The sequence below is a fragment of the Thamnophis sirtalis genome, unplaced genomic scaffold, assembly GCF_051295495.1.
Source record: "Thamnophis sirtalis isolate CommonGarterSnake01/CBP01778 unplaced genomic scaffold, rThaSir2_p1.2 scaffold_14, whole genome shotgun sequence".
NCBI lineage: Eukaryota > Metazoa > Chordata > Lepidosauria > Squamata > Natricidae > Thamnophis > Thamnophis sirtalis.
The window spans coordinates 24135849-24367563 of NW_028261394.1; the positions used below are offsets into that span (position 1 = coordinate 24135849).

At 47.6% G+C, this 231715-nt stretch overlaps 13 protein-coding genes across 15 annotated transcripts; 6 read left to right on the forward strand and 7 right to left on the reverse strand.

Moving 5' to 3' along the window:
• Nucleotides 1-3055: 3055 nt before the first annotated feature.
• On the forward strand, nucleotides 3056-12068 carry MATCAP1 (microtubule associated tyrosine carboxypeptidase 1). The gene is made up of 7 exons (XM_087728538.1): nucleotides 3056-3229; nucleotides 4636-5254; nucleotides 6465-6608; nucleotides 7945-8077; nucleotides 9435-9740; nucleotides 10325-10422; nucleotides 11270-12068. The coding sequence occupies exons 2-7, from the start codon at nucleotides 4694-4696 to the stop codon at nucleotides 11432-11434; spliced, it is 1407 nt and encodes a 468-aa protein (XP_087584664.1). The 5' UTR covers nucleotides 3056-3229; nucleotides 4636-4693; the 3' UTR covers nucleotides 11435-12068.
• A 1741-nt stretch (nucleotides 12069-13809) lies between these two features.
• Nucleotides 13810-20726, reverse strand: CIAO2B (cytosolic iron-sulfur assembly component 2B). The gene is made up of 5 exons (XM_087728543.1): nucleotides 20494-20726; nucleotides 20342-20419; nucleotides 20138-20263; nucleotides 16291-16336; nucleotides 13810-15779 (listed from the first exon to the last, which is right to left on the reverse strand). Exons 1-5 carry the CDS (start codon nucleotides 20647-20649, stop codon nucleotides 15682-15684), a joined length of 504 nt encoding a protein of 167 aa, XP_087584669.1. The 5' UTR covers nucleotides 20650-20726; the 3' UTR covers nucleotides 13810-15681.
• A 3227-nt stretch (nucleotides 20727-23953) lies between these two features.
• On the forward strand, nucleotides 23954-57501 carry LOC106538661 (fatty acyl-CoA hydrolase precursor, medium chain). The gene is made up of 13 exons (XM_014053228.2): nucleotides 23954-24090; nucleotides 28116-28320; nucleotides 31749-31878; nucleotides 33576-33709; nucleotides 35337-35490; nucleotides 37579-37683; nucleotides 38255-38362; nucleotides 41787-41927; nucleotides 44656-44745; nucleotides 53716-53863; nucleotides 56322-56468; nucleotides 57061-57133; nucleotides 57234-57501. Exons 1-13 carry the CDS (start codon nucleotides 24027-24029, stop codon nucleotides 57418-57420), a joined length of 1686 nt encoding a protein of 561 aa, XP_013908703.2. The 5' UTR covers nucleotides 23954-24026; the 3' UTR covers nucleotides 57421-57501.
• A 760-nt stretch (nucleotides 57502-58261) lies between these two features.
• SLC38A7 (solute carrier family 38 member 7) lies at nucleotides 58262-67348 on the reverse strand. 2 transcript variants are annotated; one of them, XM_014053229.2, is made up of 11 exons: nucleotides 67174-67348; nucleotides 66386-66732; nucleotides 65534-65732; nucleotides 65057-65201; nucleotides 62683-62781; nucleotides 62196-62253; nucleotides 59865-59979; nucleotides 59607-59754; nucleotides 59332-59531; nucleotides 58768-58822; nucleotides 58262-58677 (listed from the first exon to the last, which is right to left on the reverse strand). In XM_014053229.2, exons 2-11 carry the CDS (start codon nucleotides 66623-66625, stop codon nucleotides 58575-58577), a joined length of 1362 nt encoding a protein of 453 aa, XP_013908704.2. In that variant the 5' UTR covers nucleotides 66626-66732; nucleotides 67174-67348; the 3' UTR covers nucleotides 58262-58574. The 2 variants fall into 2 exon arrangements, with proteins under 2 accessions (XP_013908704.2, XP_087584666.1); XM_087728540.1 differs by lacking the exon at nucleotides 67174-67348 and having other exon boundaries at nucleotides 66460-66727.
• A 568-nt stretch (nucleotides 67349-67916) lies between these two features.
• On the reverse strand, nucleotides 67917-77932 carry GOT2 (glutamic-oxaloacetic transaminase 2). Its single transcript, XM_014053231.2, has 10 exons — nucleotides 77778-77932; nucleotides 77024-77180; nucleotides 75916-76044; nucleotides 74843-74902; nucleotides 74585-74746; nucleotides 74179-74283; nucleotides 72198-72348; nucleotides 71248-71413; nucleotides 70808-70958; nucleotides 67917-69396 (listed from the first exon to the last, which is right to left on the reverse strand). The coding sequence occupies exons 1-10, from the start codon at nucleotides 77846-77848 to the stop codon at nucleotides 69274-69276; spliced, it is 1275 nt and encodes a 424-aa protein (XP_013908706.2). The 5' UTR covers nucleotides 77849-77932; the 3' UTR covers nucleotides 67917-69273.
• Nucleotides 77933-81196: 3264 nt separating this feature from the next.
• GPATCH4 (G-patch domain containing 4) lies at nucleotides 81197-85981 on the reverse strand. Its single transcript, XM_087728678.1, has 8 exons — nucleotides 85928-85981; nucleotides 84852-85034; nucleotides 83704-83777; nucleotides 83148-83240; nucleotides 82381-82485; nucleotides 82195-82289; nucleotides 82034-82084; nucleotides 81197-81661 (listed from the first exon to the last, which is right to left on the reverse strand). Exons 2-8 carry the CDS (start codon nucleotides 84964-84966, stop codon nucleotides 81397-81399), a joined length of 798 nt encoding a protein of 265 aa, XP_087584804.1. The 5' UTR covers nucleotides 84967-85034; nucleotides 85928-85981; the 3' UTR covers nucleotides 81197-81396.
• Nucleotides 85982-101504: 15523 nt separating this feature from the next.
• Nucleotides 101505-126114, forward strand: LOC106547493 (fatty acyl-CoA hydrolase precursor, medium chain). The gene is made up of 14 exons (XM_014064698.2): nucleotides 101505-101757; nucleotides 103007-103211; nucleotides 108842-108986; nucleotides 109220-109353; nucleotides 112102-112255; nucleotides 113346-113450; nucleotides 113954-114058; nucleotides 114593-114628; nucleotides 120334-120474; nucleotides 120581-120661; nucleotides 121018-121165; nucleotides 123240-123371; nucleotides 124031-124103; nucleotides 124367-126114. Exons 1-14 carry the CDS (start codon nucleotides 101694-101696, stop codon nucleotides 124539-124541), a joined length of 1698 nt encoding a protein of 565 aa, XP_013920173.2. The 5' UTR covers nucleotides 101505-101693; the 3' UTR covers nucleotides 124542-126114.
• Nucleotides 126115-126429: 315 nt separating this feature from the next.
• PRSS54 (serine protease 54) lies at nucleotides 126430-134409 on the forward strand. Its single transcript, XM_087729236.1, has 6 exons — nucleotides 126430-127951; nucleotides 128490-128553; nucleotides 130177-130351; nucleotides 132427-132674; nucleotides 132797-132912; nucleotides 133680-134409. Exons 1-6 carry the CDS (start codon nucleotides 127871-127873, stop codon nucleotides 134169-134171), a joined length of 1176 nt encoding a protein of 391 aa, XP_087585362.1. The 5' UTR covers nucleotides 126430-127870; the 3' UTR covers nucleotides 134172-134409.
• CFAP263 (cilia and flagella associated protein 263) lies at nucleotides 134189-156293 on the reverse strand. The gene is made up of 10 exons (XM_087729264.1): nucleotides 155891-156293; nucleotides 149555-149678; nucleotides 146353-146514; nucleotides 145492-145647; nucleotides 143512-143592; nucleotides 141157-141312; nucleotides 140709-140816; nucleotides 139444-139599; nucleotides 136947-137048; nucleotides 134189-134254 (listed from the first exon to the last, which is right to left on the reverse strand). The coding sequence occupies exons 1-10, from the start codon at nucleotides 156160-156162 to the stop codon at nucleotides 134189-134191; spliced, it is 1383 nt and encodes a 460-aa protein (XP_087585390.1). The 5' UTR covers nucleotides 156163-156293.
• Nucleotides 156294-156503: 210 nt separating this feature from the next.
• CSNK2A2 (casein kinase 2 alpha 2) lies at nucleotides 156504-182031 on the forward strand. Its single transcript, XM_014054759.2, has 11 exons — nucleotides 156504-156893; nucleotides 158420-158531; nucleotides 168687-168788; nucleotides 169315-169365; nucleotides 170491-170550; nucleotides 172894-172977; nucleotides 175823-175933; nucleotides 177002-177103; nucleotides 178111-178211; nucleotides 179293-179441; nucleotides 180727-182031. Exons 1-11 carry the CDS (start codon nucleotides 156790-156792, stop codon nucleotides 180801-180803), a joined length of 1053 nt encoding a protein of 350 aa, XP_013910234.1. The 5' UTR covers nucleotides 156504-156789; the 3' UTR covers nucleotides 180804-182031.
• A 4712-nt stretch (nucleotides 182032-186743) lies between these two features.
• On the forward strand, nucleotides 186744-189686 carry CFAP20 (cilia and flagella associated protein 20). Its single transcript, XM_014064700.2, has 6 exons — nucleotides 186744-186926; nucleotides 187120-187199; nucleotides 187383-187494; nucleotides 187667-187855; nucleotides 188497-188607; nucleotides 189276-189686. The coding sequence occupies exons 1-6, from the start codon at nucleotides 186843-186845 to the stop codon at nucleotides 189279-189281; spliced, it is 582 nt and encodes a 193-aa protein (XP_013920175.1). The 5' UTR covers nucleotides 186744-186842; the 3' UTR covers nucleotides 189282-189686.
• Nucleotides 189687-206559: 16873 nt separating this feature from the next.
• Nucleotides 206560-220179, reverse strand: MMP15 (matrix metallopeptidase 15). Its single transcript, XM_014064697.2, has 10 exons — nucleotides 219992-220179; nucleotides 219723-219871; nucleotides 217040-217162; nucleotides 215749-216056; nucleotides 215097-215258; nucleotides 213612-213796; nucleotides 212355-212493; nucleotides 209599-209749; nucleotides 209409-209524; nucleotides 206560-208648 (listed from the first exon to the last, which is right to left on the reverse strand). The coding sequence occupies exons 1-10, from the start codon at nucleotides 220091-220093 to the stop codon at nucleotides 208182-208184; spliced, it is 1902 nt and encodes a 633-aa protein (XP_013920172.2). The 5' UTR covers nucleotides 220094-220179; the 3' UTR covers nucleotides 206560-208181.
• Nucleotides 220180-221072: 893 nt separating this feature from the next.
• Nucleotides 221073-229156, reverse strand: USB1 (U6 snRNA biogenesis phosphodiesterase 1). 2 transcript variants are annotated; one of them, XM_014064696.2, is made up of 7 exons: nucleotides 228984-229154; nucleotides 227839-227999; nucleotides 226064-226247; nucleotides 224565-224618; nucleotides 223576-223681; nucleotides 223139-223222; nucleotides 221073-222345 (listed from the first exon to the last, which is right to left on the reverse strand). In XM_014064696.2, exons 1-7 carry the CDS (start codon nucleotides 229127-229129, stop codon nucleotides 222241-222243), a joined length of 840 nt encoding a protein of 279 aa, XP_013920171.2. In that variant the 5' UTR covers nucleotides 229130-229154; the 3' UTR covers nucleotides 221073-222240. The 2 variants fall into 2 exon arrangements, with proteins under 2 accessions (XP_013920171.2, XP_087584679.1); XM_087728553.1 differs by lacking the exon at nucleotides 223139-223222 and having other exon boundaries at nucleotides 228984-229156.
• Nucleotides 229157-231715: the final 2559 nt, after the last annotated feature.

Genomic DNA, 231715 nt, shown 5'->3' on the forward strand with positions numbered 1-231715 from the left:
CACATCTCTCGGAAGCTGTCTCTGTTTTGCTGTCCACGAATTATGGCGGTAAATTTTTTGGATCTGCCAATCAAAGTTGAGTCCCGGACCTCCCACCACACGACTGAAGGCCTCAAAAAAGGTCTGCTTCAAATTCTCCTGTTCATTTTCACGCAATCCCCTAACTCTTATTGCAAACGCAGGGGAATCATTATGTGCTGGAGGAAGTTTCTAGTTGCTGATCTGACCACTTTACTGCGCATGCGGAAGAAGGGAGTTTCCCGCCAAGGCCAACTGTCCGGCATTCCATCCTGATGACACTTTTTGAAGTTATCTCCCACCTGACAGTTGGGTGCATTATAATTGGACTATGTACAGGGGTGCCAAGGGGAGGGGATTGAATTGTACTTGATATTGTCCGCTTTCGCGCCTAATTAACCAGACTCAGCTTTGCTTTGCAACTGTTCATTTATAATTAGTAAAAGTACACTTGATTTCAGTCCAAATGGAGTCCAGTGGTTTCTTTCCTGATTATTAAATGAAGTCAATGCTGACACACCTCCAGTTCCAACCATGAAGCGAGTGGAGGGTTAAGTGTAGCTAAAGTCAACCATTCTGCCCAGACCTGGTCAACTGTGGGTGATGAGCTCAGGGGAGACAAACACCCATTCACATACCCCAAGCCAGTGGTGAAATTCAATTTTTTTTTACTACTGGTTCTGTGGACGTGGCTTGGTGGGCGTGGCAGGGGAAGGATACTGCAAAATCCCCATTCCCTCCCCACTCTGGGGCCAGTCAGAGGTGGCATTTGCTGGTTCTCCGAACTACTCAACATTTCCGCTACCGGTTCTCCAGAACCTGCTGAATTTCACCCTTGCCCCAAGCACACACTACAAGTTGGGGGAAAAAAAGATTGCCTTACCTTGTCTTTAGCCCTCCAGAGCAGAAAGAGACAGAAGAAAGACATACAGTGTAAGCCCACTACTCCAAGTCACCTTTTAAAACCTGATGAAAAATTGAGAATTGAGAAACCCCAGAGGACGCTTGGTGCGTTCTCCTCCCTAAAGGCAGAGGAATACCGAATAAGGCAGATATTTATACATTTCTTTGCTTTCACTTAGTTAGGAAGCTGACACACAACAGATAAGGTATAGAGCAGGGGTGTCAAACTGAAGGCCCGGATTTGGCCCGCAGGGTGCTTAGACCTGGCCCACAGGGCCTCCCTGGAAACAGAGAAGGATTAGCCCACAGTGCCTCTTCCAGCAAAAATGGAGCTTGGGAGGGCTATGTGCGCCCCTCCCAAGCTCCACTTCCACTGGCAGAAAGTTGCAGGAGGCAATTGCAGCCGAAATGGAGCTTGGGAGCCTGTTTTCGCTGGCAAAGTGCTCGGGCTACCGCAGATGCCCCTAACATGAATGACGACGATCTGGCCACGCTCACCCTGGCACACACCCCCCTGCCCCTACCCAGGTCAAACACAGTCTTGATGCGGCCCTCAATGAAATAGAATTTGACGCCCCTGATATATATATAAATTATAAAAATACTCAAGCACACCTCCTGTGGTTTTGGTCACATGCCTAACCCACAGGTTAGTGGTTTCCTTTGGAACTTTCTATAACCTCGAAGGTCTCCAGAGGCCTGAACTTTAATTTTGCCATCTCAACGTATGTTTCCTTTTGCCAATCATCAAATCCCTGATCAACGGAATGGTAATCATTCTTTTGTACAGAAGCAAGGAACTGCATATGAATATGCTAGCTGGATACCCGGGCTTTGTGACGAAATTATGTGATTGGGCAATGCTGGAGAAATCTGGTTCACTCTGGTCCAATCTGTTGGTTCAGTGGTGGTTGGTGATTGAAACTGAATCAATATCGCTTCCACTGCCTTGACTCCGGAAGCACTTCCATAGGTGGAAGGCATAGACATTTTGGTGAAGTACTGACATTTAGTACTGTAAGGAGCCCCAGACCACTCCTTCACTCAGTGGTGGAATGTCTGCCATTTTGAACTGAGGTAATGGAATTGGCAGTTGGAACAGAGTTCTTTTCAGGTGGGGAGGGGGAATAGAATGTCTAACTCCTTAGCATCAGAGCGTGTTAATATAAGGCAACTGGCAGTTGGATCAGAGTTCTTTTCAGGTGGGGAGGGGGATAGAACTCCTTAGCATCAGAGCATGTTAATTACTGTATAAGAAATACTAATGATCTGATCTGGTCATTATATATATATATATATCTTGTATTAGTAAATCGTTTAAGCTTTATATGTACCTGATTTAGATCACAATGCGCTGAGTGTGTCTTGCTTAGACAAAAGAATATTGAAGTAATTTTTGCAAAGGTATATGCAAAGTCAATACAGGATAGGGTATAGGCTCACTGAAACTAAACAATGCATGCTTTGAAAAACAAGGAAACTGCAAGTAGTGCGCAAACAATCTTTTCCAATGAAACAAAGCATAATGCACGTACACATTGATTACAGCCGGGTCCTGCCAGCTTTCAAGTATTGGAGAAAATGCCTGACCTGCCTTGAAGGTAAAAGATTTTGGATCGCGCTATTTGCAAAGAGACAAACTCCAAAGTATAACCTGCCACCAAAGAAACTTAAGAGGAAATCGGACGAGGTTTTTCAGTTGGTGTTTCCATTTTCGGGGGGGGGGAGAGCTGCTGTCCACGGGCCCTACACGGGACTGGGGTGGGGCAACGGGACGGCTCATACACGGGGAGGCCCGCGGGCCGTTTTCCAGACGGAGGGCCCGCCGTTACCATCGCCGGCGTCCTCGAGCGCCAGCAGCCAGAGGCCATTCGCGGGGCCGGAGACAGGACAGCGCAGCTCAGGCCGGGATGCGACCACGGCCACCACTTCGGAGGGGGAAACCGCACGGCGGCGGCTCTCCTTCCCGCGCTCCCTCCAGGGGGAACCGAGCGAGCGCCTCCCGCCCGTCAGTCCCGATCGCCGGCCCGCCCGCAGCGTCGCCCCCCGAAGTTTGGCCCAGCCGGCTGCCCCCCCCCCCCCCGTGCGGACTCCGTGCCGGGGCTGCGGGGGCGGCGAGGCGCGGCGACTGAGCATGCTCCGGGGGCGGGGGAGGCGGCGCGAGGGCGGCCGGCCCGGCGCTGGCCAAGCGGGCGAGACCCTCTGCGGCGCGAGGCGTGGCCGGCAGGAGCCCCCGCGGAGACCGCAGCCCTCTCCTCTCCGCGCCCGGGCTGCCCGCGGGGAGTGAAGCGAGGCGGCGGCGGGGCAGGTGGGTGAGGCTGGAGCTCAGCCCGTCGCCTGTGCTGGGCGGCGCCGCTTCCAGCCGGACCCGGGACGGGCGCAGAGCAGCGAGCGGAGCGCTTTCGGGCGGGGGGGGCTGCCTTGGGAAGCCCAGGCCTTGGCGCTCCGTGCCGGCGAGACCCTGCAGCTGCCCCCTTGGAGCCCGAGGGCGAGGCGGGCGGCGGCTTCCGCCCCCGGGGACCGGCTGCCGAAGCTGCTGCGCGGAGGTCCAAGTGCTCGGCCTCCGCCCTGCGGGCTTCGGCGAAAGGCTGGCTGGAAAGGAGGCCGGCGGGAGCGCTCTGCTCCCTCCGCAGCGGCCGAGGCACGTGGCTGGGAGGGGCCTGGTTGGGGCGGCGAGGTGCTGGGGGGACGCAGACCCTCTTTGGGCCTTGGGCGGGAGCTCCTCTCGCCTTCCCCAGAGACACCCGGGATGGGCAGTCCCGGAAGGAGAGGAGGGCCGGGAAAGGGTTTGGGACCAGGGGGTTCGGTTCAGAGACCCCCCTAAGACGGTGGTTCCGCTCCTGGCTTGAGGGGAGAAGCCTCCGGGGATGTCACGGCATGACGCCTTTTCCTCTAGCGGGGCACTCGGCAGCGAAGAGGTGAAACCGAGCCTTTAGTGGCAGAAAAGGGTTTGGCAGCCCATTTTTCATCCAGAATGGCTGGATCTGGCTGGAGTCCAGAGTGTGGGAACCTTCAATACTCCCCCCTTGGCCTCCCTTAAGGCCACTCTCCCCTGCTCCTTTCCTGGATCAAACCTGGGCTGCCTTCTGCTGGTGAGGACTCTCCCTGTATGTACCATCTTAAGGATGTATCACACCCACCTATTCATAATGGCACTAACTGGTTTTGGTGGTAGCACTGCAAGGTGCTCAAAATCTCCGGAAATGGAGAAGCATATAAATTGCAGTTGAGCCCTGTGCACATTCCGGCTGGGAGGGCTGGGATGGAGGATTTCAGACTGGCACAAGGGGAACCCTTCCAGCAGCTCCTCTTTTTCACTGGGCGCCCCAGTCTTCAGGACGGGAGAAGCTGCAGCCTGGCACTGGGCCTTCCCTGACTCACAGGCCGGCAGGGGCTTTTCTGCAGCACATCTCTTCTGCAAGCACTGAGGTGAGGTTGGGGCCGTGGACTGGGGAGCAGATTGCCATCTCCCATCTTCCTCAGAGGCCTCCAGAAACCCTCCCTTCCTGGGGAACCAACCCAGGAACCAGTCTAGTGATGACGCCTCCCCTCGGGCACAGACATTTTGGACCAGTCTCAGCCTGGCCTACCTCTCAGGAGTGTTGTTGAGAAAATGGGAGGAAGCCTCTAATGCAGCTGGAGTTCCTGGTGAGGTGTGAATGTAGCCACTAAATTCAGCCCATCTGAAGATGGTCCTTTTCCCTCTGTTTGCAGCACTCTCCCAATCCCAGGCTTGCCTTCATGAGGCCTCCGGCGGCTACACAATCGCAAGATGGTGCTTGACTCTCCGGCCTATCACCCGCCATTGCATCCGGGGGTTTTCCAGGCGGACCCACAACCCGGGAGAGGGGGGAAGAAGAAAGAGAGCCCTCCATGTGTCAGGGGGCACCCGGGCCCCTTCCTGTCCTCTCCTCCGCCTCCGGAGCCGGATTCTTCGGGGCCTGGAAAGAGGACCAAGCAGCCGAAACTCCTCCGGGGCTTGGGAGGCCCCCCTGCCCTGCGTCCCTGCCTCGCCTTGCAGGGCCCTTGCAGCTGGATGCACCGGAGCGAGAGCAGCTGCCTGGTGAACCAGAAGAACTGGGTGGGGAGCCGGATCCGAAGCGCCTCATCCCTCCCTCACCTTCCCAGGGCCAGAGCCGAGGAGGGGGCATGCCGGGCCAGGAAGAGGAGCCCCTGTTTACTGGTGGCCCTACGGCCAGCCAACCTGGAGGCAGAGCGAGAGCGATTCTTCCGGTCTTCGTTTTCCTATAACCCTCAGTTTGAATACGGGGAGTCCGTCCCTGAAGCCGTGCTGGAAAAATACCGAGAGGCCTCTGGGCAGTTCCTGGTGCAGGTAGCCTTCCCTCTGGCCAGCTCCTCGTGCGGCTCTTGCCCGAAGGGAGCCCATCAAAGAGAAGCTGCCTTGGCTGGATGAGGACCATTGGAGGGGGCCAAAGGGTCCATCCGCCTGCAGGCAGCAGGATTCCCTGCCCCATCCCTGCTGAGAGGATGCCCGGGGAAGAGCCTGCCTTAGCATTTGCACCTTCCCACATGTCCTTCCCAAAGCCTTGGAAGGGGGCCCAGGATCAGTGCCCCAGGAGAAGCAGTGCCAGTCCCCTGGCCAGGCCCCATAAAACTTCCCCCCAGTTGCTGCTGGGAGCAACTGCGCCTGCATGCCTGGTCAGAAAGAAGGACCTGCCAGGGAAGGAGAGCGGTGGGGGGAGGAGCGCAGGGTCTGCTCATCGCTGGACTTTGTTTTGCAGCTCATGCCAAGATGTTGAGCTGATTTCCCAAATTCTCAGACTTTCTGTTCTGGCACCAGGCCGTCTGTTGCCCTCCTACTTGAAAAATCTTTAAGGCAAAGGCTTGATTGTTTGATCCCATTCTTTTCCAGGTCTTGGCATGATGCACAGAGCAGCACAGCTGGTTATTTTACACAAGCATCTTGGTAGTGGCAGCCCTCCCCAAACTGAATCCTTAATTCACAATCATTTACACATTGCACTATTAGCCCCAGGATATCTCCCAATTACCCCCAGCTTAGGAACACTGAGTAAACCGGTTTCCTCCCTTACTAAAGAGGAATTTTAAAAATGGCAGGTTAAAAGAATAGGATAAATGGAAGGATCCTGGGCCACCAGACCAGCATTTCTGTACCATCAAATTTGCCACTGTAGTAAGGCTGAGCAACTGCAACCCGAATTGCTTCCAAGGAGTTTCTGGTATGGGGCCTGGTGTGGCCGGTATTTGCCCATTTGATTTTAAGATATGATACTAGAAATCCTAGGCGGCCTCTGGAACCTGGGGAGGGCGAAAAAAGCACGGCCAAACCAGGGAGGAGTCATGCACATAGCATTATGGCGCTCCCATGCATGACCACCCCCCTGTGCTCCCCCCACTTTTTCCACGCAATCCAAAAAAAGTTAGCCATCACTGGTCTAGTGAGCTTTCTGAATCCAGTCTTCGTATCAGCTCCCTGCATGTTCAGTGCAACCTTCATTGGTCCCACCCAGACCAGAGCACAGCCTAGAGCTTGTGATATCCACTTCATCTATCTGTTGCAGGCTACTGGAATAATCAATGCTGTCCTTCAAAAATATGGGACTTATGAGAGCTTTGAGGCCTCCAATGGTGGAAAGCTACTTACCAAATGCCAAATCTGGTCCATCACCAGGAAGTATATGCAGAAGGAAGGCTGCTCTGGAGAGGTGAGTTCTAGGGTTCTGCTCCAAAGGGAACCATCTTTCCCCCGCCCTCTCCCCACAAAAAAAGTTTTTCCCCCATAACCACTCTTCCATCATTAATCTTACCGTGTGTCATCTGGGTGCAGTCTTTGTTACATCATTTTAAATTATTTTTATCTTATCTTTACATTTACATTTCAATTGCCTTTTAATTCAACTCCTCCCCTGTGTTCTTTTCCAAATTATTCAATTTTCTGTTTCCTTTTGTTTAGATTCTTTTTCTATCCAGTGATAAAAATATCTCCATATCTTATAATACTCTGATTCTTCCTTCTCTTTAATTGCCAATGTTAATCTGTTCATTTCTGCACCATCTAATATTTTTCTAATTACCTGAGGGAATTTTTTCCATTTTCCAATTTTGTGCAAATACAATTCTAGCTGCAGTTATTACATGAATAACTAAATATACATTTTCTTCACTATATTTCTCTGGTAAAATTCCCAACAAAAGCAGTTCCGGATTTAAATCAATATGCTGCTGTATCATCCTTTCCAACCACATACGAATTTTGCCCAATATTTTTTTGTCTCTGCACATGTTCACCACATATGATAATAGTATCCCGGTGTATGGTGACACTTCCAACACTTGGTTGATTTGTCTTTAAACATTTTTGCCAATCTTTCTGGTGACATATGCCGAGGTGGCGCCGTGGTTAAATGCAGCACTGCAGGCCACTTCAGCTGACTGTTATCTGCAGTTCAGTGGTTCAAATCTCACCGGCTCAAGGTTGACTCAGCCTTCCATCCTTCCGAGGTGGGTAAAATGAGGACCCGGATTGTTGTTGGGGGCAATATGCTGACTCTGTAAACCGCTTAGAGAGGGCTGAAAGCCCTATGAAGCGGTATATAAGTCTAACTGCTATTGCTATTGCTATTGCTATCTATAAAACATTTTATACAAATTTTTATATGCTGTTGCCATTGTTAATTTATAATTCCTTTCCCATAATTGCTGCCACTTCTCAAGTTCTTTTGTATATCCAAAAATATTTGCCCATGCTATCATTGTTTCTTTTAGTAGTAGTAGTAGTAGTAGTAGCAGTAGTAGTAGTAGTACTACTACTACTTCCAACTTAACACGAAGTAAATAAGTATATATATTTTTTAATCATTTGCTCTTCTGTTCCTGTATTTCATCCAATTCTGTCAATTCCAAATAAAAAACATAAAGCTTTGCATTTTTTTCATTTCACGATTGCATTTGCAACTTTGTGTACCAAACCATATCCATCCCGAAGGGAACCCTCCTGAGATACCTTGTCTCCATTGTCTTCCTTCTGTTTCTTTTCTCCAGGTGGTGGTTCAGCTCACAGAAGACCTCCTTTCCCAGGCAGTCATGATGGTGGAAAACAGCCGCCCAACTTTAGCCATCAACCTCTCTGGAGCGCGTCAGAACTGGCTGGAGGGCATGCTGCGCCATGAGATAGGTCAGCCCTGAAAGATCTCTCCCTCTTTGACAGCTGCCTTCAAAGTGAGCTTAGATCATTTGGAAATTCATAAAACATGTTGGCCTTAGTGAGATGAGAAGAGACCTAGAGGTTTTCTTCTTTTCCTGAATTGGTTGGAGCTTCAGATTTAAAGAAACTCCAAAGAAAGCAAAACCACAACTTGAGGTTTGATCCAACTAGGAACTGGTTTATCCACTATAAAATACTCCAAGTGCGGTTTATATTTTATAGGGAGTTTTTGGCAATACAGTGATAGTCCTCAACTTATGTCCACCTGCCCTGTGAGGACCAGTGCACAGCTGACTTTGGCCATCATTTTTGGCCATTTTTCGCCTCCTGGAGGCTTCCCTTAACAGACTTCCGGTTTGCGCGTTGGGCCATTCTTCACCCCCTGGAGGGCAAAAAACAGTCCTACGGGCAACCCAGAAGTCCATTCCCAAACTTCTAGTTTGCATGTTGGGCTGTTTTTCGCCCTCTGGAGACTTCAGGGAAGCCTCCGGAGGGCTTCTTGGGGGTGATGTGTTTTCACCCTCTCCAGGCTCCTAGAAAGCCTTGAGCCTGGGGAGGGTGAATAACGGATCCATCATGCACCAAAAGCGGGGGGAGGGTGGGGGTCGTAGAGGCATGCGTGAGGGGGTGTCAGATGCATAGAATTATGGGTGTGGGTATACCTGGGCACAGCCCCCCTGTGTTCCCCCTGCTTTTGGCATGCGATGGCAAAAAGGTTAGCAGTCACTGAGCTACAGAGTTGATAAACATTGAAAAAAATGCTAGGGTTTGCATATAACAGCATTTTGCCCTCAAAATCAGTTAAGCAAATTCCCTTCATCTCATGAATTTGTCCTTATTTGGCCTGTCATCAGATTGGCCATGGCAAGTTCCCAAATTGCTTTTTAATTATTGATAAAAGAATTCCAACCTAGCAGCCCAAAAGCATGTAAAAATGCAAGTAGAAAAATAGGAACCACCTTTGGTGGGAAGGTATCAGCATTTCATGCACCCTTGGTGTTTAGTCATGCCGGCCACATGACCATGGAGAGGTCTTCAGACAGCACTGGCTCTTCGGCTTTGAAACGGAGATGATCACTGCCCCCTAGAGTTGGGAACAACTAACACAAATGTGCATGGGGAACCTTTAGCTTTACCTATGTTGGCTATTGATTTGATTCTGGGTGCAATTCAAGATGCTGGTTATTACCTTCAAGGCCCCACACGGCTTGTGGTCAGGTTATTTGAAGGAGCGCCCCTCCCCAGCCTAACAAAATGAAGGGATGTTCAATAGAAGCAAAGCCAGTTTTCAAAACGAGATTATAGTGAGATGCATCCTCTTTCCTAGGCACCCACTACATCCGTGGAGTCAACAATGCCTCCCAGCCCTGGCATAGCTCAGAAGGCCGCAAGCGATACAGCCTGAAGCCTGCCAACCCTACAGAGGAAGGGCTGGCCAGCCTGCACAGCGTCCTCTTCCGCAAGCAGCCTTTTCTCTGGAGGGCCGCCCTCCTCTATTACACCGTCTGCCAGGCTGGGCACATGTCCTTCTGCGAACTCTTCTGGGACTTGGGGCGCTACGTGCAGGATGCCGGAGTGCGTTGGGAGTACTGCGTGCGAGCCAAGCGAGGCCAGGCCAACACCTCATTGCCAGGTAGGGGGGTGCAATACGGCCACCCTTTAATCTTTCTGGGCCTCCTGACCGCCAAGGGCAGCTGACCTACCCTGTGCCTTCTCTTCTACCTTTCTAACCACTTGGTCCCTGGAAGAGAATGCAGGGAAGCGCCTGCCTGCCTGCCTGCCCTCCATTCAGGGGGGAAAGGCCTGTGTGACCGTCACCATCCCAATTTCTGATCCTCCTTGCCACAGTCCCTGGAGCCCCTGGGCTTTTAAAGTATTTGTCCCTGTGGAGGCTTTTTAGAAACCTAATTGGCATGTAGGGGGCTTGGGGGGTTTCAGCAGCAGCCCACCCCTCAAGGCCAACTTTCTCCTCCCCTCCCAAGTTTTCAAAAGCCTGGAGGCAGAAAGAAGCGGCCTGTCAGAGAGCAAGCAGATGTCTTCCCTCCCAACCTCCTTCCGAGTCCAAAAGGATTCCTCCGTGATTTTTCCCAGAGGCCGCAGGCACAGGATCCCTTGGCGGGATGTCTGTGGTGCCAAGCAAGGTGGCCGGGGGCTCTGAACTAAAAGCAGGGGGTTGGGTCACACACACAGGATTGGCTGGTTCTCCTTGGTTTGCAGGCTGCTTCAGCAAAGACCAGGTGTACCTGGAAGGAATCCTCCAGATCCTTCGGCATCGACGAACAATTGATTTCCGGTTGCTGGCTGCACTAGGGAAGGTAGGTGGAGGCCACTTGCTTTCCTGGGAGACAGACGGGGGGCCAGGCAGAAGGGCCGGCCAGGGGAAGTCTTGGATCTCCCATTTCCCAATTGCTGAGACCTTTGCTTTTGAGAGGAAAGGGGCCACTTTCCCCCTCAAAACTACATTGCCTAGTGCAAGCTTGGACTTAAGTGATGTTCGCATCAATTGAGGAACGATTAACATTCTGTGAGAAATATTTCTCTAACAGACCCAGCGACTGTTTTCATCACTCATTCATCATTCACACCTTGGACAACAGTATTTGCAGGGGACCCTACTATAGAGCCGAGGTGGCTCAGTGGTTAGAGTGCAGTACTGCAGCTGACTGTTAGCTGCAGTTCAGCGGTTCAAATCTCACCGGCTCACCAGCTCCTTCCGAGTTGGGTAAAATGAGGACCCAGACTGTGGGGGCAATATGCTGACTCTGTGAACTGCTTAGAGAGGGCTGAAAGCCCTATGAAGTTTAACTGCTATTGCTATTGCTATTAACAAACTGCTCAGAAAGTCCCCCTAACTTTAGCAGCTGTATGGATCACACGGGTTACCAGGTTTGAAGCCAAAGTCAGTGCGAATGGAAGGCATCGTACCTACGTTTATAGGCGTAGGCACTTTCCTCCAGCGAAAGGCTTTGTTTGGGAGAGTCCCATGGCTGGGTTGGGCAACGACCAGTGTGTGGCTCTGCTCTTTCCACCAGTGCCTGGCCCTGCTCTTTCCACTGGCGAGGTAGCCAGGTACAGAATGCAGGCTATTGTGATTGTTGGTCTTGTATCCCAGAGAGATCTCAATCAAGTCAATGAGCTAACATGCAACTGTCCTCTGTTCAGGTCTCTTATGAAGATGTGGACCACCTGAAGAAATATGGGGTGTTGGGGAAGGCGCGAATCCCCCACTTCATGCAGGACCTTGAACGGTATATGCAGCAGCTCAACCACATAGTTGCCACCAATTGTCTCAGTGATGAGGAGCTGGAACTGCTGATGCCAGAGTGAACTTGCTATCTGCCCCTCTGCCACCTCTGCACTTCTGCTGGACAGGCTGTGCTCTAACGAAGATGCCTGAAGTCCCAAAGGAGAATTTTGTTGGACTTCGGCCTGCTGAAAACAAACCAATGGCTATTGGTGTTCTATTTATTCTATTTATTGGGGGTGTGTGGTATGACTGTGAAGTGAAGCAATCGGAGCAAGGCCAGATCTTTTGAGGGTCCTAGGAGAGAATCCAGCTACCTCTCCTGGACGTTTACTCTTGGCCAGAAATGCTCTTAAGCAGATTGACAAAGATCAAGGTCTGGATTATGCCTTTCTTCTGTGGACGGGTTAGTCTAGATGGTTTGGAACCTGCTAAAATATCCTTAGGCAATATTTCCGGGGTTCTCCAATTGAGCCAACTGAGAATGATCTCCAGATGGCCAGAAAAGTTTTTTAAATATGCTGCTTAAGGGCAGGTGCAGAGGTTCTTCAGCATGACTTTGGTATTCCTTGCTCTCTAATACTGTTTGAAATTATATCTGTAACTGAGTGAACTTTCAATCTGGTCTGGTTGTGCTTGACAAAGGCCATAGGTGGCTAAAGGGAGCTTGGAAAGATGCTGGTTCAATTCTCAGTAAATCACAGCAGATTCCAAGAATTTCAGACTCCAAATGTTTTTTACAAGGGCAACAAAAGGCCTTCCTCCCTCACCCGTTCACCTCCACACTTGTACCTTAATCTTCAGCACACCTGTCCTGTTGCCACCCAATACCATCTGTTTGCCCTCAGTGGGCTGTGGGTTCTAGAAAATGCACAGAAGAACAGGCAGAACTGAAGTCTGCCCAGGGCTGGTTTCCAGCCAGGTTCTTAGGCCAAAAGCTTTGGTGCCTGGACTCTTATCGCAAAAACTATCTTGCCTTCCAAACGACAACTAACCAACTCTCCCTGGCCTTTATCCCAAATGCAAAACATGAATAGTTTCCCTTATTCTTCTGCTAGTTTCAGCTAAATCTTTAAGGAAAAGCCAAACATATTTGGGTCTAAGAATAGAGGAGGAGATTGGGCTACAGATTCAAATGGTAAGCCATTTGGCAAGTGGTCACTCATGGTGGGGAGACGGGTTATCTTAAGGCAAACTCTTGGCTTTAACAGGGGAACAGTTCTGAGGCTCTCTGGTACAGAAAAGGGTTTTGATGCCCGAGTCTGTCCTGCTGGGCTTAGTAGCTGTTGAGGATGGAGAAAATGGCCTGCTCTTCCCAAGCAGCCTTCAATAGCCTGATGACCCTATGCCCAGCAAGGACTATAATGGGGCAGCTGGGACTAATCAGGCCTGTTCTGGAGTGTAATACAGTCTCTCCATCCTCAGGTCAAAGGGCTTTTTGCCGTTTCAAACTTTGCTTATTTGTGGACCTTTGACCCTCTTCCTCAGCCTTTTCAGTTTGATACCCCATGGATGAGTTGGGATTAAAATGGCAAACTCCCAGGTAACGCAACTTGCTGAATGAACTAGTGTTTGCAAACCTTTTTGGCACCGAGTGTTGAAATGGGAGTGTGTACGGAGTGTGTGTGTGTGTGTGTAGTGGGGGAGCACCAGAAACAGGAAGAGCAGCTCCACGGCATGCACTCATGGGAGCACCGGAAACCAGAACACAACTTCCCCAGCACGCATGCGCACAGCGGGAAGCTGAGCTTCTGGTTTCCAGCATATGCATGCATGCTGGGGAATTGGTGTTCTGGCTTCTGGCATGCATGCGCACACAAAGGCCAGCTGGCCGGTGTGCATCAGAAACCAGAAGGTCACCTTTCTGGCACGTGTATGTGTGCCAGGGAGCTACTGTTCCTGGCACTCCCACGTGCACAAAGACCAGCTGGCCAGCACACCAGAACCCGGAAGAGCCACTGGCGACGGCTGGCATGCCCAGATTGATGGCTCTGTGTGCTATAGGTTTACCCTCACAGAACTAGAGTGATAAGACTTTGTTCAGATGAAGGACTAGACTTGGCCTTTGATGTCCTGGGGTCACATCAAATGTAAATAAAAACAATCAGAGTGGACCCCCCCCAAAAAAATCATCTGTTTTAAATTTAATTGAAACTAAACCAATTGAATATAATTATCTGATGCATATAATTTTCCCCTTTTGTCATATTAACGATTCGATTTGACAGCAGCTTCTGGAAAGACTTTTGAAGGCATCCACTTCCATGACTTTGTTGCATTTTGTTTATTCCATCTGAAGAGGCTGAATTGGCCAGGGAGCTGAAAGGATTTGCAACCATAAGTCAATATAAAACTTCTTTGGCCGGCAATGGCCAACAGAACCAACGGCAGCATCATTAACCAATGTTAACACCATCAACTATCATAAAAGAATCTAATTGCAATATTGACACAGCAATTATCCAAAGAAAGTTTATTGGCAGATGTGTTCTATTTTCAAACACAGGAAATGAAGGACTTGCATCCATGTATTAAATGATATTTATCTGAACCCTTTTTAAAAGGGTTTATTAGTTTCTGAACGCTTCCTTGCTGATAGCTTATGCTGCTGAAATGTACAGAATACAGGAGACCCTGGAGCATATCAGACCAATGGCTGTCCAATTGCCTTAAAAACTTCCAGGGATGGAGCATCCCCAACTTCTGGAGGGTAGCCATTCACTGGTTAATTGTTCTCACTCTTTTCCAACAACTCAGGAGAAGACTCTACACATGGACATCACCAGTTGGTCAACACAAAAATCAGATTGACTATGTGCTCTGCAGCCATGATAAGGTGAGTCAGTTAGTTTCGAAAGATGTTCTTTCCAGTTATTGTGAGGTCTGTCAAAAGCCCTTCAGGTAGGTGTTGTAGACCATGAACTAAGCATTGAAAGTTCTCACATCAATACCACCTCTTAAGCCAGCTGTTTACTTCAAAAGTTCTGTCTTTCCTCACTGGGTGCTTACGTTTCATTGGGAGCACAGAAGAAAACACCACCATTGTCCCCATCTCTCTGGCTTTCATGCCTAGGTGCTCCTAGTCTCTTGGTCGTTTCCACATGAAAGAGAGAAGGATAATAATCTGTGGACTTATTTTAGTAAGCCTCTCAGTCGCATCATGGATCTGGATGACAGTGAACTTCCCTAGTTAGATTTATTGGTCTGGTTCAGTTTCTTTGAGCACCAAGTCTCGTATCAATAATGCGTGCCTTATTTTTTTCTTTTTTCTATAATTGGTACACTCAATGATGAGTTTGTTCACTTTCTTCCAAAGGGAGGTAATGATGTTTCACTCCAGCAGGCCTAGACTACACTGGAATTTTTTTTGGGGGTGGTGGTGGTGGTTCCCCTTCTATTGGTGGCAAGTTTGTCATCTGTTTATCTCTAAAGGTTCATTTTCTGTGTTGTCAGTTGTTCCTTACTATGTTAAGTTTGGTTGCAAGCTTCTTCCCTTGAGTTTCTCATTTTGTTGTTTGAATCTCAAAGTAGCTATACATGTCTCTAGGCCTTTTGCTTTTTTCTCTAGATCTTTAATTGTTTCAGGTTTTTCAGTTAGTTTACATTTTGTAGAGATATAATTTGTGTTCTCTATAGAGGTGTGTGTGTGTGTCTGTCTGTCTGTATATATATGTGTGTGTGTGTGTGTATGTATGTATATATATATATATGAATGACACATTTTACAAATATGTAGCTGGCCTCTGGGCATGCGCTGTTTGCCTTTAGTCCATTAGCCTCACACTTTTCTAGGGTGCCCCACCCTCTTATGTTGGTGCTCTGGAACAGAATCAGATGAAGGGCCGAGTTGTTCCAGACCCAGGAAGAATGAGTGGGAAGTGGAGAAAGGAGAGGGATGCTGCAAAGAGCAACAGGAAGCCATGGGAAGCAAGGAAGCAGGGGAGATGGCGAAAAGAGCTCTCAGCTTTCAGGGAAACAGGATAGTAATAGGTGGAACCTTGTTAAAGGGAGATCCAACCTAGCAGAAATTTATTGGCAGTGAGAACAATTAATGGAATTGCCTTCCTGGGTTGTGGGGGCTCCATCACTGGAGGTTTTCAAAAATAGACCCATTTGACTAGGAAGGTGTAAGGCTTCTGTTAATTATTACAAGCACATTCCTCTATTCAAATGGAATATTTCAGAACCACGTTTATCCCCAACCCAATTTAAATGGCCTTTTTGCTAAGGAACTACATTTTTTTACTCCAACAGAGGACAAAAGACCTTTTTTTCACCAAGAAGCCAGCCTCCACCAGACCTTGAAGATGTTCTCAGAGACACACAGACACTAAGATCGTCCCGACAAGCACTGGTTTACCACCTGGAGCAAGTGCATGTTCTCTAAGGCAGCTGCGACTCTCTCTTTGTCAGCAAGTTGCTTGTTTACTGTGGAAAAGCAGTCCAGATATAATTTTAGTTAGATTTGTTGTCTAGCTAAGAGACAACCAGCAAAGAAGCAGTTTATGAACTCCCATTTCCTCCCCAAACCAACAAAATGATGTTTACCAACTTATGTTTAACATATGAACAGTACAAATGTGGGGATTTTGCCTCAGAGAACTCAAATATATGACACTTATTTTTGCAACAACAAAAAAAAGATACAATATGAAGGTAGAACATAAATTAAAACAGATGCATATTAAAGCATTTAAGATAACTAAATGGGCATTAAAGAACCAATAACCCGAAACATCTCTTGGAAAGGAATCTGTCCTGTTAGCAGAGGGTGACAAGAGAGTGTGTGTGTGGGAAGAAAAGGGCACTTTTTTAAAGGGGCAGTAAAAGCATCTGAATCCTCTCTGAAGCACCTTTTTTGCTTTGCATCTGAGTAGCTGAACATTCTCAACACAACCTTCTCAAAATGTGTGCTGAACATGAAACATAAAAACATTACCTGCATGCTCAGAAGCATGGGTCCCAGGTGTTATGTGGACATCCACCTGAAAAGGAGACAGCAGTTCAAGTTACCCAGACCACTGATGGTACCTAGCTTGGGTCCTGAAACGTCTGAAAGAAAACAACCAAGCCCAGAGAGCGCCAAAAAACCCCTCGCTGAGTTTGCATAGCCCCCTGAAAGGGATGCAACAACCCTTTCATTGCAATAACTCCCCTTTTTTTAATTTTCAGAAAAAAACAACCCTGATTTTTCAGGTCACATACTACCCAGGGCTCAACTTCATTCAGTTCCCCTTGGATGGGGGGCAGAGTCAAGGGCATAGGGAGGAGGGGAAAAGCATGGCCGCAAAGAACCTATTTCTCCAGGAGACCTGATGGGTCTTTATGGGAAAAACGAGAAATTTTCCCTCAGCACACAAGATGCCAATTAAAGTTGACTTTTTGAACAGAAAGCAAAAGAGAATAAGTTGGCCAAATTGGAAGACAGATATTGCAAACCTAAATGTGATCAAGTTAGAATATATATATTTTAATTATTGGAACAACGATTATTTTTCTTCCCCTCTCAAATCTGTCTGCTGCTCTTGTCTTTTAGTTTGTAAGCATGCATTTAGCATGTTTATTTCTCAGTCCATTCTGGGAACACCTTCTTTTTGCCAAATAACAAGATCAGTGTCAATAGAAACCAAGAACTGCTCTCAGGCTGTCTGGATGCCGCCACCTGAACAACGCTGCATGTAACGTTAGGGAAGATGCTTGGACCCCCAAGGATCCAAGAAGCCCAACAGCCACCCTGAGAAAAGGGCAAATCATAGCTATGGAAGATTCCCAGCTGAAATGAACTGAAGGGCTGTGGAAACCAACGGTGACATCATAGGAGGGCTATTGTCTTGCAGGTGCCCTTAAATGGCACATGACAATGTGGTTACCAAGCCTATTCAAAGCCATCAATAACCTTCCCTTTCTCATGATCCACTGCAAGACAAATTATATAGCCAGAAGGGATCTTAAAAGAATCTACTAAGATTACAAGGGGCTGAGAAGGAATTTGTTCATTAATTGTTCCAGTTGAGGTTTTGGTGCAAGGAAGCAGGATCCTGGAACTTAACAAATGGATACAAAAATGGTGTGATTGAAAAAGGGCTGGATTCTACACAATGTCCATACTCTCATGGTGAAAAACTTCAGGGATAAAATGGGACATATCTTTAAAAAACTGGAAAGGAAGGTTTGGGTTGTATCTTGGAAGGAAGGCCTTAAATGAGAAAAAAGGGGGAAAGGGCAAAACTGAGAGTGGCCACCAAAGAAAGAAAGTATGCTCTACCACCCCACCCCCCCAAAAAGAAGAAGAAATGGAAGCCAGGGAACAGAGAAGCCTAGAGATGGTGTCACTGCAATGCGCTCTACATGGGGCAGCCTTTGAAGAGTATTCGGAGACTTCAACTCGTCCAGAATGCAGCCGCGCGAGCGATTGTGGGTGCACCTCGGTACACCCACGTTACACCTATCCTCCGCAAGCTGCACTGGCTACCGATCAGTCTCTGGATACGCTTCAAAGTGCTAGTCGTAACTTATAAAGCCCTTCATGGTATTGGACCTGGGTACTTGAGAGACCGCCTGCTGCCAATTACCTCCCAAAGACCCGTTAGATCACACAGGGTCGGCCTCCTCCGGGTTCCATTCACCAGCCAATGCCACCTGGCTACTACCCGGGGGAGGGCCTTCTCTGTAGCAGCTCTGGCCCTTTGGAATGAACTCTCCGCGGAGATTCGGACCCTCGCCTCTCTCCAGGCCTTCCGGAAAGCTGTCAAAACCTGGCTGTGCCGGCAGGCCTGGGGTTGATGAGTTCCCCTCCCCTCTCGACTTGTATGGCTGTATGATTCTTGTGTATTTTAATTACGTGTATTGTGTTTTATGTCCCCTTTCCCCCTTTTGAGTTGTTCGCCGCCCTGAGTCCTTCCCGGAAAAGGGCGGCATACAAATAAACTAAACCTGAAACCTAAACCTGAAACTTAAAATCTTGGTTATTCCAATAAAATGAATATGGAAAATAAGAAGGGAGAGTTAAGGATCCCAATCCACGAAGATGACCAAGATGTGATGGGTATCACTGAAATGGTGGGAAGGCACTTTGCAATGGAAGTCAGGGTTCATTCAAAAGGAAAGAAAGGTGGGACAGTGTTGGAAATGTGGGTAGTGTGCCCCTCCTTGCTTTTCTTGATCTTCAGAAGCTTTCAATAGCATTAGCTTTGGTATCCTTCTGGACCAGTTCCAAGAGTTAGGAGTACTCGCTTGAGCTGGTTCTCTTCCTCTCTCCTGGACTGGTTCCAGTTGGTGTTGATAGGAGGGGAAAGGTTCTGCTCTCAGCCTCTGCTCTGCAAGGACCCAGTCCTTTTCTCCCCTCTTGATTAACAGCCCCATAAAGCTGCTGCGTGGGTGTCCAATGGCATGGAGTAAGTTATCATCACTAGGCTGATGATATACAGTTAAGTGATGCTTGGAGGTTCTGTCTCAATGCCTGGAGGCTGTCAGGGTTTGGATGGGGAATGACAGGCTCAGCTCAGCTCAGCTCAGCTCAGCCCAAGAGAGGCTGAGTGTTGGGCTCCCTGGTTCTTGGTACTTTCCATCTCTTGTTCCAGATGGAGTTGCACTACTCCAAATGGGATCTGGGCACAATCTGGAGGTCCTTCTGGTCAAAGAACAAGTGGCAGCAGCTGTGGCCTTTCCACAACTGTGTGTTGTGTGCCAATTCTGTTCATTCCTCGACCTGCTCATGTTTTAGTCACTCTACAATGGGGCTACCTCTGAAAAGGATGTGAGAGCTTCAGTTGAAGTGCAGTTCAACATTGGGTGCAGTTATGTGCACTTCACAATCTATACCTCTGCTCCACAAGGTGCACTGGTAGCCAATTTGCATCCAGGTTCAATTTGCCCACCCTTTGGAACATCATTCCCCTGGGGATTAGAATCGGTCCGAATCTGCTGGTCTTTGAAAAGATCTTGAAAACATGGTTTTGCCAATTGGTATGGCAGCCGGGAAATGTGGCAAAGTTGGCACATAAATTGTACTAATTACTGACAAGTGTGATTGCCTCACTTATGAATGTTGATTTTAATGATTTTTAAAGATATGCTATATGTATTTTTCTTTTTTAATGGTTGTGGTTTTTATTATTTGTAAGCCACCTCCAGGCATGTGTGTTCACACACACACACACACAACTGTATAAATAAGATGACCAGTTTTTCAATGGCGTATGTAACAGTAATAATGGAGGATTGTAACCACCTTGATGACTGTATAAAATCTAATCTGCTAACAGAACTTCAAAAAAAAAATCCTTTTTTGCTGCAACTTCAATGTGGCACATATCCTCACCCCAAGGGAAAAAATGATGGCAGAAGCGAAGGTGACTTGCACCTTAGAAACTTTCTGACTTATATACACCACCCATTGGCAGAATAGGCTACTACATGGTGTTTTCTTCTTTTGCTGGATGATCATGGGTCACCTGAAGATCCTGCACTGAGCATGAGCTTTCAGATCCCTTCAAGCCCCTTAGTCTATCAATAAAAAGAGCAACACGGAGAGACCCATGGCGGGTGCAAAAGAAAAAAGGCACCTGATTTCCTGCTCTTAAGTTTAAACTCTTTAAGTCTAAACCGTTGCTTTAGAGTTCCACACCAAACACCAGGTAGGGAAATTTTGGCTATCAGCAAGCAGCTGCCTCTCCAGGGGAGTACCGCCAGAGATTCCCAGGAGGAAGCGCCTCTGGGTTGGGAGCAGAGCCCCCAATTCCCCCCGGCTGGGGCTCCTCTGTCCCCTCCCCCTCCCCGCCGCTCACCTTGAACCTCTCCGGGAGGGACCGGATCAGCTTCACTTTGATGGAGAGGCCGATGAGGGTCGCCATGCTGCAGTGCGGGATCGTGGGTGTGAACTCCACCGACACGGCGCTTTCGGGGTCGCTCACCTGCGAGGGGACACAAGGGGGCTCAGAGGCGGCGCCGGGCGGGGAGCCACGGGCCCCTCACGCGCTCGGCCTCCGTACCTGCACGCGGAGCTGCTCCACCACGTTCAGCTCCTCCAGGGTCAGCGGGTGCTCGGGGTCGTGGATGCCGCGGATGAGATGTGCTCCGTCAAGGAAGGCTGGCTGCGCCAGGGACCCCCCCTCCCTTCCCCCCCGGGCCTCCGCCAAAGGATATCGAATATCTCGCGGTCGTCGATGGCGTCGGGCAGCCCCTCATCCTGCTCGCGCGCTGTGGTGGGCCGCTCGCTCTGGCGCCGGTAAACCAGGGGGTTGGCGTTCTCCAAACCGGCGCCGCCGCCGCCGCCGCCGCCGCCGAGCGGCCTCCCCATGAAGACTGGAGGCCGGGAGCCGACAATGAAAAGCTCGGCTGCGGTGCCGCCTATTTCCGGCGAGATGGTGCTATGCACCGCTTCCGGGTGAGACCAGAACACGTAAGCGCCGGCTCATCCTCCGGCGCCTGCGCAGTAGTTCTCCCGTGGGCCATCGGGCGCCCGTCGCGAAGTGAAGGACTGATGAAGGAACGGAAGCAGAAAACTCCGCTCGGAGCTCCGTTCGCTTCGCTGGGCCGGGGGGAAACGGCCCCCCCGTGGTTAGGTTCCAGGATGCTTCCCAGTGAAGCTCCCCGTAGGATACCCTTTTAACCCCACGGTCCTTGCGGCGCCCCCACTGCGGCTCGCGCTGGTGAAAGGCTTTCCCTGCGTCCACATTTAATGGTTTTATTTCCCCTAGTCGGCACCGCTGAGGCTTCAATTTTTTTTTACTATCGGTTTGTGGCGTGGCCTATTTTGTGGAAGTGGCTTGGTCATGTGACCGGGTGGGCGTGGCCAACTTGTAAAATGTGGTGAAACTCACTTAACAACACTCTTGCTTAGCAACCGAAATTTTGGGCTCAAATATAGTCACTTTGTCTGTCTTTCTCTCTTCTTTCTCTTTCTATCTTTGTCTCACTCCCCCCCCCCTCTCACACACACACACACTCTGGTCTGGACACAGACGGAGCCCTTCGTGGGGAGTTATTCTGCATGGATGCGCAGAATCCCAGAGACCGGGAGGGGCACGGAGAGCAAGTGGTGACCAATTCGGGGGCCTGGCCAGGCTGCCATTACTAGTTCGGAAAGGTATGCCAGATTTTTAATACCTATTTGGCCGAACCGGACCGAACCAATAGGAACCCAGCTCTGGTCTGAGGGTCTTTCTGGAGAGATTCTGCCCCATCCGGAGGAAGCAGCTGCTCTCTTGGCTGCAGAGCAACGGGTCTGGCGGGACACCTTTACACTGAGGCTTCGTTCCTCTTTTCCCAGGTTAAAAACAACAATCAACAAGAGCCTGGGTTTTTCTCCTTCCTGGTGGCAGACATGCTCAATACTCTAGCCTGCCCTTCCCCCATCAGCCCCATGAGGCAGTTGGAGCCGAGCACATCGGGCTTTCAAAGGAGCTGGAGGCCATGCCTTCTAAAGCCAGCTGGCAGGGGGGGGGGGCTCAGAGTGGCCCCTTTCTCAGCCTTCCAACTCTGTTAATCTATATCTGTATCAGTCCAACGCCCCCTAAACAAGCAAAGAATCCCTCCGCTCTCAACCCAAAGCACCCACTATGTAGGGCGGCGTCCCATTCTCTCCTACAAGGCACTATAAGTCAACATTCTCGCAGTTTGGGCACTCTGTACAGTTGTTCCTAAGGCTGCCCGTTCGGAACGGAACTCGGAAGCCCACCTGGGACCTGTGGAATCTACTGGCTGAGCTTGGGAGCCGCAGCCCCAGGGGCTCCACAGGGACCATTTGGGTCTTGACTTCCCACATCCTCCCCAGCTCTTCCAGTTTCTCATCCTGCTTCTTCTTGATGTTGGCACCGCCATGACTGCTGCTGTCTTCTGGTCCTTCTCTGCTACCACAATGTCAGGTTGACTGGTCGGTAGTTGCTCACTTGTCTAATAGTCCCACAGGTCCTTATCCCTCTTTGTTTTCCACAACCTTAAATGGGACCTTCCATTTAAACCCGGAAGAGTGTAGCCTGAATTCTGTGCAGATGTTTCTGTACACAAGGCCAGTTACCTGGTTGTGCCTTTCAGCATCTGTCTGCTGTTCTTTCCTGCATTGTACACCCTGCCGCTATGTCCTGGGCTGTTTCTGAGGCCTCTCAGCACAGTCTGTCCTTGGGCCCTGTCAAGTCCTGTGGAGGACTTCTGCTACTCTAGATCTGGTGCTTAATACCTATGCGACATCAGGCTTATGTTTTATGCTTCAGAATCCTATGTACTGTGCACAGTATAGTCCCCTTGAAACATTTTCTTCAACTGACCACTTTAATGTTGAAGGAAAGTTAACCCTGGGGTATCTTGTTCAGCCTTTCTGGATGAGAGAGTTCCCGAAGCTTCCCATCTAGAATAACCACCAGTTGTGATTTGTCTACAAAGGTACTATCTCTCAGTAAACATTTTAGGGAGAATATAACATTAAATAACCAGTACAACAACCAACCTTAGAATTGACATTCAGGATATCAAAGTGGTGGATAGTTTCTGCCTTTGAGGATCAATCATCAAAAACAATAAAGAAATAACCAAGAAATAACCAACAAACTACAATAGCAAAAGGCAGATGAGCTATGAAGGAATAGATATTAGATGGCATGATGTATCTATTCTACAGGTACAAACATAAGAATAGGGCAAGCTGTGGTATTCCCAGTGATACTTTATGAAAGTTGGACTTTGAAGAAGCAGGATAGGAAGAGTATTGACGCTTTTAATGTTGGAGGAAATTCCTGAGAATGCCCTGGATCGCCAAAACAACAACTGATGGATCGTAGAACAAATCATTTTGGAGGCACAATGTTGACCCTGTTTTCTATCCTTCTGTCCGAAAGTGTTACAAACAAAGAGCTTCGGGGTGTGTGTGTCACCTTGGGTCAGGGACTGGAGCCCAATGATGCACCATTTCCCGAGGTTCCGAAGCCACCGCCACTCACCAAAACCCTTGGCCGGGTCAGGGAATGTATCATTCCCTCGCTATGGCCTTACCACCGCCTGCTCTTTGCCACTTCGCTCACCTACTTTTGCACCTGGGGGCGGGGGGGACGGACACGACAAGGCTTGACTGTCTTTCGTGCCAAGAAGCCTCCAGTGGTTGTTTTCAGCTGACTTCTGAGCAATTCCGCTACGACACCATCCCTCCATCTGTTGCCGTTCTCCTGACCCGTTGCAGTCGCGAGTGAGTGGCACTGGCAGGCAAAATATTTTCCCTCCAGAACGGTGGACCTTGGTGAAGCCTATGACTTCAGTCTAAGTATCTAACAAGTAGTGCCTCCTTTATGACACATTTGAACAGCTGGGCTTTCTAAAGTTTAATGGGCACTAAGAAGGAGCCGTGACTGTCAGCCATGTATTATATGTGTCAAATGGGTGGCATTCTGGAGTTCACGTAGCAAATTTGAAATTATTAGTTCAGACAGGTGTATCAGTGCTTGTGGCTTCAATATCTTCAGATTATGTCAGCATCAATCCAGTTGGATAAAAAATGAGATTTTGAACTCTTGCTTAACTTTGCAGAACTGGACACCTTTGATCTGATTTTTTCATGCTGGGAAAGTGGGCCTCAGGGTTTTTTTCTTTTTAAACACACCCTTCATTTAGCCTGCACTCCCTTTGCTGGCACTTTCTCCAGAGACCTTTGTGCTTTTGGAAGAGAGAAGTGAGTGGATTTCAGCGGAGATGAAGTGGTGGCTGTTTGGGATCGTGATTGAAAGCTTGTTGGTTGCTGGAATAACAACTGAGGGTAAATGAAGCTTTTTTTTTGCTGATTAGGAATAAATTTAGAAAAGTCCCTTTCAGGGAATGTAAAGGAGCGTAAGGTATTTGGTCTCATGACTTTACTCTTTTGAAACTTCTGTCAAGACCTATCTAACTATTACGGGAATTTGTTGCTTTCCTGATCGCAGCTTTGCACTAAAAGGAGTCCTCTGTTTCCAGCTTTCATTTTAAGACATGCCTTCTCTACATAATGCAGCATTTGCTTCCTATACAGCTTGAGTCCATCTTGTGAATTTATGCACGTTTGCTAATAATAACCAAACTCATTGAATAAATGTTAAAACAAGATTGAACTTTTTCCATTAGTAGATATTTATTCTTGTTTTGAATGATGAAGTGTATGAAATTTGCTTATAAAGCCAATGTATAATTTGTCCAACTCTTACCAAAGTATTTTGGTATATTATATTGCAAGTGTAGAATTGTATTTCCAGGTGCAACTAAGACAGGGAAAGCCTGTAAGTCACTCTTTGTTGTTACTATTTCTTGGGAGAAGGGGGACATCCTTTCTGAACATAGAACCTTTCTGAAGGTTCTGTTTATCCCTTGTTATTACAATTAATAATCTTTCCTTCTATGAATTTAAGTTAATTCTCTCTTTTTTTAAAAGTTCAGAAACATTACCTTACAGGTAGACAATATTTCTGAGAAAAGTGGAAAAGTGTATATTGGTGGAAAGGGCAAGGGCACATTACTTATTTACAGGGAGCTGGATTTATCTGGCTGAACAAAAAGTGGGTGTTGGTAACAGATTTCTTCACAACCAAATCCTGTCACAATTTATATTTCGTGCTTCCTTTCATAAGGAACTTTTGATATGCTGACGGCAATATCACCCTCCCTTGATCTTTGAAACATTTACATCAGCAATGGAGGCACCATTGGTCCTGCCTCCCAAATGGTCAGAGAGGGACCAGCATCTCTGGAGGAGGGGTTGGGAGCATCATCATCTTGCTGACCCAGGACTCACTCCGACTCGTTAAAGATGAGGGGACCTTTTCCTTAATAAAGACTGGTTCTGCTAATTCTGAAGGACAACCTCCCTTCCCCATGGATACTCACAGTAAACCAGAGATTGCAGGGCTCTGGCCTCGCCATAGCCTGGCTTCTGGTTTTGACCAGACACAAACAGAGAGTCCTTTGGAATTTGAATGATCTGGAACATCAAGTTGAAGTTACTACCTGCTAACAGCAGAACTCTGATAATGAAAAGTGCTTGGCAATCTGGATAATCCAAGCTGTGTGCATGGATTACCTATATCCAGGTTGACAAAGGATTTATTTTCAGCCAGGCACGATGAACTCCCAACAATGGAATTACAGGACAGAGTCCCCCAAACCCCAGAGTACCTCCTGCAATTCTAGGGAAATAGAGGTGTCTGTTGTGTAGATCGTTTCATTGCAGTGTTTGCAATAAGAGACCCGAGCAGAGATTACAGCTTCTGCTGCAACTTCTTTCCTAGAAAAATACGCTCATCTTTTCAGAAAATCTTGTTCAGCTTCTGGAGGGGCTAACGGAAGCATCATTTCAGCTGAGAGGACTACAGCTGTGTGTGCCTGAAGGAATGAAGTACAGTTTGAGTTTGATACACAGGTCCCAAAATGGGCCCTTATATACCTAGAATGATTCACCCTTCTTTCTATGCACCAGGAGAATGAAAAAAAAAACTTTCCCTTCCGAAAATGTCTGGTAATCATCACATGCGAACCAGGAATCTAGTTTCTTAAACAAACCACAGTATGATGTAGTATTTGATAGAGATTTGCTTGGTAGCAGGCTGGAGGATTTAACTATAATGTTCAGGATATATATTTTATCTTTTACTATTACAGTATATATAAATGTGCCTGTGGAATGGGAAATCAATCAGAATAGAGCTGGAAGGGACCTTGGAGGTCTTCTAGACCATCCCCCTGCTCAAGCAGGAGAACATATACCATTTCAGATGACTGACTGTCCAGCCGCTTCTTAAAAACCTCCAGTGATGGAGCGCCCACAATTTCTGGAGTCAAGCTGTTCCCCTGGTTAATTGTTGCCACTGTTAGGAAGTTTCTTCTTAATTCCAGGTTGCTTCTCTCCTTGATTAGTTCCCATCTATTGTTTCTTTGCACTTTGGTTACTTTGGAAAATAAGTTGACCTTCTCCTCTTTGTGGTAACCTCACAAATCCTGGAAGACTCTGCTATCAGGTCACCCCAGCCCTTCTTTTCTCTAAACTAGCCAAACCCAAATCCTGCAACTGTTCTTCATACGTTTTGGTCTCCAGGCCCTTAATTGTCTTAGTTGCTCTTCTTTGCACTTTTTCCAAAGTCTCAACATCTTTTTGTAATGTGACCAAAACTGGATGCAGGATTCCAGGTGTGGCCTTACTAAGGATTCCTGAAGCAGTACTAATATTTCACGTGGTTTTAATTCTATGCCTTTGTTTATACAACCAAGGATTGTATTAGCTTTTTGGCTGCTGGCTCCTATTTAAGTGACCATCCCCTGGGACACCCTCTCATGGTTACTATTTTTGAGCTAGATTTTGCCTAATTTGTACTTGTACTTTTGACTTTTCCTGCCTTGGTTGTAACACCTTGACTTTCTCCACATTACATTTCGTGTTGTTGGATGGGGCTCATTGTTCAAGTCTGTCAGGATCTTTTTGGATCCTAGCTTGTCTTCCGGGGTGTTGACTATTCCTGCCAGCTTAGTGTCCTCTGCAAATTTGATGAGTTCCCCTTCTATTCCTTCGTCTGAGTCATTTATGAAGATATTGAAGAGTTTCAAAAAAGAGTATTAAAAATAACAAAAGGAAATCTAGAGAACTGTGACAACTGCTTAGATGTCACTTTGAGAAGGACAAAGGCTGTCAAATGGCTGCTTACATCCACCCTGCCCCAGATTACCTTGGGCCAAGATACAGGGGAGTGATCTGGCAGATTCCTGCCCCACTCATCCTTGTGAGTGTCTGGGTGCACCTGCCTGGGCATTATGTATATGATACAAGATGGTGTGACAAGTGACTTTGGATCTGATTCAAGTTAAAAGTTCTCCCCCCTCAAAGGAAATAAATAAAATGACACCCTATTACCCTTGTTTGAAGGGATGTAGCCATAGAGCAGTGTTTCTCAACCTTGGCAACTTGAAGATGTCTGGACTTCAACTCCCAGAATTCCCCAGCCAGCGAATGCTGGCTGGGGAATTCTGGGAGTTGAAGTCCGGACATCTTCAAGTTGCCAAGGTTGAGAAACACTGCCATAGAGCCACAAAGCCACAGAGGATGGTCAGTGGGAGCTTTGAAGTTGATTGCAGACACATTTGCCATTTCAAGATGTCATTGATGAATGTCTGGCAGAACAGATGATCAAACCGTTGCTTGAGCCTCTTTAACAGAATAACAGAGTTGGAAGGGACCTTGGAGGTATTCTAGTCCAACCCCCTGCTCAAGCAGGAAGCCCTGTACCAATTTAGACAAATGGTTGTCCAAGCTCTTCCTGAAGACCTCCCAACTTCTGAAGGCAAGTTGTTCTACTGATTAATTGTTCTCACTGTCAGGAAATTTCTCCTTAGTTCTAGGTTGGTTCTTTCTTCCCTTGACTAGTTTCCACCCGTTGCTTCTTGCCCTGTCTTCAGGTGTTTTGGAGATTTAGCCATGGAGATGTCACACGTTTGAAAACTAAGAAACCCCAGCAGCAAAAAGCTGTCCTAGAGGAAGTGCCTGTCCCCGTCTGCCTTGCCAACTTGCATCTCCACTTCATCTCCCAGCCTATCCCCACACGAAGGGCAGCCCCTGGCCACCAGCAGTTCTCCGATCTGGAGGAAGAGAAGGCTAGAGGTAGAAGCCCTCGTTGCAATAGCCGTAGTCAAAGGATGCTAAGAGAGGAAGTTGCTCTGGCTCTTGCAGCTCAGCTTATTGCTGAGCAAATTAGAACACAGGAGGAACTAGGAAGGTCATCCATGGGTGTCTGCTGCTTGTTGTCCTTATATCTAGGCTTGAATTTTTAGGTGAAAGACAGGAGCACCTGGAAGTGATTACCAAATATGGGCATCTGAGAGGCAAACTGACCGACGTGGACGGCATGGATGAGCCTGTGAAGAGCTTTCTTGGGGTCCCATTTGCCAAACCCCCAACTGGATCCCTGAGATTTTCCCCACCACAACCACCTGATCCCTGGAGCCACATGAGAGATGCCACCTCCCACCCACCAATGTAAGGTCTTCCTTCAATGCTCGAATGGTGAAATTAATCAGAGTTGCTTTACTTCAGATATATTACACTGCATTTCATATTTTGACACAAATGTGTTAAACTAATGTAAGTTATTAGGACTGTGTTGAGCCCAGTGGGCATATCGGGTATATGATGTACACCATGGTGGCAATCTATGATGGAAATGTTCCTGGATCAGCTACGTTTCTCTCAGTTTTAAGCAGTGATTCTTAATCTTTTCAACAATAGAATACATTCAGTTATTTACAATGAGACATTGAAAAGCTACAACCTCCATGACACTTCATCATTCACTCATAGTTTACTCTTATTCTTTGTTCATGTTTTCCCCTTATGTTTAATTAAAAACAAGGGGGAAACATGTAATTCAATTTCTCCTCCAAGGATGCAGAGAGGATGCCTCTGAAGGATGAAGTCCATCCCTGTATTTCTCCTTCAACTTCCCCAGACTCCAAGGTAGGCTTTCCCCAAGCTGAGAAAGGGGATACGTCTGGAGCATTTGGAGCTGAAAGAATGGAAAAACAGAACATGCATATTTCAAAAAATATATGTTTATAAGAATGTTTCAATTGAATAACAGAACAGCAAAATAACAGAGTTGGAAGGGATCTTGGAAATCTTCTAGTCCAACCCCTGCACAAGCAGGAGACTCTATACTATCTTGGACAAATGGCTGTCTGGTCTCTTCTTTAAAAGCTCCAGTGATGGCGCACCCACAACTTTTGGAGGGAAGTTTTTTCCACTGGTTAATTGTTCTCACTGTCAGGAGATTTCTCCTTAGTTCTAGCTGGTTCTCTCCTTGATTAGTTTCCATCCATTGCTTCTTATCTTGCCTTCTGATGCTTTGAAAAACAGGTTGATTTCCTCCCCCCCCTCTTTGTGGCAGCCCCTAAAATATTGGAAAACTGCTATCATGTCACCCCTAATCCTTATAGCCAATTCTTGCAAACATTCTTTGTATGTTTTAACTTCCGCTCCACTAATCATTTTTGCTGCTCTTCCCTGCACTTTTTCCAGAGTCTCAACTTCTTTTTTATAATACATCAGTTTTGGTCACCACAATATAAAACTCTTGAGTGCAATAAAGCATAAGGTAAGCTGAGATTTTCCCCAGCCACCTTGCTTACAAATAATCATTGGCTGCATAAAGCTTTCAAAAAGAAGAGGCTGGAGGAAGCTTTGTGTACTGATTCCTCCTCATTGGCATGTTCAAATGCGACCCACCAACTTCGATCCAGTAAAACTGCATCAAATTGTACCTCATCAAACTGCTGCTCTGGGTAGAAAATGCGACTTCATCCCTGAGACAAGGAAGGTGGGCAGTCTGAGATGGACATCATGAGACCACCGGAGAAGAAAGCTGGGCCTGGCTGGATGTCTTTGGTGAAAAGTCTGAAGAGAAAGCAATCATATGCAAGGCCTGGCCTTTCACTCACAGCAGCAGCAGCAAAAGACAAGTTGCTGTGCAGGTGGGAAAAGAGGGTGGGACACCCCTCTTTTGACACATCAAAGTTCATCTCTCCCTGACAAGGTTTAAGGAAATTGCAGGGTGTGTGTGTGTGTGTGTGTGTAAAAAGAAAGCATAGTGAATTGTGAATGGAAAAACGGCTGTTGTGACAACTTGTCAAGAGAAGTGTGCAGTAGCTGCTCCAGTTCTGCTGGTTCCCAAGGAAGCCAGCCAAGCCTCCCAAAGGGCTCAGGCCCTTGATGTCTTAGGAGCTACCGGAGGTTCACACTGACATACCAGCCAGGCAGGCAGTGGCCTCGGCTCTTTTGGGCGTGAGGGCATTCCTCTGCATCTCGAAAAAGGGCTGGGTGGGCCTGGAAGGGTCTTAAAAGAAAAAAAAAAGAAGCCTTGGTGGGATGGAAAGAATGGCAGAGCTATGAAGTTGAGTGATTGCCTGGCTGGGGTGGGGGCTGCCATCCAGAACCAGCTTTTCCAGTTCAGTCGCTGGGAGAAGCACCAGAGCCTCAGTGAGTGGCCCACCTGCCTCTTTTTTTTAATTGAAAATTTTGAAAAAAAAACTTTTACAAATGTTTACTTCCCTCCACCTCCCCTTCCCACCCAACCCCCCCAACCTTCCCCCCCAAAAAAACTTCCCAGAATCAATACAGGGTATAAATCTTTAACAAAAATATTCTAAAATAAACTTTAAAAAAAAGTTAATATCCTCTTTCAATTGAGCTTTAACTCCTCATTGCTAGGCTAGCTCTAAACAGATTATGTCATTCCTTGTTTCTTCAGTCATAAGCTATCTGGAATTTCTTAGCCTCATATTTATTTTAAGTATAGTCAATCCATCTTCTGCACTCCAATTTATATCTCTCATTGGAATGGTCCTTGAGATATGCTGATATTTTAGCCATCTCTGCTAAGTTTGTTACTTTTAATATTCATTCTTGAATAGTAGGCAAGTCTTCCTTCTTCCAGTATTGCGCCACCAGCAGTCTTGCTGCGGTTATTAAATGCAAAGTCAGGTTAGTCTCTATAACTGTACAATCAGTAATTATACCTAACAAAAATAACTGAGCGGTAAACTTTATCCTTTTTTAAAGAACATTTTGCATAATCCACCATATTTTTATCCAAAATGCTTTAACCTTTTTACAAGTCCACCATATATGATAGTATGTAGCATCAGCACAATCACATCTCCAGCATTTAGGTTGTAAATTCGGATACATAGAGGCCAGTTTTTTAGGATCTAAATGCCATCTATAAAACATCTTATAAAAGTTTTCTCTCAAATTTTGGGCTTGTGTAACTTTTACATTTCTTACCCAGATCTTTTCCCATGTATCCAACATTATTGGTTCTTCAAAATTTTGTGCCCACTTTATCATACAGTATTTAACTAATTCTGTTTCCGAATCCATTTCTATTAATGCATTATATAGTCTCTTTATATGCATTGGACTTTGATCTCTAATTTGTTTTAGTAAATTATCCTCGTCTTACAGATGTCTTAGGAGGTACCGGAGGTTCACACTGACATACCAGCTAGGCAGGCAGTGGCCTCGGCTCTTTTGGGCGTGAGGGCATTCCTCTGCATCTCGAAAAAGGGCTGGGTGGGCCTGGAAGGGTCTCAAAAAAAAAAAAAAGAAGAAGAAGCCTTGGTGGGATGGAAAGAATGGCAGAGCTATGAAGTTGCCTGGCTGGGGTGGGGGCTGCCATCCAGAACCAGCTTTTCCAGTTCAGTCGCTGGGAAAAGCACCAGAGCCTCAGTGAGTGGCCCACCTGCCTCTTGACTACAGAGTGGCTCAGTGTCTGCCCCCGCTCAGAAGTGCTGCGGGGTGGGGGCGTGGGGGGGAGCATGGCAATTGCCTGCCAGAGTCCCTTTCTCCAGGTTAACCCTTGAGATCCCAAAGTGCTCCTGATGCACATTTCTGTATTGTTTATGCTCAAGGTGCCTGCAAGACCTGGGATGGGTAGATGTTTTAAAGGAGATCGTGAATATCACACTGCCCAACCTGATGGTGTCTGAAGATTGCCTCTACCTGAATATTTTCACCCCAGACATGGAGGCTAAATTGCCTGTAGGTAAAATGATACCATTCACTTTCCTTTCTCTCTCTTTCTCTTAGCTTTTCTTGCATGCCACACATTCCTTGATTCAATCGGTCACCGGAATCAGAGGTTTTGTCTTCTGAGCTTTCAGGCTCATGCTGGAGCCCACCTTCAGGGAATTTTTTAAAAAAAATATTCATTTTGTAAAGCATGTGTAAGATAACAGCTATAAGTATAATAAACATGATTATGAATACAGGGAATGGATACAAATAAGTGGGGGCAGTAGGACAGGGACAGTAGGCGCGCTAGTGCACTTATGCACGGTGAGGTCAACAGTAGACAGTCTAAGGTTAAAGTTATGGAGGTTTGGGGGTGAAGCCACAGAGTCAGGTGGAGCATTCCAGGCATTGACCACTCTGTTGCTGAAGTCGTATATTCTGCAATTGAGCTTGGAGCGGTTTCTCTTCAGTTGGTTGCAGTTGAAGCTGAAGTAGTCATTGACAGGTGGGATATTGTAGCAGATAGTTTTTTGTACTATGCTCAAGTCAGACCGAAGGCGGGGTAGTTCTAAGTTGTGTAAGCCCAAAATTTAAATCCTGGAAAATTCAAGCCCAAAAGTTCATCCAAGTCTGCTGAGGCACCTTCAAAAATGTCCCAGTCTGTGTAGTTGAGGCAAGCCTGTAGCTTTAATTTGCCTCTTTTGTCCAAGATTTCACTCTTTCAGCTATTGGCTTTGTGATTTTAAGCCTTTGCTTGTAAACAGGTACGAGGCGAATCCTACAGGGGTCAGAGTGGCCCATAGCTGCTCTTGTTAGGGAGCGACAGGCATCGTGTTGAGCAGCAGTGTCTAAAGCATTTGTGCCTCTGGTGAGGCAGCTGACATGCCGAGTGCACCTTGGCAGCTCCTGGCTTAGGTGAGCACTGCTGAAACCACCTAATACAGTGATAGGGAGCCTGGCGATCTCTGCAATGCCTTCTTTATACCAGCTTGTATGTAGATCCCAGCCAGGATGAACGAAGAAAACTCTTGTGGGGCATAATACAGTATGCACTTAATGAATATTGTTTCCAAGTCCACACCACAAATTTCTTTAGTGTAGTGAGGTTTTTATGCCATTGGTTGTTAATAAAAAAGCAGATACCTCCTCCTTTTTTTTCTGGAAGTTTCTGCAATGTTATCTGCTCTTTGAATCTGAAATCCTGCGATTCGCAAGCAACTGTCGTTAACTGAATCGTTCAGTCATATTTAAGTGGAGCAGAGGGATGCTGAGTTGGAAAAGTCTGGGTTGTTCCTATTTAAAAGGAGCAGTATGAAGAATAAAGGTGGGGGGGGAATCTGATTTGTTAACCATTTTTCCACAATTCTCCCTTTTGTATTATATACATGTGCAAGATTTGTCAGAGTAGAACCCCTATTTTCCATGTTTTCAAAACATAATTCTTTTCCTATTTCTTAGGGAAGGGAGGGAAAGAGAAGAGAAGAGGAGGGGAAGGGAGGTTTCTCCCTATTTGGTTCTGCTGGCCAGGCAAACCAAGGAGGGATTGATCAGAGGTCTTAGAGTTCACAGGCCCTGTCGGGCTCCCTTCCAACTACCTTATTCCGCTATCCCCATTAAACATAAATTTCTAGTTAAGTAATCAACCCAATAATCAATTGAATATTGGCACAGAGGTGAAACAATTAAGTTTTCAACGATGGTCAATTTTCTGATCTATTTTCTAGGTGATGGTTTGGCTTCCTGGAGGTGGCCTAGTCAATGGCGGGGCTTCATTCTATGACGGATCAGCCTTGTCCGCTTATGGAAATGTGGTGGTAGTGGCAGTTCAGTACCGGCTGGGGATTCTTGGATTCCTCAGGTAAAATAAGTTGTAAGACCTAAGAAAACATCCCAAACTGCATCCCGTCAGCCCATTTCCTGTACTGGGGCACAGGCGGCTTAGCTGACTTTTATAGTTTGCAAATGCTTGCAGACTAAAGCTCAGTAAATCATAAAGAAATTCTAAAGCAGTTATCTATTCTACCATTAATCTATGTATAATAAAGGCAGCTTTCAGAAAACGACCCATGATTGGCACCTGGGAACTTACTTGAAAACTGCTGAGAGGAAAGGGGTGATTTAGAGCTTGGAAAACAGCTTTGTGGAACTTAGAATGTTTGCATACCCCATTTACCTGTTTTATTTTGATGCATTTTTCGTATCATTGTGGATTTACTATATGAAATGATATGTACTGCATGAATGATTTGGTGACCTCTCTCTAATATTTTAGTCATTCTTATTTAAGTAATCCTGATCACAATTTGAAGAAAGAGAGCTTAAATCTATGTAAATAAAAGAAAACCATGAAAATTGAAAAAAAACAAACACCAGTTTGCATAGGTGATCATTGTGAACAGAAAAGAATGAGGAGAAAAGAGAAAATCTAACAATCAGGAATCCATTTTCAGAAGGGAAATTAGTATGATAGAATGAGGACTAAATTTTGGAACAGGCTGTTACCAAGAAAAGGGGAAGACAGCTTTTTTCTGAAGGCATTCACTATATTTCTGTAGAAAAGGTTGCTCAACATCCAGAATTTCTGGTAGCGTCTTTCTCAATTAGCATATTTTATTGAAAAGCCTGAGCTTTTTTACTGCTCATGATATTTCATACCTTTTAATGAAATAAGTTAAAAAAGGTGGTCGTCAGGGCTACCTCTACCCAGTTCCTAGGAAAGAAAAACCCTTGGCTCTACAGATGGAGAAAAGATACTTTTACTAGCAAAGAAGTGAATGCAGCTAAGTCAGGTAAGATCTGAAGCAAAAATGTGCAAAGCATCAACAAAACACACACACACACACACACACACACACACACACACACAGCCAGGCAACCAGAGTTCAGTCATTGACCAGAAGATATTTTGGAAAGTCTCTGATTCGGCTGCATTGTTGCTTCCTTCTGTATGCCGAAGCTAGAAGAATTGGCCTTGAAGATGATAAGCAAAGTCCAGGCTGGCAGTTGCAAAGCTTTACAAAAAATTTCTACTGAGTCCTCCTGTACACTTTCCCTCCAAGCGCTCATGGCTCTCTCCCCCCACCCCCATTTTTATGACAGCTGCTGCAAGCTGACAAGCAAGCATAGATGCATGCTGACATTGCTTCTCTAGACCATTCATCCAAAATAATAATAATAATAATAACAACAACAACAGCAGCAGCAGCAGCAGCAGCAGCAGCACTAACAAAATACTACGATCTGAAAATTGAAGTTGAGCGATTGTGGAGGAAGAAACAAATGGTTGTGTATCAACCTTGGAACAACACCCCTTAAAGGGCTGCCTGGATACATGGAAATTCTGAACTTCTCAGACCTGAATATCCCGACTTTGCAAAAAACCGCCTTATTCCATCTGTTCCTCAATATTATAACTGGTTGAGAAATGCCCAGAACAAAAGAGCATCCTTTTCTTGACTGGCTACTCTGAGCTGTTCTTCTTTCAGCACTGGCTCCCAAGAAGCCTCTGGAAACTGGGGGCTCCTGGACCAAGTAGCAGCTCTCCAATGGGTTCAGGAAAACATCGAGGCTTTTGGAGGAGACCCCTCCTGTGTGACCATCTTTGGGGAGTCTGCCGGAGGATTCAGCGTGGGGGCTCAGGTGGGTATGTGGTGTCACAAGCAGCTGAAAGACCTTTGACAGAGTACATCCCATTTAATCCCTTGTTTTGGGCCATAGACATTCAGAGTTAGTTTGAAAGCTTTTTGCAACTTAGGGGGAGGGCATTACAGATCCAGTAAGAGATTACCTTCCAGGTATCCTTATTTCCTCAGAAGCTTCTGTTTAATTTCCTTGTGTCCTTCACTGCTTGATCTCTACTTCTCCAGCTTCCTTTGCTCCTGGCTTTACAGTTTTTTGTATCTCTTGGGTAAGATCTGCCTCTGATGCTTTCTATTCAGATCAATAATCTGTACAGATACAAATTATTATTATTAATAATCAGATTAATAATATATACAGCTACAAATTAGATGAAATTTGGCTCACTAGCAGTAACTGTGAGAGGGAGCTTGGAATCCTAGTGGACAATCACTTAAATATGAGGCAACAGTGAGAGGCAGTAACCAAAAAAGCCAATGCAATCCTAGGTTGCATTAACAGAGGGATAGAATCGAGTTCACATGAAATATTGGTACCATTTAACAAAGCCTTAGTAAGACCACTCTTGCAATACTGCATCCAGTTTTGGTCACCATATTATAAATAAGATGTTGAGACTCTGGAGAAAGTGCAGAAAAGAGCCATAAAGATCATTAGGGGGCTGGGGGTTAAAACAGATGAAGAACAGTTGCAGGAATTGGGCATGGCTAGTCTCGTGAAAAGGAGGACCAGGACGACAGGCTATCATTCTTCAAAAATTTGAGAGGCTGCCACAAAGACCAGGGAGTCAACCTGTTCTCCAAAGCAGTACAAGAAGTAACGGGTGGAAGATCATTAAAGAAAGATCCCACCTGGAACTCAGAAGAAATTTTCTGCCAGTGGGGATAATTAACCAGTGGAAGAACTTGCCTTCAGGCGTTGTGTTTGCTCCATCACTGGAGGATTTGAAGAAGAGACTGGACAGCCATTTGTCCAGAATGGTGCATGGTATCCTGTTTATGCAGGGGGTTGGACTAGAAGATCTCTGAAGGTCTTTCCAAGTCTATTACTCTGTTCTATTAAGTTGATTTTAAGATTTCCCCAATTTTACTTCTGTATGCCTCCACCCTATGAGATGAATTCTAGTACACGAATGAATGAACACCAATAAGTCCTTGTGCCCAGGATAGCCTCATAACTAGCTGGGTTTGCACAAGATAAGTGACTTGAGTGGGAAACTAGCCTGACTCCTGCAGGACGCAGAACTTCATGTTCTGGCTAAACCACAAGAACCCTAAGCAGGGTTAAAACTAAACAAACGTAGGTTGTTGAGGACGCAGCTGCTTCTTCGTTGATTAAGCCCATTGTGCAAATAAGAACCATCAGAGAAAACTCTGGCTGCAAAACTCTGGGGAGAGACTGGAGGGTAGAAGGTTTCTGATCAGCTGGCAGCAACCCAGACACTGAATTGGTGGTCTTGGCAAACTCTAAAGACAGCCGCTTTTTCAAATTCTGAAAATTGAAGCAGATATTGAAATGTTCTTGAATGACAAGACTCTTGTGGTGTGAGCCAAGGTGGCGCAGTGGTTAAATGCAGCACTGCAGGCTACTTCAGCTGACTGCAGTTCAGCAGTTCGGATGTTCAAACCCCGCTAGGCTCAGGGTTGACTCAGCCTTCCATCCTTCCGAGGTGGGTAAAATGAGGACCCGGATTGTTTTTGGGGGCGATATGCTGACTCTGTAAACCGCTTAGAGAGGGCTGAAAGCCCTATGACGCAGTATATAAGTCTAACTATTGCTATTGCTATTGCGTCGTTTTATTTAAGCAACTCTGCTGTTTAAACCAACTCTGGCCAAAGCTCAGGATTAAAGTTTAGGAGAATTTCTCTACCTCCTTTAACTGGCTGGATAATAACAGAGCATTTTTAAAAAGCATACCACCTCACAGACTTCCATGCCCAATTCCATTAGCATCACAGCTCCAGAGATGATCTGCATTTTTAATGTTCCCCAAATTCCTTGTTCAAAAGAAGTCTGATATATTATTATTAAGACCCTTTCAAAAGGTGATGGAATATTATGTCCTTTTCTGCCTATCTGTGCGGGTAGATTTTATCCCCCTTGTCCAAGGGTTTGTTTCACAGAGCGATCTCTGAGAGTGGAACGGTCCAGCTCCCCGGCTTCTTCACCCAGCATCCAGAAATCCTTGCTCAGGTAAGTAACCATTGTCTGAGAAATGCATGCTGATACCCCAATATTCACCTGGCTTATTTTTTAATGTAAATAAAAGTGAGCCACAAAACTGTTAAAACTGGGAAAGAGATAACAGATCAGGCATATGTGAAATAGCCATCAAAATGCTTTGGGGGTCAAAGAGTACATTGGTCCAGAAGCGGTAGGGAAGGACAAATCCTGACCACACCCGCAGAGCCTGTGCCTATAAATGTCCTGCATTTTGATTGCTGCCCAGCTGCCAGGCGCTGAGGGGGGCTCAGCATCGCCCCACACCCCTAGAAGCAGAGAGACACACCCTGATCACATGAGACCCAGCAGTGATTATAGGCACCTGGGAGGGGTGAACAGTCCCTTCCCCAGGTATGCCCTCCTTGTATACAGTCAATGAGGTCAGGTCCTGCTTTTGTAGGAATTCCAAGCTACTGGATGTGGAAGTTCAGAAAAGGCAAAATCGGGATCAAATTCTGCAAGCAGGGACACAGCCTTGTATCCCCCTTTGATAAATGTCAATTGTACCTCATTTAAATTGCATATTTTTTCCACCTTGAAGAAAGTGGCATCTGCTGCCGACTGTGAGACTACCAGTCCTGCCATGCTGCTCTGCTTACGGAACAAGACTGAAGAAGAACTAAATTCACTGATTTCCAGGTTGCCTCCGGTAAGAAATGGAAGGTTTACAATTGTGAATTCTCCATTCTACTGACAGGATGTTCCCCCACTAAAAGTCAGAATCTAACAAATGGAGAGCAGCTGTCAAGATCATTGAGTGCAAATGTAAGACCTGCCTCAGCTGTCTTCTCAGGAAGGCATGACTCTTGAAAGAAATGGGATTTCAAAAGGAACTTTTATTGAGAGAAGGGATTGCAGAGAAGTCAGGTGGAGTCTGAAGATTCCCACACAAAGGATGGGATGTTGCAACGGTGTTATGAGAACTCCAAGGTGGGATGGTGATAACAGGTCATCTTAGGGATGCTGCAGCCTTGAGTAACAGGCTTGAACCAGCTGGGAGGGAATGCATCCCCTTCCTAATTCCCATATTGTTACAGCAAAAGCCAGTGCTTTTAAGTTAAAACTTTAGATTAATTTTAATTATCCATTGGTTTCTTTTTCAATATCACCATTCAAAAGCATCAATACTTTTTCTATCTGGCTTCTTCAGAGTCCAACTTTCACTCCCATAGAGTCATAAGGAATTCCTTTGCCTTCACATAACTGGTCTTTGTAGATAAAGATTCATCCTGACATCCTAATATCTTTTCCAAAGCATTCATTGCTATCCTACCAAGTGCTAGTCTGCTCTATGAAATAAGTCAGATGGTTTTGCTGGAGATATGTGGGAACCAAGGCCACGGTGACAAGGAACAAAACATGTTGAGTCCAAAACACCCAGATGAGATTTACAAGTGGCTCAGGCAGACATCTCCCTAATTCACTAACCTCTAGTTGAAGGGGAGAACTACAACACGACGAGACCTGCAAGATTCTGTTATTGCAGCCAATCTCAGTAAAAGTAGTTTTAGCCTTCCTGCAACTAATTGGTGTATCTTTTTAACTGCTTTTTCCTTTACTATTGATGGTTGATTCTAAAGGGGAAAAAATCCACAATGTCTTCATATTGTCAGTTCTAAATGTCATATCTACCTCAACCTGGTCTCCTAGGAAAGAAAGACTCTTGACTCCATCTGTGTAAAAGATATACTTTTATTAAAAGCCAACTGGTTACAGTACAGCAATGCCAGAACTAAAGGTTTGCACAAGAAAGTTCCCTAATTAACTTTCCCTTTTCCATGCCTCCCCCTGTTTTCTTCCTATTGTCCAGTTACATTTGAAGGAATTGTTTTGGTAACAATTCCTGCATTTGTGAGCTAGATAAATGAGCTATTCCATTCCATTTTGAGTCCCAAAGGTTCTTTTGCAAGGGGGCAACTGGACTTTCTTATTTTTTTTCTTTTGAAGATGTTTCACTTCTCATCTAAGAAGGTTCTTCAGCTCTGACTAGATGGTAGGAAATAGAAGGATTTATCCATTCCTACTCCCATTCCCAATGCATTTCCAGAGGTAAAAATTGCAGACTACAGAAACCATTTGCACCACTCAAGTAACCCTCAGGACACAGATCAACCTCCAAGTGCTTCAAGGACCCTCTCAAAGGATGCAAATGGCAAACTGCCTGCAAGGAGTATCAATCCTTCCATTCCCCACCATCCTGTCAGAGCTGAAGAAGCTTCTGGGATGAGACGTGAAACATCTTCAAAAGAAAAAATGAGAAAGTCCAGTTCCCTCTTGAAAAATAAAAGCCCCTTTGGGACAACCCTGAGCTGGATGGCTAAGAATCTCTACAGAGCCCCCCATGCTGAGGCCTCTGGCCTTGGAACGGTGAACCAATGTCTCTACAATGAGTAGCTTCTGTTTCCTTCTCCTGCAGCTCCCCCCTCCCCCCCCATAGTCTGTGGCAGGCTGGCCTCCAGCAAAGGGAGCTGAAAGGCAGGCTGGCACTTCTGACACTAAGGTTGGATGCTGAGTTTGTTCTGCGTTTAATGTTTAATCCTAGTTCCATTTTTCCCCCTGTGCTCTCTGACCTTTAATCCCAAGGGTTAGGGCCCTCTGCATGTTTGGCTGTAGGGAGATTGTTATCAGCTCTGTGCAGGTTACTGAACTTTCTTCCTCCAATTATAAGAACCAGGCACATCTTCTTCCAAACCACTTTCTCTTCATATATAATCAGCAGGTAAATGAGGCTGCAGTCACAGACCTTTGCCAACAATTGTCAAAGTCTTTAGGATTTGCTCTTCCCAGGCATCAGATGTCTAGGAATCCCTGGGGTTTCTTTTTCCCTCTTTGAAAATGCAGATATTTGTGCCATTTTGGTCCCTTGACATCTTCCTCTCCCCCACCCCTTGATTTTCTGGGATTTCTCCAAGATTCTGTCGGGTCATCAGATCTGATGATCAACTGCCAAGTCAGGTGACTCAAATTCAACCAAAAGAGCTCTTCCTGACTCTGTTTCTAGCAATCATAAATTTTCATCCTGCCCTTCACAGTTTTCTGGTGGAATAGATTGTTTTACTGTATCTTGGAGAAAACTGAATGAGAATAGAAGATAAATTGCATTCTCTTTTCTTCTTCACTCAAATTAATGGGGTAAAAACATTAAAACCTTTTTCTTAACCTTCTTTGCAAGCAGCTCATTCTGAAAGCTTTCTTGACCTCAGCCATAAAGTCCTACAATGCCTGTATGTGCGTTTCCTCGCCTCTTTTTTCTATCTCATATACAGGTTCTTTTTGTGGTTTCTCACCTTCACTGTGCTTCTTAGGAAACCATCCAGGTTTCTACCCCCCTCCTTCACTTTCTTCTTCATTGAAACCCTGATTACAGGGTTGTGGGGTGAGGGGAGAGCAGGGGAGGGGTTGGTATCATCTGTTTTCTCTTTATCATTTGCTCCAGGTTCTTCCGGGTGTCAGTGTGAGATGGGCTAGCCTGCAGCATTCAGAGCCTACTGATCGGTCTATAATAAACATTTACTGAACTTTTATGCTGCCCAGGTCTTAAGGATCCTGGTGGCTCATCGCCATCAAAGACCTTAAATGAAATCAAGACAAATCAAGATAAAAGATTTGAAGGATAATGAAATGAGGGTCTCCCTCTCCCTTGCTGGAGAGCTGAAGAAAAAAGCACCTTTTCTTTTAAGATGAGTTTTGGGTCCTAGAGGATCAGCTTGTCTGCCACCACCACCCGATCCCATCCCCCCAGTCTGTAATGAGGCCGCGCAACAATCAGATATAATCAAGGATAAAATCCTGATCCCTTGAGAGCAGGAGAGATGCACAGCTCACAGGCAACATAATACCTGGGATGGGTCTTTGGGCTCAGATCACAGCTCCAGCTTTTGGCCAGATGGTTTTAACCTCTATAGAGGCAGGCAGGCACACAGACATTCATTGATTGGTTGATTTTCATATTTTTTAACCGCCCATCTCCCTCAGAGATTGCAGAAGTTTAAATTTTCTTAATTTTTGTTGAGCATCAAAGTGAACATTTCTGTACCTTTCCAGTTTTGCATTATTGTAACTTTTCCCCCCAGGAACTTCACCTTATCCCTGCAGTCGTTGATGGAGAATTCATTCTAAAAGCACCAGAGGAATTATTGGCCTCCAAGGAGCTTCACGCAGTCCCATATTTAATTGGGGTGAATAATAATGAATACGGATGGTTCCTCTATGGAGTAAGTGATTTGTGATTCACAAAATAGTCTACTCCCTGATAAGTAACTCTAAGAGAGATCAGTTTGGGCATATTTTGAAAATAGCCTAGCATTGTCCTTCCTACTTTCGGCACTTACAGTTCTTCTTAAATGAGTCTTGGATTGAGCAGGAGAAAGTGTAAATGTGTGTGTGTGTCTGTGTGTGTGTGTGTGTTGCAACTTGCATTTTGTGAGTTTGGCTGAGATGTTCCTCTCTTCTGGGCTGCTGGCCAACTCTTTCCAATGCACTGTGGGAAAATTAAGTCACAAATGGGTTTTGTTGTAGTGATGAAATTTCCATTTAACTCAGAAAAGATAGCCATGACTACTCCTGTAGGCTACTGATATCTGCAGCACATTTAATAAGCATTCATGTATTAGGTTTATAATGCCACTCAATTCCACACCTGTCTCAGAGCAGCATATAGATTAAAAACAAATACCTAGAAATAAGCCAAAAAAGCAAATGCTTGCGTATAATTGGGAAATTCTTTATTAGATGCTTTAATCCTAATATTACCAATGCAATAATTGCAAAGCCTGGGGTGCCTATTTTCCCAGAGTACTTGCAGATGCTGTTCAAAAATTCTTTGTTCTGGCCTCCCTTGACAAGATCAGGAAAAGGTTTTAATGCTAACTACTAATATTCAAACATATTTCAGTTTTAACTCTAATGAAGCAGACCAGACTCACTAGGAAGGTGCTCGAATGGCTGGAGGAGCTTCACAGACTTTTAATGACGCAAGCATAAAATTATAGAAGGGGTAGGTACTGAAGGTTTAATAGCTGGCAACTGATGAAAGGTTGTAACGTGTAAATTGTGAGCTGATGCAATGAGGATTATTCAGCACTATAGGTATATCCAATTTAAGACACTGGTGGGGTCCACACAAGTCTGCTACCGTTATAGATGTTATAGTTATAGGTGGCCACTAGGGAATGTCTCTCTCTCTCTCATCATGTATCTCATTTCTGTCCTTGTGTCCATAGTGGTGTATATATGTATGTATGAACCACTACTCATTGTCTAAAGCAGGGGTGGCCAAACCTTTTGCAAGGAGGGCCAGATTCGGTGAGGTGAAAATGTGTGGGACCATTCAGCCTGACAGTCTTTGAAAGGATTTCCACTTGTCCTTGCAGTGGTGGCCCTCACTGTCCATTTTCCTTTTTTTAGTTACAGTTGCCATTTTAGAAATGGACACATGAGCCTTGCGTCACAAGAGTCACACAACCAGAGTGCTGACTCAGGTCTACTACCATTTTCTGGTGAAATGGAACCTCCAGCCTTGAAGGTGGTGCTCAGCCAGCTGTGGATTGGCCATAGGGGACAGCTGCAGGAACTGCTGGGTGGTGAAGGAAAAAGCGCCAGCTGGTGGGGATGAGTGATAGGCTGAGCCGGTGGGGAGAAGAGGCTGCGGGCCACTCAACATTTGAGAATGGGCTGCAATTGGCCCCTGGGCCGGATTTTGGACATGCCTGGTCTAAAGGCTCTGTGTGGTGTGTGCTCTGTTTTGCTCCTGGGTTTATCTCATAATAATAGTCGCACTGCCAAAACTCTTAACCCCAAGTGTGAGAATGGTATGTCAGATAGGGGAATTGAAACCAATGCTATAAATGTTGGTGCCCAGGAAAAAAAGTCATGAAAGGAAGTAATAAGCGCTGAAAAATACTGAAAAATAACATGATGCTGGTGTAGCTGAATATAATTTATTTCTGGAGCAGCTGCCCAGTTTGTATAAGAATTGGGCAGATGCTGTTATTCCTTTATGGAAAGGGAAAGATGCTGACACTGGCTGCTAAGCCTCGTAGAAAGAGTTTGGCCAGTGGTCCAAGAGGGGTCAGTGAGGAACATCCAGAAAGGTGAGGGCAGCTCTTGTACATCCCACAAAGGGTGTCCAGACCAGAGGTTGACTCATCGATTGATTCGGATTCAACAAACATGACATGATAGAAGTAGAGGCCAAATGAAAAAGAGTCTTGGGTGTCAGGTTCCAAAACCAAGATAGACCCACTGCGATTCTTCTAAGCTGTTTCCTTTATTCTTCCTCAGCCATAGACGGAAATCTTGCCAAACTAAAGCAGACGATTTACACTATTATATTCTGGGGACCCCCAAGCAGGAGCCATCGTCCCCCTCTTTCTTGCGCACAGACTACAAATGCCTTGTCTCTTGCTCTGCGCAATGTGCACAACCTATCACCACACACCTTGCCTAAAAAGGAAAGCAAAAGGAAGCCAAACAGTGAACATCGTGGGGAGAGGAGGGCAGGGCATGCACAGTACATCCTGAATTGGTTTAGAAGCCAGCAGAGTTGGGGCAGACTGAATGTGGGGTAGGGGGTGGCAGCAGTGCTTAATGGAGGGCCCGCAAAGCCCGCATTCTGTTGGCTGCCATGGGGCAGGCAGAGGGGAGGGCAGCCTTAGAGGGCAAAGCACTCACTGTTGAGTGAATGCAGTACACTTTCCTAATGTCATGCCGAGAGTCTTTATTAGCTTCTTATACTTAAAAAAACATTCCTTTTTGGAGATTCATCCTCAAGCTTGTTTATAAACTCTTTTTATATGAATGGTTTTAAGTGCTTATTGCACTGTGACAAAATATGTTTGAATTCATTAATGGCTACTTACAGTTTTGCCAGTAGCTCACTTTTATAATTTGTGCCTCCTTAGGTTCAGTTGAGATTCTGACATGTCTTTTTTTGGATTTCAGTCTTCATTGGTACAAAATTCTTCATACATCAGAGAAGGCATGGATCGGGAAAGGATTGCAGCCGCCTTGCAGCGAATGGCCTCCATCTGGGTAATACCAGACAAGCCTCTTTCTATCTCTCTCATCAAGTTCACTTTGTGTGGAATGTTAGTTGATGGGTTGCAAATGGCTTGATTAGGAAGCTGGACCTGCTGGCCCTCCAGCCGGCCCTTCTCCAGGGCAGGGCGATGGGAAGCTTTTTAGCCATTGCTGACAGGTTTAGCCTGGTCACCATTCTTCTGCTTTCCTGTGGTTAGTTTTATTATTTATTGCCGTATTTTTCAGACTATAAGACGCACCGGTGTATAAGACGCACCGGTGTATAAGACGCACCAAGATTTTGAAGAGGTAAGTAAAAAAAAAAGTTTTTGCCTTCCCCCACCCCCCAGAAGTACTCTGCAGGCTTCAGCAGGGCAGGGGGAAGGAAAAAACACCCCCGTTTTTCATTGAAATGGGGGAATTTTCCCCTTCTCCCAGCCCTGCTGAAGCCTGCAGAGTGCTTCTGGGGGGTGGGGAAAGGCAAAAACAACCTTGTTTTTGTGAAAAACTGCCCATTTATTGCCCATTTTTCACAAAAATGGAATGCGGGGGGGGGGCGTCAGGCCAAAAATGGCTGTATTCAGTGTATAAGATGCATCAACACTTCCATGCTCTTTTGGGGGGAAAGGTGCATCTTATACTCTGAAAAATATGGTACTTCTTTTGAAGCTGTGTTAAACAGAATGGCTTGGCAAGCTGGGATGCCATGAAAGTCTAATTAATTAAAATCCATTCTGAGTGAGGTGATTTGATTTATTATTGATTTATTTATTACATTTATATGCCGCCCTTTTCCCCGAAGGGGACTCAGGGCGGCTCACAATTCAATCAGGGAAGGGGGTACAGACAGAGGGATAAAAAAGACAAGACATAACAATACAAAATTTAAAAACACACAACAACCATACCATTCGAGAAGGGGGGCAAAAACTCTTTAGCCCCAGGCCTGTCAGAACAGCCAGGTTTTAAGGGCTTTGCGGAAGGCCTGGAGGGTGGTGAGGGTTCGAATCTCCACGGGGAGCTCGTTCCAGAGGGTCGGAGCAGCCACAGAGAAGGGTCTCCTCCGGGTAGTCGCCAGTCAGCATTGGCTGGCGGATGGAATTCGGAGGAGGCCTAATCTGTGGGATCTGATCGGTCTATTGGAGGTAATTGGCAGCAGGCGGTCTCTCAAGTACCCAGGTCCAATACCATGAAGGGCTTTATAAGTGACGACTAGCACCTTGAAGCATATCCGAAGGCCAATAGGCAGCCAGTGCAGCTCGCGGAGGATAGGTGTTACGTGGGTGAACCGAGGTGCACCCACAATCGCTCGCGCGGCTGCATTCTGGACAAGCTGAAGTCTCCGAATGCTCTTCAAGGGCTGCCCCATGTAGAGCACGTTGCAGTAGTCCAGTCTAGAGGTCACAAGGGCACGAGTGACTGTTGTGAGGGCCTCCCGGTTCAGGTAGGGACGCAACTGGTGCACCAGGCGGACCTGGGCAAATGCCCCAGGTGGATTTCGTGGGAGGAAGATGAAGGACTCTTCTGAAGGATGTAAAGGGGGGACTGCAGACCAGCTGTGTGTTTCAACTATGATGCCTATTTTATATATTTTTCTTGTTAATTAGTTGATGTTTTTGAATATTTTTATTCTAATTAGTGTACTTAAAGTCTGATTATCAATAACGACAAAATATTGTAGTTGCTTTGTACTTCAGCCTCTTAGCAGCAATTTTTAAAAATAGGTTTTTAAAACCACTGCCATCAGGACTTGCTCCCCAAATGGCCTTGATGGAAATGAGGGCTCCTGATGATCCCCCCTCCCCAGAAGGAAATCCAAGGAGAAAATGGCTGGACAACCTTTGGACAGCAGCGAATCTGTCTTTGGGATTCTTGCCCAGAGCAGAGGTGGGATTCACTAGCCCACCTCCAGCAGCCCAGGGTGACTGAATGATGGGTGTTTTATACTGCCGAATAATATTACGGAGCTGTTAGCACATTTTAAATTAGAAGCAGGCTACAATGTATTAAAATAATTGGGTCTAAACAGGCAGACAATTGGGAGAATGGCACTGCCTGCCCACAAGAAGCTACAAAAGTTCACAGAAACTTCAGCAATTTCCCTGTGTCCTTTCTGTGGACACCTGGAACTTTGTCCCTGTTTTTACTCACCTATATCCAATAATGGTAAATAGCCAATCAGACCCACCCTAGGCTGCATTCAGCACAATTCACTGCCTCTGGAGGGGGGCACAATATTTTCAGGAATTTTACCTTTATCTTCATTCAGCCAGGCTTCCGCACTGGAAACCAACCTTCATACATTTTCTCATCCATACGTACATTTCTGCAGAAGGTGGCTAACCACATTGTATAGCACCAATGAACTTTCCATTCCTTTTAATTGGAGCTTACAAAATGTTTAGCTTCTAAGAATAAAAATAAGAAATCAAAATGAAATGAAGCTGTGATATTGCCACATGGCCACAAAGGCGGTGACTAATTTCTAAGCTAAGTGGGAAATCTTGTGATGGCAAAAAGCTTCTGAGCCACCCCACCATTTGACAGCCGTGTGGGACAGCAGCCACCGTGACGTGGTTTGATTTCCGCTTTCCTCCTTAACTACCTGTGGAAGCTCCTGCCTGGTGACCATGGGACCAAGGGATCCTCCAGTGGTGGGAGAACTGGGTTTTACATCATTGTGACTTTGAACAGTTGCTAAACAAGGCAGTCAGTCAGCAAGGACTATACGTATATATGAATTATCATAAAGTTTTCAGTAATGGGCAATAAATGTCAAAGAAAATGGTTTAAATTATGATAAAGGTTTGTAAACAAAGGAAACAACAGAACAGAATAACAGAGTCGGAAGGGACCTTGGAGGTCTTCTAGTCCAACTCCCTGCTCAAGTAGGACACCCAAGACCCTAAATGGTGAACCTATGGCACGCGTGCCACAAGTGGCACGCAGAGCCATTTGTCAGGGCACGCAAGGTGCTGCCCTGTCAGCTGGCCAGCGCGCATATGCACGCTTGCCAGCTGAGTTCACCTTTTTTTTAAGCCATTTTTTGCCCTCCCCAGGCTCCAGAGGCTTTATAGGAGCCTAGGGAGGGCGAAAAGAGCCTCCCCCCCACTCCCGGAGGCCCTCCGGAGGCTTCATGAGCTTCCCTGAAACCTCTGGAGTGCAAAAAAACGGCCCTAAGGGCAAACCAAAAGTTCGGGAACGGACTTCCGGTTTGCTCGGAGGGTTGTTTTGAGCGCTCCGAAGTCTTCAGGTGAAAAATGTATGCAAAAAAAAGGGGGGAGCGCCTGTAGTATGCACATACGCACTGGGGGGTGTCACACGTTGCATTATGGGTGCAGCACGGCTGCACATGACCCCCCCTGCACTCCCCCCACTTATGGCACGCGAGCCAAAAAAGGTTTGCCATTGCTGCCCTAGACCATTCTGTACAAATGGCTGCACAGTTGTAGAGCACCCACAACTTCCAGAGCCAAGCTGATTGTGGATTGCTCACACTGTCATGAAATTTCTCCTTAGTTCTAGGTTGCTTCACTCTTTGGTTAGTTTCCATCTTTTGCTACTTGTCCTGCCTTCAGAGGCTTTGGAGAATAGGTTGGAATTGGAATTGGAATTGGAATTGATTTTATTTGTAGGCCGCCCTTTTCCCTGAGGGGACTCAGGGCGGCTCACAGAAACCAGGGAGAGGGGAATACAATACAATACAGTACTAAGACGACAACACATAATAAAATAATACGCAACATGCATACAACATTCGGGCGGGGTAATGGTCCTTATCCCCAGGCCTGACGGGCGAGCCAGTTCTTCAAGGCTGTGCGGAAGGCCTGGACGGTGGTGAGGGTACGGATCTCTACGGGGAGTTCGTTCCAAAGGGTCGGGGCCGCTACTGAGAAGGCCCTCCTCCTTGTGGTTGCCAGCCGACATTGGCTGGCCGATGGGATGCGGAGGAGGCCCAACCTATGAGATCTTATAGGCCGTAGGGAGGTAATTGGCAGAAGGCGGTCTCTCAAGTATCCAGATCCACTGCCATGTAGGGCTTTATGGGTGGTCAATAGCACCTTGAAGCGCATCCGGAGATCGACAGGTAGCCAGCGCAGCTCGCGGAGGATAGGTGTAATGCGGGTGAATCGGGGTGCACCCGCGATCACTCGCGCGGCTGCGTTCTGTACTAGCTGAAGTCGCCGGATGTTCCTCAAGGGCAGCCCCATGTAGAGCACATTGCAGTATTCCAGCCTAGAGATCACGAGGGCCCGAGTGACTGTTGTGAGAGCCTCCCGGTTCAGGTAGGGTCGCAACTGGCGCACCAGGCGTACCTGGGCGAATGCCCCCCTGGTCACAGCTGCTATATGATGGTCGAATGACAGCTGTGGATCCAGGAGGACTCCCAAGTTGCGAACCCTCTCTGAGGGGTGTAGAATTTGACCCCCCAGCCTGAGTGTTGGATTAATGGCCGAATTTTTGGGAGGAAAACACAACAGCCACTCGGTCTTTTCTGGGTTGAGCACAAGCTTGTTAATCCTCATCCAGTCCATGACGGCTTCGAGTCCCCGGTCCATTACGTCAACCGCTTCATTGATTTGGCACGGGGCGGACAGATACAATTGAGTATCGTCCGCATATTGATGGTATCTAATCCCGTGCCTACGGATGATCTCTCCCAGCGGTTTCATGTAAATGTTAAATAGTAGGGGGGATAAGACCGAACCCTGCGGCACCCCATATTTTAGGGGCCTTGGGGACGATCTCTGCCCTCCTACTAACACCGACTGCGACCTGTCCGAGAGGTAGGAGGAGAACCACCGTAACACGGTGCCTCCCACTCCCACCTCCCGCAGTCTTCGCAGAAGGATACCATGGTCGATGGTATCGAAAGCCGCTGAGAGGTCAAGGAGGACCAGGATGGAGGGATGTCCTTCATCTCTGGCTCTCCAGAGATCATCCATCAATGCGACCAAGGCGGTTTCAGTGCTGTAACCGGGTCTGAAGCCTGACTGGAAGGGGTCTAGATAGTCTGCTTCCTCCAAGGACCGTTGGAGCTGGAAGGCCACCACCTTCTCAACAACCTTCCCCAGAAAGGGGAGGTTGGAGACCGGGCGGTAGTTATTAAGGACAGCTGGATCAAGGGATGACTTCTTCAGGAGGGGTCTCACCACCGCCGCCTTCAGTGCGGCGGGGAAGTTCCCCTCCCGAAGGGAGGCGGTTACTACCGCCTGGATCCAGCCTCGTGTCACCTCACTGCAGTTAGAAACCAGCCATGAGGGACACGGATCCAAAGCACAGGTGGAGGAACTCACAGCTCTCATGGCCTTGTCCACATCCCCGGGGGTAACCTCCTGAAACTCAACCCAGAGCTGTTGAACTTGGTCCCTCTGAGTCTCGGCTGGAACTGCAGGTGTGGAGTCCAAGTCCGTCCGAAACCGAGCAATTTTGTCCGCTAAGAATTGGGCATATTCTTCAGCTCTGCCCTGCAAGGGTTCCCCCGCCTCCCTTTTGTTCAACAGGGAGCGGGTTATCCTAAACAGGGCGGCTGGACGGGACTCAGCGGACGCAACCAGGGAGGCTATATGTGATCTTTTAGCTGCCCTAAGTGCCCTAGTATATTCCCTGGTGCAGGTGGTTACCATTGCTCGGTTCGATGCGGACTTATCGGACCTCCAACGGTGCTCTAGGCATCTCCTCCGGCGCTTCATCTCCCGGAGCTCCTCGGTGAACCAAGGTGGTCTCCGGGATCCGCTGCCTCGGAGGGGCCGCAGTGGCGCAATCCGGTCGAGGGCCTCTGACGCTGCCGAGTGCCACGCAGCAGCCAGAGTCTCTACCGGACTGTGGGTGAGAGTATCAGGAATAACCCCAAGCTCTGTCTGGAACCTTACTGGCTCCATAAGACGCCTGGGGCGGAACCACCTGGTCGGTTCCTCCTCCCTACAGTGGGGGTTTGGCCTCCGGAAGTCGAGCCTCAGTAGGCAATGGTCTGACCACGACAGGGGTACGATGTCACTCCCCCTCAGACCAAGATCACACATCCACTGCTCCGAGAGAAATACAAGGTCAAGCATGTGTCCCGCCGAATGGGTTGGGCCTCGAATTACTTGAGTCAAGCCCATGGCTGTCATGGAAGCCATGAACTCCTGCGCCCCATCAGAGTTTTCACCGAGCGTCGGCAGATTAAAGTCCCCCAGGACCATCAGCCTAGGGAACTCAACTGCCAGCTCGGCTACTGACTCGAGGAGCGAGGGGAGGGCTGCTGCAACGCTGTTGGGAGGCAGGTACGTTAGCAGCAAACCCACTTGACCCTTGAGGTCCAACTTTAACAGCAAAGACTCACACCCGACAATCTCCGGAGCAGGGACCCTACGAGGAACTAACGACTCCCGGATAACAGCGGCCACACCCCCACCCCTTCCCTGGGCTCTCGGCTGATGCAGCACCTGAAATCCTTCTGGGCACAGTTCTACAAGGGGGACTCCTCCCTCTGGGCCCAGCCAGGTCTCAGTAATACATGCCAGGTCTGCCCTCTCGTCTAAAATTAAGTCCCGGACGAGAGGTGCTTTATGTACAACAGACCTGGCATTTAGCGACAACAGCCTGAGACCAGGGTCCTGATTACTTACACCATCTGGTCTTGGAGTGGGACTCCTAGGGCCGGAAGGAGGGATCTCTGTGATGTAGCGAACCCTCCTTCCCCGGTAATGGCCTGCCCTAGAGTCCCCGCCGTATCTGCCCCTCCCTGTCACGACCGCAATACCCCGACCCTCTCCCGTGTCTTTAGCCCCCTCAGCCACCCCCGTAGCCCCCGCAACTCCCGGCAGGTCCTCCGAATCAAGCACACTCATTTATACACTCAAGCAGTCCCCACGTGATAATTAAAACACATAAAATACAAGAGTCATAGGGTAATAAAAAGTGGGATCATCCAATTCACACATTCAATCCCATGCACTCAGCATACCATTTAAAAGTTTGCGCAGCGTCCGTAGATCTTATAAAAGAGTATATATAGAAGGGGGAGTGACCCCCCCCCCCTCTTCTTTGTGGCAGCTCCTCAAATATTGGAAGACTGCCATCCTGTTGCTCCTGGTCCTCCTCTTCACTAGACATATCCACTTCCTGCAACCGTTCTTCATGTGCTTTAGCCTCCAACCCCCTAATTGTTGCTCTTCACTGCACAGTATTCTTTCCGACATAGTTAAATATATTTGACTTAAAATTCTCTCCCAGCCTTCTACTTGTTAGCTGAGAGCTGAAGGATAGTTTTTATTGCTGCTGCAATACTTTCTGCAACAGAACCTAGGCCCATAATCTTACATACCAGGATTTTTTAATTATTTTTAATTACACAATTTTCTTTGTTATTTATAAAGTTTCCATATCCACAATGGCAGTGTACTGACTGGTTATAATCTATTTTAAATACAAATAATAACTCTTATACATAAAGTAGCTATCACTATTATTCTCAAAATCTATTCATCATATTCTTCACATATGCTCATTAAACATTTTCCATTGTTTAATTAAATGCTCTATTCAGTTTTATCTATAATTAGTTAATAATATCAAGCATTATAAACATTGTATAACCATCACTTTTGTAATTATCATCCAAGTCTATTCATCATCATGTTTACTTATTGAATATTCATTATTTAATTGCAGATTTACTTCATTTTATATCCTCCTTTATTCTGAATTTCTAACTTCTGCTTCTATTTTCTAACCATTGATAAAATAATTCAAAAGCTAAAAAATATTCTGTTTCCTCCTTATCCTTAATTTTCAATGTTAATCTATTCATTTCAGCACATTCTAGTATTTTCTTTATTACATTTTCATCTATAAGTATATTTTCATTTTTCCAGTTTTGTGCTTATACAATTCTCGCTGCTGTTACCACATGTAAAATTATATATATATATATATATATATATATATATATATATATATATATATATATATATATATATATATATATATATATATATATATATATATATATATATATATAATTATAATTATAATTATAATTATATTTCTCTGGTAGGATACCCAACAAGAACATCTCTGGTTTTAGTTCTATTTGTTGTTTTATCATTTCTTCTAGCCACATTTTTATTTTTAACCAATATTTTTTTTGCCATAGGACAAGTCCACCCCATTTGATAGTAAGAACCCGGTATTTGTTTGCATTTCCAGCATGTGGGAGATATATTTTGGGACATCTTTGCCATTCTTGCTGGTGGCATATCTCACCCATAAAACATTTTGTAGATATTTTCTTTGTAGGCTATTGACACCATCAATTTATAGTTTCTCTCCCAGAGTTTTTGCCATTTATCTAATTCTATAGTGTATCCAAAAAATTTGGACCATACTATCATAGTTTCTTTTACTTGTTCTTCCTTTTTAAAATTCAATAGGTAGCTATGCATTTTTTATTAGTTTATCATTTGTCCCTAAAAATATATATCATCTAATTCTGAAGGTTCTTTGTAAAATCCATACATTTCTGCCTCTTTCTTGTATCTTGATTGTATTTGCATAAGTGACCACCAGGACAAATCAAGTCCTTGATTTTTCAGTTCTTGTTTTGATTTCAATTCCCCTTGTTCATTTAGGATATCTTTATATGTTGTAATTTGGATGTATTAGTGCTTCCATCTTGGATAGCCAGACCGGTATTTTTATGTAATGTTTCTCTTTGATTCTTTCCCATACTACAAGCAGAGCATTTCTAATATAATGTCTTTGAAAATATTTGTGTATTTTATTTTTCCCATACTACATAAATGAAGACATACTTTCACTAACCCTCTCCTATTGATTATGTTAGGGTGGCCGGGTTCACATAGGATGAAAGAGGGTCAAACAAACTACATTGGCATGATTAATGAGATTTGTCAGTGAAAGTTCATTCGTGTTAATGAAGTGCCAAAAAGCAAAACAATGCTCAGTGTCTCAACATATGTATTTATTTCTTGGTAGAATTACCCTCCTGAGATTATGCAGATGATACTGGATAAGTATTTGGAAGCCACTGAAGACCCTGTAGAGTTACGCAGTCGGTTTCAAAAAATTATGGAAGATGCCATCTTTGTCATACCTTCTCTTCAAGCAGCAAGATACCACAGAGGCGAGTTCATGTACAAAGCCATAGGTTTCCCCTAGAATAGAAATAGAGCAAAGGTGAATTTAATGTCAAGAAAGGGTTTGTATGAAGCCCCATTGGGCCCAATACTATATTTTTTGACCCAATATTGGAAAACCAAGCAAAGGTCAGTTCTTGGTCTGCTGGTTATAAAATCAACCTCTTCATCTGTGAAGATATTTTGGTCTCCAGTCAGCCCCAAAGTGCTCAGGTATAATTTGCTGATTACATTCAACAAACTAATGGAATAATAGTTTCCCAAGTCTTTTTTATAATTAGGCATAATAATTGACAAAGCCTAGCTTGTTGGAATTACCAGAGGAATCAGCTATGGTCACAGCGAGGGCTGCAAGAATTGGTGTCCACCAAACAAGATATTTTGGAAGGGTGGAGACCTCTCTGGCTGTTTTAGGCTTTTAGCTGTACCAATTAGGTCCCTCCCCCCCCCCCCCCGGGATGGTAACTGGTAACCAGGAGACTCAAGTCAGAATTTCTATCTGCTTTTTCTGGCAAAAATAACTTAAAAATACAATTCCCAACTAACTTGAAGTTTACAAAAAATAGATTGTTGTCATTTTAGTGATTTTAGCCATTTTATAAGAAGCATTCTGCCATTTCAGCCAAAACCAGTCAAACCAGAGATTAGACGCCATTTGGACCATGACCCTCTTCAGGTGTCAACTTTTGGTAGTGCCTTATTTCCCCCCAAATAAGGCCAAGCCTGATTTTTGGGGAGAGCCTAAATATATGCCCTCCCCCCAAAATAAGCCCTAGTGAAGGGGTGAGCGTGGCCAGCACAGGAGGCAGCTCTTCCTTTCCCCAGTCAGCTAATGGCAGCTGGGCCCCTTAATTGCAACTCGCAAATCAGCTGAGCTGATCGGGAGCTGCCTCTCGTTCTATCTCTCCCCAGCATTCTTGGCACAAGCCCATCTCCCATCCATCCATCCATCCCCCTCGCCTGCAAACTCCCGCCCCGCTCGCAAGAGAGCAGCCATCTGGCACTTTTTGCTACGTGGTGCCCACCCAGCAGACACCCCCCCTTCCAGCTGGGCAGAACACCACTCACCGAGGGGTATCCCTGGGCAGCCTTCACACTCACAGCCGGGAGTCTGGCAGAGAGAAGCTGCCTCTGTGTGCCGCCATCAAGCTCCGCTCCTCCCACGGGAGGTGGGGGTGGAACACGAGTGGCCTGAAGGTACCAAGCTGTGCAAGCGCCTGTCTCCCTCTGCGCTTGCACACCTCCCAGGCCTTACCACATTGATGTGGGCAAAGCCCGTGAGCACCAGGTCCTTGAGGAGCTTGTAGCCGATGCATACATGGCCTGGGCCAGCTCCCCTGCAGAGCCAGGGCCGCTGCCATCCCAGCAGTAAGGATGGCTTCCTCTGCGGCTTCCAAACAGAGTGGAGAACAGGCCAGTTGGGCAGCCACCTGCTGCCGAGTCTTCTTGGAGCCGGGGCAGAGAGGTGGCGAGGGAGCTGCAGCTCCGCATGGAGTTGGAACCATAGATTGGGAAGCACATTCCCAGAGTGGCTACTGCCAGAACACTCTCTGCCCTGGCTCCCAGAAGACTCAGCAGCAGGCAGCTCAGGGGTGCACCTTGTCCGTGTGTCCGGCTCTTTGGGAGCCTGCTTGCAAGAGAGCAGCAGCCCGACTGGCCTCTTCTCCGCTTCCAGTGGCTTCCAGCTGGGATTTGGAAGCCACAGAGGAAGCCATCCTCAGTGTTGGAGGGGGGAGGGGAGGCCCTGACCCTGCAGGGGGAGCTGGCCCAGGCTGTGGCTTCTGCATGGGTGCCAGTTTCTAGATACAGCTCGATCAGTTAGTGGCATTCTGCCTGGCTGGAGGGTAGTGGTTGTCCGCTGGGTGGGCACCACATGGCAAGAGGTGCCGGGCAGCTGCTCTCTTGCAAGCAGGCTCCCAAAGAGCCGGGCACAGGGACAAGGTGCACCCCTGAGCAAACTGGCAGTAGTCTCTGCCAGAACCCACCCCTGCTTGTCTCCCACTGAACACATGTCCCACGATTCCTGATCTACACGGCCATAATGTGTCAGAGTATAAATGTTCATAGACTGGAATAGACATGGCAACAGGTCAGCCAATGGGGATGTTTGGAAACTGAAGCATAGTAATTTTTTATATGCGGCCATAAGAGAGAGCTTGGATTCTGGGCATCGCTTAGCTGTATATAAAAGTTGGTTTGGCCTCTGTAACTTTGCAGCTTTTGTACAATATATGCCCTCTGTATCTCTCCACTCTGTAACGACTTGCTTCTATGAATATTGCTTCTGTGTTCTTGATTTTGTATGTTGAATTCTGCTGCATGGTATTGTATATAAAGAAATGTCTTATGTAATTGAATCCTGCAGAAGATCATTTACTTGTGTGCTGGTCAGATGTGTTGCAAAAACACTGACATGATGCTTTCTGTTTCTCCTATGTTTGGTAGATTCTGCTGCTCCGGTCTACTTTTATGAGTTCCAGCATCGTCCCACAGCATTCAAAGATACAAAGCCAGATTTTGTAAAGGCAGACCATGGCGACGAACTCGGCTTTGTATTTGGAGGGCCATTCTTGAGAAGCAAGTCATTCACAGGTAGTAAGCCTAAAACGACTGAATGGAAAACTTACCCAGAAATCCTGTCCAGACCAGGAAATCTACTAGGGGTTTGCAGATCAGCTTTAGTTTGATTCTATTCAGATCAGTGATTCAGTTTAACTGCAGCTTGTTAATAAGCCATTTAACCCCAGATGTTTGTTGATGGCATGCTTAAAAAAGCACTAGGAGAACCCTGTGTTGATTTTGCAAAATTCTGTCTTAACTGTTCAAGTGGCTCAAATTATCTTCAATTATCAATTATCTTCAGTCACAAACTGAGGACATATTGGTGGACCCTGCACGGCAAGGCCGTCAGCCCCCCAAATAATATCCCATCGGATGATCAGGCCAAGTGCCACACCCCATCCTGCCGAGCAGTTCCTAACGCAGGTGGCTTCTCAGTGTCCCCAGAATCTGACATCTAAAATCTCAGGTTCACTTTCTGGGAAATCAGCTTAGCTGTCATTGCAGAGAGATGGGAATTTCTAGTAAACTTTCTCCATGAATAGGTGGAAATCCTTTTAAACCCTTTAAATTCTAATTAGATTATGAATGGGTGTAAGTATTTTCTCTTGTGTGCTCTACATAGGTGAAGCTACGGAGGATGAGAAACAGCTTAGCAGAACAATCATGAAATACTGGAGCAACTTTGCCCGTAACGGGTGAGAGTTTGGCAATTTTGAAGCACTGAATTTGGATGGTTGTGTTATGTGGTGGGAGTATGCTAAAGGCAAACTGAATTCTTGGCTCTGCTATTTCCAGGGATCCTAATGGCGAAGGCCTGGTGGAATGGCCGTCTTATGGTCTGCAGGAAGAATATCTCGAACTAAACTTGGAACAAAGGAAATCGGAGAAACTGAGAAACAGCTATGTGGACTTTTGGTTAAAGGCCCTCCCTGAAAAACTGAAAACAATAATGGAAGAAGAGAAAACACACCCAGAGCTGTAAAATGCTGCATTTTTATGTCTCTTATCTCTTGCAGCAAGACTGGATAGTAAAATCTATTAAACAAACCTTGTTCAGACAGTCCATATGAGTGTAATTTGTAATAATTTGATACATTTCTTAAGTAATATTTGAGGCTAATGGCATTCAGTTGCTGAGGAATATTAATAAACTCACTAAACCACCGTTGTGTGTGCGAGTAAAGAGGGCAGCTGGATTTGGGAGAGGCCCCTGGTTTCCACTCCCCATAAAGGTACACCAGGCCCACTCAAGCTGCAAAACCCGAGAAATGTAATTTGGGCAAAGCCCCGGGGTGCCGACAGGCAGGCCAGAAAAGGGGGTTCAATAAACTTTTGGCCGGATTGCACCAGCCACAATAGCGCAAATTCCCTTTCTCTCCTGCCAGAACAAACTATTTCCCACGAAGAGCCAGACCTGCGGGATCCATCACCAACTGAGCAACTGGGTTTGGCTCCTTCTTGGAGGCTTCAGCTGCAGAAGCAAATGGGGAGAGCAGAGAACCCCTCCCCTCCCCCACAAGCCACACCCATTTTGCCCAAAGCACCAATGTTCTTGATTGAAACGGGGGTGGGGTGGGGGGGATGGGAGGTTATGAATGAATGAATCCAAATAAATTCCAAATCTCTGGAGGGAAAAAGTATGCATTTCTAGTCAAGGTTTTCTTCCTCTCACCCCCTCCCTTTGTTTTGCAAGATTCAATTTCAGGTACAAAAAGCAAAAGCAGCGTCACTTGAGGGAACTTTCCCCCCACTAAAATTGCTCGGTGCTTTTCACATGTTGACTTGCAAACACCCCTTCCTTCCCATATTTGATGTCACAAAAATTACAATCAAATACATTCACTTTATTCCATCCTTGGTCCACACAGAGAAATTGAGCTCCTTGGCTAAATGGAGAGACGTCCTCCTCAGCGGCTGAAGTCCATGGGAACTCTGGGTTTTTTTTTGGGGGGGGGGCAACAGGTGAAAGCCAACAGCCCTCCTCCCAAAAGCCACCGGAAGCCAGAGAGCTGACCAGGAAAACAAGAGGAGGGTCGTGTTTTGTCAACGCTGAGGCATCCCCCAAACTGGGGCTCCAGTTGGGCTACTTGGAGGTCCACATGGGACTGCCTAGATCCAGAGAAGTAGGCAGGTGGATCACTTCCTGAGATCCATGGAGATGGCATTGGCCGTCGTCTGTCCAAAGATGAAAGCGCCAAGGACAACCATGAACATCCCATAGCCGACCACCATCCACCAGCTGAGGGAGGAGACAAAAACACAGTTCAGGCCAGCGAGGAGGAGAAGAGCAGGGAGGGGGTGGTGGGTCAAGGCCAAGCGCCTCTCTTACCTCACTCCTCCAGCTCCCTGAACCTCGGAAAGCTTGGTGTGGATGAGGCAGAGGCCTGGCAAGGGAAAAACAGACCAGCAGAATTTGGCAGCCTATCAACAGCCTCACAGAAGCCCCCGAGATCGAGTCCCCTCCGTCCCCACGAGAACGAGTTGAGAGGAAGCACTTTTCCCTTTGGGCTCCATGGGGGAGTCTCTAAGCCAGGCAGGCATCCCCTCCCTCCAAGGGTCAGCCCTGGGCAGGACGCAGCCCTCAGGGAGCCAGACGGGGATTCCCATCCTCTCCCTGGAGAGGCAGAAAACACCCTGCCCGTCCTTTGCCAGGCTCTCCCTCCCCTCTCTGGCCTCGTCTCCTGCCCCAGGCAGAAGCTGAGGTGGCTCTTCAGGGGCGGCCGTGGCTGCCTTCCTTGCCAATCCTGTCCCCAAAGCCGGAGCTGAGTTGAACTGGCTGCGGCCTGGACCAGCAGCCCATCCAAGCCCCGAAAGGGAGAAGACGGCCACCCCGCAGCCAAGAACCCCAAGAGGAGCCGCCTTCCTCCCGCCAGCCAGAAAACCTTTTCCTTACCTGGGAAGACAAAGATGAAGCAGGCGGCCAGCCCCCCGATGACCGAGATGACTCTGCCGATGTCCGGAATGAACAAGGCCAGCAGGAGGGTGAGGAGGAACCAGCAGAAGGTCTGCAAGAGGCGTCGGCGTCTCTCCCGAGTCACGTCTTCCTCCATGCTTTCCCCTTTGTAGCGCAACCAGAGACCTTCCAGGACGGCTCTAGGAGGGAGACCTCGGGAGGGTCAGCAGGAGCCCCTCCCCACATTCCCCCCGCCGGCCGGCCAGCCTGCTCACCTGCCGCAGAAGTGTAAGATGGGGTAGGAGGTCAGGACAGAGAGGATGATGAAGGCCCGGGCGAAGGCCACTGGGATGTCGTCTGAGGGGTAGGAGAGCAGCACATCCTGCTGCACATTCTCACCGAAGGTCAGGAAGCCACAGACGCCTAGTAGAGGCAGAGGGAGGCTGTGGCCACACCAGGCCCGGCTTCTGCCAGGGGTGAAGCAGAAGCAACTGGGCAGAGCGAGCAGCTGGGTTTGAGGATCCGCTCCCTACCTGTGCCCATGTAGACAAAGAGGGCGATGACCATGGCTGCTGTCACGACGACTCCCCAGGACCTTACCTGCGGGCACTTCATGCTGTTGAAGATGGGCACGCTGCTGACGTGGCACTGCAAAGGGGAGAGAGACGCTCGGTGTGTGTGGATGGGTGTGTGTGTGTGTGCAGCAAAGCTGCTTTGGGGCAAGAGGGGCCAGGCCGCCATTCCCAAGAGAAGGCGGCAGTCTGCTACCCCAGGTCCCCACATCCTTCGTCCACTCAGGCAGGCATATGGTCACCATAGACGGACATCCATTTCAGGAGTCCTGCTTTGGAAACATCTAAACTCCCAACGAGGAATCCAAGATTCCCGGGACAACATCCTCCTTAAGCAAATGATGGGGAGTTACTGCCTGCATTTCATTCCAGTAGCTGAGAATAATTTTAACTGCCACCACTTTTTTGAACTCAGCCTGGCAGAGATTCCTTGCCATTGAATCTCCTTAAAACCTCCACATTTCATCGCCGCCTTTTCCACAGTGGCTGGAGAACTTTCTCAGGGGGAAACTCAATGCTGGGGCTTGGGCTCTCCTTCCTCCCCTTCTGCCAAGTGAAGCCTTAGAGGCCCAAAGCTCCTCCCTGACTTTTAGCCAAGCTCAGGCTTGCGGGGCATAACCTGCCCCCCTCTTGAGCTCCACAGGGGAACGCAGGCACCGAGGCCAGAGGGGGCTTCTCAAGGGAGGCTCTGCTGCTCCCTGACATGGGCTGGGCTGAGGGGCAGGCGCATCTAGAGGAGTGCCAGGATCAAGTCTGACATGTCAGAGGCTTGCCCCCCAGCTGCAGAACTGGAGTCTGGATCACGGCATTCCTGCCCACTTGGTATGTGCTGTCTCTGGGTGCATCTTTGCCAAGATCCTAATATGGAGCAGGTCCTTTCCCTCCCCTGCCAGGTGAAGAAGCAACCTGGAAGAAGGAATCTGAAGGTGGGGACGACCCTTGAGGCCTCCCCTTCAAGTGCTGGATCCCTCCTGAGTTGCCACCCAGGCAGAAACCTCCCCCAGCACCATTTGACTTGCTGCACAATGCCCAGCAAGGCGGCAATCATCTGAATTGCTCCGAGGCTGGCACAGCTCATTTGCCCGCATGCTGTCTATGTCTATGACCATCCGACCCACCTGGCTTCCTTTGCAGGGCACTGGACACTGTAAGGAGAGGTACCTGGACTGTCTCTCCAAGACAACTGTACAATGAGAGAGAGTTCTTTGAGATGTAAGCCAATCAGCGGTCCTGGGGAGGGGAGAGGCTTGTGGGGGGGGGGACATAAACACCCCCCATCAAAAGTGCATCCTCTCATCGCTCAGGATGGGCAGACTGTGCTGGGTGTAGCCAGGAGTTTGAGAAGCGGCCATTGGATGGAGCACGTGGCCACTTACAAGCGCTTTTTTTCAGGAGAGAAGCTATTCTCTGCCACACGTGGGCTTTTCCCCCAGGCTGCCACTCCGGATCCTCCCTTCCTTCCCAGAGGAAACTCATGTAAGGGCAGGTCACCCTGAATCCCCTCAGGCTCTCCAACTGCCCTTTCGTTTCAGACACAACCACATCGGTTCTCATCAGCCAGCTTCCCTGAATCACTGCTCAGGAAGTGGTCAGCTCACGTGGTCAGCCCACAACCCAAGAAGCCATAAAACACCCTTCACTGGCAGAAGTCTCTCCCTAAGAATGGCGATTCCCTCCTTGGCGTTTCCTGTCCGTGCTCAACTAGGAACTTTTTCTGGCACAAAATGGCCCTTTGACTCCTCCCGTCACTCACTTCTGGCCCTTTGGAAAACCACTGATCCAAAAACCTTCGAAAGTGGTGGCGTAGCTATAAAAAGCACTCGTTCAACTCTTATACCCAGCGTGTCACACCACTAGTTTGCGGTCTTAGGAAAGAAGAAAATCCAGTCAAATTTGGAGGACGACTGAAAAGTCGCTCCCGGATCCCATTTCAGACAGCCTCTGCTGGATACACAGGAAAGATGCAGAGGAGCTAAAAGATGCCTCAAGGCCCTGAGCAGAAGACACCCCTTCCCCCACAACAAGAAGGGAGGGATTCCTCCAAACCACCAGCAAGAGCTGGGGGGGGGGGGGCTGAAAGGGCCCCATAGCATCTAGAGCAGGGGTGTCCAAACTTGGGAACTTTAAGACTTGTGGACGTCAACTCCCAGAATTCCCCAGCCAGTCTTAAAGTTCCCAAGTTTGGATACCCCTGCTCTAGAGCTTTCAAGGACGGAAAATGTCCAACTGCTCCCTTAGCAAAGCCTCTCTTGGCAAATCACAGGGCAGAGAGCAGAGCTGCACGAACATTACCTGGAAACCGAAGCATATGGTGGGCATGGCGTTGAAGACAGACACCCAGGAAGAAGGGCTGCGGGGAAGAAGAGGAGTTACATTAGCTACGGCTGGATCATTCCTCCCCCCACAAGCGCCTCATCAGAATGGCGTGCAGAAGACGTCCCAGCCAAGCCCCCCCAGCCCCAACTGCGGTTCTCCTCTGCTCCTACAGGGATGAAACAACGCTGGGCCACAGGAGACCCCCTTTCCAGGTGGCTGCTCCCCTCCCCTGGCAGAATAGCAGCTGCAGCTCGAGGAAGAGGTGAGCCAGTTACTGCTGCTAACCGAGCGGGGGAGGGGGTTACCTGGCCAACCCCAACGATGCACAATAATTGACACTGTCATGTAAAAGACGGCCAGATGTGCAGTACAGAAAATGGGGGAGTGGGGAGGTCAGGCCTTTATTTTCTATGCCAGTCCGTAGCAGTCTCTGCCTCTCTGGGCACAGCCAGCGTTCACGTACCTAGTTGTGATTGCCTCTGGGGAGATCCCTTGATCAGGCCAAAAATACTTTACAATGACGACAATTGTGACGTACCAGGTCCCGATCACACTCAGGCAGCTGAAAGAGAGCAAAATGTAGGGATGTGGTGATCAACAAGAAACATTTCATATATACTTTATTTCAATAGCAACATTTTCAAAAATGTATATTACAAACAGAAACAGGAGGTCCTACTGATTGAAAGAAAGCTTGGGATGGGGATCTTGGTAATCCCACGCAGGAGATCAATTGGTAAAGGTTATGAAAATTGGGTTGATTGACTTCAACTTCAATGCAAGAAATTTATACATCATTGGCACCCAATTCCTGCTAGATTGGCATAAATCGAAAATGAAACGCACAGGTACAGTATAGGTGGTACCTTGCTCAAGAGTAGTAACTGTGAAAGGGATCTTGGAGTCCTAGTGGACAACCATTTAAATAGGAGCCAGCAGTGTGCAGCAACTGCCAAAAAGGCCAACACAGTTCTAGGCTGCATAAACAGAGGAACAGAATCAAGATCACGTGAAGTGTTAATATCACTTTATAATGCCTTGGTAAGGCCACACTTGGAATACTGCATTCAGTTTTGGTCGCCACGATGTAAAAAAGATGTGGAGACTCTGGAAAGAGTGCAGAGAAGAGCAACAAAGAGGATTAGGGGACTGGAGACTAAAACATATGAGGAATGGTTGCAGGAACTGGGTATGTCTAGTTTAAGAGAAAGAAGGACTAGGGGAGACAGGATAGCAGTGTTCTAATATCTCAGGGGTTGCCACAAAGAAAAGGGAGTCAAACTATTCTCCAAAGCACCTGAGGGTAGAACAAGAAGCAATGGGTGGAAACTAATCAAGGAGAGAAGCAACTTAGAACTGAGGAGAAATTTCCTGACAGTTAGAGCAATTGATCAGTGGAACAGCTTGTCTCCAGAAGTTGTGAATGCCCCAACACTGGAAGTCTTTAAGAAGATGTTGGTTAGCCATCTGTCTGAAACGGTATAGGGTTTCCTGCCTAGGCAGGGGGTTGGACTAGAATACCTCCAAGGTCCCTTCCAACTCTGCTATTGTATTATTGTATTAAATATATCAAAATTATTCTTTCAAATGTTCAAGAGGTGGTCAAAGCAAAAGGGTTAGTCTTTCATTTACGATAAAATTATACCCTTTGGGTGTGAAATCTTTGGGGAGATAAGTGCTACTAGTAATCCAAGAATTACATCCTCCCCAGAGCCAGCCCTACGGAATGCATTTATAGGACTAAACTCTATGCTTAAAAATAAAGAGAGCATTCTTTATTCATCAGCCACAATAATTGCCCAACATTGGAAAACTCAAGCTAACATAACAGAGTTGTGAATTAACTAGGTGTCTTAAAGTGCTACGTTACAAAATAAATCCACAAAGTTAAAATTAATGAGACATCAGAGACAGGAATCACGTTTATCAAATTTGGACAGATGTTAGTTTTATTGTACTCTGCTATACTTTAGACAGATGACAAATGCTTATGACAGGGCCTGTGTAGGCTCCTTGCAGTCGGCATCTCTTGTATCTCCTATTTTTTTTCTTTTTTCTTTCTTTTTTTATGTGCCTTGGATTTATGTTAATACGCTTACCTGATATTGTTTATTAACATATATGTTTAAAAATAATACTGCTTCTTTATGCAACTGCTCTCATCTTTAAGATTATTTACTTATTTTTATCCCACCTTTATTACTTTTACAATTAACTCAAGGCGATGGGACACATCCAACACATCTTCCTCCTCCTCTTTGTCCAACAACCCCAACGACGACTCCTGTGAGGTGGGTTGGACTAAGAGAAAAACCAGCTAGTTTTCATGACTAAGGTGGGACTAGAACCCAGAGTCTCCCCCTTTCTAGCCCAGTGCCTTAACCACTAGACCAAACAATCAAGTTAAACATGATTTTAATAGAGCATAGGGAAGGGTGCTCTAAAAACCCAGTTGGTGAAAGGGATGGCGAAGAGCAGCTGCCGGCCTGGAGAAGAACAACCCTGTGGAAAGCATTAAGGGTGAAAACATAGGATTTTCCCTCCTGGGATCCAGACTTTTGCTGCTGTGAAAGTTAAGGGTTAAAATTGGTCTTTGTCTTATAGAACAGAACTGAAAGCAAGTTTGTGGCTGGGGGTGGAGAGAAAGGGGTGAAGACAGGCAACCACCTCGCCAAAGACCAGCACCTAAGTGGCAGCAGCAGCTGGAAAACCAGAGTTCTTGGACCTGACACAGCTACGAACGGGCAGGAAAAAAAGCCCCCCGAGTCAACACCTGTGGGGGTTGGCCCCTTTGGGGGAGATGGACACCAGCGGCAGCCCCCCCCACCAAAAGGTACCTGGCGTATTTCTGGAAGCCAATTTCTTTGGGGATGGACAGGGGGAGGATGAAGAGAATGGCCGTCAGGCTGATTGTGAATTTGCGATCCGTGAACCAGCAGCTCCTCCCTTCTCTGGCGCAGCTCTTTATCAGCACTGGAATTACTTCCGGAAACACAGAAAGAGACAATTGGCATCCAAGGGCCCAATCCACCGAATTAGCAGGATGAGTGCTGAGAAAAGGGCTTGTGCCAACACCAGGGGACTACAGGATGGCAATGCTCCCTCAGAGAAAACCGCGGACAAATTCTAGATGTGGAAGACGAGAGTGCTGGGCAGGAAGTCACCGGCCTTAGAGGGGAGGGTGAAAAATGGGGGTCGGCTGTTTGGTTACGTCTGGAGTTCAAAGTGGGCTGCCCAAAACAAAGACGTCGCCGAAGACGAGACCTGGGAGAAGTCTGGGGAAAGCAGCCCAGGGCATCCACTGCCAGACTCACTCTTGTCCTGCTGATCCCCGATGATAATGAGGAAGGCAATGCAGGTGCCAAAGGTGTAGACCACGATGGCCACCTCACACAGCACGCCCAGGACTCGGCCACAGACAGCCCACACCACTTCCTGGTAGGTGCGTTCGTTACTGGCCTGGGAGCAGTAGGCCAGGATGACCAGTCCTCCAATAATGAAAAGCAGCAGCCCCTGCAAAGGAGGCAAGGAAGGGCAGCGTTAGGTGGGAGGGAGGGGCACCAGGTAGAACAGCCCATGCAACACACACACACACACACACACAGTGGTGCAGCAGTCCTGCAAGCTACTTCTTGCTGACTGCTGACAATTTGAATCTCTGCAGGCTCAAGGCTGACTCAGCCTTCCATCCTTCCGGAGGTGGGTAAAATGAGGACCCAGCTTGTTGGGGAAATATGCTGACTCTGTAAACCTCTTAGAGAGGCTGGAAAGCGCCATATAACTCTTAAGTGTTATTGCTATTGCAGCAAAGCAGGGTGGGGGGTATAGGCAACCCACACCCCACAGGACAAGCTCTCTGGCCTGTAAGTGGGGGCTGCCTGTAGGCTCTCCGGCCAGGCCCTTTGGGACCCCAAAGAGCATTCATGGAGGGAGTCAGCACTTGCCCTCTGGTGCTTGTGCCTGGCTAACAGAACCACCCTTCTCCTCCTCCTCAGGAACACTCAGGCTGGCAATAAGCCCTGGCCAGCAAAGGAAGGCAGCAGGAGGCCCTGGGCCAGCTCCCTTCCGCAAGGACAAGTCTATTTGAGGGGCACCCGTTGGCCCCAAGGCCCAGCCCAGCCCGTGACCCATGCCCTGGCCCAGCAGCACCAAGAAGGGCCCTTCACCATCTGCATGGCGATTCCAGCTGCCACTCCACCGGCCATCTGGAAGGCCGCTGGGAAGTTGAGCAGGCCCGCACCCAGCGCGGCGTTGACGACAATGAAGACGGCGCCCAGCATGGAGGTGGTGGCAGGCCGGCGCTCCTCCACACTGGGGCTCTGCAGCAGTCTGGCCCGCTCGCCCGCGTCGGCGCTCCACTCCCAGTCGCCATAGTCCCTGTTGATGCCCACGTGGCTCTGAGTCATCTTCTCCTGGAAGCCAGCTTATCCCGGGAGCCAAGCCACACATCCCTTGGAACCAGAGGGTGGGTGGGTGGGTGGGGGGTCCTTGCAGGGCAACAGCAGCAGAACCTCTAGGAAGAAAAGCCAGGGACATCAGTCCCCCCTCCCAGCTTCTTAGACCCCCCCCCAGACTTTCCTCCCCAAAACTGCCCCCCAAATAAGCTCTTGCGTGTGAAGAGCCGGCAGGGGAGCCTGCAAAGAGCTCCAGGGGGTCCTTCAGGGGGGCGGCACGGAGCCCACCGCCCTGGATGCCCTTCGCGGGCGCTGCAGGCCCAGCCAAGCCCCCTCCTCGCCAGGCCACACAGCCGCCCCCAGGCCTGAGCCGGCATCGCCCGGAAGGCTCCTGCCCTGCGCGGAGGCCGGGAAGAGGCCCCTCTCGGGACAGGCCCGCACCGGGCGGCTCGGCAAGGGCCTGGCGGGCTCTCTCCGGCAAGGTAGCCAGGCAGATCGCGGGGCCGCCTCACACGGCCCGACTCCCCTCGCCCAGCCGCCCAACGCGCCCCGAGCCTCACCGCGCCGCTCGGGGCAGGGAGGAGACGGACACCCGCCGGTCCCCAGGCCAGATCCGGGGCGGGAATCCGGCACGAGACCCCCGGGCGACGCGGCCGGACCTCCCAGATCGGGGCGAAGTCCGGGAGCGGCCAAGCGCCTCCCCGCCCAAGCACGCGCGCCCCGCCCGGTGCTCTCCCGGCCGCGACCCTCGTCTGCCCGCCGGGAAAAGGAAGCCGCTCCCTCCCTCTTTTGCCGCCCCGCCCGCCCCCTTGAGGTGGCCTGGATGATTTCCTGGACACTTTCCTGCCCTTCAGCCCGGCTGCGATGAAGCCCCGCTTGGGAAGGAGAGCCCGCGGCCTGCTCCAGCCCCCCCCCCCCCCCGAGATCGTTATGGTCCCGCACGTTGCGCAACGCCGGGAATTTGGGGGGATTTATTAAAGCAGGAAGCGCCGAGACTCCATGGGGGCTTCAGAGCAAGGGGCACCCAAAGGCCACCGGTCGGGCCCCCTTTAAAGCAGCCCAGGCACAGGGCTCTTAAGGAGGTGTCTGGCCAGGCTGCTCTCTGCAGGGCAGGGGCGATTCAGCCGAAAGAAGCCCCAAGGGAGCTCCGGGGCCTCCCTGGTGGAGCCAAGGCCCAGCTGAGCCCGGCATCTTCTCTCCTGGTGTCCAAGATGGATGCCACTTCCCAACAAGTCCCCCCCCCCACCGTGCAGGGCCCCAGGCCAGCGACCAGGGGGGCCCTAAAGACTCCCAGACCAAGGTGTGATGTACAGCAGCTTTATTAAAGGGGGGGGGGGAGGAGAGGAAGGCAGAGACTGGCGGCTTCACAGAGGGCCAGCTGAAGCCCAGCAGCTGCACAAGAGGCAGGTTGTCCACAAGCTCTCAGGATGGGGATGCTGGGATTTCTCAGCAGCCACAGCACCTGTGTCTCTTTCAGCGGCTTTGCTCTTCCACTGATCGGTTCCCGAAGAGGCGTCACAGGATGCATGAACCCTGGGAGGCATTTAATGGCTGCAGCTGTGCAGGTTTCCCAGAATGCTTCTACCCACTTGGGGTTCTGAAGGGACAGACGGCGCAGCTGGGGAGACCGAGCACCCTGGCATCAACCTGGCACAGGACAGGTGCGCAACTAGTAAAGCTCGTTGGTTGACAACTGATGGCAGCTTTCTCCTGCCCTCTGCTTTCAAATGGGGGAGGGGGGAGCATTCAGATGTTCTTAAGACTTCCATGAGAAGATTCAGGGCTCCATCATACCAGTGTTCACAACACAAAAGAGGGGCTGCAGTGCCAGGATTGCAGGGGGGGGTCAGTTTTGCAACTTCTGTCCTACTTAATGCATGCGATGTTCCATTTCTGTGGATGTTCTGCCACACACCTTTGAGCAACTATCTCTACCAGAACTGAAGCAGCACTAAAAAAAAATTTGAATAAGAGAAAGTATTTTCTTGGTGAGCTGAGCAGCTGAGAAAAATCAACACTGGCAAGTTGTGTTTTTAAAGAGCCACAACATATGCCAATGTTGCCAAGCTTTACCCCAGGAGGAAAGCTTTCCACACAAGCATCCCATCCTGGACATGGGACACACGAGGGTTTCTCAAAAACCTCAAAGGAAAGGAAAGGCATTCAGAATTATACCTGTCAGTGAATCATTTAAAAAACTGTGCTAACTTGCTTTCTTTTGGGAAATGAAAAAAAAAGGCTTATATTCCTGTCATAGGAACAAATTAGAACTTTTTCTAGCAATAAAAAAGCCACTTTCCCTTCAGAGCTTGCTTTGAATCCCTGGGCACAGAGTTTGGGAGAAGAACGTCCACTCCAAGCAGGCAGACTGAACAGGGCACACTTGAAAATTAGGCTGGCTATTTATGGGAGCTGTAGTCCTGGGGAAGGCTACCCCCGCAAAGAGGCAGAGTTTCTTAGCCCAGCTCAGGATGCCGGAGTGTTTGCACACACGACCGGAAGTCACCTCAAGCGATGAAAGGGGGGGGGGGCAACGAACACAGCCAAGTGACAGATGATGAAAAGGGAGGGAAATGCTTGTGCTATGCGCTGCTGCTCCTCCTACTCTCTCCCTTCCCCGCCTAGCCAGAGTACGAAGCCATCCGGACAATCCTCCCTGTTCACTTGGACACCTGGTGGATGGCGTGAGCCAGGTAAGCCACATTGCCGGAGGTGAGGCCTGCAACGGAGATGCGGCCATCCTTGGTCATGTAGACGGAGAATTCTTTGGTTAACCGTTCCACCTGGAAAACAAAAGGCTCAATTCAGGAGTCTGCCTGACTGGCCAAGTATCGGAGACCCCCTGAACTGCTTCCTTCTTTGCTGCAGCAAAGGTAGCACCAACATGAGAGGGCAAAATCCCTGCTATCCTGCGGGTTTCTGGGCATCACCAGTTACATTCACTTTTTTAATTTTTCACTAATTTATATGCTACACTGTAGGAGAGAAGTTATTTCAATACAACACTATATATGGTAAGACACCCCTAAAACCCCTCAGGGTGTGTGTTTTGTTAAGATACAGCCTGTTGTGCCTTAAAATGAATTATACTGTATTGCCGTAAAATGGCTTCTACTGTACAGCGCAGTAGAGCTGCCATGGTAACAGCTTCACAATACTCCACCAGGGGGTTCCCTCTGGTAAGAGGGAAAATCCAACATTAGAAATTATGTTTGGTCCGGACATTTCCCCCCCTATAAATTAACACCCGGACAACGTCAAGTTATCAGCTAGTAGAAACTAAAAGCCCAGGTGATTTCCAATGATCAAAACTGAGGGCACTTCAGCAAGTTCAAGAAGCACAGCAAGAACATGACCCTCTGTCCTCTGGAACCTCTCCGGGCAGCAACCAGACACAAAGTTCTCAGTGATTTTACTGCCCTCCCCCCAACTGACAGGACTGAACCTGGCTCAGAAGCTGATGGGCAACCTGCAGAGTTGTTTCAACACAAACAGGGGTGTCATTATCTTGCAGGCTTGAACTACATACGCACACACAAAAATCCCTCAGCCTGTACCTTAATAGACTTGATTGAGTCTTGAAAACCAGAGAGGATAGTATACCTTTTCGTTTCATGTTTTAAAAGAAAATAATAGAGCAGTAGAGAGCCAGTTTGCTATAGTGTTCAAGGTACTGACCCAAAAATCTGGAGGCTGTGAATTCTAGTCCCACCTTAGCTATGAAAGCCGGCTGGGTGATGTTGGGCCTATCACCAGGAGACGGTGAGTTTTAGTCCAGCCTTAGAGGAATGGAAGTTTACTGACTTTGGGTTAGTCACTCTTTCTCAGCCCAACCCACCTCAAAGGGCTGTTGTGAAGAAAATAGGGTGTGTTGGAAATGTTTGCTACTTTGAATTATACATATGTGAAAGTAATAAAGGCAAGATATGAATGAATGAGAGAAAGAGAAAATGGAAGAAAGAAAGAAAGAAAGAAAGAAAGAATTGGGCAGACTCTTAATTTACAAACCAAAGGTCCCCATTGTAGCCCCTTCATCAAAGTATCTGAGGCTCAGTAGAGATGAAAATAAGGGTCCTCCTTAAGGCAGGGGAGGCAAGCTTCTCGGAAGCCCCCCAGGGTCTGGCTGCTAAATAAAGGGGGCAAGAGGTCAACAGAGCCCAACTAGGGTGGAGGCAGGGCCAGCCCCCTTCTTACCTGTTCCGGCTTGAGGCCTGTGAAGCAGAACATGCCGATCTGATCAGTGATGTGCTGCCAGTTATGAGAAGAGCCTTCCTTCTTCAGATTGGCCACCAGTTGGGTGCGCATGCCGATAATGCGGTCGGCCATTCCTTTCACCTCCGCCAGCCTGCCCAGAGAAGTCAGAAAGGGTGGTCAGCAGCAGGGAGAGCGGGTCCACCCCCACCCCGTCCTGCTCTCCATGACCCCCATCTCAGAGCCCAGAGAGAGAAGCAAGCCAACTTGGAAAGAGGCTCTTCCCACCTCCAAAGGCCGCTTTGAAGGGGAAGCATTTCTGTGAAGGACAGAATACTTGGCCCTTCATGCCAGGCTCTGCCCCGAGGCCCCCCTGCCCAAAGGCCTCCGGCTGCAAAGCACAGAAGAGAATCTGGCTCTGCCTGGCCTCTCGGGACCCTCACCATTCCTTCCGCAGATCAGGGCTGTTTAGGATCATGGAAGCTATCCGAGCCCCATTGATGGGGGGGTTGGAATACATGGGGCGGATCAGGATCTTGAGCTGGGACTCCACTCTCTTGGCTTCCTCGGAGTCCTTGCAAATGACCGTGAAGGCGCCCACACGCTCCCCTGGAGGCAGAAGCCAAGTTAATTGTGGACCCCTCCTCCCTATTCCAGCAACACCACCCAGCCCCCCCCCCCTTGTCCCCTGGCCCCGTTGACAGGACAAATCTCTGGCATAGTCCTCTCCTGAAGACGTCCCGTCATCCTCGGATTCCTTCCTTCAAGATGGAGGGTCCACCCCTTGCAAGGAGGAGACAGGGGGACAGGGCAGCTGGGAGGGCTCCGGTTGAAGGTCTGGGCTCACAGGCACACCTCCCCTGCATGACTGGCCCAGAGGAGGCTCCGGCACTGCAGCCAAGGCAGAAGCAGGCCCTGCCAGGTAGAAGTCTTGGCCATCTTTTCCCACAGCCCCAAGGGAGAGGAGGGAACTTTGTTTAGCTCCATCCTCCATTTTGGGTGGGGGCAGCTGTAGAAACCCAGCCAGTTTGGTTAGTGTTGGAAGGATTGATTATGTGCTCCTGGGAACAGACCCAATTTAGCAGGTGGAGGAGACCCCAATGGAGGCTCCTGACTGGCTGCATGGGTTCTGCTGTACCCCAAATTGGGCCACAGATGGCACGAACCGCCCAGCCCCTGCACCCTCTGGGCAGCAAGCAGGCTCTCGCTAGCCATGGTTTCTGGGAGCAACCCAAGAGAACCCCCCTTCCCCCACAGGTGTTCTAAAGTCATGGCACCCCATTTCTCCTGGGGGCACCCCAGAAACTCCCCTTTCGAGCCTTTCCTTGCGCTCTGAAAGAGGAAGTGCTGAGGGGTCCGTAGGGGGGGGAGTGGTGGAAGAGAGAAGGCTTACCGTAGAGACCCATGTTCTTGGCGTAGGACTGGGAGAGTACAATGTTAATGCCTTGCTCAATGAAGTGACGGACAGCCCATGAGTCTCGGTTTATGTCCCCGCTGGCAAACCCCTGATAGGCCATGTCAAAGAAGGTGAAGAGGTTCCTTTTCTGGAAAAGAGTTTTCAAGGGTGGCCACTGAAGCAGAACATTCGGCTGCTGGCTCTCTCCTTGTACAAGGGGGCAGCTCAACAAGACCCCTGAGGTTTTCATGCAACACCCCCCCCCAAAACAAAACAAACCCATACCCCAAAGGCCTGAAATGTGTAACACACAAGCATCTCATGCATGCAATTCAACACTGAAAAACCCCAAAATGCATGGAAGGCAGAAGAACAGAAGGAAACACAAGATGTTTCCTTCCTTCCAGGGCAAGATGTTCTTGAAAGCGGAGGCTAACCTGCAGTCCACCCCACCTTCCCCGCAGCACATGGGCAGCCCCCCCCCCCCCCCCCCCGCGGCCCATCTCTTGCCGACTCCTTCTGGAGAAGGGAGTCCCTACGGCTGCCACTGGCACAGCAGCCACTGTTGGACACAGCTTCCAGCCATGGCTTCTGCAAGAAGTGGAGCCCAACCCCAAAAGGCAAGAGCTCTGCCTCTCCCAGGCTTACTCTGAAGCGTCTTTCTTCCCATTCATTCCTTCTAGCTGCAAGCTGGGCAACCTCCACAGCAACCCGGACCAGAGTAGAGATACAGGCATTATTAACTTAGTGATGGTATCTCCCAGGAGAGGCTAAACAGTGAAGGGAGAGGACTGAGACTTGCCATTCCCACACCAGAGCCCCAGGTGCTTGGCTTCCCCAAACAACGGCCTGGAACTAGGCAGGAACAGAACTACTCCATCTCCAGCTTTCCAGGACACCAAAGCCTTCACCATTCTCAACCACTGCTGAGAAGTCCCAACAAGACCAAGAAGCCTGGTCTGAATCCTGATCGAAGGAGATCCAGGCAATCTGCATCCTCCTCTGCGGCGGATTCCCTATCGTTTTTCAGTAATTTCCCTCCAAACACGGACGTTGGAGACTACCCAGAAACTGAGCCACACACCCCATATAAGCCCAAACACGGGTAAGTATTTGGACTCCACCACCTTCATATTTGGGTCTCTGCATTACTACTCTAGGTGCCTCTTTACTCCCACCATTTCTATAGCTCCGCTGAAAATCAGGATTGGTCAGGATGAGTGACTAAAGGGAGGCCTTGCCTCCAGTCTCACCCGGGTCCTTTCCCTAGGTCCCCCTGGCCTGGCTCAGCTATTCAGCAATGCAACCAACCAGTCGGGAGTTCTCCAATCAGAGGTCCTTGAAAAGTGTTCTGAAAGCACCGTATATTGAACAAAACGGCTTGTTTTCTCCCAACAGCTTTCCCTCCACCGCCAGAGGCCAAAGATGTGGCCACAAGAAGGTCAATGTCAAGTCCCACGTGGTCCAGGATGCTCCCATCCCACAGGCTTTCCAACTACCACCACCCTTCCCCACCCACCCAGTCCCCTCTTCCCTCCTTCAGCCACTCAAAGTCTTCAGCTTCCCTGCCTCTTCCTGAAGGGGGAAAGAATTATGTTTCATAGTTAGCTCTAATAATTCAAAAAAAGGCAAATGCCTGCAGTTGCCTGGATAAGATGCCTCCCCAAAAGCAATTTGTTAGCTGCAAATCTTGACTTCAAGTCAAAGCACTCTTCCACTTGTAAAATAAAATATTAAGAACAATATGAAAAATAGATATAAATGTAAAAGAAAAGCCAATTTTAGGTACAAAAAGAAATTTAAATTATAAAGTAAAAATCAAGACGCCAGTCAATGAAAGTGGCCAAATCCCAACGTAATTAAAATCAAACAAAACACCCATTTCCCCTGCACCCTACACGGCCCAAAGGATGCCCCAGGAGCACAGCCAAAGCCCGCAAGGGCTGAAGGAAGACCCCTGCCTGGGCCCGGCACTCACTTTTACTGCTGCCGCCAGCTCCTTCCATTGCTCTGGACGAGGGTCTACTCCAGTGGGATTGTGAGCGCAGGCATGGAATAGAATAATGCTCTTTTCTGGAATTTTCTTTAAAAAAGAAAAGAAGATGCGGGGATAAGGCATGGATCACGATCCCTTTAAATAAGAAGTGTTAAGAGTCATTTCCCCCATCACAAAACATGGTAACTCCTCTTCTCATTGTTGCAGTTTCATGCATCAGATACGAGTCCCTGCCTACAGAATGAGCCTCCCACACATCATCTTGGCTTTTGGAAAGTGGCTACAGGACTTCAGCTACCATCAGCCTTGCCTCTCACTGGAGCTTTCTGGGCTATGTTTTCCACACATGTGATCCTCCCACCGTATCTACCCATAGGTGTAAACTTACAGAAATGTCCTCCAACGCTCCGGTGAAGTCAAAGCCGCACGTCTTGGGGTCATAATATCGATAGCTTTGTAGCTGCATTCCAGCATCTCTGAAAATGGGTGTGTGATTCCCCCAGGAAGGCTTGGGGAGGAACACATCACGGCTGGAGCTGAAGAATCGTTGCTAAACAGGAAGAAAGAGGAGGCAGCTGAGTTGGAGCTTGTAGATGGCTCAAGGAGACCTATTCTCTACATTTAAAGATTTTAAATGAGCACTCACCAAGAAGTTGCCTCCAACCCTTAAAGACCCAGTTCCAGAAATTGTCTGCACAGTAACATACTGAAAGGATGCAGAGAAGGCACATGAGAAATCCAGATACCAACAAAGAAAAAGAGATTGTTGTAGCTCAGCAAACATTGAGCCTGTTCTCTAATTTTGCAGCCAAAAACCTTAAAGTAGCAGGAAATGGGAGCCCAAAATCCACCTTCCCCCAGATCTAAGTTACAAATTTGGAGAAGGGAAGTCCCAGAAAAATCCACAGGGCCACAAGTTGTTTACCTCTGCTGCGAAGGTGACATGCTCAACCAACTGAAAAGAACTACTGCAATTCTCAATTGTTTTTGCGATATTACAGAGCATCAATAGAGCTTGAGGGGAGTGATGCTACTCACAATGAAGTTTGAGGCCAGATAGCCCCTTGCATGGGGTGATTTAATTTGTGCAATGGGTGGGATTGCAAGGTTCCAGTGGGGAATGTGAAAACTGAAACCACTCGAGATACAAGCAGCTCCAAAGGGTTGGTTCCCAGATGCAGCTAACCTAAGGATGACATTGTTTCTACTTCCTGCACATTATGTGATTAAATTAACTTTGGGATAGCCACAATATATCTTCTTCTGGACTCAGGCACTGTGAGTATGTTTTGAGGAGAGATCAAGAGATCACACTGAACTGTAGGATTGATTCATGGTAGCACATCCAAGCCAAAGATAAGGAAAAGGTGGAGTTTCAGAATTTTCAGACAAAACTGCATTTACGTGTCCCACATATTACCTTTTCCAACAAATGGAATGAAAGGAGATGGTTCACCTGTCGAAACGCTGCCTCTCTGGGGTCCAGAAACTCCAAGTGTTTTCAAAATTAAGATGCATTGTCACCGGTGAGCTATACAGTTGCTTTCACCTTTTCCCAACAGAGCAATTGGGGTAAATGATTTCAAAGGCTCAGCTAAGGCCGCTACAGAAGTCAACTCTTCATCCACAACTGATCCAAATCTTGCGCAGCAAAGACACCTTCTGATATAGGAACCTCTGTCTGAATGCACTTAATATATATGTCATTTGGCTTCTTACCCGGCCACTTTGTATAACCTCATTTGTTTCTCCCAAAGCCAGTTCAGCTGATGCCTTGTTGAAGTCTGCTAGCCCAGATATGGGCAAATATTCCTTGTCCATCTTCTTAGCAGCTATCTGGGCTTCTGCCTAGATCATAAAGACATTCAATTTACTTAACAATTTCTCCCGCCTGTAAATTGGAAATATTCACCCAATACTGTTCCTAGATTACTATTCTAAATAAAGTAGGGTTTCAACAGGGAGGAGAAGGGAGTTTGTAGGATTATGAATACGGTATAAAGAAAGAATTAGTCAAATAGTTGAGCGCTTGAGCAGTAATCACTTTTCTACCTGAAGTGCATTTTGCTACACCCATTACTCATTCCCTTGGCTAGGCCAGCCTTCAAGTGGCCAATTTTACCTATGGTTACTTTTCTGAAATTTTCAGTGCAAAAAATGCAAACCCCTAAATTCAGATTGCCCTTCCCCCTTCTTACATCTGCAAATTTGTTCTCTGAACTGTCTTTGTTAATCTTGTCAGTCTTTCCTAAGAAACATTCCAGAAAAGTTAAACTATCACTTATTTAATGCCAAGCCTGCACCTCATTCATAGTTGATTCACTTATTTAAATTTTCATTTTGACTACTGCAACATATAAACACACAACCCTAGGTGCTGCTTTAATAATTTCTGAATAGGCAGATTGTCCATTTAATCAAGCCATTTCTTTGGTCCCATTCAGACTTCTGGTAGCTGTTAAGTGAGAGAGCTGATGCTGCTAAAAGACGGCTACTTGACCCTGGTCAAGCTGTAGCAAGCCACTCCCAGTCTCTGGATTGGATTCCATCAGTAAACTCTATAACCCTCACCCATCATGCACACCTTCAGCCATTTGATAGCCCAAGAGAAGGAAGGAAGGAAGGAAGGAAGGAAGGGGGAGTTAAGTTCCAGCTGCTCCCAAATCCTGAAACTTCCCTCCGAGCCCCATCAATGCTGATGGCCGGTCCATTACCCACACGCTGGGAAACGGCCAGAGACCGTTCAAGTGCAGGCCGGACTCCAACCGCCCCATTCGACGTCTGTCCTGACCCCGGGGGTGGGGGAAGCCGAGAGGAAGCAGCTTACTTTGCGGACGCAGTTCAAGACATAGGGCTTCCCGTTGTCATCCCGATAAGCCCCGACTCCCAGGTTCATCTTCTTGGCGCTGCCGTCCCTCTTGAAGGCCTCCGTCACCCCCAGAATAGGGTCGGGGGGGCCCATCTCCACGTGAGCCCACCAGGAGCTGAAGCGTCCAGGAAGAGGAGATCAGCCCGGCGGCATTTCCTCCGAGGGCCGCCGCAGGAGGGAAGCCCAAGTTCTCGCCCACCACCAGCAGCTACAGCCCTCGGGACCCCCCACCGCACCCGCAGGCCGACGCCCCTCCAGGCTCGCGCGGGGTAAAGAGCCGCCCGCAGGTTGCAGGGAGAGGTCCGCCGCCTTCCCCCAGTGCCGCCCCCCCTCCCGAAGAGCAGGGAGTCTCGGGCGCCGGGGAGGCCTCCGGAAGCGCCGCTTAAGGCGGGAACCGCCAGCCACCGGGCGGGTGCCCAGACCGCTTCTCGCCGCCATGGGGCGCCTCAGAAGCGGGGCGAGGCTGGGACAGGTGCCGCGAGAGACCCCGCCCGCTCGACCCCCGCCCGCGCGTCTCCGCTCCAAGGACACCGAGGTCGCCAATCGGAGACCTCGCAAGCGCTCCCGCCCCCCGAGCCGCCCAATCACGGCCGCCCTCCTCGCCGCGATCCCGCCACGGGGTCCGCCGAAGGACAAAAAGGGGTCGCCGTCTTCGTCCCTCCGCGGCCGGCCTGGTCTTCTCGGCCGCGTTCCCACATGCCGGCGCCGTTACCTGGCTCGGACCGCGAGGGCGGCCACGCGAGGAGGCAGGAGCGAGCGGCCACCGGAGCACAGGAGCGCCATGGCAGCAGAGCGGGCGAAGGGATCCGGCGAACCTGCTGCTTCCCGGAGTCGGAAGGGGCGGGGCTTGATCTCATCGGGCGGAAGTCTCGCATCACCGGGTCCTTTCAAGGCGCGTCTCGACGCCCCGCGCATACGCCGTTCGTTGTGCCGTCGTCGTGCTTTGCTGATGCCGGCAGATTTTTTCTCTCCGCGGGGATTCTGAGGCCGCCTGAGGGCCAAAGCAGGGAAGCTTCTCCGGAGGGCCTGCAGTCGGCCACCCCCGGCGGAGTACATACTGTCGATCTGTATTCCCTGAAGCTTCTTGAGAAAAGAACGTGGTTGAGAATCCTGGACCTTTTCCAGATGAAACCCAAACTAGATCGCCTGCTTTGTTGATAAGCTGGAGTGGCACCACGAAAGGATCCTCTTCCTGATCCGGCTGTCTTGGATAGCTTGGATCACGGTGTCCTTCTGGACCTTCCGTGAAGCTTGGGATTGGGGAGCAATGCACCTGGGGCCGAACCGGCGATCCCAGTGGCTGAGGGGAGAGGTGGGCTCCTCGGGCTCTTGGGTGTGGGGTGCCACCAGGCTTGACATCTACCATTCATCAATCCTTTGAGAGCAAGGGATGCATCTCCACTTTGGGGGAATTTCTGGATGGGTATCTGAAAGCTGTTAGGAGCTGGGTGGGGAAAATAGACCCGAGATTGAATCTCAGCAACACTGCAGAGCTGTGTATCTGGAAGTCTGTTGATTCAATCACAATCTTAGCTTTGGTCCTAGACAGAGCCGAGGTGGCCCAATGGTTAAATGCAGGCTACTTCAGCTGACTGCAGTTCGGCTGTTCAAATCTCACCGGCTCAGGGTTGACTCAGCCTTCCATCCTTCCAAGGTGGGTAAAATGAGGACCCGGATTGTTGTTGGGGGCAATATGCTGACTCAGTAAACCGCTTAGAGAGGGCTGAAAGCCGTATGAAGCGGTATATAAGTCTAACTGCTATTGCTATGATGATGCCAAGAAATGGCTTCTCCCAAGGACTTCATGTAAACAGGAGAGAATTAGGGTAGAATTACATGATTTCTAGAATCAAAATGCAGTTCTCTGTTTGAAGTAACCTGCATCACAACAAGGTCTCCAGAAGGTCTCTTCACTTTAGTTTTAGTAATTTCCAGAAAGCCAAAACTTTGGGGTAGCCTCAGTTCAAGTGGAGCTATTCCAAAATACACAGAAAAAAACCCATTTATTGGTCTCTATTGAACTTACCTCATGGAAAGGGATGGCATGTTGGCAGTTTCTCCGACACCAATGAGTTGGATCAATGAATTCTGCTTGGAGATGGTGATCCTGAACATCCCTAGTCCCTAGGTGAAGTTTGTGAACTGAGAAAAGGGCCACCTGAGGATGTGAATCCTGAGTATGCAGGCCCTGCACTTAACAGCCCTCTGGCTCTTCTTTCAAGTCAACCCTTGTTTATTTCTCAAAAAAAATCAAGCTTTGACAATGTTGATAGTAAGACAAATAGAAATAAAAATAAATTATGCAAAAAAAAATTGGAAATTCCATTCTCCATTATCCTGTCAGAGCTGAAGAAGCTTGTTGGATGATGAGTGAAACGTCTTCGAAGAAAAAACAAGAAAGTCCAGTTGCCTCCTGAAAAAGCATCTTTGGGACAAACATGACCTAGATGACTGAGAATATCTAGACTTAGAAAAAAGGGTAAATTTATAACTGCTCTAGAGAGAATATCTGGATCTTTGTTTTAAAAAATCTTTTAATAAAATTACGCGCGCACACACACACACCCAGATGTTTTGGAGTTAGACTTCAGAATGGCTGGGAGGGAGACGGGAAGCATTATTGCTATTTTGAATACCTCTCAGCTTCTTAGCAGCCCTGCTGGAGCACCACTGAAGAAAATCCTTGATAAGGAAACAGTTTAGCCACAAAAGAACCAGGTAAATAAACGCAGTCTCCTTGGTGGCTACCAGATCAAGTCTGTCCAGTTGCTTGGGCAATGGATGCTGGCAACCACATCCTGCACATCCTGTTTTTTTTATGGGGACAGATGTGTCCCTTTCCAAACTGAACTCTGAGCTGCAGCCCCTCACCCTTTTCCTAACAATGGCTGCAAAAATGGAAATTGGGCTGATGCTGGAGACAAGGTTGGCTGTGGGCCAGCTTCCTATTTATTTGTGGTTAGGGTACCTTCTGGAGGCCAAATGGTGCAAGGACTTTGCCTCTGGGCTGTGGGTCTTGCTCTAAGGACCCACCAACCCCAGAGTGTCCCATGAGACCCGGCTTCCCTGACAACCAGCAAAGGCAGCACTTGGCATTGTGAAGATCTGCCAGACCTAGTCAAATCCGAGAAGCCTCAGCAGCACAAAGTAGAACAGCTGGCTCAGGCCCAGCCCCAAAAAGATTCCGGGAAGCCCAGCAAATGAAGTCCAGGTTGGCTACTTCTGTCCATGAGGTGTGTTTGTGTTGATGCAATGCCTGCCCACTTGCAATGTCTTCTCAAAAACACACAGCAGAATAGTCCCCAGGGCAGCCAGAAAGGCCTTAATCATCCTGTCCTCTGTAGGGCTGGGAGCCAACAATTATCCCCCACAAATGGCCACTGCAGGCTAAGCCATCTGAAGTGAGGGGGAAAGGAAGTTCCGGGTTATTGGCAAATGCCAGGTGAGGATGGTAAGTTGAGCATCAAGAGCCAAATCTGCCAGAGACCCAGACTGAAAAATGCACATGGAGCAGAACAAAACTAAATGAGATCTAAGCTCACTTCATGAACAAATGTAGGACAATTAGCAGGGGGGAGGGGAGACCCCTCTGAGTGGGAGGAATAGGGGCACCTTGCAGAAACACCTTTTGAGAGAAGCCTGGGGGGGGGGGGAGGGTGTCAGTCCTGCTGCTGCTGCTGGCGATGCACAAGCAGTTCCAGCCGTAAGAAGCCACCTAGATCCCACTTTTGTGTGCAACTGTTGGGGCTCTGTTGAGTGTTACTGCCAGTTTAAATGAGTCCTCTCCCCATCCCCTCAAGCAGTTGTGTGTGTGTGTGCGTGATAACTTGCCCCTACCTGATGGAATATCCCCCTCTCCACACTGAGACACCCCCACCTGGCCTTTTGAAAATGGTTCTGCCATTTCACTTGGGGGTGGCCAGCGCTTATGCATAAAACTTTACTGTCAAATTTTAACTACCCTTGCCTCCATTTAAATGTTTTATATTGTTTTTCAAAACCTGATACTTCAATCAATCTTTGAGGGAACAAGAGATGCTGTCAGAGAGAAAAAACCCACCCCACAATATGAACATGAAATCGGTAGGCAAAGGAGTCCTGATTTCCAAGCCCTCAAGGGAAGTTCAGCAATTCTGTGTAGATGTCTTATTTATTTATGAAAAATATATACTTATCTGTACACTTTTCAACCTCAAGCACTCCTTAGTGGAGGAGATCAGCCAGTCCTTTGCTGGACAAGACAAGGATCGAAAAAATGAGTGAGGCTCATGCAGGGCTGAAGCCCCCAGCCGTTCTGCTCCTCTGGCTGCCACGTTCAGCCTGCCACCTCCTTAGTGCTCATTCTGCTCCTTGCCATTCACCTTCTTCTTCTTCTTCTTGGCCTTGGCGCAGCTTCCACCAGCTGGCTCTTCTCTGTAGCAGCCCCTTTTGCTTCTTTTATATTTCTTGGCTTGCGGTGGGTGCTGGGGGTCAGGGCAGCCACTGGGGGTCGTCCCTGGCCCAGCCTTCTGCTGGGCAGAGCTAGCCAAGAAAGCCTTTTCCTGCTCTTCCAGCCGGGCGAGCTTTGCCCTCATAGTGATGCCGTGCCGAGCTCCCCTGGAAGAAGCAGCAAAAGGGAGATGTGGGGCCACTCAAGCTGCCAGAGTGCGGAGCCCCCCTTGGTGTTTGCGGGGTTGGGAGGCAGGAGCTGGCAGCCCTGCCTGGCAACACAGGAGGGGCCAGAATTAAGGAAGACGTATCTCCACCGAAGAGCCACAGGGGCAGAGGGACTGAGCTGCCCTCCCTCACCCCTTTTGTGAGGGAACTTAAATGGAGGACCAGAAATAGCCAGGCCAACATGAGAGCCAAGCCCAATAGGCAAAGCCTGCCCCCAAACCCTTTGTCACTAGGACAGAGCCTGCTCCATCTGTTCAGAGGGTCTGCCTTTGCCTCTAGGTCCCATCCACCCTTCCCCCCCTTGCTCCTCACTTGTGGACTGTTCTTCCCCCACAGGCCTGGAACAGCTCCTGGTCAGTCAGCCTGCAAAGGAAAGAAAGAGGGGGTGGGTGGGACCGACCTGGTTAGCATCTGCATGGCTGGGGTGGAGTGGGACAAGAGCCAGGTTTCTCCAGGCCCCTCCTCAGCCTCACCTCCTTGCCGTGGAGAGGTCCAGTTTCTCCTCCTCCTGGTCTGTGGAGGTCAAGGGGTTTGTGGGCTCCTCTGTGCCAGATATCAGGGTGGCTGCCTGCAAGGAGGGAAAATCCGGGGAGTCTCTGGCCCTCGTCCCAGGAAGGCTCTGAGCCAAGGATCTCCCATTGCTCCCTCCAGCCCGTTACCTTCACAAAGCGGCCGTAGAGCATGTCCCCCTCCTGGGCTCGGCATGGCTTTGTCCTTGGGACTGGCCCCTCCCGCTCAGAGAGCTTTCTCACCTGGACCCCATCCTGGGGGAGGAATGAAGGTTGAGACGTGGGGCTAAGCCCAAACAAGCCCTCCAGGACCCGTCGCTTGTGAAAAGGACTGGAGGCTATTTACCTGCAAAGATGAGACTGCTGGAAACCCCCAAGGACTTTTCTACCCCCCTTGACTTGCTGCACAGAAAACAAACTGCACACACAGGTCAACAAACGAGAGAGCTGTGTTCAATTGCTGTGTGTTATGTTCTACACAATAAATCCATTTCTACTCAACTATCAGCTTGTAGTCCACACATTGATTTGTCTGTGTGCTGAAGCATCCGACTCCATGTTACCCTTACTGAGCTTTCCCTGGGCCCCGAGGGGGTCACACATCGGTGGAAGTGACTAACAGGGCAATCCCCGTCCCATCCCTTTGCTCTCTCTGTTCGGTTTTATTATAGTTGTTAGTTTAATTTTTAGCATTGTGCTGTCTTAATCTTTTAACTATTTTTACTTGTTTCATAAGTAAAAATGAAAGCAGCCCAGAGTCACCTTGTAGGGGAGATGGGCAGCAAAGAAAACAGGAATAGATAAATTCATAAACCTTCTTGACGCAGGGTTGCTCCATGGCTTAAGATCTACAGCTTCAGTGGCAAACTGCCAAACCAAAGCTATCCCTATGTCAAGCCCAGCCCGTGGCCCCTTACCTGTTCAGAGTCTACTGTAATGTTGGCAGCAGACGAGTTGAAGAGATGGTCCCACCAGTGATAGGTGAACTCCTCAGCTGAGTCGTGCCCCACCTGGGTCAGGAGGAAGCAGGGTCACAGATCTGGCCTACAAGCTTGAAATGCTCCCAGGTCATTAAGGACCATGCTTGGAAGGAACCTTAAAACAAGAAAGTTACTGTCTACCACCCACCAGATTCTCTGGTAAGCCTCCAGTTTGTCCCCACCCATCTAACCAGGAATTCCATGCTAAGCATAGATAATTCTTTGCAGACTTTATGTAAAATCTGGACTATGGTGCGGTAAGTGCAGAAGCATTTTACAACTCAAGAATATGAAACTGGTGATCCTCAAGGCCGGACTGTACTTATTTGGGTAATCCTGGCAGGCAAGAACGTGCTTAGGAACTGTCAAAGCGAGCCCCGAGTACTACCACAGGACCAAAGGTCGGCTTTGCTCAGAAGAGGCAAAGGCGGTTTCGCTGCCTCTCTAGGCAGATATCCCCCCTCCTCCCACTCAAAGTCTCACCCTTCCTTACCCCAGCTGTGTTGCATTTTATTTTGACCTTTAATGCTTCAGCGATCCCATTTTCTTTTTTCCCAAGTCCTTTACCTAAAAGAAAAGAAAAGAAAAATTCTTCCTCCTTTTCATTAAGAAACACATTGAAGTGAACCTAAGGAGAAACCGGCAGCTCTTCCTTCAAGGAACCAACTTGAAGTATGATTTCTGAGCTAGACTTACAACTGACGGTGGTCCTTGACTTTCAACCATAATATAGAGGAGCATTTCCATTGCTATGTGAGGGGAGTTATGCCTTATTCTATGATATTTTTTTCCTGCAGTTATAAAGTGGATTATAGGTTGCTAAGTGAAACCAGCTTCCCCACTGACTTTGCTGTTGGAAGCTGGCTGGGAAGGTCACAAATGGCGATCCCTTCATAAATACACAGCAGTTGCCAAGTGCCTGAATTCTGATCAAATGACCCCTGTGGTGGTAGGAAGTGTGAGGACCAAAGCCAATTTTTCAGCACCAATGTAACTTTGAAGGGTCGTTAAATGGTCATAAATCAAGGTCTACCAATATCATGTCATCCAAACCACACTTAGGAGGCTTGTTATTCAGAACTGTCAAATACTTTACTTCAATCAGTCAAGATACGTCTTCATAAATCCACTTTAATAATGCCTGTGTTGTTTTAAGGACTTCCAGTCCAGTCTCTTGATTATTTGCATCAGAATTATCCTAGCTAGGATGATTAATGTCAGGCAGATTGGATAATGGGAAGAGTTAACCCTTTGATCCAAAAAGGAGTGTTTGTTTGAACCATTATTTAATGAATGAAAATCCAGAAATTTGCACCTAATATGCCACAACAGACAGCGTTCTTGGCACTTTCCTGCTTCCAATTCAGCAAGATTTGCAGGAGTAAATTATATGGAAAGCAGTATTTCAGAAAATCATTTAATTTATCCTTGAATCCTTATTTATTTAACTATCACATTTGTATCAGTCTTTTCCTTATTATATGGCAAATCTGGCCCAGAATTTCTATTCAGCACCAAGTGACCCATTTGTTGCCCAGAGTTGCTTTTGGTGAGATGGGCAGCTTTGATTAATAAACAAAACAAAGTTTCTGCTCTACTTAAGTGTGGATAAGCAAACTTAAAACAGGTGAAGCCCTGCACCTTTTTTCCATCCATGCTTCTTCAACTGCTCCTTTGCAAATTCCAGCCCTTTGCTTGTGGTCGGTACTGTCATCTTCTTCTTTTTCTTCTTCTCCTCTTTCAGAAAATCACCCATGATTGAGCTGGATGAAAATCCCTAGTTCTAAAGCCGATCAGTCCTTATTCTGCCTCCATGACCACCAGCTGATCGAAAGAGAAACACATCCAGTGAGGGAGAGGCACTCAGTTTAGAGTTGCAATATGTAGCCACGTATGATGGGATCTTAAAACAAAACGCCTAAACAACAGTCTTTATTTCAAGAATGTAACAGCAACACCAGGAATCCGGCTTTGATTTAAGTCAATGTGCACAATTATAAAATACAGCATACATGTTTGGGGATTGTTATGTGTGTTGGGCCTGGTCTCTGGGTGATCTGTGAATTTCGTTGTATGTGTATACTGCGTATGTAAATACAATGACAATAAAGTAAAGTAAGTAAAGTAAATATGTTTCTCTCATGTAGAAGCCAGAGGCTGATGGTTCCTGGTTTAAAGAAAAGTTGCCCTGGGCAAATCTTGGAGGAAAATAGCTGCGTTTTCCCTATTGCTCAATTGCCCAGCAGAGCAAACGGCAAGAATGAGCCCGCAGTCGCCCGTTTCAGATACAAACTCTCCCGCCTTTGCTTTTTCTCCTGAACTTCCGGCAGCCGGGAAACTTATTAGAAGACTCCGATTTTCCTCTCCCGGTTTCCAGCCCAACTGCTGCACTGAACCAGGCCCCGCTCCGCCCAGGAGGCTCCTTCCCTACTCCGAAGGCCTCCTTTTCATTGACTTCCCCCGGGATTGAGGCCAGAGAGTCCAATCCGGGCAACCACCGGGGGGGGGGTTGTTGGAGCGTATCTGCCGTTCAGGCGGCGTCGGCCTCCGTTCCTGCCCGGAACACAGGCGCGCCTTCTGCCGTGGATGCCAGACAACCATCCTTCCCAGCCAGCAAGCGGCCTCTGGCGGCGGATGGGAACTGGAGTCTCGTCCGGCCCTGCCCACCGCTTGCCCCAGCCCGGCCCGGGAGCCCAAAGGCGGCTCTCGCCGCTTACCCCGCTCGTCCGACCGACCGCGTGGTATCTCTCTCTCTCTCTCCCCCCCCCACCGCTGGGCCCGAGGCTTCCGGGAAGGGCGGGCTGGGGCTTGCGGGGTCGTCCTCTGATTGGAATGGCATAGGAATGCTGCCGGAAGCGAGTCTTCGGATTGGCTGGAAGGACTAGTAGGTGCGATAGGCCTGAAAGAAATCTTCTCATTGGACAGAGACATTGCCCAATCCCCGGATTCTTCAGCACGCCCGAAATAAGGCCGCCCGTTGGATTCACGTAAAAGGAAATAAGGCTTCGGATTGGCTGGTGGGAATCGGGGGCGCCTGATGTTCCGAACAGCGCCCCTGCAGGTGTGGAGGGTCTTTGCGCAAAGAGGCAGCGGGGGAAGCGAAGCCGCGGGCGGCCCCTAAAGGCCGGCTGGGTTAGAGCCGCCTCGGTTACTGGGGGGGCTTCGCTGGAAGAAGCCTCCGAGCCTTCCCGGCCTGACGCGCCGACTCCTTCCCCACCGATTGGGAACAACTCCGCTCGGTCTTCAGAAACAGCGCCCTCCCCACTCGCCTCTGCCTCGTTGTCCCAAAGGGGCCTTTCCCCCTCAAGAGGCGCCTGGACTTCCCGCTTTTTCTCTGAAGACGTTTCGCTTCTCACTCAAGGAGCTTCTTCCGCTTCTCGCCAAAAGGTCTTCAAAGAAAAAGCGGAAAGTCCAGGCGCCTCTTGAGGGGAAAAAGCCCCTTTGGGTAAGGTGACCAGATTTTCAGATTGGTAAAGAGGGACACCATTGACGGGGCGGGGGCGGGGGGGGGGCTTGATTAAAAATTTTATATTTTGTCAAACATGATCCCAGGACACTGAAACCATCATAAATACAAATCTGTTGCCAAACATCAAAATTTTTGATCACGTGACCATGAGGATGCTGCAACGGTTGCTAAGTGTGAAAATGGTCATCAGACACTTTTTTCAATGCCATTGTAACTTTGGTCGCTAAATGAACTGTTTGAGGCTTGCATTATAATGCCTTATGCCAGCTTACATTTTCAAGAGAGAAAAGCTAAACTCCTTGTTAGAATTGAAATAGAAATGAATAGAGTAGAGTAAAATAGAATAGAATAGTTTATTAGCCAAGTCTGATTGGACACACAAGGAATTTGTCTTTGGTGAATATGCTCTCAGTGTACATAAAGAAAAATAAAATAGTAAGATAGTGTGATCCTTGCTGCACCAAGCCTTCACTAATCCTCTCACTTTCATCAAAAACAGTAAAAATCAATCATGCTTTTTTATTTTAGAATTAGAAAGTTAGAATTAGAAAGTTTATTTATATGCTGCCCTTTTCCCTGGGGGGACTCAGGGCGGCTCACAATCCAAGGAAGGGGGGAAAAACAGACTTTTACATATAAGACAATACATGATTAAAACACAACATTCATACCATTCGGGCGGGTTACAATCTTTAGCCCCAGGCCTGACGAGATAGCCAGATTCTAAGGGCTGTGCGAAAGGTCTGGAGGGTGGTGAGGGTACGAATCTCCACGGGGAGATCGTTCCATTGGGTCGGAGCTACCACCGAGAAGGCTCTCCTCCGCGTGGTTGCCAGTCGGCACTGGCCAGCGGATGGAACTCGGAGGAGGCCTAATTGATGAGATCTAATAGGTCGTGTGGAGGTGATCGGCAGTAGGCGATCTCTCAAGTACCCAGATCCACTACCATGGAGGGCTTTATGGGTGGCAAGTAGCACCTTGAAGCGTATCCGGAGATCGACAGGTAGCCAGCGCAGCTCGCGGAGGATAGGTGTTACGTGGGTGAAACGAGGTGCACCCACAATCGCTCGTGCGGCTGCATTCTGGACTAGCTGAAGTCGCCGAATACTCCTCAAGGGCAGCCCCATGTAGAGCACATTGCAGTACTCCAGCCTAGAGGTCACAAGGGCACGAGTGACTGTTGTGAGAGCCTCCCGGTTCAGGTAGGGGCGCAACTGGTGCACCAGGCGAACCTGGGCAAATGTCCCCCTGGTCACAGCTGACAAATGGTGTTCGAAAGTCAGCTGTGGTCCAGGAGGACTCCCAAGTTGCGGACCCTGTCTGAGGGGTGTAATGTTTGACCCCCCAGCCTGAGCGATGGAATACTTGCCAAATTGGCGGGAGGGAAACACAACAGCCACTTGGTCTTATCCGGGTTGAGCACGAGTTTGTTAGCCCTCATCCAGTCGCTAACGGCTTCAAGTCCCTGGTTCATCACATCCACCGCTTCATTGAGTTGGCACGGGGTGGACAGATACAGCTGGGTATCGTCCGCATACTGGTGGTATTTTATCCCGTGCCGCCGAATGATCTCGCCCAGCGGTTTCATGTAGATGTTGAAAAGTAGGGGAGACAGGACCGAACCCTGCGGCACCCCATAGGTTAGGGGCCTAGGGTTCGATCTCTGCCCTCCAACTAACACCGACTGCGACCTGTCCGAGAGGTAAGAGGAGAACCACTGCAAAACAGTGCCTCCCACCCCCACCTCTCGCAGTCGTCGCAGAAGGATACCATGGTCGATGGTATCGAAAGCCACTGAGAGGTCAAGGAGAACCAGGATAGAGGCATAGCCTCCATCCCTGGCTCTCCAGAGGTCATCGGTCAATGCGACCAAAGCGGTTTCTGTGCTGTAGCCAGGCCTGAAGCCGGACTGGAATGGGTCGAGATAGCTAGCTTCCTCCAAGGCCCGCTGGAGCTGAAAGGCCACCACCTTCTCAACAACCTTCCCCACAAAGGGGAGGTTGGAGACTGGACGGTAATTGTTAAGGACGGCTGGATCCAGAGATGGTTTCTTCAGGAGGGGTCTCACCACCGCCGCTTTAAGTGCGGGGGGAAAGACCCCCTCCCGAAGGGAGGCGGTAACAACCACCTGGATCCAGCCCCGTGTCACCTCCCTGCTGTTAACAACCAGCCAGGAGGGACACGGGTCCAGTACACATGTGGAGGCACTCACAGCTCTCATGGCCTTGTCCACGTCCCCAGGGGCAATATCTTGAAACTCAACCCAGCGATGGTCTACCAGATTATCCCCTTGTACCTCGGCTGGATCTGCAGAATCGGAGTCCAACTCCGACCGAAACCGAGCAACTTTGTCCGCCAAGAACTGGACGTACTCTTCAACCCTACCCTGCAGGGGGTCCCCCGTATCCCTCCTATTTAGGAGGGAACGGGTTATCCTAAACAGGGCGGCTGGGCGCGACTCGGCGGAGGCAATCAAGGTGGCAATATAAGATCTTTTTGCCGTCCTAATTGCCCTGATGTAATCCTTGATGCACGATGTTAGAAGTGCTCGGTTCGATTCGGATTTGTTGGACCTCCACAAGTGCTCTAGGCGTCTCTTCTGGCGCTTCCTCTCCCGGAGTTCCTCGGTGAACCAAGGAGGCCTCCTGGATCCACAGCCTCGGAGCGGCCGTAGTGGCGCAATCCGGTCAAGAGACCCTGTCGCTGCCGAGTTCCAGGCTGCAACCAGGGTCTCCACTGGACTGTGGGTGAGAGTATCAGGAATAACCCCAAGCTCCGTCTGGAACCTCAAGGGGTCCATAAGTCACCTGGGGCGGAACCATCTGGTCGGTTCCTCCTCCCTACAGCGGAGGTTTGGCCTCCGAAAGTCAAGCCTCAGTAGGCAATGGTCTGACCACGACAGGGGTATGATCTCATTACCCCTCAGACCAAGATCACAAGTTCACTGCTCCGAGAGGAATACGAGGTCGAGCGTGTGACCCGCTGAATGGGTTGGGCCCCGAATTACCTGGGTCAAGCCCATGGCTGTCATGGAAGCCATGAACTCCTGCGCTCCATCAGAGTGTTCACCGAGCGAAGGCAAATTGTAATCCCCCAGAACCGGCTTCCGGAGAGGGACTTGGCCGTCGGCAGCGGCTTAATTGAGCCGCTCCCAGATTTCTGGTTCGTTATCTAATTAAACACCCTTTAGATAACTCAAACTTCAGATAAGAAGATTGTAGTGAGCGTCTCAGCCGGTAAGAACTTTTCCTTGCAGTTTGTAGCTTTTTTTTTTCTGCTGCAAACGAGGGGGAGGGTTGTTGTTGTTTTAAGCTGAGTCATCTCCGGCCAGATTTCTCTGCTGTATTAACGGCACAAGGCCAAGAACCCCCTCTTACGACAAATTATTGAAATTATTTTTTTTCTTATGAAATTAATACAAGCAGAGCTCATATTTGAGAACTTTACGTCTGTTTTTTTAGGAAAACTCAAGCTTCAGTGTTAAAAATTTTTTAAGATGGTGATTCTCCAGCCTTTGTATTTGCAATGATGGTACATTTCGGCAGCCTTTCTAATTAGCCTTATTCCCTTTGAAGACTCTTCCTTATCTAATTAAAAGTTCTCAAAGGCCCTTTGTTGACACAGAGACATTCCGAACAGGGCTTTTCTCTGTTTTTTGTTTTGTTTTGCTGAACTGTTTTGGCGTAATGCCAGCCCTTTGAAATCCTCCACAAAATTCTTGGCAAAAAAGAGAGAATTTTTTCTCTTCTCGGCATAGTGGTTTGTTAAGTGCTTGAAGCAAAGATATTATGGCTTCCAAGTCGAATCCTGCGAAATTACCTCCTAAATCTGCTTCTCCCATACCTGGCACAAAGTCACATCCCCCACCTTCTATGCCCCCTAGTGGAGATGTATTAACAAAAGAATTTTTGTTGGAAATGTTTAGAGAATCAAGGGAACAGAATTTGGAAGCTCTCAGAGAGTTCAGAGATGAAATAAGGAAAGAGATAGGCAATGAGATAAAAGTCTCATATGATAAATTTGATACCAAGATTACCAAAATGAATGATGATATGTTGGGAATTGTAAACGTACTGACAGAATATATTTCTGGAATGGAAGAGAACTTAGAAATTCTCAATGAAGCTAAAACTAATTTGACATCTAAAACCGAAGAGGTGGAACGAAAAGTTGAAAATGCTGAAAAACAAATGATTATGATACAGTATAACCAGATGGAACTTGCATTAAGAGTTAGGGGGCTGCGCGAAGAGAGACAGGAGAACTTAAAGCAGATGTTTTCTGAGGCCTTTGACTCTCTGGTGGGAAGACTGGGATCCAATTTTGATTGGCAGATTGACAAAAATTTTCGCGTCAACTCCTGGGCGGCAAAACAAAAGCAACTCCCCCGAGACGTGGTAATATATTTTGTTACAAGAGAATCCAGAAATAAGATATTACAAGAGTCCTACAATACCAAGCTTCAAATTGGCGGACAGGATTTGATGGTTTTGAAAGAGATACCACCTCAAATGCTAAGAGCCAGAAGAGATTATGCTTTTTTGGTGGAAGAGCTCAGAAAGCGCCAGATACAGTACAGATGGGATGCCCCGTTTGGCATTATAGTTACATTTGATAAGCAAAGATATCGTCTCAACTCTGTATGGAAAGCTCGAGATTTCTATCATAAGATTTTGAAAGTGGGGCACCCTGAACCATCGGGATATGGAGAAAAACCATGAGCAGGACAAGAGAAACAGCAAACTACACAATCACCAGACAAAACGCATCATCTCCCCCTCCCAGAAGGGCAAGGGGTTAAGGAACAAAGATCTAACCATATGACCACCAGACAAACAGAAAAACAAGTCATAACGCAACAATCTTTACAATCTTCGGCCATTGACCAAAGAGCTACAGCAACAAGCTCAGAAGCTGTGGGAGGAGCTAGACCCAAGGTGAGACAGGCCATGCGGGAGGCTCTAAAAAAGCTTCAGGCAACCAAAAATGACAACTAAGATTTTGACATGGAATGTTAATGGACTGAACTCTCCACAGAAGAGAAAGAAAATATTTCATTATCTTAAACAATCTAAGAACAACATAATTTGTTTGCAGGAAACTCATATCAAAATAACTGATCAAAAATATCTGTTCAATCCCAAACTTGGTCAACATTTTGTGACCTCTGCTACGGAAAAAAAAATGGTATAGTAGTATACTTAAGGAAAGACATTAAAGCTGAGCTAATCGAAGCAGATCCCTTTGGAAGATATATTGCATTAGATTTAATCTTAGAAGGGAAAAAGACATTGCTTTTGGGAATCTATGCTCCTAATCAACAACAAGATGGATTTTATAGAAATCTCCATGCTAAATTAGTACAGTGGGACTTTAAGTCGTGCATACTATTGGGTGATTGGAATGGCGTGATTGACACCAAAAGAGATAAGAAGACATCTCGCCCGAATACTAAATTCCGAGCTAAACTACCCAAATCCTTTTTTGACATGATGGATGACTTCGAACTGCGAGACGTTTGGCGTGAAAGGCATGCAGAAGAATATGACTTTACCTTCTTTTCCGACAGACATCAATCTTTTTCAAGGATCGACTTTATATTAATTACTAATGATTTACTTTCTAGGGTGAAGAAGACAAAGATTACGGCCAGAGTCCTTTCGGATCATAACCCAGTTTGGATGGAGCTGGGAAGGGTAGTTCAGGCTAGAAGGTCCTGGAGGCTGAATGAAATTTATTCAGATATGAAAAGTATGTTAATGATTGTAAAAAATTGTTATCTGAATACTTTGTTTTTAACATGAATAAGGGTACACCTATGGAATATGTATGGGATGCAAGCAAAGCCTATATGAGAGGAGTATTGATAAATATAAACAAAATACATAGACATAAACAAGGGCAAAAACGTAAAGAATTGGAAGAGGAAATTAAAAGGAAAGAGCAGGAATTAATATTGAACCCAGGTGATACAAAGACTAAAGAAGCAATTTCCATATTAAAATCTCAATTTGATATGCTGATCTCTGACCAGGTAGCCACCAGTTTATTATATGCCAAACATAATACTTTCTGCAATGCATATAAACCCGGTAGGTGGTTGGCTTATCAGATCAGGAAAAAAAGGAAAATTCGAAATGTATCCAAATTGTGTTACAGAGGGAAGGAAGTGTTTCAGCAGGAAGAGATCCAAAAGGGATTTCGAGAATTTTTTACAGAGTTGTATAAAGGGGACAAAATTAGGGACTTAGATATAAATAAATACTTAGATAAAGAGAAAATCCCCCTAGTTAGCGAAGAACATAGGTATAGGTTGAACCAACCAATAACCTCTGGGGAAATCCTGCAGGTAATCAAACAATTAAAGCTAGGGAAAGCACCAGGTACAGATGGCTTAACAGCCGTTTACTATAAAAACTTACAGTTAGAAATGGTAGAACCTCTTAAAGAATTATTTAATAAAATTCAATCGGAAGGTAAAGTGCCCCCTTCATGGAAGACAGCGTTCATATCGTTGATACCCAAAGAAGACCAAGATCTTACCCAGCCGAAAAATTATAGACCTATTTCATTACTTAATGTAGATTATAAAATTTTTACTAAAATATTAGCAAATAGGTTAATGGTGGTTATCCAACAACTGATACATACTGACCAAACAGGTTTTATACAGGGCAGACAGATGAAGAGCAATGTCAGGTTAATTACTAATGCTTTAGAATACTTGGGAAAGAATAATCAAATCCCTGCCGCATTCATATTTTTGGATGCTGAGAAAGCCTTTGATCGAGTCAATTGGCAATTCTTGTTGAAGATACTGCAAAAAATGCAGATAGGAGATGGCTTTTTAAGGTCAATTGGTGCAATATATCAGCAGCAAAAAGCCCAAATTATAGTTAATGGAAGTTTAACAGATTCCTTTCAAATAGAAAAAGGTACAAGACAGGGTTGTCCTTTGTCCCCACTATTGTTTATTATAACTTTGGAAGTATTGCTGAATAAGATACGGGCCTTGGATGCTTTAAAAGGGATCAAGATCAGACAGCAAGAATACAGAGTCCGCGCTTTTGCGGACGACTTGGTTATAATATTGAAACAACCGCAGGAATCCAATAAGGTTTTAATGAATACGATTAATCAATATGGTCAAGTCTCTGGATTTAAAATCAATTTAGGAAAAACCAAAATATTAGCAATGAATATGAATACCAAACCGAAGGAAGAATTGGGAGTGATGTTAGGATGTGAGGTTGTTTAAAAAGTCAAATATCTTGGAGTTAATATTTTAACTTCAAATGGGAAATTATACAAGCATAATTATGAACCACTCTGGCATAGTATACAAATGGAGATGAAAAGGTGGGAGAAACTGCATTTATCTTTGTTGGGAAGGATAGCGGCAGTGAAAATGAATATTTTACCAAAAATTTTATTTTTGTTTTAAATGTTACCAATACTCAAAAGAGATGTGAATCTTTTAGAATGGCAGAAGGGTATCAACAAATTTGTATGGGCAGGAAAGAAGCCGAGGGTAAAGATGAAAATAATGCAAGATGTACGTGAAAGAGGAGGATTGAAATTACCAAATTTAAAATTATATTATGATGCAGTGGCTTTATCTGCAATTAGTGATTGGATCCATTTAACCAATGACAGAATATTGAATATCGAGGGACATGATTTGGTATATGGTTGGCATGCTTACTTGTTATTTAACAAAAAACTGGATAAGAATTTCAAAAATCATATTTTAAGAAATGCCTTATTGCGGGTTTGGAAAAAATATCAACATAAACTAAATGACAAATTGCCCATGTGGGCAATTCCTAGACATGCAATTGAAAATATGAATATAGAACAAAAACACGATAGAACCACTTATAGACAACTCCTTATTACAGAAAGAGGGGTGTTGCAATTAAAATCCTTAGAGGTACTTAAAAAAGAGAAGGTAGTTCAAATGTGGTTTCAGTATGACCAACTACAGGCCAGGTGGAAAATAGACCAAAAAATAGGTTTTGTAATAGCTGAGGATAACTTGTTTAAACAAATAAGAGATCAAAGTTTAATGCACATAAAGAGGATATATAATGTATTAGTACAGATGGATTCAGAAACCGAAATGGTTAAAGATTGTATGATAAAATGGGCTCAGAATATTGAAGAACCTATAATGCTGGACACATGGGAAAAAAATATGGTTAAGAAATGTAAAATTTACACAAGCACAAAATTTGAGAGAAAATTTTTATAAGATGTTTTATAGGTGGCACTTAGATCCCAAAAAGCTTGCTTCTATGTATTCAAATGTTCAGCCTAAATGTTGGAGATGTGGTTCTTTTGATGCTACGTATTTTCATATATGGTGGACATGTCGTAATGTTAAGGCATTTTGGATAAAAATTTGGTGGATCCTGCAAAATATCTTCAAAAAAAGGATAAAATTCACTCCCAAACTGTTTTTACTAGGTATATGTATTGACTTTGTAGCAGTAGAGATTAATTTGGTTCTGTACTTAATAACGGCAGCAAGACTCTTGGTGGCGCAATACTGGAAGAAGAAAGACCTGCCTACAATTCAAGAATGGACTTTGAAGGTTACAAACTTAGCCGAAATGGCAAAAATTTCAGCATATCTTAAAGAACATTCAAATGAGAGGTATAAACGAGACTGGAAAAAATGGATTGATTATATACAAAGCAAATACGGGACTAGGAAATTCCAGATAGCTTATGCTTAAAATTAGTAATAACTTAAACTGTTAAAAATTTGGGTAACAGCAAGAAGCTGAGTTCAATGTAGAGATATTTTAGACTGTGATTGTCAAAAAGTTATACCATGTATGGGCTCTGGGAAGTTGGGGGGAGGGAAGGGAGGTGGGGATCTAGGGGGAGGGGGGGAGGAGGGGAATATAATATGTGTTAAATTTTAAAGCATGATTGCACTTGTATACTGTGGTTTTTTTAATGTTAGTGTCAAAACAGAACAAACTGAATATATTGGAAAGTAATAGAAGTATACCGAAGGGAGGAGCTGAGTGAAAGAAGAAGGAGAGTAGAGAGGGTGAGAGAGAGGAGGAGGAGAAGGAAGGGAGGGAATGGATTAAGAGAGGGAGTGATAGGGTTAGGGTTAGATAGAGGGGGAGGGGAAGTAGGTGTAGAGGGGTATGACAGAAGGCAGAATGAAAGTTGGAGGGGGATGAAAGAGGGTGTATGGTGGGCTAAGGCGGTATATTGGGTTTGTATTGTAGGGGGCATTTTCTATAAAAGTGAGGGCTGTGTTTATTACCCAATGTTATATGCTTCGGTTGCACAGTAAACATGTGATTGTATAGAAATGGAAATAAAAAAGATTTGTAAAAAAAAAAAACAACAACGAAATCCCCCAGAACCATAAGCCTGGGGAACTCAATCGCCAGCTCGGCTACCGACTCGAGGAGCGAGGGGAGGGCTGCTGCAACGCTGTTGGGAGGCAGGTACGTTAACAGCAAACCCACTTGACCCTTGAGGTCCAACTTCACCAGCAGGGACTCACACCTGACAAGCTCCGGAGCAGGGATCCTACGAGGTACTAGAGACTCTCGGATAACAATAGCCACACCTCCACCCCTTCCCTGGGCTCTCGGCTGATGAAGCACCTGAAAACCTTCTGGGCACATCTCTACGAGGGGGACTCCTCCCTCCGGGCCCAGCCAGGTTTCAGTAATACATGCCAGGTTTCTATTTATTATTTTGCTATGGCCACATATGAATATATATGCACATTCCAAACAGATTTTCTTACTAAACAGCCACCATTCTCATCCATAGGCCACTAAATGCCTCACCAACCTTTTCTGTATTCTTTCATTTACTTCCATCCATTTTATTTCTTTAATACAGAGTAGATTCGGCTGTCAGCCTTAGTCATTCTTCTAACATGACAACAATTCTTACCAACAAGGATGGTATTGGCACATTTTAGCTAATGCAACCTAAACATAACCAAAGCCTATTTCACTTCAAGTATGCTAACTTTATTCTATGCCTTCCCACGCATTACATGGCTTGAACGTTCGCGGATCGCCACCAAATTGCACAGGTGGTTGTTCTACCAGATGGACATCCTTACTTTTTCTCGCAAACGGGAGAGAGGCTGCCTTTCCTAGTCTAGCCCCGTAACAACAACCCTACGAGGTAGGCTGGGTTAAAAAAAAAGCGAGTGTCGGGGAATTCTGTGACTGCACCACCTCTTCACTGCTCTCACTTCTCAAGGAACCCCCTTTCCTCTCGCCGAGCAGCCCGTTCTCGGAACAAAACGCCTCCCCCCACCGCTGTCCTTCCACCAAAACGGAGGGAGAAAGCTTGCACGGTCCGCCGCACGCCTCCCTTTCCCAGCGCAATCCCTCTCGGCACCGTCCCCACTGACTGCCAGGCATATCCGCCTCTGAGCCTCTCTGCGCAGTCACCCCCTTCCCCGCACCCCCCACCCCAAAAACAAACCACCAGTGCCCCTCCCGCTCCCCAGGCCTGCAGCGCCCTGAAGCACGCCTCGCTCTTCATCTGGCCGCCGCCGCGCATTTCCCCCCGAAGTTCTGCATGCTAGACCTCCACCCAGTTTCTAGCGCCGGAGACTGCCGGAGCCCGAGAGCCGAGAAAGAAAAGACCGGAGGGAAGCCGCTCCGCCTCCAAGCCCGAGACTTCTCAGCAGCTGCCCGCCTCTGAGTTCTCGGTGGCAGATGGGCAAGAGGAAGCGGGCAGGCTAGCTCGGAGCGCAAGAACCATCCTCCGCGCCGCAGCCATGTCTGGATCAGCCCTCTGGAATTCTGCTCACTTTCTGCCTACTTTCTCCTCCGCTGCACCCCAAAGTTCAAATCCTCCCTGCTGGAGGAATTCCACTTATGGCCTCAGGTCTATTTACCAGTTAGAGGGTCTGGAATTGACTGTTGCCAGTTGGGGGGCGCAGAGGAACCCAGCAGACAGACGGGAGACCGGGGGAGGAGGGAAGGAAGAGATCCCATCCAGGGTAAAAAGAGGGAAAAGCGGAGAGCCTACCCTGGACGGGATCTCTTCCTCCCCCACACCCCGGTCTCCCGTCTGTCTGCTGGGTTCCTCTGCGCCCTGCGATGCCCGTCTGGGTTGGCTTCCTTGGACACTCAGCCTCCACCACCACCACCACCTTCCCTCCAACCAACTGTCAGTTTATTCTTCACTACAAACAAGACACGGGGAAGCCGGCATCGAGTTTTCGGTGACTCTGAGGTGCGCTAACTGAAATGCGGTCTTCCTTCAGTCTCTGCTTGGAGCCTCTGGGATGATCGTTGGCGGGTGGGGGAAGCGAGGGCGCAGCTGAGCCGGGGAGGCAGAAATGAGAAGTGAGGGCTAAATGCAAAGCACGCCAAAGAGAGCAAGCGAAGCATCCCCAAAGCGAAGGACAGGCGGGAAGCGCTTGGCCAGTATGTGAGAAGACAGGCTGGAAGTGGCTGCGGAAGGGAAAAGGCAGCCACGTGTATCGGTTCTCCTTGCAGTAGATAAGGAAGGTTAGTAGCAAGGGTCCGCCGGCAGGTAGGCTTGGCGGGGAGGAAACAGAGATGGCTGAGCCCGGGGAAAGCACCGGGAAAGAAGAGATCCCGTCCAGGGTAGGCTCTCTGCTTTTCCCTCTTTTTACCCTGGACGGGATCTCTTCCTTCCCCCCCCTCTCGTCTCTCGTCTGTCTACTGGGTTCCTCTGTGCCCTGCGATGCCTGGCGCCTCGTGAACATGGGTGGTGGCGATGTGATGCCTTTGCAGGTGCCTCAGTTGCCCCTGATCGTGGGCGGATCTCAATTGACTTTTGTCTTTTTTCCATCTGGCCTGTAGCTGTCCATACTGAAACCAGGTTTGAATTACCCTTTCCTCTTTTAGTACATTCAGAGGTTTTAACTATAATACACCTCTTTCTATATTGAGAAGCTCTCTGTATGTAGTTAAATCCTGTTTTTGTTCTATGCTTATGTTCTCTATCGCGTCTCTGAGTACTGCCCACATAGGTATCTTATCATTTAATTTATATTGATATTTTTTCCAGACACGCAATAGAGCATTTCTTAAAATATGGCTTTTAAAAATCTTATCCACCCTCTTATCATATATTAAATAAGCATGGCAACCATATACCAAATCATATCCCTCAATGTTCAGTATTCTATCCTCTGTTAAGTTGATCCAATTACTAATTGTTGATAAAACTGCTGCTTCATATAATAATTTTAAAACCTCCTCTTTCATGTACATCTTGCATTATTTTAAGTTTTATTCTCGGTTTCTTCCCTGCCCAAACAAATTTATTAATACCTTTCTGCCATTCTTCCAAATTTGTATCTTTTTTGAGTATCGGTATCATTTGAAGAAGAAATAGAAACTTAGGCAAAACATTCATTTTTACTACTGCTATCCTTCCCAGCAAAGACAGTTGTAATTTTTCCCATTTGTTCATCTCTATCTGTATTTTATGCCATAATGGTTCATAATTATGCTTATATAATTTCCCGTTTGAGGTTGTGATATAAACTCCTAAATATATAACCTTTTTTACTATCTCGCATCCTGTTATTCTTTCTAACTCTTCTCTTTGATTTGTAGTCATATTTTTAACTAGCATCTTTGTTTTCCCTAGATTTATTTTAAACCCAGATACTTGACTGATTGATTGATTATGTTCATTAAACCTATAGCTGATTTCCCCGGTTGGGTTAAAGTTACAACCAAGTCATCCGCAAATGCTCGTACTCTTTATTCGTATTGCCTAATCTTAATTCCCTGTAAATCATCTGACCCACGTATTTTATTTGGCAATAACTCCAGGGTTAAGATAAACAATAAAAGATGTTTTATAGATGGCATTTAGATCCTAAAACATTAGCTTGTATGTATCCGAACTTACAATCTAAATGCTGGAGATGTGATTGTGCTGATGCTACGTATTATCATATATGGTGGACTTGTAAAAAAGTCAAAGTATTTTGGATAAAAATATGGTGGATTACTCAAAATATTCTTAAAAAGAGGATAAAGTTTACTCCTCAGTTATTTTTGTTAGGTATAATTACAGATTGTACAGTCACAGAGACTAATTTGATTCTGAATTTAACAACGGCAGCAAGATTGTTGGTGGCGCAGTACTGGAAGAAGGAAGAAGTGCCTACTATTCAAGAATGGAGGTTAAAAGTAACAAGCTTAGCAGAGATGGCTAAAATATCAGCATACCTCAAGGACTATTCAGATGAGAAATACAAGCTGGAATGGAGAAGATGGATTGATTATATTCAAAATAAATATGGGACTAAGAAATTTCAATTAGTTTATGAATGAATGAACAAGGAATGTTACAATTTATCTAGTTAGCTTTACAAAAGGGGAGTTAAAGTACAAGCAAAGGTATGATGTTAAAGTAAGTTAGTTTATTTTAGTGTATGATTGTTAAATGTTTATATCCTGTATTTGCTCTGGGGGTTTGTGGGGTGGGAGGGTAGGGGGGATGTGGGATTGGGAGGGAGGGAGGGAGGGAAGGGGAAAGGTATACAATTGTAAAACGTATTAAAACTTTTTAATAAAAAAAAAGTAATGTTGAGGCCAAGCTAGCTGTAACTCAGGCAATCTGCAAAGGTTCTTGTAGAACTGGAAGAGCCAGAAGGTTGACTTCTGCTATTAGTTGGCACCTTGTTAGTGCTGATGAGCAGCTGGAGAAGCAGAAGGGCCTTAGTGCCCTCCCACCTTTCCTTAGCGACTGGTTGCCATCATGACCCCATTGATGCAACAAGTTCTCTCATCCATCCTATCCACCACAGCTCCAAACCTCCCTCCCTACCATATTTTGCCCAGGGGCAGCTGATACGCTTCTCATTATTTTGGCTGCCCTCTTCCAGCTCCACAACCTTCTCCTCTTTCTCTGGTGAAGAACCAGAACCGTACTTTGGTCTTCCACAGCAGTTGGACCACGGGATACAAGAGCTTAGATCACCTTTCCTAATGATTCCTGACACACAATCACTCAGCAGCCACAACCTGAGATGATATTTTAATCAAGTGATACGCTGCGATATCCAAAATCCCATTCCTTTTCGATGCACCACATATGCGATACTCAGATTCTTTGCAGCTTCATATAACAATGCACATCCTAGGCTGCATTAATAAAAAAAGCAAAATAGACTCAAGTTCACACAAAGTGTTAATATCACTTTGGTAAGACTGCTCTTGGAATACTGCATCCAATTTTGGTTACCATGATACACAAAAGATTGAGATTCTAGAAAGAGTGCAGAGAAGAGCAACAATGGTTATTAGGGGACTGGAGGCTAAACCAAGAAGAGCAGTTGCAGGAATTGGGTATGTCTATTTTAATGAAAATATGGACTTGTGGGAGACATGATAGAAGTGTTCCAATATCTAAGGGATTGCCACAAAGAAGAAGAGATCAAGCTATTTTCCAAAGCCTCAGGAGAGAAGGCAATGGATGGAAACTCCATTGAGAACCATTCTATTATTCTGTTAGTTGTATTTCCTGGAAACCTCTAAGGTGATGAGAGTTTTAGGCTGATCCATCTCCAGAACATGAGTTTGAGGAAAGCAAGTTTGATCAGAGATGATAAAGAAAATGTAACCCTTGAGATATTTCAAAACACTTGATATGCTACAACCTTGCCGCTTTGTAGGTAGGAGTGGATAACACCTCTGAGGCAGCTGATGCCAGCAAGCTGGTTCCCTGAGCCAACTGCCCATCGGTTGAAGGGGCAGCTGTTCCTCCACCAGGAGCAAGTGCAGGAAATTAAATCAACTTTGGTCTTGTTTCATCCACTGTCATCCTTCTGAGCTTTTCCTTGCTTCTTGTTTTTCCAGTAATGTGGGAGGGGAAAAAGGAAACAAGATATGGAGACATAATGCAGCCTGTCTTCCTTGAAATTTAATGCTCGGAAGTGAAAGTTACGTAAGCATTTCTGTTTATAAGTCCACACCCGCCCTTCTGCTGGTATTTCAGGCTTTCAGCCCCAAGCAGAAATGAAGTCGGTCTGGTGGCTCTCCCTCCTCCTGGTCTTTTGGGACCCAGTTCTGGCAGATGGAGGTAAGGTTACAAAATTTGAAAAGATTTGATCCTTTTGCAGGAGCCAAAAATGGAGAAGAACCACTCATGGCAGTAAAATCTGTCCTTGAGTCATTGATTTGGAAAACTAATCCTGTTTTTGTCAATGTGCAGTCCCTTAATGAAAAATAGACTTGTGTAGAAGAGCATCTACCTGATTACAGTTTTCAATATTAGATTCGGAGATCAAATGGAAGAAGCCTCGGTCTCCCTTTGTTTCCCTTGTCTGAAGGGAGCTTTTCCACAGCCACTCCTTCTACCAGGAACTCCTACCCGGAGGGTCAGTGCTCCTGGGAATGAACCACAGAAGATCTTCTATCTGGCACTCCCTAAAACCTCTCTTGCACTTTATTTTCAGCTGGTTCTCTGAACTGCACAAGCAGTTAGCTAGCTGTTTGGCTGAACCAGTGTGAACTGGCTGAATCACACCACTGATTAAAGAGGTGTTAAGGAAGTAGCAACATGGTCTGCCAGTCTCATCAACTCCTTAACTCAAATACACATTTTCTTGAGTTCAGGCAGTTTATATGAGCCCAGAAAAATCGAGGCTGTTGAAGGAGCTGAAGTGAAGGCCATGAAGTCCCTCAGCATCTCTTCTGCTTTGAATCTGGAGCTGCACAACTCAAGAACTAGGTGGTCCCCAGCTGCAGTTTGGCATGATGGTCATGTGTAAATGGAGTCATGGATTTGTGGTGACACACTGAAGGCGATTTTGTCGATCATGTTAGCTGGAGTCTGCAACATATAGACTTTGGCTTCTCCTGACTTACTGACAGAAAGGTGCCGTTAGGTTAGGGTAGAGAGAATGAAGCACTGGCTCTTCCTCACCCCCTTTGTCTCTACTTCTCTGTTCTCTCTTCCTGTCTGACTGGTGGTAATTGGGTGTTCTCATCTGTTGATGATGCTTTAGGATATATTTTATTTAAGTAGAAGAGGAATCATGTCTCTCACTTTACATTCATAAATACTAAACACATACAGTATTCTGCATTCCTCCAAACCAACCATTATGTTTCTTTCAACCACTTGGTTTTGGAATTGATTTTTTAAAACAAACAAACAAACAAACAAACAAGAAAACTATGGTAGTGCTTTCCAAGAAAAAAGTACATAGCCCAGCCACAATGAACCCTAAAAGAAAATATGCGGTGTAACTCTTATCTCCTGTGTAAGAAAGCCAGTGAGATCTCTGTCTGGCCTTCGTAATTACAAGTGCCTCTTCCTTGTACAGGAAAAACTCCCGGCCCTCCTCGGGTCCGCACCCAAAATGGAGAACTCCAAGGACAGCGGATCAGGGTGAGAGGAGCTGAGAGAGATGTGGAGGTTTTCCTTGGAATTCCCTACGCAAAACCCCCTATTGGATCTTTGCGGTTTTCCCCTCCGCAACTGGCAGAACCCTGGACTGGTGTCAGAGAGGCAACCTCTTACCCGCCCATGTAAGTGAAGAGCTTTTACCAAGTCAAAAAAGGTGCTTCCCTCTCTGCATCTGATCACAGAGTGATGACGGTTAACCATCTAGAAAAGCCTATGGCTCTTATGTTATCATCAGGAAGGATTGGTTAAAGAGCGTTTGACAGCCGCGAACGCTTGGGCCTCGCGGCTGGTCCCAACCCAGGGAATGGAGCTGTCCAGCAGCCAGTGGAGCGGCTCCGCAAGAGTGGCCTTATGGGGGATGAAGGCAGAGCAAAAGTTGAGGAGGCCCAAGAAAGCCTGCAACTCAACCTTGTTAGTAGGGGTAGGAGCAGCTAGAATGGCCTCAACTTTGGACGTGGCTGGATGAATGCTGGCCTGGTCAATCCAATAGCCAAGGAAGGGAACAGCAGACACCCCTAGTTGGCATTTGGAGGCCTTCAAACGGAGGCCAGCGGCACAGAAATGCTGCAAGACCATCCACAGTATTTTGACGAGTCCTGGTCTGTCCTCCAAAATACATGGTGACCCCAGGGATGCCATGGAGCTAATGCCAAACTGCAGACGGCGGCATTTAAAAGCCCCACGGTGCATGACGATTGTCAGCTGTTGATATGCCTGCGCTAAATCTAATTTGGCAAAAATCTTACCCTTGCCTAGGACATGTAAAACATGTTGGACTACGGGCGCTGGATAGGGATGGGCTTGCAGGGCCTTGTTGACGGTGGACTTAAAATCTCTGCAGATTCTAATGGATCCATCAGATTTCAAGGGGACCACAATTAGGGTCTCCCAGGGGGCAAAGTCCTCTGGCTCCAGAATGCCCTGTGCTAGAAGCTTATCAAGCTCCGCGTCAACCTTAGCCTTCAACGCGAGGGGCAGGCGCCTTGCCTTCAGGCGAATGGGGGCGACCACTGGGTCTAGGCTCAGAGAGATAGGGGTCCCTGTATAGCAGTGTAAAGAGGGGAGAAAACGTCTGCGAAGTCGGAAAGGAGGGAGGAAAGGTCATCCCCTAGGGGCGGAGAGGAGCAGGTAGAGTGGACCCCAGCAATAGGCAGCCCAAGAGCCCGGAACCAATCCAACCTCAGAAGAGAGGCTAAGGGACTTTTTACAATCAGGAGGGGAAGGTGGGCCTGGAAATCACCATAGGAAACCAGGAAATGGCCGCAGCCTAATAACAAAATTGGGTTCCCCTGGTAGTCACGTAAACGGCAGTTAGCGGGAACCAGCTGGCGCTCCTTGTAGTGGGGCAAAAGAGTGCATAGGAGCCAGTGTCTAGCGGAGCCAATGTCCAACTCCATAAAACAGTGCTGGCCTTCCAGTAGGAGGAGGAGATGGAGCTTACCCCGACCCCCCCATAGAGGAGGAAGAGGCTGAATCAACCAGCCACTCGGGGTATGCATCGGCCGCGTCCCCGACAGAGAGGCAATTTTGGTGGCGGGCAGTAGGAGGGGCCGGAGGGCGGTAGATACAAGCAGGCAGGCTTGACTGGCGGTGTTCAGGCAGGGTGGACTTGCAGATGGATGCTAAGTGTCCCTTCTTGCTGCACTTGTGGCAGATGGCAGTGCGGAAGCGGCAAGTAGATCGGACATGCCTGCTGCCACAGCTGAGGCAGGAACGGCCATCTTTAGGTGAGAGAGACTGTAGGTGGTCAATAGCCAGGTCCAGCTCGGACTGGAACACGTCCGAGGCCTGCTGGCGGTAGATAGAGGAGGCAGGAACCTAGGAGCAGCAGGTTGAGGGAAATGGCAGAGATCGGGAGTGGACCGGTCAGCCATTTCATAGGCACAGGCATCATCAACAGCTATCTTAAGAATCAGCTCAGAGCGGGAGAGAATCCGGCGATGCAAATGGACGTCCCTGAGGCCGTAAATAAACTGTTCTAGGAGGGCCTCGTCCAGGTCAGCGAACTCACAGTTAATGGCCATAGCCCATAGGGTAGCCACGTATTGGCTAATAGATTGCCCTTCTTTCTGCACAAAGTGGCAGAAGAATTGGCGCCTTGCAAAATGGGAGGGCGCGGGCTCGTAGTGGGTCTTCAGCCTCGACAGGAGCAAGTCCCATGACACAGAGTAGACCGGAGTGGGAGCAGAGAGAGCTCGAGCCGTAGTGAACATCTCTGGTCCACAGTAATGGAGGAAAATGCCGCAGTTTCTGTCAATAGACAGATCGGTTAAGTCATGGGCCAGGAGGAAGCATTCAAAGCATTCCATGAACGCATCCCATGCCTCAGACTCTGTCCGAAGGTGAAAAAACAGTAGCGGCAGCCATGGGAGGCACGCAGTAAGAATCCAGTTCTCCAGCCCTCGTCACCAGTTTTATGTTCTGAGGGACACAGACTGAGGAGACCGGTTAACTGTAACAGGAACCACTGTTCCCTCTAAGGTGCGCGCCTGCGCGGCCGCGCACATGGAAAGAAATCCCCGCGCAGCAGTTTCTAACTGCCGCGCAGAGATTTCTACCAAAGCAAACATGAGGAAGTCCTTTGCAGGCGGCTAGAACTGGCCGCCCACAAAGGACCTCCCCAGTCTTGTTTTGATGAGCCGCCAGTCCTCTTGCTTCTTCTCCTCCACCAGCAAAGCTCCCGCTGGCTTCCCCGCCCATGGCAGTGGCAGTGGTGCCTCTCCCTCCACGCGGAGCACCTGAGCTGGCTCCCATGTTATCCCTCCCCCTTCCACCTCTCTCGTGCTTTTGAGGCTGCGGGAGCTAGTAGGAAAGCGGCGGAGGTGGAGGCGGCGGCAGGGGTAACCCAGAGCCCAGCTGAGGTGCTCCGAGCGGAGGGGGAGGCACCACCGCCGCTGCCATGGGCGGGGGCGCCAGCGGGAGCTTTGCCGGTGAAGGAGAAGAAGCAAGAGGACTGGTGGCTTTGAAATGCAACCCCCTGGTCCCGCCGGCCGCGGATTTGATTCGGCGTAAGTGGGGGCCGAACACATGCTGAGCCGACTTTGCGCAGTGAGGCGGAGTAATTCAACCCCCCCCCCAAAGAACGTGTGTGTGTGTGTGTGTGTGTGTGTGTGTGTGTGAGAGAGAGAGAGAGAGAGAGAGAGAGAGAGAGAATTGGATCAAAATTGGTGGCCAAAGGAGTGGAGGGAGGGAGGGAAGGAAGGAAGGGAGGGAGGGAGGAAGGAAGGCCTGCCCCCTGTGAAAAAAACTGAAGATGGAGCAGTGAATGAATAAACCATAAAAGCAACAAACAGTTAATGCGTAAGTAAGCTGAGGAGCAAGTTCTCAACTAAGGAAGAAATATAAGAAAGAAATATAAAAAGCTCAATATGCCAAAACACTTATTTTAGTCTTCATTTAATTACTTGTATTGTAGTCTGATGTAACATCTTTTTAAAGTTAACGTTAGTTAGAAAAGATAGGGTACAAAACTTAAATAATAATAAAAATGTACATATGATTTTATTGACTCAGTTGGAAATGATGTGGATGTTGTATCTGATTCTGAGGTATATATATTCTTAAGTAACATAACATATAGCATATTGTCCAAACTTGCTAGACTATTTAATTGATCTTACTACTTTAAAGGGGGAGAGTTTCATGATAAATTATTTTATTACATTTATGTTGCATTTATATATTATATTTATTACATTTATATTCCACATTATATATTTGTATTGTTATTTTAGTGTATATTTTCAATTTCGATAGATATTATATTGATATATCAATACTGATTTTAATCATACTAAATAACAATTACTGCTATTATTTATCAGCATTACATATTTACAGTTTTTAATATTGAGTTAGTCATATTTTAGAATAATAGCGTTATCTTTTAATAGGATAATTGGCAAAATCTAATTCACATGTGATGGGTTGCATTCCAAAGGAATGTGAGAGGACAGGTTGCCTGCAAAATGCCAGGACCCAGGACCCTGTTGGTGCCATGTCTCTCTCTAGCCAGTCTAACGATCTAAAAGCTGAGCAGAGAGCCTTTTTTTTTCCAGGGTGAGCGGAAAAGTATAGTGTTTGAGTGGCACTTTTCATGTCTGGCATTCATCGGGCTGAAACCTCGCTCGCAATTGGTGCTTGACGCTTGGAAGGTTGCACAAATGTCCAGCAGACGCGACAGCAGTTCAAACTGTGGCTCTCTTAGGTGCTCAGGCATGAAACTGTGCAGCTCACACACTATACTTTTCCGCTCACACTGAAAAAAAATTAGAGGGAACATTGACAGGAACCTTTTATTCAATACTAGAACAGGCAAGACAAGACAACCCCCGTCTGACAGCTATTTATACCAGAAGCTGTCAGACGGGGAGCCAATGAGAAACCCCGGTTTTTCCCGCCAGCTGGCAGGCGCGTCCAGGCCAATCAGAGGCGCCTTGCACAGCGCCATCTGCTGGCCAGGACACAATAAATAACAAGAAACAAGAAACAAAATCAGATCTGGAAGAGTAGAGCTCCTTGGCTTTTTTCCAAGAAAAAAGTAAATTGAAATTTAATGACTTAGGTTGGATTTTTATAAGTCTGATATATGTGTTGAAAGAAAGCTGTAAGGTAGTTTTATATTTATAAAATGAGTATGTAAATGCATGTTTTCTGTCCTTTTATGTAATTCCCAAAGTTTGTAAAATATAATTGAACAAATTTGCAAATAAGAGAAGAAAAAGATTTTACTCTATAAACTCTTATTTTTATGTTATATATATAATTGAGTGAAAGATTTAATGTAGTTTTGTGTTTTAAATTATATATAATATTTGAGTGATTTTTAAAGTTTGTAAAATATCAAAACTAGAAAAATGTTTTCTCCCTTTAGGGTTAAAAAATTGAAATAATATGGGGAATTGTTTTAATAGAATTGTAACAGTTTATTAATCAGTAAACAGAGGCATATACTAGTCCCCACAGCAAGCAGAAGCAAAGATGGTCAAATTGACTCTTTTATTCAAAGATGGGTATATATTTAATTTTGTTTCTATTTGGAAATTGCTTCCTTTTGTGCTTGTAATGAAAAAAAATTGAAACTTTGTTTTTGTTTGTTTGATTACATAGATGTGTTGCTATAGAAATGACTAGTATATACTGTTGTGTAAAAGTAAAAAATTAAGGTTGTACTGTTATCTTCTACTATCTTAAGCAGAGTTGGAATTCCATGCCTTTTTATTTCTTTTTCCTCTTTACACCATATTTTCTTTTATTTTTCCTTCTCCTAGTTTTCTATTACTTTTTAAAATTTCTGTGTATTTTATATTTTGAGAAACTAATAAAAATATATTACAGAAATTATTTCGAAGGCAGGAAAGCGTAGACAGGGGTCCCGAAACCCCAGACTGTGGTCTAATATTGAACTGCGGCCCACTCAGAACCAGGCCATGCAAGAGGCAGGTGAGCGCGCACACAACTCCATGTGCACAGTGACGGGCACTCTCCCACGCACATGAAGCTCCATTTATGCAAGTGGTGGGCGCACAAGGTCGGAAAAGCTGGGGACCACTGGCTTAGATAAGTGGTTCCCAAACTTGGCAACTTTAAGACTTGTGGACTTCAACTCCCAGAATTCTCCAGCCAGTCTTAAAGTTGCCAAGTTTGGGAACCACTGGCTTAGATGATGCCTCAAGTGTTCTTAGGCAACTGTAGGCTACCAATTCTGCTGATGGTTCAGACCCTGAAGACGCTTCTGCTTGGTCTCTACAAGGTGTCTGCAGGATCCGCTGGCGGGACAAGCTCTCTCGGATGCCTTTGCTAACACAGGACAAAAGATCGCCTTGCGCATCACGGAGGACTGCTTGTACCTGAACATCTACGTGCCAGTCCACACTGATAAGGCGGAGCAGGTGCCGGTAAGCAATTACTCCGCTGGGCAATGCGGCTTTCTTGTTTCTGGGTTTGATTTGGTCCCGCAGTCTAAGGTGAAATCAAGTAGCATTCAACATTGTTTATTGATATTGCATCTAAATCTACTTTTATTCCATTTTGTGCAGTAAATAATTGTCCACACTTGCAGAAGGGCTTCTGAGTCGGTTCTCATCTTCCGGAGAGTCACTTCCATTGCCCTGTTGCATTTTGCTTCCAGGTGATGGTCTGGGTCCATGGTGGAGGACTTCTGCTGGGCTCAGCATCCACATACGATGGGTCTGTTTTGTCTGCTTATGAAAATGTAGTTGTGGTGGCGATCCAATACCGCTTGGGCATTCCCGGGTTTTACAGGTAAGCTGATATTGTTTTCTTCATCTTCACCTGGATGATAGCACACCCCTCTTCATCTTTCGTCCTTCCTCTAAAGAGTTCGGGTTCCCTTAAATCCTGAGTTTTACCAGCTGCTCTTGCTCAGAAAGAGAGCAGAAATGCACAGCATGGAGCAGAGGGCACAAGATGCTTTTAAATTCTTTTCATTTATGCTGCCTAGTGCTTTTTCCTTTTGTCTTCGTCCCTCCTCACTGAGAACTGCTGGAGGGAGGATTGCTTACCATATTTTCCCAAAAATACGACCTGTCCTGAAACTAACGCCTTGCCACATTTTTCGCGTGGGCAAAAATATAAGCCCACTCCCGAAAATAACCCCCCTGGACAACCCCCCCTCCAGCCAGGCAGAGCACCGCTCACTGACCTAGCGATATCCCGAAAGCGCCAAGCTGCAGGAGCCGTGAAGGGAGGGAAAGGCACTCACATTGCTTGCTGTCTTCAGGATACCGCTAGGTTGGGGAGTGGCATTCTGCCTGGCCGGAGGGGCGAGTTGCCAGGCGGCTGCTCCCTTGTCCGTGGGCTCCTGAAGTGTCGGGAACAGCCTCAGGGGCAAAGCAGCCATGAGATAACCACGCTCATGAGCAGCCGCCCGGTAAATCCTCTCTCCAGCCAGGCAGAGCACCATTCACTAACCTAGGGGGTATCACTAAGGCGCCAAGCCACATGGCGCTCTGCCCGCCCCCCAGTTCCCGCAGCTTGGCACATTCGGGATACCCTCTAGGTCAGTGCATGGAGCTCTGCCTGGCTGGATAGGGGGGTTGTGCGAGTGCCTGTTCCACCCCCAGCCTCACCAAGCCCTTGTGCAGCTCTCCCAGGGTGCCGGCGCCGCCACCACGCTCTGAGCATAACTTCCAAACTCCAAAACTCGGGGCCGAGTTTTCCAGCATCAACCGCTCTAGGAGTGCTCTCTACGGTGGGCCGGTTCCCGGCCAGAGAGTCTTCCGGCCAGAGAGTTTTCCAGACAGAGAGTCTTCCAGCAGCCGGCCCACCATAGAGAGCACTCCTAGAGCGGCCGAAGCTGGAAGACTCGGCTCCAAGTTTTGGAGTTTGGAAGTTATGCTCGAAGCATGGTGGCAGCGGGCGGCGGCGGCCAGCGGTGGTGCCCTGGGAGAGCTGCGCAAGGGCTTGGTGAGGCTGGGGGCAGAACAGGCACTTGTGCAAACCCCCTCTCCAGCTGGGCAGAGCTAACTATCAGCAGTCCAATTGAGCAGACCTTTTATCTTTTGCTGAGGTCGCGTACAATAATGCTGTTCACAGTAGCACAGGACTCACACCATTCAAAATAGTGAGCGGTATGGTCCCAATGCCTGAGTATCCAAGGGATTCCCCCACCTCAGTCAGCTTGGCTGACTGCATGTCGATGCTGAAAGCGACGTGGAAAAATGTCAAAAGGGCACTGGCTAAAGTGGCACAAACCTATAAGAAACAGGCAGACAAACACCAGGCTCCACAATGGCCATTCCAGGTGGGAGAGAAGATTTACCTCTCCACAAAATATCTGAGATTAAAACTGCCTAGCAAGAAACTGGAGCCAAAGTTTATGGGACCATTCCCCATAGTGAAGATCATCAGCCCAGTCACAGTGCAATTGAAACCGCCTCAATTGTTGGGGAAGATACACCCAGCATTTCATAGCAGCCTCTTAAAACCCGTGCTTGGATCTACTCTGAGACCACTACTCTGGGAGCCCCCGGGCCCTATGGTAATAGGGGGCCAAACCTATTATGAAGTTCAACCTTGATTCAAGGTAGCACAGGAGACGACTCCAATACTTAATCAAATGGAAGGGCTACCCCTTATCAGAGGCATCTTGGGTGAAAAGTAGAAATATCCAAGCTAATCACCTTATAGCAAAATTCCAGGCAGAAAATCCAAGCAAACATCCCTAAGTTATACACCTGTACTCAAATTGCTTTGTTTTACTCAGGTCGTTGTCACTAAGTGAGGGGGGACAGATGTCAACATCTAAAGCGTTTCCATGACTACTATCAACTTTAGAAGGGAGGAGAATTCCATGCATACCTTTGGTCTCATATTTCTATAATCTAGTTGGAGAATACGATTTATGACACAGGACAGAAGGGGGGAGTTAGGAGGGTAAAGTTCAAACGCAATTAAACGAAAGTTAGACTACACAAAAGTAATGCTAAGATGTTGATCCTAATAAATGAAGGGGTTTTGTTTGAACTCTGTCTCGAGGTTCGTAAATTAATTAGGTCATCTCTTGGGAACTTCACAGAGAGTAGACTAGCTCAGGCTTTTTAATGGCCCATTGACAAAGGTAGGGGCTGTTTCCTGCCTAAAACATGTTTCTTCATTTCTTATCCAGGGAAATATAATATTCTGCCTTTTAAATATTTCCCAGGATATTTCATTTTTCTAGGAGTGGGGTGGGTTTTAACTTCCACCAGTGCCTCTTGGAATTCTTTTCTCCCCTGAAAAGTGGGTTGCCTCTGCACATGAATACTTATTGCATTTGATACAAGGTGGATCCAGAGAGGCCAATCTGGCATGGTGAATTCCTGGGTGCTGGCTGATTGCAAACATCTGGCCCACAGTTGCCCGTGTCCCAGCCCTGCAGACCAGGAAGAAGGAGGGCTCCTCATGTTATTTGGGGGGCATTCATATCTATGAATCTTTGAAGGCCAAAAGGGAGAATGACTCTGGATCTCCTCTGGATCCATATTTCCTTGCTTCTCCTTCTCCCCCCAGCACTGGAGATGAGCATGCTCGAGGGAACTGGGGCCTGCTAGATCAAGTGGTAGCTCTGCAGTGGATCCAGGAGAACATTGCAAATTTTGGGGGTGATCCGGGATCAGTTACCATATTTGGGAATTCAGCAGGTGGATTCAGCTCTTCTGCCCATGTAAGTTCACGTCCTATTTCATTTCTAGTAATTCCCATAATTTCTGGCCTATCTGTAATGGCTTGAGAGAAGGTTACTGTGAGACCTGCCACAAACCTCTAAATAGAAACAATCTTTGGCTCCATTTTTTGAGAAAGGTATACGGTAGTTTATTAGAGATCAAGTATGCAAAGCAAGAACTGAAAATTGCATGCCAAAATCCCTAAGTTCTCCTCCCCCCCCTTAACTATCTCTTATTGCCCACACCAGTGTAATCAATCAGATTCAGGCAAGATGTTTTCCTAACAGTCAGTCCAAGCCTAGTTTGGTATGCAGTCCCCTTCTTCCAGCTGGGTGACCTTGAAGCAGCATCCCAGGGAGATACAGCACTTACTTTTGTTTCCCCTTCATTCCCCCTCCCCACAGTTCATAGCAGTCTGTCACTGCATAGCAGTGAAGCATAAGCAAGCCTAAGGTGGCAACTGAGAATTGCAAGTTATTATATACAGTATTGTATAACAATTTCTTGCTTGTATTAACAATAAGAATTCAATGTAGCAATGCTAAAACCATAATTTAAAATGCAACTTTTGGTAGATTAACAAAGCATGAATTAATTGTCAAGAATTTAAATAGTAACATGTGAATGAGTGACTTTGGCAGAGAAGTGGGTGGGCGGGGCAAGCCTGGTGGGGACAGGCGCGGCGAGTGAGCAAGCAGCAACTTGGTGGGCAGGGGGAGCAAGCAAGGGGGCAGGCCATGGGAGGGAAGCATTCCAGTACGGGTTGCAGAATGGGTATGGGAAGACACACAAAATTTCCTGAATGGGTACGGGCGTATTAGCTGAAACCCACCCCTGCCTTGATGGTTTCAAGGCTCTCCCGACCTGTGCACAAAATCTCAGCATTCCATTCCACCCTTCCCTCCCCCCAGTTCATTGGCATGTTGAATAGTGATAAGGTTTGAAAGAAGCAAAGTGGTTCAATCAATGTTTGAAGCCAATTGATTGGATAATCTCTTGTCAAATACAGTCAGAGCAAAACCAGTACAGTTATTGGGTGATGCAATGGATTGATTGAAAAAAGTGGCTCTTTCTTTCCTCCCTGGCCAGGTGTTATCCCCTCTGTCCAAAGGCTTGTTCCACAAAGCAATTTCAGAAAGTGGTGTTGCCTTAGCACACTTGTTGTTCGATGCCCATCCAGAAAAGCAGGCTAAGGTGAGATTTGGAAAAGCAAGGCAGCAATTGCTCTAGATCTGGGATTTTTTTCCTTGAGGGAAGATTAAAAGAGGAGGAAGGCATGTAGGGGAAGGGGGTTCTCCTGGCCTCCTGGGGTTTTTCTGGAGCAAAGCAGCTGGGGCACCCTAGCTGTTCCCTAGGGCCACTGGTGAGTTGGAGACACAGTATGTGCACCTGCTCCATTTCACGGCCATTAGCTGGCTAATGTCACCTTCAGCCAGATGTTTCTAAACAGCTGTACAATTATTTGTTTCACGCTTACTATTGGAGCACAAATAGAATGAAGCATGCTTTTAAATCATTCTACTCTGCAAATTTTATCCATTGGCTTTGAGCCCAGTTTAGGTAGTCAGCCAGAGCAGCCTTCCTCCCTCTTCCTTAAAAGTCCTCCGGCATTTTCCAAATGCTGGATGAATAACTCTTGCAGGATGTCCTGCTTCTTATTACATTTATTAAAACTGAATTGTTGGTCTGGATTGCAGAAAATTGCTGAATCGATTAGCTGCCCTACCTCCAGTTCAGCTGAGATGGTTCGCTGCCTCAGGGGGAAAACAGAGAGTGAAATCTTATTGGCTACTCTGAAGATGGTAAGAGGTCCCTGCAATACATGAGGGGTTGGTCCTCATCTTGTCAAAATATGAGTTGGTCTGCTGGGTGTGGTCAGCAGTGCTGTAGAAGCCCCACCTGTCTTCTGTGTAGGCGTGTGAAGCTCCGAACACACACAACACCCTGGGTGCCAAGAGCCCAGAACCCTCTTCCTTCTTCTGCTGATGACCTCAAGCAGGTCCTGAGGGCCTCACAGAGAGGCTCCTGATAGCAATGATCCCCTCTTAATGAAGACCCAGCTGGGTGGCACAATACCCAGCAGACCTCAGCACTGCCCATTTCTTTATCAAGGACCGTTCAGGGAGGTTGCCATGGCTGTGGAATCATGTTCAAGATCATTTCATGTCATTCGGTTGAATGAGAATCATACTTTTTCTTGAATATGTATAAAGCGTAATGATCATAAAGTGTAGACAGAGGAGGCTGGCTCTCCTATTATTTTCCCCAAGGCTGTTGCAGGGCCTTTCCCTGGAGCTGCTCATCCTCAACTGACCTGCTTTCTACTGTGATTGCAGGATTTTACCCGGCTGCATCTGGGTGGAGAAGAACAGGTGAGTTCAAGCACTTGCCTCATCAGAGGGGGGCAGGAAGCAATGGGGTAGACCTTCTCCATCAGGAAAAGGCTCCAAGCAAACCTAGAAAACGCCTTTTCACCAGAACGGGAGAGGTAATTCAAGATGTACAATAAGATAACAACATAGATAGTGTAAATTCCTCCCGCACTCTGGGGAACTTTTTCTGTAGCATGAGCTGCTCTCCCTTGCAGGAGCAACCCGATTTCGCCTGGCACAGCCAAGCAGATGCCCATATTGGTCTCCATATTCTGGAGAGGCTCAGATGTTGGCTTGGCTTTTTCTTGGCCAGCTTCTTCTATCCAGAGTAGCTTTCTTCATTAATTTGCCAAACGTTTATCTGTCTTTCTTACATGTTTCTTCCAAGGCTGCAGCCAAATTGGTGTTTGGTCCACTTGGAAGATATAAACCCATTTGGGAGTGTCCAGATCAGGAGCTCCTGCAGGACCTGGTGAAAAAGATCAATTGAATTGGTCTGGTCTTCAGGTGCCTCACACACCTGGACTTTTTTTACCACCCGCTCCATGCGCCCCCACCCCGCCCCTAATGTACACCCTGCCCAGTGTAGCAATCCAGGGAAGCATCCACTCCCCCAGCTTCCTTCCCTCGGGCAAAGCTAAATGGGTGGCAGTGATGTTTCTCTGGGGAATCCCACTGAAATCAGATTTCATCGACCAGATCCTGAGGAAAGTCAGCACTGATTTAGGATGTGCAGAGGCTCCGAGGAGCCAAGGACATTGTTTCTGCACTGTTACACTTCTGCTGGACATGAGGCTGGTGTGTCTGACCCATATCTATAATCCCATCCAAGTACTAAGCAGACCTGACTTATTTAGCTTTCTGACTCAACAAGGCTGCCCCAGTAATTGAAGGAGCATTTCATGGATCTGCCTTTCCCCTGAAGAAGATTGTTTTTCTTTGACCATTCCTTCCGGTTTCATCTGTCATGGCTAAACTAACCAAATTCCCCAGTCTCTTTGAGTAAGATTTAATTTCTAGTCCTCTGATTGAAGGACAGTTCTGTATATCTCCTGCAGTTTCTTTGAATCATTTTTAAATTTGGTGTCCAGAATAGGATACGAAGCAACATTCAGTCAATGCTCTTTCAGGCTACCACAGAATTTATCACATGCTCTAGAGCCATGATGGCAAACCTGTGGCATGCACGCCACAGGTGGCACGTGGAGCCATTTGTCAGGGCACGCGAGGCTTGCCCTGTCAGCTGGCCAGCGTGCATGTGGGTGCTGGCCAGCTGACTTCAGCCTTCTTTTGAGCCCATTTTTCGCCCTCCGGAGGCTTCAGGAGCTTCCCTGAAGCCTCCGGAGCGCGAAAAACTGGCCCTACGGGTAAACTGGAAGTTCGGAAATGGACTTCTGGTTTGCTCATAGGGCCGGTTTTAGCCTTGCGGAGCCTTCAGGGGCCTTCAGGAGGCTTTCCTGAAGGCTCCGGAGGATGAAAATCGGCCGTACGGACAAACCAGAAGTCACTTCCAGGTTGCTCGTATGGTTGTTTTTCACCCTCCGGAGCCTTCGGGGAAGCCTCCTGGAGGCCCCTGAAGGCTCCAGAGGGCTAAAATCAGTCCTATGAGCAAACCAGAAGTCCGTTTCTGAACTTCCGGTTTGCCTGTACGGCCAGTTTTTTGCACTCCGGGGGCTTCAGGGAAGCTCCTGAAGCCTCCTGAGGGCCTCTGGGGGGAGGGCAGGGGGGGGGCTGTTTTCTCCCACTCCAGGCTCCTATAAAGTCTCTGAAGCCTGGGGAGGGTGAAAAAAGCATGCCAAAAATGGGGGGAGCGCTGGTCATGCATGCATGCACACTGTGGTCGTGTGTATAGCATTATGGATGGGGCATGCCCATGCATGACTGCCCTGCTCCCCTGCTTTTGGTACATGAGCCAAAAAAGGTTCGACATCACTGCCCTAGAGACTGCAGCACTGCTGCGGTAGAAATACTCACCGTACTTTTTGGAGTATAAGACGCACCCCCCCCAAAAAAAGTAGGTGAAAATTGCGGTGCGTCTTATACACCGAATGCTGCTGAAGCTGCCCCCACCTACTGGACCCCACCCTTTGGCTGTTTTTGACCTCTGCATGCTCCATTTTAGACCCATTCCATGCTGCAGGGATCGCCACAGCACATCGCTGCTGTTTGGTGTCTCCACACATTGCATTTTCGGCCGCTGCACATAGCGTTTTTGGCTGGTTCCAGGTGGCGGGGATTGGTGGCTGAAACTGGCCAAAAATGCAACATGCAGAAGTCAAAAATGGGGCATGTGGAGGCAGAAAATATGATGCGCGGAGGCAGCGACCGGCGGCAATGTGCTATTTTTTTCTTGTTTTCCTCCCCCAAAAAGATAAGTTCGTCTTATAGTCCGGAGCATCTTATACTCTGAAAAATATGTTAACTAGTTTCTGAATGTTGTGAAAACATTGTAAGATTCTTTGTTTTATCAAATTCGAGGTTATGACAACAGCACCCCTCAATCAGCCATTTAAAAATTATCCAGTAACAATTCTCTTTGGGCTTTGGAAAATTAAAAGGAGGAAGCCATCTGCCGTCTGTTCATTGAAGAAGATGCTTTCGAGCAAGAAGCATAGAAAAAGCCAAACAATCCCACACAAGTTGGAGATTTGTTTTCTTTGAGATGAGAAATTCCACCAGACAACTGTGAAGCATAGTAAAATGGAATGGGACAACTTGCCACAACGAACTCACTGTGGCCAACTTAAACATAGGATTCAATTAGTTCCTTATATTTTTATTGACTACATTTTTGTCAACATTATTTTATCTCTTATATCAAAGGAAATAATTCCTATGACTGCCAGCTTTTGTAATGCTTTGATGAATAATAAAAGAATAAGAATCCCAGATTAATTGTTCCATGGCAAGTTATCCTGCAGTGAGTTGGCCACAGAGAGTAGGTTGCAGCAAGCTGACTGCAGTAAGTTGTCCTAGAACCGTGATGACAAGCCTATGGCATGCGTGCCACAGGGGCCATGCAGAGCCATATCTGCGGGCACGCGAGCTGTCAGCTCCAGCGTGCATGCACACTCCGGCCAGCTGATTTTCGGCCTTCCGGAGGGCAAGGGGAAGCCATTTCCAGCCTCCCCAGGCTTCAGGAAAGCATACGGAGCCTGGGGAGGGCAAAAAACGGGCCCAATGGGGCTACCGGAAGTTCAGAAACTATCTGTTTCCAGCTTCTGGAAGGTCTCTGGGGGCCCCGGGCGAGGCTGTTTTCATCCTCCCCAGGCTTCAGAAAAGCCTCTAGAGCCTGGGTAGGACAAAAAAGAAACCCAATAGGCCAACTGGAGGAAATACCAAGCTCAGGAGGCAAGTAGTGCGGCACGCGTGTGGGGTGGCATGGGGTTGTGTGCACATGCGCATGTGGGTGCACACTTTTCATTATAGGTGCCGGCACACGCACATGCTATTGCGCATGCACCTTCTCATTTTTGGCGCCCAACAACAAAAAGCCATCGCAGTCCTAGAACAAAAAAAATTGCAATAAAAATTGATTTAAAAAAAAGTTAGGTACCTTGTTATTAATGTATTCTAGCACATTTATTATAAACATGCTACTGTGTTTCATCTTTCTTTTTGTAATGTAAACTCTTTGATCCGTATGTATTATTTAAAAATGTACTTCTTCATGAGTTTAGTTCAGAATTGTGGTAAATATAATCAACATTGAATAAAAAAACTCAGTATATTGCCGGGTGGGGGGTGGGGAGAGTGGAAAAGGCACGGTTGAAGCTTCAGCAAGGCAAATTCATCGTCCAGGAGGCTGTGGAAGGCAGGAAGCAGAGCTACAGACTAGGCACTGGTCAGAGAAGGAGCAGCTAAGCCTGTAGAAGGAACGGGGGCCTGGCAGATGCCTCAAAAGGGACCCTGCCTCATTTCTTGGACTGTAAGGACAAGGGGGTGGGGAAGCTGCACTTTCAGACGTGCACAATTCATACTTCTGAATGTCCTTCTGGTTGGAGCTACCTCAAAGGCTGACAAGCCTTACTATTGCCCATGTCATTTTTAAAAATTATTTATTAGGAATTTGATAGAAAGAAATGGACAAATTAGAAGGAAACCCCCCAACCCAAGAAAGAAATGCATGAAAGACTGAAAAAAGTGGCTACGGTGGTTCTCCTCCTACCTCTCGGACAGGTCACAGTCGGTGTTAGTGGGGGGGCAGAGATCGTCCCCTAGGCCCCTAAATTATGGGGTGCCTCAGGGCTCGGTCTTATCCCCCCTACTATTCAACATCTACATGAAACCGCTGGGAGAGATCATCCGCAGGCACGGGATTAGATACCATCAATATGCGGACGATACTCAATTGTATCTGTCCGCCCCGTGCCAACTCAATGAAGCGGTAGACGTGATGAGCCGGGGCCTTGAGGCCGTTATGGACTGGATGAGGGTTAACAAGCTTGTGCTCAACCCAGAAAAGACCGAGTGGCTGTTGTGTTTTCCTCCCAAAGATTTGGCTAATATTCCACCACTCAGGCTGGGGGGTCAAATTTTATACCCCTCAGAGAGGGTACGCAACTTGGGAGTCCTCCTGGATCCACAGCTGTCATTTGACCACCACTTAACGGCTGTGACCAGGGGGGCATTCGCCCAGGTTCGCCTGGTGCGCCAGTTGCGACCCTACCTGAATCGGGAGGCGCTCACAACAGTCACTCGGGCCCTTGTGACCTCTAGGCTGGAATACTGCAATGTGCTCTACATGGGGCTGCCCTTGAGGAGCATCCGGCGACTTCAGCTAGTGCAGAACGCAGCCGCGCGAGTGATCGCGGGTGCACCCCGATTCACCCGCATAACACCTATCCTCCGCGAGCTGCGCTGGCTACCTGTCGATCTCCGGATGCGCTTCAAGGTGCTATTAATCACCCATAAAGCCCTACATGGCGGTGGATCTGGATACTTGAGAGACCGCCTTCTGCCAATTACATCCCTGCGACCGATAAGATCCCATAGATTAGGCCTCCTCCGTATCCCATCGGCCAGCCAGTGTCGGCTGGCAACTACAAGGAGGAGGGCCTTCTCAGCAGTAGCCCCGACCCTTTGGAACGAGCTCCCCGTGGAGATTCGTACCCTCTCCACCGTCCAAGCCTTCCGCATAGCCTTGAAGAACTGGCTCGCCCGTCAGGCCTGGGGATAAGGATAGTTACCCCTCCCGAATGATGAATGTATGTTGCTTACTATTTTATTACATGTTTCTGTCTTAATGTCTGTATTCCCCCTTCCCGGTTTTGTGTGAGCCGCCCTGAGTCCCCTCAGGGAAAAGGGCGGCCTACAAATACTAATAAAATTCTAAAAAAAAATTCTAAAAAAAGAACAGAGAGCACAAATGGGGGAGGAAACAATTGACTATGTCATCTGAAGTTGTCTTCTAAGGTCTGATGTAAGGAGAATTCCTCTGAACTCACGGAAGGTGACTTTTGACTCAGCACATCTCAGATTTAGGACAGTTCTATACAAAGTGACCCAAAAATGAAGGTGAGACTATAAAAATACAGTATTGGACCGTGAGATGCAGAATTAAAGTTACAACAATTTAAAACTGTAATTATGTACAGAAATTAATAATGTTCTTCCATTTCTATTGACCATAACTTAGGGGGTTTATTGTGATTTCCATGAAAATATTTTAAAAGGTGTTAAACTGATTTCTTTTTCCTCTCCAGCACGTTCTCTTTTTGCCTGCAGTGGCTGATGGTCGTTTTTTTCCGAAGAGTCCCAGAGAGCTCTTAGCAGAAAAAAACTTCAATAATCTTCCCTACATCATTGGGGTCAATGATGATGAATTTGGGTGGATGCTTCCTCAGGTGGGCCTTTTCCCTTTGTGGATGAAGGGCTGCTGCTGCTGCTGCCTTTTTGCCTCCGCTCTCCTGATTGCACTCAGAATTAACCTTCTGGTTTTACTCCATCCAGCTTCTCCAGTTTCCAAACTTCACGAAGGGACTTGACAAAGAGACTGCGAATCTCCTGCTACGCAGCACAGAGCAACTCACAGTAAGAGGCACTTTCTTGGTGCGGCTGAATTTATCACTAGCCTCAGTCCTGCCTGCTTTCCCTCGGACCCCTCTGGACTTTCCAGGGGCTTTGTGCCCAGCCGTACTAGGAGATGCGCAGCTCCTGAGGACATCTAGACATAGGATGGGAGGGAAAATCAGGAAAAGGTGATGAGTTTGATCCTTGACACCCACTACGACTCTCTTGTTTATCTAGGTTCCTTTATTTTTCTTGGTTTTACAGAATTCTGATAAAACAAGTTCTCTGGACCTTGGGCTTTCCAGGAAATGTTCTTGGGAACCTGAAAACCAGTATGGCTGCAACATTGCTGGCCCACCTTTCTTTGACTGTTACAGGGAGTGGCTCCTCAGGACCTTCCTCTGGTTGCTGATGAATATCTCCAGGATCTCCAGAACCCGGAACAACTCAGAGATCAATTCCTGGCTTTACTGGGGGATGCCGAATTCATTGCTCCAAGCATTCTTACTGCCAGACACCACCGAGGTCAGTAGCTATTGGAACTAACTGGGTTTGAGCAGCCTTAATGAGATCTAGGAGAATGACCGGTGTCTTGTCTCCTCCCATAACCTCTTTGATCAAATCCCTCCCTCCCTTCAGCCAGCCAGTTGCAAGGTCAGCAGGCGAGGCCAGCAGCAACATTTTGCAGGTTGTCCTCGACTTGCAACCACTGTTGGTACTGGAATTTCTTTTGTAAGTCAGTGCAGTCTTAAAGTGGGTCCTCGTGTAACCGGACCAAATTCTATGATGGTTTGTCCTGTGGTCGTTACACAAAGCCAGCATCCCCCGTTGGCCTTGCTGGCCAGAAACCGGCTGTAAAGGTTGCTAATACGGACCAGGGGATTGGAAGGGGCCCCCAATGACAGTAAACACGAGAGGGCTGCCAAGGAGTCAAGTTGCTACTCCAAGGTACAACGGTCGTAAGTGCAGAGACAAGTTGTGTTTTCCAAGGCCATCATAACTTTGAACCGTCATTAAATGAGCTGTTGTAAGTCAAGGACTGCCTGTAGGCTGCTTGGGACCATCTGCAGGTTTCCCCCTGATTTGTCATTTCTGCCTGAGCTCTCAGCATTATGCAAAAGAATCCAAAATTAAAAGGATGCTAGCGACGTTCTCAAAGCCACAAGTCAAACGGCTGCTGTAGTTTGGTGGGGAAGGGAAGGGAGGGGCTCCCTTCCCCACTACTGGCCTCCGATCGACCGTAGCCCCTGCCTGCCCTGCGTTGCTCTGCGTTGCTCTGCTGAAGGTGTCCAGAAAGGATAAAGGGAAATATCTAGGAGACTTTCGGGGTTTGCTCCCCTCCAGTTTTCTGGCAGTTGTTTACAAGCAGGAAACCATCCCCCAAAATGGACAGATACAGGAGGGCAAAGCAGGGTTGGGGCTTGGGAGCTGGTGAGTTTTGACAGGCATCTGTCCATCATTCATGCAAGAAAACTGGATAGGCAGCTCATGCCCATCCTGCAGCCCCTCGACATCTGATTAGGAGCCTGGGGAGGAGGGTGGTCCAGTCAAGTCAGGACAGAGACCTGGAAGCTCCAGCAACCCCTACAGGCCATCTCCTCCCCACATCTGCCCCCAGCGGTCTGGCCGATTGTGGCCAGGGTGATCAGAGGCCCCTTCTGGGCACAGAACTGGGCGCCTTATTTCTTTGATAAGAAGTTGCACACTGGGACAATTTCTTGCAAAAGGAGAAGGAAGAGAGAGCCCCCCCCCACTTGCCTTAAAAGGTGGGAATTTTAGGCTGGAGCCATGATAGGGTCATAGAGGATGACCTCTGAGGCTGGAAGAGGCTTCTTTTTATCACAGCAGAACTTCTTTGTCCGTATGTATGTATGTATGTATGTATGTATGTATGTATGTATGTTTGTATGTGGTGTGTCACAACCTCTGGTATGCCCAAATATGGGAGGAAGCATACTGCTTCCTTTCTCTGTCTATCGGCTCATCACAAGAGACCATCACGACAGAAAGCCATAATTTTTACTGTTGCCTTTGTTACATTTGTGTGTATTTGTGCTGATAAATAAATAGAGACTAGTATAGATCTATTTCAAGCTATTTAGCTCTCATCAGCTTTCATTATGGCTATCTGTCGTGATGGTCTCTTGTGATGAGCCGATAGACAGAGAAAGGAAGCAGTATCCCATATATATATATATGTATATACACACACACACACACACACACACATACACATAGGAGGAGAACCTTGTGGCTTAGTGGTTAACACATCTGCCTAATATGTAATACAGCCCAGGTTCGAATCCCAGTAAGTATGGCTTACTGATGAGAGCTAAATAACTTGAAATAGATCTATACTAGTCTCCCTTTATTTATTTATCAGCACAAATACAACACACACAAACACACACCCCCACACACACACACATGATAACAAGTAGCTCAAGCTGTGTTCAACTGCTCCTAATCATTCCCATCCATGGGCTCCCTGTGTATGGTCAGAATCACCCAGAATTGCATCTTTCGGGATCTGGCTGTGGTAGAGCAAATCCTGGAGAATAAGAGATGGTGGCTCTGTGCCACATTCTTGTCTTTCCAGATGCCGGCTATCCGGCCTACGTCTATGAACTGCAGTATCGTTTGAGTGAATGCAACAGCCTCAGGCCAGACTTTACTAAAGTGGACCATGGGGATGAAATTGGCTTTGTCTTTGGGAAGCCCTTCTTCACAGGTGAGTCTGGAGCACTGGCCCAACCTAAAGGCAGTGGGCCCATTCCTGCTGAGAGAAGGGCCACCACCTTTTCTGGATTCTCAGCAGAGAGGGACCAACTGCTTTTGTTCCACCTGCAACTTATTAGCAGGCCAACTTTGCCAATATGGGCTGAAAGGAAACCAGGGTGAGGAAGGTGTTGAAAGAAATGTCCTTCTGGGTTCGACTCCAAGTGGGGAAAAGACACTGGAGACATGGAAAGATGGTTTAATGGTGGACAGGACCACATGGCTTGAGTCCTGAACAGAAAAGGTGATCACATACTTCATTGTTGGGTGGAGAAGCAAAGAAGAGCTGAGATGCTGAAAGTCCCCGGTTTTATGCCCTCTCTGACCTTTGATCTTGATCTTGTATTCTGATTGGTTGTCAGACTCCCATGGGGCCATGCACTAGGCTGTGTTTTGAATCCAGGTTTGGTTGAGTTCTCAGATGCCATGTGAGGAGTGGGTAAAGGCTAATCAGGAGTCTGATGAAATAATAATAATACATGCCTGGCAAAAGTTGCATTTTACTGAGATTCTCAAGGTGCTGATATTACTTCTGGATTTTATTCTTTATCTTTTAAACAATCCAAAGCTGTAATTCTTTTTCTGACACCATCCTTATATTCCTGCCTGCAGACAATGCAACAGAAGAAGATAAAATGCTCAGCAAAGTGATTATGAAATACTGGGCTAATTTTGCTCGCAGTGGGTAAGTCACAGAATTTTTGCACATGTCCATAAATTTACTACTCAGGTAGATTATACAACTGGTATAAATTGGACTTAATAGCTACGGAGAATGTCCCCTTCCAAATTGTCTCCTAAGGGCACCCATCACCTCCAGGAGCACCAGAGCTCTAAGACTTCAGCAGTGAGGCTGGTCATATTAGAGCAGGGTGTCAAACTCACATCATCATGGTGGTGTCACGTGACGTATCGGGAATTTCCCCCCCTTTGCTAAACCGTCTCTAGGAACCCCAATGGAGCTGGCTTGGTGACCTGGCCCAGGTACGACCTGAGTGAGCAGTATCTGGAAATAGGCGTAAAGCAAAAGGTGGGAAGAAAACTGAAAGAGAAAGCCGTGGCCTTCTGGACCAAGACCCTGCCGGAAAAGGCAGCCAAAGAGAAAGGACACATGGAGTTATAACTTCTTCAGCCACACAGAATTTGGTGCAACAGAAAACATTTCTCAGATAGAGTCGCTCACCACTGGGTTGCCAGTCTGGCCTCCTCTCTTCAACTGGGCAAGTGTATGTTGGCTTCCGAGGGCAAGCTAGCTTCACCTTCCCAAATGAAGTCGGTCACAGGGCTCTAGAGCAGGGGTGTCAAACGCAAGGCCTGGGGCCCGGATCCGCCCTGTGGGGTACTTAGATCTGGCACACGGAGCCGTCCTGGAAACACTGAAGGACTGGGCCACAGTGCCTCTGCCAGTGAAAACGGAGCTCAGGATTGCTGCGTGCGGCCCTCCTGAGCGCTGTTTTCGCTGGCAAAGGGTTACAGGAGGCCGTCGCAGCCAAAAACGAAGCTCAGCTCCCTGTTTTCACTGGCAGAGCGCCTGGCCCGCCACTGGTGCCGACACAAGTGATGCTGAACTAGCCACGCCCACCCTGGCCACTCCCACCCATCCCCCAAGGTTGAACACAGCCCTGATGCGGCCCACAATGAAATTGAGTTTGACACCCCTGCTCTAGAGGAAGGACCATTGCTTGCTGCAACCAGTGGCCTCCATGATGCAAGCTTGATTGTTGCAAGAAGATAATCCTGCTCTGTCTAGAAATCTTTTAGAACTATCAGCTTTGCATAGGAATTGAAATTTTCAGTAGAACCAGCGGACTCCTCTGGCAATAGTCATAGAATAAATAAGGACCCTTGAGGCTTTTGTGAAGTTGTATACACGATAGCTGTAGCGTTTAGCATTTATCATAGCGCTTTACAGCACTCCCTGGTCGGTTTAATGCCAGCAATATTTTCATACTGCCCACAACAATCTGAGTCCTCATTTTACTGACCTCAGAAGGATGGAAGGCTGAGTCAGCCTTGAGCTGGTCAGGATTGAACTCCAGGCTGTGGGTAGAATTGCCTGCAATACTGCATTCTAACCACCGGGCCAACATGGGACCTATACAATATAAACACGGTATAAATAAGATGGTTCATCCAAACATTCAAAATCATAGAAGAACATAGATTTTGAAGAGTCATCATGGTTGCAAGGATTCTTAACAAATCCTCTAAGGCACATTGAAAACACATCTATTTCTTCAATCAGTGTCTATACCACCCAAAATAAAAAGAGAGCAAAAAGTCAATGGGAGAACCTAGATTTGCTTAATGACCACATGATTCACTTAACAACTGCAAGTGATTCATTTAACAACTGTGGCAAAAAAGGTCATAAAATTGGTTGCAATTTACTTAATAACTGCCTTGCTTAGCCATGAAAATTCTGGTCCCAGCTGTAGTTGTACGTCAAGGATTGATCTGTGTTAAGAAAGATACAAATCTGACCGGGAAAAGGAGTGATTTAACCCATATATTAAGCATTTGTGAATTGTTATCTGAAATCAATTTCTATTGTTTAATCCTCACATCTGATTAATGTCTTTTATTGTTTGGTTTGAGTCATTACTTTCTGACACATCACGTATACTGAATGTATGTATCATTTATATATAAAGACTTGACTGCCCTCTTCATAAATACTTTTTGCTTTCCTGAAATATTTGGGATTTTATTTGTTGGGTCGGGTGAAAATCGCCTTTTACAAGGTTATTGGATCTTTCTCAAATTCAGGGACTGGGTTCTTTCCAGCTCCACCCCTTTTGGGCAACTGAGTTTTAAAGCAGCAACACCATCCTACTAAGATTGCACCTGTGCCCACCGATCTGAACAGCTCCCAAGCCCTGGCATCAGGTTCCCGCCACATCTCCTCTTCAGCCAGGATTGAGAAAGAGAGCCAGCTTGGCCCAATGGGGAAGGTGCTGGGGACTAGCAGTGCTTGGCCTCCCTCAGTCAGGTAGTCTGGCTGGGCCCATAGTGTTGCTCTTGGGGGAGAAATGGAAGAAGGGGCCTCTTGCACAGCTCCCTGAATTATACAAAATGATGTGGGGTAAATCGTGGTGCTATCCACCAACTGAGCCTGTGCCAATGGATGGCTGCTCCCTGTGGCCTCATGCAGGGGTTCAATAAGGAGAGTGGGAGCTCTGGGGCACCCCACAACAGAGGGTCCCAAGATGCCCCCCCTCCCTGTGGGACCAGGGCCCATCACTGCTAAGCCTTGCAGTTCATTCAAGAGGTGGTGGTGGTGGGGGAAATCGATGGTACCAAAGACACTGAAAGGCCGACAGGACCAAGGGAACCATCTGCCATCTCTCACCTTGCCCAGGTCTTCAAAAGTGGCCGATGTGGTGAGGGTGCCATTATCAGTCCTGAAAGAGAAGAGTGCTTGACAACTAACTCACATTTATGACGGTTGCAGCATCCCGGAGTCACTTTTGCAACATTCTGACGAGCAAAGGGAGTGGGGAAGCCAGGTTCACTTAACAACCGGGTTACTCATTTAACCACTGTTGTGATTCACTTAACAGATGTGTCAAGAAAAGTCGTAAAATGGGGCAAAACTCACTTAACAAATTTTTAACTTAACAACATAAATTTTGGGCCCTTTGTGGTTGTATGTTGAGGACTACCTGTATAACATGGAAGAAAACGTTTTCATTTATACCTAGAAATTCTTAATTATTTTGCTTGTAATCTGGAAGCCAAGGATTTGCAAACATTTCTCACCTACCCCTACTCGAGCCATCTTGATTTATTTCGAAAATATATTCACTGTCAAAATACACAAACACGACTAAAAACTATTTAAGGAAATTGCTAAAATTTATTTTAAGAGTAAATTACAACTAAAGGCTACCCGTTTCGAGTAATGGTTGCCATACATAATTGTCCCAAAAGGCCTTCAGATCCAAATGATGGGATAGGAGACCCCCAGGATTACCAGCCTCATGACTTCTGCTCCTTCCCATTTGCAACCCATCACCGCATCCAGGTCTTCGCTAAACACTTTCTAACAATTGTCTGTCTGCAATTGGAATCTTCCTGCTTCTTTGGGGAGCCATAGAAACTCCTTGAAGGAAGATCTTGGGTGATATAACCCAGCCTTGCCGGCAATGGATTGGATTGCTGGCAATGAAGACCCAAGAAGTCAGTGGAAAAAGAGGCCAGAAGCCTCGCAAAGGCTGCTGGATCAACAGCTGGAAGGTGAGAAAAAGGAGGCCCCCTGGCCCAGCATTACCTGTGTCCTCCTACCCCTCAAGCTGGCTGCTCATAGCAAATGGGGAAACCTCTCTGCCAATGACAGAGAAGAGGCAGAATTCTGGTGCCATGGCAACCATGATGTCTTAACAGAGGCTGGAAACAAACCAACAGGGAACCTTAGCAGAAGAGGAGTCCTGCCACCCTGGGCAATGCAGAATGAAAGAGACATCCCATTTCTGTCTCAAACCAAAGAGGGAAGAAGCTCTGCGCTCCCGAGACCCAGTGAGAAGCTCTTTGGTAAAGACTCTGCCCTCCGCCCAGGGGGCAAGTTCCCTATCGGCTCTCCTTCCAAACTCTGGATTGCCAGAGGCCCCTTTTCTCCCCTGACTGATCTCTCCACCAAAGATCCTCACGCTGAAAACTGAGCCCAGGACTCCCTGCTTCACCCTGGCCAGAACGGTTGGGATCTTGCTGTAACCCACCCAGTGGCTGTGAATGCAGGGTGTAGACTTCACCCAAGCCCCCGCCCTCCTAACGTGCTTATCTCCTCAAATGCAGGTGAGGAGAGGCAGCCTCTTGTCCTCTGGAGAAAGGTGCCTTCTGTTTACTCTTTTTCCTGAGGAAGCCCATAGAACCAGCCAAGCACAGCCACCCCCCCAAGAAGCCAACCGTTTCCAGACTCAGCCTGCCCAGAAATGCTCCATGGGAACCACTGACCAGCGGCTCCTCTTGGGGTCCCGAAGCTGCCCATCTGACCAGAGCTACTGGGCCTGTGGGTGAGGAAGGAGGCACAGAACTGCCCCTCTCCCCAATTCACCCTCCCTCTCTTTGACAGGGCCGGCATGTCAGCCTTCTGCTTCTTCTCTCGGTCTTCATCCTGCCTCCTTCTGGAGGAGCCGGTGAGTGGAGCTCCTGAACCCAGATAAACCTCCCCTGCCCTTAATTCAGAGGGCCGCAACGAGAGTTTTGGGGCAGAGGCTGGAGTTGGGAGGTACGAGGGACACAAAGTCATGGAGAAACAGTGTTGTGCCTGTTTGTGCCCAGGACGGCCTTCTGCTGCCACTGCCAGATCCTGTGCAGGCAGGACAGAAGCGAGACTGGATAAACTGCTTGAGTGGGTGGACGTTTCCTTCCCAATCGCTGAAGCATTTTTAAATCCTTTCCTTGCTGTTTTGATGTTGCTAATTCGTCTTCCCTTCAACTTTTATGGTCACAGAAACTTTGCCATTGGGCGGCTACAGAAATGAATGAATAACCTTCTTTTCATGGTCAGTATTGACAATCCTAATTCTAAGAAACAGCCATTTCACACAATGGGCAAACGTGATTGTCAGAGGGGCGCCCATTGTGTGAAACGACTGCTTGTGTTTCCTAGAATCGGGATTGGCAATACTGACCATGAAAAGAAGGTAAATTGATTTTTTTTCTATAGCTGCCCATCTCAATCCAGTTATTCTGGGCAGCAAACATTTCTAAAACCGTTATAAACAGTACAAACATCAATATGTGCAGCTGCTGATGAAATTATTATAATTGTCGTAGCCAAGAAACGGGGCTCTTAACACACAGGCTGGGCACACAAATCTTTAAGGCCTTACAAAAGGCCAAGAGGGTCGGGACCATCTGAGTCTCTGAAGGACGGTTCAGAGGGCAGGAGCTGCAGCAGAAAAGTAACATCGCCTGGTCCATGCCAGCCAATATTCCTTGGATGTCAGGACCTGCAGCAGCCAGGCAGGACAGGTAGAAACCATGGAGAAAAGACACTCCAGGTAAGGCACTCCAAAGTTTGTAGGATTTAGAGGTCATAACCAGCACCTTGAATTGCACATTCCAGTAATGAATGCAGCTGACACAGTAGTGGTGCTATACATATTGCATGTCTGAGGACCCTTCACTACCTGTGCAGCTGCATTCTGTACAGTTGAAGCTTCCGAATGCTCTTCAAGGGCAGCCCCATGTAAAGCGCATTGCAGTGGTCCAAACAAGAGGGTATGAGGGCATAAATGACCGTGAGCAGAGCCTCCCAGTCTGGAATGGGCACAAAAGGTGTACCACCCAAAAGGGTGCAAACGCCCCCCACCCTTCCTTGAAAGGAAGCCAGGAAGGAAAGCTGGGGGCTCTGGGAGAGAATTTCTACTCATCAATTTAATGAGCGCTCAGAAACAAGGGCAACATTGCAGGAAGTGCAAGGGACAAATCATAGCAGAAAGAATGGTGTCAAATGCAGCTGTGTCCTTTGAGCGTCCCGCAAATCAGCCCCCGCCCCAACCTTTGGGGTCCCAGGGGCCGGTTCCGTGGAGAGAAGTTTTCCCACAGACTGGTTTTGTGTGCTGCCTGCATGCCGCAGATGGGGCTTCACTTGTTTGTGTGGCCCGGTTTCTGGCATGCTGTGGCTCAGTGCTGGTCTACGGAGCGGGGGTTGGGGACCCATGCTGTAGTTGGGGAAATGGGGAAGAAATGCAAAAATTTAAGGTGAGGGCGAGGAGGCCCTGATGACGGACTTGCACATTTCTTTCCCAAAGCTGCAGTTTGCGGCAGACAAGCCAGCTTAGTTCCCACAAACTCTGCCCAAGAGGTTGCTGCTGTCGGTGAGTTCCCTTGGCTGGTCTCGCTGCAGGATCAGGGCAGCCACATTGCACTTGGTTCCATCCTAAGTCAAGACTGGATCCTAAGCGCAGCCTCCAGTTTCCACGGCAGGTAATGCTCAGAACCTCATTCCAAGCAAGCAGGCAAGATGGCCCTTGGCGACCATCCTGGGATTTTACACCCACACAAACGCAGCCCTTGAGATCCCGGTGGAACACGAGAGACCACTTTTAAACAATTATTTTGAGATACTTAGGAGTCATGAGCAACCAAGATGGTACAGGTTCTCCAAATCCTGCTCATTTCCCATTTCCCATCCCATGTCTGTGCTTAGCTCCCTGCCATTCCCCAGGCCCATGGGATCCTTTTAAAAAAACCACTGGCTCTTGTTTTAGATTTTTTTGCAAAAAATGTTTATGGATTTGACCTGCATTGAGTGAAGCAACAGCTTATGCCACCATTACTGTGTCCCCTGAAGCACACTTAATAAATATGAATTCTGCTTGGAGCCGTGGTGGCACAGTGGTTAGAATATAGAGTTTTGCAGGCTAATTCAGCTCCTTGCCAGTTCGATCCTGACCAACTCAAAGTTGACTCAGCCTTCATCCTTCCAGGGTGGGTAAAACAAGGACCCAGACAGTTTGGGGCAAGAGGCTGACTCTGTAAACTGCTCAGAGGGAGCCGTAAAGCACTATGAAGGGGTAAATACCGTAAATCTAAATGCTATTGCTATTGCTTAGTCCCACTGCTACTTGCCCTGGCTAGCCGGGTGTGTACAACTCCCTAAATTGAACTGCCAGTCAAGCCAAAGGGGATGGTTTGCCATCTTCTTCTTCTTCCCACCTCTGTCCTTTACAGCACTGGGGGCGAAAGAAGCAGATGGCAACGTACCAGGTGCCAGGAGGAGGAAGGGTGGAAGGGAGTCTGCGGCGGGAGGTAGCGGCTGTTTCAAGCAACTCAGTACAGCTGGAAAAGGCAGCATGTTCTGCTAATTAAATGGTACAGCACCATGGGTTATTTTGGTAGAATTCTTCTACAATGATAGTATTTATTGATTATTTTGCATGGGTGCATATATTAGTCAACCAATAACTATTGATACAAGCCAGTTTGGGGTAGAAATTGAGGCATTGGGTTAGAAACTGGGGGATGTGAGTTCTAGTTCCGGTTTAGGCACAAAGCCAGCTGAGTTATTTTGAGCCAGTCACTTTCTCTCAGCCCTAAGAAGGAGGCAATGGCACTTTAAAAAATGTTGCTAAGAAAGCTGCAGGGATTTGTCCGGTCTCTGAGAAGCCGGCATGATTGAATGGAGGAAAAACTATTGATAAGTATAAAATATAAGCTAGATGCATTTTTCTCTCTTTTCTTTTTTAGTTTATATTTTCAGTTTGTTTGGGGTTTATCTTTTTATTTTAATTTTAAAAACTTTTTGTTTACATTATTTCTGTTGTCCTCTTGGCGCTAGAAAAGAAACGGGAAGGGCCCATCAGTTGTTGTTGGTCCCAACTGGACCTCAGCCCAGCCCTGTTCCTGCTTTCAACCACCACACACACACACACCAGCGATCAGCCAGGTAGAGCCTTCCTGCCCCCCCCCCCAGCCCTTCCAGGCTGCTCCCTTTAGCACTTTTGAAGCACGTGGGAGAATCTAAGTTTCTACTCTCAGCCAGGATCCTAATGAAAAAATTCTAATTTGACCCTGTGGTTCCTGCGTCTTCTCTGCTATTTGCAGTCACTAGCTTTAAACAGGCAAACTTTCCTCTCCATCTCCATCTCCAGGCAGTGGACATTCATCTGATAAAACTTTGCTCCTCCAGCCCAGGAAATGTGCCAGAAGAAGTTGGCCAAGCCCATCTGGAAAGGTGACCTGGACAATCCATGTTTCCTCCAGCACCCTTGCTCTTTCTTGTCCCAAAGATGCTTTTTCACAAGGCAACTGGGCTTTCTTGTTTCTATCTTTGAAGACGTTTTGCTTCTCATCCAGGAAGCTTCTTCAGCTCCGACACAATGGTGGGGAAGAGCCGAAGAAGCTTCTTGGATGAGAAGCAAAAGGTCTTCAAAGAAAAAACAAGGAAGCCCAGTTGTCTCTTGAAAAAAAAGCACCTTCGGGACAACTGTGATGGCCTGGAGGACGGAGAATCTCTACAGACTTTTTGCTGTTTCTTGGTGACCCTCCTTTGTTTCCAGGACCCAGATCTCCGCTCTGGCTGGAGGTTCAGATCCAAAAGGGCTGCGCGAATCTCCGGTGCCCATCCATACCATCGTCCCCCACGAGGCCTTTGACGAGATAACCCTGGTGCACAATATCGCTCTGCTAAAGACAAGCACTCCGCTCCCTTTCAGCACTGCCGTACAGCCCGTCTGCTTCCCCACCCCAGACTTCCCAGGGGCAACACTGAGTAAATGCTTTGTGGCCGGCTGGCCGGACTCTCAAGGTGAGCCAGTGCTCTTCCTGCGAACCTCCCCAGCTGCCCCAAAGGGAGAGCCAGATGCAATGGAGGATAGTTTGCCAACCTTTACAACTTCATGGAGGTTCTTTGCTGCCTTGGCTCCCCAGGGACTGGTCCTCTGCAGAAACTCTCGGTGGAAGATGTGGACCCCTGCCCCTTGCACAGAACCGTCAGCACGGAGTGTTGCAGCCATCGGGAAGGTGACCGAGTGCCTGGATGTCTGGTAAGGAGGCCCATTACCCTCCCCTTGATCCCACTGGGGGCTTCAGAGGGCCACCTTTTCCTGCTCTTTCAAGCAAGCTTGCACTTAGCAAGAATCTGCCAGAAAGCAAGGATGTACTTCGCCATGTTTCTCTTGCAAGCATCTGAGGTTAAAGAACTCAGTAACTTCTCTCTCTTTGGCCTTCGGACAAAACAATTGTATACTGTAGAGCAGGGTGTCAAACTCAATTTCATTGAGGGCTGCATCAGGATTGTGGTTGACTTCAGGGGGCCAACCAGGGTGGGCGTGGCTAGCTTGACACCACTCCCCAAATGGCTGGCCCAATGTTTCCTCTTTGCACTGGGTGGACCGGGCCAAAGAGACCCCTTACATTTTCCAGGAGGGTCCTGTGGGCCGGATCCAACCACATCGCAGGCTGGATTCAGCTCGCTGTAGAGGATCATCTGCATTTGCATTGCAATTATTCAAGTGGGCAGAGCTTTCTGCTTAATGTGCAGTCATTTGCTTGTGCCCCTCCTGTGAGTGGCCATCAGGAACCTCAAGCCCCTCTGAGAGACATTCGGGTGGACATTTGGGCTGATGGGCTCCTTTCTTCAAACCCTGCAAGACTCCCCTTGTTCACTCAGCTGCTCTCTTTTTCTCCTGCGGGGGCCCCAAGTCCCCAAGACATCCACCCTGAAGGGGGAGTTGGGCTCCATGAGGTCAACTAGTTGTGTCTCAGATGGTCCAAAAGGGCCTCAAATTGTGACCTGTGTCTTCTCTCCAAGGGCTCAGCTGGCAACCCGGTCCTGTGTGAGGCAGAAGGAAGGCGGGTGCTGAAGGGCCTGCTGAGCGAAGGGGGCACCAGATGCTACGGGCCCTTCCTCTACAGCCGCCTCATCTACTACAGTGGCTGGATCGTGGCCACCATGGCCAAATGGGGGGCTCCAGCATCCCCCTTTCCTGGCCAAAGGCATCCAGCCTTTGGGAGCCCAGCGGAGGAACAGGCGAGGCTGCTCTTTGAACCCTTTTTGGCCCTGAGAGCCTTCAATGTCTCCGATGCTTCAGAAGACGCCCTCAGCCTGAACCTTTCGGAGGAGCTGGAGGAGGACAACCTGGGCTCCCTGGAAGGCCCCCCCGAGGGACGAGCAAACCCTCCGCTCTACTACGACTACTATGGGGGGGAGCTGCTCGCCATCTCTTCAGCAAAGACGGGCCAACAACGGGGGCTGCAGGGCCTCCTCTGCATGGGCCTCCTGCTGCACCTCCTGGCTTCCTAAAGCTCTGGCCAAGCAGATTATTCCTGGCCCCCAAGAGGAGATTTCTCCTGGGAGAACCTTTTATCCTCCTGGATCTCCTCACCCTATGAGAAGTTGGGACCTCACGAGAGGGAAGAACACAAAGCATCAACCCCGAGAAGCTTCATGGCAGCCTGTCTTTGCATGCCTCATGCAGGGGGCTTTGACCCCATGGCCACAGCTAGATGTCCCCGTCCATTAAACCCCTTTTTGTGTCCTATTATTAATGAGATGTGCCTTTACTTGAGCTTTTGCAGGACGAAAAGCTGCCTCTTGCTAGACTTGGACCAGTGGCCACCAGGTGCAAAGAGACCCCCTCTGATCCCCAAAGGTGGGGAATCCTGTTACACCTTGTGCCAATTGTGGATTTCGTCCACAACTTTGCTCTTAGGGCACAACTCTGAGCTGGAACCTCATGCCTGATGAGGTGTTTGGATCCCCCCCCCCCCCCCCCCGATCTCCGGATTTTAAAATCTCTTAAAGCCCAATGAAATTCTGGAAAACAAACTCCTCCATGAGGGTCCTTGGTGTTCTCTGAGCTTGGCTGTTTCCTTACCCAAACTCATTTCAACCCTGAGCTACAAATATTCTCCTTCATAGAAAGTCTCCCATCTTCTTGAAATGCCAGTTTGGTTAGGTGACCCATAAAGGCTTTGGCTGCCATCTCTGCCCTCATGTTCAGCAGTGCCCTTTAGCACATGGCACTGAACCTCTCTGCAGGTGCCCAAAGGCTGCACCTGGGCGTTTGTGCCACTGTTCTCCAGCAATTAGGAAATGAATCAAACATAGAATCTAGCAACATACATGTTAAAATGAAGCTTTAAACTGGGGCTTAATTGGAGTCTCTCGTACGTAGAACCATTAATCAGTGGGACACCTTATCTTCAGCAGTTGTGGGTGTTTCATCATTGGAGGCTTTTAAGAAGAGACATTTGTCCGGAATGTGATGGGGTCTCCTGCTAGCAGGGGGTTGGACTAGAAGACCTCCAAGGTCCCTTTCAGCCCTGTGATTCTTATAGAAGCCAAGAACTACAGGACAGAAAGTCCTTGGATTTCTTTGCTCGGTGCTGTTGCCCTTCTTAGGGCAACTCTGGGAGCCGGAGGTTTTGGGGGTGCTATCTCTGGGATCCGTTTGGATCTGATAGGATTAAGGCAGGGGGGAGCTGGTGCGACCCTGCTCACTGTCCAAAAGACCAGGAGGGAGGAGATGCAGCCCCCATTTTGCTTCTTGCATCCATGGTCTCCACCCTCTTCCTCCTCTGAAGGGCGCCATGTGGCTCCTCTGAAGCAGCTGAAGAGCCAGAGAGAGTAGCTGGATGCCTTTCATTTCTGATTGTGAACTCCTATTGAGTCCACTTGCATTTATTCTCAAACATTTGGCCAGGTATTTTCTTTGTGCAGGCTAAGAAAAAATTGGGTTATATATTTGTTTTCAACTGAGCATTTCTTTATATTCTCATATTTTAGTTTTTTCCCCCCATTTCAACCTGTTTAACTTACAACATGTAAATTTACAGAAGGCATCTCCTGCTAAAGATTTCTCACCATGAAACTTCATACAAGATTTTAAGTATTCTGGACACTTTTAGATGTTGCCTCCAACCTGTCACTTTTGTTTTGTTTTAGTGTTTCTTGCACAGAGAAGAAGCCTGTGCTGGAAAGTTCTGACCCAGGCAGCATCCTCTGACAATGGAGGACAATCCAAGTCCATCTTCCCATTCAGTCCTTCTCAGGTCTCTTCGCCCACTAAGCTGTTGGGGACCCAATTGATTGCCTCTCCCCAGGGCAGGCAGTTTGCGGCCGGTGGCTTGACTGCCTTTGCCCTTCATTTGGGCCCATTCAGTAGGCCCCTCCCTTGAAGTGCAAAAGACGGGTGAGAAGGAAAGAGGGCTGAGTTCTTGTAGGGCCCTGAGATCCGATTCCTCTGGATGTGCACCTTGAATAGCTCTGATGCTGCTTCTCCCTTCCCACTTTTTCTCAGGCTCTGGCAGGGAAATCCACCCAGCAAGCTGTCCATTGCAGCTGCACTTCTGCTTGGTGCTTTTAGGGCCTCTCTTTGGAGAATGTCTGGCCTGAAGGTTTCTGTCCCCTTCCCCCACTTCCCAAAAGGCTCAATTTTAGCCCTGCACACGGGGAGTCTGGATGCATTACCACTCCTTTTATTCATTCTCATATTGCTGAGTGATTTGAATAAACTTCATAGCTCTGCAGTCAAGCAGGTCTATCGGGATCTATTCATAGCTTCAAACAGATCAGTTTCTGAACAGACTTTAAAAGCCAGTCTGCAGAGGAAGAAACAGAAGCCTTGAGGTCTGAGGCAGCATGGAGAAAGCCTCCCTCTTGGTGGCCTCCAGGGGCTTCGTGCCTATCCAAAACCTGCCTTGGTCTGATGGGGGCGGGGGATCATCAGGAGGAAGGTCTGCATCAGGACGAAGAGGTGAGGGGTGCAGCAGAAGGCTTGCGAGTTTTCTCCTGCCCCCCTTTTCCTTATTTCTCTTAGAGGCCCTGCGGAGAGAAGAAGCTGGGTGTGACTTTAGCTCAGCTGTGCAGCTCTACTGCCAAGCCCTTTCTTCAAAAGAAAGAAACTAGGCGGGGGGGGGGGGAGAAATACCATGGGGTGGAGAGGTCAAACTAGAAAGAGAAATGGGGGGAGGCACCCAAGAGAGGTAATGGAAAGCCATAGAAGGCCCCGCTGTGTTGAGGGGCTCCTGGTTCCCCCCTCCCCATCAAAGGCCAGGTGAGGGTCCCCTTCCCCACCTCTGTTGCTTTGCGTCTCTCCTGTTCGGGCAGAAGCACCTGCAGCTGGTGACTGGCCATCTTCGCCTTGTGCCAAACATTGCGGTAGCTTTTCAAGGCCATCTGCGAGAGAGGAAAGAAGGTGTGGACAGGTGGTCTCTCCTCCTCTGGCCTGGAGGAAGGATAGAGCCCTCCCCTCCCCCAGGAACCTCCACTTCAGGGTGGGGAGAGGCTGATGTGGACTGACATGCATAGTTGAGATTTGCACAACACACTACCTGTGGCCTCACAAAATGGCTAGCAGATAAGCATGAAAATAATTGACCAGAATGTCGCTTGTTCTGCCTCTCCCATGGCCGAGTATTGCAGATACCCTTTTATTCTTCCCCAGCCATGGGACAATTTCCAAACAAAGCACAAGTTGCAGTGCCCGCCATTTCTATTCTCTGAAAGAGCTGCAGGCGGGGGGGAAGACAGTTGGAGTCTAAAGGAATACTTGGGAAGAGAGATGATCCTGCAGGTTGGCCCTCTCCTTTGCTGCATGCTAGTTTGGTGTACAGTAGTCCTCACTTAACGACCGGTCATTTAGCAACCATTCTGAGTTACAGCAGACTCCACCACGGTTGTTATTCAAGGGGCTACTTGTAGTGGTGAAGGTGCTGGCCTTGAAACCAGGGGACCATGAATTCTATTCCTGCCTTACTCATGAAAGCCAGCTGAGTGACTTTGAGCCAGTTTCACCATCACTACTTCCACCACTACAACAATAACAGCATAATGATAATAAAAAGAAAAAGTCTGTTTCATTGATATTGCAATACTGGGTGATGCACGAATTGAAGAGAAACAACTAGAAAAAATAACCAAATACTGCGATCTGCAAATTGAAGTTGATCGATGGTGGAGAAAGAAACAAATGGTTGTATCAATAGTCATAGGAGCCGTTGGAGCAACATCCCTTAAAGGGCTGCCTGGAGACATGGAAATTCTGAACCTGAATGTCCCGACTTTGCAAAAAAATGCCTTACTCGAAACTGCCTATAAACTCAGACGTTACTTTAGCAGCTCTCAGGTCCTTGGTTTGGGCTTGAACTGTTAAGTTTTTACCAGTCCCAAATGTGAATCGAATTGAAGATTAAATCAATAATAATAACAACAACAATGCCAACTTTCTACTTTATTACAAAAATGTCCTAAAGGTAAAGTAAGGTCAAGTAAGCAGGGAAACCATTCAACCCCAGGGAAGCACATCATGAGGTAGGCTCCAGGTCTGGCTCAAGGAACCCTCTGCAAGGTGGGCAACCTCTCTCCCTTCTCAGCAATGCAGGGCAGTCTCCCTGTCACAGCTGTTGTGGCCTGTCAGCCACTGGGCCCCTCCAGCAGCCGAATCAGAGGAGGAGGAGGAGGAGGAGGGATGGGAGTCAGGGTCAGCATCAAGGCAACCTCAGCGCTTCGGGTGAGGTGGCGGGAATGGAGCTGGCAGAGAGAGAGAGAGAGGCAGAAGCAGATCCTGGGCCATCCGTCAGCCCTCAAATGGAGAGTCAACAGCCCCCAGGTCTGGAGGTGGTTGATGAGGAAGAGGAGGAACAACTGGGTCCAGTGCCTGAAGAGAGAGGAGAGCAGTGGAAATTTGTGGGCCGGTCCTTGGGACGGAAGAGCCACCGCTGCTACCGAAGCCCCACCCTAGCTCTGGGGATAAAAGGCAGGAGGCAGAGATCAATAGATGTGGTAGACAACTATTCACCTTCCAGACAGATAGAATTGTTAGCCTGCGGTGAGAAAGAAGCTTTTTGCTGGGGCTGCTGGGGCTCCTCATAAAGGAATCTTTGAGTTCCCTTCAGAGGGTATGTCGTGTATGGGGAGCTGGGTCAGAATAAGGCCATACTTTGTGGCACAAGTGGCACACAGAGCAGAAGCTGAAGTAACAAGGAGGATGGCCCAAGAACCTGGTGCAGGTCCTTCTCATAGACAAATATTAATAGGTTCTTACAGAAGATTAAATACTATCTTGTCTTCATTTTTATTTCTCTTTTAGATCTCAAGCATCTGAGCACCTAATTTGGCAACTCTCATTCCAAGTCTCTTTCCTTCTTGCATCTGTCAATGTGGGAGGGTTTGTAGCGTGATGTCCATTCAAAGTAACCAGAAAATCAGCCATGTCCACCTTCCACATGAACGCAAACAAACACCGTGGTCAGAACTTACCTACTCTTACTTTTGTTACTGACATCTTCTAATGCTTGGAAAGTTTAAAACAAAGGTTGCTCTGCAAACAGTGAAAAACAAGCGGCTGCTCGTGGTTACCAACTAGGAAACACACATGGTCCTTCGTAACAAGAGAAGCTTAAGCACATTTACTGACGTGATTTTCCCATGATCTTTAGAAATTCTCTACAATGATTGTTGGTTTTCTTCAACCGGATGCCCCAAAATGTCTTGTGGCACATCCACATTTTCCTATGAAGAATGTATCAGATGTGCTTCCATCCAAAAGTAACGTAAAAGGTCACAGCCCTACCTCTACAATTTCCACCTTCCTCTCCCAGATCCTGAGGCTGTTTTCTAGATCGTGAACAGCCACCTTCTCGTGAACGTAGTTGAGAACAGGAGGAACTTTGTATTCTGCCAGTTGTCGCCGTAGTTTTTTGTTCAGGGTCTCAGCCTTTACCCGTTCCTGTGACAGAGACAAAGCGCCCTGGGAGGGATCCTGATCTTGGCCCTGACCTTTTGCCTACCATGGATCCACGTTAACTGGGACTCAGGATCTTTACAGCACAGGAAAAGGATTAAACCCACCCGCCCTTATCTTGTTGCTTCCTTAAATACTTTGAAGAAATGACGTTCATCGTGACACCTCATGAGTTCCTAGAAAATCTACGGTTGGGGATCAGGGAATTCCAACACGGTCACCATTTCCATTTCCCGATTCTCTGTAGAGCAGTCTGAAAAAGCCCACCTGTCTTCCCTCCTGCCGACACAGAAATGCCGGGAACAAGGACTGAGAACGGCTGTCCTGCTCCAGGTGGCCTCTGTTCTTGCAAGCCCACCCACCCCCCTTGAAAAAACTGGAGCAGCTGCTCCAGGACAGGAAAGGAGGGCATGGATATTCCCCCCTCATGGTTGTGCTCAGGCGAGCAACTGAGCAAGAGAAGCCAAGCCCTCAAGGCCGCTTGTGGGTGGGGGCAACCGAGTTCTCTCCAGGGGCAGAATGAGCTACCCCAAGTCCCACAGGGCTCCAGGGCTCCCAGGTGGCAACTGGCTTTGGGGCCATTTTTCTCGCATCGTCTAAACCAGGAGGAAATCGGCCAAAGAGGCAGAGAATGGCAATCTGGGAAGGGAGCAGAAGTTCCCCAGGAGTCAGTAAACTGCTCTGTCTTCCGAGCGGGGAAAGCCACGGCTTCTGTGGCTCAACAGGCACCGCGTCTCTTTAACTACAGGAGATCTGCTTTCTCATTATCCAAATTTGCCCTCTACGGTTTTTAACACTTTATTCCCACCCTGAAGCATCAAAGATGGCGAGGCCGTTCAGTCCAAGGATGACTCTTTTCATTTCCTGCCCAGGTTTTGGCACATATGGAGCTTTGGCTTGTTTGTTTTAATTTTAGGGCCTGGAGGAATCAATGGCAGCAGTTAAAGCAAGAGGGGAAAAAGTAAAACCTCGGTAAAGGTTGGATCAGGTGGCTCGAAATGTCCCCTGGAGGTGACCTGCCTGCCTCCCCAGAGTGAACCAGCAGGAGGTCTTTCTCTTCCTGGCCCCTGCTGGAGCCCCCCTCTTCCCCCTACCTCTTCCACAAGGACGGCCTCGCGCGCAATTTTCTCCAGGGACTCCTTCCTCTGCGCAATGTCTCTCACCAGGTAGGTAGCCATGGCTGTTGCATAGTGCAGCTTCCTCTAAAATAGAAGACGATCCAGAGGGAGGCATCACTGTCAAAGTACAGACAGGTGAACGTACCTTGGTTGGACAAAACCTCCCAAGACAGCCAAAATACGGGATGGATTCTGATTGTTTGGGGAGGGAGGGCAGCCTTTCAGGTTTCCCGTTTCCTCCTTAGTGGTTCCCAGGAACACCCTTAGTGGTCTCCTATCCTCCACTGATCTCCCCCAGAGGACCGAGTGGGAGACCCGAGGTTCTCTTGAGGCTGAGCGACGAGGGTCCACATGTGATGCAGAGATCGGGTGATCTTTTCGGGACCCCGTCAGCAGCCCTCTGGGGATGACTCAATCGCCTGACCTTGTAGAAGTTGAGGATCTGCAGGGTGTTGCCAACAGTCAGTTTCAGCTGCAGTAAATCTTGGTTCCGTTCATCTATTTTCTCTAGGAACTGAGCATTCTCAATCTTGAGCTGCTGGAAATCGACCTCATGCAGCGCCTCTCCCAGCTCCTCCTTCTGCAAATCAGCCACAAATTTTGATAGACAGGTTCCCATTTGAAGCAGCCAGCCCAGCCTGACCAGGGACCTTTTGCTAGATCATTCTTTCATTCATGCTTCACTGCAGCAAAGCCATATTCAGACAAACACAGAGTGGCCTGAACTGTCAGAAGGGGCTGAAAAACTCTGGCTGCCTGGACTGAGAAAAGCAAGAAAGTTTCTGGAGTGGGCTAAAAAGAAGGTGGGAGGAAAGTGCGGTAAGTGACAGCACAACTTTAAAGTGCAGACCCAAAAATGTGATGCAAATACGTTGCTCATCTGTCCTGCACCAAGTGAGGTTAGGGCCAGGTGAACTTAACTGTCCATTTTCACCCCACTCTATCATCAGCCAGAGTTGGTATTTGTCGGTTCACAGCACTACTCAAAATGTCTGCTACCGGTTCTCCAGAATCTGTCCGAAGCAACTGAATTTTACCCCTGGTCCTACTGAACTAAATAAAATCTTAGAGGTTTTGACTTCTGTTTGCAATTTGTTTCACAAAGCATTATTGGCATAATTAGAAAGTTATTGTCTGAACCTCTGCAGCTTTAGCCACAAATCCGTTGTTTTCCCAACCACAAAGCCTGCAAGAGACAGTTGGAGGATTTGGGTAATAGCTGAAGTCTGAATCTTCATTAAAAACTACTTTGGAATCACCCCAATTTAAAAAGCTAAACCTACATTTATTTCAATAGGCCACTGAAGAATATTGCTAACACAGAGTGTAGCGGAAGAGGCCCTTTGGGATAGGAGGACCCTCACTTGTATCTAGAAGAATGTCGAGGTTTTTGTCCTCTTCAAGTGAGACCTTTCCTGCCCTGCAGCCGGATGCCCAGGCCAGCAACCAAGCCTTTCCCACCTCTCAGCTGCTCTGAGCCATGGGGGGACAGGGGATGGGAGGGGGCAGGGGGGCATCTGAACAGCACTTGCTCTGACTTGGATTACTAGCTTTCTGCCTCAGTGGGGGAAAAGCCACCATTCTTTTGTGGGGAGGGGGCCTTTGAGGACACAGGATTTCAACGGAAAGCCCTCCCTTGTTTTCCTCTCCACTTTTGCCCAATCGGCAGGAACCCTTGGAAGAAGAAAATGACCAGGGCTTCAGCTGTCCTGCAGCCCAGAGCCAAAGGGCCACCAGGGATGGAAGGAAGGGGCGCTCCTCTTGCAACACACAGGGAGGATTGCCTCACAGAGGCGGGTTGCAGAGCCTTCGTGCGCCAGCACAAGAGGAAAAGCCCCCTTTCTGAAGGGCAACAGGGAAGATGGGCAGAGGTTGCTTCCCGGTGGGAGCTCAGAATGGAAGGGGCGGTGGGAATGAAACATTGGCCGGAGGGAAGAAACTTGAGTCTGGGCCAGAAATGCAGTTTGAGAAAGCATCTCAGGCTGGGCCCTCCCTAGTTCTCAGGAAGAGAACGGGAGGAAAGGGAGGCACACCCCAGGATGTCTCTGCAAGATTATAATAAAACTAGGTTTAGTATTCATGACTTTGGTTTCCTAATCTGGTCTACCTCAAAGGGCTGACAATGTGCTGTGGGGGAAAGTAGAGGACACACCCTCTCCCAGCCTGGACGCGGGAGCTAATTCATCAGAAGGTTCCCTATCATGCTTGTGGGACACGGGGTAGGGTAGATGGGAACTTTATGCTGGAATTATTTTTGAGGGGATTCTAATGCCTAGGATTTAAGCAGAACTGTTTTTGTCTAAAATTCACATTTTTATTGATAAGTTTTAAGAAAGAAAAATAAGAATTTAAAATGTTAGGGCGATGTCTAATTATATGTCACAAATTGGAATTCATCCATTTATGAAGAACTTCATCTTATCCATCTGGAACTCTAGTTAAAGCCGTAATTAAGTTCTGGGGCGAAAGGAATTCTCCCTCCAGAGCGGAAATTCTGGGTTGAAGGAAAATGTTCACCTCTGAAGCCAAAGGCCCAGAACGCCCACTTGCCCGATTCCATCATGGGTGAAGCTAGGCATTTATTTTAACACACGCACATCTCCTTTGGTTGGATTCCTCCTCTCCTGTTGTTTTCTTCCTCTTTTTCCCTCTCTGTGTGAGATTTCTAAAAGCATCTACTGTGTAAGTAAGGCTTTGTACCCTTTGGGGTTTGTGTTGTTTCTACATTAGAGATAAAAAACTAAAGGGTTCGGCTGGCATTGTCAGGAATGGTCTGTACCTGCTTGAGTTGCATCTGCATCTTCTTCTTCTGAACTTTTAGAGAATCGTTTTTCAAATGGATTTTTTCCTTCATAACATCCTGAAAAATAAAGCAACCTGACTGATTTTTCAGACTTCTTCCTTTGGGAAGATCACTTCCCCTCCCATATTCAATCAAGACACACATGGTGCATCAGGGACCTGGGACAGATTTCCACAACCTGGTAAGGCAGAAAGCCATTTGTCCAGATTGGGGTTTGTGTAATCCATGAAGTTTAGGACTACGTCACACAAACTTTATATTGAGTTACATTTCAATTAAGACAGCCCTGTAAAGGCACTACTGCTGGTTTGCTCATGAGCACGCTGTGTGAGCGCATTTGATGCGCACTGTGTGTGCATGCCAACTAAACAGCTTTCTGAAAGGGAAAAAAAGTTTTTACACTTGCAAACCTCCCTAAAATGGCCCGTTTTTTGCAAAAACAGTCCGTTTTTTTGTCAAAAAAAATTGCATTCATAGCCTTATGGAGGCTTATAGAGTGCTGCTGGGGACGGGGGGGGGGGAAACAGCCCGTTTTTCGCTAATTTCTGTCCACCCCAGCCCCCAGGAGCTGTCTGAAAGCCTCCATAAGGGTATGCACGGCCATTTTGGTGAAGGGGGCGGGGCTTTGGGAGGCAAAAAATGCTGTATTCGGTGTATAAGACGCAGCCAGAATTTCAGCCTCTTTTTAGAGTAAAAAATGTGCTTCTTATACTCCAAAAAATATGGTAATTACAATGTCCTTATTTTCTATGAAATAAAAATATGTGAAACACCTTATATTTATTTATTTAATCTGGCCAGATAAAAAATTCATAAACAGAAACCAGGTATGCCTTAGATGGTGTCAGTTAGCCACAATACTCGGAGGAGGAGGAGGCACAGGATCAATGGAAAGGACATTCCTTATTCCAAGACAGATTGCTTCCATTGGCTCAGGGATTACTGCTTTGCACAGTTTATAAATTTACATGTCAATTACTGGTCAAGAGCAGCATTCTCATTTTGGGAGGGTTTCAGGAACTTGAAGGAGTGATGTCTGTTCCTCAATTATTTGGGAGGCTTAAAGCACCCTGAAACCTCCAAGCCCAAACTTCTGACCTCAGTTTGGGTCCCTGAAAATAATGACCACCCTTTCTCCACATTTTACGGCTCCTGTGAGAATTTCCCATCTCTCCATACTGTACAGAACTTGGAGGTAGTGAAGCTGTGACTACCATTAGGATACAGGTAAATCAGGAAGCAAGATGATATATTCTATTTATTTTGTTTTGTTGCTGTTATTGTTTAATCAACTTATATCCCCACTCGATTTACCAGCTGCAATTCTAGGAAGTTTAGATAGGATTAAGAAAAGATGAAAAATAAAAAGAGAGAACAAAATACAACCAAGACCATTCACAGGGATAATCTCCCCTTAGTGGCACAGTGGTTAGAGTGCACTACTGCAGGCTACTTCTGCTGCCTGCTGACAGCCTGCAATTTGACAGTTCAAATCTCACCAGGCTCAAGGTTGACTCAGCCTTCTGTCCTTCCGAGGTGGGTAAAATGAGGACTCAGATTGTTAGGGGCAAGAGGCTGACTCTGTAAACCACTTAGAGAGGGCTGTGAAGTACTGTGAAGCAGTATATAAGTACATATTCAATATATATTCAATAATGGAGGATCAAGTAGGCAGGGGATTTCCAAAATGGCAATTATATTTTTATGGAGCTTTATAAACTTTTTTTTTTTTTGGGAGGGAGTTCTAATAAAGGAACAATAATTCAATAATTCTCTGAAGGCAATGACAATTACAGATATCTAAATGTGTTTCATTGTTTGGCACATACCAAAGATCAGGAACACTGTAAGAATGCCAATGGGAAAAAAGATCTTGTGTTCACATTCACCAATGTCAATATAATTTATAAGAATAAAATGAGAATAACTGATTAACTGCCAACTTTCTCTACTGACCCTAGAACGAATCTGGTCCTCCATATATCGCAGCACCTTATCAGAGGCAATGACGCTCCCTTTCTTCTTAGTTATAGTTTTGACTATGTCTTTGTCAAACTCCATCATAGCTCTCTTAATTTCAACCAAGCGAATATCTGCTTCCTCTAGGATAGCCTGAAGAATTGAAATTAAGTTGGAAATAAATACATGATACATTTCACTTATTTGCTGGGGGTGGGGGGAGGCCTTGAAGCTCAAGGTAGCCAAGCAAAGCAGACCCCCTTACATAGAAGCCACCACCACCAGCAAGGGTGGGTTTCTCGCCCCGTTCCAACCGGATCGGTTGGAACGAGGCCGGCGGCGTCCTCACGCACGCGGCGTCTTCGCGCACGCACGCGGCGCACGCACGCACGCGGCGCGCGCATGCATACTAGCGTCTGCGCGATGCTCCAGCTGCTCCTGGAGGATCGTGCAGGCGTTCTGCGCAGGCGTGGAAAGCACGAAATTCAAAAAAACCGGGTAAGGAGCGGGTGCGAGTGTGCAGGCGCGCGCGGGTGCGGGGGGGGGGGGGGGCTTCGCCGTTCCCGGAAGTTACTTACTTCCGGGTTCGGCGACCAACCGGATCGCAGGGACCGGTGCGAACCGGTCGAAACCCAGCCCTGACCACCAGCCACAGCCACAAAGAATACTCCCCTTGTTACAGCTCAGGGATGGGTGACAGCCTGCCCTCCTCAAGATAGTAAAGTACAACTTCCTAGACCTGGTGACACAGACTGGGAAATACAGTCCAGTCCAGGGTTTCTCAACCTTGACAACTTTTGAGATTTGTGGACTTCAACTCCCAGAATTCCCCAGCAGCCATTCTAAGGAAAATGTTACCAGGTAATTCTGCAAGTTCCTTTCTGAGTTCTCCTTCATCAGCTGCAGATCTTCCTTGGTCTCTTCCAACTCCCGCTGCACCAGGTCACATTTCTGTTCCACTGTCAGGCATATCACACGATCCGTTGTGATTCGGGATTTCGACTTGCGCCTGCCCCGCGGCTACAATCCAAAGGCACGGTCCTGAGCCACCCTCCAGCAAAAGCCAAGTTTTGGGCATTTAGAATTTGCCAAACTAATTTTCAGATTTCCTTTTTCTGATTCAGTATTAACTTTCAGATTTGTTAAGAGACAGTGGGTGCAAATATGACTTAACATCTCGCCATAAAACTTGAAAAATATTTTCAAATGTAAATATGGAAACAATTAAAATAACCCATTCAACACTTCCAGCAGCAGCATATTCTACACTGGGCCCAACAGGGAGGAATCAGAATTAACCACAGGGGTTAAATTTATCTACAGGAATACCTAAAATATGTCTTGCTGATGATGGAAGCGAACAGGATAACCCAGTTAATGGGTTGAGCCCTATGTTGTTATGTACATATGTGCTTGTGAGCACCTCAACCCATCTGCTAGGCTCTGCATTCGCTGTGACTCTCCAAATGTCTCCACAGCTTCCAAGTTCAACACATGAGTCACCAAAGCCAGGTTTTTTCCTCCGGATAGAGACGCAATTGCTTTCTCAGCTGAAGCCAATAGAATGCCTTCCTCGCCACAGATGTATCCAGGGCAGGGCTGTCAAACTCCCGGCCCAGGGGCTGGATGTGTCACATGCTGGCCACCCCCACCCATGGTTTAGCGAAGGGGGAATCCTGATACGTCACCTGACGATGCTGTGACAATGTGAGTTTGACACCCCTAATCTACAGCCTCCAGATCCTTAAGGAGAAAGCAACTCCTTCCAATAATTGGCATTTCCCCCAAATCCTGAAATACAGCCTCCTCCATTTTGAGACCACTGAGTTAATCACATCCACTTCCTTACATTCAGACATTCATTAGCCATGGAGATGCCCAACTTTGAGTTCATCATAAAGGAGAAATATGGCTGTCTACTATTAGTTCCAGAGTTGTGAATGAGCCTTCCAAGTAGCTAAATATTGATTATTTACATTTATATATAAATTTATATTTATATTATATTATATTTATAGAGGATGTAAGACAATAAATAACCTTGAATACAGCAGAGAAAAATTCCCAAATGACTAAGCAGAATTTCTCCAGTATTATTTTCAGGAAATGAAGAGGCAGAACTATCATAAAGTGGAACCTCAACCGGTAGCTCCCTCAAGTATTCCAGCAAGAATTTAAAGCCAACAACACCAAAAACCATAGAGTGTTCAAGATTAACAAAAAAAAGATCACTATTTTTCTCCACTCTGTAAAGATATGGGTGACCAATGTTGTCTCCATGTCTAAATTCAGAATGAAAAGGATCGTGATAATCTACTTTATTTCCCTAAGTCTGGGTAAAATATAGGATACTGGACATTAAGCTGATACTTAAGATTAAAAGATGATTTTCTAAGCAACAATATCACTGATGCATCACTTAAAAAATAATGAAAACCCACCTGCAAAAAAGCAGCATTTTGGGAGAAACACAATAATCATTGGTCAGATGAGTTATTTGGAGGGAGGGTCTTTTATAAACAAAGCCAGGGGGAGATCCAAAATACAAATGTGAACTTCTAAGCCATTCCTTTAAGTGCTTCATTGTGAATTTGATTCAAATAAACATTACTGGATGGATGTGAACATAATCAGAACTTGATGGCACAATATTGGTCAAATTGGCTTGAATGCATGTGCTATTTTATTCCAAACAGAAGGTGCGGCTGCTCCATCACTGCAGACTTTTAAGAAAAGACTGGACAGCCACTTGTCTGGAATGATATAAGGTCTCCTGTTTGAACAGGGGGTGGACTAGAAGGCCTCCAAGGTACCTTCAACTCTGTTATTGTTATGATGTTGTCACAATCCCACTTGTATTTTTTCCTTTCTGTTCTTCTGACCATTGCTACAGGCTTCAACATGAGTTGGGTGCTTAGCAGCCATTTAATCAAATGTTCAGGGGACTCTGATGTTCTATTTCTCACCCGTGTTACTCATAGGCAGCTGACCAGGTTGGAGAAATTTGGAATTGAGTAGGATTCATAAATCTCCCTGCCTGGACTCAGCTAATCCAGGCTCCATCCTTGCTGTGGAAAACGGCTGCAACAATCCGAACCTCACCAGGAACTGACAGTGTTGGACAAGGAATGGGGAATCCTCAGTTCAATCCACTCTCAGCTGCCTGTTGACAATCCTAATTTCTCAGCCTGACTTCACTGGGCTGTTGTGGCCAAAAAAATCCCCAAAAGCAACACCCTTACATGCCACTCTGAGGCTGTGGAGGAATGGCAACTTGAATCTAGCAAGCATCGAAAGCGATCACTAGATTGTGTTTCCCAAAGGGTGGGGAATCCTTCAGAGGAGAGTAATGTGTTGCACAGCGTTTTCAGCAGCGCTCCAGAGTCATTTTAAAGCAAAGCAATGAGATAAGGGGAAACTGGCCTTCTCCATCTCCCCTGTTTTGCCAGAGGGACCTTTCCTGAGCTCCTCCCGGGCTTTTGGCTTGTGCCAGGCAGCCAAACCTGACTTCTGACCCTGCTCCACCCGCCCTGATCACCCGAGTTTGACAGATTTCATGATTTGCATAGTTGCAGGGGCAGGGCGGAGGGTGCTCCTAAATTTAGGCTACCATGAACAGGTTGGGATTGCACTGCTGAAATGCAGACTCTTGACTGCCATGGAGAAATTATATTGGAGTGAAAGTTTTGGAGGAAAGATTTAAGATAAGGCAAATCTTAACTCAAGTAAAACAATAAAAATAGAGCATTTCAGGGTGAATTGGCAAAGTAAATTTAATTGTGTGGAGGAGTAAAAAAGAAGGAAGTTAAGGGGACCCAAGTGTTAGATGAGAAATCAGCTAAACCAGGTTAGTAAAAATCTAATGGTTGCATTTGCACAATGTAGTTACTTTAGTTTTCATTTCAACAGTATTTTAAACCCTAAGACCTGTGTGAATGCGGCCCTTTGGGTTGAACAACAAAGACTATGGATACATTCAGTCACCAGTAAGCATGTGGTGCAATTCGGAAACCTATCCCATCACTAAAGTGGCAGCACTGTAAATTATTACATGGCTTACATATGGTGTTTGTCCCAAGTCCAGCGATGAACCGTGTCTTTCTCCTACCACGTCTTTTGGCTCCAATCTAGTGAAAAATTTCTCAAACATTTCTGTTTCAACTTTGAACATGGCGTTGGTGTGGCTGAAGACAGAGAGAAAAACTCAGTGAGTGAACTTAGAGGCACGTGGCTCATCCAGACATCACAAATGAGAAAAAAACGCCAGTAGCACTTAAGCAAATTCTGAGAAAGACAAATTCCTTTCCTCAATCCAGCCCTTTGAAGGGTTTTAGGCATGTAGACCACGGACAGACCACCTGTCAGATTAGGAGCAGCAATGTAAATCCTGGAATGATCACCACTGGTGATTAGGTGACGCTGGGACACCGCAACCTCTCTAAATATATGCTAGTTGCCAGGCACATAAATTCTGACCACATGACTGTGGGGATGCTACGACTGTCATAAGTGTGAAGACCAGTCACCGCTATAGCAGCTCTGTAACTTTGAACAGTTCTTAAATGAATGGTCCATAAATCGAGGACTATATTCCATAATCAAAACCAAGCAGTACACTAATTCAAGTTACCTTCTATTTATCTCAACTTAGCTGAAAAGGAAAAAAAAAACCTTGGAGAATTCTGCTTTACCCACACCTGTTTTCTCCTCTTCAAGCAATCATTTCTCATCCATAGAATTAGAGCTTTGAATATCTAACCAGCCCCCTCTCATTTTATTGAGTTGCAACTCATAAGGTTCCTTGGAAATGGGCTGGGTGAGCTGAATTTTTGATCTAATGAATTCTGTGGCTGATCAGATCTTCTATCTTTAAAATGGTTAGGGACTTATGTGTTTTTATATTGGTTTTTAACCACTTTTTATTGGATTATTAGTCATAAGTGAGGTGGGTAGCCGTACAATTTGAATAAATAATAACAATCATTCCTTGATTCTGGGAGCAAAATATGAAAGTTGGGCATCGTTTTCAGAACAGAACTTGGCTTCAATGGGAGACAGCAGACTATAATATAAAAAACTGTCCCAATGTTGTTGTTGGTTGTGAAGTCCGACCCATCGCGACCCCGTGGACAACACTCCTCCAGGTCTTCCTGTTCTCTACCATCCTCTGGAGTCCATTTAAGTTCACGCCGACTGCTTCAGTGACTCCATCCAGCCACTTCATTCTCTGCCATCCCCTTCTTCTTTTGCCCTCAATCTTTCCCAGAATTAGATTCCCTCTCCAGTGAGTCCCTCCTTCTCATTAGGTGGCCTCCATTCTTTGGGGCTCAGCCTTTTCTATGGTCCAACCTTCACAGCCATCCATTGCAACTGAGAAAACCATAGCCTTGACTAGATGCAGGGTGATGTCTCTGCTTTTTAGTATGCTGTAGAGAGTTGCCATAGCTTTCCTCCCCAGGAGCAAGCGTCTTTTAATTTCCTGGCTGCAGTCCCCATCTGCAGTGATCTCGGAGCCCAGGAAAATAAAATCTGTCACTACCTCCATTTCTTCCCCATCTATTTGCCAGGAATTGAGAGGGCCAGATGCCATGATCTTAGTTTTCTTAATGTTGAGTTTCAAGCGAACTTTTGCACTCTTCTTCTTCACCTGCATCAAGAGGCTCTTTAGTTCTTCACTTTCTGCCACTAGAATGGCATTATCTGCATATCTGAGGTTGTTGATATTTTTCCTGGCAATCTTAATTCCAATTTTTGATCCGTCTAGCCCAGCCTTTCTCATGATGTGCTCTGCATATAAGTTAAATAGGCAGGGTGACAGTATACAACCATGCCAGACTCCTTTCCTAAATTTGAACCACTCAATTATTACATGTCCAGTTCTCACTGTTGCTTCTTGACCTGCATATAGATTTCTCAAAAGATAAATAAGGTCATAAAGATGATCTCTTTAAGAACCTCACACAATCAAAGGCTTTAGCATAGCCAATGAAGCAGATCTTTCTCTGGAACTCCCTAGCTTTCTCCATGATCCAGTGTATGTTGGCAATTTGATCTCTAGTTCCTCTGCCTCTTTGAAATCCTGCCTGTACTTCTGGTAGTTCTCGATCCACATACTGCTGGAGCCCAGCTTTACTTTACTTTATTATCATTGTATATATATACATAGTTTACAAATACAGTGAAATTGACATAACACCCAGCTTGTAGGATTTTGAGCATAACTTTGCTAGCATGTGAAATGAGTGCAATGATGCGGTAGTTTGAACATTCTTTGGCATTGCCCTTCTTTGGAATTGGAATATAGACTGACCTTTTCCAATCCTGTGGCCGTTGTTGAGTTTTCAAAATTTACTGGCAAATTTGGTGTAACACTTTTACTCCATTGTCTTTTAAGATTTTGGATAGCTGAGCTGGAATACTGTCACCTCCACTGGCTTTGTTGTTGCTCAGATTTTCTAAAGCCCATTTGACTTCACATTCTAGGATGTCTGGCTCTAGTTCAGTGACCACCCCATTGTGGTTATCAGGGACGTTAAGCTCCTTCTTGTATAGTTCTTCTGTGTAATTTTGCCACCTCTTCTTAATCTCTTCCGCCTCTGTTGGTCCCTGCCATTTTGGTCCTTTATCATGCCCATCTTTCCATGAAAACTTCCCTTCATATCTCCAATTTTCTTGCAGAGATCTCTATTGTTTTCTTCTATTTCTTAGCATTGTTCATTTAAGAAGTCATTCTTATCTGTTCTAGCTATTCTCTGGAACTCTACATTCAACTGGGTGTATCTTTCTCTTTCTCCCTTTCCTTTCGCTTCCCTTCTTTCCTCAGCTGTTTGCAAAGCTTCCTCAGACAGCCATTTTGCTTTCTTGCATTTATTTTTCTTTCAGATGGTTTTAGTTGCTACCTCTTGTACAATGTTGTAAACCTCTGTCTATAGTTGTTCAGGCACTCTGTCTATCAGATCTAATTCCTTAAATCTATTTGTCACCTCTACTGTATATTCACCAGGGATATGATTTAGTTCATACCTGAGTGGTCAGTGCTTTTCCCTACTTCCTTCAATTTAAGCCCAAATTTTGCAACAACAAGCTCATGATCTAAGCCAGTCAGCTCCTGGTCTTGTTTTTACTGATCATATAGAGCTTCTCCATCTTTGGCTGCATCATATTCTCTTGACAAAATTCTATCAGCCTGTGCCCTGCTTTTTTGTACTCCAAGGCCAAACTCACCTGTTATTCTGGTTTCCTACTTTGGCTTCCTACTTTGGCATTCCAATCTCCCATGATGATAAGAACATCATTTTTGGTGTTCATTCTATAAGGATCTGTAGGTTTTCATAGAACCAGTCAATTCCATCCTCTTCAGCACCAATGGTTGGGGCATAGACTTGGTCTGCTGTGATATCGAATGGTTTGCCTTGGATTCGAACTGAGATCATTCTGTCATTTTGGGGATTGTATCCCAGTATTGCTTTGTCCCAATGTTCCATGTAGAAATATTGATAATCTTTACGTGCATTTCTCTAATGTTTACTGTGAATGTCTTTTAAACAGATTAATCTTCACTGCAAGATGTTACATTTCAAAGAACTTTTTTCATTCTCTTGCCTTTTCTTTTTGTTCGTGGCCAAATGGGACTTGAAACATTCAAATGAGGCTACTCTCCATAAAATCCTAAGCAGACTCTACATCCCCTCTGCTGAGACTTTCTTATTGAACTATACCAAATTGATTAATAAATACGTCATCAGGTTACTGTCAATTCTTAGCAATCTGTTGGGTTACTGCAACTAAATTGTCCTCTGTCATGTTTCCAACTTCGGAATTTCAGTCTTCAGAGTGACTCATCTTCCTTCATGTTCTGTCCACCTCCTTTTCTTCTGCATTGGTGGTTGGAGCAGAAATATGAACAATCTTTACATTAAAGGGTTGTCTGCAAGTCTGACTTATATTATTCAGTCACTGATTGCATTGTATCCAAAAACTGTTCTTGCTGTATCCCTGGTAACTTTAAAGCAATGCTATTCTTTCAACATTTTTCATGTACCCAAGTTTGATGTTCTAAGTGTTTGATCCCAGCTGACTTCAGCTGATGCCTAAGATGTTAACTGGCAGTTGCTCCATATTTCACTGTTGAGCTTTTCCAAGCTCACGCTTCTTACACTCCATGTTCCCACTCTAATTCTCTCCCCATAGCTTCAGATTTCCCTTTTCCCCATGGCCACATCAACAACTAGCTTCCCAGAAGAGTTCAGTCTAGCCACATCACAAACATTAGTGCGAGCATTATCTGGCATTACCTCATCTATAGTTTCTACCCAAGTAGTTTTCTCACAGGGATGCTTTATTGAACATAAGCAGAATAACACGGTTGGAAGGGACCTTGGAGGTCTTCTAGTCCAACTCTCTTCTCAAGAGACCTTATACCATTCCAGACAAGTGGCTGTCCAGTTTCTTCTTAAAAGCCTTCAGTGAGGGAGCACCCACAACTTCTGAAGGCAAGGGTTTCCACGTTAATTGTTCTCATTAGGAAATTTATCCTTAGTTCTAGGTTGCTTCTCTCCTTGATTAGTTTCCATCGTTTCTTGTTTTGCCTTTTTGATGCTTTGAAAAATGGGTTGAGCCTTCTTGTCTTTGTAGGAGGCTCTCATATTGGAACACTGCTATCATGTTCCGTCCTAGTCCTTCTTTTCACTAGACATATCCAATTCCTGCAACCATTCTTCATAAGTTTTAGCCTTCTTTGTTGCTCTTCTCTGTACTCTGTGGAGTCTCAACATTTTTTATATGTTGCGTTGACCAAAACTGGATACGTTATTCTAAATGTGGTCTTACCTTATAAAGTGGTACTAACATGTCACATGATTTTGATTCTATCTCTGTTAATGCAACCTAGGATTGTATTAGCTTTTTTGGCAGCTGCAGCACACTGCTGGCTCATATTTAGGTGACTGTGCACAAGGACTCCAAAATCCTTTTCAGTTACCACTATTGAGCTAAGTTTCACCTAATCTTTACCTATATGTTTTTTCTTGCCTATGTGTAAAACCTTATTTTTCTCTACATTGAATTTCATTTTGCTAGACAAGAGCCCAGTATTCAAATCTGTCAAGATCCTTCTGGATCTTGAATATATCTTCTGGGGTGTTGGCTATCCCAGCCAGCTTTGTGTCATCTGCAAATTTGATGCGTTCCTCTTCTATTCCCTCATCTAAGTCATTTATAAAGATATTTGGAACCTTGTGGTACCCCATTGCTTATTTTCCTCCATGTAGATGTCGTACCATTAAGGACTACTTGTTGAGTAGTTTATCAGCCAGTTACAAATCCATCTGGTGGTGATACTGTCTATCCCACATTTTTCTACTTTGCCAAATGCCTTAATGAAATCTAAGTATACTATGTCCACAGCATTTTGCTAGTCCACTAATGTAGTCATTTTGTCAAAGAATGTGTTAAGATTTGTTTGGTATGATTTATTTTTGACAAACCACATTGGCTACTGGTTATAACCTTGCTTCTTTCTAGGTATTTGCAGATCTGTTGCTTGATTATGTTTTCAAAGGTCTTCCCAAGTATTGATGTCAGGCTGATAGATCTTATAGTTTCTTGCATTTGTTTCCCCTGCTGTTTTTCTTTTTCTTTTTGATGATGGGAACCCCAGTCCTCAGGTAATTCCCAGGTGCTCCAGGATCAGTGGTGGGTTCCGGATCCCAGGCCCGGCGGCATACACATGGACGTGCACATCTTAGCGTCTCCGCAAGCCTCTGTGACGCTTCAGCTGCTCAGCAGTGTTGTGCAGGCGCTGTACTCAACATGCGCGTTCGCGGAAGCGCCGAAGACTTAAAAGACCAGTAAGGAGCTCAGGTGGATGGGTGGGCCCTCCGGAGCACTGTACCGGAATGGTATCCGGTGCTCCAGGCAGGCTCCGGTACGGGGTATACCGCCTGCAACCCACCACTGTCCAGGATCCTTGAAATATATGGGGTGCAATGGTTCTGAGATAACATCTGTCAGTTCCTTCAGTCCTCTGGGAACTAACCCATCAGGTCCCGGTGATTTGAATTCATCTGGAGTGCTAGATCCTGACCTTCCCCACTTTCTGCACTATGATTGACGCTCCTTTTTCCCTCGCCCCGGCTCCTGAAACGGCTGCTGCCCAGCAGAGGAGCCTGTAGCAGGGCAGCCAGGGCAGCCTTCACACCTTGAGGGGGGAGATGCTGGGACTCCCTCGCCCAACCCAAGAACACGTCCCCCAGGGGGCTCGGAGGGCTCGAGCAGGGAGCGGCCGTGGCTCTAACGAGCTCCAGTTCGAGCAAAGGCGGCCTCGCGCTCCCCTTTCTCGGCGGCGTCCGGGCACCGACCGAGCCACCCCTTCCTCCCCTGCCAGCGGCGGCCGCACCTGTTCTCCTCCACCAGGGCCAGCAGCTGCTCGGTCGAGAGCTGGGCCAGCTCCACCTGCAGTTCCTCGGCCCCCTCGTGCGACTCGCCCGTGTGGACGCTGTCGCGCTCCGACTCCTCGTCCGCCAGGACGGTGCCCGAGACGCGGCCCATGCCGGCCGGCCAGCAAACCGCCTCCCCCTGCCCGCCGCAGGACGCCAAACGCCCCTCCGCGCCCAGCAGACGCAGCAGGGGCCGCGCCGTCGAGGGCGCCCTCTCCCCGAGGGCCTCCATGCTGCCGCCGCTCTCGTCCGCGGGGAACGGGCCGCGGGAGCGCCTCTCCTGCCGGACGTCGGGGGCCGGGCTGGCAACCGGCGGAGCCCAACAGCCACTCGCCCGCCCCGGCCCGAAGGAGCGCGAGAGGCTCGCCGACTACGACTCCCGTCGGCCCCGTCGGCCCGGGCCAATGGCGAGGCATCCTGGGAATTGCAGTCCAAGGCGCCAGGCGTCCTCCTGGGCGTCAAGGCGACGGGCCGGCGCGAGAGCCCGCTAGGCCTCGCCAGGGCTCGCCCGGGATCCGCCGCGCCAGAGGGGTCGCTGCAGCGCCGGGGCGAACCGGCAGGCACCGCGGGCTTCCTCTCGCGCGGGGCGGGCCGGGCCGTGTTGCCGCCGCCTTTGCCGCGTCCGGTGCGGCGGCCAGCGCCGCGGCCAGGCCAGAAGTGCCCTTCCGCCGCCGCCGGCCGCCCAGGCCTCCCCACTCGGCCCGGCCTGGCGCCGCAGCCACCGCTCGCCGCTCGCGCCTCGGGGCTGCTGCTGCTGGCGGAGCTGCTGGGCCGCCGGTGGTGCTGCCGCTCCGTCGCCGCCCCCGCCCGCCGCCCCCGCCTGCTCCTCCTCGTCGCCGCGCCGTCGCCCGGCCCCGCCATGCCCGGCCCGGCCGCCGGGAGTAGGGCCCGCGTGTACGCCGAGGTGAACGGCCTGCGGAGCCGCGAGTACTGGGACTACGAGGCGCACGTCCCCACCTGGGGGTAAGCAGGCCGCGGGGAGGAAGGGGGCCCTTAGGCGCCTCGGCGGCGTCCTCCCCGCGAAGCCCCGGCTCTCTTGAGAGGAGCCGGCCGAATGAGCGGCGCGGTGCTCCCGTGGGCGTCGCCGAGGAGGGAGGGGGCGGCAGAGCCCCCGGCATGGCCGGCCGCCCGTCCGGCGCGTTGGGTGGGAAGCCCCACGAGGCAGCCTCCCGGCCCGCCGCCTGGCTCTCCGGGGTGGCGATGCGAGTCCGTGGGGCGGTGGTTGCGGTGGGTGGACTGGAGGTCCTCCTCGGGGCCCCCGTGGCCTGGAGGGCGCGCGTGGGACGGGCGGCGGGGAAGGCGAGGGGTTTCTGCAGCGCTTCCTGCCAAAGGTTTGGACAAAGGCTCCTCGGGATGGGCAACCCTCTGGGCTTCGCGGCTGTAACAACTGGCGTTCCTCTTGGAGTTGGGCGAAAGAGTCCCAGCTAGGACAGCCGCCCCCCACTTCTGAACTAGCAGGGCTCCGCGTCGGCCAAACTGCCCTGGGCGAATCCAGGGGTCCACAAGGGATTGTAGTTTGTCAGGTTCCTACTAAAGGTCGTCCCTCCCCCACCCAACCTATCCTTTTGTATGAAGCTCTTGGATGGGATGGGAGGGGGGTCCCTGGATTGGCGTTCCCAGCACGCCCTTCCCAGATGTTTGGGGACAACAGCTTAAAATCCCATCATTCTTAGCCCAGATGGAAAAGACTCTCTTAGGAGAGAATATGGTTGATAGGAGGAGCCCTCAGACCATCTAGAGCAGAGGCCTTCAAACTCGGCCACTTTAAGACTTGTGGACTTCAACTCCCAGAATTCTCCAGCAGCTATGCTGGCTGGAGGATTCTGGAAGTTGAGGTCCAGAAGTCTTAAAGTGGCCGAGTTTGAAGGCCTCTGATCTAGAGTGCTGTGCAGTTTTAAACATCAGTTCCATGGTGGGAAAGAGAACTCTTCTATGCTGCTGAGAAATTTCAGTTTTCCTCTCCAGGCTTTCCTCTGAGGTTGCCAATGAATTTGTCCTCATCCCATTTCATTGCTAGCCATTCCTCCCCCCCCCCCCCTTTGCTTCCAAATTAATCGGGGTTTGTTCTTACCCTTTTCACAGAGCTTTTGTTTGAACCCTTCTCCCCCACCATCCACATCAGTTCCCTTTCCTCTCCCCACCAATCAGTAGCAAACATGAAGGGTAGGAAGCGTGAGAGGCTGCTTTCCTCCTCTCCTCGGCTTGTAGAATTTGTTTTATTTCTTTAAAAGACTTATATAGATTCAAATGCACCAAAACCCTGGGCAGTTTACAGGCAACACTAAAAAAAGGTAAAAACCATCATGCTGTTGATAGGTGGGGTGGTTATAGAATTCTCCTTTCCAGCAGCTGCCGTCATGTGAGAGCATACAGAAGAGGCATGGCTGTTGCTTACCTGAGGATGTCTTTTCTGGTTCCTCACTCTGAAGGAGCTGAGGATCTCTTTGTGGAGTCTCTTCTCAATCGTTTTCTTCCCTCCCTGTTTGCAGTAATCAAGACGATTATCAACTAGTTCGGAAACTCGGCCGGGGGAAATATAGTGAAGTCTTTGAGGCTATAAACATCACGAACAATGAGCGAGTGGTTGTGAAAATTCTTAAGGTGAGTTCTTTCTGGATGCTTATCATGGCAATTAGGAATGATACATTGATATCTGGTTTTCCTAGTATTCTGCAACATATTGATGTACAGGTTATCCTCGATTTACGACTGATTGTAGTCATGGCAGCCCTAGAACCGGTGTTTTTTGGCCTATAAAAGCATTTCTGGGCATCATAAAAATCCCCCCTCCCCCATTAAAGGACCACATTTCAGATGCTGGGCAACCTGTTTGGATTTACAACTAATTGCCAAGTGCTCTGCAATCATGTCATGATTTGCAATCCTCCCTGTCAGCTTGCAGCATCCTCTCACAATGGTTCAGAAGGCCCCTTTCTCCAAATTGTGTTAATTTGGGGAAGGAGCCTTCTGAACCATTGCGACAATGGGACCCACCTGTAGAATAGAGCATGACAATAGAAAGGTAAGTGGACCCACAGCTGTGGGTGGGAAGAGGGTCGGCATGCCAATGGGCTAGCCATCCAATGGCTCATGGCAAGTTTCTACCTGATGCACCCCATAGGTTCACTTAACAGCTGTAATGGGAGAGCTCGGATTTTGTTCATCATGTGGGTGCCTCGATTAATGATTACAGTCATGACCAAAATTCCAGGCTTGATTTTGGTCATAAATCGAGGATCACCTTTAGTAAATGAGCTCTCACTTTGAATGCATATTGAAGTGCTGGTTTCTACCTTTGGCTCTAGAAACTTTTATGACAGAAGTATTTCTTCTGTTAAAGGTAAAACTGCATTTGGAACACTTTTATCATGAAAGCTTCTAGAACAACATTTTCCAATTTGGAATGTTATTACTACTTTAATTGAATTTTATAAACAGTTATAAAGCAGCATTCTATGTAAAATAGCAAACATCAGGTATATTAAAAGGAGAAATATAGCTAATTGCCATTTCCAGAATTTCCCTATGACAGTAAAGATTGAACAATATTTTACTAGTTTTTTGAGGTTTTTGCATATTTGTTGGTTAACAGAAAATATCCATTTTCTTTCACTCTGTTCATGTTAAGAATAACCATATTTGGAGACCATGTTAAATCGGTCAGTAATTCTCTCAAGAATGAAAATTTAACACTGCAGAACTGTAAATTAGAACAGGCATGGAGATTTTGAAATGGTAGATTTTCTCCGGAGGGTTAATGTAATTGTGAAACATTTTTCTGTGTAAATATAATGGCACAGTTTCAATATTAGTAAAATGTTTAATTGGATTAGTGTGCTGGATGTCGTAGTTTGGTATATGCCTATAAATATCTCCTTCAATATCCCCGTCCAACTTAATTTTAAGCAAAATATATCTAAATACATTTCAGCCCAGCAGTCATGAGGAACATCTTCACAATCCTTTCAGCAAAGCATTTTGTAACTACTCAAGCTAATGATTACAGGTCATTGTGGAACACACACACCCCAATAGCTATGCTGTGAAACTGCTTCTAACTTGCTCCAGAATGTATAACATTTATTAAAATAGTGTGGCATTTTTAGTTCATGTAGTGTGCAAAAGAAAGGAATAGAAAGAAGTAGTTGCTTTTGTGTGCCATCTGTTTGGTACAGGTAGTCCTCAATTTAGCACCAAAGTTGAGCTCAGAATTTTAGCCATAAGTTAAGGCGGTTGTGAAGTAGGCCATCCCATGACCAGATTCCATTTTATGACTCTTTATGATGGTTGTAAAGCAAATAACCATAGTTGGTAAGTGATCTGTATGGTTGTTAGGTGATCCATTTGTGAGATGGAACATCTTCTTAGACTAGATCAGTGATGGCAAACCTTTTCAGCACCGAGTGCCCAAAAGCCAGAATGTGTGTGTGTGTGTGCATGTGCTGGAGAGCCGGAAACTCGAAGACCAGCTGGCCGGTGCACATCCGTGTGCTGGAAACCAGAAGAGCAGCTGGCGGTGGTATGTGTCCACAGAGATGGCTCTGTGTGCCACCTCTGGCACATGTGCCATAGATTCGCCATCACAGGACTAGATGATCTACAAGGTCCCTTCCAACTCTGTTAAACTGTTGAAAGAAGTGGACCAGGCAAGAGAATCATGGTTTCCCAGGAAAGAGGCAGCACATTCCAGGCAGAGGCCCTCATTAAGAGACTGTCCCATTCCAAATTGGATTGGATTGGGGGCGGGGGAGAAGGTTGGAGAAGAAGAGGTGAGGATTAGCCACACTGGAGAATCTTTCAGGATGTGTCTGCTAGTGAGAAGGTTATTGGTTAGTCTGACAAGATTCTGTCCAATGGTTTAAGCCGGGCGTCGGCAGCCTGCGAGTCTTTCGTCCCCCTACTGTGGCTGGCTGTTGGCTGAACCCATCACTGGCTGCCCTCGCCACTCCTCGCCTGGCTTGAGAAGGTAAGGGTAATGGTGGTGATGGAGACTCGCTCCATATTTGAGAGCGGGAGCGAAGTGCCCCTGAACATACTTCATCTCACGGGCGCTTCTTACAGCCCTTGTTGGTGCTGCACGCACCTCAGTTGTTCAGGGATATGCGCAACTTGCTCTGTGCCCTGAGACACTGGCCCAACGCTGCGGCGGATGCTCCGCATTGTAATAGGCTTTAGGAGGAGGAGGGGATGCTGTCTCCCCCATTATGAAGCGCACTAAATGTAACTGCTGCGCAAGATGCTGCGAGAGCAGTGGGCAGGCCATGGAGGCAGCAACAGCAGCGGGGTCGGTCTCAGGACGGAGAGCAAGTCGTGCGTCAGGCCAGGCGAGGAGTGACTGGGGGGGGGAGGGCGAGGGGGGGGGCAGCCAGTGGTGGGTTCAGCTGACAGGGAGGCACAGCAGGGGGACGAAAGAGCTTCATTTATCTGGGAGCCTGAAATGACTCTTGATTTAAATCATATTGTAAACATCTAAATAAGAAGAAAGAATATTATTAGCAAGAAGAAGGAGAAGAAGAAGAAGAAGACGACCAACCCTCACCTGTTTTTGGAAATGGTTCAAGGGGAAACACATCCACATGAGAGAGGAGGAGGGAGGGGGAGAGACAGAGAGGGAGAGACAGAGACAGAACACGGGGGAGTGCAACTTTTTACAACGGTAGGATGTGTTTTACAGGCAGTAAAGCACTCTTTCCGAAGCTGTCATAACTTTGAAAAGCCATTAAGCAAGGACTTTTCCTGTACAAGGTTTGTTATAGCCACTATTTTTTGGTCTCCCATACTTGGAATTCAGAATCCCTGCAGTTGCCATCTACACCTTGAATTTTTCAACTGTATTTTCGGTTTTTGTGCTGCACCTGATGCAGGAAAGTGAGGAATCTGAGACCTGAGTTCTCTTTTGTGCCCTTTTGATTGCTCATAGCAACGATATTGCTCAATGGGAAGGAGTTGCTTGGTTTTCCCTGGAGGACTTTTTCTGTGATTTGTTTTTAATTGCTCAGACTGGGGCTATCTCATACAGACCACCAAAAGAGCAGCTTGCTCTGAATCGCTTCGTGTTCAGCCTTTGGGTTCATCCCATGCAGCCCCTGTCTCTCCACAGGCTTGAATCCCCGATGTAATGAAACACAGTTCCTTTTTCTTGGTAGCATCCCTCATACCTCCATGCTGGTAGTTGTTCCTATGAACGTTGTGGTTTGTGCTGAATTAAGTGGAGTTGCACTAAGTAGCACTAAGAGGTGGAGTGCAAGGCTTGCGGAGATTCAAAGGGTCTCTTTTTTCAGCTTCAGACAAGCAGGTGGGCTTTGGTGGTTGGAATCTTCCAGTCTTAGGTAGCTGCCATACCTGTTGAATCCTTTATGAGAAATGTTAGACTATGGCTAGTAGGGAGCGGCAGATGAGTTTTGTCTCCATATCTGACAAAACTGAGATGGGAAACAGTTTGGCTCAAACATTTGTTTATTTATTATTCCAATTTATGTAGCTGCTCATCTCATATATATGATCAGAATACAACAATTAAAAATGATAAGAAACAGTACAAAAGCATATTAAAAAATCATCATAAAATAAAATAATATTCATAGCCGAGGTAATCATATCGCTACAACCACTGCAATGTCACAAGTCTTTTCCTATCATTCATTCAATAATTCATTTTTTCTCTTTTACACACCTGCACACTACAGAAGGAAGAGCAATAAAGATCCTCTTTCTCATGGTCCCTCCACCCTCATCACACGGAGTCTCTTCAACAAGGCATATCCCTGCTAACTTGCATGTGCTTCCTGTTGTGGCCTCTCGTCGCGTCTCTTCCGTTCTGGAGTTGGAGTCTGGTCACACTTCTTTTATCCTGTGGCTAAAATCCTTTTCCTGTGACTCCTGTCTCTGATCATTGGCCCTGTGCATTCCCCTCAGAGCCGCATGACATCGGGATATTGGTTGTGAGCTGCAGCGAGGGTCTTCCTGATGGATGGCCCGGTTACTCTTTGCGTAGAAAATGCTGTAATCATATTTATTTGATCAGTGCAATGGGTGCTATTCATGCCATTTGACAAAGGATTGATAATTGAAAAATGGGAATTGTATATGGAACCAAGCTCGTGTTAAAACTGCAGTGGCCATTTTCACTCTCGTTTTCCTCTCTTCCCCACAAGATGCACTTCAGGGGTGAGAAAAGCCAGGCCCTGTACTTAGGCAAGAAAAACCAAATGCACAGGTGTAGAATAGGTGGTACCTGGCTCAACAGGAATCACTGTACGACAGATCTAGATGTCCTACAACAGTGGCGGGGGGAGGGGTGATTTTGTGCTCGCAACCTATCCCACGTATGTGCGAATCGAGCTTCACACATTTGCCCACTGCTTGCACAGCCCACTTCCCAAAGGGCCGTGGACCGGGACTTGGGGACCCCTATCCTAGTGGACATAATCCAAAAAGACTGCCAAAAAAGCCAATGCAGTCCTAGGCTGCATCAACAGAGGGATAGCATCAAGATCACAGGACGTGTTAGTACCGCTTTATAATGCTTTGGCAAGACCTCACATGGACTATTGCATCTGATTTTGAGGTCCTAGAAAGAGTGCAGAGAAGAAGAACAAAGATGTTAAGGGATGTGGAAGCTAAACTGTGTTATAAGTGGTTAAGGATCCTAGATATGATAAAGAGAAGGAAGAAGAGAAAACCTGGGGCTATTGTAATAGCTGCCTTCAGGTACTTGAGGGGCTGTTACAGAGAAACACCTGGGGCCAGGACAAGGAGCAACAGGTGGAAGCTCTTTAAAGAGAGAGCCAAGCTAGAGGGAAAGAGAAATGTTTTGCCAGCAAGAACAACTAATCAGTGGAACACCTTGCCTCCCAGAGTTGTAGGTGCGCCATTGCGGGACCACCGTTTGTCCAGGATGCAATAAGGAGTCCTGCCTTGGGCAGAGGGCTGGAGAGGCAGACTTCCAAGGTCCCTTCCAGCCTTATGTTTCCCTTTTCTGAACCTCATTGTCTTAACAGGTGGCTATTCTAATCTTACGTGAAATGATTCTCCTACATCAAATTTAGCTCAAATTAGTCTGGTAATTTATATCTTGGAGAGTTGCTAGATGCATCCAAGAATTATGTCAAGATGAATTCTTGGAATTCTGTGTGTTCATTCCCATGCCGCTAGGATCAGTACTAATAGCAGATTCCTCTTGGATAGGAAGCAACCTATTTGTGTAGGCGGAGGCTTATGGCCTGCATGTTCCTGCCTTACAGGGCCCAGGTAAACTGTGGAGAGCAGGTTGATACTTTACTCTAAGCCAGGGAGGCATAAAGTATAAAGTAAAAGCAGAATATAAATATAAGAAATAAATATTATCTACTCTACCTTTATTTAAAGACTACTGTAAACTAACAATTCTATCAGCTTGCTGACAAGATTGGCTTGTGTAACTATAGTAACTGTCAGCTTTGCCTCTGTACCCTCCAAGTGCAGATCCCACTTGCTCTGAGTAGCTGTTGGAGGCCCAGGGTGTCTTACTGATCCTGATTTCTTTGGGTCTTGCTGTCCAGCTTCCTCTCTTGCCGTCTCTCTCCAAAGCACGCCTTTCCTAGAAGATGGCTGAAGTTATCGGTTGGCTGCCAGGAGTGTAAAACAAGGCAACTTGTTAGTTAAGATGGTGTGTTGAATGGCCGGGTTATGAGCAAGGAGGAACCCTCCCGAAACCATATTTCAGTTGTAAAAGGTGTTACCATCTTTCATTAAGTCTGAAAGGAGATTGGACTTTCTGCTGTTAAAAAAAATGTAGCGTTTGGGCACACATTTTGGGAAAGTACGAGATCAATCAAGTGCTCTAAATTCAGAACTTTTTATTTCTTAGAAAAAGGGCAAAGTAAGAAAAAGAGCCAATTTAGTCTAGTGCCCCCCCCCCCAAACCAGGCAAAAACCAGGAGCCGGGGAGCTCTAGCCCCACCTTAGGCATGAAAGCCAGCTGGGTGATTTTGGGTCAGACAGTCATTCTCAGCCATCTCAGACAATCCATCTCAAAGGCTTGTTTTTGTGGGGACAATAGATGGAGGAAGGAGTATTAGGTTCGTTTCATGCTTGTGTTGTTTATAAAAATAATAAAAGGCAAAATACATATAAATATATGTATAAAGAGGCCATGCCTGCACTTTTACAGGAATCATAGGGATAGACATTTAGACATTTTTTTAGACATTTTATTAAGATTTATAGGCCGCCCTTTTCCCTGAGGGGACTCAGGGCAGCTTACAATCACAGGGAAGGGGGTGCAATATCAAAAGACAAACAGTGTGCGAACAGAAGAAAATAGTAAAACACAACTTTCATTCAACAGTCAACACTCGGGTGGGTAAATTGGGAACCTATCCCCAGGCCTGATGGGAGAGCCAGGTCTTGAGGGCTGCGCGGAAGGTCTGGATGGTGGTGAGGGTACGGATCTCGACGGGGAGGTCGTTCCACAGGGTCGGAGCTGCAACAGAAAAGGCTCTCCTCCGTGTAGTCGCCAGTCAACATTGACTGGCGGATGGGATTTGGAGGAGGCCCAGTCTGTGCGATCTAATCGGTCGGAGGGAGGTAATCGGCAGAAGGCGGTCTCTCAAGTACCCAGATCCACTACCATGGAGTGCTTTAAAGGTGGTCATCAGTACCCTGAAGCGCACCCGGAGATCGACAGGTAGCCAGTGCAGCTCGCGGAGGATGGGTGTAACGTGGGCGAACCGCGGTGCGCCCACTATCACTCGTGCGGCTGCATTCTGGGATAATCTGCATATGGGGCTCTGTCAGGTTTAAAAATAGTGTTCAGTTTCTATATTAACAAGGGAACTCTTATTTCAAGTTTTTCCAGACCATGGCTGAACCAGATGGGGAAACAACATCTCTTATTTTATCCCAGATAGACAGAAATGTCCAAACCAGCCCTGAATCTGGCTCTGAGGTCATTGCAATGAGGTGTATGGTACTATAGAAAAGGGGTTGCCATTTCTCAGCTTATCTTTTCCTATAGTTAATCATCTACCTTGCCCTGGAACAATCTGAAAACTAACCCAGTCTTAAGGAAGATGAATGAACTGCTTTATCAGTGATAAAGGACATAAACCTCCCATAAACAGCACACCTGTCAGGCAGGAGTAATGGAGGATCCTGTGAGGATGGCCATTACTCTTGGGCATTCTTATTGTATAGGCTGGGCTGGGCTAGCTATGGGAAGATTTAATCTGGGGTCCCTGGGAGAAAATGACTGTATTATACTGGAGTTCTGGATTTAAGGGAACCAAAAACTGTATATAATTGAGTGGTATCTTGCAGAGTAAGAAACCAGATTTTAATAAGCTAAGAGTCCTTGGCTAGATAAACTATGGAAAGGGGCTCAGGATTGATAGGTGTACATAAGAGGTACCAAAGGCACAATGCCCACATGAGAACAGGGACAGAGAGCATCGTTTCTGAAAAGGGATCTTAGAATTTGCAGTCAGCAGCACAAAGTATTGCTCCTCCTGCTGGGATGCACTGGTGGAATTTTTCTGGATTATTTTTTACTCAACACCTGGACAGATTTGGTCCATTTGCAAGTACAGACATCTTTTGCCAGTTTCTGTGCCATGTCAAATGTTATCATCTGTGAGCAATCCAGCTGATGGTCTACCGAGAACTGTGTGTTTCTATTTAATTTTCCAACCTTCCATTGGGTTGGAAAGGATGAAAAGGGCTTCTTCAGTTGTCTTGCAAGATTTAGACTTAAGTCTTAACTTACAAACAAGATAGCAATGGATGCACCCAGAGCAAATCTTGCAAGGCTGACTTAATTTCATTTTTGATCTGGTAAATTGATCGTGTGATTTCAATGAAGCATTTGACAAAGTATCCCAAATCTTCTGATTAGGAAGCTAGTTAAGGATAAGCTGAGTGGCGTGAAAATTTCAAAGGTACTTGAAAATCATATGTTTCTTCATCAAATGAGAGATACTTGGTGGGATCTTTCTATGTTTATTAATGACTTGGAAAATTGAAAAAAAAATATTTATCAGATCTGTAGATTCCACCGTCTTGGGTGGGCAACCTTCCATCTTAGAGCATCAAAATGAAATTCAGAACTTGTCAGACCACCAGGTAGGCCAGACTAGCATTCAACACAGGAAGGTTAAAACAGCTTTTATTAAGAATGTCTATAATAATAAGTCACAAGTCTGATTGTGCTGTGACTCCTCCTCTTCCTTAGATACAGGATGAGAGATGCCCCATTCGGCACTAGTATTTCTGAAAAAGATCTTGGAGTAGAAGTTAATTCAACCTGAGTATAAGCCACAAAAAAGAGAAATGCAGTTTTACATATTTTGCATCAAGTATGGAGCCTAATTCTCAGCATCAAATTTTTAAAAAGGATTCAGATAAGTGAAAGCAGTTCAGAGAAGAGCAGCAGGGATGATTAAGGAAACCTAAATTAGATCTGCAAGGGAAAATGGTGGAATATGAGAAGGGAATCTCATCCTGTGACCTGAGTCCCATTAATAGCTGAAGAGATTCTGGGTAAACAAACAGACTTGGAGCTGCATTGCCAATGTCCTCGTCTTCTCTTTTTGGGGTCTTTGAATCTAAAGCCCTGCACAGCTCTTACTAATTTCCATGACAACCAAGGTCAGAATAGTGAGTGGAGTATTTTTCACAGTTACAGCTGAAAAAAAAATCTGAAAGAGCAGGAGAAATGCTTGCTGATGATGGCTTTTGAGAGAGTTACTAACTAGATTACAAAATGCAAGAAGAATTAAATCAGTTTTTGCATTAAAGAAAGCCTCACCTTTGAGGCGTTGGCCAGGAAGCAGAAACTCGGCACATTTGGGGCAAGTGCTGTGAGAGATGATGAATGAGTAAAACTATTCTTGGCAGAACTCAGGGAAATAGGAGGAGGAGAGCAGAGTGAGAAAAGTGGGTGGGATGCAAGACGCTACAGGAGGCTCCTGGGAAGAGATGGAGGGGCATCTTTGTCTGAAGAGTTGTCCGAATGGAGCCTGACTCAGGGACCCCTAACTTATCAAATATGGGAAAGCTCATGAGATAATTTTTAACAATGGTTTGCTAAATGGCCTATAGTGACTTGTTCATAGATAACATTCTAACATTTTTCACAATTCTAAGATACCACAACTGGGGTTTGTATGTTACGCTGAAGTAAAAATGAAAGGGCACTTTATTGTTGTAACATATTAACTCTATCCTTGAAATGTCATATCTCCAAGTTGTAAGACAACCAGGCTTTTCTGATGGAAGCAAGAGGCATCTCCCTCAGCCTTGTTGAGCTTTCATCTCTTTGCATGTTCAGATTTCTCAGTTTAGCTTTATTTATCTTTATGGCTTATATGGCTGCCCATTTCACAAGATTGAGTGTGAGTGACAAAACAAAGATTAAAACAGCAACTACAACCATATCTGTTCAAATACCTCCATTACACCTCCTGAAATGAAAGACACATTTGGCTTGGTCTTCATAGATGTCTTTGAGCCCAGGAAAAAATGTGCCTGCTTTAAAACACAGCCGAGAGCTTCAGGCGGTCTGTGCTGGATCCCAGGCACAATTGGCAATTTTTGGTCTGAATGATGCACAGCTCTCATTCTCCTGCATTTCCCAGTTCAAGGGTAACGTATTTGCCACTAACGTGTGGTAACAATTTCCTCCTGATGTTGCCAACTTTGCATCAGCCCAGCTGAATTACTGGCTGCAAAGCAATGCTGAAATAAATCTCATGTCTTAATCTCTCTTTTGTATTTAAGCCAGTGAAGAAAAAGAAAATAAAACGTGAAGTCAAGATTCTGGAGAATCTGCGTGGTGGAACCAACATTATTAAACTGATTGATACAGTCAAAGATCCAGTGGTAGGTATCAGGATAAATGAAAGATATTGGGATTCTTTGCTTCACTTGCAGAATGGAATTAGAAGCTTTTAATTTACATTCTGATTTTATATGTCTTATTTGTATCTGTACACACACACACACACACACACACCACAAAATATGCATGTGCGCGCACACATTCACAAATCTGTTGAGAAAGCTGAATGGCCAGGCTAGGGTCAGATTATCCTGGAGGAGGTCTGACTGATCAGATAAGAATCATCCCTGGCTTGATGGTGCATCCTCCATCTAGCCACAGAGAGAACATTTAGATTTGGATTTCTAATTGGATTCTGAAAGGTTTAATACTCTTTCAGACCTCGAGGTAGGTCAGGAAACAGGAGGAAACTAGCAAGTGTGAGATAATTAAATGCTGCTTGCTATATCTTTAATGACAGAAACCAATTCAGCTCTTTAATTTGAGCCAATTGGGGGGAAAAACTTAAAATAATAGGAAAATGAAATAGAACAGAGTGTAATTAAATGGAACTGTTCTCTCTTTCAGTCAAAGACTCCAGCTCTGGTGTTTGAATACATCAATAATACAGACTTCAAGGTGAGTCAGAAATGCTTGGGAGATGGAATGTGGAGTGGCTCTTTTGGCAGAACAAACTGTGAAGCTTTTAAGGCAATTTGCAAGAAGCTTCATTTATAATCATGCTCTTCATTTGGGAACTGGGCTAAATTTTGAAATATACAGTAGTTCTGGTGTGTTTAGTTCAGTTTTTTGCAAAATTATGACCAGGCTGTAGAATGGTTAGAATCTGGGACAAATTTGTTGAACATAACATTGCAAAAAATTATGATAACTTTTTTTAGAGAGAAAGCCAAAAAGAATTAGCTGTGTGTTTACACTGCTGACACTATAATAAATCCTCAAGCTGGGGATGAACTCACAGAGTCATCATCAGCTGTTTAATAGGGACAGAGAATTATGAATAAAATTGCACACCTAAAGGAAATTTGGAAGAAGAGCAGCAGGAGTGAAGAAAATTAGGAAACTCTGTACTGTATAATTTTTTAAAAGAACATTGATAATTTTGGTTGCATTAGAAGCTACATACATTGTAGGAATATTACAGAAAGAAGGAGCCCAAGAATCCATGAAATAATCAGTGGATATAAAATCTAATGGAAATACCAGCAAATGTGCCTTCAGATAAAGGGCATAAAGGTAAAGGTTCCCCTCGCACATAGGTGCTAGTCGTTCCTGACTCTAAGGGGTGGTGCTCATCTCAGTTTCAAAGCTGAAGAGCCAGCGCTGTCCAAAGACGTCTCTGTCGTCATGTGGCCAGCATGCCTAAACGCTGAAGGTGCACAGAATGCTGTTACCTTCCCACCAAAGGTGGTCCCTATTTTTCTACTTGCATTTTTTTACGTGCTTTCGAACTGCTAGGTTGGCAGAAGCTGGGACAAGTAACAGGAACTCACTATCTCCATGGGAGCTTCATCGGATTGCAAATGGTGGGTAGAGGAAACAAGCGTTAGGATCCTGCCCCCCCGTACCTTGGCTTTCCAGGGTCATTTGAGGCTTTGTCAGTCTCCTCTTGGGGCTCTTGAAGTCCATCTAGACTTCTTGCTGAATGCAGAAGAGCATCTGCAGTCACCCAGTCGGAGGACCTAAGACCTAAAATGTCATGGAGCCACAAGCCTGATTTATCTTTTCTTGTGTTTCTTTCAGCAATTGTATCAAATTCTAACGGATTTTGATATCCGGTTTTATATGTATGAATTGCTCAAGGTGAGTGCTCATGATTTTAATTATTAGAAGTTTTGAACTGCCTAGTAGCTGAAGTTCTTTGAGTGGTTTAAATGCGGAAGCAACCATTTATAAAGAGACATTTGTGGTACCTAAATGTAAGTTTTCTCAGATGGGGAGCTGTATAAAGATGACAAATCCCTTTTTAAAGTTTTCTCCAAAAAATAAAAATAAAAGAAATCGGACTTGGGAATGACACCGATGACTTTGCTCCAGCATTAAAGGCATGTGGATGTTGGTTGAGATCCAAAATGTTGCCGAATCAGAATTGAACACGTGTGGGGCTAAAGCCTTTGGTTGGTTCATATATCACTCTAATTTATCTTTAGTCTCTAGAGTAAATGCCCACTGACCTAGTTTATATAATACTCCAAACTTTAAGGAATAATTCACAGTTAACTTAAATTCACAATTAACTCTTATCTTTAAAGAATAATTCACAATTCAATTTATGGAACCAAGGTATAAGGTTCTGTCTATGAAGGAATGCACAAAATTAATGGGCTTTGGTACAGGCCATGGATCTGGATACTTGAGAGACCGCCTTCTGCCGATTACCTCCCTACGACCTATAAGATCGCATAGACTGGGCCTCCTCCGCATTCCATCGGCCAGCCAGTGTCAGCTGGCAACTACAAGGAGGAGGGCCTTTTCAGCAGTCGCCCCGACCCTTTGGAACGAGCTCCCCGTTGAGATTCGTACCCTCTCCACCGTCCAAGCCTTCCGCACAGCCTTGAAGAACTGGCTCGCCCGTCAGGCCTGGGGATAAGGACCGTTACCCCGCCCGAATATTGAATGTATGGTGTTGATTTTATTATATGTTGTCGTCTTAATGTCGTATTCCCCCTCCCTTGGTTTACTGTGAGCCGCCCTGAGTCCCCTCAGGGAAAAGGGCGGCCTACAAATTTCAATAAAACCTAAAAAAAAAAAAACCTAAACCAGGCCATGCTTTGAATCCCCAATAATTTGCTGTATTTAAAAATTCCTGTTTCTGGACAACGCTTTTTCCCCAGGTCAATTAATTTTACATAGGATGGAACCATGGCACAGCCAGTGCAGCCCCCACCCCTGTCCCACTCTGTCCAAAATAACTGCCATGCAGAAGATGGGGAATGGGAGGGAGGTCTTTCTTTTGCCTGCTCTTGTCCATTATTTGCTTCCACTTAAGGAGGTTCCCCAGAGTAAGGGGCAGATCCTGAGAGCAACTTTCCCTGCTCAGAGACTGGGTGTCTGTTGTGCCCAGGCTGGGCAACGTTGGCCCACAGTTCCTCCCTAGAGCCAGAAGAGGATTATTTCTTGATAACATTGATACTTGGAACCAGCAGTCTAAGCAGATATCATGCAAAAGAAAGGGATAGGAGAAGAAGGGGAAAGATGAGCCCAGCTGGCAGAGAGCAGCATCAGGCCTTTGGATGCTCAGCCAAACTGAGAAAGGCAGGCTTGGCCTGGGGAGTGCAGGGGTCCTGGTGAGCTGGTGGAAGTGCCCTCCCATCCCCGCCTTGCTTCTGCAGCCTTCTCAAATGGCCTTGGGAGGGGGCTTCCCAGTCTTGAACTGGTCTTGAACCAGCTGCTGATTCCTTTGTGAGTGAGGCTGGTGCTTGGTTGTGCCTTCCAGATTGACCATTGTGCTTTCAAGGTTTTTTAAAAAAATATTTTGACCTTTTTTCATACCATATTTTTCGGATTATAAGATGCACCGGAGTATAAGGCACACCAAGATTTTGAAGAGGCAATTTTTTTAAAAAAAAGGTTTTGCCCTCCCCAGCTTCCAGGAGCATTCTGCAGGCCTCCCAAACCCTCTGCATGTCCCGTTTTTTTGTGGAAAATGGGGCATGCAGAGAATTTAGGAAGCTTGCAAAATGTTCCAGGGGGCTGGGGAGGCATAAACGCGGCGCATAAGGGGTTTAGGAGATGAAAAACGGGGCGTGCAGAGGGTTTGGGAGGCCTGTAAAGTGCTCTTGGGGGCCGGGAGGGCAAAAATACCCCTGTTTTTGTGAAAAATGGATCAGTGTTCGCTCCTTTTTGCCCTCACCAGCTCTCAGGAGCACTTTGCAGGTTTCCCAAACCCTCTGCGCATCAATTTTTGCAAAGAATGGGATGCGCTGGGTGGGGTTTCGGAAGGCCAAAAATGGCTGTATTCAGTGTATAAGATGCGCCCAGATTTTCACCCTCTTCTTGGAGGGAAAAAGGTTCGTCTTATACTTTGAAAAATATGGTATTTGGTTTTCGTAATACTTTGTCTTAGTATTGTTGTTCATGTCCCAAAGCCATTTGGAGTCAGGCAGCATTATAAGCATAATTTCTAAGCAAATTTTTTTTTTGCAGGCCTTGGATTACTGTCACAGCATGGGGATCATGCATAGAGATGTCAAGCCCCATAATGTCATGATAGACCATCAGCAAAAAAAGGTAACACTGAGGGGCCCCTCCCATCCCCATGCATCAGAAATGTGTGGCACAAATATCTTCAGGAATTTAATCTTTATTGATTAAGTTATTTAACCATGTCAAGTATATAAAACTAATAAAAGTATATCAATAAGATAGAAAACAATAGGATATGTTCAGGATATGTTCATCACTCCTACAGTTAACCTCAATCTGATCTAAATATTTTGTCCTCTTCAAAATATCCTTCCCTGCAAAAAATAAAACACATCCTCTTGAATGCTCCAATATTTTTGAGTTTTTAAATAAGAATCAGAATACAGCTGGAAGGGACCTCGGAGGTCTTCTAGTCCAACAACCTTCTCAAGCAGGAGACCTTATACCATTTCAGACAAGTGACTGTCCAGTCCCTTCTTAAAAACCTCCATAAAAACCTCTAGTAATGAAGTGCCCACAATGTCTGAAGTTAAGTGGTTCCACTGGTTAATCGTCCTCCCTGTTAGGAAGTTTCTCCTCAGTTCCAGGTTGCTTCTCTCCTTGATTAGTTTCTATCCATTGTTTCTTGTCCTGCCCCGCTGGGGCTTTGGGGAATAGGTTGTCCCTCTCTTCTTTGTGGAGCCTCTCCAATACTGGAATATTGCTATCATGTCCCCTCCAGTCCTCCTTTATAAGACTCTAAGTAAGCAGCCTAAATAGGAGTCTAAATAAGAATCTAAGCAAGCAGCTTTTCCTACAGAGTAGAGTTTGCAGTCAAGAAGAATGTGTTGAGGCTCCACAAGTGCTCAGCCTTTCCTAAATTGGAACTCCATGAAATCTCATGTGTCTTCCATGGAGTCCCATTTATTCAGAATGAGCTCTAGATAAAGCTCTTCTGAGATCTTGAGGCATGGAAGCCGTTAAACGTTTTTCCAATTGGGAGGCTGAGTTGCATTGAGCCAACCGCCTCAAAGGCTCCCTGTGTGTTTAAGTGCTGCAGGGTCATCTTGGGTGGTTCTTTTAGATCTGAGTGGTCTGGCAGTTGGAGGGAGAATCCGAGGGATGAGGTTTGACAGTTGGGCTACATGTTGCACGTCTTCCAGAGCAGGTTCATGCCTGGGAGTCCTGAGCTACACAACAAATAGCACAAATTCCATACTCATCTGCCTGTTTCCCCTCCCCCCTCTATTTCATGTGAAAATGTGGATGGCAGAGTAGCTGCTTACCATATTAGAAGACTGCAGAGTGTCAGCTCTCTGCTTTATTCTTCCAAAAAACCTGAAAAAAAGAAAAGAAAAACCATTTGTGGAAAAGAATAAGTCAGACCACATTAGCAAGAGAAGGGGAAAATTGAATTGAATTGAATTTATTATATTTCTATGCCGCCCTATTCCCAGAAGGGACTCAGGGCGACTCACAACCCAAGTCGGGGGGGGGGGGGGGATACAAATGGAAAAAAAAGACATGGACAAAACAATACCACAATTTAAAAACACTCAATAGCCACACCATTCGAGCGGAGACAGGAACTCATCATCCCCAGGGCTGTCGGAACAGCCAGGTTTTAAGGGCTTTGCGGAAAGCCTGGAGGGTGGTGAGGGTCCGAATCTCCACGGGGAGCTCGTTCCAGAGGGCCGGAGCAGCCACAGAGAAGGCCCTCCTCCGGGTGGTCGCCAGTCGGCATTGGCCAGTGGATGGAATTCGGAGGAGGCCTAATCTGTGGGATCTAATCGGTCTGTTGGAGGTAAGATGAACATAAAATTAACAAAAAATGAGAAGCCAAACAGATAAGAATAAACTAAAAGTCATAAAAACAATAAACCAGTTATGAACATGAAAGTATTTTCACCACTACCTGCAATGGATAGCTGTTTTCCCCCAGACCTCTGGGAGAATATTTCACAAGACAATCATATCTTCCTCCTGCTCCTCCTCCTCATTTTGATTCGGATCCCATTATCTGCCAAAAGCCAGTGGAACCCAGGAAAGGGCAAGAAGCCTAACAACAGGGCTGGGTAAATTACCAGTTCTGAGTTTTCTAGCCACTTGGGCCTCCATTGAACTAGCCAACGGGAAGGGACAGAAATAGCAGTTGGGGATTCTCCAGTCACAGCTGTTAGTGCTTCTTCCTCTTGGCAGAAGTTGGAAGGAGGAATCTCTTGACATGAGAACTATGAAGCAGGAAAACAACTTGGCTCCCAGAATTGTGGGAGCTCTCTTGTTGCAGGTTTTGTCCAAGATGCTCTGAGGATTCCAGCCCTGAGCAGGGGCTTGGATTAGAAGACTTCCAAGGTGGCTTCTAGGCCCCTATTTCTAAGCCTGTAAGGCCCCCAGATGACCAGATTTTCATCCCCGAGCTAATCAGCCCATGGATTCCTTTTCTCCTTAGGACCCAGCCATCCTCTGCTTCCCCAGCAAGTCCCCTGGCTCTACTTGGCACCTTCCATTCCCTTTCTCCATTCCTTTTGACATCCTCTGTTCTAGTCTAAAGCTAATCAGGCCAGGAGAATGGGCTTTCTCCCCCTTGGATGCAGCTGGTTTTGCATCCTTAGGAGGAGATGCTTAAGAATAAGGTGGGAAACCCAGCTGGTGCTTGGAGCAGACCTGGTTCCTGTTGCAGAGGCTTCCCCCTTGCAGTTGACTTTGTGGGTAGAAGCTGGTCGGAGCCTTCTGGCTTAGATGTCCCCAACAAGCACCTGGTCCCTGTTTTCTAAGAATGATCTTTCTTTAGGCGAGTCTGCTGAGTTATGTGAGGCATCCAGCAGTTCTCAGTCAGACTGGGAGTACAGGACTAAATTCATCAGGCCGAGCAGAAGGGCAGACTGGGGCTCTTGGACAGTCTTCCTTTGCCAGAGCGGATTCAGCAGCTGATCGTTTTGTCTGTTTGCAGTTGCGGCTGATAGACTGGGGTCTGGCAGAATTCTACCATCCAGCTCAGGAATACAATGTCCGGGTAGCTTCGAGGTACTTCAAAGGGCCAGAGCTTCTTGTGGACTACCAAGTAAGATTTGCCCTCCATTATGGGTGTCGCTCTGAGAAACCAATGTGTGCCAGTGCTACTTTCCACTCCTCCACACAGAAAAAAGGGTTAGCCGGGTTTGCCACAAATATATAAAGAAATGACATTTTAAAATAGATTAAAAATATGGGACAAAAACTCGTGAGATCTGTCAGAAGACGCAATGCAGGTTAGTGTGCATTTTGTAGCTGCCGTTTTTCCCTCCTCCCCCAACTAGTGTAGCTTAGATACCAGGAGTTTAAGTTGTGTGCTGGCAAAATATTTTTTAGGAATATTTGGGAAACCATTGCGTATCATGTAGTTGTGCTACAGATGTGATAGCCCCAGCCCAAACTGCCTTGCCGTGTCCCTTAGGCTGGAGAAACGGAAAGATCAACTCTCTTTCTAAATCTGTTACGGATATCATCAAGAGGGATGCTTTTGGTAACACATCTGAATTGTTGAAGGCCACCTGGCCCCAGACTCCTCCTAGGTGTGCAGGAAATACCTGGTTGCCAAAGGAGGGCTTGCCAACACCAGGTGGGAGGAAAGCTAAATAAGGGCCTTAAAGATACGAGAGTGGGCTCCCTCTGACTGAATGTTCCTGTCCACTGGAGTGCCCGCTCCTCTTTGCCCCGTTAGATGGTCTTTCTGAATGCAGAAACTTCCTGAAGTTCAGGAGCTTTGCAGAGAGAGCATCATCCCTGAAACGTGGGTAGATTTGGGTAGAAGATAAAGGAAAAGGGAATCAGGAGGTAACATTAGCACAGAAAAGGAATTTGCCCCGATTACCTGGGGCCAAACTTGAGTGTGTGTTTCTGATCTGCGTTGAACACCTCTTGGAAACCGGTGGTGGCCATCCATTCAGATAACTCAGAGCCAGGAGGGAGAAGCGGAGAGCCATGGCTGGAGTTCATTTTTGAAACTGCTGCCTTCCCTGGTGCTGGACAGAACTCTTCTATAAAAGGTGACAATAATGTGTTTTAAAATTTAGCAGAAAGTGAGGAGGACGGAATGGACATTCGTGTGCATTTTCATAGTTTTGTTTCTGCTGTTTCCTCTCCTCCCCAGATGTATGACTATAGTTTAGACATGTGGAGCTTAGGCTGTATGCTGGCCAGCATGATCTTCCGGAAAGAGCCCTTTTTTCATGGTCAGGACAACTATGACCAGGTGAGAAAGAGTGGGACAAGGGCGGCTGGGGTCTCCAGCATCTGCCTTTGCTGCCCAAAGGAGGCCCCCAGCCTCCAAAGGTTCCTGCGCTTTTTAGGGGAGATTAAAACCAGAGAATCTCTGAGTCAGGCGAGGCTCTTGGGATGTGGAGTGGCTGCCAGCGTTTGCCAGAACCAATGGCATCCAGAAGCCGTAACTGAGGCCAACCAGAAATAAGAAACCAACCAACTTTCATTAGAGTCTGTAATAAGACTTTCAAAGTGATATCAAATTAACAACAACATAGTCAGAATCCATGTTCATTTTGAAATAGTTTGTACATTATAAAAAACATTATCTTTCCAAAACAAAGATCACTGATCTGCTACCAAAGGTGGGTAGTTGAGTTTGATACTTGTTTTGGTTCCTTTTAAAGACGAAGTCCACAAATTTAGCTTATTGTATTTTAAACCACAATTTATTTTGGAATTCTCTTGTGGCTGCATTCAGATATTCTGTGCCTGCAAGATTAAAAAAAAAAAATCCAGTCTTAGGTTGGTGATGTCTTAACAGTTGTTGTTCTGCTCCTGACAAAGCAGCAGTCAAGAAGGCTCAGGAGGGGCTGTTCCTTGGGCTTCAGGAGCCAGGCTTTGCTCACAGGTTTTGGCAAGCCTTGTGGAGTAAATTCTTAGAAGGGAGGATCTCTCGGCGAACACTCTTGGTCTATCAATAACCACTTTGGAGTAGCTTCTTTTTAATGGAGGTGGTGAGGAGCATATTTCTCCATAGACCATACTCTGGCTGCAGCCCTTCCATAGCCCTTTTCTATGGGTGAGAATAACTTCCAGAACTATCAAGCTTACTGGACAAAGAGGCAAAACACTGCATGCAAAAGTTGTATAGTTTAAAGTTGTGCTACCAATGTTGGCTCAGGAAAACAGGTCATTAACCCTTCCGGATTCTCCCCGTGGAAGAGCAGAGCGGGGTCTGTTGTTTTCCTAGTGCTACACACCTATTCTCTGTTGCAGTTGGTTCGCATCGCAAAAGTTCTGGGTACAGACGAATTATATGGTTATCTGAAGAAGTACCATATAGAACTGGACCCCCACTTCAATGATATCTTGGGACAGTAAGTTTATTGTGCCATATTTTTCTCTTGTGTTACCCAGACTGGGACCTTTAGTATGAAGAATGACACCAACAGGTGGACTTTTGGGCCTCTCTGAGTAGGTGCGGCCTTTCTTTCTTGTGGGAGGGCTTCCAAACACCCCATGGCCAATTCTATAGTCACTGGAATTCCAGTGCTCAGAGTCTTTGCAAGTTCTTATTCCTCTTCTGGTTTCAGTTTCAATTTCGTGGCCACCTGTGATTGTCTTGACTACATTGCTTACTTTGGGATGCCAGTAAATGCCTGGAGGTATTTATAAATTGTTGACCAGGGACGTGGTGGCTCACTGGCTAAGACACTGAGCTTGTCAATCAGAAAGGTTGGCAGTTCAAATCCCTAGTGCCGTGTAACGGAGTGAGCTCCCGGTACATGTCCCAGCTTCTGTCAACCTAGCAGTTCGAAAGCACATAAAAATGCAAGTAGAAAAATAGGAACCACCTTTGGTGGGAAGGTAACAGCCTTCCGTGCGCCTTTGGCGTTTAGTGGCGAGACATCTTTGAACAGCGCTGGCTCTTCGGCTTTGAAACGGAGATGAGCACCGCCCCCTAGAGTCAGGAATGACTAGCACATGTGCGAGGGGAACCTTTGCCTTTATAGATTGTTGATAGAATCCCCCAGAATTTGGCTCTGCAATTTTTATGGGAATTAGGGTTCTAGATTTCAACATTCCCCTTAGGAATACCGTGTTTGATTTCCACAGTATACAATATAAATAAATTTTTATTGTATATTGTGGAAGATAGTTCATATTTAACAGATATTTTGTGTTTGAGAATTGGACTTAATGTACCTTCCAGAATACCTATTAGGTTTGTTGGCTAGTTAAAATGTAGATTTAAATGAATATCACAAAAATATTGCAAGAAACAGCTAAATTATTTCTGTGATTCTGTTGATGAAAACTGCCAAGGAAATTGTAAAACAGGAAAGAGGGCTTTGTAAAAGAACCCAGCTTGCCAACTGCATTGCTGGGCATCCGCATTCCCGCACCTGCCTCCTCCTCCTCCTCAGCCTCGGCTTCTCCCCTGCTTTCTGCTTTCAGGCACTCGCGGAAGCGCTGGGAAAATTTCATCCATAGTGAAAACAGACACCTGGTCAGCCCAGAAGTCTTGGACCTTCTGGACAAACTCCTGCGATATGACCATCAGCAGAGATTGACGGCCAAAGAAGCCATGGAACACCCCTATTTCTGTAAGTTTTGGGGGGAGATATAGAAATGCAGGTGCCTATTCAGCGTTTATCAGAAATGCTGGCTACCCACCACTTTTCTTTGAGAACTCCAATTGCTTTGCTGTGTGGTAATATTTTCAGAAAATCTTCCACATTCATATTTTGCAAAACGGTTTTATCTTGGTCATTGATTACTAAAGTACCACCAGAGGCTGTTGCAGCAGAGAGATGGGGCTGCTGTCTTAGAAGTAATTATCCCAAGGATGTGGGTAAATTTAGATGTTTAGAAGACATTTTCTAGAGTTTAGGATGTCCCAGTCCCAATCTTTGAAAATACAATAAGTTCTAAGAGGGCTAAATGTTTGGTTGTCTTGTGTTTATTTAAATGTATTTGGGTTTTGGAACATCTGTTCTCACAACTGAAAGTTTTAAGGTTTCAGATTTTTCCTGCTTACATGCATTACAGTACAAATCAAGAATAGTCCCTAAACCCCTTGTTCCCAAGCATCTACGGATTTAAAAGGCAGTGACAACCTCTGAGATAAATCTTTCCAGGAATGGCATTTGGCATCAGGAGAAAGCAGAAATGCTCAGGCAGCAATAGAAAATAGAAAATAGTCCAAGCAGCCTGTGAGCCTGCTTGGACTGAGGAGTTCAGCTTCTGTTGGAAGCTCCCTTGCTGAGTTGCTTGGGCTTCTTTGGTATATAGGCGCTTAACATCAACAATTCCTCACCACTCATGGCTGGCTGTAAATGCAGAGGTAGCAAGCAGAAGGAGACGGGGGAAGTGCAGAAGACCACAAGAGCATTGTGAAAATATAGTTGTCCGTGCCAGGGCTTTGTTTCCAGTCCATCTGCTAAACAGTGAAAGTTACAAAGTGAACAATTTTATGTGCCTGTAGGCTGCCCATTGAATAATATGTTAGTAGGATAGCTTCATTTATTTCATTTGAAGGCATTAAAGCAGCTTAAAGCAAATTCTTAAAAACTCAAAAAAGTTCTAGGGATATATCTAGGTTTTATCACAGATGATCTTAGTGTCTCATACTATATACTTCTAAATATGAGCTACCTAATAGAAGTCAAAGGTGAATTATTGCTGAAGAGCATCATTTCCCCAGAAAATTGCCAGGTGTAGCAGATCTCCTGGCAAGAGTCTGGGGAGGAAATGTTTGTATTGCAGAAGTCCTGCTGGTTGAGTTTCCTGGAGCTCCAGGCTGGGAATACCTGCCATCCCAAAGCAGAGCCGGGGGCATTAGGACAGGTTCTTTGGCAACAAGAAACTCTTCTCTCTTTATCTCCCCAGACCCAGTTGTGAAGGAGCAATCCCAGCCTGGCTCTGACAGCCCTGTGCTCTCCAGTAGCCTCACAGCCACACGATGAAGTTTGGGTAACAACGGGTAATTCCAGAGGTTTACAGATACAAACACACCCTTCTGCCACCTAAGGAAGGGATGAACCCAGCCCCTCTCTGCCCAGCAGAAGCCTCACCTTGAAGAGAGGTGAGGCTTAGCCGCCCTCTCTCTTCAGCACTTGTGGCTATCCCAACTTTCTTTGTGTGTTACCAAAGTCCTGATCCCAATGGCTGTGTAAGATTTACATGGATCCGAGGGTGTCCAAAGGTCTGCATGACTGACTCGAGGATGATTCTGCAGTTTCCCAATCTGCCTTTCCTAACCTCTCGTTGGGCCACCTTCGTCCCCCCCCTTCCCCCACGTGTATTGGGATGCAGCCTGTCTGCCTAGAAACAGGCCCTTCTGGGGTCATCAGGAAGTGCGGACCTGTGCATAGGGAGGTCCCCCTCTCCTGTGGTTTGGGCCCTTCACCCCCCCACAAACCAGAAGTCTTGGTAACGAATTGAGTCAGTCCAGTTAACCTGCATCAAGACCCACTCAAAAGAGGCAGCCGTTGAGGGGAACCCAGTTACTTTTTTCCCTTGTAGGGAACTGCCAGCCTGAGCTTGAAGAAAAGTTGTTCTTTGAGACGGAACAAGAGCTTTTTTCTAGTGAGGCATGTTCTTATTGCTAAAAAAAGCCAACGGGGCCCATTCCCATCAATGTCAAATTTAGCATTGCTTTATTGCAGCAGGTTTGAATATGTGGAGAAGCAAAGAGGAGGGAGGGGTTTCTGCAAAGAGAGCAGATTCTGGAAGCAGAAACTGGGGGTTGCCCAGAATTGGTCTGCAGCAAACCTGCCCCGTTGCATTTGCACATGTCCAGCCCTGCCTTGGAGCCCTTGGGGTGCAGTCTTCTCCCTGGAGGGGCGGGTGAGATGCTCCTTTCGGTTTCTTCCCCCTTCCCCCCCCCCCCCCCGCCCGCCCCAATTGGGTCTCTTTTGAGCCCTTTAGTTCAACCCCACCTTTGGGGAGATTATATTGTGTGATTCTGGTGACTTCGTAAACCTAAATTCACACATTTTTGTCACCATGCCTAAACGCAGAATTTTTTTCTTTATTACATTGTCAGATATTTAATTTTAAATGATGCAGTTAGACTGTTTCTATTTGACGCATCTGTTTACATTCCATATCCCAGTAATGATATGTTGGCATTGACATCAGGTCAGATCCATTTGTACGATTCACTGGAACCAATAAATCTCTATGTACAAACTGGTGTTTTCCTTCCTCTCGTCTCCGAGGCTTCTCTGGGGGGAAAGACTGGTTCAGGCCTGAGGTTTTGCACGGGGATTGGAGAGGAGGAAAGTCTTGACCTCCGTTTGAAAGCTAAAGCCTTTAGCTGAGCTTGGCGGACCAATTCTCCACTCTGGGGACTCCCAGCTATGGGGAGTTTCTAATGGGCGTAAGAAGGAAGAGTCTTCCTGGGGCTCTCAAAATAGTCTGAGCTGTGGCTGCTTGTGTCTTGCCTTTGTGGTTTGAAAGGTTTTTTTTTTTTTAAACAATTCCTGATGTTATAAATGATATTTATAAGTTTGTTATTTTTCTCTGCCTAGGAAGAATGAGAATGAAAATACTCAGGCTTGTTGAAGCAGCCTGTCAGGGTTCCAAATAACAACCAAAATTAAATCAGAGTCCGAGGCAAAGTATTGCTCTAAGTTCCAATTTAATAAGAGAGCCATGTTGGCACATCTGGGAAAACCCGAATCTGAGATTTCTGGGTTTTCCCCACCCAGTTGAGAGTTCATAATCTTGCCCCCACACCCACAAGTCCATCACATGATCCAGTCTTCCACTGCCATGCTGGCATTTCCACCCATCCAGTTTCGGTCAGGTGCAGAGACAAAGGATGACCTTGGTTTTCTAGAAGGAATTTTGTTTTGACAACATCACATTCTACTCCTTACTATTCCCCGCTCCCAATCCCCCACTAATGAAACAGCATAGTAGAAGAGAATATTAGTGTGACAGGCCAAGGATCCCAAAAAGAATTGGCTGCAGGCCTGACATGGCCCTTATCTGTGTAGTCGAGTGTTTCATACTCTAGGCGGCTAGAATGACAGGTTTGTGCACTCTTGGGACCTTCAGGAAGGTTGCAAGACTTCAGCCTTTTTCCCAGCACTTTGTTCCCTGGGCTTCGAAGCAGCACAAGGGGATCACTTACAACCTTTCCCTTGGTGACAATGTTCCCTCTAATTTTTTTTTCAGTGTGAGCGGAAAAGTATAGTGTTTGAGCGGCACATTTTCATGCCTGAGCACCTGATTTTTTTTCACAGATGTCACCCAAGACAACAACGAAATCAGTGTTATTTGAAACTCAAAGTTATGTTAATTCAAGGTACCTGCTTAATTAAAAGGTTCAAGTTCAAGTTTAATTTTATTTATAGGCCACCCAATCCCGGAGGACTCCGGGCGGCTTACAGAGAGGGGAAAGAAAAAACAATAATAGAAAATAAAAATAAAATAGACAAGTTAAAAACAACACAGATACATTCATTTCAGTCGGGGCTGGACCTCAACAATGAGGTCAACAGCCCCAGGCCTGCCGGAATAGCCAGGTCTTGACAGCTTTTCTGAAGGCCATGAGAGTGGGTGAGGTCCGGATTTCTGGGGGTAGTTCATTCCAAAGGGTCGGAGCAGCCACAGAGAAGGCTCTCCTCCGGGGAGCCGCCAGCCGACATTGTCTGGCTGACGGTGTCTGAAGGAGGCCCACTCTGTGGGATCTTACTGGCCGTTGGTAAGCACTTTTATAAAAGTGTTATATAATATCAGTATCACTTATAATACTGCAAGTCTGCAATATTAAAATACTTCTATAGTGTTTACGGTAATGTACACTGTTATTCACTGAAAGTCTGTCTCTCACAGTTTCTCACGTCTGTCTTTAACAACCATTCCGAGTACACTTTGTCGCACTGGTCACTGGCGCTTTATGCAATCGGTTCCAAATAGCGCAGCGTGGTAGATAGATCAGAGGTCTTCAAACTTGGCAACTTGAAGACTTGTGGACTTCAGCTCCCAGAATTCTCCAGCCAGCAAGTCTTCAAGTTGCCAAGTTTGGGTACCCCTGAGTTAGATGCATGCCTACTCGACCGTAAATCTGAGGGAATCTAGCTTAAATGCCTAGCTGGCTAGAAACGGATAACAGGATAAGCCCCCCTTTCTCAAATGGCACTGGCTGTTTGCCGCAGGCAGAGCTTGCAGGGGGAATGAACCATTGTGCCCAGGGAGGACAAAACGGATTAAGCCCACTTTTATTTCTTCTCCGAAAAGGGAAGGGATTATTAATCAGAAGGCTTTAAAAAAGAGAGTGGAATGTAGGAGACATATCAAGGATTATATGTAATGGGGGGGGGGGGGTGTAATCCTCCATGTCTCCCCCCTCCCCTTTCTATGCATTGATACATTGATCCACTACTGTCTGGGTTCCCCCCCCCCCCTCACCCAGGAGAAGGCTGGGAGTGGGTGCTTTCACAGGGAGGCAGGTCAAGCAGCAGTTTTTGATTTCAGAGATGGGTGGGGAAGGGAAGTCGGGCGTTTGCCAAATGTTACACGGTGACATTAGAAATCACTACGCGGCAGTTGGAAACTGCTGCGCGGTGTTTTCCTGTCAAGTGCGCGGCCGCACAGCTTAGAGGGAACAGCACCCTTCAAAGTTAAAACAGCACTAAAATAAGTGACTTACAACTGATATTCACACTTAATGACCGTTGCAGGATCTCCATTGTCACATGATCAAAATTCAGATGGTTGACGACTGACTCATATTTATGACGGTCGCAGTGTCCCATGATCCCCTTTTGCCATCTTCTGACAAGCAAAGTCAGTGTGGGAGACAGATTCACTTAACATCCAGGTCACTAACTTGTCAACTGAAGTGAGTCACTTAACAACTATGGCAAGGAAAGTCATAAAATGGGTGAAATTCACTTAACAACTGTCTCACTTAGCAAGAGACATTCTGGGTTCAGTTGTGGTCATAAGTCAAGGAATTCCTGTAAAGAGGTTACAAACAATAGTTGTCTGGGGGCAGTCAAGAGACCCTCTGCTGAGGGTACCTGTTCAAGCAGGAAGCAAAGCTCTTGGGGCCCATCCAGTCTCAGTATAATTCAATATCTGTTGCATCCTATTTATTTTCCTAATGGAAATAGAACTTCACGGGAAGATGCTCTCTGGGCCTTTGTGTGTCGGCTGTTTCTGCAGAACTCCCAGCCATGCTGTCACCTGCAGGAATTGTCCCATAGAAAAATTCAGCAAAGGGACCTGCATCTGGGCTTGCTAGTTTACTTGCTTTGACTAGGTAAGCTCATAGCTCACCTGTGTATCCTCAAGCAGCATCAGCTGCTGCAAATAAGAAGAAGGGCTGCTTCAGATTCCTTCCAATTAAAGAGAAAACCATACCAGGAATGGAAATTACGGGGGAGGTCAATCTGCAGGGACTTTTGAAAGTTACCTCGTAATCAGCCTGGGCAGCCTGGACAACTGGTTGCCCCAGTGCAGGCGTTGGATGAGATGCCCCTGCAAGGCCTCTGCCTAGCTGCCCATTGCAGATGCCCTGGCAGGAAATGAAGCCATGGAAAGTCAGGGCCCAAGCAAGCACCCTTGATACCTAGGCAAGAGACAGAAGCAGCAGTCATCTCCCCACCCCCTACTCCCTCCCCACCCGCATTGGCAGTTGTCTCCCTAACCTAGGCAGGGCCTGACCCTTCACCACCACCGCCAAAGGAGGCAGCTATTGGGGCAGCTTTTGCTGCCAACACTATTTCCATTGACAAAAATGGATAACGTCATGTTGAGTTGTCCTAGATCCAGTATGGCAGCCCAAATGTGCTTTGAATGTCCCAGGGCAGTGGGGGCGAACCTTTTTTGCCTCGGTGGCCAAAAGCACACACACACGCTCTCACGCATGCGCTCACCTGCCCACCCTCATAATTTAATTCCCCCCTGTGCAGTGTCCCCTGCGCATGCACATGTGACACACACACACTGCTGCCCCTACGCATGCGCACACGGCTCTCTAGAGCCTGGGGAGGGCGAAAACAGCCTCCCTGACCCTCTGGAGGCTGGAAACGCCCATTTTCTGACTTCCAGTGGGCCAGGTAGATCCATTTTGTACCTTCCCCAGGCTCCAGAGGCTTCTCTAAAGCCTCCTGTGAGTAAAAAAAACAGCCAGAAATCAGCTGGCCAGCATACACGAGTGAGCTGGAGCTGATAGGGCAACGCCTGGCATGCCCTCAGAAATGGCTCAGGTTCGTGCCATAGGTTCACCATCAGGGTCCCAGGGGATGCGAGATGGATGTTGCCCCCCTAGAGCAGCGGCCTGGAGGGAACCATTAACTCCTGTATGGGGCTTTCGTTGGAAACTTGTGCTGTGGCCATAATTGGGATGCCTGGCTCTGCCCAAACCCCGCAGCTTTCCAGAAGGAAGTTTGCGCCTGCAGCTGGGACTCCTGGGCCTGAAGCCTCCACAACCAGAGGCAGCCAATTCGGGAGGCCCCAGAGGCTCCAGGCAGGGTATTCCCAGGATGGAGCAAGGCTCTTCTTCCTCGCTGCAGTGGCATCTGTTGCCTTCCTGGGAGGGCGGGGGGCGACCAGATGACCTTCGAAGCCCCTTCTGGGAATCCATCCCGCTTTCCTCCTGCTGTGAGTCCCTCCGGAGGGCGCCGGTTGGGGAACCGCTGGACAGGCCCGCCAGCCCCGCCTTTCGCCTCCGGGGATCCCGTCCCCTTTCTGGATTTCGGGGGCGGGGCTTGTGAGCCCCTCGCCCCGCCCCCGGTTGCCGCGGCGACAAGAGGCCTCCGACAACACAGGGCGGGAGGCAAAACGAGTCCCGTTCGAAAGTAGTCCGTCTCCTGGCGACGGGGCGCCGCTTGAAGGCGGCCGGCGAAGGCGGAGCGGTTTCTGGATCGCAGCCGACGCCTGTCTCCCTCCGCGCCGGGGCCTCGGCGTGAGGGAGGCGCGCGAGGCGGCTGGCAGGCGGCCGGTGCTGAGGGGGCCCGGCGGAGGAGCAGGCCCGCGGCGACGGGATGTTCAAGAACACGTTCCAGAGCGGCTTCCTGTCCATCCTCTACAGCATCGGGAGCAAGCCGCTGCAGATCTGGGACAAGAAGGTGCCGGCCGGTGACTGGGCCGGCGGGGAAGGCCCGGCCTCCTCGGCCTTGCCCGCCCTGCGCCTGCTTGCCGCGCCTGGCCTGAGCGGGGCGGGGAGCCCGGAGACCCCGGAGGCGCTGGGCGGAGGGCTGGGCAGGCCGCGCGTGGGTCCGGCCAGGCGGGCGACGGTTGCTCCTCTCGCTTCCCCGGCAGGTGCGGAATGGCCACATCAAGCGCATCACCGACAATGACATCCAGTCACTGGTGCTGGAGATCGAGGGCACCAACGTCAGGTAGGAGGGGGGAGAAGGGCGGCCTTTCCGGAGGACGTTTCTTCTTCCCGCTCGCTGCCCGGGCTCTGCTCCCACAGGCAGGCCTGGATCTCGCAGCTGGGCCGTCGGGGGGGGGGGGAGTTGGGGGATCGGAGGGGGGACTGGGGGGTCGCCCGGGTGGCAGCTGCTGTTTCCCCTCCACAGCACCACGTACATCACGTGTCCCGCTGACCCAAAGAAGACGCTGGGGATCAAATTGCCGTTTCTGGTGATGATCATCAAAAACCTGAAGAAGTACTTTACTTTCGAAGTGCAGGTGGGTGTGCAGCCTTGTCCAGAGGGAGGAGAATCCTGGCTCCCCCCCAGGGGTCTTAGTGGCTTAACCCCCACCCCACCCCCACTAGGGGCAGGGGAGGCTCCGGCTGCCCTTCACCTTAACGCCGCCTCAACGGCATCTCAATACTAGCGGAAGGGTCTCCTTCTCTTAGGTACTGGATGATAAAAATGTGCGCCGACGGTTCCGTGCCAGTAACTACCAAAGCACCACCCGGGTCAAGCCTTTCATCTGCACCATGCCCATGCGCCTGGATGATGGCTGGAACCAGATCCAGTTCAACCTGTCAGACTTCACTCGCCGGGCCTATGGCACCAACTACATTGAGACCCTGAGAGTCCAGGTAGAGAGTTCGAGGGCCGAAAGCTTCCCAGGGCCTGATCAATTCCTAGTGATCCCCATGAAGTTACTTCTCCTTAAAAAGCTTTGGTATACCAAAGGGGGAGGGGGGCAGGAAAAGCAGAAAATCGTGTCTCTCTGGAGAGCTGGTCCTCCTGACTGTTGGGTAATCATTGAATAATTCTTCCAAACAAGTTGTGTTATAAAACACATTCTGTAGCTGTTTCATTTGTCCTGTGAATTCACAAACTAAAAAAAGTGTCCTTTCATTAAAGCCAAGGAATTTTCTGAGCAAAACTGTAGGAGAAAACATTTGTTTTAAGGAACTACAGCCTCTTCCTATGAGCCAATGTTGGGTTTTGAGGATGGCATTTTCAACAATTATTTGAACTCCCAAGATATCAAATTGACACAAAATAATGCATAAAGAAAGAAGCAGGACTTATTTTAAGAGTCAGAGGGAGGAGGATCTGTTATTTCAAGTTACAAAATTTACCAATAATGTAAGATGGACCCCCTAAAATTGTATTTATTGCTTCAAATGACTGATATTTTTTTAAAAAATAGTAATACCTAATTTTAATTCAAGATACTCTTGAATTAAAGTAGCTCTTGCTGCATCTTCAGGTATGATTTCCTTTTCAGATCCATGCAAACTGTCGCATCCGCAGGATTTACTTCTCTGACAGACTTTACTCTGAGGACGAGCTTCCTGCTGAGTTCAAACTTTACATTCCTGTCCAGAACAAGGCAAAGGTGAGCAGGGAGGTGGATGGGATGTTCTGTTCCATGAAGAGTCCTACAACTATGTCTCATTAGGGCAGTTGTGGGTGAGAGACCTATATTTGCATTTGGTGTTCTTAGCAAAAATATCTGAGGCCAAAAAATCACTTGCTCTCAACGGAAGTTGGTGTCTTGCTTGTGTTTCCAAAATAAATTCTGGAAGGGCTCCCTGTGCCAATGTTCAAGCATTGCTCATACCAGGAATTCACCCAGAAGCATCTCCCCAGAGAAATGGCTGTTTAGTCCCCGCTTGAACACATTGACTGAAAAAGAGACCACGTTTCTCTTAGTCCCCCCCTCCCGAGTTGCTCTTACTATTAGAATGTTTTTCTATCATTTGGCATTTGAAGGAGGCATTTTAGTAAAGGAGTTGGTCTCACAGTCTGTGGGCACTGCTGTTGTTGTGAGAATGCACAGCACATGGGCCCTGAGAAGTTTAGGGAGCCCAGCAAGTTCCCCCCTCAGCAGGCCGCATTTCAAACCCCAGTTTCATTGTGGTTGAGCGCCATGTTCCCGACAAATCCTGTCTTGTGTTTCTAGAGATGTATGCTGCCCAAAGAGTTGACTTTTTGTGTCCAAGTAAAAGTTTGCTATGTGTATATTGAATAACATTGTCTCTTTGCACATGTTGCCCAATGCAGCAATGATGGCGTGATGGGGAGCCTCCGGCAGAAACAATGTGAAGATGCTGATGGAAGAGTATTTTTTTAAAATTAGAAACAAAATGTAGGTGTGGATTTCCTTGAGTAACTATATTTAATAACAGTTGATATCTGTGATGCTGGGACCAAACAAAACAAAATATATCATTGTTCCGTGTGAGAGATGGATCGGGCTCCACTTTGAAGTTGTGGATCACTCCTAGGGAGACCATGAATCGTGGAACTGATTTGCCTAGCAAGTGGAGGCTTTTGTTGAAGCAGTTCTGAAACCCTGGTGCCCTCACAGATGCCAGTGGTTTCCTTCTTTGCTCTGTCTCTGTGTTTGCCCCAAGTGCGTGTGAGCTACTCTTGTCCTGAAAGCTGCTATTAAATATTTGATTTCCTTTGTAAGGCTGTGCTGGTCTCTCTTGGCTATTTGGAGCCAAAGGTTCCTCCCTGCCAGTGCAGTGTAAAAGCACAGGGGACAGCTTCTCTGTACACCAAGAGTTGGTGCAGAGTCCACAAATTGAACTGAACCATAATAGTTGGTCCATAAATCATGCTAAGCCACAATACATTTTTGCTTCTTGCTATGTGTCCCTCCTGAGCAACAGAAATGGGCATTTTATTGATTGGGAAAGCAAAGGCAGCCTTTGTCTATGAGGAGACCTAATGGGCAGAGCTGCTGCCAGTCCATCTAGAGAATAGCCAGGCTGCGAGAGGTTTGGCGAACTGCATCCTTCATAGGTTTGCTGAGCTCCCCAGGATGGCACTGTAAGAAGAACCCTTGCTAGTCTAGAAGAGATTCTGTCAGCATCTGTCTCCTGGTGACTAGTTGATTTTTTTTCCCAGCAGGAGGGAATGACATTTGCAGGCTGGTTCTCCCTGATATTGCAGATGTTTTCTAAACTTTGCTCTTTCATTAATCATCCCAGATAGCTTGGCTTGGCTTCTGCTACAGACATCTGACAAAGGACAGAGCTGGTCAATTTTTGTTCTGGTTAGCTTTTGGTTTGCAGCAAGATCAGGGCGGAACTTCACACATTCTGATAAAAATTTGACCAAATCCGATGTTGACTGACCATGATTACTTTGATTTATTAGATTCATATGTTGCAGCCAATAACAAATAAAGTTATAACCAGAAGCCAGCATTGGTTTGTTAAAAACAGATCTTGCCAAACCATTCTTATTTCGTTCTTTGACAAAGTGACTAAATTAGTAGACTAACAAAACGCTGTGGACATACCGGTAGTATACTTAGATTTCAGTAAGGCATTTGACAAAGTAGACAACAACCTATTTCTTGATAAGCTAGAAAAAAGTGGGATAGACAGCATCACCACCAAATGGATTTGTAACAAACAGTACTCAACAAGTAGTCCTTAATGGATCTACATCTACATAGAAGGAAGGAAGCAGTGGGGCACCACAAGGCTCTGTCTTAGGCCCAAAACTCTTCAATATCTTCATAAATGACTTGGATGAGGGAATAGAAGGGGAACTCATTAAATTTGCAAATGACACCAAACTCTCAGGAATCACCAACACCCCAAAAAGCTCAGGATCCAAAAAGCCCTTGACAGACTTGAACAATGGGCCTTAACCAACAAAATGAAATGTAACATGGAGAAAAGCAAGATTTTATATCAAGGCAGGAAAAACCAATGGTACAAGTACAGATTGCCATATTTTTCCGAGTATAAAATGAACCTTTTTCCTCAAAAAAGAGGCTGAAAATCTGGGTGCGTCTTATACACTGAATACAGCATTTTTTGCCTCCCAAAGCCCTGCCCCTTCACAAAAATGGCTGTGCATAGCCTTTAGGAGGCTTTCAGAGAGCTCCTGGAGGCTGGGGAGGGCAGATATGAGCAAAAAACGGGCCTCTTTTGCCCCTCCCCCCCAGTCCTCAGTGGCGCTCTATAAGCCTCCATAAGGCTATGCATGCAATTTTTTTGACAAAAAAACAGGATGGTTTTTGCTCATTTTTGCCCCCCCTCCCCCCGGAGCACTCTGCAAGCCTCCCCAAGGCTATTCGTGCTTTTTCGTTTTGGGGGGAAAAAAACGTTTTGGGAGATTTGCAGAGTGCAAAAACTTTTTTTTCCCTTTTGGAAAGCTCTTTAACTGATTGATGAGAATTAGATTGATCAAGTGCTGTGCCAGTAGAAACAAAGGTGCTGCAGATTGTCAGCGATTTCCTTCTCCAGCATATGGATAAATACACCTGGAAACATCTACCTACCTACCTTCTCTCTCTCTCTCTCTCTCTCTCTCTCTCTCTCTCTCTCTCTCTCTCTCTCTCTCTCCCTACTTACCTACTGTATTTCTCTCTCTCTCCCCCTCTACCTACTTACTTACTCTCTCCCTACCTATCTACTGTATTTCTCTCTATTTCTCTCTATCCCTTTATCTATGCACCTGCCTAATTTCTCTCTCCCTACCTATCTACTGTATTTCTCTATTTCTCTCTAGCCCTCTACCTACCAACCTACCTACTCTTTATCTATCTATCTATCTATCTATCTATCTATCTATCTATCTATCTAGTCCTTTATCTACCTAGCTACTCTCTCTCCCTATCTACCTACTGTATTTCTCTTTCTCTCCCTCTCTACCTACCTACTTTTTTTTAAAAAATGCCTCTTCAAAATCTTGGTGTATCTTACACTCCGGTGCGACTTATACTCTGAAAAATATGGTAGGCGAAATGTGGCTCAAAAACTAACTCTAAAAGGGACCTTGAAGTCATACTGGATGATTATTTAAACATGAGTTGGCAGTGTGCAGCAACCAAAAAAGCTAATACAAGCTTTGGTTGCATAGAATCAAAATCACGTGAAGTATTAGTACTGTTTTATAAAGCCTTAATAAAGGCCACACCTGGAATTCTGCATCCAGCATTACAAAACAGATGTTGAGACTTTTTTGGAAAAAGTGCAAAGAAGATGATTAAAGGCTTGGAGACTAAAACATGAATGGCTGTAGGATTTGGGTCTGGCTAGTTTAGAGAAAAGAACTGGGGAGAAATGATAGCAGCATTCCAGTATTTGAGAGACTGCCACAAAGAGGAGGAGGAGGTCAATTTCTTTTCCAAAGCCCCAGAGGGCAGGACAAGAAATGATGGATGGAAACTAATCAAGGAGAGAAGCTAGAATAACGGGAAATTTCCTAACAGGGAGGACAGAGATCCAGTGGAACATCTTGCCTTTAGAAATTTGGGGCCTCATCACTGGATATTTTTAAGAAGAGACTGGACAGCCAGTTGAAATAGTCCATGGTCTCTTGCTTGAGTAGAGAGAGGTGTGGACTAAAAGACCTCCAAGGTCCCTTCCAGCTCTGTTCTATAATTTATTGCCTATGACTTACAAAGCAGAATAGCTGAACTCAACATGCAAACGTAAGGCTAAATTCTACTAGAAGAAAAGAGCTGGTACCTGGGTGTGTGATGGATGGTTTTTACATGGACAACAGCAAAGCTGCGGCTCCTTGCAAGAGACTGCAGGAAGCTGTTGGTAAGCCAGAGGCATCTCCTTGCCCTGCCAGGGCTGAGCCTCCACAGCCTGCACTGGGCTCACAATGCCTCGGGGTTGAGGGAATGAGCCCATCCTGCACCAGCCTGAGCTTGGTACAGATTGAAGAATGGCAGGAAGTGCAGCACAATTGCAAGATTTTGTTGCTCTTCAATTTCAACAACCCTTGGAGTTGATTTCCTGGTCTGGTCTGGTCCACTTTGGGCCAAGGTGCACGGAGCCACTTCTCGCCATCCGGCTGCAGCCGCGCACCAAGGCCTGCAGGCAGAATGGAGTCACGGAAGATTGGCAGGCTGGTACCCCACTTTGGGTAGTTGGGCTGGCCAGGAAAATTAACTGGAGGAGCACAAGTACAGGTAGTCCTTGACTTATAGCACTTCATTTAGTGACCGTTCAAAGTTAACAACAACCCTGAAAAAAGAAACTTAGAACTGTTCTTCAAACTTATGATTGTTGTGACAAACCCATGGCCACATGATCCCAATTCAGCCCCTTGGCAACTCTTTCATAGGATGGTCACAAGGTCCTGCGATCATGTGATCACCTTTTGTAACCTGACAAGCAACAGGAAAGCCGGGTTCATTTAACAACCTTGTTACTAACTTAACAACTGCATTGATTCACCCTAACCCTTAACTGTGGCAAGAAAGTTTGTAAAGTGGGGGAAACTAAACAACAAATTTTGGGCTCAGTTGACATAAGTCAAGGACTACCTGTATAAGATGCATACCGTATTTTTCAGACTACCAAGATTTCAAAGAGATAAGAAAAAAAGTGTTTGTCCTCGCAAAAATGGCGTTTTTGCCTTTCCCCACCGCCCAGGAGCATTCTACAGGCTTTAGTAGGATTAGAGGAAGGCAAAAAATGCCCCCGTTTTGTGAGAAGTGGCCCATTTTTCACAAAAGTGGGATGCGGGGGCAGGGCTTCAGGAGGCCAAAAATAGCTGTATTCAGTGTATAAGATGCACCAACATTTCCATGCTCTTTTGGGGGGGGAGGTGTGTCTTATACTCAGAAAAATACAGTACACACTAGCCATAAGTGACTAATGAGTGATTGCTGGGAGTCATCCAATTGTGCCTGCCAATTGTGCCTGCCAGAGACGAAATGGAAGAAGCTGCCGTTGCAAGCAGGAGAGGAAAGGAGCCGGCAAGGGATACCCAGCAAGCGGGTTCCAGCATGGGCTCTGACTGGATTTGCACCATAACTCTTCCAGCTGAGATAGAACCAATTTGGTTTAGTGGTGAAGGCACCACGCTAGGAACGGGCAGAGCGTGAATTCTAGTCTCTCCATGGGCACAAAGCCAGCAAGTGATTTGTGGCCAGCCCCCTTGGTCCTACAAAGGAGGCATGACGAGCCACTTCTCAAAAAGCAGGCTAAGAAAACTGCAGAGATTCATCCAGGAGTCAAAAAGCCAAAATCAAATCCTGGGATTACTTTGTGGGGTTTTAGCCTACCTGCCTCCAGGCTAAAGTTCTGTCAATTCATCTGAGATGATTAATAACACAACAAAGTTTGGTGCCAGGGCAGGGAAAAATATAGTTAAAGTGATGAAAGGGCTGCAGTCTAAATGCCACCAAAATAGAAACCCCCACCGCCCCTTGATGGATGGCGGCCTGCAATTCTGCTCCTGCTTGCTCAACGCTTTTTCTGCTCTGAATGGAAAGGAAGGTGACCATCCTGAAGGGCCCGGAGACCTTTGCAGGTTTTTCCCTGCAAAAGATAAATACAATCACCTTTCTGTTCTTTGAAGTAGCCACCAGGTGGCGTTCTTCTGGTGTGTCCCTTGAGCCTGTCCAAAGAAGAAGGTTGCAACTCCTGAAGTTCCTCCTGGCTCCCACTTCCAAAGCCATCTTCCCTCCTTCCAAGTGCTGGACAGGCTTCAGCAACTCTTACTGTACTCCCAAGACTCAAAAAGGCAGCAGTCCAGATGGCTGGTCAAGGAAAAGGCCTGAAAAGCCTCAGGCGTGAGTTGGGAGGGCAGGGATTCCCCACTCCTGGGCTGGGTCACCAGCTTCCCTGCTTGCTTGGGAATGGTACAAGGGGCAAGGTGGAAACTGCTGGCAGCCTCTCACCAAGGCCTGGGTGGGTCAGTGGAAAGCTGCTCTGGAGCCCAAGGGCAGCCCGGAAAAAGGCTTCTTGGTTACTGAGCTACAAGCAGATTTCTAAAAACAGTTCAGATTAGCATTGTACAGGAAGAATACTGTGGCTGCCTTCACACAATGTGCCCTAAGTCATTGGTACACACGGAAGTCGATGGAGGGTTCCGTGTCAAGCCAGCCTGCTTTGTGGCTCAGCTCCACTGGAAGGAGGTGTTGGATGAAACCAAACAGATTTGTGGTATGGAAGTCAAAAATGTATAATGCCGGGTTTTAGAGTGCTCCATCACAGGAGGCTTCTAAGGGGGGACTGGACAGCCCCTTGCCTGGAATGGCACAAGGACCCCTTCTTGAGCAGGGGTTGAACGCCTCCGGGGCCCCTTCCAGCTCTCTTATCCTGTTATTCAGAGTCTCTGGGTTGAGTTGGGTGGATGTAGAAATGGCATAAAATAAATTTTGGAGCTGTAAAAAACTAAAAGCAAATTTGTGAACACAGAATGTACTTTTGTGTTAATGCTAAATATGTGTTAATTATAAGGGAATGTAAATTAATAAAATGGCATCCTATTGGCAGAGAATGCCAGCCCCTAATGTGTGAACGGAGGGTGGGGGTGTTCTGGTCGTATGATGAAAGGTAGAAATGTTGTTCGATCTCTTCTTGAAAACCTCCAGGGATGGAGCAACCACAACTTCTGGGCGCAAGCCATTTCACTGATGAGGGTTCTCCCATTTGGATGGAGACTGGGACCCAGAGGCTGTGGGGCCCCAGGACTTTCTCCTGCCAAGGCTGACTTGCCAGCTCCCAGGGACTTCTGGCTCTTCTAGGCTGAACCTGGACGCAACCTGGCCAGGGCCCTCTGTTGCTCCCAAGTGGGCTCCTGGTTCCTCTTCTTGGGCAAAACACTTGTCTTCCCCCAATCACGGGCTGGATCTGCCCTCCAAGTGATTCCTTGGGGAGCCTCTGGCCAATTCCTTGGGATCCACCAAGTCCTACTCAGCTGCTCTTCCCAGGCAGGGCTCACTTCTCGGGGCTGCTATGGGAACAGGAAAGCCTCTGCGGAAGCTGTTGCGTGGACAGCTGGAAGAAGGGGGCGAGGGGGCTGGCTGGCCAGCAGAAGGCCCTCATTGTCCTCCACTCAGCATCTGGTGCTGGTCCTCCTGACCTCTGCCTGCTTCCTGGCGCCTCTTTCTCCCCCTCCCTCCAGGCTTGGCAAGCTGGGCCTGTTTCCCTTTCTCAGAGAATCCCCTTCTTCAAAGAACATGGAAGAAAGAGCCTTTTTGCTGCTCCCGAGGGAGTAGAAGGAGGAAAGATTGTCCTTTCTGGTAAAATTAGGGACGAAAGGGGCCCTGATGGGTTTTTGCTGGTCGGCAGAACAGCTCTGCTCCAGGCCCATGAGCTGGAAGTGGTGCCCACTGCCAATGGACAGAGCCCTGGGGCGGGAGGAAGGGTGCAGATGCCTGGGAGGTTCTCAGGATCCCTCGTACCAGCCATGATCCTGGCAGGGCTGGAGGGCCAGCGACCCCCTTGGTCAGCAAGCAGAGTGGCTGCCCGGTGCTCCCTTCGCCCAGTTCTGCCAGCTGTTTCTGAAGTGTCAACTTACAGCACTGGAGTAGACCGTGTTAGATGAGCAAATATAAGAGTAGAAAATGTTGAAAAAAAATCAACTTTGGGGGAAGCATCTCCATAACGAGTGTCAGCTGCAGAACAGAGGAAGAGCAGCTTCTCATATTTTTCTCCTGAGGTTGCTGCAGAACGTGATAGCAAGAGCAACAGACTTACACACTGTTCCAGAATGCTTTACTCCAAGGGTCTGCTGGCTGGGGAATTCTAGGAGTTGAAGTTGGCCAGGCTTAAAGTTGCCAAAGTTGGAGACCCCCTGCTTTTCAGCACTCTCAGTGGGCAGTTTACGAAGTCAGCCTGTTGCCCCCAGCAATTAGGTTCCTCGTTTTACCGACCTCAGAAGGATGAAGGCTGAGTCAACCTTGAACCCCATCAGTTGCAGGCAAGGTTTGCCTGCTATGTTGCCCTTTAGCCGCTGAGCCACCATGGGGATGGATGAGGTCCTTACAAAAAAATGGAGCCAATTATATATCGGAATATGCACAGAAGAGGAAGAAGGCTGGCAGGAGAAAGATGGTGCTTAAAAATGGGCTGATTCCATTGACCGGATCCAGGAAAGAACGGCACCATGGTAGCAGGTAGGCACTCCGAGAGCTGACATCAGCTTTGGGTCTCAAGACGTTAGTCGAAGGTTCCTTTGGACTTCTGCTTGCAATTGTTCTCTGGCAGCCAAGGAGGCATCTTGGCTAAGGCCTGTCGGAGGCCTTAAACTATGGAGCTGCATTAGCCTCCACATAAAAGTTTGTGGGGTTTGCCACGGATTTAAAGCTATAATTAATTCCTGGGTTTCTCTGTTCCTGCAATTATCCACGGCAGAAGCCCCCAGGACTCCACAGCAGGACATTCCCTGGTTTGCGGCCTGGTCTTCAGCTGTTCCTCCGAATGCCAGAGCCTCCAGCAGCTGCCCTTCTCCTGAAGCACCTAGACGTCGTGCACGTTCCAGTCAAAGCATCGCTCAATATTATCCTCTCATCAACCTCCTTCCGGGCAGAGAGAAGTTGGAGTGCAAGTGGCGGATCCAGGCCAGGCCAATATTTGAGAGGCGTTTCTCTAATTGGCTTCCCCTAATTGTAGAGTCCCTGCCTTCCTCTTTGCCTGGCACAGCCAAGGGGTGGTCAGTCAGAGCGCCAAACGTCATTTTGTCGGTCCAAAATCCTCTTTTGCCTTAAGCTAATTGGGCTACGTGAAAACTCTTGTTCTGTAGTTTCTGTTTCGAATTGGAAATCATTTGGCCACAAGCAAAAGTATTTTTAACTAGCTTAAGCAGCCCTTAAATATAACCCCTGAATTAATTTATTTAGTCTGGAAATAACTTTGGTTCCATAAGCTAAAATCTGGTTTTCCTCTTTCAACTGGATAATTTCATCAAAGGCTTCTTCTGGGTGACTCAGATGTGGCCCGGGGCTTCTTACCTTGTTCCAGCAGAGAAAAGTAGTGCTGTCCTTTTCTCCCCAACCGCCCAGACCCTGCTGGCTCCTTCTTCTTCCATTTCTCTTCACCCACCGGCTGGTCCTAGGCAGCTGCAGGAGGCGCCCGTTGTTCTGAGAGCTGGCTGAATTCCAGACTCTCTCACTGTGTCCTGCAGACTTGCTCCACTGGAGCAGTAGCTTCTCCGTGGCACGACTTCCAGCTCCTGGCACTGAACCTGGAAGAAGAAGTCTCTGGAGATTCTCAGCCATTCGGGTCGTGGTTGTCCCAAAGGTGCTTTTTCAGGAGACAACTGGACTTTCTTGTTTTTTCTTTGACCCCTTTGAATAGTGTGGAAGTGGGAATGGATTTCCAGAGAAAAAACAATTGCAGACTAGAGGAACCAGGAGTGCCACTCAGGTGACCTTGAGGACACAGATAAACTTCCAAGTGGCCTCAATGACCCTCTCAAAGGATGCAAATGACCAGCTGCCTGCAAGGAGTATAAACCCTACCATTCCCCACCATCCTGTCAGAGCTGAAGAAGCTTCGTGAAACGATAGTGCTGGGGGATTTCAACCTGCCATCACTCGGCGAACGCTCAGATGGAGCACAGGAGTTCATGGCTTCCATGACAGTCATGGACTTGACCCAGGTAATTCAGGGTCCGACTGATACAGCGGGTCACACACTCGACCTCGTGTTTCTCTCGGAGCAGTGGAGACATGATCTAGAATTGAAGGGCATTGAGATCTTGCCCTTGTCATGGTCAGATCACTTCCTACCGAGGCTCGACTTTTGGAAACCACTCCCCCACTGTAGGGAGGGGGAACCAATTAGGTGGTTCCGCCCCAGGCGCCTGATGGACCCTTCGGGATTTCAGATGGCGCTTGGTGAGATACCTGACTCCCTTGCCCACAGTCCAGCGGAGTCCTTGGTTGCTGCCTGGAACACAGCGGCGGCTGAGGCCCTAAACCGGATTGCGCCTTTACCGCCTCTCCACGGCAGTGGATCCAGGAGGGCTCCTTGGTTTACCGAGGAACTCCAGGAAATGAAACGCCAAAAGAGATGCCTAGTAACTCCGAATCCAACAGAACACAATTAAGAGCCTTCATTAGGACTTATCTAGTGGTGATACGGGTGGCAAAATGTGCTCATTTTTCCGCTCTTATTGCATCCGCAGAATCTCGCCCAGCCGCCCTGTTTAGGATAACCCACTCCCTCCTGAAAGGGAGGGATGCGGGCGAGCCCTTACAGGGTAGAGCTGAGGAATTTGTTCAGTTTCTGTCGGATAAAGTCGCTCGGATTTGGACGGACCTGGACTCCACTTGGACAGTACCAGCCGAGATGCCGGGGGAGGGCCTTGATCGGATTTCTTGGAGCGAGTTTCAACTTGAGGAAGTGGACAAAACCATGGGAGTGGTGAGTGCCTCCACGTGTTTACTGGACCCGTGTCCCTCCTGGCTGGTCTCGACCAGCAGAGAGGTGACACGTAGCTGGCTCCAGGGGATTGTTAACACCTCTCTTCAGGAGGGATCCTTCCCGCACCCTCTAAAGGATGCGGTAGTGAGACCCCTCCTGAAGAAACCTTCCCTGGATCCAGCCATTCTTAATAACTATCGCCCAGTCTCCAACCTCCCTTTTGTAGGGAAGGTTGTTGAGAAGGTGGTGGCCTTTCAACTCCGACAGACCTTAGATGAAGCAGATTATCTGGATCCCTTTCAGTCGGGTTTCAGGCCTGGTTACTGCACCGAAACTGCTTTGGTCACGCTGACAGATGATCTCTGGCGGGCCAGGGATAGAGGACATTCCTCTATCCTAGTGCTTCTTGACCTCTCAGCGGCTTTCGATACCATCGACCATGGTATCCTTCTGCGACGGTTATGGGAGGTGGGAGTGAGAGGCACCATCCTATGGTGGTTCTCCTCCTACCTCTCGGACAGGTTGCAGTCGGTGTTGGTTGGAGGACAGAGATCGACCCCATGGCCCCTCAAATATGGGGTGCCGCAGGGTTCGGTCCTGTCCCCCCTCCTATTTCATATCTACATGAAGCCGCTGGGTGAGATCATACGACGGCACGGGATCAAATATCATCAATATGTGGACGATACTCAATTGTATCTGTCCGCCCCGTGCCAACTCAGCGAAGCAGTGGAAGTGATGTGCCAGTGCCTAGAGGCTGTCAGAGTCTGGTTGGGAGCGAACAAGCTTGCACTCAATCCAGACAAGACCGAGTGGCTATTGATGCTGCCTCCCAAGGATAGTCCAGATATTCCATCTCTTAGCTTGGGGGGTGAAACTATACACCCCTCAGAGAGGGTCCGCAACCTGGGTGTCCTCCTGGACCCGCAGTTGATGTTAGAACACCATCTGTCAGCTGTGACCAGGGAGGCTTTTGCCCAGGTTCACCTGGTGCACTAGCTGCGGCCCTACCTGGACCGGGAGGCACTTCAAATGGTCACTCATGCCCTCGTCACCTCAAGACTGGATTACTGTAATGTGCTCTACATGGGGCTGCCCCTGAAGAGTGTTCGAAGACTACAGTTGGTCGAGAATGCAGCCGCGCGAGCAATACTGGGTGTACCTAGATACACCCATGTTACACCCATCCTCCGTGAGCTGCACTGGCCCCCTATTGGTCTCCGAACGCGCTTCAAGGTGCTAATCATTACTTTTAAAGCCCTACATGGTTTAGGACCTGGCTACCTGAGAGACCACCTCCTGCCACATACCTCCCAACAACCAACAAGATCACACAGGTTAGGCCTCCTCTGAGTGCCATCGGCCAGACAATGCCGGTGGTGGCCCCTTGGGGGAGGGCCTTCTCTGTAGCTGCACTGGCCCTGTGGAATGATCTACCCGTAGAGATCCGGACCCTTACCACTCTCCCGGCCTTCTGAAAAGCCACCAAAACCTGGCTGTTCCGGCAGGCCTGGGGCTGTTGATTAATGTCCAGCCCCACCTAGACAGCATGGATGGTGTGTAATTTTAATGACTGTATTTTTATTCTTAAATTTTTATATGTTTTTTTATCTTGTTTCTGTAAGCCGCCAAGAGTCCTACGGGTCCTACAAATTTTATTAAATTTCAAATGTCTTCAAAGAAAAAAAAAAGTCCAGTTGCCTCTGGAAAAAGCACTTTTGGGACAACCTGGAACAACTTCAGCTAGACATCCAGGCTGAAGTGGATCTGCCAAGGATCCTGTGTCCATTGCTTTGGGATCCCCCATTAGAGCTTAATAAAGGCGACAACGACCAGTTTTCTTGTTCCTTGATTTCCTGCCCATGATTTGGGTCCCTGCTTGAGTGCCAATCTATGTTCACTGCTAAGATGGGCTTCAATCCACCTTGCCAAAAGTTTCCGTGCTAAGCAAGACGTTGTTAAGAGACTTTTGCACCATTTTCCAACCTTTTCTGTCACAGTTGTCAAATGAATCACTGCAGTTGTTGAGTTGCACAGTTGCTAAGTGAATCTTGCTTCCCCATTGACTTTGCTTGTCAGAAGGTCGCAAAAGGGGATCATGGGACCCAGGACACTGCAACCGTCATAAATATGAGTCAGTTGCTAAGCGTCCAGATTTTAATCATGGTTGTTAGTGTGAATGTCACTTTTTTCAGTGCCATTGTAACTTTGGTCCCTAAACACAGTCGAGGGTCAAACCCAATGCCTGTTTTCCTTTCTCCCACCTGAACTGACCCAGGATCAGCCCCATCACAGGGGGAGGCTGATCTGATTTCCTCAGCACCAGTGTGTCTTCAGTGGAGCCAGGCTTCAGGAAAATCCTCCTCCCAAATTCTAGCTTGGGCCATTCTGCCTTCTGGCTGGAGTTGTTCAAAAGCAGGAAGGGCAAACTTTTTATAAAAATGACATTGTTTTATTGCATTTAAAACTGCCCAGGACTAGGGCCAATTTTTGCCCCAGATTTAATGAGCAAAAAGGCTTTGCAGATTCCTGGTGGGCTCAGCACTTGCTGCCTTTTGTGGCTGTGTGTTTAGCAGTCATACTAAGGACTTTAGTTGATGTTCTTGCCTCTTCGGATACATTCTCCACCTTCTCATGGTCTCTCTTTCACCTCCATCCTTCCAGATATTGAGTGCATCTATAACAGCAGAACAATGTTCATACTCAATCTGCCAGAAACTTTGCTCTGGAAATTTCCACTTCCATTTGGACTGATTCTGCCCGCCAGCTAGTAAGGACACTCTATCATTTATTTGCAGACAGACATGGCTTGAGTGGCCTTTTTTATTAATTACATGAGCAGCTGGATGGATTTGTTCTTGCACAATCCAGATTCCTCTTAAGGAAAGACGTTAACAGGATGCAGATGATGTATGAAATATATTGCTGGAATGTCCAACGGTCAGCTCAAAGGCGAAGACAGAAGCTGCTCAGTGTGGACTTCAGCAGAGCCCTGGGCCTGTTTCAACCCTGCTCTCCTCCTTCAGTGGGGAAGAAAGCCTGCCTTTGTCTTACGCTTATAGGCAGCTTCAGATTCAAGGACTGGGCAAAATTCCTTCCTTCCTCCACAGCTTCTCATCACAAGGACTTTGCTTTGCTTTGAGGGGTGGGGGTGGGCAACGGGCATTTGGGCATCTGCAACTGGAGCCCTGAAGTGGAGGATTTCTAGGCAGACATAGAAGGTTGCATTTGCCTAATTGTCTTCTCACAATACAAATGTTTGAGGAACCGCAGTATCATAGTGTTGGAAGAAATATCCATCTGGTTCAATTCCAGGCTGGGAGAAAGGCACTGGACAAAATGGAGGCTGGAGGCTGACTGGAAACATGGTTTAATGATGAAGCAGAACCACCAAGCACATTGTTCTGGTGCAGCTGACCACATGGAGTTGAGAGTGGGTGGTTTTTATACCATCTCTTGGGCTTTGCACTTGAACGTCCTCTTCCTGTGCAAAAACATGTATTCTATTGGCTGTTGTCAGACTCCCATGGGGCCATGTAGGGGTCATAGCTGGCTCTGTAGGTTGTCTGAACTCCCAGGTTTGGTTAAAGTTTCTGAGGGTGATGCAATGTCCTTAGGAGATTGTGCAATGCAGTGAGCTCTGTCTTTTAATGGGTTAATCCTATGATGTCTTGAAGAGTCATGTCTTAATCCCTTCACCCTGGAGCTGAAGGTCTTTTGTTTTGTACATAGGCTGGCCCAGTCCTTCTCAAAGGGCACCAAATATATGAGTTTCTGTCTCCCTTAAGAATTTTTCTTTTAGGGGAAATATTTTATCCTGCCTTTTTAAAATATTCCTCAAAGTATTTCATTCTTCTAGGAAGCGGGTGGTGGTGGCTTCCCACAATAGAGTTGGGAACTCCCCTAGGTAAACCTTTTGTGTCACTGATGACCCCCCCAGTTTCTGCATGAAGGCCTGCAAAGGACCATCCATGGACGACATGAGACCTTCTTCTGCTGACTGGCAACTTGTACAGTCAAACCATCCCTCCCCATACTTAGTCAGGACTTCCTTCCTTGTACTATAGGAGGAATAGCCATTTATGGACTGGTTGCTCTTGTGGCCTTATCAATAAAATAAAAGACAGTTTGAAATGATTTTGAAATAAGAAAGAAGGAGTTAAAGTGATAAAATACAAGTGTGTTACTAAAGACAGACAGTAATCAGATAAATTAATCTGCCTTTGCAGGGTACCCCAATTTGTTCAATGTATAGGATGACTGACAGTTACAAACTTAGCAGTTCTATGTCCAATATACACATTTGAGTCCAGGAGGAAATATGACAATCTGTGGTTCAAATTCCATGGAGCTGTTCTTTCCAAAAGGATGCTAAGTATTTAAGCCTTATTGGGGCAAACAATTGACAGTCAAACAAAATATGAGAAATACTTTCAGCGCCTGGATATACGTACAGGTTCTCTCAAAATGTGACACGGAAAAGTGCCCCATTTTTGGCTGTGAAGTCCAGTAACTCAAATCTTGTTCTTCAATAGACTCTTCTTAAAGACTCTGTCAGATTCAATGGCAAGTATTGTTCTGAATAATAATTTTAAAAAACCCTTTTATTCGTGACCAACCAATGTAGGGATCTCTTTTCAGCCAGGAATTCCATGTCAGTTTGATGACCAAGACTCTTGGCTTAAAAATGTCCCTTGCCTGTGAGGCCTATTGAGTGAGTGGATGCTGGGTAGAAAACTGGGCCACACTCACCTGTCCGGTTAGGCTATTTTGGGAAGACTATTTGAATGGATCCTCTGCCTCTCAAGTATGTGACAATTTTAGTTATTAGAGTGCTATGTAAGGAATTAATATTTTTTTTTCTGCTCTGATCGCAAAGGCAGATGTGTTCTTATCCATTCTCAGGCTACATTTTAAAAATGGACTATATTTGTTCAAGTGGGGCAGCTTTATTCAGCCCCCCCACAATTCTTGCCCACAGGGAGTTTGGGGACTATTTCTGCCCTGAATACTTTCAATATAAGGATCAAAGTACCTGGGTAATTGTAATTGCACACTCTTTTAATACTGTGTTTCCCCAAAAACAAGATAGGGACTTATTTTCTTTTGACCCCTCCCCCACCGAAATAAGTACTTAGTCTTATTTTTGGGGAGGTCTTATTATTTGTGAGGTGCAGGAGGAGGCAAGTGTGGTCGCCTCATGGCTGCTGCTGTGTTGCAATATTTTTGGGGAAACAGGGTAGTGACCTCGGCCCTCACCAAGCTACTTTTAAAATGATTTAATCGCAACCCAGTTTTGGTAAAACCTCTCCTAACTAGGTAAAAAATTCATTTATTCAATAGGCTCCCCATTTATCTGCCAGTTATATTTCACACTCTCTCTCTCTCTCTCTCTTTTTGCTAAATAGTATCAATTTAAATTTGTTTTTGTTAATGTTTAAAGAATTAAGTAGGTATTTAGCTCCTGCAGTAGTCTTCCCAAGCCTATTTGGAAATGGGCCATTACAAGTATGACACTGGCATATAAAAGGGTATTAATAAATGTATCATAGATTTTTGGCATACGAGTGTCTGCAGCATACAGGAATCCTGGTAAATAATTGATACAGAAATTAAAAAGCCCTGCCTGAGACGGTTATGAGGGGATCGACTGTTCCTTAGAGAGCCATTTACAGCTGGGCAGAGTTTCAAATGGGCCTTGGGCAGAGGGTCTTGATCCCATATTTAAGTTGGTCAATTTCATCAACAGAATGTTTCTATTTATAGACTCAAAAGCAGCACTGAGATCTAAAAATGTGGTAATGGAAAGAAATCTTAGTGGAGGAAAACGCCGGATTCAGAGCAGAGCCTGTGTTCCACAATAGGAAATTGTCTCATTTTACACCACCTCACAACAACACAATTAACAAATGTCAAGAACCGGCTTTTTTGTGGGTTCATGTCCACAGGGACCTAACAGAGCAAAAGAGAGTAATTTCTCTCCCTCTTCTGTGCCTCTCAGATATTCAAAGTCTGTCATGAAATGCACACTTGACCATCTCCTCTCCCCTCTGCCTCCCCTCAGGCTGAACTTCTGGTTGACCTTCTCAGCCCTCTTGCCACTCCCTCAGAAGCTTCCTTCTGCTGTGGCAACCAACACTGCAGTGGTGTGTGTGTGTGTGTGTGTCTGGGCAGTGCATCCTGGAACTGGGCCCTCAGCAGCTGCCTCCCCTCCTTCCTCCAGGACAGGGCCATGGTCAGCCGGGGCTCCAGTTCCTTCCGGGAGAAGAATCCTTCCCAGAGAATTCCAGTCCTGTACAAATTGCAAGCGTATCTTGCTATCTACAAGTGACCGAAGAGTTAATGACCTCCATGTCAGAATCCATATGGGGAGCCACGTGGGTCCCACCTTCTTTCCAAGTGGGTTGAAACCTTAAGAGCTGCATTGGTGCATCTGGCCAGCTGTGTGAGCCAAGGAGGCCATTTACTTCATTTGACAGAATGGGATTGAATTCAGTAACTAAGTTAAGTATCCTCATCAAACCCAAGTAAGGGAATTTACAGCCTGGATGGTGCAGGTTGCAAACTCCCCCGGCTGGCACTTGGTGCCCTTCAGCAGCAGCAGCTCACAAGAGACTAAAAGCCCCCAAGCCTTCCAACCACCAAATGGGAAAATGAGGCTGGCTGCCCAAGAATGAGGCATCGAGAAACTCCCTCGGCTCTTGGGCAGGCGAGGGGGAGCCCCCAGGACTCGGGTTGGCACATCTGGCCAGCAGTCAGAGAGCCTGCCCGTTCCTGGCAGGAGGGAGAAAAAGCAGCCGCCCTGACGCGGTCTGTTCTCCAGAGACCACGCTCAAGTCCCCTAAACTGAGTGTGTGTGTGGGGGTCCTGCCTGTCTTGGGGGGGGTGTCCTGGGAAAAGGCTGCCAGGACTGATAGGGCCACACCTCCCCATCACTTCCAGACTTTCCTAGGCAGCGGGGGAAAGCAAGGGACCCAAGTGAGGGTTGTTGGAGTGGTTGGCCTGCCCCAGTTCTCCAGGTGGGCCCTGAAGGGCTGCCAAGCTGTCCTCACCGGCCCCTTCATGCCCATCTGGCTCAAAAGGCCTCCGAGGACCACAGAGGGAAGGCTGGACTGGTCCTCAGCTCCCCCTCTGAGGGAAGCAGCTTCTCTTCTCTTCTCTGCAGCTCCAGGAGGTGCAGAAGAAAAAGTAGCTTACACAAAGCATCAGCAGAAATGACTTTTATTGACAGCCTGTGGATGATGACCATTTGCATGTTTTTGCGTGTCTATGCGTGTTACATGGATCGGTTCTTCCAGCCTCCCCAATCAGCAGACAAGCTGCCGGATTCAGTGCACAGAAAATGCTTCTCCTCAACCTGGCTGCTCTCCCTAATGCGTCAAACACCAACCGCAGCAGATCGATTGGCAGCCCCCAGAGAGGGTGGGGGAAGAGGCTGTGAGAGGCCCTTGGCCTTTAACAGGAGGCTCCTGGGGATGTTGGGCGGCAGAAGAAAGGGAGGGAGGGAGGGGGGAAACAGCCGGGCATGGCTTGTCAGGGCAGCCAAGGCAGCCTGGCCTCCTCCCTAAAGACCAGCCGTAAGCGGGCACAGGAGGCAGGCAAGGGGTGGCTTGTGTGTGGATGGCCAGATGGGCAGAGAAATGCAACACAGCCGGAGGAAGTCTGGGTGGGGCTCAGAAATTCTTTCGGCAGCTGCAACCTGGCTGACCTGCGCCCACAAAGGTCTCATATTTGACAGGAAGCCCATCAGGCCCCTCCCCCCATGTAGAATATGCTGGGCAGGCAGTTCCTTCCATCTGCCGCTGTCCAGGGACCTCCTCCCCTCCCCCAAAGAAGGGTGGTCAGTGTTTCCTTGCTTCAAGTGGATTCGGTGGCCATTCAAGTCCCTGAACAGGGATTGAAGGCTAACAGATCCAGGAAAAGGATCCTTTTTCTCTCACCCTCCCCTCTTCCTGGTTTGCTGGATGGCTGCCCTCAGGATGGACCCAAAGACCCCTCCTCATGGAGAGCTGCATCTGGCACCTCCCAAGGGTACAAGTCAGAGTGAAGAAGCCAGCAGTGGGCCTGGCCTGGGGCAGACCAAGGAGCAACTCCAGAGAACCACGGAGCAGGGAGACCAGGGGAAAGCAGAAAGGGGGCCTAGAGCTGGGTGGTCAGTGGTCACCCAATCGGACCTTGGCCGAAGCCTCTCTTCAGCCTGAGCCTTGAACCTCCAGGGGGTTCAAGCAGAAGTAAATATCAGTAGGAATAGAAATATTATTGCAGTAGAAAGAAATACCACGCTTAGCTTTGTAACCAAAGAGGCTCTGGAAAAAAGAATGTACAAAAATACATCAAGGTTTTCAGGATGTCAGCCCCTCCCTCCACCTTTGGCCAACCAGCCACTGACGATGCCCACTGCTGGCCAAGACCAGCTGCTGCAAATGCACGAGGGGGTCTCCCTGCCTCCAGCAAATCCAAACGTGTCTCTGGAGCACATGCAGAAGATCTACGGATCCCAAACAGTGAAGCCAGCCCCTGGATCCCCATGGATGGAGGATCTCGGAGCTACAGGATTCATCTCCAACAGCAACTTAGGAAAAAGCTACGCTTGGCCGGGTGCCTCTCTTCTCCTTGCTTGACCCAACAATCCCTCCGGCCAGAAGTGGCTCAGCCTTCAGCATCAGCACTGGGCTGCAGCCCCACACGGGGGCCCTGAACCTTCCCTGCCACGGGTCAGAGTCTGTGCAAGCCCCAGGGTGCCCCCCAGCCAGGCAGCCGTGTCACCAGGAGGGTGCAGAAGGAGAGGAGCCTTTTCCTGCCCCTGCCCCACAGCAGCTCTCCGGCTTCAGACCCACTCCTGCAAGGACCGCTTGCAGTAGAGCAGCATGCGGGGCCGGCCCTTCCGCTGCAGCTGCACGATGACATAGACCAGGCCCAGGACGCAGAGCAGCAGAAAGAGCAGCACCACCGCCATGACGATGCTCACCGTCAGCGGGTAATCGTTGATGTGCACCACAATGTCCACGTCCCCTCCCCCCTGCCCCCCACTCTCCTTCTCCACGGCAGATTCCTCCTCTTCCTCTGGGCCAGGGTGGGGGGCTGCAGCGGCTTCCTCCGTTTCCTTGTCCTGCCGGGGCTGGAAGGGGGGCCTTCCCGTGTCAGGCCAGCGATGGCCGGGGTCCGGCTCCACAGGCACCTCCTCCTGGCAGCCCATGAAGTCCCGCAGGATGGACTTGGGGTAGCCGGGCTCCGTTTTCAGCCGCTCGTTGTCAAACTTCCAGTACAACCTGCCCTTATAGAAATATGTGTAAGCTGGAAGACAGCAGGAGGGAGGGCAATGGGTCAGAAGGCCACCAAGCCCCTCCCACCCCCCCACTGCAGCTGCAGGGCTCTTGGGGCTGTGGGGTGCACAGCTCCCCCAGGCTGAATGTATTTTGAAAGCATGGCTGTTCAGGTCCAGCCCGGCTTCTGGAAGGGCTGATCTCCCAGCGGCTTCAGCAGCGCCTTTGCCCTTGAGAGGAAGGGCAGCGGGGGAGGGGGAGCAGAGGGGCAGGACAGGGAGGAAAGCAGAGGTGCCAGGGCTGAAGGCCTCCATTGGCTTGTTCACCAAGGTCCAGCTAAGACAGAAGGACCACTGCCTGCATTGGGCCAATATGTGACACCTGACTGCTATTAAACAGGGCTACTTTTCTCTGGCTGAAGGGTCCTGGACATGGGCATGAATGCAATTCACTCACAGGCCCTGGAACTGCCGTCCCAAAGATCGGAAGGAGGTCAGGTGGCTGAAACCAGTCCAAATGGACGAGAGTCCTAATAGAGCTGAGCCTAATTTATGCAGGGCAGCCATTAAGCAAACACTCATTTTTTCGAGAACGAATTGATGTTGCACCAATTACCTCCAATTCTTTGACAACGCTTCATGTGTCCCTCGGGAGTTTCTCCCTTGCCCAGCCTCCCACTCCGGACAAGCTGCTCCCTCCCCCATCCCCCATCTGGCCCAGGGTGACCTTCCCATCTGCAGTCATTTGCCCCCCTCCCCCCGACATTTCCCAGGCCGGCTTGTTCTACTTACCGGCATCGGGGCTGAGGAAGGCACCCCTGGGGGCAGCGGGGACCCCCGCCCAGATGCTGAGCTTCCTTGGATAGCCATGGCCCACAGAGCTCCCGTCCTCGTCAAAGCGCCAGTACCTGCAAAGGAAAGAGCCCGCCATGAAGGGAGCCCACCTGAGGAAGAGGGGGCCGCTGCGCCACCCATGACCCACCTGTCTCCTCGGAAGAAGAAGGTGTGTCCCGTGGGCTCCCACCACACCGCAGCATCCACTCTGTCGTGAGGAAGGCCCAGCCCATAGCTGCTCAGGGGCTGCGGGTAGCCGGCTTCCAGGTTTGCCTCTCGGAAGAGCCAGTACTGACTGCCTGAAGGAAGGACAGGCAGGGAAATCAGGCCAGCCCAAGAGGGGGCATCTGCCCACCCCCCCTCCACTCCCAGGAACTATGCACCCACCGCATCCGCAATGCGAAAGAGAACCCCAGAGTGATGGTGGCAGCTGAAATGCCTCCTGTGGTCTCAGCCCCGGCCAAGTTCCCCTCCCTCAAAGAAGCCCCTCTAACGTGAAGCCCCAACCGGCTGCCCGGACAGCCCAGCCTCCTAGTCCTCTGGAGGAACCGAGGGCTGCTCTGCTCCCTCTGAAGGCCGCTAATATCAGTAGGAATAGAAATATTATTGCAGTAGAAATAATATTCTATTCAATAATTCAAATAATAATTTTATTCAATAATAGAAATATTATTGCAGTACCCCCTTCAAAATCTTCTCTTCCCCAGGCTAAACGTAATGATCCCTTCGGCATCCTGGTTTCCAGCTGGTGCCCTCTGGGCTGCCCATGCCCTTCTTCAAGCGGGTGGCATCTAGAGAGGGATCCAGAGGCAACCAGTCTCCTCCCAGGGCAGGGAGGTTCAGCTTGATCCAGGCACAAGCAGCCACAACCTTTGGGCTGCTGGGTCCCTTCCGAATCAGCTGCAACCTGACCACCCCCCTCCCCCGGCCAATCCATTTCATATCAGAAAATCCCATTTTCTTTTCTCCGATTTCCTGGAATCAAATTTATGAGAGAAGGATAAAATATTCAAGGTTTCCAGAAAATCATGGGAAAAAATGGAGACCATGGATGAAATGCTGGGAAATATAATACAAAAGACGCCCAGGAAGAGGAGGAACCAACTGGGGAGGGGACAGAAAAAGGAAACAGACAAAACAAATGGAACGGGGTCGGGGTGGGGGTGGGGAGATCATAATAATAAAAAATAGGGATTGATGACATAAGACAAAGGGAGAGTGCTCTAAGAATTTTTTTTTTAAAAAAGGGAAACAGGAAGGTTTTTATGGGAGAAAGATAGGGGCAAGAGCAGATATTTTGGAAACTAGACAATGGAAAAGGATAGAAAAAGGAGGAAATAAAGATTCAAGAATTGAATATGAGAGACAAGCTAAGAAAAGAATAATCAAAGCCTTAAGACAGGTTAGAGATGATGATTAGAATAGGGAATATGTTTAATATAGTAGCGGCATAATAAAATAGAAAAAAAAATCAGAGGGATGGGGATTAATAAAATACACATTTTTACATTATAAGGAGAAGCAATAATAAGGGGAAATTAGAATTACTAAATTATAATTCAATATGAACATTGGTAGGTGTGTTAAATGTAATAAATATGATTAACAATATGTTATTTGTATTAGAATGTATGATATGCAGAAGATGAAAATTGATATGAAAATAACATACTGAACTACTGAATAATTAAAAAATGAAGTATTATAAGTTGAATAAAGAAATAATGAAATATCTTAATTTAGAAATGTTTATTAAATGTAATAAATATGATGGATAATATTTTATGAATGAGTATTAAAACATGTATTTAAATGAAATGGGGACTGGCATTAAAAAAATACATAGAATTACTGACTAAACAAAAATGAAAAATGATAATTCAATATGAATATACATACAGTATGTATGCTAAATGTAATAATATAAAATTGGCATTATGTAGAATATGGTGATTGATATAAAAACAATATACTGAAATATTGAACAATCAAATCAAGTTGAATAAGCAAGAATGGAAGATCTTAAAGTAAGATAAATGTTGGTATTAATATTAGTTATTTGTCTGTTAAATGTAACAAATATGATTGATAATATTTTATTCACATCAAAAGATATGATAATTAAGATAGGGTGATTGGTTCAAAAGTAGCATATTGAAATATTGAATAATTAAACAAAAAATAAAATTTAATAATAAGACGTGTATTACTACTAGTATTATTTAAGATTGTTAAATGGAACAAATATGAATTATACTGACTTTTTTTGTATTAAATGTATAATACGTAGATACCACACTGTTCACACACTGATATGTAAAAAATAGAAAAACTTGGGGGGGGGGGATATTCAAGGTTCTGTTCCTCTCCTCTATCCCCACCCCAAACCTGTTTCTTTGGGGCTGATGGATGTTTACATGCCTTGCTCTTCCTCCCATTTTCTATTCACTTTAAGAATACGTGTCACCCACCAAGTCCCAACCCCAGTTAGCAAAGGGAACCTGTTGCCTTGTATTAGGATTTCAGGCTCATTCTGGTTGCCTTTCTGTCCCGGAGGCAGAGACTGGCGGATGTTCCTGGATTGTCTCTGGCCTGCCAGCTCCCAGGCACCACCCAGGTGCATTGGGACTTCCACCTGACTCAGGTGTGGCCCTGCAAGCTTTGTCTCCTCCAAAGGAGTTTAGCATGGAGGGTGGCTGGGCAGCCAGAAGGGCCACGACTGAGGACACAGCCAAAGCCACCGCCAAGGGCCACTGAAGGCAGGAGACCATCTGGCACCCATGAACAAGGCGTGGCCCTTGCGCTATCTGGCCCCAGAGGGACCGTCTGATCAATGCCCTTGTTTGTGACCAGGCCCGGCCAAAGCTCTGCTTTCCCCTCCTGCCCACGGCTGCAGCCCCTCACCTTTAAAGAAGGCAAACCGTCCATCTTGCCTCTCGTAGGCGGCGTCGATGTTCCCAGGAAGTCCCCTCCAAAAGTACCCGATGGGCATGGGGTAGTTGTCCAGCACCCGGTTATGCCGGACCCGCCAAAACCAGCGGCCCTGAAAAGAAGCAAGTGACCACTGGCTTGAAAAGGACACAGTTGTGCATCCAGAGGAGAAAGAGGTCTTGAGATGCATCAAGGTACGAGAATTCTTAAAATTAAAAAAACAAACAAAGGAGAATGTAATCCTGGAGGCAGCAAAGCCCATCCCTCTTTCTGCCTCCTGCTCAGCCCAAACAGCAGCGAGGGGGCCACTTTTCCCCTCCAGCAGTGCAATCCGAGCAGGGCTGCCCTCCTCCAGAACCAGTGGCTCCGTCCACCCCCACCCTGGTGAGCAGACAAAGGGCCAAAGACTCTGGAGTCACTCAAAATGCAAAGCAGGAAACTCCGCAGAAGGAGTGAAATCCCAAGGGAGCAATTTGTTTTCCTATTGTGGCAGAAATCCTTTCCAACCTTTTTGCCAGAGAGGAAAAAAAAGTAAGGGGGGACAGAGCTATGGTGACACTCCCCCCCCAAGGGACACAGGGCCAGGGATCCCCCTGACCGGTGGCTCTCAGCCAAGGAGGTGCCCTGGATCGGGGCCTTCCTGCAGGGAAAAGCAGGGCCCCACGGAGCATCTCTTCATCCCAGCGATCTCAACCATTTTTCAGCTGAAGCAGTTCTGGAGAATTCATTACTAGCAGATGTGCTGATGGCCACAGATTTGATTGGCCTTCAAAAGGAGCCGGGCAGGTTCTTAATTGGTCAAGAATCACAAAGTCACTGCTGGATGAATGCCCCCCGGAAGACATGAGGGGGGGGGGTACGCCTTCTCCTTGCAGATACCCAAGACAACTGGTGGGTGACCGTGAGGGACAAAGGGGCGGACCAGGCTGGTGGGCCTCAGGCCTGACCAGCCTTTTTTAGCTGGCATCTGAGATGGCATCATTGGGGGCCAGGAACCAGGCAAGCAACAGCGCCCACTGCACAAGATGCCAAGGCCAGTGTCTCTGCGCTCTTGAGACTTGGCCCTGCAGTGCCGAGGGGGCAATCTGCTCGCTGAAGCCCAGGCAAGCCCTCCAGAACCAGCTACCTGCATTTCAGGACAAACTGCCCGGTTGGCAGAACTGCCAGGATTCCCCACCAAGGAAGTCACCACCCCGAAACCTTCACGAGAAGCAACGCAAAGAGCCGCACCTTGAAGATGAACATCTCTCCACGCAGAACCGTCACTGTGTCAAAGTCGCCATCACAGATGTTGGGCTCCAGATGGTCAGGGAGGCCAGGCTGGGGGGGGCGGTTTGGCTTGTCTGGGGGCTTCCGGTCTGGCTTCCGGGGCATCACAGTCGGCAGGGATTTGGTGGGCTGCTGTCCTGGCGTCCCTGGGGGGGAAGGAAAGACCAGCACACAGATCACTGGGGGGGGGAGGAAGGGGGGCTTTCCTCTGGGCTGGAGCTCACTTGCTCTTAAATGTTGGCCTCTTTATGGTTTATGCTACGTTGAGAATGGCTATCAATATCCACATATTCCTTGGAGGTTAAGAAGGACTGGTAGTTTTTAAAATGATTTACATTTATTTACACTCATAATTAATGCAACATTGAGAAATTTAACCTACATCTATGATGTACTGTATATGAAATATATATATGTGTGTGTTTGTGTGTGCGTTTACCTGCTATTTTTTCTTTTTTCCTTCCTTTCTCCTTTTCTCAGAAATGCTTAATAAAAAATGCAAGATAACAAACTTTGCCCTCCAAAGGCCACAGGCAGCCTGGCCACTGAATGCCTAGACCAAGCTTGCAAAGTTTCCTTTGAAGATTGCTCATAATAGGAAAAAAAAACAGGATTTGAATGTTTTTGAAAAACTGAGGCTGAAACAGGTACTTGAGCCCAGCTGCTTAGGACAGAGGTGTCCAAACTTGGGAACTTTAAGACTTGTGGACTTTAACTCCCAGAATTCCCTAGTCGGCTGGCTGGGGAATTCTGGGAGTTGAAGTCCACAAGTCTTAAAAATTCCCAAATTTGGACACCCCAAACTTAGAGTGTTCTGGGGGTTTAGAAGGAATGCCAGGAAGGCCTAATGTAGCCCAAGAGGCACAGATTACCTACAAAGAGAAATAAAAGTTTCTTTACAGCCAACTCATCTTCCTTCCAGCAGGAAAGTACCCAAATTATACCCAGGGAGAAGAGCTGCCGAAGGATGGCTGCCATGGGATGCCCTTGGCCTGTTTTAAAATAGACCAAATCTCAAATGGAACATTTCTCCACCCCCGAAAGTGAATATTTCACCCCCTGACCTATCATGTCCCCCTCCAACAGAAGAGCTCGGGGTTGACCTGTGGAGCCCTTGGTGCTCTCAGAGCTTGGCAGTTGCCTTGCAGACCCCATTTTTATCCCTCACCAGGCAAGGACGTTTCCCAGCCTCTGCCAGATGCCTGGCAATTCTCGAGATAGAAGGGTAAATATCATGAAGACGGTTGCAAAGATCCTCATCTCCACTTGGTTAGTGCTGATCAAGAGATGAAGAAGGAAACAGGCAGGCAGAGACCTGGCTTCATCCGCGTAGCATCTTTAGATACCTGCCATGCAGCTTTGAACATTTATCCTGCATCCCTCTCTTTTTTTAAACCTGAACCCTACACCCAGATACACCCAGAATATCACTCGGTTGCCACTTGCCATACAGCTGCTGGATGCCCCGAAGGTCATCTTCTGGCAACCTGAAGTTGTCTGTGTCCATCCACTGGTAGAAGGGAGCCATGATGGCACTGGGATTGCTGGAGTGCTCCAGGCCTAAGGAATGGCCCAGCTCATGGATGGCCACCAGGAAGAGATTGTTCCCTGCAAGTAACAGCAAAGTCTGTGGGGTCTGAAGGCCTCCAAATTCTGCACCCCACCCACCCACACCTGCCCAGTTAAAGGGGGCCCTTTGCACTTGAAGGGAAACATCCTGGGGGAACAAAGAACCACCTGGCTCAGCAGCTGGCTTCAGGGCAGGAAGAGGAGCCAGTTGGGATAGATGGAAGAGATCTATTGAGAAACCCAGGATGCAGACAGATGTTCTCTTAAGACTGAATAAGTTGGAGTCACTTGGAAGCCTGAGTCCCACCCGAGTTTCCCATTCCCTTTTCTTCCTCCCATCAACCCTAGAAATAGGATTCTGCATGTCTGCATGGGCTTCTCCCCTCCCTCATTGGGAGGGGTTGTCTGACCAGGTTCTTGGAATGGGCTCAATCCCCACTTATCCCCGTTGCCAGTGGAGGCTTCCCCGATCCTTCAAGGCCCCTCTCTCCCCCTTCCAACCTTCTCCTACCCGGGACAACTTCCTTACCCAACATGTCCCTCTTGTCCAGCGTCCAGGGCTCATCCAAGTCAAAATGAGCATCTCCTCCCATCCCAGGACCGGGGAAATAGGCATGTGCCAGGAAGCCCCCCGTGCCGTCAAAGGGGGAACTGTCCCCGTGGAACCCTGAGGCGAAGAGCACCATGATGTCTGCCTCTGCTCTCCTCTTCTGTCTGATTTCATTGTAGGGGATCTCCTGGAAGACCAGCGGGGTCACTTGGTTCCACACATGGATAGCCTGGCGAATGGCGTCGTAGGAATGGAAGAACCCCAGTTTCTCCGTATAGTTCTGGATGCTGCCAAAAAAGAACAGGTGTGGGTGGGAAACCCAGATAAATATTACTGCCTCTGGTTAGGAAGTCCTCCAGTGAGCCTCCCCCACCCTTGCAAATGCCACTCCATCTTTCAGTTCCCCATGCTTCAGTAGCTGGGCTGCAAGCCCCCCCTTGCTCCCCCCAAGCTTTCTGAAAGGGAGATGCAAGAGAACAGCAGACAACGGCAGCTTCCAGGAAAGGTGAAGAGGAGTCCTGTGGCAGAAGAGCGGCTGAGGATAGTGCTGAGCTCCAGAGAAGGCAGAGAGCGGAGAGTGTCTTGAATCACCACTTTTTATCCACAGGCCTCACCTTTGTCCCTTGGTTTTTCCGCCACTGAACTTGTACAGGTCTAATACATCACAGCTGCCACCTCTCTGACCGGGGCATATGGGGCCATCTGATGAGGTGGGCCATTTCCCACGAAGGCCACAAAATCTGCTCAGCCTTTAGAGTCTTAAGAGAATCTATAGGAAGAATGTTTCTTCCAGGGACTCCAGACACCGCTGCTATTCCAAGCATCTGGAAAATCAGCAGGGACCAAACCTGTGACTGCACAATCAACACAATTCAGGTGCACCTCGGACAATTCAAATTCAAAATGCAAGAATAAATCTGTAGACTAAGATGAGATTCCTAATCTTTAAAGGCCTTACTTTGTTCTCCTGGAAACAAGGAAATGTCCCTGCTGGTCTTGGAAATTTTCAAGCAGTGACCCCCAACCAGGAATTGGCCTTCTGAAGTGAATGCTTAGCTCGTCTCCATGAACCTCCTCCCTGCCTCCAGCCCTTCTTCCCCTCCTCTTTGGCAGACTCACCTGAGCCTTGCAACCATCCGATCCTGGCATGGAGCAAATGTAGGTGAACCTCTTTTCACACGGCATTTAAAGGGCTGCAACTGGGGGGGGGGGTCTACAGCAGCCCCTGCCTCCCAGTAGCTCCACTTCAGGACTCAACAGCTGGACATACCTGAAAGTCAGGTGCGCCTGGTTCCACTTCCGCCCAGTCAGTGCGTATCGCTTCCGCCGCATGTTGGCTTTGACCTGAGCCCCAATTTTATCAGGGACGCCACAGCGGGGACGCTTCATCCACCTGCCGGTTACAATAGTCAGGGAAGGGAAGACAAGCAGCACGAAGGCAAATCAGAAGATCTTCCTCCCTTGACTTTCAAGCATGCTGACATTTCTAGAAAGTAACAGAAGAGCTGAAGGAATGCAGAAGAAAAGCAACCCGAGGCTCACATTTGACCTCCCTCATTCCTCTGGGCCTGCCCTTGGTCATTATGGTCATTATAGAGCCGGTGGCAGTCCAGCCATTCCCCACTTTTGGGATTTGCCAGAGAAGTTCGTCTCCTCAAATGGTGACCAAACACCTGCAACCAAATTTCCAAGCTCGGAGCTCAAACCAACAGCCTAATCTTGTAATCTCTGCAGGTCCAAAGTACCCTGGAGGGGTTGCTCCCTTGAGGAAAGGCGGGAAAATTTCCTTGATTGCAAGCTGCACTTGAAGGAAAATCTCCTCGTTCCATTCAGCTGGGAAAAGTCAACAGAATGGAGCACCTCTGACAGAGAACAATGCTTCACACTCGGTCTAGACACATCTGGTAGCCTCACAGAGGGACAAGAGCAATCTCACTGTCTGAACAGGGACAGAAAAAGATTTTCAAATCTTGTAATCCTGCTTCTTCTTGGCTGGACCAGGTCCTCTGTTTAGGAGTTTTGACAGAGATGTTGCAGTTTCCATAATAATTTGCAAAGTTCAGAAAACACCTGTCCTATTTCTAGATGTCTGCCATGAGAACACAGAGTACACTTTTATAGCCCTTTTGTAGAGATCTGGTAACCCACAGTCCAACTGGGGAACATCAACTGCAGTTTTCCCATTGTAAAAAGTTTGTGTCTGCAAGGTTTCTCAAAACCTTTTGAGACTTGTACAAAGACAAGATTTCTGAAAAAAATGAGCCTGTCCTCCAATTGTATCATTAGTTATTTGTCCAAAAAACCAGAAAATATTTTGATAAATCTGCAACAAAACTGGAGACCTTAACCAAACTATAAGGCATTACGAGTCCTGGTGGCACAGTGGTTAGAATGCAGTAGTGCAGGCTACTTCTGCTGACTGCCAGCTGCCTGCAATTTGGCAGTTTGACTCTCATCAGGCTCAAGATTGACTCAGCCTTCCATCCTTCCAAGGTGGGTAAAATGAGGACCCAGATTGTTGGGAGCAATAGGCTGACTCTGTAAACCCCTTAGAGAGGGCTGGAAAGCCCTGTGAAGTGGTGTATGTCTTAAGTGCTATTGCTATTACTGAATATTCATATTTGATAAATCTGATAGGTAATTGAATATTCGTGTTCCTTTTTCATTTTGATCAAATTGTAAGCCCCTTTCAAGTCCAATTTTCTGACTATGCATGTCCTTTAAAGATGGTCTATTGGGTCTAAGATAAGAGGGAGTGTGTGATGATCTCTAACCATTGTGAGTTCAAAACCTTAAAATTATGAAGAAGCCTCAAAAAAAAGAGTTATCTGAAGTGTCTGACATGGGCCTTTTAGCCAGGATCCGGGCTGCAGCCTTCAAGATGACGATGGTCCCGTTGTATGTCAGGTGCAGAGGCAACTTGTTGCTTCCCATCCCCTAAAGCTTCTGCCAATTGTCTACTTTCCAAATAAGGAAGGAGATGGAGAGAGCAGAGTAAGGAGAGAAAAGGATGAGCACGAAGCATGCAAAGGGCGCAGTGACATCTTTGGGACAGTAAAGCTACCTTCCTTCTCTACCAACCAGCCATCTACACTGGTGCACCAGAGCCAAATCCTTCCGCTCACAACTGGGGCAAGGAAGTGAACACCTGGTACGAATTCCAGAGTTGTCTGGCTCCCTTGACTCCAGCTGCCAGGCGAGATTTGCTGTTGTGCCCCTGCCTGCTTTGTCAAATGATCAGATATCCCAGGAAGGAGCCTTGCTTCAGGGAGGGCCCCCTCTTCCTTTCGACCTTTTACAGCAGGTGCTTCTTTCGCCCCCCCCTCCCCCAAAAAAGATTCCCTTGAGGGAGATCCTGGGTCCTCCAAACTCCTCTGGCAAATCCCACGGAAGGGCAGGGGGGGGGGGCTGGGCTGCTGCGGGCTGGATGGCGTTGCTTGGGGGCGCTGGGCAGCTCTTCTCTTGCTGCTGGGGGCGCCACAAAGCAGCCTGGGAGGAACCAGAGGGCAGCAGGTGCCTGGAGGCCCCGACTGGGTCAAGGGTGAGGGGGCAGCGGAGCCCACGGGCTCTTCGGGGGGATCTCCGCGGGGAAGGGCAGAGTCCAGAAGCCGCCCTGCCTGCCGGCCTCCTTCCGCCTCTTAGACCGCTTTTCGGCCGCTCCGACGGGAAGGCAGGAGAGCAGCGTCCCCCCTTCGGGTTGAGCCCGACTTCCAGCCGTCCTGAGGGGGCTTCCGAGCGGGGCCTTCGGGCCACCTGCCGCCCCATCCCGGGGAGGCTTTGGGGATCGAGCGGCACGAAGGTGGCGGAGGCTGCGCGGCTTCCCCCACGCCGGGTGCCGCCTCCACCCCGGCCTTTCCGCGATTCCGAAGCCCCGGCCGGCTGGCTCGGCGGGCGGTGCCGGGACTCCCACCCACCCACCCAGCCGGAGAAGGCGGCGCGGGGCCGGCACTCACGCTCGCGTCTCCTGGTCCAGCAGGCCGGTCACCGGGATGCCGTAGAAGGCCTGCATCTCGGCCAGGGCGGTCGCCAGGCTCCGGGCGGCGCGCAGGGTGGAGGGCTGCCGGGGGGCGGCGGGCAGGTAGCCGTAGGAGCGCAGCCAGGCCTGCAAGGCAGCGAGAGTTGCGCCCGGGGCCGCCCAGGGCAGCGGCAGGTGCGGCGGGCACGAAAGCCGCTCCAAGCGCCGCCGAGTCGGCGCCCACACCGCCCCCCGACCCGCACCCACCTCGGCCTCCGCCTCGCTCTGCACCGGCTCCGCCGAGCCCCGCGGGACCAGCGGCAGCAGTAGCAGCGGCAGCAGCGACAGCAAACGGGCCCTGCCGCCCATGCTGGTGTTGGCCGGCTGGCTGGCGCGGCCGTCCCTGGCGCGGCCTTCTGGGCTGGCCGGGGCTCGGTCCCGCAGCCGCCCCGCCCGCCCCCTCAGCCGCAGCCGCCAAGCACCGCCCGCTGCGCCCCTGGCCGGGCCGGGCTCTCGGCGGGCGCGGACGGGGCTGCCGCCTAACGGCCAGCCGGGGCGCAGCGGGGCTGCCAGCCGGCCGTCGCCTGTGGGCGCGCAGCTCCCGGGCTCTATGCGCGGCGAGCTGAAGGAGCCGGCGGTGTCGGAGGCGGCCGGATCATCACAGGCTCCCTCGAAGGCCCGGGCCGCATTGATGGAGGTCCGCCGGTGAAGCGCCTCCGGGAGAGACCCGCATCCGAGGGGTGCTGGCCCTCCTTTCGCACCGCCGGCCAGGAGCCTCTGAAGAGGCGCAGCTGTTTATCAGCCTGCAACTTTAACCGGCCCCTTCACTTCCTTGCAAACTGGAGGGTCTTTCACAGGCCGAATGCAGGAAGATGCCCTTCAAGAGGCTCTGGGAAGCTCAGCCTCAATGCAAAAACAAAACTTCACACTACAGTTGAACACCAGGTGCCCTAAAAGCCTGCAACCCTTCTAAGCGCATCTGACCCCAATCTTTGGCCTCTTCTGGTCTCAGTCTCCAAGTTTGCTCCTCATCTTGGAAAAGCCACCAGGATTTGACCAGCCCGTGCAATATGGACAACACTGAACCAAATTTGCCCCGGCCATGGATGCCCTGTGGATGCCCTGTGTTAAGCCAGGCAAAATACCATCAACCAAATTGTAACAGGGGCGGAAAACCAAGCTCTCCTACATATAGTGACAGAGTACCAAAATAGAGCCTATAGTGGAGACAAAGGAAGCAAAAATTGTATCTGTAAATAAGATACGTTTCATATTTTACATTTCATATTTTGTATTTGTATTGCCTGTACTTTTATTAACATGATGTGAATGTTCCATATGACAAATAGACAAACAATCTAGTCTTTATTCATTAGTTACAAGAGAAATAATGAATTGGGCATTGAAAAAATTCTGCCTTAACATTCATTTTGTTCTGCCTTAGTATACTTTCTATAGCAAAATACATTACTTATTTCAATTTATTATAGCTCTCCATATAGGCAGCTTACAATTGGCAATAATTGTTGTATCCCCAAAAGGCAATCACAGGATTTGAAGTCAGCACTACTGGTGGGATCCCAATTAGGGAGGGCCAATAGAAACTGACTAAGCCAAAAGTTTGCAACATCTCAGTTCTGTAAACTGCCCTCCTCCCATTTCTTCAGCCAGTATTTTGATTTATTGCATTCAGACGTTTCTTTCTTGGATCATGAGAATGTGAGAAACAAATCTCAGAATTACTTAGATCATACTCTTCTGGGGAACAAGGCTAGTCTCTTTCCACAGCCCTGCCCGGTTCCTCTCCAGAATGCAGGGAAATAAGCATGGATTGCACCGAGTTTACCTTTTCCATCACTCGTGAGTTGGGCCCATCTGAATGCCGTTCAAGGCCACTGCTGCGCTTTTGATGGACAAATGAAAGGTTTCCTTTGGATTTTGGCCTAGAGGAATTCAGTACTTTGTCAGTATGTGCATGGGAGAGCTCATCTAACTCCAGTGCTCCAATACACATTTCTTACTTTATCCCGTTTATGATTTTTTTTGCCACAATTCCAACAGATCAAAGCAGGTCTGAGCAGTCACTTATCCAGGAAGCTTTGATGAACCTTTTCAGCAAACAGACAATGAAGAAAATTGGTTCTTCTTTTCTTCATTTCACCTGTGGTTCACTTTCAAGACACCACGCCCAAGGCATCCTCCGAGGGCTTCTCGCCCCGAGATCGGCTTTCTACAAAACAAAGTCCTGCAGCTTGGAGAAACATCTCACTGGCTCCCACACTTTGTGTTTCTCCAGCAGCTGAGAACTGGAGTGGAGCGAAGTAGGAGTTGGTCTGGCAGAGGCCTGAGGGCATTAACTGCCTTGGCTCTGAAATGTGCTGTTGGATGGTCTGCTGCTGGCACGGGTAGGTGAGCTCCCAATAGACTTCACGGGAATCCGGTGGCACCTCTGACCATCTTTGGCAAAGGGCTGGTGGTTTCTATCGCAAGTCGGCTCTTATTGTTCCTGGGCTTCTCTATCTCAGAGGGAACGAGAAGACCTTATTGCCAGATTTGCAACGGACTTCCGTCCCAGGAATTTGCAGCAAGTGGCTGGAGTCCTCAAAGCCATCCACAATCTCCTGCAACAACAACAGGGAGGCAAAATAAGAACAGCCTGGCAGAATTCATCAGCACCAACTTTTGCCTCCAGCTTGGCTCAGTTCTTTGGTTATCCACTCATTCCAAGTTGCTTAAAGCAGCTGGAGCCCTGCAAAGGCAGGAGCTCCCTCCACCCCAATCGCCTGCTCAGTCTTCCACTGCTAAAACAATTGTAAGGGCTAGGCTCTTGGAAATTCCCTCTGGCTATATGACGTGGGCATATCTGCAAGTTGAAAAAGTGTGTTAAGAAATGCAGAAATTGTTGAAGCCAATTAGTGCATCTCTTCTTCTATCTCTGGTCACCACCTTCCGCTGTACCCCTCACAGTCGGCTGGGTCTTTACACTCACTCCAGGCTTCACCAAAAAAGAAAGGGGAGCAAACCGGATCTTCTGACCTGACTGATAGAGCTCTGAGACGAACATGGATCCACCTCGAACAGGTCTGAAGTTTGAACCAAGTCCATTTCAAAACTGGGACACAGGATGACCTGTATGGAGACCCAACTGCTAATGTCAGGCACACACAATCAGCCCTACAAATGTAGGGGTCAAGCTGAATGTTTTGTTGTATCCTGCCTATAATACAAGAATCTCCCTACACTGCATGCCTTCTCTTGGGAACAGACAGAGGGTGTGTGTGTGTGTGTGTGTGTGTGTGCGCGCACCCAGTTCTCTTGTGGCTATGCAATCACTCAAGGCTAATTCCCCACTTGATCCCTCCTCCTTGCCTGGCAGAAAGTTTCCCCAAAGCTAAAGGCTTCCAGGCTGATTACCTGCATTTCCTGCATACACTGGCCTCCGAGGGCTTCCGACATATTCCCCACACACCAGGCGAGGCTCATGTGGAACGAGGGATCCTATGAACAACCACCAAAAGTCAAGATCAGAGGAAGGTCCACCAGCACAGCCAAGCAGAGCAGGCAGAACCTCAGGCATAGCACACTGACTGCCAACATTTCAATTGGAACAAATTGGAGCCATATTCTGCATTGCAAGACGGTTCATAAAACAGAGGTAAAAGAATCAAACACTGGTAACTGAATACTGACTACCCTAAGCAGAGTGGAGGGGAACAAGAAGACTGAAGCTGTTGGAAGTGCATTTAAACAGCTGCTTAATTGATGGTTCAACCGTTACCCTTCAGCTTCCTCCAGAGACTCATTCTAAAGCAGTCACTCCTTATTTTCCCTGCGATGGCTACAAGCCTCACCTTGTAAAAAGGCATGAGGTTAAATTCCTTCATAACTTCATCCACTTCTGAAACCATCTCCATCATCTGAGAATGTCCTGAAGAGACTTCTAAGCCAACAAAGGTCCTGCAAGAAGATTTTTAGAGAGTAACTGGCAGCAGCTCTTCCGTGGTCAACCTCTTGCATGGAGAGCCACTCGGTTCCCAAACGCAAGAGAAGAGCGCATGGCAACAGGGCACCTGCAGAAAACAGAAAGGCTTTCTTGGAGATGCACATGGCTCTCAGGTGACGCCAAACGGACAGCACAAAAGGTTTTAAAGTTCAGGGGGGAAAGAAGAGGAAGCATAAGAGCAAAGGACCACTTTCTGGTAAGAAGGCAACTGTACTGAAGAAGAACTGTACCTGCATTAGCTAAGGAGGAGTTAATGGGGGAAATCTGCTGAGCAGGGATGCCCTGGACCTTGGCGGGGGCTGGAAGGAAGGAAGGAAGGAGGGAGGGAGGGAGGGAGGGAAGGAGGGAAGGGGAGGAGCTGGCAAAATGGGGGGCTGGTGGAATCTGCTGTGCCTGGAATTGAAGGAATTCCCATAGGAACAAGAAATTGCAGTCCTTGTTAGGCTGAACAGACACCTCTATCATCATCTGTTGAAGGGGAGGGGGGGTGGGATTCATAGAGACTATTTCCAAGAGAGCTCCTTTACCTCTGCCAGTCCCTGCAGCCCTTGTGCCATGGAGCCCCCTCCTCTTCAGGACAGAGGCACATCCATTCAGATACCCCCCATTTGCAACCGGAACAGGGGCAGGCAAAACCCCTGAGCAGAGACTATCCTGGAGTTGGAAAAGCCACACTGGGCGTGCTGACACACCTTGCCTTCCTCCTTTTCATACCCAGAAATATTTGCTAATGCAACTGAAGCCATCTTCCCACCCTAATGGCCAGTTCCTTCTATTTCTAGCCCACACAACTCTCCATATCTCTTTGAAGGGGGAGATCCACAATCCTTCACCCACCTGGTTTTGGTATCATTGGTATAAATCTTCACTTGATCAGCTCTGAAGATGAACCTGAAAAACAGCAGAGATTCCAACTAATCTGGAAACGAAAGGCAGAAGCAAGAGAGACCCAAGAGGGGTGCAGGTCAGAGCTACCTCTCTGATTCTCCGGGACTTTCTGGTGACACTTCCAAACTTCAAACCCAATTCAATTATGCCAATTTAAACATTGAGCTACTTTTTCCTCCTTCATTGCATGCTGAGATTTGGGGACACTCACCTAATTTATTTACTATTTCAATTTCTATGGACGCCCATCTCAATCCCGAAAATATATTATGATTAAAAATTAAACAAAACAAACATTTTAAAAGAATAAAAACAGGAAACCAGTGAAAAACATTGAAAGTATCTAATTCAACCTACACAAGACCAAGATACTTGGCCAATTAGCAATACAGGCAGGAAACGGGGCCCTTCGCACATTCAGCGCCCCAAGGCTTGAAAAACAGGCAGGTTCTTAGGGCCTTAGGAAGAGCTAAGGGAGCCGGGGCCAGTCTGCTCTCCAAAGATCCCAGTTGACGATGGGAAAGGAAGCTTACATGCTGCCAAGCAAATCACCAGCCTCTCACATCATGTTTACTTGTAGCAACATGTTGGGCCCCACAGAGCCCCTCTGGGACAGGCAAGAGCATTTTGGCAACCTGTCTGCTACATGGTAAATGACAACTCAGTCATGCCAGCTGTGGCCTCCCACGGCAGCCATCGTGCAAGGCCCCCAATGTGGGTTATCAGAAATGTCCCTGACCCCAAAGACTGCCCCTTCCATGCGCGGGAAGCAGAGTCAAGGACTCCTGAAGGGCGGGTGCTTCTCAGGCATCATGAACTGTCAGCTGGCTGAGGAGGGGACTGGAGCTGTAACCATAGTGAGTAGCTCTGCAATTTCTTTGCCCCCCTGTCACATCTGGTGAAAATTAGCGCCATGGCTTTCTACTGCCTTGGGGCATGAAACAAAAAAAATATCTTCGTAGATTAACATAGTTTAAAAACAAACAAGAATCTTCCGCTCAGAAAGGCCAACACAAGACACAGGGAAAAGCAGAAGCTTCTGGCCCCACAGGCCTATTGCGCACTTTGCAACATCATTGTTTTGCTTTGCTGTGACTGTAGAATAGAGGCTCTCAATCTCGGCAAGATTAATATATGTGGACTTGCAGCTGGGGAATTCTGGGAGTTGAAGTCCATGCAGCTTAAAACTTGCCAAATTTGAGAAACAGAAGGAAAATGCTTGCAGCCACAACAGGTGTTCCCTCCTGCGGGTTTTTATTTATGCTGCCCATCCCCCAAAGGCATTTATCAATACCTGATGGGCTTCTGTTTCTGCCTTGCCCATATCTACTGGTCTGCTCTTGTCGGAAGCCCAGCTAAACTCCAGGTAACCTCCCCAAAGTGACCTGTAAGTCCTATCCTATCAGTCACGATAGGAACTCACAGCCAGCATGGCCTATGGGCCTCACCTGTGGTAGGAAGCCATGCGTTCTTTGAGGGACTGGATAAAAGAGTTGATCCAGTGATGGCGCAACACCACGCCTTGAGAGAGGCTGATGTGGAATTCTTCCTGTCCCATCAGTGGAGGAACATAAGTGCGCCCACAGATTAGGAGGAGCTGCAGTAAATCCAGAAAGTCCTCCCCAGCTTTGTCTGTGGAAAAAGCAGAACAGGCTCTCTTAAAACTATATGACCCCTTTTCCTGGTCTCAAATATTATTAACCCCCCCCCCTCAATCTCAACTCCCTCCCACAAGTCTACTATTTTACACAAGCATCTCAACAGCAGGAATGCCAAACAGTTCGCAAACAAGCAAGTCAAGGACGTGCTCTACTAATGCCCAGTTAAGAAGCACTGCTTTAAATGCTTTTTGCCCTGGCCGAGGATGCCAGAAAGGCCCTAAGTACATTCTAAGATGTACTTAGAATCCCAAGGTTGGGAGGACCCTGGCAAGATGGCCACCATGGGAGGGCATGGCCAGCGTGATTGAGTTGACTATTTACCATGCAACAGAACAAACTGCCAGACCTCCCAATCCAGCCTCAGCCAGGTCCAGGAATCCTCAGATCCCTGCCCTATAAATGTTGTCCAGCCCTACAACTTCAGGAGCTAGGCTACTCCACTACTTAACAGGTTTCACTGTCAGGAAATTGTTATTTTCAGTTTAGACCACTCTCTGCAAAGATCTCACCAATTGGGTCCAGTTCCGCCCTCAGGAGCTATGCAAAGTAAATCCACCCCTGTCCATGGAAGATTGAAATGGCTCTTCTCTTCTTCGGGCTCAACAGCCCTGTCCCTTCAACTGCTCTCTGTAGGATCTCACCCGCAAGCCCCTCACTATATGGGGGGCTTTTCTCTGCATGCTTTCCAGTCCCTTGGCATCCTTTCCGCCTTGGGGTGGTCAGAATCAAGGACGACAGTATTGAAAGTTCCTGAAAGATCATGGAGAGCAAGGATGGCTGCAATAGCCCTCACTTGCTCTCACTAGAGATCATCCACAAGTACTATCAATGCTTTTTTCTGTCCCATAACCAAGCCTACATCCCAACTGGAAGCGGTCCAGACCCCCAGAGGTTGCCAAGCAACCAGTTTCTCTAATAGCTTCCCTGAAAAGGGAAGCTGGGGAATGGGACAAAAGTGTCCAGGCAAGTGGGATCAAGCAATGTTTTTTTGAGGAAGGGGAGAACCAGAGACTCCTTAAAAGGCCCTCTTGGAGTGAGGAATTGCTTACTGCCTGAACCTACCAGTCACCATCCTGGAGGCTTTCACCAATCAGCAAGTTCAAGGGTCTGATTGACAGATGGTTGCACTGTTCACGCCAAGGACCCTGTTCACTTCCTTGGCTTAAACAGGATTGAAATGTCCCCAGATAAGTGAGCAAGACCTTTCACCAGGCATCCCACATGGACCTGAACCGCACTCCAACTGGGAAACAATCTTTGTGCATTGGGTGTTCAACAAGTTCCTCTGCACAGCCTCCAATCAACAAAGCACATTATGGAAAAGAATGCACCAAACTGGGCACATTAAAAAAATACACATTCCTTCATTTCCCCCCCCAGAAACCCAAAGTTCTTCCATTGCTTTAGAAATGTTTGGAAAGGTTAGCTCTCTGGGCAGGTCAGAAGCACAGAAAGCCTTGCTCCAGCGTTCCACTCTGCTCAAGGCAACCATAAAGATTCCCATGGCCAGGACCAATCCTGCACTCCTCTTCCAGAGAAGGGGAAAACATTAAGAGACTTACATGGCAGGTATACATGGGTTGCCCAGTTGCCTCGTTCATGAGGAAATGTCCGCAGGCGGCCTTCGTGTTTACTACAGTCATCCACCACCTTTTCCTTCTCTTCCTGATCCCTGAACATCCTCCGCACACTGTCTGGCAAGGGGAGGGAGGGCATAGCAGCTCTGCAAAATGGATGGAGAGAGTTGACAGCCAAAGCATTTTCTGCTCCAAGACCAGAAGACAAGCAGCCTTGGGACAGACGTCGCATGGGCCCCTATCCCTGCCCAACAGCAACAGCACCACTTGTCCAGTTAGGGTAAGTGGAAAGGGTGGGGTTTTCCAGTTAGGGCAGGACAAAGAGGGATCCCGGGAGTAGGGCACAGAAGGACAGTCCCCTCCCCACTGATAGCAAGTGAAGAAATAGGCCAAACAGGTCAGAAATCTGGGCAAGGACTGTTGCAGCTCGTCTAAGGAGAAACTTCTCAGACTTAAGAAAAGAGCACCTGGTCACAAAGGGGGACTTGATGGCTAGGCGTCTTTCCCTGGGCTAAGAGAACAGAACTGCCTCTTCCAGAAGAGGCTCATCTGGGATAGCCTGAAATACGTTGGCTTTTTTTGTAGTTTTACTTATTGTGTTTATGGAGTTCATTGCTCCAACCCCAGTTAGCTCCATTCAACAGGCAGCTTCAATGCCTCCTGTGGTCCATGAAAAACCATCTGCCCCAAATGTCAGGAGTTACCAGAGGCGGCCCCCGGCTCCTTCCACCGGCTGAGCCCAGACGGGGCTCTCCCCTCCTGCGGGCCCATTCCCGCAACTGCTGCTCTGGTTGGGGCTTCAGAGCCTCCAAGCGCTGCTCTGGTTGGGGCTTCAGAGCCTCCAGGCGTCACTGGCGCGGCCCAGGCCGAATCCGACCAAGAGGCCAGCGCCGCAGAGAGAGGCCCGGCCGCCCCTCTGCCCACAGCAGCCGCCCGGGCGGAAGGAAGCGGAGCCTGGGAGGGGCGGCTGTGCCAAGGCAGCCGGGATGGGGCCTGGGGCGCCACCAACGCCAGCCTCGCCTGCGGGGAAAGAGACGCCGCCCTCGGGAGGGAGGACGGGCGCGGGAGAGCGGAGGTTCCTCGGAGGCGCCCAAGCCCAGCGCCGCCACCGCAGGTCGGAAGCGGCTCACCTGCTGCCCGGAGGGGAGAGGCCGCGGCCGCCCTTCGGCCCAGCCCCAGCGTCCCCGCTGCTCCTCTTGCTCCTCTCCCGGGCGGCGCCGGCCTCGCTCTCTCCCTCCGAGCCGGAGCTGCTGTAGTCCACCAACGCTGCCCTCATGGCCGGAAGCAGGAAGCCGACGCGTCGCGCCTGCGCAGAAAGGACACCCCTATAGAGTCGCCTCCGCCTCCGCGCTTCCGGTGGGCCACTTCCGGTGACCCCAACTTTCGGGTGGTTCCCCCCGTGGAGTCGGTGAACGGAGCGCTGAGTCCCTCCTCCGTCTCGGGCACTCCGGCTCTCCGACCCACCGGAGGGAGGAAGAAGACTCTGACCTTGGTGCCCCGCAGCTGAAGGAGAACCTCTGCCTGCTGTGGAGTCGTCATAATAAAAGTTTCTTTCAACACGTAAACAGGAAGTCAAGGAAATGATTGGTTCTTTAATGGAAGAGAGCAAGGAGATGACAAGCAACGGGGAGAAAGAGCTGCTTACTTCGTTTTTTGCACTTGTCTTCATGCAAAAGGGAAAAAATAGCCCAATGTACAAAAGCAATACTATAAAATACAGATTAGGAATAAAACTCAAAATAAACAAGAAAATGGTAAGGGAACGCCTATGCACTCTGTGGGAAGCCACCCCTCTACTACTTCCTAAAAGAATGAAATATTGGAGGGAATATTAAAGGAGAAATTGAGAAAAAGCAGAAAGCACCTCCAAAGCCTTCAGCAGATGCCTGAAATCTTTAGAGATGGATATTTTGTGTCCATTAAGAAATCCAGGCCTATCTATTCATAAACAAAATATCTTCAGCTCCAGGTGATGAAATTAAGAAGGACAGGACTGGACCTTTAGAGCATAATAGGATTAACCCACCATCAATTAAATAATAAAAACACACAAAGCAAACCTCAAAATTATAAAGTACCGTAAACTATAAAAATCACTGCACTCATCAAGCTAATGTGCCAGCTGTCCCAGAACTGCATACTGTGTTGGTTCTGCTCAACAAAGAGTCCTCCATTTTATTTCCACCACCCTTCTCCCAGTTTAGAACGTAGAATGGTTGCAGGAATTGGATATGTCCAGTCCAACAAAAAGAAGGACTACGGGTGTCATGATAATTGTGTTCCAATATTTGAGGGGCTGCCACAAAGACAAGGGGATCAACCTATTTTTCAAAGCACCAGAAGGCAAGACAAGAAACGATGGATGGAAACTAATCAAGGATAGAATCATCCTAGAACTAAGGCCAGAGGTGGGTTCCTACCAGTTTGGACCAGTTGGGCTGAACCAATAATGGTTTGGTGGCCTGAGTCGCTGCTGCCACACCCCCGAACTGGTTCTCCTACAGGGCTGCCATCTTGATTTTTGGTTCTGCGCATCGCAGAACAATTGTAATTGCACAAATTTAATTTTATTTCTTTTTTTAACGTTTTGCACATGCACAAACCTATTTTTGTGCAAATGCACACCGAACTGGCAGTAATGCTGGGAGCAACCCACCCCTGACTAAGACATTTCCTGACAGCGTGGATAATTAATCAGTGGAATGGCTTGCTTCCAGAAGTTGTGGATGCTCCATCACTGGAGAATTTTAAGATGAGATTGGAAATCCATTTGTCTGGAATAGGACAGGATCTCCTGCTTGAGCGGGGTGTTGGACTAGATAGAAGACCTCTAAGGCCCCTTCCAACTTTGTTATTGTAAGGACCTGCCTCAGCAATATTCACAGAATGCATGACTCTTGAAATAAACGGTATTTCAAAAGGAACTTTTACTGAGAGAAGTGACTGCAGAGAAGTCATGTGGAGTCTGAAGATTTTCGTGCAAAGTGTTAAGTTAATGCCCCCTGTTCAGCCCCCACCCAGAGCCCCATGTCCACCAGTGGCCAATACGATGCCGCAAAGGTGTTATGAGAACTCCGAGGCAGGATGGTGAAAACAGGTCAACCTCTGGATCTTGGGTAATAGGCTGGAACTGACTGGGAGGGAATCTGCAAAAGCCAAAGCGTTCAAAGCAATCAGCCCCAAGAAGCATCTCCCCTTTCTTTTGGAATGGCAGCATTCCTGCAGAGACCTGAAAGTTATTCTATATTCTGTGGTCCTCACTTAATGACTGCTCATTTAACAATTGTTCAACCCCACCCCATTTCTTTAAAAAAAAATTTTTTTAAAAAAAGGAAATGCCCATTTTGAAGAATGGATTTGCTTAAGAACCATTTGTTTTGCTTAATGATTTTGATGATTTGCTTTAAGTCATGTGGTGACCTCTTAATAGGCACAATGACTTACAATGGAAATTCTGGACCCAACTGTGGTCATTAAATGAGGACCAGCTGTCATATATACAATGCAGGACAAAATGTGGTGGGCTTGCATTTCAAGAAGGTAGGATCTGTTGTAGATGAGGAAATATGAATTTCATTTTGTTAGATAGTGCCCAAGGTTCAAGTCTATCAAGATCTTTCTGTATCTTAAGCGTGTCTTCTAGAGTGTTGGTTATTTCTGCTAGCTTGGTGTCACCTGCAAATTTGATGAGTTCCCCATCAATCCCCTCATTCAAATCATTGATGAATATGTTGAAGAACACTGGGCCTAAAACAGAGCCCTGGGGTACCCCACTCCATACCTCCCTCCATGTAGATGCAGTTCCATTGAGGACTACACTGAGTGCGGTTGGTCAGCCAGTTACGAATCCATCTGGTGGTGA

Bases quoted from the DNA above. Each gene is read 5' to 3' on its own strand.
- MATCAP1 (XM_087728538.1), top strand. From the start codon at position 4,694: ATGGTGCTTGACTCTCCGGCCTATCACCCGCCATTGCATCCGGGGGTT. The intron at 6,609-7,944 runs GTGAGTTCTAGG...TCTTTTCTCCAG, and splicing joins AGGAAGGCTGCTCTGGAGAG to GTGGTGGTTCAGCTCACAGA. The intron at 8,078-9,434 runs GTCAGCCCTGAA...CCTCTTTCCTAG, and splicing joins CATGCTGCGCCATGAGATAG to GCACCCACTACATCCGTGGA.
- CIAO2B (XM_087728543.1), bottom strand. From the start codon at position 20,649: ATGGGGAGGCCGCTCGGCGGCGGCGGCGGCGGCGGCGGCGCCGGTTTG. The intron at 20,420-20,493 runs ATCCTTTGGCGG...GACGGAGCACAT, and splicing joins ACGACCGCGAGATATTCGAT to CTCATCCGCGGCATCCACGA. The intron at 20,264-20,341 runs GTACGGAGGCCG...GTCCCCTCGCAG, and splicing joins TGGAGCAGCTCCGCGTGCAG to GTGAGCGACCCCGAAAGCGC.
- LOC106538661 (XM_014053228.2), top strand. From the start codon at position 24,027: ATGAAGTGGTGGCTGTTTGGGATCGTGATTGAAAGCTTGTTGGTTGCT. The intron at 44,746-53,715 runs GTAATACCAGAC...ATTTCTTGGTAG, and splicing joins AGCGAATGGCCTCCATCTGG to AATTACCCTCCTGAGATTAT. The intron at 56,469-57,060 runs GTAGTAAGCCTA...TGCTCTACATAG, and splicing joins GAGAAGCAAGTCATTCACAG to GTGAAGCTACGGAGGATGAG.
- SLC38A7 (XM_014053229.2), bottom strand. From the start codon at position 66,625: ATGACTCAGAGCCACGTGGGCATCAACAGGGACTATGGCGACTGGGAG. The intron at 65,202-65,533 runs GTGAGTCTGGCA...TGTTTCCGGAAG, and splicing joins CGGGGATCAGCAGGACAAGA to TAATTCCAGTGCTGATAAAG. The intron at 62,254-62,682 runs GTACGTGAACGC...TCTTCCCCGCAG, and splicing joins CCAGAGGCAATCACAACTAG to CCCTTCTTCCTGGGTGTCTG.
- GOT2 (XM_014053231.2), bottom strand. From the start codon at position 77,848: ATGGCGCTCCTGTGCTCCGGTGGCCGCTCGCTCCTGCCTCCTCGCGTG. The intron at 71,414-72,197 runs GTAAGCCTTCTC...TTCTGCCTCCAG, and splicing joins CAAGAACATGGGTCTCTACG to GGGAGCGTGTGGGCGCCTTC. The intron at 69,397-70,807 runs GTAAGAAGGGGG...TTTGTTTTCCAG, and splicing joins CAGGCCTCAAGCCGGAACAG to GTGGAACGGTTAACCAAAGA.
- GPATCH4 (XM_087728678.1), bottom strand. From the start codon at position 84,966: ATGGGTGATTTTCTGAAAGAGGAGAAGAAGAAAAAGAAGAAGATGACA. The intron at 82,486-83,147 runs GTAAGGGGCCAC...TTCCTCCCCCAG, and splicing joins TTACAGTAGACTCTGAACAG to GATGGGGTCCAGGTGAGAAA. The intron at 82,085-82,194 runs GTGAGGCTGAGG...TTTCCTTTGCAG, and splicing joins GACCTCTCCACGGCAAGGAG to GCTGACTGACCAGGAGCTGT.
- LOC106547493 (XM_014064698.2), top strand. From the start codon at position 101,694: ATGAAGTCGGTCTGGTGGCTCTCCCTCCTCCTGGTCTTTTGGGACCCA. The intron at 109,354-112,101 runs GTAAGCTGATAT...TTCTCCCCCCAG, and splicing joins GGCATTCCCGGGTTTTACAG to CACTGGAGATGAGCATGCTC. The intron at 113,451-113,953 runs GTGAGATTTGGA...TCTGGATTGCAG, and splicing joins ATCCAGAAAAGCAGGCTAAG to AAAATTGCTGAATCGATTAG.
- PRSS54 (XM_087729236.1), top strand. From the start codon at position 127,871: ATGAAAGAGACATCCCATTTCTGTCTCAAACCAAAGAGGGAAGAAGCT. The intron at 130,352-132,426 runs GTAATGCTCAGA...CTTTGTTTCCAG, and splicing joins GCCTCCAGTTTCCACGGCAG to GACCCAGATCTCCGCTCTGG. The intron at 132,675-132,796 runs GTGAGCCAGTGC...TTGGCTCCCCAG, and splicing joins CGGCTGGCCGGACTCTCAAG to GGACTGGTCCTCTGCAGAAA.
- CFAP263 (XM_087729264.1), bottom strand. From the start codon at position 156,162: ATGGAGGCCCTCGGGGAGAGGGCGCCCTCGACGGCGCGGCCCCTGCTG. The intron at 145,648-146,352 runs GTAACATTTTCC...TCAATTCTTCAG, and splicing joins GGAACTTGCAGAATTACCTG to GCTATCCTAGAGGAAGCAGA. The intron at 137,049-139,443 runs GTAGGGCTGTGA...CCTCTCTCGCAG, and splicing joins GGAAGGTGGAAATTGTAGAG to ATGGCCTTGAAAAGCTACCG.
- CSNK2A2 (XM_014054759.2), top strand. From the start codon at position 156,790: ATGCCCGGCCCGGCCGCCGGGAGTAGGGCCCGCGTGTACGCCGAGGTG. The intron at 156,894-158,419 runs GTAAGCAGGCCG...CCCTGTTTGCAG, and splicing joins GCGCACGTCCCCACCTGGGG to TAATCAAGACGATTATCAAC. The intron at 177,104-178,110 runs GTGAGAAAGAGT...TCTCTGTTGCAG, and splicing joins GTCAGGACAACTATGACCAG to TTGGTTCGCATCGCAAAAGT.
- CFAP20 (XM_014064700.2), top strand. From the start codon at position 186,843: ATGTTCAAGAACACGTTCCAGAGCGGCTTCCTGTCCATCCTCTACAGC. The intron at 187,200-187,382 runs GTAGGAGGGGGG...TCCCCTCCACAG, and splicing joins ATCGAGGGCACCAACGTCAG to CACCACGTACATCACGTGTC. The intron at 187,856-188,496 runs GTAGAGAGTTCG...TTTCCTTTTCAG, and splicing joins TTGAGACCCTGAGAGTCCAG to ATCCATGCAAACTGTCGCAT.
- MMP15 (XM_014064697.2), bottom strand. From the start codon at position 220,093: ATGGGCGGCAGGGCCCGTTTGCTGTCGCTGCTGCCGCTGCTACTGCTG. The intron at 209,750-212,354 runs GTGAGGGGCTGC...TCCTTCCTTCAG, and splicing joins ACGGTTTGCCTTCTTTAAAG to GCAGTCAGTACTGGCTCTTC. The intron at 208,649-209,408 runs GTAAGTAGAACA...GCTGTCTTCCAG, and splicing joins CTTCCTCAGCCCCGATGCCG to CTTACACATATTTCTATAAG.
- USB1 (XM_014064696.2), bottom strand. From the start codon at position 229,129: ATGAGGGCAGCGTTGGTGGACTACAGCAGCTCCGGCTCGGAGGGAGAG. The intron at 226,248-227,838 runs GTAAGTCTCTTA...CTTTTTCCACAG, and splicing joins AACCCATGTATACCTGCCAT to ACAAAGCTGGGGAGGACTTT. The intron at 223,682-224,564 runs GTGGGTGAAGGA...ATCTTCTTGCAG, and splicing joins ACCAATGATACCAAAACCAG to GACCTTTGTTGGCTTAGAAG.